Source organism: Prionailurus bengalensis, chromosome E3 (genome assembly GCF_016509475.1).
Source record: "Prionailurus bengalensis isolate Pbe53 chromosome E3, Fcat_Pben_1.1_paternal_pri, whole genome shotgun sequence".
NCBI lineage: Eukaryota > Metazoa > Chordata > Mammalia > Carnivora > Felidae > Prionailurus > Prionailurus bengalensis.
The window spans coordinates 9811039-10092624 of record NC_057357.1 but is presented as its reverse complement, the minus strand read 5'-3'; the positions used below and the strand labels follow the sequence as shown (position 1 = coordinate 10092624).

The window sequence follows — 281586 nt, the reverse complement described above, 5'->3', positions numbered from 1 at the left end:
TGGGGTTCAGAGTTCGAAATGGACTTTACAGGACTAAAAGCAGGGTGTGGGCGGACCTGTGTTCCTTCTGGAGACTCTTGGGGAGAATCAGTTTCCTTGCTTTTTCCAGCTTCTAGAGATTGACCCATTCCTTGGCCGGCAGCCCCTGCCTCAACCTTCAAAGCCCATAGCTTTGACCCCTGCTTCTGTCTCCTTACCCTCTCTTCCTCTTGCCCTCCTGCCTCCTGAAAAGGACCCTCCCAATTCCATGGGCTCAGGATAACCTCGACTCCTAACTTCATCACATCTGCAAACTAGCTTTTGCTGCATGAGATAGCGTATCGATAGGATATGGATATCCGGAGGTTAGGACACAGACACCCTTGGGAGCCATTATTCTGGCTCCCCCAGGGTATATAAACTGGCAGAAAGATAAGCTGAGAAAGATTCGCAGGGAACAGGACACAGATGCACCTAGGCTCTTATGAGTTGTAGCATAGCAGCCACACCTTCTTTTTTTTTCTTTTTTTTCAACGCTTATTTATTTTTGGGACAGAGAGAGACAGAGCATGAACAGGGGAGGGGCAGAGAGAGAGGGAGACACAGAATCGGAAACAGGCTCCAGGCTCTGAGCCATCAGCCCAGAGCCCGACGCGGGGCTGGAACTCACGGACTGCGAGATCGTGACCTGGCTGAAGTCGGACGCTTAACCGACTGCGCCACCCAGGCGCCCCAGCAGCAACACCTTCTGATTTACTTTTGTAAAAAACCACCCAATCGCACTTGCTCATGGATTTGATCTAGAAACTCCGTGTGTGTGTGTGTGTGTGTGTGTGTGTGTGTGTGTGTTTTCTGTCTCTCAGCCTCAAAGTCTGGCACCTGGAGAACCAGACACTCTCCAAGCAGGAAGAGAATGCCTGGTAGGACCGCAAACAGAGGCGTCCCTGGGGAGCACACTTGAGGCCCGGAAGTCTCTCTGTAGACCAAGGGCAAAGGGGGTAGAACAAAAATGATTCATAGTCCCTCGGGGCCCCATCCTCAAGGCTGACGAAAGCCCTTCTTGGCTCATGCCAGTTCTCTACCCCCTGAGCTTAAGAGAAGGTCTTGGGGTCTTCTGGAGGCATAATTGGGAGAAAATGAGAAGGAGGCAGAGTCAGAGAGACAGGAGACTGTTGGAGGCTCCCTTGACCGTAAGATATGTGACATCACTACAGCTCTCGTTCTGCCAGGAGACCAAATGCACTTATCGTGGACCCGCCGCTAAGTGGTAAATGCATCAACCCTCCATATGTGTTTGTGGTTGTGGAGACTCAGAACCGGAGTATCCAAAGGGATTTTAAAAGCCATCGACTTCTACTTCCAAGTGGATGCTTGAATATCTTCAATATTCTCATCAAGTCACCACATGGCCTCTGCTTGCGCACTACCAGCGACGGGGAGCTCACTACTGATCAAGGCAGTTCATTTCATGGGTGGACAACCCAAACCGTCAGAAAGGGCTTCCTTGTGTCCCGTGGGCTCGCTGCCATTTCCACCTTTCTCTCTCGATCCTTCCCTCTGGAGTGACACAGGATAAACCTACTCCCTCACCTTCAGGAAAAGCCTCCAGATAGTTAAGCCAGTGGTCAGGACCCCTGACGCTTTTCCAGAGAAATCTCTCTGGTTCCTTTCATTGTTCCTTGTCAGATATGATTTGAAGTCCGCCCGCCCCTCCTGCTTCCTTCCTAATCCTGGTCCCTTTGGTTAGACAAGCTCTCATTTCCTACATTCTCTTTCAGGGTGGGCGTCTAGAAGTAAACTCAGAACTCCTAGGGCTGCCTGACTGGCACAGAGGAGCTGGGACCACCACCCCCTTCCTCTTCTCAGGGCCTGGACCTGGTTCTAGCAACCCAAGTTCCCACACTCCTGATTCATATTTCGCTTCCTGTTGAGTAAACCTTAATTAATTTTTATGCCCACTGCTGCACCATGAGAAGCATGAGTTAAATATACCCGCTGTTCACTTAAATGTGTCCCATTGATGGGGTGCCTGGGTGAGTCGGTCAGTTAAGCGTCTGACTTCGGCTCAGGTCATGATCTCATGGCTTGTGAGTTCGAGCCCCGCGTCGGGCTCTGTACTAACAGCTCAGAGTCTGGAGCCTGCTTCGGATTCTGTGTCTCCCTCTCTCTCTCCGCCTCTCCCCCGCTCATGCTTTATCTCACTCTCTCTCTCAAAAATAAACATTTAAAAAAATTGAAATGTGCCCCATTGCTATATGTGTGTATGTGTATATATATATATATATATATATATATATATATACACACACACACACACACACACACACACAAACGCACGTATATACATATATATATGTATATATAGAAAATCTCTGGAAAATTATACGGTTATATTTTAGTACTGAACACAAAGGACAAAAACAATCTCAGGTTCTCTTCCTGAGGCCCATGGGAACACAGACAGGGCCAGAACTACAGAGAGGGCAGAGTAGGGCCAGAGAATGGACATGAATGTTCAGCACAAAGAGCGAAGCATTGTTTCTTTTTCAGTAGCCCGGGTGACTTTGAGTCAAATTTACATACAGGTAGCAGTAGGCGGGATAGGAGGGGGTAATAATGAAAAGGGCAGAAGATTGGAGCTTGGTAAACCAGAGTCAAATCCCAATCCTACCACTTCCTGCTTGTGACCTCGGGCAGGTTGCCTCACCTTCTTGGGCATCTGGAATCAGGGAAACACATTCTAGTTGTTTACCTAAAATAGCTGTACTCTGGAGAAGCCGCTTGTCAGATTTGAAGAGTTGAAATAGACCTGAAGGTTAAGGTGTTTACATTACATTCTAACGCTTCCAACGTCATCTCCTGCCCCTTCCTCTCCAATCCAGCCACTGAAAGCCGCCCCGGCTGTACTCCCAGCCAATTATGGGCCTAGTAGTGGGAGGATCTGAGTTCGAATTCTATCGGCTACTCAACTGAATTGCTCAGGGCCCTCCTTAGACCTCAGTTTCCTCATCGGTATAATGAGGATAAGCACAGATAAGGCAGGTGCATGTGTGTACGTGTGTGCGTGTGAGCGAAAGAGCTCTGTAAACCGCAAGACACTGTAATCATTAAGTCTCGAGGCGATGGAATTCAAACCCGCGTCCCCCAATTGGTCCCGGCAGTGCACCTGCGCGGGGCCCCAGGGTTGCACGCCAGAGGGCGCTGCTCCGACTCTCGGCGGCCAGCGCGCGCCGGAGGCTGGCGGCGCGAGCGGATTGGACAGCTCGACGCGGGGCGGGGCCGTGAGGAGGCGGGGCTTCCGGCCACCGCCGCCGCTGTTGCCAGGGGAGACAGCCGCAGGGAGGCGGAAGGAGCCCAGGACCAGCCGGCGCCGAGGCGTGGCGCAGGCACGATGGCGGCCATGGTGGTCTCGGAGCCCGGGTCTCGGAGCTGGTCCTTGTGTCCCGAGGTGCCATCCGCCACCTTCTTCACCGCGCTGCTCTCGCTGCTGGTGTCCGGGCCCCGCCTGTTCCTGCTGCAGCCGCCCCTGGCGCCCTCGGGCCTCTCGCTGCGGTCCGAGGCCCTGCGCAACTGGCAAGGTGAGCAAGCAGGGGCGGGGCCGGGCCGCGGGGCCAGCCCTCTTCCTCCCACCGCTCCCGGCGCTCCCAGTGCCCGAGCCGCGGGCTACACCTCCGGCCACTCCATCCGCAGCGTCATTCTCCCCATCCTGAGAACCAGTCCCGTATCCCGCGTCGTTGTCCCTCCAGAGTCCCATCTTCCCATTACTCCATCTGTAGTCCTAACCGACCCGAATTTGTTCCCTACCCTGGCGCCACCGGCCTGGTTAAGGCCCCACACCCATTCGCTAACAAACCGACTTCGTTCACCCATTGCTCGCTCTCCGAGGAGAAGGATTGTTTCCTCTCCCTGTCCCGTCGCATACACACCTCCTAACCTCCCCACTGGCAAAAAATGTCTCTCTCGCCTTCCTCAGGACACTTAAGCATCCTCTGTGGCCACCCTCTATAAGCGTCCTGGCCTCTTTGGGGTTTAGAATGTCTTCTACTTACTTGCGTGTATCTTAATCCTGACTCCCTACTCCCAGCTCATGGGAGGGGGGAGGCATCTTGTGCCTTGGGAAAGGTGTTTGTTTTCTCTAGGTGATTGAATATAAACATCCGCTCATGAGAGACATTCTTTGTCTCTCCCCGTTGTAGTCTTTGTCTCTTCCCCGTTCTTTTCTGGGGAGGAAAATGGGAAATTTGTATAGCTTTTGTTGTTTTGCAAAGCACACACTCATGAGCTTTAATCTCCATCCTGTGACGTAGGCTTTATTATTCCCCATTATTTAGGTGAAACAGGCGTCAGTAGGGAACCGCAGAGCTATTAAGTCTTGCAATGGAGACAGGAACACGGGTTTTTTATTGTATGATGTTTGGGAACTGGAGCCTTGGGGGTGTATTATGATACCCAAATCATATAGAGTAACTTCTAGAATCTTCACATTTATACTTGGAATTTCAGTTCATACTTGGAATGGTTTCAACAAATCATAAAGTACTCATCAGATCATGAAATTTTACAGAGATGGCCTGAGGTATATGGTTGCCTCCCTGTCCAAATCAAAAACTGTTCCCCACCACCACCCTGGATACACAGAGCGCATCCTCAGAGATATTTAAGATGTCAGTGTAAGCCGAGCTCCCCCTTTTTCCCTTTAGCTCACAGCTTCTCTGAGTGTGGGGTTCATGGGCATGTGAGTATCTGACAGATAAGAGACCTTGGAAGTCCTCAGAGGTAATGCTATCATTTTAAATGAAGAAACCGAAGCTCGCAGGGCCCATGACTTGACTGAGCTTCCGCCAGCCTGGACATGACCGAGCCAAGATTCCACTTCAAGCCTTTAGGCCTCCAAGGCTCAGTATTACTACTACCTCACCAGTCCCCTCCTTCACTTTAGTGTGGGGGGACTGGGGGGACATAAAAGTACATAAGAAGTGACTGCTTTTAGAAAAATAGGAGTAATATTCTCTGCTGTCTTACTGCCATAAAGCATTGCTCTACCTGTAAGGTTGGGTACGCACTTTGAAGAAAGATGTCTGAGTTCTATATTTTATTAGTGATAGTTTTATAATCGTTGCAGGTGCAAAATAATTCATGGTCCCTTTTTTCTTCTCTGAACAGCCACTATGGAAGGAGAGGTCAGGATTACAGCCGAGGAGACTGGCACACAGAGTGTTAAGTGATACCCACTCAATCCGCCCTGAAGCTGTTACAATTAATTAACCCTCAAACTGCCCGGTGAGATAGGTCAGTATTAAAACCTGAAATAAAAAATTAAAAAGGATTATGAAGCACGTTAACAAATTCCAAGACCATCCCATGCTAAAAAGTGTCATTTTTTTTCCCCCCACGTGGAAGCCAGTCACAGACTTGCTCCAGGTCTGGGGAAGAGCAAGGGCTGGATGTCACACTTCTGCTTTGAGCCTTGGGTCCTCCAGTGCTGTCTCCCACTGCCTTTCATGGCTCCTGGCTGATTTGCTCTGGTGCTGACAGCCTGCCACTCCCCCTTCCCGAGGTGGGTTGTAGCCTGGCTTTCCCTCCGGTAGAGCCCCTCGCGGTCAAGCCTCTAACCCTGCCTGTCCCCTCTGCAGTTTACAGGCTGGTGACGTACATCTTTGTCTACGAGAATCCAATCTCCCTGCTCTGCGGTGCCATCATCATCTGGCGCTTTGCTGGCAATTTCGAGAGAACCGTGGGCACCGTCCGCCATTGCTTCTTCACCGTGATCTTCGCCATCTTCTCTGCTATCATCTTCCTGTCGTTTGAAGCCGTGTCATCGCTTTCGAAGCTGGGGGAGGTGGAGGATGCCAGAGGCTTCACCCCCGTGGCTTTTGCCATGCTGGGCGTCAACTCTGTCCGCTCTCGGATGAGAAGGGCCCTGGTCTTCGGCATGGTTGTGCCCTCGATGCTGGTGCCGTGGCTCCTGCTCTGTGCCTCCTGGCTCATTCCCCAGACCTCCTTCCTCAGTAATGTCTGCGGACTTGGGATTGGGCTGACATGTATCCTTCGTGGAAGGGAACTGTAGGGTGGTGACATGGCAAGCGGTGAACCACGGTGGAGGGTCCGGGCGGAGGGCGGAGGTAGAGCCGTGGGCTCAGGTGTAGGTGATCCAGGTTTGAACTTCAGCTTTGAAACCCATGTGGTCTTGGGCCGGTCACTTCCCTTCTCTGGGCCAGAATTTTGCCGCCTGGAAAGTGTCAACATAGCTAGCTTTCTTTTCATGCCAGCGTAGCATTACCAGTTAGTGAAATATTCTAACTTGAGGTTTTTTTCTTCCTTGTAAATGGAGGCATAAACCCTACGTTTGGCTAGTTATGACGTGAGTTTTCATGGGAAGAATCTGAGATACCCATGAGCTGGAGATGTTCCATGAAAGGAATAGGAAATAGGTTTGTTTGGGTTGGGTTGGGTTGGGTTTAGTCTTTTTGTCAGAAGAAACAATGTTTAAAATTTATTTTTAATGTTCATTTTTGAGAGGGAGAGAGCTCTTTCTCTCTGCATGCATGTCAGGGAGGGGCAGAGAGAAAGACACACACACACACACACACACACACACACACACACACACACACACAGAATCCAAAGCAGGCTCCAGGCTCCAAGCTGTCAGCGCAGAGTTTGACACGGGGCTCGAACTCGTGAATCATGAGATCATGACCTGAGCCGAAGTCGGACGCTTAACTGACTGAGCCATCCAGGCACCCCCAGTAGAAAATTTTTTAAAGACAGGCAGGGTCCTATGGGTGGTTAAAAACTTAGGATAAGCCTTACAACCCTTGTATAAATATTCTGGCCGTTGGGGGGGGGGGGGGGGGAGGGGCATTCTAAAATACAATGTGGGTTACCTTTCTTTATTGCTTAAAAAAACATTTTTTGGGGTGCCTGGGTGGCTCAGTCGGTTAAGCGGCCGACTTCGGCTCAGGTCATGATCTCACGGTCTATGAGTTCGAGCCCCGCGTCGGGCTCTGGGCTGACAGCTCAGAGCCTGGAGCCTGTATCAGATTCTGTGTCTCCCTCTCTCTGACCCTCCCCTGTTCATGCTCTGTCTCTCTCTGTCTCAAAAATAAACGTTAAAAAAAAAAATTAAAAAAAAACAAAACGAAACATTTTTTTAAGTGATCTCTATGCCCAACCTGAGGCTTGAACTCACAGTCCCAAGATCAAGAGTCTCATGCTCTACCAGCTGAGGCGCCAGGTGCCTCCAGGGGGTTACTTTCTTCAACATTAGAAATGGTTAGTGTTAGAGGTTGAATAAGGTACATTCTTAAAATATTTTTCTTTTCTTTCAGTTTATTTTAAGAGCAAGAGAGTGCTTGAGCAGGGGAGGGACAGAGAGAGAGGGAGAGAGAATCCCAAGCAGCACAGAGCCTGACACGGGGCTCGAACTCATGAACCGTGAGATCATGACCTGAGCCAAAATCAAGGGTGGTTTGCTTAACCCCGTAAGCCACCCAGGCACCCTCTAAAATCTCTTTCAATGCGTGATTCTATAAGCTATTAGGGTAGGTAAATATACATTGATCACATAGTTCTTATTTATCTTATTTTTAAAATTTAATTCATTTATTTTGAACCTTTTTTAAATTAAAAAAATGTTTTTAATGTTTATTTATTTTTGAGAGAGAGAGAGAACGCAAGCAGGGGAGGGGCAGAGAGAGAGGGAGACACAGGATCCAAAGCAGGCTCCAGGCTCTAAGCTGTCAGCACAGAGCCTGACATAGGGCTCGAACCCATGAACCATGAGATATGACCCGAGCTGAAGTCAGAGGTTTAACCAACTGAGCTACCAGGCGCCCCAAACCTTTTTTTCTAATATGAAAATTTAAAGCTATAAACTCTTCTGTAAGCACTACTTTAGCTGCATCCCACGAATTTTGATGTTGTCTTTTCATTTTTAATGGGTTAAAAGTATTTTCTAATTTTCCTTGGGATTTTTTCGTAGACCCAAGGGTTATTTACAAGTGAGTTGCTTAATTTCTACATTTTTGGTGCTTTTCCACATTTCTTTTTGTTGATGATTTCTAATTTCCTTTCAAAAGGTCAGAGCGCATTCTTGTGCAGATTGTAGTTCTTTTAAATTATCTTCTGGCTCAGCATTTGATATATCTTGGTGAACGTTCTGTGTGTAAGAAGAATGTGCATTCTGCGGTTGGTGTAGTGTTCCATTTATGTCCATTAGGTCAAGGTGTTGATCTTATTCTAGCCTTCTATACACTTGCACTTGTTCTGTCAGTTACTGAAAGGGGACTGTTGAAATCTCCAACTAAAGTTGTGGATTTATCTATGTTTTCCTTGCAGTTCTTGTCAGTTTTTGCTTCAAGTGTATCGAAGGTCTTATTGGATGCATACATATCTAGGATTGTTATGTCATCTTGATGAATTCACCCTTTATCATTGTGAAATGGACGATTTTAGTCTCTGGTAATATTCTTTGTTCCAGAGTCTTTGTTAGCTGATATTACTATGTAATTCTACCTTTCTTTCTTAAAATTAGGATTTATAGGGTATATATATTTCCATCTTTACAGATCTTTTTTAATGTTTATGTATTTTCAAGAAAGAGTGAGAGCACGAGTGGGGGAGGGGCAAAGAGCGAGGGAGACAGGATCTGAAGTGAGCTCCACACTGTCAGTGCAGAGCCAATGTGGGACTCGAACTCACGACCTGAACCAAAACCAAAAGTTGGACATTTCACTGACTGAGCCACCCAGGCACCCCTCCATCTTTATAGTTTTAATATGTTTGTGTCTTTAATTTTTTTTTAATGTTTATCTACCTATTTTAGGAAATAGAGATAATGAGCGGGAGGGGGGAGTAGAGAGGGAGGGAGGAGAGAGAGGGAGACAGAGAATCTCAAGCAGGCTCCACGCTGTCAGCACAGAGCCCAACGCAGGGCTCAAACCCACACACCGTGAGATCATGACCTGAGCCAAAACCAAGAGTTGGGCGCTTAACCAACTGAGCCACCCAGGTGCCCCTGTGTCTTTAAATTTAACACATATTTCTTGGGGTGCCTGGGTGGCTCAGTTGGTTAAGCACCCAACTGTTTAAAACAAACTCTTTTTTTTAAGTTTATTTATTTTGAGAGAGACAGTGCAAACAGGAGAGGAGCAAAGAAAGAGGAAGACAGAATCCCAAGCAGGCTCTGTATTGTCAGCACAGAGCCCATGCAGTGCTCAAACTCAGCCAACTGTGAGATCATGACCTGAGCTGAAATCAAGAGTTGGACGCTTGACTGACTGAGCCATCCAGGTGCCCCATATACCCAACTCTTTGATTTTGATTCAGGTTATAATCTCATGTTGCTCATGGTTCATGGGATCCAGCCCCATGTTGGGCTCTGTGCTGATAGCACAGAGACTGCTTGGGATTCTCTCTCTCTCTCTCTCTCTCTCTCTCTCCCTCCCTCCCTCCCCCCCACCATGCTCTCTTTCAAAATAAATAAACATTAAAAAAAATAAAAATAAAACATGTTTCTTGTAGATAGCATATAGTTGGTTCTCCAGTCTATCTCTGCCTTTTAAATGGTACATTTAGCTCATGTGCATTTAGTATAATTATTGATATGGTTGGGGTTAAGTCTGCCTGCTTGCTTTTTGTTTTTTTTTTGTCCCAAATGTTCTTCGTGCCTTTTTTTCCCTCTTTTCCTAACTTCAACAGAATATTTTTTTTGGTATCTCATATTTAAAGATTGACTCTTATGGGTTTGCTGTGTTTGCTCTTTGTCTTATTTTTTAGTGGTTGCTGTAGAGTTTACAATATACATTTTTAATTTATCACAGACTACTTACAGATTATATACCACGTTGTAACTGAAGAATCTCACGGAATTGTGTTTCTGTTTTCCTTCTTTTCATTCTTTGTGTTATTGTCCTGCATTTTATTTCTACTGTTGTCATATGTGTTATAAACTTCACAATACATTGCTATTACTTTAAAAAAATTTTTTTAAGATGTGCATTTTTTAATGTTTGTTTATTTTTGAGAGGGATAGAGTGCAAACGGGAGGGGCAGAGAGAGAGGGAGACACAAAATCTGAAGCAGCCTCCAGCTCTGAGCTGTCAACACAGAGCCCAACGCAGGTCTTGAACTCATGAACCATGAGATCATGACCTGAGCTAAAGTTGGACGCTTAACCAACTGAGCCACCCAGCTACCCCTACATTGCTATTACTTTTGTTTCCAACAGTCAGTTATATATTTTTTAATTTAAAAAAGCAGCGTTTACCCACATACTTGCCATTTCTAATTCTCTTCATTCTTTTGTGTGGATCCAAGTTTCCATCTGGTATCATTTTTCTTTTGCCTGAAGAACCTCCCTTCATACCCGTACCCCCAGTAGGTACACTGGTGACAAATTCTCTCCGCTTTCAGTGCTCTGAAAATGCCTTTATTTCACCACATACAGAATTCTGGCCTTCTCTGATCTTCTTTCACTTTTAAAGATGTCATTGCATTACTCCTGGCTTACATTCTTTTATCATGAGGAGGCAGTAATCATTTGTATTGTTTTCCCTATATAATTCGTTGTTTTCCTCGGGCTTCTTTCACAATTTTTTATCATTGGTTTTCAGCTGTTTAATTGTCATGTACCTTTGGAGTGATTTTCTTTGTTTTCCTCGCTTGTAGTTGGCCATTGGATCTTGGATCTGTGAGTTTACAGTTTTCATACAAGTCTAAAAAAATTATCCTCATTATGTCTCCAAGTATTTTTTTCTCTTCTACTTTCCCCACTTCTTCCAGGGTGCCAATTAAACATATGTTAGACTACTTAGTATTGTTCAGTGGGTCCCTGAGGCTCTGTTTATTTTGTATTTTTTTTTAGCTTTCTTCCCCCTCTCCCTTTCAGTTTGGATAATTTCTATTCCATTGCCTTCCAGCTGGGTGATCTCTTTTTCTTCAGTGTGTGCCCAGCTGTTAAACCCATCTGCTTGGGTTTTTTTCCCCCTCATGTTGTATATTTCAGCTCAGGAGGTTCTTTTTTTTATATATATATAGTTTTCATTTCCATATTGGGATTCTTCATCTGTTCCTTCATTGTGTTTTCCTTTAAACCCTTCATATACTTCCATATAGTAGCTGTTTATAAAATAGCTATTTATAGTAGCTATTTTAAAACATTTTGTCTGTTAACACCATCATGTCTGTCATTTCTGGATCTGTTTTTGACAGATTTTCCTGCTGATAATGGACCCGCTTTCTTGCTTCTTCACGCGTCTCGTAATCTTTGAGTTTACACTAGACACTGCGAATGCTGTGGTATCCGGGGCTGAGTTGTGGTTTCTTTTCTTTTTTTTAACAAGTGTTGATTTTTTTCCTGATAGGCAGTTCATTTGTTTGGCAAGGCATTACCTTTTTGGAAGTCTCGTCTGAATGCCCTGGTGTCAGCGAGGTCTCTTTCCCCTGTGTGGTTAGAACTCGAGCGTGTCCCTGCCCCCTGTGAGCTCCCCGTTGTTAAGCGAACAGCTCCCGGGTAGTTGTTCCCTCAGTAGCTCAGTAGCTGTTCTTTGCCTGGCTTGAGGCGTCTTGGCCTGTGGGTGTGCACATGGGCATTCAGCTAAAGACTCGGGGAACCCCATGCATGTTTCTGGAGCTCCTTCCCAGAGCACCTCCCTTCTCTCCATTACTCTGATCTGGAAATCCCAGGCCCTTTTTCCTCTCTGAATTCTTTATCTATCTCTTCAATGCAGGAGAAAAAAAGAAAAAAAAAAAAGCTCTTCTCTGCTTGGATTCCCCTTCGGATGCTGTAGTTTGGAAAGTGCCTCCAGGCTGAAAGCCAGTTCCATCTTGAGGCTCACTTAATTGTTTCCCTTTTCGTAGGTATCACAGTCTGGCAGTGTTTGCCGCTCAAAGTCTGAAGGCAAGTGTGTAAAATGTTGTATCCTGGCTCACAGTTATCTATGGTGGGAGGACCAGTCTGGCATTGGGACTTCAGCAGAGTCAGAGGCAGAACAGACCTTTGAGGTCATTCTGAAGTCATCAGCCGCGACAACTTTGAACTCCTTCACAGCATCGGTTAATGCTGGAACTCAGCATTTGGAGATGTACTCCTCCCTGAAAGAATTTAGTAACACGCAGGGGGCATTTTCGGTTGTCACAAAGACTAAGTGCTACTGCCCCTTAGTCGCCGGTGGCCGGAGCCGCCGAGGGAAACAGTCGAGCCCCACAAAGAACTGTCTTGCTCACATTCCAGCGAGGAGCGCTGGCTTGAGGAACATTCTCGGTGCTTCCTTACAGCCTTCCCTCCATCCCCACCCTCTCCCAGCTACTGCTGCTCCCCACTTAGGGTTCAGCATGCATGTCCCTTCCTAGAGAAAGTCGTCTTGATCTCCCTAGACTAGCTTAGGGTCCCCGGCCTGGTCTTCCAGATAATCCCTTTCTTATCCCTACTGACCCTACCCTAGTGACTTACCCCTTGCCTGGCCCTCCTCATTTCTTAGTTCCTGGAAGTAACAGATGTTCAGTAAACATTTGCCAAAAAGATGGATGGGTGGACAGACGGACAAAAGCTGAATCTTTATGACTGCCTAGGCAGTGGTGGGTTGACACGGGCCAGACGGCCAGAGTGCCGTCACACCACTTGTTTGGGGCGGTGACAGTGTGGGGGAAATTGCTGCCGAAGAGGCCCACGTGAAGCTCACTTGGTCACGTTGAGGCAAGGTGCCTTCTGTCTGGGGACAAAGTACAAGATGTCACTCCTCCCAGAGGGTGCTGGGACAGCCTCCTGCCTCATCCCACTGCAGGCACAGAGGCGTGTGCCAGCTTGACGGGTTGCAGGAATGACAGGGCTCAAGGGATGGGCTGGGTGAGGTGTCGGCACCGATCGGCCCCCCCACCGCCACCCCCTGCCTCCCCCGACGGTTGGTTCATGTTCCCTCTGAGGTGCAGGGAATAGAAACTCAACTCTTGGTTTCCCTGGAGCTCAGGCTGGTGGCAGAATAAACGTGGGAACCTGTACTCTGTGAGGAGTGTCCGGCCCGCCTCCCTCGAGCTGCCTCCAATTTCACTTAATATGTCGACCTCAGATGGCCTCACCTACTGCTACTCCATCGACCTCTCAGAGCGAGTAGCCCTGAAGCTCGACCAGAAGTTCCCCTTCAGCCTGATGAGGAGGATTTCGGTGTTCAAGTACATCTCGGGCTCTTCAGCCGAAAGAAGGGCAGCCCACAGCCGGAAGTAAGTTACAGAATTCTTGGAGCTTATTCTTGAAGCAATTCCAGGGCTTGTAGAGAGAGTGTGGCTGGCTGAGTATCATGGGAGAAAGGACCAGGGTGTGGGCAGGTCCGGGCCCAGGACGCGCATGCACAAATGTCGTCCGAGCACTCGGGACTCTGGCCAGCCGGGATGGGAAAAGCCTTCATACGTCATTCTGACTGACTTGTGACAGACTGTGGGAGGGAGTGGCCCCATCTAGCGTTGTCACCAGCCCTCTGCGCCGACGAGCACCCTGCACAGGTCCAGCCGGGCCCTGGCGGGGAGCCCTGGTAAGAAGCAGACAGTCCACACACAGCTGATGCGGTGGCTTGGACGTGAAACAGCACAGGGCCTGAGAGGCAGAGTTTTCGTGGCCACCCGGCAGGAGGTGAGGTTTCCAGTCTTCTGGTCCAGGCTCACTCCGCGGAAGGTGTCGGGCAAGCCGCCCAGGCCCATGTGGTCTCACTCCTTCCTACCAGAGAAGAGGACCAAGGAGTCCGAGAGTCTTTCTCTAGGTGTCAGGGGGATAGGAGAGCCCAGTCTCGAACTAAGGTCTCTTCTTCCAGGCCCAGCTCCCCCCCTGTCCACTGTTCCCCACTTCTGGTCTGTGGCTGCCTCCATGCTTAGACGTTACCACGTAGGAAGTTTTCTTTCCTTCAGTGGTCTCCCCAAAGGAAGCGACTCACTGTGAAGTTCAGATGCTTTGCCAACGGCCCTTTTCTACCTTCAACCAGCTGTGGAATAGATTCTGCGCTCTGGGCCGACCTAGATGCAGGGTTTCGGTTGACTTGGAAGCTGCTCTTTGTAGCTGATTTCAGGAGGTGGATGCCCCTGGCCTTCACCAGCTCAGGGCCCTTTGACCATTTCCTAAAAAGGGGGACATTGGCAGGGGAGGGCACTGCTGGGGAGTACTGGGAAAACTAGAAATGCGCATGCACCCAGTTTGCTTCAGGCAGGTGATCCCTGGGGTCTAAATGTGGGGGAGAGTTGAAATTTAGATGTATTGTGGCTTGTAGGCTTTTCATTGTTCTCATAAACTCGAGAGGGGACTTAAGGGGCGTTTGGGTGCAGACTTGCACCCTGTGAAGGAACCCTCCTTTCAGACAGCTGAGGGCGGTCACCTGGCATGAACTTACACCCCCCTCCCGGCTGGGAGCTCATCATGAATGAGAAAGTTCTCCCATGCTGAAGCGCAGCTGCCTCTCTGTAACTGGGACACTTGGGTGGTACATCTGATTCTGTTTCATCATGGCAGACAGATCCGGGTCAGGGAGGTGATGATCCCCCAGTTCTTTCCGCGTTCCTCACATGGCATGGCATACGGTTTCTCGTTATCCTGGCCTGGTACAGGCACCCGGGACAGAAAGTGATGTTTCAGATGGCCTGATGGGGACACTGGCATGACAACATGTGTGTTTGTCTGGCAGTTACGCGGTCTGAACAACTTTGCGTCCTTGGAGGCTCTTGCAGAACTTCTGGTGGCCCAAATCCTCTGTTCTTTTTTTTTTTTTTTTTTAACGTTTTATTTATTTTTGAGACAGTGAGAGACAGAGCATGAACAGGGGAGGGTCAGAGAGAGGGAGACACAGAATCTGAAACAGGCTCCAGGCTCTGAGCTGTCAGCGCAGGGCCCGACGCGCGGCTCGAACTCACGGACTGAGAGATCATGACCTGAGCTGAAGTCGGCCGCTTAACCGACTGAGCCACCCAGGCACCCCCCAAATCCTCTGTATTCTTAAGAATCCCAGAAGTGCCATTAAGTGCTTTGTTCCTGTACTTAAATAGCTGATTTGTAAAATCAGGTTCTTTTTTAAAAATTTTTTTGATGTTTATTTTTGAGAGAGAGAGAGTGTGTGCAAGCAGTGTAGGAGCAGAGAGGGAGACAGACAGAATCGGAAGCAGGCTCTAGGCCCCGAGCCGTCAGCACAGAGTCTGATGCAGGGCTCGAACTTACAAACCATGAGATCATGACCTGAGCCAAAGTCACATACTTAACTGACTGAGCCATCCAGGCACCCCATAAAATCTAATTCTAACTGAAATATCTACAGATTCAGTGCACTCATCCACCACAAACATCAGTGGTATTGGCAATCATTGTCCATATTTGGAACTGCGCCGAAGTTCAGGCTGTGTCTCCATTCGTGGTCCCAGCCACATGGTCTGTGGTGGGGTCTTTAATCTCTGCATGGGCAGCTCCAGACATCTGGCTCGATGGTTCCTGCCGGCCGGGACTTTGAGCTCTGAGTCTTCATTCCTGAAGCCACAGGTAGAAAACCTCACAGCAGACAGGGCCTGGGCCCAAGCCCCGTGTTACCCATTAGAGCCTTCCTGCCCTTCCTCCCTTAGAGGTTGGTCTATTCTCTTTGGGTGCAATTGCTGAGCCGGCCACAGGCACACTGACGGCCATGATCCGGTCCCACCTTCATCTCATCTGGGTGGCAAAGTCTGTGAGCGGTTCCACCTCAGGTGGCCTTAGGAGCTCAGCGTCCCTTCATCTTACAGGCTCACTGCAGGCCTGTGAATGGGCGCTTCCCTCTCAGGGCATTTCCTGACCGGCTGAGATTAACCTTCCTCCCCACTTGGTGCTCAGAGCTAGTTATAGAAAATGGCCAAAGCATGTTGTCCTATAAAGCGGTACGGTGATCCCAAGCTTTTCTCATGTACGATGACAGCTGGGGGGCCTTGGCATCACCATGGGAATGACCGTTTTCTCTCTTGTTCCTTTCCAGGCTGAACCCTGTGCCCGGCTCCTACCCCACACAGAGTGGCCACCCTCACCTGTCCCCGAGCCACCCTGTCGCCCAGATGCAGCATGCCAGTGGCCAGAAACTAGCCCCCTGGCCAGCCTGCGCTCCCGGGCACATGCCCAGCCTGCCTCCATACCAGCCGGCCTCCGGCCTGTGTTACGTACAGAACCATTTTGGCACAACCCCTAACTCCTCCGGTGTCTACCCGGCTACCGCGGGTGCCTCCCTGGGGGTCCAGCCTCCCACCCCTCTCAACTGCCCTGGCACTGTGTATTCTGGGGCCCTGGCCGCTCCAGCGGCTGCGGGCTCCAAGGAGTGCTCAAGGGTCCTGATCCCCTGATAGGGAATCTCTAGGGAAGTTCTCTCCCATCTTGGCTTTCTGAAGAAGGTCCTCTCCGAGCTGAGCTAAGATTTTCTTGACAAAAAATTATTTATCAAACACCTCTATGTGCCAGGCTCTGTGTCGAGTATTTTGATATATATCCTATTTCAACCCTGTTCATCCTCACCACAACTTTGTGAAGTGCGATTTAGCGTCACCAGTTTACAGACCTGGAGGGCGAGACGCTCTGCAGTCACAGGAAGTCACGTAGTTTTCGTAGTGGCACATCCGGGCTTCTGGGCTCCGGGGCCCCTCCCACCTGCCGCCCTGCCTCCCAGAGAAGGCCTGGGAGGTGAGGGTCAGCAGCGACTGCCAGCAGCCAATCCTAACTCTGCGTTTCCTCCCCGTGTGTGTGGTGCTCTTGGTTCCAGTGCCCGCTTGTCTGTGTCTACTCTTCGGGAGCTCCCAGCTGCCCTGCCGGGCAGTCCCCGGCCCGTGTAGTATTTCTCCCCTACAGTGGCCCAGCCCCCGCCCCGGCCTTGTGCCCCAGGGGCGGTGAGGTGGGCCGCGTGAGCCACAGCAGCATGCTGATGGATCCATAGTGTTGATTACCTTTGTATAAAGAAACAGCCTCCAACCTGCCCGTGGTGTGTGGTCTCTTCGTGGTCTGGCCGGGGCCGGAGAGAGCAGAGCTGGGCAGCGGAGGAGGGGGGTGTGACGGCGAAGAGGAGAGGTGGATCTGGGTTGAGCGGGGCAGACGACCTACGTGCGGTGGGGACCCGACGTGGCCGGGGTGTGGGGAGCGGCGGAGGGGCAGCAAAGGTGGTGGGGTAGCCGGAGGCAGAATCGGGCAGCTCGGACAACCCCGAGCTTGGCAATGGCAGGAAGCCACCGTGCCCCTAGGGAGCAGCTGCAGGCTGGGACCAACAAGGAGGGCTGCCTGGCAGGACCTCCTCCGAGGGGTGAGGCGGGCACTGGCTGCACTGGCATCCGAAGCCAGAGGCCTGAGAAGAGGCCAGCTCCCCTGCCCATTGTCTCATGTACCGTCAGGGCTTCCCACGGACTAGATTAGCCAGAACCCACCGGCGAGCAAGCCCAGGAAATGGAGTTTGCAGGGGTCAGTCCCTCTCATGGAAGGCAGGACAAGGACAGGGCTGTGCCTGAGCCCGGAGGCGCCTGCCCAACCTGAGGGCCGTGGCTTCTGATCCATCGGCTGGAGCTCCTCCCGGTGGTCAAGAAAGCACGCCAACTGGCAGGTGTGTTCATAGATTTTACAACGCGTGACCTTCATTTATTCCAGGAGCTGAGTGCCCTGCTCTGTGCTGGCTTTTTAAAAGGTCCTGGGTATGAGAAGTGGATAAGGCACACCCACAAGTCCACCCAGCCCTGGGGGCCGGGCAGTGACAGGCACACGCTGGGTGGCCTGCCCTGGGTGAGGGGGTGGGGGACAGACTGTGAAGTAGGCTTCACTGGCTGAGCAGTTGGGTGTCTAGACCACAGCTGAGAGTTGTCTGCAAGCATAGAGCGAGTCTGGCAGGGCCCGGCCTGGGGCCTCTGTTCAAGCACCCGGGGCACCGGTCCCACGGTGTCACTCGGTGAGTGCAGTCTTCTTTGTGTCTCTGCAAACGTTTCCCCGACACTCCAGTTCCAGGCCTGTGTCCAGAAGCAGGTACGAGGACCACGTGTTCCCGGTGTGACAGGGCCACATCCTTTGTGTCCGGCTTACTACGTGGACTGGCTGGTCGTCGCTGTGGGGGCTGTGGGGATGATCAGGCTGACGGGCCCTGTCACAGGTCCCTGAGTAGCACGGCCGGAGGGGACTCAGAGGTCGTTCAGTCCCATCACCTCTTCCACTGCTACTTTTGCCAGGAGGCAGCGTGGGTCCAGCAGAACAGCCAGCAGCAGCCCCCAACCCGGCCCCTGTAACAACCACTGCTCTGGGACGGATTCTGCCAAGTCTGTGTGATCCCTGGGCTTCCGTTGGTCTGGCTGCAGCTCATTTTCTAGGGCCTGGCGGGGATCCCAAGCCCCTCCCCATTTACCCGTTGAATCTGCCACTAGTGTGTCCCCTGTCCATGAACACTGAGTGTGTGCTAAGTCTCTGGCTGGGACGAGAGACTGAGATAAAGGCGAGTCCACAGGACGCATGGGGCTGGCGCTCAATAAATATTTGCTGAATATCTGGATAGATGAGCAGGTGATCCCTACCCTTTGGAAGCTCAGGGGTGGGAGGGATGGCCAAATACGGAATTGAAATTCAGCAATGCTTTTCACGCACTCGTTGGGAGGCCCCCTGACCAGCCTGGAGAGCTGGAAACCGGTTGGATGCCAGGCACACACCCTTCCGTAGAGAGAGAGGGAAGGAGAGAGGCGTTAACCACGGCTGTCGCGTTCAGCTTCAGAGAAAGCCATTATTCCGTGCTCGATAGAGACTGCTCTTGTCTCCCCAGGCAAGGCAGGACTCACTGCTGCCAGAGAAGCTTCTAGATGTTGTCTAGTTGCCCTGCTTTGTCAGCAGGGGGAGGAGGCCTCTACAAACATCCCCTGGGCTGGGCTCCCCAGGCTGGGGGTCCAGGAGGGAAAGACTGGCTCCTATCCTCTGAGGGACTCAGATTCACAGATACGCCCCACCTGGCGAGGCTTCCTTCTGTCACACACCTGTTCTTTCCTTAGTTCTTCCATGTCGTGAACGCTGAGAGCAACCGCTGAGTTCCAGGCCTGTGCTAGGCTGGCTCTGGGGACACGAACATGGAAGAGGACCAGTCCTGCCTTCGATGCACTCACAGTTGGTTAAAGGAGACCTGCCCAAGGGCAGGGGCCAGGTGGATAGAGGGCGGACAGCTGAACAAAGACCGGAAGGGGAGAGTCCGGGAGCCAGGAGAGAGGAGGCATGTGAGTATGGGGGCCGGGAGGGTGCATGGGAAAGAAGATGGTTGCAGCAGCCCAAGCTGGAAGTGGTGAGAGCGGCCCGAGGGAGAAACGCAGCCTAGCACACACAGCGTCTTTCTGGGGTTACACAGCTTTCCCACTTGAAGCCTGGGGCTCCTGCCCTGCCCGAAGGTACCTGTTCACTCCCAGTGAGCAGGGTGGGGAGCGGCCCATAGTGGGGTTGGAAGCAGGACGATCCTAGAGGATGAGGTTCCCCCAAGCATGGAATGTGGGGGGAGAGAGGGGGAGGGAGAGCTGGCCTCAGAGTTGGGTGCTGGACTTCGGACTCTTGAGACCCACAGGGGCACCACCCCAGAAGTCCATCCCAGGATGCTTCCCGAGTCTGACCTGCTGGTCCACGCCTGGACAACTGCCAGCTCTGAGAGCGATACCCCAGCCCCGACCTGAAGCCTAGAACCTCAGGGACGTCCGTGCCATCTCCAGAGCTTGGGCCACCTGAGACCTTGCTCCAGGGTCCTGTTTTGAGCCTAGAGCCCCTCCTCCAAGAAATATCTCCAAAGGCTTGCCTGTGCAACCCTGCCCTTGAACCACGGTCAGGTCACATCCTGAGGCTGCCTCCTTAATGAACCACTTCTCCTGGGGGCCTAGCTACAGCCCCGCCGGGAGCCAATGGCCAGGCGGGCTGCCCACAGAGGTGGCACTGGGACAGTTCAGGCCTCCGTGGTGCACAGGGCAGTTGGCCCATGTGCGTGCGCACACACACACGGCTCCTACACAGGAACACATAAACACAAATGTGACATTTTGAACTCACATATCTGGGCTCTCACCACACATCAAGTTCAAACCGGTAGGTACCCACCTGCAAAAACCCGTATGTGGTTAAGGCACACACCTACATGTATTCATACCTGTCCGTGCACAGATTCATGTACAAGCTGACCTGTGCACGGGTACGTGCCGTATATACACGCACACATACGTGTTCCTTCGCAGGTGGGGGCTGCCTAATCCTCTCCCCCTCTCCCCTGCACCTTGCCCAATCTGACCCCAGCCTACCACTCCAGTCTTCTCTCCCACCACCTCCCTGCCTTTCCCCCACACACCGTGCTGCTGGCACTGTGTGAACTGATCAGACAGCTGACAGGAAGCATCTTAAAATTGAGCAAAATCTTCAGAAACAGGCATGGCCATTTGTGGCTTGTGATGAGCAGGGTAACAGGAAAGCCCTCTGGGCCCAAACCTCCCCTGCCATGTGCCTGTCACACACTGCCTACAATTCTACCATCAGAGGCCCATTCCTGTGAATTAGGGTCATCAAGGTTCGTCACTGAGGGAACACTGGAGAAGACCGTGAGTCCAGCCCTCACGCTGCACGCAGGAATGTGAGGCCCAGAGAGGGGAATTTATCTGGCTAAGGACACACAGGGACTCCGGTGATGGGGCCAGCACAGAACCCGGGGCTTCTGACTCTTGTCTTTGCTCCACTGTTCTGGTCGCTGGGTAGAGTGGGCTAGGGGACAGCCGGGAGAACAAGTGAGGACTCTCATGTGGCCCAGCTGAGCCCCCATGAATGCGCCGACTCCAGGAGCCCAGGCACAGAGTCTGGGGCACTGGTGCTCACAGGGCGCCCCGAGATTCTCTTCCATCAGACTCTCCTGTGGAGGGTGGTGGCATTGGTGTGTGGGAGCACTCCACACCCTTCCAGGATGGCTGGGGGTTCTGGGGAGAGACCCCTTCTTTCATCAGGCAGAGCCAGGCCCTGGAGCCAGGACATGCCTAGATGTACCCATTCCAAAGTGCAGTCGGGGATCTCCCTGGGGAGCAGCGAGCAGAGAAGGGCCCCTCCTGAGACTGGATGGGACTGACCTCCGCCCCACCCGTAATCCCATCGCCCTCCCCTTGCGGGGACCAACCCCACCCCCACTCCTGGAGAGAGATTTCAGCAGAGGCTATAAGGGCACAAGAGAAGTGTTCTCTCCCCCAAACCCTGGCCTTGCCCCTTGCCCTGTGCAAGGCCACACCCCCTGTACCCTTGGCAGAGTCCAGGCGTCACCCAGCAAGAAGCAGACCAGGGTGATGAGAGACACAAGTGGCAGCCGCAGGGTGGCCTCACGCAGCACCTGCACAAGGGCCCTCAGCAGCCCACCCACTGCCAGGGCGACTGTCCCCCTCTCCCCAGGGACCCAAGTTTCAGCCCCCACCCGTCAGCGCAACAGCCTCCGGGCCCAGCTTCAATCATGCCCAATACCCGGCACCCTTTGGTCAGTGCTGTGGGTTGTTGAACTGTGTTCCCCAAAAAGATATGTCAAAATCCTAACCCCAGTCCCTGTGAACGTGACCTTATTTGGAAATAATGTCCTTGCAGATGTCATCCAGTTAAGATGAGGTCCTACTGGAATAAGGTGGGTCCTAAATCCAACACCTGGTGTCCTTTTAAGAGAAGCCCTGTGAATGGGAATGCAAGCTGGTGCAGCCACTCTGGAAAACAGTAGGGATCTTCCTCAGAAAACTAAAAATAGAACTACCCTACGACCCAGCAATTGCACTACTAGGCATTTATCCACGGGATTCAGGTGTGCTGTTTCGAAGAGACACAGGCACCCCCATGTTTATAGCAGCACTATCAACAATAGCCAAAGTATGGAAAGAGCCCAAATGCCCATCGATGGATGAATGGATAAAGAAGATGTGGTCTATATATACAATGGAGTATTACTCGGGGATCAAAAAGAATGAAATCTTGCCATTTGCAACTATGTGGATGGAACTAGAGGGTATTATGCTAAGTGAAATCAGTCAGAGAAAGACAAATATCATATGACTTCACTCATATGAGGACTTTAAGAGACAAAACAGATGAACATAAGGGAAGGGAAACAAAAATAATATAAAAACAGGGAGCGGGACAAAACAGAAGAGACTCAAATATGGAGAACAAACTGAGGGTTACTGGAGGGGTTGTGGGAGGGGGGATGGGCTAAATGGGTAAGGAGCACTAAGGAATCTACTCCTGAAATTATTGTTGCACTATATGCTAACTAATTTGGATGTAAATTTTAAAAAAAATAAAAAATAAAACAAGTTAAAAAAAATTTAAAAAAAGAGAAGCCCCGTGAAAACACAGGGCCAGGGAGAGGGCAGCCGTATGAAGACAAGGCAGACACTGGAGGATGAGTCTATAAGCCAAGGAACACCAACAATCTCTAGAATCTACCAGAAGCTAGGAAGAAGCAAGGGAAAGATTCCTTCGTAGAGCTTTCTGAGGAAGCACGGCCCTGTCGATGCCTCGATTTTGGACTTCTGGACTTCAGGACTGAGAAAAAATGTGTTGTCTGAAGCCACCCAGTTGTGGTGATTTATTCCACCAGCTCCAGGAGGCAGATACAGGCAGGTTCCTCTCCCCAAAAGCCTCCATTTGGCACATCACCGTCCTGCTCGGAGCCCCCAGGGGCCCCCCCACCAGCTGCAGGTAGAGCAGGGCACGCGTCTGCCCAAGCCCCCCCCCCCCCCGCCCCTCGCCAGCTCCCCATTTGCAACCTGTTGACTCCAGAGCATTCTGCTCTCATGCGATGGGAGGGAGAGGAGGGTGGGAAGGGAAAAGGAGTGAAATTTTGAACATGGGTGACTGGTGTCCTGCTGCAAATAGGAGGGCCAGAAGAGGAAAGTGGTCTGCAGGCAGGGGCATGGGGCGGGGCGGGGGGGGGGCGGTTGCTATTTGGGGCAGTTTGACTATGAGGTCACCAGGGTGTGCAGGCAGAGATGGCCAGAGGCACTGGGAAGGAACTGGAGCTAGGACCCAGCCCCAGGTGAATATAAACAAGGACCTTCAGCTCCCTACCCTGCCCCCAGGTCTCTGCGCAGGACTAAGGTTGGGGCGGTGCAGGGGGGGTGTTGCGCAGCACAGAATTGGTTGAGGGCCCAAGGAGGCTCTCTGGTCAGAAGGCAGAGGGGAGCTTCTGAGTCTCCAGCTCCTCTCCCTGGCCATGAGGGCAAGTCACCTGGCTTCCCGGAGCCTCAGGTCCTGGTCTGGAAAGAGAGACAATTGCACCTGCCCCATAGAGGGAGATTATAGACACAACAGAGAGGGAGAGGGTAAAAAATGCTTCTTTCTAGAGTTTGACTTGTGTGCAAGGTGCCGCTCCTTGCAGACCTTCCACCCCTCCCTTGCAGAATACGAAGAGGAACCCTGGCCTTTAGGGAGGCTGCCAGCAAGAGGTGCCTGCACAGAGGGGCCTGAGTGCTGTGCATCCAACAAGTGTGGCTCCCTCGGGGGCTGGAAAGGCTCTATTAGCTTATCAGTGACAAACTGTGCAAGGTGGCCTTCTTCGGCAGGTGTCTGTCCACTGGAGGACAGGAACCACCTGGCAAAGCTTGTGTTCATTCACTGTACATCTATGAAGTACCTACTGTGTGCCAGGCACTTATTCTAGGTTCAGGGGGCACAGCGGTGAGCAAGGTGGCCAATGCCTGCCTTCCAAGAGCTTAGTGATCTGTGCATGCATGTGTGTGTGTGTGTGTGTGTGTGTCTGGGGGGGGGGGGAGGGAGGGAAAGACAATTAGCCAACAGACAAAGCCATGAATTAACGAGAGCACAACGCAGGGCAGGAAAGCCGCTTGATGAGACACAGAGAGCGGCAACTTTAGATCAGGGAAGGCCACCTGGAGGAGGCAACATTGCCACTGAGACCTGAAGGAATCCAAGGAGCAGCCATGAGAGGATCAGGGTGAAGACCTTTCCAGGTAGACAGAGGAACAAGAGCAGAGGGCCAGGCATGTTCTCAGAACAGAACAGAGTGGTTGGGGGGTGACTCACACAGTAAGTGCTTAATAAGTGCTTAATAAGCCCTGGGAATCTGCACATGGCTTGGGAGGCCACACTTGTGCTCTGAGCCCACCTGGTCCAGGATGATGGATCCTGGGAGCCTGAGCCCTGGCAACGGCCACCCTCACCCTTTTGCTCATTCACTCATTCACTCTTCACTCATTCATTCTCTCATCAAATAGTTACTGAGTACCTGCTACCTCCTGGGCCTCATCATGGGCTGGGCACGCAAAGGCTGCAAGGCTTGGTCCCCAGTGTGTTCTAGTGAGGGAGACAGAACCCACACTAGCCCCGGGAGGCTCCAGGAGAGGCATCTGCTCACTTCCTGCAGAGCACAGAGAAGCGATCAGCCAGCACTTTGGGACCCAGGGGAGGCGTCCCAGAGGAGGTGATCCCCGAACCCGGCCCGGAGGGCCGAGCAGGCCTCTCCAGGATGGAATGAGAAGGGTGCTCTGGGGGGAGAGTATGTGCCAAGACGGATGTGTTTAGCCTGCTAGACCAGAAAGTGGGGTGAGGAAGCATCGACGGGGAAACATGGATGTGGAGAGGCCATAGGGGCCAGGTGGGAGGGGCTCTGAGGCTCAGCCTAAGGGGTTTGGACTTAATCCTGCCGGTAGTGGAGACCACTGGGAGCCTTCTCTGCTTATTTGTGCCCAAGTCTGAGGGGAGCCGCACAAATCACCCAACGATGAAGCAGGCTGAAACAGGCCTGCTTCTGGGGCCACGGTGCGCCCAGGGCTCAGGGGGCTTGAGGAGGGAGGGCGTTTAGGGACCGGCAGACCAGATCCTTCTACAGGCCTGATATCTCTGCCAAAGGGCGAGCCAGCTCTCTCTGGATCTCCCGTATGTTGGGCCGCCCAGGGGCGTTCCTGTGGTTGGCAGAGAAGGAATCTAAAACCCTTGAGCCTCATGTTTGTTCTTTGTTGGTCTCCACTCCCAGGTGTGGTCCCTCTTTGACTCTCAGGGCTCCAGGTGTGCAGAAAGATCACCTGGCCTTAGAGGTGAGGTTGGGCATAACCAGATGCCCCGGATGGAAAGGTGGCGTGCTAGTGTCCCACTCCCCAGCTCCCACCTGCCCTGAACTCTTCCCCTCCCTGCCATCCCAGAGAGATCCCCAGGGCCCTGCCATCTGGAGGAAAGCTGTCGCCTTGGCCGTGAATGCTGGAGAGCAGGGAGCCCGAATCCCTCCCTGTCCTGTAAAGGAAGACAGCTGGCCTGAACCACAGGTGTCAAATTCCACTAATCTGGTTTCTCTTCTTCTTACCTGGGATGCAAGGAGGGAGCCTCTCCTGGGGTCTGGGGTGGGTGGTGGCTCCCAATACCAGCATCCCATCAGTCTTTCTTCCCTCGGGGAACCCCATAATGGACTGGGGACGAGTGAGCATGTGAGTGAGGCACCAGGGTGGTTGCATCTGTGTGTGTGTGTGTGTGTGTGTGTGCGTTCAACATGGGAGCTAGTGGAAACGTTTGAAGGTGGAGGGGACACGGTGTAGTGATTCACCCATTCTCCAGTGGGAAATGTCCTTGTGCCGGCTGGTTCGTCTCAGGGACAGTGCTGACTGTGTGGGAAAGGCCCCTTGATCGCCTCTGGCCCTGAGAGGAAAGAATCCTGTCCTGAAGCTGCATGGAGTGTGGAGGCCAATCCCACACACCAGCCTCCCATCGCTTCTAGAGACTGCCTTCTCTGGATGAGGACAGCCCCGTCCCATGCTGGCCCTGTGTCAGCTTCTGCCCAGGCCTCTTGAGCCAGTGTGGCTCAGTACCCCTTAGTGTTAGCAAGCTCTCTGGAGTGTTTGGGGTGGACGTGTCAGCCCCAACCCCTCACGCTGCAATCCCAGTCCTAATGCAAGAAGCCTGGGCCTCCTTGCAGGCCCTGGGCCCCTCCCGCCCCCGAGCTTCTGGTGGTTTCTGCACCTGGGAGAGGTTAAGCTTTCCTGAGAACCAGCTCCGGCTGGGAGTCCTGTTACATTGGGCCACAGGGAGAAGGGAGCTGGAGCTTAGGTTGCTGCTGGCCCTGGGAGGCTCTGGGTGGTGTTAGGTAACAGTTCCAGCCCTCTCCAGCTTTAGGGAGCCTGGCCCCAACCCCCACCACCGGTCCTGAAAGGCAAAATCCTGAGCTAAGTCCTGAGATCTGGCTTCATTCTCTCCAGTGGGCTTTCAGGGGTCCTGAGCCTGTCACCCAACCCTGGGAGGCACGACTCTTACTACCATTTTATGGATGAGCATATTGAGGCTCAGGGAAGGAAGTGACGTGTTCGGTAAAGGCAGAGTCTTGATGGACACTTAGGTCTTCAGCTCGCTGGTCCTGCCCTGCTCTTCCTACTGTTCAGGCTGCCCCGCAACCAGGGAGGGGGGCTTGCCGGGCCGAGAGCCAAAACGTCTCTGCTGAACGTGGCTTAATCAACACGGGTCTTCTCCGAGCTCTGTGCATGTGTGTGTGAATATGTGTGCATGCACGTTTCCTGTGTGCACGCATGTGCACCTATGTGGATACGTGTAATGTGTGTGCACGCACGTGTTTCTATGTGTATGTACGTGCATACCTGTTCACATATCTATGTGCCTGTGTGTGCATGTGTGGGGGCGGGGGGACTGAGTGCCTTCGTCTTTGTCACTCCTTGCCCCCATGGCACCCTGTCTCCCCTCCCTTCAAAGGGAGCTCCCCTTCCTTCTGACCCCTCAGGACCCCCTCCTCTCACCCAGCCCCCTCCCCACCATAAGCAAAGCTGCCATTTAACTTTTTTTTTTTACATTTATTTATTTTTGAGAGACAGAGCACAAGTGGGGTGGGGGGTGCAGAGAGAGAGAGACACAAAGACTCGGAAGCAGGCTCCAGGCTCCAAGCTGTCAGCACAGAGCCCTATGTGGGGCTCAAACTCACAAACCATGAGATCAGGACCTGAGCCGAAGTTGGACGCCCAATCAACTGAGCCACCCAGGCGCCCCTCTGTCATTTAACTCTTGAGGGTCACTTGGAAATCCCTGCCCTTGGCCTTCACTTCTCACTCCTACCCTGGTGGTCCAGGAGGCTGGGAGCAGGATAGGGGGACTAGTGGTTCTGTCTCTAGAGAACAGCTCTTCAGTGCTCTTGGCCTCTGGCCTGGGAGAAAGACACCAAGTAGCTGCCCTGATGGGGTTTGGGGGGCACCCAAATCTTGTAGCTGCTAATGGGACCTAGTCCCTCCCCAGCACCTCTCCGGTTTCTTTGTTTTCCAGCTCGGTCTTCCGAGAAAACTCGGTACTGACTGTCTACTGAGTGCCAGAAGCCAGACATCTGGGGACATCTGGCCAATCTCTACAGTCACTGGGCCCCTGCACCTGACCTAGGGGCGCAGATGGAAGAAGAGCCCTGTCCAAGGTCGTACAGCTGGGACACACGGCCAGGTGAAGTCTGGGTCTTTCCTCTGTGCTTCAGCTGATGCTCCCTCCAGCCCAGGCTCATTGGTTAGGGGAGACAGTGGGCCCCTGGCTTTCAAAGCAGCCCGTTTTGTGCTGAGCACTTGAGTCCAGGGCTGAGTGTGGAGCATGCTCTCCCCGCCTCCCAGGGCCTTTGCACCTGCTGCTCTGGTTGCCTGGAGGCTTCTCCCCCAGATGTATGCATGGCTCACTCCCTGACTTCTTTTAGGTCTCACCCTACTTGTGCACTCATCAGAGATGCCCCATGTCTAAAACAGTACTCCGAGCTTTCTCACCCCCCGTCCCTGCTTTATTCCTTATAGCACCTGCCTACCCTCAGCTGACTTCTTACATAGGAAGCCTTCCCACAGAGCCAGCCCCAGCACCCCCTGTCCTGCTCAGCAGGCTGCCGTCTGCTGGTGTCCAGTTAGCATAGGTTCCTGCCTGTGGCTGTGCTCGCCAGCCTTCGCAACGAGCCCGTCAGGCCCCAGGCTGTGCCAAGGGCCCACCGTGTGCTCATCCTGGTTTTGGACCAGGCCCTGCCACTGACAAGTATGATCTTGAGCAAGTCAAGCCCAGCTCTCTGAGCCTCAGTTTCCCCCTCAGAGACAGGGATTATAATCACCTCCTGCAGCTCGTTGCAACAATGAAAAGTTGGCTTATGTGAAAATGCTCTGCAAGCTGTAAAGGGAGGTGGGTAAAGCCATGGGCCACGTGGCTGGGGGACACCCAGCCCCAACCCCACACAATGGTAAGAATAATCTTCCCTTCCTCTAGGAAGGACGGCAGGAGAGTAAGGTCATGGTGCTCTAGGTCCCTGTATTAGTTGGCTATTGCTGCATGACAAATGATTCCCAGATCCAGCAGCTTGGAATAGCAAACATTTATTATCTCACAGTTGTTGTGGGTCAGAAAATTCGGAGCAGCTTAGCTGGATGGTTTGGCTCAAGGCCTGCCTTGAGGTTACAGGTGGGGCTGCCAGCATCTGAAGCCGACTGGGGCCGGAGGGTCTGTTTCCCGCTCACTCGCACAGCCATTGGTGGGAGAGCCCAGCATCTTGCTGGGTTTTGGCAGAAGGCCCCAGTCCTATGCCGTGAGGGCCTCTTCTTGAGGCTATGTATTCCCACAGTGTAGCAGCTGGCTTTTCCCCAGAGCTGATCAGAGAAAAGGAAGTAAGGCAGAAAAGTTGCAATGTCTTTGATGGCCTAGCTTTGGGTCATATATCATCCTCCTTCCTGTGTGGCTCGTGGTCACATAGGCCAGTCCTGATATAGTGTGGGATATTAGGAGGTGAGATCACTGAGGGCCACTCTGGAGAATGGTGGCCAATGTCCCCTGCTCCAGGACTTACACAGTCACTTCATATGCCAGAACCTTCCCTTCCTCCTTCACCCTCACTCTCTCTTCTGTCACTAAAGGCCCATCGTAGGGCCTCTACAATGCCTCTTTGGCCAGGTCCTCAGTTCCTCCCTACTGGCCCTGCCCAGTGAAGATCCTCGTGGCTTCTCTCCTGAGCACCCAGGCTCTTCTGATCCAAAGTGCACATGCCACATGCAACCTTTGTTGGTTCCCCAGCATATACAGACTCCCAGGTGAGCCCCTCAGCCCCTGTGACTGGCCTCCTCCTCCTCTCCAGCCTGAGCTGGTAGGTAATGGGAGAGGCCTTAGGCATCTGTCCCAGGCAGGGTGACCTATTGAGAAAATAGGGTTGTTAAGATATATTTGGACTCGTTTCCAGATCCCTCACTGTCCTAATCATCTTTCTGGTCATTCATTCATTCATTCATTCATTCATTCAAATAGTGACTGAGTGCCTACCTGCTAGGTCCTGTGTCAATCCTATGAAGTGAGTGTTACAATTATTTCCATCTTAGAGATGAAGAAACTGAGGCTTGGAGGTGGCATAACCTGTTCAAGTTCCCAGAGTAGGTGGGAATAGTCATATCTGGCTCCTGATGCCAGGGTCTGAAGCTTCCAAGCATGGACTATGGGGTGCTAAGGATGTCATATGTCCCAAAAAGGCCTCCCTCCTCTGGGCCCTACTCATAAACGCACAAGAAGCCTGGGCTTGGCTGAATGGGGCATCTTGGCTGTTTTGTGAGGGGTGAAGGCCTTGGCCAGGGAAGAGGCTGTTCTGGAACCAGCTCCAGCCTCACCTCGCTGTTTTCGGTGCCTGGCAGGGCCACTCAGGGTGGAGGCATTTCTCAGATACAGATACCCTAAACTAAGCCATCACACCATGCCCCTCTGCCCCATAAAAGGCCACTATGGGGCTCGAGTCCTGGGAAGGCAGGACGGTGCCCAGCACAGGAACTGCCCCTGCTGATTGGCCCTGCCTAGGGCATCTACACCCCCGGCTGCCCAGGTGGGTGCATCCTCAACATGGGGACAGGGCAGGTGCAGGGGTTAGGAGGCTGGAGACTGAGCACTAGGAGGTGGCAGGACTGCCCCCACCTTGTCCCTCTGAGGGAAGCCTGGTCCAAGGCAAGGAGGGCAGAGAGCAGGCTGTCCGTACCTAGCAGGATGGTGGGATTGAGACCTGAGAGGAGCTGGGGATGGGCAGAACGGCTTGGAGAAGCCTCGGTGAGGAGGCAGGTAGCTGGTGGGGCTCTGGCATGCCCTCTGTCCACCCCAGCCTGCGGGGGGTTGAGGGGAGGAAGGAGCTGGTGTGGTCCTGTTCTGCACCAGGCCTGGTGGTGTCATGGGACAAGTCCTGGATAGGGATGCTGAACCGAGGGCTCTAGTCCCAGTCCTGCCAACCCATTTACTGTGTGACCTTGGGCAGGAGCTTCAGCCTCTCTGGGCTGAGTTTTCACATCTCTAGATGAGGAGGTTGCATGTGATGATCTGGAAGTTTTGTCTGTGCTGACTATTTTTAAGTTTGGAAGGACCAAGTGACATGCTACTCTCTTCCATTCTCTTCCACCTCACCGGCTCCCACCCTGTCCCAATCCTTTGGCCATTTCCAATTTCCGGCCCTGAGCCCCCAAGCCGAAGACCAGTGACTTCGGGGGAATTTTCCAGAGCCTTGCAGTGCACAGATCTTCACGGTCAACGTCTCTCTTTCCTGGAGGCTGGCTGGGCAGGCATTTTTGGCTTAGAGAAGCAGAGCGGAGTGCCCAAGGCCACACGGCCTGGGAGGCCCAGGGCTGGCCTGTCAAGGGCAGTGCTTACTACACGCGTCTAGCGGGCCTGGGTGGGCAGTGGGGGACGCAGGGGAGTGCTGGCCCAGCTGCGGGGTGTCAGGCTGAGTCCCTAGAGAAAGACCCCTTATTTCTCTAGCTCTGCGCTTTCTGGACCATCCACGGGATGAAAATGTATACAGATTCCTGGCCCCTGGCCTCCTGAATGGGGTCCCTGGAATGGTGCATGGGGATTCTTCCGCCTCCTGAGGTTTGCAGCCGCTGGTCTGGATGACCTGGGAAGGGTGGGATGGGGTGAGGCCTCTCTGCAAGCAGGCCTCAGCCCTGCATGGGGGTGCCGCCTGCAGCCTGCCTGGGAGGCTGGACTCGTAGTGGCTGCTGTCTCGAATTGGGCACCCGAAGACACCTGGCTTGGGCCAGGAGCTAGGAGGGAGTTTATAAGGCATTCTTGCAAAACACATTCAGGGCAACAAGGCCATAGCTGTTTTCTCTTTCCTGAACAACAGCGTCATCTTTTCTTCTTGGCCAGCTTCGCAGAGCCAATGTTGCCAAAAGGATTAAACTAATCCTGTTATCGTCCCTGCGGATCTCCGTGAGGGGCCTGATCGGGTTTCCTTCCTTGGGGGGCATGACCCACCCGCCCTCCGCCCCAAAGCCAAAGGGTTTCTCCAAGGCCCTGGGAAGCTGCCTCTGGGGTGAACAGGGTCTCTGAGACCACATGCGTGCAAAGCCGTTCCTCAGAAATGCACTGAGGGCCGCTTGGGAAAGAATTTTGTGAAAAGTAATCCTGAAAACCAAAAGTGATTGGTAATGAGGGGTTGATCAGTGTCTTTTACTAGAGGGCTAGTCCTCTGAGGTCACTGGTTTTCCCAGGGAGATTTCGCCTGGGTTTCCCGCATGCGAAGCACTGAACCCAGGCGCCCTTCTGTCCCTCTCCTTGCCTTAGAAGCCACTTACTGGTTTCCCCAGCCATGCGGGCTCCCAGCAGTCATCTTTAGAAATCGGAGAACATCCCAGCAGATATTTTCCCCTTCATTCAGCTTGTTACTCAAACCAGCTTTGGAAAGTGGGTAGGCTAGGGGTGCCTGGGTGGCTCAGTCGGTTGGGCATCTGACTTCGGCTCAGGTCATGATCTCACAGTTGTGAGTTTGAGCCCCGTGTCAGGCTCTGTGCTGACAGCTCAGAACCTGGAGCCTGCTTCGGATTCTGTGTCTCCCTCTCTCTCTGCCCCTCCCCTGCTCATACTCTCTCTCTCAAAAATAAATAAACATTCAAAAAATTTTTAAAAATTTAAAAAAAGGAAAGTGGGTAGGATCTCCCCTGTTTCGCAGACAAGAAACTGAGGCCAGGAAATGGGGACAACACACCCAGGGTCAGAGGCACATTTCCCTGAAGCTGCAAGACCGCCGTTTTCTGTAAAAAAAAAAAAAAAAAAAAAGAAACCTGAAAATTATGGCTAAAAACACCGTGAGTGAGCTTTAACTTCTCTGTCATTATAAAACATCCATCTGTGACTTTATTTCTCAAAATGGAACAAAATCTGGGTCATGGTATTTGTAATATTCTATCCTTTTTTCTTATTTAAAAAAAATTTTTTTTAATGTTTATTTGTTTTTGAGAGAGAGGGAAAGAGCACGAGCAAAGGAGGCGCAGAGAGAGACTGAGACAGAATCCGAAGCAGGCTCCAGGCTCTGAGCTGTCGGCACAGTGCCCAACGTGGGGCTTGAACGAGCCATGAGATCATGAACCTGAGCCGAAGTCAGATGCCTAATGGACTCAGCCACCCAGGCGCCCCTTACGTCCTTTTTTCTTAAAGGGGGCCCCAGTGTGCATCGGCCCTTGAGAAACCTGCTCCAGTCCTGCCAGGGTCCCTCAGGGCCACGTGGCAGGATGGTGGCTCCGAGGCAGCTTGGAGCTTTCCTTCTACCTCCTCCTGTCCTTCCTCCTGCCCCTCCCTACCCCCACCCTGATCTCGTTCCCTCTGTCCTCAAGATGATGGGTTGGTATGTTTCGCCTGCTCTGTTTCTCTGCAGAGGTGGGTGGTGGGTTCATGAGAACTGATTGGCATAGATATTCTTACTTCATATGGTACTTGGAAAATAAGTCTATAATCTCTGTTAAAAGGGATGGGATTAACTCATATTGTAAAGGTGGAAACGGCACGGGGATGTATGTCAGCTCATTCAAAGGGAACTTGAGCCAGCCAGAGATTTCACAGATGGATGGGTTGCCTGAAAAGGGAGCGAGTGCCTCGTCAGGGGGTGTATGCAAAAAGTGGCTGGAAGCCATGAGTTACTGAAAAAGTAGATTCCAAATTTGGGGAGGGGTGGCGTGTAAGGTTTTCAACACCTCCGGGACCCTGCGAGTCTGTGAGGGCGGGTGCATGGAAAGAGACCAATGCAGGGTAGAGGTGAGTGAGCACACAACAAAAGGTCTCAGGGCTGGGTTTGGGCAGGAAGAGGCTTGGAAGTGAGGGTGGCCTTGGCTGGATGAACACTCTGTCAGCTCAGCGTTGCCACATTTGGGGCAAGCGGTTGTCACCAGGGTGGCTCTCCTGACATTCCTCCCAGCTGTTCTCTGCCCTGTTGTGAGGCTCTTGTTTTTTTAAGTTATTTCTTTAAGTTTATTTATTTATTTTGAGAGAGACACAGAGAGACAGAGAGAAAGAGCGAGGTGGGGAAGGGCAGAGAGAAGGAGAGAGAGAGAATCCCAAACAGGTTCTGCATTGTCGGCACGGAACCCGATGCGGGGCTCGATCTCATGAACCACAAGATCACGCCCTGAGCTGAAAACCAAGAGTCAGACACTTAACCGACTGAGCCACCCAGGCGCCCCGAGGTTCTTGCTTTCTGAGAGCCTGTGTCTGCGCCAGGATGCTCGGGCCAGCTCAGCCCCTGCCCCTGCTGGATGCAGTGTAAGATACCTCCACGGGGGTAGGCTTCTTCAGGTGGGACCCCGGAAGAAGATCTGCTCGTTACCTTCACACAGGTGCTCCAGAGGTAGAGCCTGACAACCCAGAGGGACCCGAGAGCCTTACCTACAGCACGTCACACACCAGACCAGGTCAGAGCCTCAGTGTCCTCATCTGTATTATGGGAACATTAGTACACACCTTTTGAGATCGTGTGAGGTTTTAGTGAGATCTGTGGTTCTCAAACCTCAGCCTCCAACAGCATCCCTTGAGAGGGGGGCTTTCATTGACACACAGATTTGGGGATCCCCTCTCCCCCAGAGTTGCTGATTCAGTGGACTCGGGAAGAGGTCTGAAAGGTGGCATTTCTAGCCAAGTCCCAGGTGTGATGCTGGTTTGGGGACCACACTTCGAGAATCACTGAACTACACCGGTGTCCAGGAGACCACCAGCCCCTCCGGGTCGGGGATCAGCTCTACCCTACTTCTGTTTCTGCGAGGTGGCCGCTCAGGGCGGGCGTACGGCGGGTGCTGTCAGTACCTGTGGGCGAGCCGTTTGAACTGCGCGTGAATGGAAGCCAAGCAGTCTCCTCCTCAGAGGCCCTACGAGATGGTTGTCAGCGGGTTCTGGTCGCCATAGCAACAGCTGGCCGCAGCTCGGCGATTTGGGGAAGTAACCACTTACGGGGCTCTTTGCGATATTGGGGAAAGAGTGCAGAGGTCCTGTCCTAGAGCACGTGGACAAGAACATGGGCAATGTGGCTTTCGAAACCTCCCTTTGCCAGGCCACTGTTTTGCTGTTTGCTGGCAGTGAACCTACGAAGGATTTAAACTTTGGTTGCATAACAGAGAAAGGAACAAAGGGAAGGGTGGGTATGTGGCTGGGTAGGGAGTGGGAAAGAGGAAGGAATCCTTATTCCTGAGAACCACAATGCGCTTGGCCTTGACACACATAGACCTGTGTTATCCTCACCCAGGCCCTAAAGGACCACATCACAAGGGCCCTCCCGGGACCCTTCCAAGGCCACACAGCTCACAGGGCCTTGGCAGTCCAGATTGGAAACCCAACCTGCTGTTGCCAAAGGCCATGTTTGTTCCTTCACTTCAGGGCTGCCTCTTTGAAACTGTTGAACTTTGGACATGGTTTGAGGGACCCGGGGGTGTGGGAGTAGCAGGGAGGCGGTGAGGAAGCCTTGGGGGAAGTGTTTTCAACACCTCCGGGAGCCAGGCCAGTAGGTTGGTCGTATTCTGGACTTCGCCCTTTGTAGCAACCGCCCCCTCCTCTTTATTCGCTTTCGTGTTTGGATCCACCTGAGCCAGACTTCGGATGACGCACCCCCACCCCCAGTTCTGGCCAAGTTAACCCAGTAAGGCAGTGGTTCTTGTATTCCCATGTGCTGATTGATTTAAAGTTTCAATTTCTGTCTTGCCTGCAGAGATCCTGACCCAGTGGCTGGGGGTAGGGGTGCCCTAGGAGTTGGCATTTAACAGGCCCCGTGATGACTCTGTTGGAGGCAGCCCACTACCTGCCCTTTGAGACATCCAGAGCCTCTGCCTTCCCCCGTATGTTCCAGGTGCCTTCTGGAAGCCCCCAGGTTTCAGGGCCTTCTTATTCTAGTGCCCCAGCCGCTTCTGCCCTCTCCTCTCTGCTGTTCACTGGGAACAATTTATCCAGCCCCCGCAGCACTGTGGACACACAGGAGAGCCACAGCTGTCCCCAGCTGGCCAGCACACCCTGCAGCCAGCTCGGCCACATACACCTGGCTCATTAAGCCCAGCAGTCCGCCCCTCTGCTCTGTTTCATAAGGACCTGGCTCACGACCAGAGGCCTGAACTGGGAGGCTCTGCGCAGGCCAAGCCAGCTGTCCCTGACATCAGAAAGGAACTGTGATGTCTTGAGCCCTTTGGAAAAGGCATTTGGGCAGAGAAGCATCCCATCTGTGGAGAAAAAGCTGACTTTGGGGTGCCCCAGCCAGAAGGGGCTGCTGCTCTAGTTCCCTGCCTCAGTTTCCTCCCCTGTTAAGAGTGGGGACAAGACCAAGGGCTCATCGAAGAGCTTCAGGAAGTCCAGGGTCCTAGGCATGAGGTTTGGCCGTGGGCTTAGAGGTCAGGGAGGTGCGTCTTCGGGCTCTACCCTCCTCTCCTCTTTGACAGTGAGGCTCACCTGTGTACTGGCCTTCTACCCCGCTGTCACACATCCATCCTTTTGCTCATGATCACAAGCCTCAGGATGCCTGTGAGAAGTGGCAAAGGCAGGCACAGGATACCTGCCCCCGCCCCCACCCCCCATTTTGCGGATAAGGAAACTGATTTCTTATCCAGGAAGGGAAATAAAGAGACTAACCACGCATCTGGTGAGCAGTCAAAGCAGAATTTGGCCCTTGACCTCCTGATGGAGGTTCTGTGCGTCTGTGCTTGGGTGACCGCCTCATCCCTGGCCCTGCAGGTATCAGGAAATCTGCCTGTGGCATCGGGAAATCTGCAAAATCATTCCCCCTGCATGCTTACGGAAACCTCCCGAGGGAAGAGGGCCAGGGCGATGCTTAATTTGACAGACTTGGAGGGCCCTGGTGGCATTTCAGACACCACGTCAGAGAGCTGGTGTGACACTTAGCATTTTTGAGCAGTGAGGAGGCTGCCTTCAGTTTACCAGCCACACCCCTCTGCATCTGTGGGCGGTGTCAACCCAACTTCTCTGAGCGCCCAGCTGACCTACGACCCACTTTGCTGTCAGCACAGAGCCCGACGGTGGGGGCCCGAACCCATAAACCGTGAGATCATGACCTGAGCTGAAGTTCCACGCTCAACCGACTTAACCACCCAGGCGCCCTGGGCATGAAGACTCTTAAAGAAACTCCAAGGTCATGGGGCACCTGGGTGGCTCAGTGGGTTAAGTTCAAACTTCTGCTCAAGTCATGATCTCACAGCTCGTGCGTTCAAGCCCGGTGTCAGGCTCTGTGCTGACAGCTCAGAGCCTGGAGCCTGCTTCAGATTCTGTGTCTCCCTCTCTCTCTGCCCCTCCCCTGCTCGTGCTCTCTCTGTTTCTCTCTCTCTCAAAAATAAATAAACATTAAAAAAAAAAAAAAAAAAGGATCTGCGTGCCCATGAAAGAGGAAGCCTGAGTCAGAAGGAGTAGAGTCAGGCCCCTGGAACAGGGGCCCCGAGAGGCTAAGGCCAGAGCCCTCAGCAGAGGGGGCTGCCTGGGCACAAGTGTGGGGAGTCCATACCAACCTGGGGAATGGTACCACTCCAAAGTAAGAGCTGAACAGAGACCTCAGGAGCTGAGTGGGTGTCCCAGGGTAGGGGTTGGGGGGAAGGGGGGTTGGGGAAGATCCAGCCTGACACTCCTAGGGATGGGGTGAGGTGGGAAGGGTTTGAACAAACTTGACAAGCTCACATGGGCACCAGGTTTGTCATTGTTCACACTTACTAGTTGTAGGATCTTGGGGAACTTGGGACAAATCCCTTCACTCTCTGAGCCTTTGTTTACTCATCTGTCAAGTGGGGATAAAAGTGTATACTTTTTTTTTTAATGTTTATTTCTTTTTAAGAGAGAGCGAGAGAGAGCACGCAAGCAGGGGAGGGACAGAGAGAGGGGGAGACACAGAATCCGAAGCAGGCTCCAGGCTCTGAGCTGTTAGCACGGAGCCCAATGCAGTGAGATCAGGATCTCCCCTGAAGTCGGACTCCTAACTGCCTGACTGAGCCACCCAGGCGTCCCACGTATACTTCTGAGAGAAGATTTGCAGTAACATGTAGAGAGTGATGAGCCCAGAGCTTGGGATCTATTTGGTACTCAATAAATGGTAGTTAGTCCCCTCTATCCCATAGCAAGTGGGAGCCCATTACAAGTGCTCAATAAGCATTTGGTTCTATAGAACAAGAGAAGGCTCCAAGGGATCATGGTGATCAAAAGGTAGTGATACAAGGTAAGATTAGCTTTGGAGGATGCTACAGTTTAAAGGCTGCTCCCAGGGAAAGACACTTTGTCTGTTGCAGGTGCAATGAGTTTTCACATTGTTCATGTTCTGGAGAACCTTATGGGGGAAATGTGTGGGACTGGACTGCCTGCAGCAGATAATAGCCCTGGTGCCCCCCCCCCCATCACTCCCTTAAAAGATCACACATTCACAATGAACTGTTAATGCGGTCACACCTGCACCTGTTCAGTGGCGATAGCTCCCCCGCTCCAAAACCCAATAAACCAGGGCCCTGGGCAGGCCACCAAGTCCTTGTCCTGCAATGACCACAGTCCAGTCCCTAGCTCCCACCGACCCCAGTCTAGTCTCTGTAACTCCAGCCCACCTTTCCCGAATCCTCTGTGGCTCACCTAACACATGCCTCCTGTTGCCTGTATTTGGCAAGACTTGGGGGCAGAGAGACAGACAGAGGAGACCCCAGACACAGACATGACCTGGACGGACTCCAGATCGAAAGGAGACCAATATTCTGGAGATGTGACTTAAAGTAGGAAATAGTTGGGGCCTTGGAGGGCTGGACAGTAGTAAGAAGCCATCACTCCAGGAGGGCTAAGGGCAGCTTTTCGGAGGTGGGCACATTGGTGGGACACAGACATATAAACATGAAACAAGAATGACATTCCTGATGGCTCAGAGGAGTAAAAATGCACAGCGCATACCAGGATTTGTTCAATTTTGCTGGAGTATAGAGTTTGTGGAGGAAAGTCATAAAGACCAAACTGGAAAGATAAGGCTGGCTTTTGAACACCCTTGCATTCCAGACTAAGGAGATCTATCCTTTCCACACACTTTGATTGTGCACCTGCTATGAGGACTGAAACAGATAGGAACTCACACTCCGTCCTTGACAGTGACTTGTCTGGACGGGGGCAGGGGGTTGTTCAAGAACCCTGGAGGGGGTCTCTGCAAAAAGCTTGATAAACCAGATCCAGGGAGAGACAGAAGACCTGTTTCTTTTACATCATGCCTGGGGGGGGGGGGGGGGGGGCGGGGGAGGGGGTGGAAATGAACCTTTGGAAAGAGGGCAGCTGCACAGGAAGAGCCCTGAAGTCACAGGGCTGATTGGCTCATCTGTGCACACTCTGCCCAATGTTACAGCAGTGTCAATGCCGCTTGTTGCCTGGACTTCCCACGTGAGACAAAACCAAAAACACGTATAGAATGTAAACATTATCAAGCTCATTCGTGAAAATGTCGAGGGGCAGACGGCTGAACGTGGGAAGCAGAGGTGGGGGCACAGCGCAACAAGGACAAGGATACATCATGATAACATCATGGAGTATGAAGAGATATGCCTGCAGTGGATGGACAGAGAAAGGTCCAAGGCTGCTGCTTCAATTATAAAGATGACTAGTAGAGGAAGTAAAGTAAGTTATAAGTAATTATGTTGAAATGCGCGGGCAAGGGAGACAGGTTGTGGTTTTAATGACCATTAGCAGGACTGAAGAGGTAACACCTCAAATGTGGGACAACAGTCAGCCACAAAGACATTTATTTCCCAGCATGGAAATAAGGACCAGAATAAAGTGCTAAACAAGTTAAGAGGTGATTCTTTCTGGGCAGTGAAGACAAAGGGGAAAAGGAGGAGAATTGGCAGGAAACTCTTGTCCGAAACCCACATGTGTCTGATTTTGATTTCAGAAAAATCAAGTGTGTAGTTACTAATCTTTAGGGACTGGGAGCCAGTAAAAGAATTGGTTCTTTGGCCAGAGACAAGGTTGTTTGGGTATTTTTAAAAAGTGTGTATGCATTCAACTTAGGGTAAGTAAATAGTGTTTTCTTTTTCTTCTTTTTTAATTCTTTTTTAAATGTTTATTTTTGAGAGACAGCGAGACACGGAGTAGGAGTGGGGGAGGGGCAGAGAGAGCGGGAGACACAGAATCGGAAGCAGGCTCCTGGCTCTGAGCTGTCAGCACAGACCGGGACAATGTGGGGCTCCAACTCACGAACCCGCGAGATGGTGACCTGAGCTGAAGTCGGACGCTCAACCAACTGAGCCACCCAGGCACCGCAGCAACTTTCTCTAAAAACACAAACAGTAGGTCTCTACAACTGCTATCACTTTCATTTTTTAAAATCAATTTATTCGAGATTGTTCTATGTCAGCAGTGAACTTCCTCATTTGTCCTTTTTATAGCTGGGTGATATTCATGTACTGATGTAGCAACAATAAATGACAGTGTCTATTTCCCCATGGCTCCGCCCACAGTGTCTCAACAAGTTTTTGGGGTTTGTCATCATCATAGATTAAAAAGGTTATCCAGGGGCGCCTGGGTGGCGCAGTCGGTTAGGCGTCCGACTTCAGCCAGGTCACGATCTCGCGGTCCGTGAGTTCGAGCCCCGCATCAGGCTCTGGGCTGATGGCTCGGAGCCTGGAGCCTGTTTCCGATTCTGTGTCTCCCTCTCTCTCTGCCCCTCCCCTGTTCATGCTCTGTCTCTCTCTGTCCCAAAAATAAATAAACGTTGAAAAAAAAATTAAAAAAAAAAAAGGTTATCCCACACTGGGTGTTGTATGGAAACCATTTTGACAATAAATTTCATATATTGAAAAAAAAAAAAACTCCTAAGGAAAAAAAAAAAAAGGTTATCCCAACTGAGTTTTGATTTGCATTTCTTTTACGTGTGGGGTTGAAAAACTCTTCCTATGGTGAAAGGCCATTTGTATTTCTTTTTTTCTGTGAACTGATGATTCATATCTTTTGTCCACTTATGTTAATTTGTATTTCCTCATTAATTAGTGCAGCTCTTTATGAGGGAAACTAGTCCTTTGATTCTTAATAATAGCAAATATTTTCCATTTGTCTTTTGACTTTGCCTGTCTGTCTTTTTCTTTTTATGTTTATTTTTGAGAGACAGAGAGAGAGTACAAAAGCAGGGTGGCAGAGGGAGAGGGGGGTGGGGACAAAGTATCAGGAGCAGAGAGCCCGATAGGGGGCTTGAACTCATGAATTCAGAGATCATAACCTGAACCAAAATTGGATGCCTAACCAACAGAGCCACCCAGGTGCCTCCCGTCTGCAGGTCTTTGGCACACAAGTTTTTATTTTTATGTAGGCAGATTTCCCAACCTTTCATTTATGTCTTTTGGAGTTTGTCATAATTCAGAACTCCCTTTTGGAGATTAACAGGAAATTCTCCAATGTTTCCTTGTAGGACTTTGCCTTTTTCTTCTTTTTTACATCCTTTAAATTTTTTATCCATCAGGAATGTATATTGGTGAGGAGTGTGAAGTGTGTACCCAACCTACTTTTTTTTTCCGGCGGGCCAGCGAGACTGTGTTCTGGGGAGGACGAGACAGGGACAGGAAGGCAGGGCAGTGAGCAGAGAGATACGTGAAGAAGCTTCCCTGGAAGTGGGTGTAGAAGAAACTGGAGTGACACGCACAGTCTTCAGGAACCGCTGACATCATCCAGGTGAGAGTTGAACCCAGGGAAGCCTGAACTAGGGCAGAGGCAGCAGATAAGGTGAGAAGGGGGAGGGAGGGTCCTGGATATAGAATGCATAGGATTCGGTTACTGGTTCAATGGGGAGAAGCACCAAGGTGTCTGTTCCTGCCTCAGTGATCTATGATTAGCGATCAGTGTCGTAATTTGTGGCTTCACAGAAGCAGGGTACAAAGATTCAGAGTCAAAGGCTGAAGCCTCCCAGGGACACCCAGGGAAGATGTTCAACAAGATGTTGGGAAGGTGGGAGGGAGTAGCAGAGATCTGGAAGAGGAATTTCCCCACCCCTCTCTTGAGGGCCAAGTGAAAGAGTTACACCTTTCCTTGCTTGGTTGGACAGGGTGCACCTCACCCTGAGGGCTATTACATTTATCACATCTGTTGGAGGGACTTGTTCAATGGGATGGATCAGACTGGTTCTTGACAGACTGGCTCCAGAAGCCTAGAACTGGGGCCGCAGGAATAATCTCTCTCAAAGTATTGTTGTTGAGAGGCTGGTCCCGTCTTTAAAGATGGAGAATGGGCTCTGAAAGAAGTGAGTTGCCCACCGTTCCAAAAGGAATTTGCAACAGAGCCTCTACTACTACCGCTATGACGACTACCACTACTGGCAACGACTTCCATTTCTAGACCACTTACTACTGCACTGAGTTAAATCTTTTAGAAACACAAGTTATATCGCCTAGTCCTCCAAAATCAGTAACAGGCTCCCAGAGGTCAGCGCACAGAGCCTGATGCGGGGCTCAAACTCACAAAACCGTGAAATTATGACCTGAGCCAAAGTCAGGAGTAGGACGCTTAACCGACAGAGCCACCCAGGCGCCCCCAGAGGTGGGGTTCTTAACCACGACCAAAGCAGCCGGACCTTTCCAGCCAGAAGCTCCCTCTGCCTCCTCTCCGCCTCCGCGGTCCAGTGCTCGCCCCCAGCCTGTTCACTTCCCGTCCCCTACCCCAAGCGGGCCCGCATTCCCGTCCCGGCCCTCCGCGAACTGGGTTAGGGAACTGGGCCGCGGAGGAGAGGAAGCGCGAACACACGCAAGCGGCAGCCGGCAGCAGCAGGCCAGACAATCTCGGCGCACAGCCACGGCCCCGCGGTGACCCACGAAGCGGGGCAGCCCGCCCGGGTACCGGTAGCGTAACGAGCACTGAGACGCCCGCCGCCAGGAGAACCCCGCGCCAGGCTCTCTGGCCCGGCGGCGGGGCGGGACCGCTAAGGGGGCGCGGCCGGGCCGGACCGTACCAACAGGTCGGATTTGCGGGGGGGGGGGAAGCGTGGGCGGAGGAGCCCGGCTCTGACAGCGCGCGCGCGCGGCTCGGTGGGGCGGGGCGGAGTCCCGAAGGCTACGCCTCCACCCCCGCGGCCGGCGCGGGCTGTGGTAGCGCCTCAGTGGTGCGGGCCTGCGTCCTGCTCAGGTGGCCACAGTGTTGCCGGGCCGCCCGCGGTGAGTGCGTGCTTTCGTGGGTGTGGGGTTGAGAGGTCAGGGCGCCGGGGCTCTGGGTGTCGGCGCTCCTGGGCCCGACCGCTTTCGGCCGCTTCAGCTGCCCGAGCCCTCGGCGCTGGGGCGGGCTCTCGGGCCGGGTCGCTGCGTGTCTCAACTGGCGCTCTCACGGAAAGCGCGGCTCCCACCCTGGCTCTTCCAGGGGCGGCCTTTCCCCTCGCGCTGACCTCTCGCGGAGGCTTGAGGGTCGTGGTTTTCACGGCCGAGGGCGCCCGACGGGCCCTTCCGCCGAGGGCCGAGCCTCGGTGTCAGAGGGCTTGAGCTGCAATCTCCGCTCCGCCACCCTCGGCCAAGCCGCTTTTCCCCTCTGAGGCTCAGTTTCCCCATCTGTACAATGGGCCTCAGGAGAAGGCCAAGTTATTGCGGTAACTCACGTAGGAGATGCTCTGTGAATGCGACTGGAACCCGAATCCGACCCTACAGCATCAGGTGGACTCAGTTGAGGGCTCAGGGGAGCCTGCCAGCCCTTCCTTTACTGAGAATCGCACTGGGTGCGGGCAAGGGCATCCCTGGGGGGCAATGCCCCCTCCAGGGCAGGTGCCTTGGCGGCCGCTGCGACACATCGTTGCCAGGGTCTGCTAGTTAGTCGTGACCCCCTTAGCTCGTGGGAGGAATTGGGTAAGAGGTCAAGGTCTCCTGGGAGATGAGGGGGCTGCAGGGAACTTGACCTCGACATTTTGCTTACATTTCTCAAGCCCATTGTGTAAGCTGATGACCAGTACGGAAGAGTTTGGGTCCCTTTCACTGAAGGTGGCCGCCCCTTCTCTCAGACCCACAAAACACAGCCTTTCCTCTGAATTTGGCTGGGCTGGGATTCTAGAGCTCTAGCATCCAGGGAGATGGGGCTGGAGTGGGCAGTTCTGGATTTGAATCTTGGCACCTTGGCAGGACCCTTAACTTCTTGGAGCCTTTGTTGCCTCCTCGGGAGTGCAGCTACTGATACAGCCCCGTCTGCCACCCACACAGGGTTGAGGTTCTGAGCATCAAAAAAGGCTTGGAGGGTGCCACTGAGAACGGTGACCTTCCGTGTGAGCAGATCAGTTAACTAACCCTCTGGGATCCAGTGTCCTGACTGCGCTGTTACTCCTCGGGCCCTCTCGTTTGGGGAGGAGACATTGATTCCAACTCCTCGCAAGTTCTGCCTATGCCGATGGCTCCCCTTTGGGTGGTTGTGAGTCCTAGTTGGTAGAGCAGTGAACCCAGAAGGGAACGCGTTCTTTTCTCGGGGGCCCTCTGCGGAGGTCTTCTTTTCTTTTTTGAGAGAATGGACAGCCCTTGCGTTTCTCCTGGTTTGTGTACCAGCTGAGATGAGAAACTGTTTCATCGGGCAGATAGCTTCATCATTGTCTCGAGTGTCCAAAAAACAGGGCTGCGTTTCAGAGAATGGAATATTAGCCTTCAGTTGTGTTGGGGTGTTGAAAACTGCAGAGGGGTCTTAACTGTCCCAGATTCTTTGTGGCTCGCACTTGGGGGAAAACAGCAAGTAGGTTTGAGACAGAGAGAACCCCAAGGATGTGCCTCAGCACCTGGGAAGAGCATTGACTGAAGCCGACGTGAGTAAGGCAGGTGAATACTTCTGGGTGGTGTGAGTTTGTGAAAGGCCATGGGTTTGGTTGGTTGCCTGACAAACCTAACATTTTGGGACCTGCCAGCGTCTCTGAGTTGGTTCTTCCTTAACCCCTTGAAAGTCAGGATCTGAGTTACAGAAGTCCACCTGTGCTCAGGAGAGTATTTGGAATCGGGACTGCTTGGCAAATCTAGAACATTTATTTGCTAAACCTATGGAGCGTTTCAGGTTAAGAAGAGTTTAGCTTTTAAACAAAAAATTTTCCCCCTGATGGAAGCTTCTGTAGCTGTATGACCTTCCGTGGTTCCAGAGATCCCAGCTGCCCCTGCAACATCTCTGCTTCCTTGTGCCTTAGGAAGGAGCAAAGCACAGGGCTGGGGGTCATGGAACGTGCCTTCCAGCTATGGCACTAGCACCGTGTGCCTTTTGGCAAACCACATCGGGCCTGTGGGCCCTCAATTTAATGCTTTGGGATTTAACTTCTATGTCGGATTCATTTGAAAATTAAAATCAGAGGGGCGCCTGGGTGGCTCAGTTGGTTATGCATCTGACTGGATTTTGGCTCAGGTCATGATCTTGCGGTTTGTGGGTTTGAGCCCAAGCGCAGAGACTGCTTAGGATTCTCTCTCTCCCACCCCCTCCCCCTCTGCCCCTTCCCTGCTCATGCTTGCACTCTCTTTCTCTCAAAATAAATAAATAAACTTAACAAAAAAAATTAAAATCAGAAAAAAATGAGATGGAGAAATGACTGTTTTTATAAAAATGTATTTTTTTCTGTTTACAAAACTATTAAGTGCTCATTATTAAAATTATAGAAATACACAGTGTATCCAGTGAACATCCCTCATAGTCTTACACTGAGACAAAAAAATCACCACTGGTGGTATAATACGTGTTCTCCAGATATTTTCCTTCACATATAAAGACACTTATTATCTAACTTTGTTTTACTTAAAACGACAGAAATCTTTTACTATTTATTTTTACTATTTAATTTTTTTTAAATGATTGTTTATTTTATTTATTTATTTTTTTTAATTTTTTTTTTCAACTTTTTTATTTATTTTTGGGACCGAGAGAGACAGAGCATGAATGGGGGAGGGGCAGAGAGAGAGGGAGACACAGAATCGGAAACAGGCTCCAGGCTCTGAGCCATCAGCCCAGAGCCTGACGCGGGGCTCGAACTCACGGACCGCGAGATCATGACCTGGCTGAAGTCGGACGCTTAACCGACTGCGCCACCCAGGCGCCCCTTATGATTGTTTATTTTTGAGAGAGAGAGAGAAAGAGAGAACACAAGTCGGGGAGGGGCAGAGAGAGGGAGGGACACAGAATCCGAAGCAGGCCCCAGGCTCTGAGCTGTCAGCACAGAGCCTGACACGGGGCTCGAACTCACAAGCTGTGAGATCATGACCTGAGCCCAAGTCACACACTTAACCGACTGAGCCACTCAGGAACCCCTTATTATTTTAAATTTTAAATACAGAGTCATACTGTTAAACAGTCATACTGTTTTGAGGCTTGCTTTTTATTCCTTACCATGACGTCTCTATCACTTTGTAAAGATCTACCTCAGTCTTTTTTAAAATGACAGAATATTCCAGTAACCAGAATTATTGGGAAAAAATGTATTTTTTGCAGCTTTTTGCTATTGTGAATTCTGCGGCAGCCTTTGTTCTTTATCTTTGTGCCATCGGGCAAATATTTTTGTAGTATGAATTCTTAGAAGAGCTGGAACAATGTTTATGAGCTTTTAAATGTATTATTTAACAGATACTGAATACCATATACCAGGCACTACTTAGGTATCGAAGGTTTGGCTATGACAAAACAGACAAACCCCCCATGAGTCTGACCTCTTATGGGGGGCAAACAACATAATGGTTTATCAAATGATACCTAATTTGGGATTTAACTTTTTATTACATAGCAGATTCACTTAAAAATGAAAATCAGAAAAAAGTGAAATGGAGAAATGACTTTTTTATAAAAAATGTATTTTTTCTGCTTACCAAAAAAGGAAGTGCTTTTTTATTTAAAAAAGACTATTACAGAAATATGCAATATAGACTGTGAATGTCCTTCATAGCCTTCCACTGCGACATTTTCTTTATCGAGAAAAATAATACAAAGGAGTGTGTGTGTGTGTGTTTATAGAAATGGTGTGACTTTAAATGTCAATTGGTATTAAACTCCCCTCCAAAAACAGTACCTTATTATGCTCCAGAGACTCAGCATTTTTAAATTCAGAATTCTCAGGTCAGTCATGACAATGCAATGCTAATGGCAAAGAGTGTTTTTATTTCAGGATAATTTGTGCCAGACTCTGTGTTAAGTTTGTATTATGTATGCACACGTGTGTGCATGCACACACCCAATATTGTGTGCGTGTGTGTGTATTTTTAAGTTCTTCCGATGACCCCAAAAGGCTAGTGTGTTCATGACCACCTCACAGCGGGGGAGGCCATCTCAGAGATGCAGTCATTTGCTCAAGGCTGAGGGTGAAGCTGAGGCCTCACCAGGACCCCTCTGCCTCCAGAACCTTCGCTCTCCTTTTGTGCTGTGTTATCTCATTTTCTGACTGTACAGGATTTTTTTTTTTTTTGGGTGGAAGGGAAATCACATAATCCATGTAGTTGTTCAATAATATGATTGTTCCTCCCCACTTCCAATACCAAAACACCAGTAAGTATGTCTGTCTTTTCTTTTTTAATTAAAAAAAAAATATATATACATATATATATATTTTTTTTTAAAGTAAATTCTACCCCTGACATGGCTGAAACTCACACCCGTTGAGATCAAGAGTTACATGTCCTTTCTACTGAGCCAGCCAGGTGCCCCTCAGTATGTTTTAATACGTCTCACTGTATGTTATAGTGTAAGAAACATAAATGAAATTAGTATCTTATATATAGAGAGATAATGCCTGTCCATTATCATCATCATCATCATCATCATCATCATATAGGCTACAGAACAAAGCTTCTTTTTCTGTGTAGTTCTGTTGTCTGGCATTCGATAGAGATTTAGACTCCCCTGGCAGGTGGGAGAAGCTCCTGGGTCAGAGGTAGCATACCAGCTTATACAGGTGTTGGCTTGCTCCAAGCCTTATTTGGTTCAGCCATGAAGTGGGAGAAAGAATCCACACTCCCCCTGCCTCCTGGAACAGTTCAAAAGGTGTTTATTTTCCAGCGGTTAATTCTCCCCATTCTTGGCAGTGTTTCCATCCCTGTGGAATGATGCTTAAAAAACACGTATTTGGCCCTCAGGTTCTAAGAGTCTGTTTAGAGCCTGGTGCAGGCGCTTGAGAATTCTGTCAGGGAGGAGAGCAAACATAAAGCAAGCAATTACGGCAGAATGTGTTGAGTTCGTTCTGGAGATAGAGCGTGTGAGATGCTTATTCTCGGTGCTGAGCCCAGCATGTGCTGGGGAACACTCAGGGTGAGCTGCTTTTATATAGGGGTCATGCAAGGCTCCACAGAAGAGGTGACATTTAATTTGGGTCTTGGAGGGTAGGTGGGATTTCACTGAACCCATGAAGGCACACTTCCCCCAGGGGGTGTAGGGTAGAGGTTGCCTGAGGCTTGAAAGCAATCTGGGGCTTATCTGAAGGGGTCTTGTGGTCCATGCTAAGTGATGGGAAGGCTTTGAACTAGGTGGATGATGTGACTAGGACAGAGCAGCGTATTCTTGTAGTGGGTTTTCAGACCCTCTCACTGCCAATATCCTCCCTTCTGGGTGAATTGCTCATTTGGGAATCTTACTCCGCTTAAATCTGTACCCTACTGTTTTAGTCTTTTACATCCTGAAAGCGTTATTCCTTTCCCAACCCCCTCCCCGGGTGAGGTGTTCACATTAGTCGTGTACCTGTCAGGGTGTGTGTGTGTGTGTGTGTGAAGGTGGTGGAGGAGTCCCATGAGGCAGACTGTGGCTCTTAGAAGGCTGGTGGCTCCTGTGGGTCGGGTCCACTGGCACCAAATTCATCAGCCTGTTATGCCTGATGCTGGTTGGTGTGGCCACTCGGTTGACACTGGAGTATATTGTGAACAAAGCATCTCGGGGACCTGGTCCTTGTGGGTGTCTTGTGGAGAAAACTGCTGATGCGGGGGCTTTCTTTCACTTGTAAAAAGGTGACTGTGGAGGGGGGAAATCTCCTTTGATTGGGGTGCTGGAGGGGGAGGGATTCTGATCTTTGCACAGCACCTGCACATGGCTCAGAGGACTGGACACGCACCTCCCAGAAACTAATCAGTTTCTTTTTTTTTTTTTTTTTTTAATTTTTTTTTTAACGTTTATTTATTTTTGAGACAGAGAGAGACAGAGCATGAACGGGGGAGGGTCAGAGACAGAGGGAGACACAGAATCTGAAACAGGCTCCAGGCTCTGAGCTGTCAGCACAGAGCCCGACGCGGGGCTCGAACTCACGGGCCGCGAGATCATGACCTGGGCCGAAGTCGGCCGCTTAACCGACTGAGCCACCCAGGCACCCTGAAACTAATCCGTTTCAAGGCTAAACTAGAATATAATGATGGGCCAAATGGTGGTATCATCAGCCATGGACTGTTTCTCAGGGAATTGGATTCTTTCATCTTTATGTGTTTTTGAGAGAGAGAGAGAGAGAGAGAGAGAGAGAGAGAGAAAGAGAAAGAATGATCAGGGGAGGGTCAGAGAGAGAGGGAGACACAGAATCCAAAGCAGGCTCCAGGCTCTGAGGTGCCCTCTGATGTGGGATTTACATAATTTGCTTCTAGGTGAAATTTATGAACTATGTTTAGTCATTTTTTTTTTTTATCTCCCCTCATTTAATCTTCAGTGCCTTTTCCGGTGCCCTCCCACCCCCTGCCTCCCTTCTGTATGATCTGTTCCTTTGGTGCTCACGTAACAGCACTGTGACCTTGTGATACTTTGATCCTCGCTGGCATACCACCTCACTGCATTGGGTAGGCTGGGTCTGTACAAAGGTTTGAGGGCGGTGTTGGAACACATGAACTTATGCTCACCTCTGAATCCAGAGGCGTTGACTGTATCTGTAGGTCACTTGGGGTCGGTTTTCAACACTGCAAACAGGGATGGAATGTGTTAGCCAATTGGGCTCAGCTGCTTCTGTGGGTGGGGTTTGGGTTGGGACTCATTCCAAACATCAGCAGGTTTCCTGGCTGGGATTTGTAGTCTTGTGAAGAGCATCGTTGGTTTCAGTTAAGGGTTTAAGAACCTTTGTGATTGTTTAAGAAACCACACAGTGTCATGTGGATAGGTTGAGCGCCGTCCTTTATGTAATGTGATTTGAAAACTCTAAAAGGTCGTGTATGTAGCATGGCAACAGAGATGGAAAAGCTCGCTCCACCTGCCTGAAACCCCACCAGCAAGGTCTCTCTCCCTGTTAGTGACCTCACCCAGTTCCTGGTCCCTGAAGCTCTAAAGGCAAAAGATAGGTTGACCTCTGCCTTCCTCTTCGTTCTCGGTTTCCACCACCATGCAGTCCTGTCTGTTTTTAGTCTTTGACTCTCTCTCCCCTGCTGTGGTCTTATCGCAACTCCTTCATTTCCTGCTGCAGTCGCCCCTAATTGGCCCCCCGAATCCATAATTCCTTCCCACTCCTCCCTACCACTTCTCAAGGTCTATCCATGCTGGTTGATCTCCAAGCCCTGCTTTTTTTTTTTTTTTTTTGAAATTGTTTGTTTGTTTGTTTGTTTATTTGTTTATTTTGAGAGAGAGAAAGTGCATGTGTGCAAGCTGGGCAGAGAGAAAGGGAGAGCCCCCAAGCAGGCTCCGCACTGTCACTACAGAGCCCGACACAGGGCTCGATCTCGAGAACCGTGAGATCACGACGGGAGCCGAAATCAAGAGTCGGATGCTTAACTGACTGAGCCACCCAAGCACTCCCTCCAGGCCCCCCTTTTATCACCCCCCCTTTGCTCAAAAACTCATAGTCGCTCTCACTGATATAATTGTTTGGTGTTTTTTCCTTTTTCCTCTTTTTTTTTCCTTTTACCCCTGGAAAGGATATGGAAGTGGCTTGTAATAAAAGGAGAGCCTACTTCTCTCTCTCTCCCTAATGGCAGTGTGGTTGGACTAGAACGTGAATTCAGTAAGAACAGGGAACCTCCCCATCATTGGCATGAGACTCAGCCAGTGTGTGGTACAGTGCCATGTAAGGCAGGCACTCTTGCTGAATACCAACTGAAGAGGAATGAATGGGTGAATGAATGATTATGGCCCCTTTCTCCCTATTTTCCTGCTAAGCTTCCTCCTACATTTTGATTGAGCCCAGATGCCAATGTTGGGTCTGATCTGTATTTTTTGAGATTATTCTAAGATGCAATATGAACCTTTTGGAGGATTTTAGTTTCCCATCTAGGTATGAAGATTTAAATGTTTCAAGTTCCTCCTGCAATTAGTCGTTCATTCAGTAATTCAATGATTAATCATTTTAGGGGCGCCTGGGTGGCTCAGTCGGTTGAGTGACCGACTTCAGCTCAGGTCGTGATCTTGCGGTTTGGGAGTTCGGGCCCTGCGTTGGGCTTTGTGCTGACAGTTCAGAGCCTGGAGCCTGCTTCGGATTCTGTGTCTCCCTCTCTTCTCTGCCCCTACCTCACTCATGCTCTGTCTCTCTCTGTCTCAGAAATAAACATTAAAAAAAATTTTTTTTTAATAATTAATCATTTTATAATTGAAAAAGAGAAGGAACTTGGGTACCTTCCCTGTAATATTCTAGGTCTTCCTAGATATTTCTGGATTTGGTCTGCATGTCAAAAACATGAATAAATGTGTTTATTTAAAAAATTCTGAAGTGAAAAGAGGGTTCTAGTGTAACCTTTGATTGCTTCTTGGCCTTTTGGCTAAGATCCAGTATGGTGTAACCTTTGAGTGTCTGTTGCATGTCAGGTCCTGTGCTGGGTATTTTATATCTCATGTAATCATCCTAACACCGTGAGGATGGTCAGTGAGGGGACTGAGGCTGAGTGACAAGAGTGCCTAGGGTCCCACCGTGTGTAGGTGGCGTATCTGAACCACGGTCTGTCTGCCTACAAGGCCCATGTTCTTTCATGTCTCAGCTGGGTTTTAAGTTAGTTGAGTTCCAAGGCCAATCCTCTCCTCAGCCAAACCCCAAACCAAGGAGACAACTAAAAGCCGAGAGTCTAGTCATTGAGAGAAGTACACTGGGAGGCAGGTAATTGCACCAGAAGGCGGTCAAGGGAAGCTATTGGGTTAAGCACAAAAACACTCAGCTCAGCACTTCCTAGAAGGCAAGCCAGAGAAGGATGGGAACGAACAGCAAGCATTACTGAAAAAAGGAAGTGGGCCAGTTTAATACAAGAAGCCCTTTCCCTGGGCCTTCATCTGAGGCTCACTGAATAAGGCAGCGGAGCGGGTTCTGTATCCAGCAGGTGTTGGTAGAGCACTTGTGAGTACCAGGCCCCGTTAGAGGTGCTGGGACTGCACCCATGTGTGGACACGACCGACGGGATGAAGGCGGCTCAGGCCTGAGCAGAGGGAGCGTTCCATGGAACAGAGGAGCATGGCCCACAGGGAGCCCTTCCTGGGACCCGCTTGGGTAAAGGCAGAGAACTTCAGTCTCTGTTATACTCCTGCAAGGGCAGATCTTTGGGGGGTGGGAGCAAGAGAAGGCTCGGCGTCATGGGGAAAGCAGTAGAATCCAGGACAGTGAGTGTGGAGAGTCCCTTTGCCAGAAGCAGGAGGCAGGCAGGCCAAAGTGGAGGCCCTGAGGGGCTTCGCACCTCCCACGTGCAGTGTCCTGCCACGCTGCTATGGAAGTTGAAAGGCCTGGCTTGGCTTCGTGCCCCCTGAGTGACCATGGGCAGAGCTGAGATTTGTCAGAAAGCAGTTCTGATTCCGTTCCAGTGCTCCTGGCTGAAGGGCCAGCAGGCTGGGCCATCGGGTGTGGAGTGGCGAGCCTGGCCCAGGAGATTTTGTTGCTTCAGTCGTGTAGCAGCGTATTCTGAGCCTCACGTTATGCCAGGCCTCCTGAGCACTGGGGGCACAGAGATGCGAGGTAGCTCCAGCCAGACACCAGCCTCTGTGTGTCTCCAGGGATGGTTTAGTTTTGAGCAATGCTTTCACCTGTCAGTACAGCCAGGATGGTAACTGCACAATGAACTCTCATTCAGTGAAGCATTGATGGAAGCATCAATAACTCTGCCCTGCTCTGAGAAGGTTTTGAAAGGCAAATAAATGGAGAGGGTGGCTGTGATGCCAGCTGGTCTGGGTTTGAATCCTGGTCCTACCACTTATCCTTTCCCTGCCTTTGGACGAGGTACTTTAGCCTGTGTGGTAACTACTGCTCCTGTGCCTCAGAGGGTTATTGTAAGGATGAAATGAAATAATAGAATGTCATCTTACAGGTGCTTAATACATGTTAATTTTTGCAATCAGTATTTGTTTAGGAAAAAAAATAAATAGATGAGGAAAACAAAATGATGGCAGTGGGGGGACCCAGGATTAAGGATGGTGTGTGTGACTTCTAGAGGCTCTTTAAGTTTGTCCAGAGTTCCCTGATGTCCAGAGAAAGGGGGGGGGTGGGGAAGACAAATCGGGAATGGGGAGTGACTACTGATGGGTAGAAGACTTCTTTTGGGGGTGATGGAAATGCTTGTGAATTAAGCAGCAGTGGTGACCGCACAGTGGGTGAATATTCTGAAAACCACTGAGTTGCATACTTTGAAACGATGCATTTTATGATATGTGAATTAGATCTCCATTTTTTAAAGTATATTTATTTATTTTGAGAGAGAGAGAGAGAGGGAGAGATAGAAGCCCAGGCAGGCTCTGTGATGTAAGTGCAGAGCCCAGCGCAGGGCTCGAACCCACGAACTGCAAGATCATGACCTGAGCTGAAATCAAGAGTCGGATGCTTAACCAGCCGAGCCACCTAGGCGCCCCGAGAGCTCCATTTTAAAATTAAGAGGCCATGAGTCCTTGAGTAGCTGGACTCCCTCTGGTTCTGCCACTGGCAGCCCGTGCCCTCTAGCAGGTTCCATACACCTGCGGCACACACATTCACTGCTCGCTGTGTATTTCTGTGCTTCCCCACGTTTCTTAGCCCCCTTGAGAGCCGGTGATGTGTGTCACTTCCAGCCGGCAGCATTTAAGAGCTGGGGCTGACCCCTCGCACAGTCTTCTCCCCACCATAGCAACATGGAATTTATATGGCGAGGTCGTGGAGTCACAGGGAAAAAGCTGCTTGAACTACTGAGTCCCCTTATGGAGACCAAGAACCTAGTGGTCACCTAGCTTGCTTCCACTAGACATTGCATAACGTTAGGCGTTAAGCCGCCTGGGGGTATGTTGGTGTCAGGGGAGGACACCTTTTCCTCGTAGGGTGGCCTGGAGAAATGTCCTCATTTCCGTCGTCCAGGTGCGCTGTGTGATGTGGTGCACATCTTCTCTAGCAGGAAGCCGCTGCAGATGCAGTGAAGCAGTGGCATTCATAACCCAGGTGTGTCCCCGCAGCTTGCTGTGGCCAAGTACGCGGCAGCTCTCCTGGAAGCATCTGTCAGAGGAGCATGAAACCGTCAGCCTCAGGAGCCTCTCATGCAACCTGGTACCCCAAGTGACAGCACGGCCCCAAAGGACTTTGTTTTCCTAGTCTCTAGGAGAACGTGGTTCTTGTCTGTGGGTAGCATAGCAAGGGTTGTAACAAGCAGTGACAGAGAAGGTCTCAGGCCTTCACTGTCCCTCTGGATTGCTGGCTGTGGGACCGCCAGTAATTTGCTCGGCCCTTGGGTCTTTGAATCTGTGTCTGTAAAATGGGTGAAACAGGTTTATCATAAGAATTTAAAGGAAGAGCTCTTATGAAGTGCCTGACCTTGTGTTTGGCACATAGTAGCTGTTGAGTCAGTGTGAGTTCCCATTGCCTGCCTCCTGCTTAGTGCGCGGGCCCTGCACTTGGCACTCAGTAGGACTCCACGGGCCTTTCTCTCTCCTGCAATTCTGACGATTTGTTTTTTGAGACCCAAGGGTGCCAACCCTTGTCTCTTGGGGTTCATGAGGAATCCAGGTCATCAGACATTGATTCAGCACTTGGCTGGAGGACTACAGAGATGAATAAGCCATAATTCTTGCCCCTAAGTTGTTCATGACCAGGTAGGAGACGTAGATGTGGAAGTAAGGAACTCTCTTACAAGGTGCGGCTTCATGGCGTCACTGAGCATGGGTAGGAAGGAGGGCAGATTTTATGGAGGAAGTGGCTCTTGAGTTCATCCTTGAAGACACAGCTTTGATAGCCGCAGACAGAAAGGGAAGAACATTCTTAGTAGGGAGAACAGTGAAGCAAAAAGAGGCAGCAAACAGTGTGTAAGATGTTGGGAAGCTGATGGGAAGACCTTGGAATAAGGATGCCACTGGATTATTTCTTTTACACTTTTTATTTCCCACCAATTTTGGACTGATCGAAAAGTTACAAAAACAGTACAATACAAGATTCCTTTTATTTCTCACCCACCTTCCCCTGACGCTAACATCTTATGAAATTATAATACAGTTACCGAGAATAAGAAATTAACATTGGTACAATATCATTAACTATTAACGGAAGGCTGGCAAACTTTTCCTGAAAGTTTGGGGCCAGAAAGGAAATACTTTAGGCTTTGTGGGTTGTAAGGTCTCCATCACAACTCCCCGACTCTGGTGTTTTAGCAAGCTGTAGTAGGTCATCTGGGTATGAATGAGCATGACTGTGTTCGAATGACACTTGATTTTCTTTCTTTTTTTTTTTAATTAATTTATTTTTATGTCTTTTATTTTTTTTAATTTACATCCAAATTAGCATACAGTGCAACAGTGATTTCAGGAGTAGATTCCTTAGTGTCCCTTCCCCATTTAGCCCATCCCCCCTCCCACGACCCCTCCAGTAACCCTCAGTTTGTTCTCCATATTTATGAGTCTCTTCTGTTTTGTCCCCCTCCCTGTTTTTATATTATTTTTGTTTCCCTTCCCTTATGTTCATCTGTTTTGCCTCTTAAAGTCCTCATATGAGTGAAGTCATATGATTTTTGTCTTTCTGACTAATTTCACTTAGCATAATACCCTCCAGTTTCATCCACGTAGTTGCAAATGGCAAGATTTCATTCTTTTTGATCCCCGAGTAATACTCCATTGTATATATAGACCACATCTTCTTTATCCATTCATCCATCGATGGGCATTTGGGCTCTTTCCATACTTTGGCTATTGTTGATAGTGCTGCTATAAACATGGGGGTGCCTGTGTCCCGAAACAGCACACCTGTATCCTGTGGATAAATGCCTACTAGTGCAATTGTTAGGTCATAGGGTAGTTCTATTTTTAGTTTTTTGAGGAACCTCCATGCTGTTTTCCAGCGTGGCTGCACCAGCTTGCATTCCCACCAACAATGCAAAAGGGACCCTCTTTCTCCGCAACCTCGCCAACATCTGTTGTTGCCTGAGTTGTTCATGTTGGCCATTCTGACAAGTGTGAGGTGGTATCTCGTTGTGGTTTTGATTTGTTTTCCCTGATGATGAGTGATGTGGAGCATTTTTTCATGTGTCGGTTGGGCATCTGGATGTCTTCTTTGGAGAAGTGTCTACTCATGTCTTTTGCCCATTTCTTCATTGAATTATGTGTTTTTTGGGTGTTGAGTTTGAGAAGTTCTTTATAGATTTTGGATACTAACCCTTTATCTGATATGTTATTTGCAAATATCTTCTCCCATTCTGTCGGTTGCCTTTTAGTTTTGCTGATTGTTTCCTTTGCTGTGCAGAAGCTTTTTATTTTGATAAGGTGTCAGTAGTTCATTTTTGCTTTTGTTTCCCTTGCCTCCAGAGACGTGTTGAGTAAGAAGTTGCTGTGGCCAAGATCAAAGAGGGTTTTGCCTGCTTTCTCCTTAAGGATTTTGATGGCTTCCTGTCTTACATTGAGGTCTTTCATCCATTTTGAGTTTATTTTTGTGTCTGGTGTAAGAAAGTGGTCCATGTACATTCTTCTTCATGCCGCTATCCAGTTTTCCCAGCACCACTTGCTGAAGAGACTGTCTTTCTTCCATTGGATATTCTTTCCTGCTTTGTCAAAGATTAGTTGGCCATATATTTGTGGGTCCATTTCTGGGTTCTCTATTCTGTTCCATTGATCTGAGTGTCTGTTCTTGTGCCATGAAACCTGATTTTCAAAAGGAGTCAGCCAGTGGGGCCAGTGCTTGACCGTGATTTGCCAGCCCCGGACTACACAACATCCCTTATTTGAAATCGATCAGTTTTTCCACCAAAGTCCTCCCTCTGTTCTAGGATCCTGTCTGACATCCTGCCTGGCACTTAGTTGTCATGTCTCCTTCACCCCTTCCCATCTGGGACAGTCCCTTCACCTGTCCTAACCTCACTATTTTGAGAGAGTACCAGTCCATTATCTTCTAGAACACACCCCACTTTAGGTTTGACCAGTGGTTTCTCACGCTTGGAGGGAGGGAGGCAAGAATACCACAAAGGTGGTGTGTGCCCTTCTGAGTACACTGTTGAAAGGGGTTCATTACCAGTGACCTGTGCCTTGATCTCCTGGTTGGGTTCGTGTCTGCAGGGCTTCTCCTCCGTAAAGTTGCTGCTTTACCCTTTGTAGTTAATGAGTATCTGGGGAGTGGTAACTTTGAGACTGTGCAAATCCTGCTTCTCCAGGGACTTTTGCCCACTAATTTTAGCACATCCAGTGGTAGGTCTTATCTGCAGTAGTACTTACTGTGGATCTGATGCTGATTTTCTGTTTCCCTCTTCCCTCCTACATTTATTAGTTGGAATTCTGTGAGGAGGAGCTGTGTCCGTTTATTTATTTGTTTGACTATTCGATTATTTATATCAGGATAGACTCATGGATATTTATTTATTCTACTGTTAAAAACCCAGTACTCCTCTAGCTGTTAACAATCCAAAGAAGAAATTGAGAAAACAACTCCATTTACAACAGCATCAAAAAGAATAAACTACTTAGAGATGAATTTAAACAAGGAGGTGGAAGGGTTTTCCCCTGGAAACTACAGAATGTTGCTGGAAGAAAATGAAGACAGTGGGAAGACATTTTGTGTTTACAGACTGGAAGTCTTCATATTGTTAACGTAGCATCACCCCCAAAACAGCACACGGGTTCAGTGCGGTCCATCAAAATCCCAGTGGCTTTTTACGCAGAAATGGAAAAGCTGATCCTAAAATTCCTGTGGCATTGCAGAGAACTTCAAATAGCCAAACCGTCTTGAAAATGAAGAACAAAGTGGGAGGATTCCTACCTCCTGATTTTAAAACTCCCCACAAAGCTATAGTCATTAAGGCAGTGTGGTGCCATTATAAGGACAGACCTATAGGTCAATGGAATAGAATTGAAATCTAGAACTTAATTCATGTGTATGTGGTCAGTGGATTTTTGACAAGGGTACCAAGGCCATTCCATAGGGGGAAAGTCTTTCCAACAAATGGTGCCAGGACAACTGGATATCCACATGCAGAAGGAATAAAGCTGGACCCCTTACCTTACTTTACACCATATACAAAAACCAACTCATGGTGGATCAAAGACCTACACACATGTCCAAGATAAAACTGTAAAACGCCCAGGAAAAAACATAGAGGTAAATCTTTTTTTTTTTTTTTTAATTTTTAATGTTTGTTTATTTTTGAGAGAGAGAGAGAGAGAGACGGAACATGAGTGGGGGAGGGGCAGAGAGAGAGAGGGAGACACAGAACTCGAAGCAGGCCCCAGGCTCTGAGCTGCCAGCGCAGAGCCTGATATGGGGCTCGAACCCATGAACCGTGAGATCATGACCTGAGCCGAAGTCCGATGCTTAACCGACTGAGCCACCCAGGCACCCCATAGAGGTAAATCTTAACAACCTTGGACTTGGCAGTAGTTTCTTAGGATGTCAGGATCATAAGCAACAAAAGAAAAAGCACATAAATTGGGCTGTTATGAACTGAGTGTTTCTGTGCCCCTAATCGGCATATGTTGAAATCGTCATCCCTAATGTGATGGAATTAGGTGGGGCTTTGGGGAGGGAATGAGTTCATGAGGGTGGAACCGTAGTGAATGGGATTAGTGCCCTTCTAAGAAGTGACAGGAGGGCTTGTTTCCTCTTCGCCTTATGAGGCTGCAAGAAAGCAGCTGTCAACCAACCGGACAGCAGGCTCTCACCAGACACTGGATCTGCTGATGCCTTGATCTGGACTTCCCAGTCTCCAGAACTGTGAAAAATAAAGGTTTCTTGTTTAACTGCCTCCTCTAGGATATTTGTTACAGCGGCTTGAGCTAAGACATGGACTTCATAAAAAGTAAAAACTTTGGCGCGTCAATGCTATCAAGAAAGTGAAAAGACAACTCACATAATGGGGAGAAGTATTTGCAGATTCTGTATCTGATAAAGGTCAAGTATCTAGCATATGTAAAGAACACTCATAACTCAACAACAACGTGAAAACAACCCAATTGAAAAATGAGCAAAGGACCTGAATATTCTTCCCAAGAAGATACACAGATGACCACAAGCACATGAAAAGATTCTCAACATCATTCGTCGTTAGGGAAATGCAGATCTAAAGCGCCAGGAGCTACCACCTCACGCTCCACCAGCATGGCTGTTAACAACGAAAACAGAACCAGCAAATCACTGATGTTGGTGGGAACATAGAGAAATCGGACCCCTCGTATGCTGCTGATGGGAACGTAAAGTGGTGCGTTCGTTGTGGAAAACAGTGTGGCCGTTCCTCAGGGCGTGAAGCATAGCATTACCACATGACCCAGCAATTCCACTTGTACTTATATACCCTGAGAATTGAGAACAGGCACTCAAACAGTACTTGGACATGAATATAGCAGCATTATTTACGATAGCCAAAAAGCGAAAACAGCTCAGATTCTATCACCTAGTGAATGTATAAGTAAAGTGTAGTAGATCCATATGATGGAATATTATGCGGCCATAAACAGGAATGAGTGGCTGACACCTGCTACAACATGAATGAACCTTGAACACATTCAGCCAAGTGAAAGAAGCCAGTCACAAAGGACTGCTGAATGTGTGGTTCCCTTTATGCGAGATGTTCGAGATGTTCATAATAAGCAAATTGACAGAGACGGAATGTAGAGGAGAGGTTGCCAGGGGCTGGGCAATGGGGATTGATTGCTTCCTGGACACAGTGTTTCCTTTGGGGTGATGAAAACCTTCCATAACTAGATTAAGGTGATGGTTGCACAATATTTTGCATGTACTTAATTCCACTGTACTGCAAATTTAAGATGGCAAATTTTACATGTATTTTGCCACAATAAAAAAAAATAACCTTAGAGATGAATTTACACCTCCCTGATCCAATAATATTATTTATTTGGGTGCTTAAATTGTTCTAGCTTTAGCCGTTTGGGACCTCCTTTGGGAGGTCTTCTGGTTCTTTCGATAGCCTCATGTTTTCTTGAGCTTTTCCTTAATTTCTGGCACTATGCTGATGTTCCATGCTTGTTTTTTTTGTTTTCCATGCTCCAGCCCTGGAACCAGCTTTTTCTTTAAAAAAAAAAAAAAAAAAAAATTTTAACATTTATTCATTTTTTTGAGAGGCAGAAAGAGACAGTATGAGTGGGGAAAGGACAGAGAGAGAGGGAGACACAGAATCCGAAGCAGGCTCCAGGCTCTGAGCTGCCAGCACAGAGCCTGACGCGGGGCTCAAACTCATGAACAGTGATATCATGACCTGAGCCGAAGTTGGACGCTTAACTGACTGAGCCACCCAGGCGCCCCAGAACCAGCTCTTTCTTTAAGGAGCCCTGGTTCTTTTTATTGGAGAATGGTCTTTAGAAACCAAGATGTGGGTGCTTGGTGACACTGCTGATTTTCACTCTGTTTTGCCCCAAAGAATAGGAATGGGAGGGCCAGTAACCCAACGTTCTTTGAGTGTCTGCCATGTGCCCTGTGCAGTTTCCCCCCTGTGACTCGCCCATAGCCCTGGTAGAGTTCTCCATGGTGATGACTCTCCATTTTAGAAAAAGTGGCTGAGGGAGTTGAGATTTGTCCAGCGTCCTGGAACTATTTGGTGGCAGAAGCAATTTTGAACTGGCTTTTATTTTTTTCTAAAGCTGCGACACCCCCGCTCCCCCCACTTGCCCTTCAGACCCTTCTGAACACTCTTCCCCCGACCTTTCTCATTTTGTGCCTCCTTCGTCAGGAAGCCCTCCCTAGCCACTTCGGCTCACACCAGCCTCACCCAACTGTGAACTGGCACTGGCCTCCTGTACCATTCATTTTGGCAAGGAAGTCACTGCCACTTGTCTCTTTTCAGCAGAAGGGCAGAGAACATTCCCTGACTTAGTTTGTCTTCCCTTGTCCAGCTGGCATGGTGTTGAGCACTTGACGGATGTGAAAGAGCCACTGTCTAGTATGAGTGTAATGTTTCACCTCAAGGCAGTCTTACCTTTGACCATCGCCCTCAGTGTTTCTGTGACACTTCACAGAATGCTTTCACATGCATCATTTGTACCAAAGCCAGACAAGGATTGATAGTCCATCTCATTGGCTAAACCTCGACGAGGAGAAGTGATTTGCTAAGATTATGGTAAAGCCAATACCCAAATGTGATTTTTTGAACTCGACCCTTTTCACTATGACCCTCTGTCTGCTTTGCTACTAATACTATTTTATAATCCAGTGGACTAGAGAGAAATCAAGGAAAAAAACTGGGGCTGTTTGCCCCAGTCATATTTTAGTTGAAGCTCAAATACTACTTTTGAAAAATATTTTTTAGTGTTTTCATTTATTTTTGAAGGAGAGAGAGACAGAGCATGAGCAGGGGAGGAGCAGAGAGAGGGAGACACAGAACCTGAAGCAGGCTCCAGACTCTAAGCTGTCAGCACAGAGCCGGATGTGGGGCTCAAACTCACGAACTGTGAGATCGTGACCTGAGCCGAAGTCGGACGCTTAACCGACTGAGCCACCCAGGTGCTCCTCAAATACTACTTTTGGAAAGTATTTGATTTCCTTTGCTGTGCCTAAAATCTAGGGAAATTCCAGGGTCAATAGATGACATAGAAGTAAGTAGTTACTCCCTTTCCTTAGGGGCTACTGGAATGGGGGCATTTGAAAATTTAATATAGTACTATCGCTGTGGAGGAATATGTAAAAGGTAGGTAGGTTTTTGTTTTCTTCTGTGTTCCTGCTGAAATGGTCTGAACAAGTAGAGGCTACCTTTCATGCCGGAAAACACGTGAAGTGGGCTAAAGGTGCCATCACTTTTCCATTCTGGCTAGTGGGAATTCACAGAGACTGAGGTTTGCAAAAGACTAGCCTCGTCTACTGGTGGTAGACACAGGCTTGGCAGGATTTCAGAATCCTAACCTATGAGGCCAGAAGGACTGTTACAGTCCCTTTTAGAGGGACTTTAGACCTTCTGGGCTCTCTTCTGTGCCTGCCCTTTGCCAGGCGTTGTCTTCTGTCCCCCTCACAGTAGCCATTGTTCACTCCCTGCCCCCCGCCCCTTTAGCTAGAAGGATTTGTACTGTATCAAGTGACTAGGCTTAGACATATCTAAGGCTTTCCTGTTGGAAGTCAAGGTGAGTTGATCAAGGACTGTTGAAAGACGATGCGTGCGAACTCACCCTGCTCCTGTGGGCTGTGGGGTGGGGGTGGGTGGCAACGGTTGAGGGAAGGGAGCTGGTCCCTCCAGGTCCAATTCAGCTGGAGGCAGATCTCTGGGCAAGTCCTGGTAGATGAAAGCCAGAATTGGACGGATTCTGGGAGTTCTAGACCTCAGAACCCAAACCTTACTTTCCCTTCAGTAAAGAAAGGTTGGCTTTCTCCAGAGCTTTTTGGGTTTCTCCAGATCCTGTTTCTCTAAACTCTTAAGGAAATACAGGAGCTTCTAGAAGTCACCCAGACTGGCTTCCAGGGGGTAGAGCTGACGTATTCCACCATTTATCTGCAAGTATTCTCATAGTTTGAGGCACAGAAGCAAACAGCAGAGGTTCTTTTCTTCACTATTTGCCTTGCACACACCTTGGTCTTGTATGATTCCACCAACAGCCCCTGTGAGGTAGGTAGTAACAGCCCCATTTTATAAAGGAAGAAACTGAGGCTCAGAGAGGTTTTGAGATTCGTGTGTGTGTGATGTTGTCATGACGTAAGGAGTTTAAACATACCTGTTTCCAGGCATAAGTAGTGTAAATGATTATTGAAATGTGCTTCCCCAGGACCCGGCTTCTTCCTTTCCATGTCACCCACTGCCCTGCCTTGACAGTCTCCCACCGGGAAGGGCTCAGGGGACAGAGGAGCAGCAGGTAATGAGTGCCTCACAGCAAGTGGAGGGCTAAGCGGTGGAACTTGTGTGTCCCCAAGCTGTGACCCTTGGGTTGGTGTGTGGTCATGACCCTGGGCCAGCACCTCCCCACACACACCTTTCCCACTTTATACCAGAGGGGTCTTATTTCCTGGGAATGATTTCCATCATTGAGAAGGCCCGTCTGGTCTGCACATCCATGTTCCCGGTCTCCTCTCTCTTTTTGCCCTTCTGGGGCACACGTGTCATGGCCTCCCTGGAGTGCTTACTGATTCTTGGATTTCGGGTTTGGTTTTCACTTGCTTTCCTCCCGGGCTTCTGTGAGCACGGTGCTTTGTAAAGTCGTTCCCTTCGCTCCAGGTCAGCAGGTGTCCTGCAGAGGGAAAGCTGCAGAGAAATGTTGTAAATTACTCTTTGGAAAATAATTTGTCGGTAAGTCTCCTGACTTACCTTAAAAATATTTATTCCTTTTGACTCAGAAATATTTCTAAGACATATTCAGAAATTCCATTCACAGGAAGTAATCAGAGGCACATGCAGATTCATCCTGAAAAGCTATCACTCATCATGATTATCACGGCATTGTTTGTAATAGTGAAAATATCCAGCAAGTGACTCTTACGTTCATAGGCTAGAATAACATTTGAGAATTTATAATGTTCACAATTTAATACATTAAAAAAAAGTGGGACCAAATTATATATGGTATAAAACCAATAATGATAAAAACGAATTTATAATATACACATAAACAAATTGGTGAACCAGGGGCGCCCGGCTGGCTCAGTCAGTGGAGCATGGGACTCTGGATCTCGGGGGTTGAATGTTCGAGCCCTCTGTGGGGTGTAGAGATTACTTAAGAATAAAATCTTAAAAAAAAAAAAAGAATAAAATCTTAAAAAAAAAAAAAGCCTGTTTGAACAAGAACAACTAGTACATGTGTGGGTTGCATTCTTTAACTTCATGTGTTTAAATTTAGCATATTTTTTTCAATGGTCATATATATTAAAAAAATTTTTTAATGTTTATTTTTGAGAGAGAGAGAGAGAGAGAGAGAGAGAGGGCACAAGCGTGGGGGAGGGCCAGACAGAGGGGGAGACACAGAATCCGAAGCAGGCTCCAGGCTCTGAACTGTCCGCACAGAGCCCAAAGCGTGTCTCGAACTCACAAGCTGTGAGATCATGACCTGAGCTGAAGTCAGATGCTTAACCGACTGAGTCACCCAGGCGCCCCAATCATATATACTTTTAACTTGTTTTATTTTGAAATAGTTTTATTTATAGGAAAGTTGCAAAAATAGTGAATTCTTGATTACTTTTTACTCAGTTTCCCCCAAATATTAACCATGTTTGCTTTATCATTCTCTCTTTCTCCCCACATATATATGTATATTTTTTAAACATTTTTTCCCCTGATGTACTTGAGAATAAGTTACAGATAGGGTGCTCATTTATCCATAAGTAATTCAGTGTTTATTTTCTAAAATTCAAGGATTTTTTTTTTTTTTTTACATAACCATAGTTTTTCTGAATGTGGAGTTTATTCATATTTTGCCATTCACCTCTCTTATAGCAAAGGAAACTAGTTTCTTTTTCTTTTCCTGGCCCAAGATTGCATTTGACTGTAACCACTCTTCTATGCCCTAAAGCAGTTCATTATTTCCTTATAATATTTGCCCTTGACATTTTCCAAAAAGGCCATACTTTGTAGTATGTCCCTCAGGGTGGATCTGACAATGATAAGATTCAGATTATATATTTTCGGCAGAGTATCACAGAAATGGCATTGTGTCCTTTAGAGCACCATGAAAGGTGGTGGGCAGTGTCACTTTGTCCCAGTATTGGAGCCATTACTTTTTTTTATTTTTATTTTTTAATGTTTATTTATTTTTGAGAGAGAGACAGATAGTGTGTGAGGGAGGGGCAGAGAGAGAGGGAAACACAGAATCTGAAGCAGGCTCCAGCTCTGAGCTGTCAGCACAGAGCCCAGTGCAGGGCTTGAACTCACAAGCCGTGAGATCATGACCTGAGCCAGAGGCAGACAGTTAACCAACTGAGCCATCCAGGCACCCCCTGGAGCCATTACCTTGGATCACTTGGTTACGGTGGTATCAGCCAGGCTGTCCTCCTTCTCATCAAACTTTGACTTGCAAGTTATTTATATCAGTATTGACTTGTGTCCTGTTCTTTTGTCCAATGGGTTCTAATCTGTCGCTCTGGTATTTATTTAGGTGTTCAAATTGTCCCAGATTTGGCCAGCGGGAACCCTTTCCGGGACCCTATGTCCTTTTGACGCATCCCCCTCATTCTTTAAGCCCTTCGTTACTTTTCTGCACTGCAAGGTGACCCAGTCATTATTTTCCTGTCCCAGTTCTGGAGTCGGCCATTTCTGCAGGGAGCCCTGGTTCCTTCTGATGGGGAACACTGTTTAGAAACCAGGATCTGGGGGGGCTAGATGGGTCCTTGGTCCTGGGGTATCCTCACTCGGCCCTCTCCGCAGACAAAACTAAGAAATACACCCCGCACACACACATTTCCATGCACACACACACCCTCCAATTCCAGTGCAACAATGCAGCTGGCATCCCGTTTCTGTCTGCATTCGTAGCTCCCTTCTACAGAAGTAAGAAACCCAGCTGCCGTGTATTTATTTTTAATTTCCGATGTAACGTGTGAATGTCACGAATGCCAGCCATCTCATTAAAGCGGACAGACAGGGATACCTGGACACCTGTCTTAGTCTCTTGAGCATCCGCCTCTTGGTTTCAGCTCAGGTCGTGATCCCAGGGTCATGGGATCGAGCCCCACATCTGGCTCTATGTGGAGCACAGAGCCTGCTTAGGATTCTCTCTCCTGTCCCTCCCCCACCATTTGCACAGGTGTGCACTCTCTCTCTCTCTCTCTCTCAAAAAAAAAAAAAAAAAAAAAGACAAAGCAAAGAGCTCTTTAGACACTTACCTCTCTGGTCATAGTGTAGACATTCCCTAGAGGAAATCCCTCTGGATCATTTTTCTGGAGAAATACATAATTTTTCTATTTCATTAGTGGTTTCACGAGAGGAATATAACTTCATGTTCAGTAGGTTTTGGCCGTCTTCCAGTGAGAGGCCTATAGCTCTCCCTGCTTAGAGCCCCCGTTGTGTGGCTTGGACACCTGAGCGTCCAGCTTGGGGTTCTTCGAAGCAGTGCTGCAGTGAGCATGCTGTCAGTCCTAGCGAGAGGCGTAGCTCGCGAAAGGGCTCCCTAGACCCAGAAGCCTGGGCGTTTTTGTTTTTTTTTTTTTTCCCATGAGAAAACAGCTTTCAAATATTCTTCTGGCCCAGTAAGTAACGCACACTCATTATTTAAAATGCAAACAAATAATACGTTAAAAAGGAAGTGAGAAAAAAATTAAAACCTCATCCCTGAGGCACTGTTTTTGGGGCGATCCTCTGACGTGTCACTTTATGTGTACATGTACATGCTTTTCCATCACTGAGACCAAGCACACGTGCCTTTGTATTGTGGACATACACTCGCGCTGCGGTGTGACTCACACGCGGTCAAGGGCACAGACCGTGAGTGCGCCACTCGCGGGAGTTTTACACGGACAGACTCCCTGCTGCTGCCACCCCAGAGCAAGGTAGTGCGCATCGCCCAGTGTGCCAGGAGCGTCCCTGGTGTCTCCCGCTCGTGACTCGGGCCCCAGAGGTAACCACGAGTCTGATGCCTGTCCCTGTAGATTACTTCTGTCTATTTCTTGAAGTTCATCCATAAGCGGTTGGTGCTCTTCCATATTTGACTTCTCTTGTTCAGCATCGTGTCTGTGAGATTCAGCCCTGTTCCCGTGGGTGGGGGTAGTGCGCTACTTTTTCATAGCTGCAGGGATCGATACTTTCTGTCGCTCTCTTCTTCAGGACTGCTAACAGTAACATCTTGAGTCTGTGCAGACCGAGGTGGGTGGGTAAAGACGCAGTGTAGACATGAGGATGGCATCCCTGGGAAGGCAGAAGCCCCACAGGGGCTCCTCATTAAAGCTGAAAGCCCCACTCTGTGTGAAGCCCCAGTGTTCTTGGGACTGGTGTCTTAATCCAGAGAGTCAGTACGTCCACCTTCCTTTTTCAGAGCTCTCTTCTCAGCCTCCCTGTTTTTCTTCCTCTTTTCTGAGTCCTTGGGCTGTGCTGTGGGATCTCCCATCACTGTGTCATCATCTGCCTTTGCTCTCCATGGCTCTTGTTGACTATGAACTCGAACTGTGTGTGTCTGTGTGTCTCAAAGGGTTCCGTGAAAGAGATCCAGGAACTCATATTTCAGTATTAACTCAGGTCAGAGACTTGGGCTTTGCCCCTCTGGCCTTAATCACCAACCTCAACCAGTCCAGGTTAATGAGCATACACTTGGCTGGTCTATTCCCAGGCTCCGGGGATGGCAGGCACTCTCTCTGTCATTGAGTTACCCAGCCTTCTGTTGACACATCTCTTATGATGGGGGCCCTGCTTCACAGCTGCTCATTCTCCCTTCAGACTCCTTTATTAGAAAGTTCTCCTTGAACAGCGTGTAAACCTCTGTCCCCCATTACCAGGGCTCACTTCTGCCCTCAGGAGACCTCTCCCTCCTCTGTTCTCTGATTACCCAAAGAGCAGATGGTCCCGCTGCCTCTGAATCCTCTTTACGGTAAACCTTCCTGTACTGTTACTCATGTGGCATGTTTTGAGGACCGCTCCATCCTGGGACTCTTTTTTTTTTCTTTTTTAATTATTTTTAACATTTATTTGTTTTGAGAGAGATAGAGAACAAGCAAGGAAGGGGCAGAGAGAATCCCAAGCAGGCTGTCAGCACAAAGCCTGATGCGGGGCTTGAACTCACAAACACTGAAATCATGACCTGAGCCTAAATCAAGGGTTGGACCCCTACCTGACTGAGCCACCCGGGTGCCCCAGGAGACTTCCCAGCCCAGGGACTCTTTCTGATTGTGTTTCAATTTGTCTTTGATGCTAAATGTGGAGCCCTTCTGTAACTCTCCCTCTCTTTTTTTTTTTTTAAAGAAATTTTTTTTAACGTTTATTCATTTTAGAGAGACAGAGACAGAGCCTGAGCAGAGGAGGGGCAGAGAGCGAGGGAGACACAGAATCTGACGCAGGCTCCAGGCTCTGAGCTGCAAGCACAGAGCCTGACACGGGGCTCAAACCCCCAAACCATGAGATCATGACCTGAGCTGAAACCAAGAGTCAGATGCTTAACCAGCTGAGCCACCCAGGTACCCCTTATTATTTTTTTTATTATAGAGAAAGAGCTCAAAAGCAAGGATGAGCAGTGGAGGGGCAGAGGGAGGGAGGGGAGAGAGAGAGAGAAAATATCTTAAGCAGGCTCCACACTCATTGCAGAGCTGATGCGGGGCTTGATCTCACGACCCTGGGATCATGACCTGAGCAAAAATCAAGAGGCGGACGCTAAACCGACTGAGCCACCCAGGGCCCCCCGGTCCCACTTCCGTCAAGCATAGGAGAGTACCATGGTCCGTGCTGAGGCCTCCTGCGTGGATGTGCCGTGTGAACCATAACCTGCCCTGCAGGGAGGGTTCTGTTGTTGGGGCTTCTCAAAAGCCGGTCGCTCCTATTCCTGCTGATGCTCTAGAGGCAGAGCAGACTTCAGAACTGGTCTGCCCAGTGAGTAAACTAAGGCATGTCCTCCAGCTTCCTGTGTTTCTCGTTTCCTCATTTGTATTAAGAATTAATTGAGGGAGAGGTCTAGGCAGCAGGATGAACTGGTATGACCTTATATGAGAAAAGCCCACACTCACAGCACTTCTGACCCCAGATGTGGGGGTGGGGGTCCCCCACAACAAGCAATTCTGTGACAGGAACTGGGTACCCTTACAGTTGAACTCAACTCGGACTCCATCTACCTGGGGCTGATGTCAGATCCCGCACGTGAAGGGCTCAGTCCCACAGGGCTGCTCCCCCCGACTTCAGATGCCAATTGCAAATCCAGGTTGTCACCTGTGCGTATGACTAATCAGCAGTAAAAGGGGGGGGGGGGTCCTACAACCTCTCCTCAAGTTCAGTTTACTTGCTAGAGCAGTTCACGCCACGCAGGGAAACACTTACATTTATTAAAGGACATGATAAAGGATACCGGTGAACAACAAGGTGAAGAGATACGCAGGGTGGGGTCTGGGAGGGGCCCCAAGTACAGGAGTCGGGGGCATCACCCGTGCTGGTATGTGGACACCCTCTGAACCCTGTACTATTGGGATCTTGGTTGCTCCCGCTTCCTCGGGTGGCATGCTCAGTCATTAACTCCCTCTCTGGAGAAGGGGACAGGCAGGGCTGAAAGTTCCAAGCTGCCAGTTATGCCTTGTCTCTCTGGTGACCATCTCCCCTCCAGGAGCCCACCCAGAGTCTCATTAGAACAAGAGATGCTCTTTGTGCTTTTTATTGCTTAGGAAATTACAAGGGTTTTAGGACCTCTGTCCCAGGAACTGGAGGCAGAGACTGATATATATATTTTCTAGTATCTCACAGAGCTCCTGTGAAGTATGTTGTGCCCATCAGTTGCCCTGTGCTAACTTTTAAAACATTTTCTTTCTTTTTTTTTTAATGTTTATTTTTGAGAGAGCATGAGTGGAGGAGGGGCAGAGAGAGAGGGAAACACAGAATCCGAAGCAGGCTCCAGACTCTGAGCTGTCAGCACAGAGCCCGATGCGGGGCTCGAACTCACAGACCGAGAGATCACAGATCCCTGAGTCAAAGTCGGATGCTCAACGGACTGAGCCACTCAGGCGCCCCACCCTGTGCTAACTTTTAATGGTGTTACTAGGTATCCCCACAAAATGCCCTGGAGTATTTGCCAAGAGTGTAGGAGAGCTGTGGGTTCACCCCACTTGGAGTTCAGGCCAGGTGGCCGTGGCCCCAGAGGGAGTGGTAGGAGCAAGCCCGTGTGGTCCTCTATGGCAGCTGCCGTCCCAGTGGTCTGCTCCTCTGGGCTTTGTCAGCTCAATTTGTGCTGAGTGATGCTGGCTGTCTTGTTTCCTTCTTGCCAAGTCATGCTCTGACACATCCAGTTCTCCTGGCTTCCTTCCTCTTTTACATCATTGCATCAGATACAGGCCCAGTCATGTGTCTCCAGATCACACCCACAAGTCCCATTTTGTGGTGGTGGGGGGGGGGGGTGGGGAAGGTCATCCGCGTGCTGTGGAATGTTGGCCTGAGCACGTTCCAGATCAGGATGCCTTGGTCAAGGCCTCGTGATTGTACTGACATGGTGGGTGGAGGCACCATTGTCCAGGTTCCCACCAATGGCATAGGTGTTAATCATGCCACACCCCTGCCCGGTTGTCCCTGGCTGCCCAGGGCCCAAAGACCCCAGACACATATAGAGGGCTCCTGGCCCCTTTGCACACTGGTCTCGGCCTGTTTCCAAAAGCTTGTCTCTTTCTGACCACCTGTGCACCCACACATACAAACACGTCCCATCGTAGCACACTTGAGTCGCTCCAGATTCTGTAGCTACTGCTCTTCTACGGTTCGAGCCTTGGTATGCACTTCCCTTGTCTAAACCCTCTCATCTTCCTTATCCGGCTGCTGGGCCTGGGTCATTTTTTCATGATGTTAGTCCCTGGGTGTCCCTTCTTTGATTGTCTCAGATGATCTTACCTTCACCTTCCTCAGAGCTCAATTTATTCCCCCATGGCGTTGTACCGGCAGGGACATGCTTATGAATGACAGCAATGAGTTGGCGCCTTCCATCCCCCAACCCTCATGGTGGCAGAGAAGACCCGATGAAAGAGAGCGTATAAATAAGACTCAGAGTGTAACAACGCTATTCCCAGAATGCCCAGGACACAATTACAGATCACTCCCCGTACTGAACACTAGGAAAATTTCAACTTGAATGAGAAAAAAACAGTCAACAGTGATCAAAGTGACATCGATGTTGGAATCCTACAAGATACAAAGAAGAGCCAGACAATCATCTTAGAACTGGAAAATACCATGGCGAAAGCTCCATGGATGGCGCCATAGTAGAATGGTGAAGACAGGGGAACTTGAAGGTAGAGTGCTTGATGGAATTATCTAGTCAGCGGGGAGCAACGGAGAGACATGAGGCGGAAAAAAGTGAACGGAGCCTCAGGGACTTGGAGGACCCGCCACAAAACACGTTTACGTCATCGTCATCTTGGCAGTAGAGAAAGGGGGGTGGGGAGCTGGAAAGATAGTCAAAGAAATAATGGCTGCAAGTCCTCAAACCTACAGATTCAAGAAACCAAGTGAACCCTAAAAACGGTGACTCCAGAGAAATCCACAGCAGCCGTGTCTCGGTTTGCAGGGTCAACTTGGTGGGCAAGTTGCTAGAGAGGAATCTGCTGCTTTCTTGAGCCCTGCTTTTTAGAGGCCGCCTTGGGGAGGGCCCTTCCCCTGAGCACCACCACCCCCCCCCATCTCTGGAGGATAAGCTGTTAGACGGGAGCAGGCTTGGCTCCCTTGAGGGTTTTTCCTCACCTTTTTTTTTTTTAAAGACTTTTTTTTTTTTTAAGTTTATTTATTTGAGAGAGAGAGAGCGCGCAAGTGGAGGAGAGGCAGAGAGAGGAGAGAGAATCCCAAGCAGGCTCCACAGTGTTGGTGCAGAACCCGATACAGGGCTAGAACTCTTGAGATCGTGAGATCATGACCTGAGCCAAAGTCAGACGTGTAACCACCTGAGCCACCCAGGAGCCCCGGTCTCCCCTCATCTTGAAACCACTACTCATTGGCAGAGATTTATGAACTTGAGCAGATGCTATTCCCACCGCAGCTGAGGGTGGACGCCATAAGGTGCTGGTGACTGCCGCTGGGTGATGTGCACGCCTGAGGGACAAGCTAAATCGCTTGCTCAGGCTTCTTCCCTCCTCGTTGCTGCTTTAGGAGACCGGCTCACCCCGGTATCGGTGCTGGGTTGCTCAATCAGTCTTGTTTACTGACCAGAAATTGCATACAGTAAACGCAAAGCCATAAGTACTTCCTTGAGGATGATTTTACACTGCGGTGTTGTGAAGAGTCAGATGGAGAAAGGGCCCTTCTGCCTTGTTTGCCTTTTCAGACGTGCCAGGGCGAGTCACCCTTGGCCTGCGGCATCACCTGTTGAAATTCAGGAGGAATGGTTTCTCTCGTATCTGTCTGCCTACCTACGTGTGTCCTTTTCTGTATGTAATTGTCTTCTTTTTTTTTAATGTTTATTTATTTTTGAGAGAGACAGACAGACAGACAGTGTAACTGGGGTTGAAGCAGAGAGAGAGGGAGACACAGATTCTGTAGCAGGCTCCAGGCTCCGAGCTGCCAGCACAGAGCCTGACGGCGGGCCTCGAACTCCAGAGCCGCAAGACCATGACCTGAGCCGAAGTCGGACACCCAACCGACCGAGCCACCCAGGCGCCCCATGTAATGTTCTTTTCTAATAAAAACAAAAGCTCTATGTACAGACCTAATTTGTAGTAAAAGATCAGATCTGATGTGCCCTTTTTTCCGTGCCTAATTTTCCACAGGAGAACATTCAAGCCGCAGCCCTTTGGCCGAGAGCCTGCTCCGGTTAAGAAGTTGCTCTGTTTTTTCATGTACATTTTCCTTTTTGGTTTTGTTTTTTTTTTGTTTCTGCTGCGGACAAGTGTTGCCTTTGACCCCAAGAGCTCTGCACTTCCCAGCATTCCTCCTCTTCACTAAATGTGGGAAGAAGAAACGGCCTACGGATTAGAGACTGTTCCAGGGCAGAAAGAGTGCACAGGGCTCCCAGAGTCTCCTTGGAGGGTCTCTGACGGACTGTCCTGCAGTCAGTCACCCTGCCATACTTGAAGTGGGGAACATTCTTGTAAAACAGGACATCCAAGATTTTCTCATCACAATCTTTCAGACATCAGAGGAGAGTGGTTTTATACCAGACCGTGCGGAGGTGGCTCAGGGCACACTCCCAGAGGCACCTAATCTACCAGCGCGGTGCAAGTGACATCTGTCAAACTGTGTGAAGTATACCAGCTTGGGTTGCTAGTTTTGAACATTAGCTCACGCTGCCTTTCTTTGGCCGACTTGTGTCTTTGCCAGGCTGGGTTTTCAGGGGCTGTTTGGACCTGACTGCTTCATAAACAGAGTAGCCACGGGCCTGGGGAGACCATGGAAATTTTACTAAGCTACCAGGGGCTCCGTGAGCAGAGAAAGTTTGGGAACCTCTGTCCTAGCAGATCACCACTTGGGCACACCGCCAGCATCAGATGCCTTTTAAATCTGCTTGTTCTGTATTATCGGTTCATGCAAATTTTATATTTCACGTGTCATAATATATTCACTGACACCTTCCATCCATTCCACGGGTAGTTATTCTGCATTAGATTGTGTGCCAGGCACTGTGCCAGGAAAGTATGACCCTGGCACAGTGCTTGGGAGTGACAGTCGAGCTGAGACTGTCAGGAAGCAACTGGAGGAAAAGCGTCTCAGGCACGTGTAAAGGCACTGGGGCAGGGGTGCAGAGACTTAGGCTGGGGATATAGGTGGGTGTCTTGTGTGTGTGCTTCAGTGTGAAAACAGTGACTCGGTGTGAAAATAATGGTTTAGCAGCTGTTCATGGCTTCAGCCCCAGTCACACTGCTGCCGTCCTCGTATGGGAAGCGTAGGGGTAAAGGGCTTTCCTCTCAGCGTGGCTTCCTTCTTGCCAGTCTGCCAGTCCTTCCTTTCCACTCTGTGCCAGATACAGAGGTACTTCCAATACTATTCCTTGTTCGGGAGCTCACAGCAGAGCAGGGGAAAGGCTCGTGTCTCTCAGATCATCCTGCCTACATGGGTCCTGAACACAGCCCTCCCCTGGGAAGCTGGGGCCCCTTTCTTGGTTTCAGCAGTCCTTGGAGCCTTCACTTCCCCAGAGTAGAAGGAGGCCTCGGATAAAATGATCATGATCTCCGGGTCTTTTCTACTGCTCCTCTGCCGCTCTTGTCTGAAGTTTTACACCTTGCAGTCAAAGCTGCTCTCAGTGCTTCTGAGACCCCTGAGTGCTGGCCTTGTCCCCCGTCCCGGTCAGGCCTCAGGGCCTGAGCCCCACCCTGGCTTGCTGCAGGGAGTCAGCATCCCGGTGGGCAGTGCCTGGTCGTCTCCCTGGGGTGCAAGAATGTATGGGGTTCCTCCTCTGAAATGAGGGGAGTGGCCCGGATGCCGAAGGAGGCAGTATGGTCAGGTATCAGAGCCAGAGGGAAGGAAAGTGAACGTAGCCTCACAAACTGCGGTAATGATGTGTTATCTGTGTGATGCTTTGCAGATTATAAAGCCACCCGGTAATCTGTATGTCAGGCTGTGAACAAAATGAAGTCCTGCTCTTGTGGGCTGACGCTGCAGTCAGTGGAAGGAACGTATAATATAATGCCAGGTAGTGATCGGTGCTGAGAGGGAGTATGGGGAGGGAGAACGACCAGAAACTATACTGAGGCAGAGTCTCTCTGAGATGGTGACATCTGAGCAGAGATCTGAACGAAGTGAGGGAGAGAACCCTACAGATAACTAGAGGAATGGAGTCCAGGCAGCAGCATTAATGTGTGCAAAGGCCCTGAGGCAGGAGCAGACCTGGAGGCTTGAGCGGTAGCAGGGAGGCCAGTGTGACTGGTGAGGAGAGGTGAGAGCGGTAAGAAAGGTGGAGGGGGCAGAGCTTTTAGATTTTGTGCTCAGTAGGACATGAAGCCATTTGAGGATTTGGGTTAGGGAGGTGACATGATCTGGCTTACTTTTTAAAAGGCTCTCTCTGGCTTCTGCATGGAGCAGGCCCCTTAGAGGTCTGTGGCAGTGGCCTGGGCAGCTGGAACCAAATGTGGGGCTGTGAATCCACTGCCCTCCGGCACACCATCCCTGCGGGAGCCCCCTGCAGAATGAGCTTTCTAGATGGCGTGGGCAGCTCACATAGGTGTCAGGAAACGATCATTGGTCATTTTCCTTCATGGCCAGGAGTCTCCCCGCAGTAAGGGGGGCTGGGTGACCCGAGTCAGGGGGAGAAAGGGCCATGGGACAAGGAGCTGACGTTTGCTGTTCCGTGAGCCGGTGGGGGACAGAGGGGGGCTTTCCCGTGTCAGCCGGGCTCCGAGGGTCTGCACGGCATGACCCTGTGGGACGGATCCTCTCCCTCCATGGTTCTGTGAGACCTTGGCAGACAGAAGACTTGTAGGTGTGCCAGACCACACTGGCAGTGTTGGCCAGGAGGACGTGCAGAACGAACATTGAATAAATCTTCAACGTGCGTGAGTTCATCCTTGAATATGAAATATATCAAATATGATTATCGCAGGAACTGAGTCATTAGAAAAGCACCTCAGATGAACGAGAAAGCAGACAGCTGAGCCCAAGAGTCTGCTCTGAGTGGCCCGTGCCCGACAGGCCCCAGAAGGGCAGAGCTGGTGCCGGGGCCCTCGGATGCCAGAGCGGCTGCGGGGGGCCAACCCTGGAGTTGTTTCCCAGCGGCCGGGACAGCGAGCGGAAGGCAGATGTGAGGCAATCTCGCGTGCCTGAGCTGCCGAGATGTGACGAAGGCTTTCCCCGCTGAGGCTGGGAAGCCTGGTAGTGGTGAGAGCTGCCCACTTGGTTAACAGCGGCAATTGCAAAATCGAGTGACGAGGTTGCAGAGGTGAGCTCAGCCTCGATAAGTGGCATAAGCGTCCTGCCGGGCTTTCAGGTTCCCCACGTTGCCCTTTGTGGACTCGGACCTGCCTCTCTGCCGGGTTTCAGTGGTGGCAGGACCAGGGGGGCATCTTTCCAGGGAACGAATGAGGTTGGTGTGCTGAGGGTCCCCGGGACCACTGTCAGGCTCCATGATTCGCCAGGACTCGCAGAGCTCAGAAAAGCTCTCTCACCCCCTGTTGCAGTTTATTATGGCAGAAGGATATTATGGCACAGACAGAAACCAGCAAAGGAGAAGGCTCCATAGGCCGAGTCCGGCAGAAACCAGGCACGAGCTTCCAGTTGGCCTTGCCGGCTGGAGTCAGCAGCCAGGGCTTAACACTCCCAGCAACGACGCGTGGCGACACGTATAAAGTGTTACCAACCAGGGGGGCTCACCGGCCGCCTTCATGTGTGGGGTTTGTATGGGAGTCAGCCTAGCAGGCGTGGAGCGCCGCATCGCTAACCTCATCTACCCTGTCTCCCGCATCCCGGACGTCAAACCCAGACAATGCGGTCCAGAACCCCAGCCCTTCATCCTGAATGACATGGTTAACGTGAACCATCTGAGCCTGGCCCAGCGTCTCAGTAAACCATCTGTAAGGTCCACGCTCATCAGGCGGCATCTTCCCAGGGCTCAGAAGTGATTTCCCAGCAGCCGTCCAAGGGCCAGCCCTGGAGGCCTTTGGAATGTGCAGGGTTTAGGGCCACCCACCCAGGCCTGTCACACAGCTGGGGAAAAGATTTGCCTCGAAATGGTCCCCGTTCTCATGTGGAACCAAGCCCATGTGGGGCCGGAGGAGGCTCGGTGTCCCTGGGAGCCTGTGGCTTCTGTTCTCTGTTTGCAGGGACCCCAGTCCCAGCTCCATCTGTAGGACGTCCTTGGGCTCCACAGGGCCATTTAATATTTTAGTTTCCACCCAAAGCTGCAGCTGTGTCTTGGAGGGGCCAGCAGCTCCTGCCCCGGTGCCTTGCCTGCTGCTGTAGCCCTTGGGGCCCTGAGACCCAGGCTGAAGCTTTGAGGGGTGGGGGTGCGCCCCCGTGGGCCTCAGGCAGACCCCACTTCTCCCTGCTCATACGTGTCCCTTTCTCTCCCTGCAGATTCCTCTCGCCATGGGGGATTCCAACGTGGATGCCAGCGCCACAGTGTCTGAGACGGTGGCTGAAGAAGTGTCTCTTTTCAGCATGACGGACATGATTCTGTTTTCACTCATCGTGGGCCTCCTGACCTACTGGTTCCTCTTCAGAAAGAAAAAAGACGAAGTCCCCGAGTTCACCAGAATTCAGCCAGTGTAAGTGACTGTGCTCCAGATCCCTCTCTGCGTTCCAGAGCCCGTCCATCAGTCCCAGCGGTGCCCTGTCCTCAGACCTCGGTCAGGAGAGAGCCAGGCGACAGAGGTGCAGGTGGCCTTGCCGCATTTGGGGCTCAGTCGGGGCCATCGCCTTATCGGTGGCCTGTGCCTCAGAGCTACCTTAGCCTAACCCCTCGTGTTTCCACAGCACATTAGGGTTTACGAGGTTCTTTTACGTCTGTCCGCTTGTTCGAATCTCTCGTTGGCACCTCACAGGGACCAGAGTACAAGGTGCCATTTCACAGGTAGATAAGCTGAGGTTCAGGGGCACTACAAGTACTGCCCGAGGTCCTTAGCACAGGGCAGAGCTGCAGCCGGCACCCGGTTCATGTTTGACCCCAGGCCCGTGATCTTTCTGTCTGTGACAGTTTTGTGAACAGATGGGTCGTAGCGGAGCTATTGGCAAAGGACCACGTCGGGAGGCGCAGCTCTCTGTCTTTCCGTCCAGTTGCATCACTGACACGGACAGGGTTGCAGTTTGGTGCTGATGCATCTTTACCACCTAACGTTTGCCAATTTCCCTTTTCAAATGAAGAGAGCAGCCTCAAGCTTAGAGCTTTGGGGGCGACAGCAGAGGAGGAGAACTGGTTTTCTCTTCTCCTCGAGACCGCACTGAATAGTTCTGTGACCAGATGTATGGGGAGTTCTTGCATACCCTTGGGATGCCTCCAGGTGTGAAACCGTCTGCCTGGAGTTAGCCTCGGGTCCTCCGGGTGGGGGGCCCGGTCCCACAAGACTGCCCCCAGCTTCAGACACGAGTCTCAAGTCCCAGCATCACCTGTACTTATCAGCTAGAAACCAGAGCTAGAAACCAGCCTCCTCAGGTTTGATTCATTGGCTGCTGTGGCTTACAGAGCTCAGGAAAGCAGTTTCCTTATTACAAGGTTACCAGTTTATTTTAAAGGATAGAAGACAGTAATAGCCAGGGGCGCCTAGGTGGCTCAGTTGGTTAAGCGTCCAACTCCGGCTCAGGCCGTGGTCTCACGGTTCATGGGTTCAAGCTGCACGTCGGGCTTTATGGTGACATCTGCCCCTCCTCCAACTCCTCCTCTGTCTCTCTCTCTCAAAAATAAACATTAAAAAAAGAAAGAAAGAAGTCCTTAACAGCCAGATGGAAGAGATGCAGAGGGCAAGGTATGGGGAAAGCTGCGGAGTTTTATACCCTCGGTGGGGGTGCCACCCTCCCAGCACCTCCAAGGAAGTGTTCAGCAGCCTGACACTTGAAGTTCTCCAAACCCTGTGCTCTTGGGTTTTAATGTAGGTGTAGGTGCGACTGATTAAATCATCTGCCGCTGGGGGTTCATTCACCCACCAGTTCCCCCCTCCCCGGAGGTCAGCAGCAGGCCTGGAAATTCACACCCTCTGACCACATGGTTGGTTCCCCCTGGTAACCAGCCCCATCCTTCAGGGCTTTCCAGAAATTGCTTTATTCACATAAACTCCAGAGTGGCTGAAAGGGGCTGGTTATGAGGAAAGGAAGACACCTTTATTGTTTTTATCACTTAGGAAATGCCAAGGGTTTTAGGAGCTTTGCCAGAAACAGTACAAAACCCAAATTCGTATTTATTATAAGTCACGATATCACACACAGTCTCCGGCTTGAGTTTACTAATGGCACTGTTTGTTTTTTAATTTTTTTTTTTCCTAAGTTTATTTTGAGAGAAAGAGTGTAAGCAGGGGAGGGACAGAGAGAAAAGGAGAGAATCCCAAGCAGCCTCCTCACTGTCAGCACAGAGCCTGACATGGGGTTCGATCTCATAAACCTGAGCCAAAACCAAGAGTCGGACCCTTAACCAACTAAGCTGCCCAGGTGCCCCCATATTCTTTTTACTTTACTGATGTTTTTCAACCTTCCAGAAAGCTTCCTTGTAAGAAGTTTAAGTACAAAGGTAAATTAGCTTAATGAAAATATTAAGAGTACAGATGGTTGTTAGCTATAAAAACATGACAGTGAAGGAGTGATATGGTGACGAAACCACTGTCCCCCCCAAGACTGAGTTCCAAATCCTTCCTGCAATCAGGTCACTTCTTCACATTCGCTGTTGGCTGTGTTCTACCCAAACTCCAACCCTGGACACCTGCAGGCAGCTTTGAGTGAGGCCCTGTGCTGAGGGAGCCCTGGGGCCCAGCCCTGCCCTTGGGGGCTCCCTGAGTCCTGCCGGGAGTGGGTCTCAGGTGCAGGCCGTGGTTTCACACACTCGGGGCCAGGATTCCCCAGGCTGGGCAGGCTGGGCAGGCTGGGCACTCAGGGTCACATCCCCTCCTAATTCCCTCTCCCAGTTTTGGTAACCATTGTCTCCCCTGGAAAAGTTACGGTCTTCAAGCATCACAAGAGATATTCAAAGGACTCAGGTCTTGTACCACTGACAGGACATTAGTTTCCTGTTTGCCGAAAGCTCAGCAGATATCCACTGAGGCCCCGCTCTGTCCCAGGTAGCCACAGATAAAATAGAGGAAGTCCCTGTGCTCAAGCTCACATCCTGGGTGAGGTCCTCCCTTCACCTTGCCTCAGTTTTCCCCTCAGGAGGGGAATGACCCCACCTCCTGGGGCTCGTGTGAGCATTAAGTGAGGTGCTGGAGGTGACGGCACCTAGTATGTTCCTGGTGCTGGTGGCTGCTGAGTCTGTCAGAGTGTATTTTGTGTCAAGAAGACAAAGGTCGTGTTTACATTAACAGAACTGAGCCGTCAGGACGTTGAGAGATACTTGTAGAAATGCTTTATGAAATGCTTTTGTGTGCATCGCCTAAGCATGGCCCCTGCGACAGCCCGGCACGCTGGGCAGGGCGTGGCTGGGAAGTCTCAGGGCCAGGCCAGGAGACACAGGCTCCAGGAACTCTGAGAAAGAGGGGGCAGGAGGGTGTGCCGAGGGAGGTGGTGTTGAGCAGGTCCTAGAAGGTGCTGCCACATCCCGAGGCTCAGAGGGCTTTGCCCGCAGAGGGCCAGCGGGAGGGACCGGCAGGCGAGCAGGAATCCGGCCTCTTGCATCCGGGGCTGGTCCAGCCAGGTGCCTTCCTGGGGTGGAAAGTATTTTTGGGGGGGGAATGTGGTACTCAAGATAAGGGATCAGTGTCCGGGTCCCAGTTTCCAGTGGCCCTGAGTTTCCTTGTCTGTAAAGCGGAGATGTCCCACCGCATTCCAAGAGAGGACGTGGGCGTGCCATAGGAGCACATGGAGCCACCGTCCTCCCCGTCACCTCTCCAGCCTCATGAGGTGGACCTGAAATAAAACCAAAAGCCTAAAGTTTGTAGATTCTGTCTCTTTGCAGGGATGCTAAAACTGCCCTTCCCTCTTCGTAATCCTAAAGTTTCAGCCTTCCTGTTTCAGTGTCCGCTTGCTCCACAGGGCCTCTTGTCCCTCGATATACCATGTGGAAGCCTGCTGGGGCCAGGTCATGTGTACCCTCCACAGGGGACCCCTTCACAGTGCAGGGGGTATGTTCTAGGGCCCAGAGTTGGGTGACAAAGGTTCTAGTCCTGCCTCCATCACCTAGAAGGCATGTGAAGACGTTGGCCGTGACTTAATCTTTTTTATGTCTGTGCTCTGGAAATGATAAGCGTCCTTATCTCATGGGGCTGACACTGAAATGACATCATCAGTGAGCGCTTTGCCCAGGTCCTGGTGCTCTTGGTCATGGCCTTGCCCTTGAATGGCACGTATTATTGTTTTTATCCTTACTATTAATATCACATCCTGTCTCACAAGAGCCCTACAAGGAAGGGTTTATTACCCCACTTTGCCGATGAGGAAGCTGAGACGCAAGTAGCCTCAGAGTTTGCCCAAGTCACGTCACTTACAAGTCGCACGGCCAGCTTATCAAGCCACACCTGCAGACTCCACAAGCCACACTTCCCCCTTCGCCACGCTGCCTGATTTCAGCAGGGCCCCTCGTGGACTGCGTGGGGGGCGGATGGAGGGTCGTCGGGAGGCAGGTGGTGGGGGGCGCTACGGGACGTGGGCCCGAGAGAGATGGGGAGGCCAGAAAAGGGAGTCCCGGGCTCGCACAGTGAGGGCACAGTTGATGGGACACGCGGGCCTGGCTGGGCGTGAAGAGTCTGCACCAGGCAGCTGCTCAGAGCAGGTTTGGGAAACGGGGAGACAGGATGCCTCTGGGCGTAGGCGGAGCAAGGGAGCAGAGCAAAACCCAAAGTGTAGAGATTTGGACCCTTTGCAAGCAGCAGGGGATGGGGTGACTAGAGAAGAGAGGCCAGGCTGCTAGAAGGAACACACTGGCTTTTTCTCTTAGGCTTTTGTTTCTCGTGTTAAGGCTGAGCATGAGCTGTGGGTAGCAGGGTGCGGCCACTCGCCACTCCTCTGTCTCTCTGGTCCCCGTGGCCGACGGGGGGAGGCGAGGAGCAAGAGACCAGGGAGGGTCAGAGGGAAGGTCAGTTCTGGAAGGACTGTTTTGTTTTGTTCGTCACCTTTTTGCTGAAGTGTATATAACATGAAACAGAAGGACACGGGTCGTAGTGCACGGTTTGAAGGACGTGTGTTTCACGTCCCGTGTTGTCTGTGTCACGGAGCATGCACTCTGAGGTTTACGTGGAGTTCTTTGGTCGCATTTGGTATTCCATTCTGTGAATAGTCTGTGATTTATTCTTTCTGATGATGACGGACATTTCGACGGTTCCCGATCGGGAGAACAGTTGCAAACAGTGCTACCGTGAACATTCTGGTAGGTGTGTTTTAGTCCCCATAAGGCCGTGTTTCCATTCCATGTGTGCTGTGACGTGGCACTGGCAGGTCATGGGCACGTCCCCTCCTCACGCTTACTTTTATCACCTTTTTTATCGTAACCACTCAAAGGCGTGCAGTAGCATCCTGTCGTGATTTGCGTTTCCCTGAAGACCTACGACCTTGTCTGTCATAATGTTTATTGGCCATTTAGATACCTTTGTGAACGTCTGTTTGCTCAAGACTTTGCCCGTTTCTTCCACTGGGTTGGTGGCCCTGTTCATTTGCCAGGGTTCTTTATAGTCTAGATATGAGGCCTTTGTTAGATAAATGCACTGCAGATACGATCTCGCTTCTGTGACTTGCTCGTTACTCTCTTGCTGGTGCCTTTTGATAAGCGGAAGTGCTTGACTTACACTTAGCCCAATTCCTCAACCTTTTGGTTGACCTTAAACCTTGACGGTTGATGTTTCTGTGTCCAGTTTAAGAAATCGTCACTTGGGGCGCCTGGGTGGCGCAGTCGGTTAAGCGTCCGACTTCAGCCAGGTCACGATCTCACGGTCCGTGAGTTCGAGCCCCGCGTCAGGCTCTGGGCTGATGGCTCAGAGCCTGGAGTCTGGTTCCGATTCTGTGTCTCCCTCTCTCTCTGCCCCTCCCCCGTTCATGCTCTGTCTCTCTCTGTCCCAAAAATAAATAAACGTTGAAAAAAAAAATTAAAAAAAAAAAAGAAATCGTCACTTATCCCATGGTCCTAAAAAACGTTCTCTCTATGTTTCCTTCTGAAAGCTTCCTTGGTGTAGCCTTTAAACTTAGACCTCCATGCAGCTGATGTTGAGTTGGCTTTGACAAGTTGTGTGTGGTGCTTCGAGGTTCATTTTTCCCCCGTCGGATATCCATCCACTGGACACAGCACGAGGTGTTATAAAGACCATTCTCTTCCCACTGCCCTTCAGTGTCACTGGTGATATAAATCAGGTAACTGTCTGTATGCGGGTCAGATTCTAGACTGTTCTGTCCTATGGGTCTGTTTTCTGTTGCTTCAACGGGACCACACTATTCCATTTTCTGTGATCCCATAGTCACTCTGGACTTGATATCTGTAGGCCAAGTCCCCCAGCTTTGTTCTCTTCTAAGATTCTTTTGTCTTCTTCAGGCCCTTGACGTTCCATGTAACTTTTAGACCAGAATGTCAATGTCCACCAAAACCAAAGCGGGGAGAAAACAAACCCTGCTGGGGTTTTAGTTGGGATTGGATCAAATCTATAAATTAATTGGCACTTTACAGTATTGAGCCTTTTATTTTTTTATTTCTTTAATATTTATTATTTTTGAGAGAGAGAGAGAGAGAGAGAGAGCGCGCACGCACGTGTGCAAGTGGGGTAGGGGCAGGGCGAGGGGGACAGAGGATCCGAAGCGGGCTCTGCGCTGACAGCAGCGAACCTGATGTGGGACTCAAACTCACGAACCGTGAGATCATGACCTGAGCCAAAGTCGGACGCTCAAACAACTGAACCACCCAAGTGCCCTTCAGTATTGAGCCTTTTAATCCACAAACATAGTTGTTTACCCCAGGGAGATCTTCTGAGTTATATTAATAGCAATTAAAGGCTCGTTCAGGAGAGCAGCACGTTCTCTTAGTGACGGTGGTAATAATTCCGAAAGTGGCTCCTTGCCATCCACTCACACTTAGTCCTCAGCCTTCACTCAGCTTGTGCCTCTGGACAGAGCATTCCACGCTAGGGCAGCTCTTAGTCGCAGGGCACCCGGGGTGTGATGGTTCCCACGGGAGTCTGAAGCTCCAGGACCCCCCCCCCCCTGGAGCCCCCACTTTGCTCGCACACGTAACACAGCGCTCTGCGTGGAGCACCCCTCTTGTGGCATGGCCATTTGTATTTCTGCCTCCCATGATGCAGAGACAGCGTCCCATTCCTGTCCGGGTCCACTGTTGGACTAGCACTAACATGTACCTGTGGCTGCCTCTTGGGCAGAGTGGCCCACAGGCTGACCTTGGCTTACACGTGAGTTTTACATTTTTAATTTTTTAATTTTTTTATTTATTTTATTTCATTTATTTATTTTTTAATTAAAAAAAATTTTTTTTTTAATGTTTATTTTTGAGAGAGAAAGAGAACTGTGAGCGGGGTAGGGACAGAGAGAGAGGGAGACACAGAATCGGAAGCAGGCTCCAGAGGCCTGAGCCGCCCAGGCGCCCCAAGGGAGTTTTACATTTTTAAATTATGACGTTATTTGAAATTAGAACGTTGAAAAGGGTGGCGCATCAAACCCAGACTTTCAGCTTCTCTTGAAAAAGAATCCGAGGCTCTGGCCCCACGGTGACGCCCGCCAGTGGTGGTAAAGCTGAGCAGGTGGCCAGCCCGGCCCAGCCCGGGCCGCTGGGCTCCTCCTCTGCTCTGCTGGAGGCAAGAAGCGCCCAAGTGGCCTCCACACATACCTCTGGCCTCACGTCTGGCGCCTGAGAGTGCTTTAAAGAAAAACAAAGCTTTTTATTGCGGAACGTTTCAAACAAACGCGGAAGGACAGGGCCCAGAAGATGTGAACACAGCCCCCCCCCCACCGTGGGGGCTCGTTTCCTCCCGTCCCCGCTGCTCCCGGCTTATCTTAAAGCAGTCCGATTTCATAATTAGTCATATGTGGATCTGAATAAAGGAATCAGGATTTCTTAGTAAATTGGAAACACTTCATGTGAAATGTGAAAATAGTTCGGTCTTCTCCTCTCCTTTTTGAACACAACTCTCTGCCATTGTCCTCACACCCCTGAGAGCCAGCGGCAAGCTTCGGGACTCTCGGGCACCCAGGAGCGTTTGTTTGTCGTTCCCTGACTGACCGATACGTATCTGTTTTTTTCACACTTCTTCAAAAATTCAGGATCTAAACAAGATTGTAGTTGCACTGCCGTTGATAAATAAATCTTAAAAGTCTCCCTCCCTCGGAGGGCCAGGTATGTGGAGGTATAATTTATGTGCAGATGAGTCCTAACGGAGGTATGCGGTCGTGCAGCCAGTGTTACGATCAAGATCTAGAACATCGCACGTGTTAGGGTGGCCGGTGATGGTGGGCGGCAAAGAATTGACAAAGAGCGGGTCAACAAGCAGGACAGAGCTTATTCACTCGCCAAGGGAGGAGAGGGGCCAGACATCAAGAGAGGTGTCACCCCCAGGTCGGGCTGGACCTTGTAAGCGTTTTTGTTTTAAGGATGTGATAAGGGTCGCAGCTGTGCCCGGGGGGGGGGGGGGGGGGGGGGGGGGGGGGGGAGGTTATGGGGAGGGGCTTGATTCTTGGCCAGGCAGAACAGAAAGTGGCAGGTTTTTGGGGGGGGGGCGCTCATCTGGGATGCAGATTGTAGTCAGGCTAGAGGAGAATACATTTTGTAGTTGGGGTCTGTTTTCTGAGAATGTAGGGCACCTTGACCTAGAAAAACAAAAGAGTTAGGGCCAAGTGCAGACACCTGTGAGTTTTGTCTTTAAGTGTTGATTGGGGGGGAGGGGGAGGGACTTTGAATAAATTCCTTTTACCCAAAGTCCCCGTGACCCCCTCCCCCACTGTGTCCCTTTGCAGTTAATACCCACCCACCCCCACCTCTAGTGACCATGATCTTATTTGTGTCCCTGTACTTTTGCCTTTTCCCAAATGTCATGTGAATGGAATTATGTGGCTGCGGCCTTCGGGGCCTGGCTTCTCCTCAACATGACAGGAAGTCTCTCACCGAACAGGCTTCCCCTCCATCCCTGGTTTTTCCCTGCAGCGTTTTTGTTCCAGAACCAGATCGCTTGTTTCAGTTTCCCACAGTCTGGATTTTGCCCATTCCATCCCACTGGGGCTTGCTTCTGAAAAGCCACAGAGGAGCTCCTTTTCCTATGTGATCTTTATCTGGGGGCTTGCTCTCGACAGAAGGGCCAGGAAATCCAGGAGCCGAGGCCGCCAACTTCGTTTCCATCCGCCTGCGTCTGGCGGGTGCCGACAGATGGAGAATGAGCCGGACTTCGTCCGCATCCAGTTCAGGGTCACTCTTGCTAGAGAGACGTCCTTGGCTCTGCCGAAGGTGCAAATAGAAACACACAGGAGTTGTGCAAAGAGGAGAGTGTGTAGGATAGGCTTCTGTGGACGCGGAGGGTGGACAGTGCCCGAAGCCTCCCGCTGTCGGGAAGTGGCGAGAAGAGGGGCTCTGGGGTATTCACGCCGCCCCCGCAAGCGCAGACCTGGGTTTTCCACTGCCCCCCCGACCGTGAGCGGCTTCACTGCCTTTCCTTCCTCCCTGTCCCCTGATGAGACCGGCGTGGCTTTGCCATTCTGCCTTGTGCCTACAACTCCAAAGGTGGCCTGTCCGGGAAGGCGTGGACCTCTCGACCTCGCTGAGTAGCACCCGGTGCTCACTGCCCGTGGTTCCCTCTCTGTGCCAGGCACCAGGGCGCAGGGGTGAGCAGTGTCCTTGGGGGCTCCGGTGCATGTGGGAGAGAAGAGTGTTGCTAGAGGCGGTGGGAATGCAGAAGAGGGTCAGCCCTCCATGGGTGGGCACGTCAGGATTGAGGTGCCCCCCAAACTGAGTCTGGGAGGCTAAGTAGAAAGCTGGCGTTGGCATAGACAGGCGGACATCGGCGAGGGTCCGTGGCACAGACAGAGCAGGGCACACAGAGCAGAGACGTGTGCAGAAGCCAGGGCTCCGCTGGCAATGGTGTGTCTGCCAGAGCCCAGGTAGAGGTCCCTGAGGGAGTTAGGTGTCATGAAGGGAGTCGAGGGTCGCTGACGGAATTGGGAATCATGAAGGAGTCGGGGGTCACGGAGGCATTGGGGCTCGTGGAGGGGACTGAGGTTGATGGAGGGGGTCGGGTCATGGAGAGCATCAGGGTTACTAGTGGGTTGGGAGTCACAGTGGGGGTCAGGGGTCACCGAGCTGAGACAGGAGAGAAAAGCCTGGGGGTAAATGTTACAGGGCCTCGGGCCTTCCCCGGGGTGGGTTTCATCTGACACTAAAGGGGACCCAAGGGAAGGACTGAACCGGGGCAGAGTCCTGAGAGCAGCTGGAGTGGCTTGGAGGAAGGTCACCCAGTGGCACTGGCATTGACCGGCGGGCACTGGCAAGGGGCCTGAGGTTGCGAGGAGAACAGCGCACGCAGAGCAGAAGGTGTCAGCACTGCAGAGAAAGGGTTCTGGGCTGGGGCTTTTGTAAAACAGGGCTCTCGTCTCCATTTGCAAATGGCAAAGCCGATGGAGACAAGAGAACAAGGCATCTGAGCAGAGGATGACTTCTCTCTGTCACTGTCACTGGCGAATAACCCCGAGCAGGGCCGTGGACCTCAGTGTCTCTCTCGCTCTCCTGCACAAGAGCACTGACCCTGCCCGCACCCAGTCTTCCAGAGTCACCGCCCGGGGGTCTGTAGGGCTGGAAGGGAGAGGCCAGCGTGCTGCCCCGCGGTGTTGGGAAGGCAGGCCACCTGGGCCACGCACGGCAGGTGTGGAGGCCTGATGTGCGTGTTGGTGGATACGCGTTGAAGGCTGTATGGTACGATGTCCCTGAAGGAAACGGCAGCCCCCTCGAGCCTCCGAACATGCCAAATGACAAAGGCCGAGGATCCCCGGGAGGGGCCGGGAAGTGTGCTCTCTGAGCGTGCCTGGTGACTCCTGTCAGTGGTGGTTGGCCCCATGGGGTGGGATGGGGGCACACAGTCTGCTCTGCTCGTGGGGGCCGCCATGCGCTGCTGTGGCTCTGGGCTTCCACAGGCCCGGAGTTGGCTTCCCACTGTCCCCGGAGCCTCGCTGCCCTTGGCTGTGAAATCCAAGAGCCCATCTGGCAGGGTGAGGAAGATTAAATGAAATACAGTGTAGAGTTCCTTGAATACTAACTGTCATACAGTAGGCACTCAATAAGTTATACTTCCCATTCCCTGCTTTGGCTTTGACTCATGACCTCCCACCTGCCAGAGGGCAGCCACTGCTGGTGGCAGTGTCCTCCCGGGGTGCCCCCTGCTGATCTGCCCTTGTTCACCTGCTGGTTCTTATTTAAGCTCCGGGGAATCACTTTGTATTCACAAAAGGCGGCTCTTGCACACCGTTTGCTTTCAGCCACAGCCCTGGCTGGCCTGCCCCGGCTCACCCCTCTCTGGTGGCAGGCTCCTTGCCCCTGAGGGTGGAGAACCGGCCACCACACCGGCCCCAGAAGGCAGCTGTTCCACAGCAGCTGCCTGGCTGCCTCGTGTGTCGCCAAGGGCAGGGGAGAGTCTCAGGAGAAATCCGTGCTGTAGAAAAGGACACTCGAGTCGGAGTCTTCCAAACTCCTCTGCGTGTTGCCGGGACTGGAAAGGAAATGAATCACCCCGGGGACATCTTGGTTCATCTTCATGCAAGTGACTCAGTGCTTTCATCCGCCCTCCCTTTCGTGCATCCCGCAGTTGACTTCTGAAGCTTGGATGGAGAGACTCCTGCTCCCAATTTGGGAGTAGAAAATTCTAATTGGACCCGCGTGGTCTCTGGGCTCCAAGCCCGACCCAGCTGCCATCTCCTCTGCTGGTTTTTTGTCCTGGGGGGCCTCTGATGGGCTGCCCCCCGCCACCCCCACCCCCCGCCGCCGGGAGGAAATGTCTCCGCAGCGAATGTGGGGTCCACCTTGTGGGGGGCAGGCCTGCCCTCTGCATACATGCTGCTCCCAGGTGACCTGGGCCCCGCATCTTGGGCTCTGCTGCCCATAGTTCTTTTGTGGGGAGGAAGACAGGAACCAGAACTAATTTAATATGATCCTGAGGCGCCCTGGCAGCGGGATCAATGCCGCTTCCTTTGTGGAGAGACAGCCCAGCCATAGCAACCTGCACAGCTGCCTTCTAGTGTCTAGAAGAGCTCTATTCAGCCTCAAGACTTCCCTTTTTTTTTTTTTTTAATTGGGAAAGGGGGAGGAAGTAGGGAGAAAGGACTCCGATATAAACAGTTACCAAGGAGACCCGAGTCGGGGTTGGAAAGGTTTTCTCCTTCCCTCGGTCCATACAGAAGGAGGAGGGGTGTACGCCCAAACGCAGGGGATCACGGGAGGTCTCAGGCTGGAGTCCCAAGTCCTGCCTGCGCCCGTGGGGACAGACGTAAGCAGGGGCTCAGCAGACACTTCGAGAGGGCTGGGGAGAACTTTTAGAGACGCAGGCCAGTCTGCCGGCCCCACCAGCACTGCGGAGAGATGGACAGAGCCCGACTTCCTAGCCGCAGGCTCCCTGCCTGTTTCCCGGAGGACAGCCGGAAGCTGCCTCTTCCCTTAAGTCCCGGGGTCGGGAGAGAAACCATGGGGTGCACGTACTCCTCTCCGCGGGACGAGCCAACCTTGAGGTCAGTTCCAGACGTGTCTCTGCTGCAGACCACGCTGATGCCCCTCGGGAGGGGGGCCCCTTCCTGGACAGGGACGCCCCAGATGCATGAGGAGGGTGCCCTGTGGAGTTGACCAGCAGAGTTGGAGCAGTCCCCTGGGGGGCTCAGCAGGGCATAGGACCATCAGCCCCTTTGGTCCTGGCTTGCAGGCTGCATTTCCCCACTTCCAAAGGAAGGGATTTGGACTGGAAACCAGGAAGGCCCCAGTCACCGAGTCTTCCACCTGGGGAAGATCAGGTTCCAGGGGCACATCCCAGGATGAAGCTGTCAGGTTGGGTTAGACTTTGAGGGCGCTCAGGTGTGGACCTGCACAGGCCAAGCAGGTGAACTCTGCCACCTTGAGCCTGGCATCAGGGCTTTGCCGGGGGGGGGGGGGGGGGGGGGGCGGGGAAGGGTGGATTCTACTGTTCCTCGAGGCCACATGTGACCAGTAGGAAACTGTACCGTGTCATGTCAGGCCAATGACTGGAGGCAAGGGGTCTTCCTTAGGGTCCTCGGCTTTCCCTTCCCCCCATGGGGTGCGATCTGCCCCCGATCTCTGGAAGCCAGCCCTGAAGCCAAGGGGAAAAGATGGGAGCATGCCTCCTTTCCCAGGGGCTGAAGCACAGAGGTGCTCAGGCTTCTTGGGAGAACTTCCTCTAGGGGCAGGAGGGCTAGCCCATCTCTCCCCGCCTCGAACATTCTCAGCCAGACCTGGAGGGCCCCTCGGCTCCCAGAGCCGCCAGCCTGGCATTCCAGCCCCATGCGTCTGGGTCAGAGGCCACGCACCCCTGGGCCGCCAGGGCTGAGCTCCCTGCTGGCTGCACAGGCCTCATCCAAGAGCCTGTCAGTTGCCCGGTTTCCGTGGCTTTCCCTTGGGATCTGTTTTCTGTCTGAGAATAGAGCCCAGCCCTTCTGGGGGGCCTTTCCCGGTTTCTGCAGATGCCCTGTGGGTGGACTGTCTGGTCCCCCCTTTTGGTCTTAGCACTTGCCACTTTGTGCCACTGGGCGTTTTTGAAATTACAGAGTGACCCAGGTGGCTCTCTTCTAGGGAACACCCTCTTTATCCCTGAGAGTTAACCACACTCCCAATGCTGTACGAGGAACAGGGAGGGGACGTTGCAGAAGCCAAGATTCAATGTTTTCAGTAAGAGAAGTCCAAGGCCTGGCGATGCCACCACAGGCCCAGTTGGTGGCGGATCCAGGATTCAAACCGGAGCCTCCTCCCCTTCGGAGGGCTGGGCCCTTCCCTCCTCCATGATGGCCCTCAGAGCCTGTCTCTCCCCTAGCTGGTGGGAGGCCGTCGGAAGGCGGAGGCTGGCGCAGGCACTCAGGGCGGCAGGGCACCCCTCGTGTCTTCAAGCCCCCCTTCTTCAGATGCGGCTTCTATGGAAACCTCAGTCCTTGAGAAGAGACAAGAGTTGGCTTTTCTGCTGATGGCAGACCCTGACCCCTCCAACAGCCTCTCAGGCCTGATGCCCCAGAGGCCGTGCCCAGTGCCAGGCACGGTGCCCAGTGCCGAGGCCCCGACAGCTCCCCCCAGGCCTCAGATGGAGCCATGAGTCGCGAACGTGGAGTCGAGGGCCTGAACCGAGGCCTGTGCCCTATTGAAGGTGGTGACAAACAGGGTGCTCTGAAGAGGAAAGTGTATGTTGTGTCTTCGGAGATGGGGTACATAGGAGCTCGTGGGACAAAGTTAGAGAAAGGGCATTGTGGGCAGAGACGGAGGGCGACCCAGGGCAACGGTGAGCAGGAGGTCGGTGAGGCCCAGGGGATCTGCAGGGTGGAGACGCGCTCTGCATCAGAGGCCTCTGTGGTCCTCAGCCCTGCATCTCTGACGCCATCTCTACTCGGGACTTAGCCATTCCAATTGTCCTTATCGGACGGAACCTCCCAAATCTGTCCATATCCACGCACGTTTCTAAACCTAGAATGTAATTCTTATTTTCTTATTGCAGAAGCATTACGTGTTCACTGTAGGAAGAACAGGGGTGAGGGGGTTAGGAGTAGAAATCAGCCGTAGAAGGAAACAAAAGAGACTCCCAGGCACTCAACACGGGGAGAGAACAATCCTTAACGTGCTCACGCGTGCCCTTTTTTTTTTTATTAAAACTGTTTATGCATTTAATTTCATTTCAGAGACCATGTGAGAGGGGCAGAGGGAGAGAGAAAATCTAAAGCAGACTCCACACTTAGCACGTAGCCTGACCCAGGGCTCGATCCCACCACCCTGGGATCATGACCTGAGCTGAAATCAAGAGTTGGATGCTCAGCTGACTGAGCCACCCAGGCGTCCATCACATGTGCGCTTCTGTACCCTCCCTTCTAAACAAAACGGGATCGTGTCGCCTGCATTATCCTATAACCTGCTTTTTTCCACTTAGTGAATCAAGAACATCCTTCCACGCCCATAGAGGCGATCCACGCTTCCCTGTTCAGTAGTGAACAGTGTCATATTGTGCTGCGTAACCTGTCCAGCCTGTCCCTGATTTTTAGACATTGGAGTTGCCCCCAGTTTTATAACTATAAAATGTATTAAAAAATTTTTTTTAATGTTTATATTTGAGACAGAGAGAGAGAGAGAGAGAGCGAGCGAGCACAGTGGGGGAGGGACAGAGAGGGAGATACAGAATCCGAAGCAGGCTCCAGCCTCTGAGTTGTCAGCAGAGAGCCCGACACGGGGCTTGAACCCACGAACTGTGAGATCGTGACCTGAGCCAAAGTTGGACGTTCAACTGACTGAGTCACCTCGCGCTTTTTAGGTGTCAACTAAATGCATTTAGTTTGTTCCACTTTTCAGTTGGGGAGAAATTCACACCTCTTAAACTTCATCTTTCTGACCATTTTTTAAAACGTACGATCAGTGGGTCTTGAACAGCCACAGCACCGTATAAATGGAAACTGCATGTGCTTCTGTGCCTGCTCTTTTCTTAGAGTATCTAATCAAAAACGCTCACCTAGCTGGCTGATATGTAAGCATCGGTTTGGATTTGAGTTTGATTTATGTTGAAATGCAGGCAGTCTGTTCTCCTAGCTCAGAACTCAGAAGGTGAGCCGCGGTGGGAGTCCCAACCCTGTGCACCTTGCTGTATTCACCTCACAGGGTCCTGGGGGAACATGCGTGTGAGCGCACGGGTGGGCACAGGTGGCAAGCGCTCTGGCTTAGGCGGAGCGTAAACCGGAAGGGCAGGGAAGACGTGGCTGCTCGTGGCAGGGCAGGGACAGAAGTCGGACATGCGATCCGAGATGTCCAGACAGACACCAGATTCTTCTGGAGTATGGGTCGGAGTGGGGGATGGGGGGGCCCCGGCCTGAGGGCCTCCATTCTTGCTCTTGCCCTGGCCCTGCCGCCCTTAGGGGTGGGCCTTCCCCAGGGGGTGCTGGGTGGGGTAACGGGGAGTCAGGGAGGGCCTGCTCGGGGTTCCTGGGCAGCTGGGCCATCTCCGGGTGGGAGGTCTGGGCAGCCGGCCCCCAGCTGCCTGTCGGGGCGCCTCTGGGGTGGAGGGAAGAAGCTGGAGTGGCCAAGACGGGCGCCAGGCCTTGCCGCCCCTGGGGCCCCACAGGTGATGTTATTTCCCTCTGGGGTCCTAAAAGTGGCTCTGGTCCTGGAGCTGCCAATGTAGTGAGAAACCCAGGGGAGCGTAAACAAGTCTGTTATCTTTATGTCTGCAAAATCACGTGTCTAAGCAGCTTTGCAGAGGCGTCCTTAGAAGCAGCCTTCAGGGCGCCTGGGTGGCGCAGTCGGTTAAGCGTCCGACTTCAGCCAGGTCATGATCTCGCGGTCCGTGAGTTCGAGCCCCGCGTCAGGCTCTGGGCTGACGGCTCAGAGCCTGGAGCCTGTTTCCGATTCTGTGTCTCCCTCTCTCTCTGCCCCTCCCCCGTTCATGCTCTGTCTCTCTCTGTCCCAAAAATAAATAAAAACGTTGAAAAAAAAAAATTAAAAAAAAAAAAGAAGCAGCCTTCACCGAGGTCTTTCCACAGACTCCAGGCCTCTGGCCCCAGCAGATACCACGTTTTTGCGGTTGTAGGTTGTGTACACGTGTGTGAGCACGCACGTGCAGGTGCGTGCTGACTCCGCTTTTGCTTTATTGCACTTTCCCGCGCGCAGGAAACTACAGGATGTAGTGGAAAGAGCAAAGACCTTGGAGTCAGACCGCGAGTCAGGCCTCCGGCAGCCTTCCTGTAAAGTGGGCGGCGGGTGCCGCCGAGAGCCTGCGCTTGCCGGACTGCGTGCTGCGTGCCTGTTGTGCTTTTTCTTCATTTGACATTTGGAGAAGCCTCCGAAGCGGTATTTGTTGGTCCCGTGTTCTGGCTGAGGTTCAAGTTCACGCAGCTGCAAAGGGGCAGGCTGGGAATCGCACGGCTCCAGAGCCGCTGCTCGGCCCTCCACCTCGTTGCCACCCCTGCCTCCCGAGGGTCTTGGTTGCCGGAAAAAGTGGATTTGGGGAGCAAATTGTGTAAGCGCGAGTGTGCTTGAGATACAGTATCTGCAGAAAGGTACACACAGGGTGACCTCGCCTCGTGAGCGGGGGTGGGTAACCACCACCTGGATCAAGGCACAGATTGTTCGAGCACCCCGGGCGCCCCTGCCGTCCCTCCCCGGGTCCTGCCTCCTGTTCCTGCGTGGGGACCTTGCATAACAAAGTCGTACGGGTGCCTTCCCTTGCATCCGGCGCCTCGAACTCAGCATTACGCCCTGAGGCTCCCTCCTCCCCGTGTGTGTACCGATCGTTTGTGGGTTTCCACTGCTGCGGTGGAGAATATTCCATCGTGTAAATGTGCCACTGTTTGTTTGTCCTCCTGCGGATGGACATCATTAGGGTTGTTTCCTGTTTGGCACCCGCGTGTCTAACGCTGCTGGAACCTTCTATGCACAGCTTTTGGTGCACAGGCACCAAAGTGCTCTGCCCACTGTCTACCAGGGACTGAATTGCCGGGTTGTAGGTTTAAGGAGATACTGCCAAACGGTGTTCCAGGGCAGCTGGGCCGTGCTGTGCTCCCCACCAGAGCTCTGCCTACGTGTGATGCGTTCCGTCTCTCCCGTGGTAGCCATTCTGGTGCGTGTGCAGATCTCACTGGGGTTTTGTTTTCCGTTTCTCTGGTTACTGCTAACCTCCAGCACCTTCCCATATGTCCTTTGGCCATTTAGAGACTGTCTTTAAGAAAGCGCTTGTTCAAGGGGCGCTTGGCTGGCTCAGTTGGAAGAACACATGACTTTCAATCTCGGGGTTGTGGGTTCGAGCCCCACACTGGGTGTAGAGATTACTTAAAATCTTAAAAAAATAAATAAAAAGGAAAGTGCTTGTTCAAGTCTTTTGACAGTTTTTCTGTTGGATTCTTCATCTTTCCCTAATTGACGTGTAGGGATTCCTGAGATTCTCAGCTCAAGTCCTTTGTCAGATAGACATAAGTTGCAAACATCTTGTCCCATGCTGTGGCTTGCCTTTCATTTCCTTAATCGTGTCGTGGTTTTTTTTTCATTTTTATTTTTTTAGTGTTTGTTCATATTTGAGAGAGAGAGAGTGGAGGAGGGGCAGAGAAAGAGAGGAAGACACAGAATCCAAAGCAGGCTCCGGGCTCTGAGCTGTCAGCACAGAGCCCGACGTGGGGCTCAAACTCACGGATTGTGAGATCATGACCTGAGCCAAAGTCGGACACTTAACTGACTGAGCCACCCAGGTGCCCCATTACTCATTTTGTTTTGAATGGAGACAGCCATATCTTAGACGGGCTGTATTTCACACAATCTAAAGATTTGCCGTTCAGAGAAAGGTATGTTTTTGCACCTTGCTGGCATAGGCCTGAGAGTCCCTGGCGCGGCTCACTGGGCATCTTTTCCTGGCCCTGCAGGCCTGGGACAGGGAGAGAGAGAAGGGAAAGGATAGGAAATGGGAGGGAGTGGGCACGAGGCCAGCAGCAGGGAATGGAGAGTAGACGGGCTCCTCTCTGGAGAGGACGAGGTCTGGGGCTTTAGAAGGTGCCATGGTCACAGAGGAGGGAACAGGTAATGTGGCCCAGTGTGGGGGACGGAAAGGGGGTTCAGGGGTGGAGCAGGGGTCTGTCAGCAGAGGAAGTGGCTGGAGGCCGCGGTGGGACAGAATGCTGAGGCCATCACGAGGGAGCGGCATATAAATCGGTGCATCCGAGTGTGGAGCAGAATGTCAGGCGAGGCTGGGACAGCTTCTGAAGGGACTTGCCTGCCCCGGTCTGTGGCCCTGGGAGCCTGTGGGGATCAGAGGGGTGACCGGGCCATCGGAACTGTTGGCTGGATGGCACGGGATGGGAGTCAAGCCCTCCACCCTCGTTCTCCTCTGTCTGGGGCCGCAGGTCCTGGCTCTGAAGGTGGTGGTGTCTCCAGAGGCTTCGGGCCTGCCGTAGAGGACACGGGGAGGCCCCGCCCAGGGTCCTGTCCCCCAGCCAGAGGCGCGGCTGGCGTGGTCACCGCAGAGCGGCTCGGGCCAGAGCTGGGGCTCCCCTGCATGCTGCCACATGTGCCCCCTGCCCATCAGCTACTTCTGTTTTTCAGGACCTCCTCTGTCAAAGACAGCAGCTTTGTGGAAAAGATGAAGAAGACGGTGAGTTTTCTGTGTGTCTGTGCTCTTTGCGGGGGGTCGCGGCCCTGGCAACCGGGGGAGGGAGGTCCAGCAGAAGGCCAGCTTCACTGGAGCGGAGGGAAGAGCGGGCTAGAACATTCTCATCTAACCAAAGCGTCAAAGGTGCTCTGCTTTCCTGGGACAGTTTACCCTCCGATGTTTACTTGGTGAACAAACCAGACTGTAAGGGTCTCCCCTCGCTCTGACTCTGGGGACCGTCCCTCATCCTCCCTCCCGGTCCAGGCTCTGCCCACGAGCAGACGGAAACCTCACATAGCTGTGGCCGGAGCGCAGCTACAGCCTGATCCGGTTTTGTTTGCTACATGTTACGAGAAAGTACCTCATGCGCATGATCAGAATCCCAAACTATTCAGGGGAAAGCCTCTCTCCTGCCACTCATCATCGTTGTTAGTATTTTATGGATCCTTCTAGAGCTTCTTGATGCACCCGCAGGGGGAAAAAATCCCAGATTCTCATTTTACATCTTTTTAAAACACAAAAGCTGGCCTGTTACGTACTCGGTTATAAACCGTGCTTTTTTTTTTTTTTTTTTTTTTTTGGCTGATCTATGTTGGCGTTTCTTCCCTAGCGATTCAGAGACCCCCCCCTCGTTCCTTACTGTAGCTGCGTAGTGATTTCATCCTGTGACCGTGAATCCTAGAATTTGTTTGGCCACTGCCCTGCCAGTGGGCACTTGGACTGTTCCTAACTTCTACCTCTTACAAACGATGCTGCTCTGACTCTAGGCCAATTTCCACATCTGCTAATACGATAAAATCCCAGAAGTAGAATCATTGGACCCAGAGGTGTGTGCATTTGTAGTGTGATAGAAGCTGCCAGATTGTCCCTCCCCCGACCCTGGCTCACACCAGGGCACTCTCGTTAGCCGTGTGTGAGAAAACCTGTTGCCCCAAAGCCTTGCCAGTAGAGCGTATCGCCCGAGTCGATGAGTCGGGGAGGGGGGCGGGGGGGGGGGGATGTGCCAGTTTTCTAGGTTAAAAGCAGATATCCCTGTGCACTTCTAATTTGCATTTTCCTTATGAATGCATTTCAGCAGATTTTTGTAGCTGATGATGGCATTTCTTTCTTTATGGATTCTCTGTTCAAATCTTTTTTTTTTTTTTAAGTTTATTTATTTTAGAGAGAGAGCAAGAGCAGGGGAGGGGCCGAGAGAATCCCAAGCAGGCTCCACAATGTCAACGCAGAGCCCAACTTGGGGTTTGATCTCACAAACCGTGAGATCATGACCATAACCAAGCGTCAGATGCTTCACTGACTGAGCCACCCAGGCGCCCCCTCTCTGGTCAACTCTTTTGCCCACTTTTCTGTTGGGATTGAGCCTTCTCGAGGAATTCCTTAACATTTTAGGGAGATTAACCCCTTGTTTGTGACACGAGTTAAAGATATTTTCCCCAGTTAGTAGTTTGTGTTTTCACCTGGCGTTGTGTGTGTGTGTGTGTGTGTGTGTGTGTGTGTGTGTGTACAAGTTACACAGTGCACTTTATTGTTCTTCCTGCGACTCCTGGACTTGGAGTCATTGACTCTAAGGAGATGAAAGAATTCTTGCACGTTTTCTTCTGGTCTTCCTAGTACTTTTTCCTTGTTCATAATTAACGTTCAGTCTGCTGGGAGTTTATCCCAGCGCCAGCCGCGCAGCATGGATCCGGCTCCTTTTTGTGCACCGCTCAGTCCCGTGTAGTAGCACCCGCCTTTTCTCCACTGCTTTTATCAAATACATAATTCCCATATGTATTTGGACCTTTTTCTAGATTTTCCTGTCCCAGTGCTTCGATCTGGCTTTCTGTGTTCAGTATCCTACAGTTTCAGTTACTGAGGTTTTGATCATCCTTACTGCTAGGCTCTGCCCCCCCACACACAACTCTTCCCCTTTTCCTGGCCATTATTTCATATGTATGCATTTGGGGTAACAGCTTTAATGAGACAGTGTGCATTCCACACAGGTCACCCTTTTAAAGTAAGTATACACTTCAGGGCGCCTGGGGGCTCAGTCAGTCAAGCGTCTGATTCTTGATTTCGGCTCAGGTCATGGTCTCATGGTTCATGAGATCGAACCCCACGTTGGGCTCTGTGCTGAGCGAGAAGCCTCGTGGGATTCTCTGTCTCCCTCTGCCCCTCTCCACTGCACTCGCTCTCTCAGATAAAAAAAAAAAAAAAAAGCATATCCTTCAGTGTTTTTTAACGTTTTCCCAGATTTATGCAAACCATCACCACTGCTTTAGAACCTCTTCAGCACCCCAAATGGCCACCCCATAGCCATTAGCAGCCACTTCCCACTAATTCCTAACCCCCACCCACAGCCCAAAGCAACCGCTCGTCCACTTTATTAATTGCCTGCATCCCTTACAGAGTTGCCGGTTTGGGACATTTCGTGTAAGTGGAATCATTCACTTAGTATCACGTCTTCAGGGTTTGTCCGGTCTGTGTTGCACATCAGCACTTCGTTCCTTTTCGCTGCTCAATCCTGTTCCAGCGGATGAATTTATATTTATTTTTTGATATCACTTTGAGGAAGTAAAAAGAGCTGTTCAGATTTTTTGCCAGCTCGTGTTGCATTTCTGGATTGGTAACGGAGAACTGGACCTCTTCTGTGTTGAGACTTCCCCTGCAAACCCAGGGCCTTTCCCTGTGGTTGAACCCTTTATCCGTAACTTCTTGCAGGTTCCTCCTAAGGCTTAATTTTTTTTTAAGTTTATGTCGAGAGAGAAAGAGTAGGGGAGGGGCAGAGAGAGGGTGCGAGAGAAAAATCACAAGCAGCGCCCGCATTGCTGGTGTGGAGCCCGCATGGGACTTGAACCCACAAACCTTGAGATCGTGACCGGAGGCAAAACCAAGAGTCAGACGTTTAACCGGCTGAACTATCCGGCGCTCCTTTTAAGGCTTATTTTGAAGTTCTTCATATGTTTTGATGCCGCTGTAAACATTTAGCTGCTATTTTGTATCCCGTTTTGTCCCCTTAGCCTGATATTCTATAAGCCTTTCTTTTTTATAAAGTAGTTTTTGTAAGTGATTATTTTATTTTTTTTTTTAATTTATTTTTTTATTTTTTTTTTCAACGTTTATTTAATTTTTTGGGGGGACAGAGAGAGACAGAGCATGAACGGGGGAGGGGCAGAGAGAGAGGGAGACACAGAATCGGAAACAGGCTCCAGGCTCTGAGCCATCAGCCCAGAGCCTGACGCGGGGCTCGAACTCACGGAGTGCGAGATCGTGACCTGGCTGAAGTCGGACGCTTAACTGACTGCGCCACCCAGGCGCCCCTGTAAGTGATTATTTTAAAATAACTTTTTAGGGGTGCCTGAGTGGCTGACTCCGTTAAGTGTCCGACTTTGGCTCAGGTCATGATCTTGTGGTTCGTGGCATCGGGCTCCGTGCTGACAGCTCAGAGCCTGGAGCCTGCTTTGGATTCTGTGTCTCCCTCTCTCTCTGCCCCTCCCCAGCTCATGCTCTGTCTCAAAAATAAACATTAGAAAAAAATTTTTTTAATAAAGTAAAATACCTTTTTAAATGATTGGTAGAAAATTCAGGAAATGTAAAAGGTATGCAGACATTTTAAAGCAATTATAATCCATACATTTTTTTTTTCCTTTGTACCTATATGTAGGGCTCCATGCAAAAATCAGAGACCCCTCTAGGGGTCAGGGCACTGAAATCCTACTGCTGAGAAACCTCATGGCTACATAAAGGGACCAGAAGGTGGCCTGTACCTCACTTCCACCTTCCAGACCTCGTAAAGCACGTTGATTTGCTGGGCCAAATTTGCTGCCCCACCTTGAGAGTCTGGGGAGTAAAGTTCCAGCTGTAGAGGCCACAGGAGGAGGAGGGTGGAATGAAGAATGTGGGAGCCAGCCCATTGGGCACCTTTCCTTTTGTCTAGATTTTTATAAAGAACAGGTATTCAGAAAAACTTACCCATAATTCTCCATTTGGAGACTCATGGTATACTTCTTGCTAGATTTTTTTTCCCTTGTGCGTGTGTGTGTATAATGTATATATGGACACCATTGTGCGTAGAGAACAAAATTGGATTACGCTAGAATACTGTTTGGTCTTTTTTTTACTGAACATTACATCGTGCTTTTTAACGTGTTCTTTAAAAATCTGTCCAAAGTGTGACCTTGAGCAGCTGCATGTCTGGGTGGCCTTTGTCACTGTCCTCCACAGTAGCCGGGGCAGTGGTACGATAGCCCCGGAGTGACTTAGGAAGACTTGGGGCAGGAAGGAAGAGGATGCCTTGGAAAGACCTCACCTGCCTAGCCCACCCTATGGCCACCTAGAGTCTCTGCAGAAGCCTCTGGGCTCTTGGTCCCTCACTGACCCCACGTGTCTGGCCTTCCCTAGGGCAGGAACATCATCGTGTTCTACGGCTCCCAGACGGGGACGGCGGAAGAGTTTGCCAACCGCTTGTCCAAGGACGCGCACCGCTACGGGATGCGGGGCATGGCTGCAGACCCCGAGGAGTATGACTTGGTGAGTAGTCCCCACTCCCGACCCTTCTCCTGGCTCCCCCAGTAGCACTGGCCAGGGCATCCGGATCGTGGACGTGTGTAAAGGGCGAGTCAGCCACAGGGACGGACGCGGACGGGCCTCTCCTGTCGTTTGTCCAGGCAGCCAGCTGGCCCCAGGCATGCGCATGGGCGCCTGGGCGCCTGGCACCGCCCACGCTCAGCCTTCCCAGCTCGGCTCTGGGCGGGGCAGGGCGGGGCGAGGGGATGCAAGCACGGGAGGGGGGCGTGGCCTGTTAATGAAGGCGTCTCAGCAGTCTGGGGAGGAGGGGTCTCCGCTTCTCCCTCCACCCCCCTGCAGCCATCTCAGGGAGCCCTTCACTGGGCTTTGAAATGAGGCTGCATTAACTGGTGTGTCTGGCCACTTGGGGAGGGGCCCGGGGAGCCTGAGGTTTGGGGTAGAGGCCCCCATTTGCCGTGGACCTGTCGCTCCCTCCAGCTACCACTGGACTCAGTCTGAAGGACTCAGCGTCCCTTCCAGGTGCTCTGCCCCCAGCGTGGCGCCGAGGGACAGGCTCACCTTGCTCACTGTCCTCAAGGGATCGGTTCTCTGTCCTTCCCCTAACATGGAAGCAGCGCTCAAAAGCCCAAGAAACTTCTAGCCGTCTGCTTGCCTCTTTCTGGGTCAGGGAGCTAATGACAGCCAGGCCACCAGCCCCACATACACGTGGTGGACAGTAAGGGAAGAGGCTGACGGGCAGGAGGTCCTAGTTGCCATCTTTCTCCTCCCCTGATGGGGCTGCTGCCAGATGTACTTTCCCCCAAAACCAGTCTCTCCTGAGTTCACCACACGAGCTCTTCTGTCTCCCAAACCCAACCGTCCCCCACCCGCTCCACCCCCACCCTTGGGTCTTGGGGACCGGCACCGCCGCCCGTCTGTCCGCAGACCTGGGTTTTAAGTTAGCCAGCAGCTGGTTAGGAATCTGCGAGAGCTCAGGCCCTGCTGTGGTCCCAGGACGTTGTGGGACCATGAGGTTCTCGCCCAGGGCCCGGTGCACAGAACCACGTTCTGCGCGCTGGCTGGTGGCCCAGAACCCAGCCTGCTTCTGCCTGTCAACACCCAGGCCCTTACACGTGTTCTTTTGTGCCTGCTGTTCCCTTTCCTTTGGAAAGGCACTGGTTCAAATGTCAGCCCCCTCCATGCAGCCTTCTCCGACTGCTCGTGCCCCTTCCCAACGGAATCATTCCCTCCCATCCCACAGCAGCCGCCCTGGGCAGGGCCTGGGCTCTCCTGTCTGCATCCCATCAGGCACACCCCTGACATAGGCTCAGTCACGGTCGCTGGGCCCGGGCCCTGCTCTCATCTCTCCAGGCCGACCTGGGCAGCCTGCCGGAGATCGAGAACTCCCTGGCGGTGTTCTGCATGGCCACCTATGGTGAGGGGGACCCCACGGACAACGCACAGGACTTCTACGACTGGCTCCAGGAGACGGATATGGACCTCTCTGGAGTCAAGTATGCGGTGAGCCTCCCCATCTTCTCTCCCATGGCTTCTGCACCTTACGGTGCCTCTGGACCCTCAGTTCCCACCTCGTCCTGATGAGCCAGGGCAGGCCAAGGTGTCAGAACAGAGGCTTAGAGCGGGGGACCCGGCGGGGAGGGCTGCTCACAGGTCAGGCCTCTCTTCTGCCCTGGGCCCCAGTGCTGACAGTCCCTGCTCCCGGGTCCCCAGCCCCGCTTTGCTCCGGGGGCACTATTTGCGGTAGACCAAAGACAAGAAGGGTGCAGCAGGCTGACCGCTGTAGGCCGGGCCAGGAACACCGGGCAGGGAGGGTGAATTGACCCTGCTGGCCGCCCAGGGTTGAGGCCTAGGGGCCGCATGCCACTGAAACAAAGCCACTTCCAGGGGCCAGAGGTGGCCCGCCTCACAGTGCAAGTTGTCTGGAGGATGTAGAGGCCCAAGGGTGCGGTGTACCCTTGGGGGGCACGGGGGAAACCCACCCCTGACCGCTGACCAGGCCTCAGACCCGTCCCTGGGTCCACACAGGTGTTTGGTCTCGGGAACAAGACCTACGAGCACTTCAACGCCATGGGCAAGTATGTGGACAAGCGGCTGGAGCAGCTCGGCGCCCAGCGGATCTTCGAGCTGGGGATGGGCGATGACGATGGGAAGTGAGTGCCCGGGCCCCCCTCCCCGGAGCCCCGACCCCGGCCGGCATGTCTGGGGAACCCACAGGGTCAGGGCCGACTCTGGCACGTGAGGGGAGTGCAAAGCCACCTGTACAGGCATCACCGAGGGCAAGGGAAGGCCGGCGCCATCCCCCCCTCACTTTTCTACATCCTCTGGGCTCCCGGCGCCCCTGCTTAGCAAATGCCCCTGGTGGCAAAAGCGCCCCAAATGCCACCTGGTGGCTCGGGCCCCATCCCAGGAGGCTCCTCGGGCTGGGCGGGGAGAGGGGCTCCCTGGGGCCGGCCTCATTCCCTCCTCCCACCAGCCTGGAGGAGGACTTCATCACGTGGCGAGAGCAGTTCTGGCCGGCCGTGTGCGAACACTTTGGGGTGGAAGCCACCGGAGAGGAGTCCAGGTGAGTGTGTGTCCGCACACGGGGTGGGAGACCTGGCCCGCTGGGTTCCGGCGGGGACGCCAGGAGAAGCTGGCAGATGCTCAGTCACAGGACCAGGGGGTCCTGGGTCCCGCGTTAAGGCACTTGGGCTTTGCCTGGAAGGGACGGGCACTGGGGGGGCTCTCCTCACCTTCTCCCAGAATCGCCTCGAAGCCTGCAGCACCCAGGCTCCCCAGCCCTCCCACCATCCTCCGGACCCTCCCCACCTCACCCTGTCTCCCCTTGCCAGCATTCGCCAGTACGAGCTCGTGGTCCACACAGACATAGACGTGGCCAAGGTGTACACGGGAGAGATGGGCCGACTGAAGAGCTACGAGAACCAGAAACCGTGAGTAGAGAGCACGGTTGGGGGCCTGTGGCCGTGGGTGCCCCAATGGCTGGCAGTCCTGTGAGTCCCTGCAGGCCCTTGCCCGTGAGTGGGTGTGGGTGGGAGCACCCATGACTTCACCTCCACCACACGGGAGGGCGTAAGGCCCAGAGCAGAGGAACAGAGGCAGGCCCACACCTAGGCCCTGCCCCCTGGCTCTCTCCCAGGGGTCCCTCAGGCCAGGGCGCGGCCAGCAGGAGACACTTGCTCAGTTTGTACTTAATGTGACATTTTGCTCTAAGTATCCGGGGGTGGGGAGGCCCCTACCAGTGCCTGGAGCAGGACATCCGGAGTATGGCTGTGGGTCCAGGTTGAACCCTGGCAGGAAGGACTTGCTTTCTTAAAGCCTGCCTCAGTATTTGGACTTTTTATCCAAAAACAGCATTCCTCTCTTGGGCCCCTGACTTGCCTTACCACGGGGTGGTGCCCAGATTCCTGGAGCTGTCCAGGAAAAAGTCCCCCTAACACCCTGAGGATTTAAGACCAGTGGCCCTGCTTTAACAGGAAACCCAATGTTTCAGTGACTGTGCAGGCAGGACCCAGGCACCTTCTGTCGTAGGGAGCCATCTACAAGGGGCCTGGTCCTCCTGTGCACTCAGCCCACAAACAGGTAGTGGGTGAAGGGTCTCCCCCACATTTAGGAACCGGCTTCAGTTTCCTTATCTGTAAATGGAGACACTGATAACCTAGCTCTGCCCACTTCTGGGGGTCACTGGGGGCACTGCCTTGAATCTGGTTGGGAGAACCTTTTACATAATTGGAGAGGTTTCCTGGGGCCCTGGGAGGCTGGCTCTAAGGTTCCCTGTGTTCTGTGAAACCAGAAGGGTCCCTTGGGGGCAGGGAGATTCAGATTGAGGGCCTGGCCAATCACTGAGCTGCTCTCTTTCCCACCCAGCCCCTTTGATGCCAAGAATCCGTTCTTGGCTGAGGTCACCACCAACCGGAAGCTGAACCAGGGAACTGAGCGACACCTCATGCACCTGGAATTAGACATCTCAGACTCCAAACTCAGGTGCTGGCAGCCACCCCCTCCCCCAACCCACCCCTCTCAGAGCTTCCGGGCCCTGCCTTCCACCCCCTCCTGAGCCTCGAATCCACCCCCCCACCAACCCTAGGTATGAATCTGGGGACCATGTGGCCGTTTACCCAGCCAATGACTCTGCCCTGGTCAGCCAGCTCGGCAAGATCTTGGGTGCTGACCTGGACGTCATCATGTCCCTGAACAATCTGGACGGTGAGTCCTGGAATCGAGGCTGCCTGCCCTCCAGCCCGGGACCCGAGGCAGCCGGCAGGAATGGGCCCCTGGCAAAGCCGTAGATAGGTTGAGCTGCTTAAGCCCAAAGCCCTGGTGCCCTCGTGGCCCTCAGACACAAGACCCCACGATTCCAGGTTCTGGAACAGACTAGCTGGGCAGCGGCCACTAACCCCAAATGCTTTTCCCCTCTCCCTGCAGAGGAGTCCAACAAGAAGCACCCCTTCCCCTGCCCCACCTCGTACCGCACGGCCCTCACCTACTACCTGGACATCACCAACCCGCCACGCACCAATGTGCTCTACGAGCTGGCACAGTACGCCTCGGAGCCCTCTGAGCAGGAGCACTTGCGCAAGATGGCGTCCTCCTCGGGCGAGGGCAAGGTAGGCCTGCTGCCGCCGCACCTGGGGAGCCACCACCTCAGCCCTGTCACCTGGGCCACGGCGCCTCCCCTCACTCCCCCCCAGGTCTCACCCCGCATTTGGCCTTCCCCAGGAGCTGTACCTGAGCTGGGTGGTGGAAGCTCGGCGGCACATCCTGGCCATCCTGCAGGACTACCCGTCCCTGCGGCCCCCCATCGACCACCTGTGTGAGCTGCTGCCTCGTCTCCAGGCCCGCTACTACTCCATCGCCTCATCCTCCAAGGTGCGAGGCCCAGCCCACGTAGGGAGGGCACAGCAGATGGGTGCCCTGAGCTGTGGCCCCAGCTCTGCCCCAAGCGCCTCATGTCCAGCGGGCTGGACCACGAGACTGCAAACGGCTCTCTACTGGTGTTGAGAGCCAGCCAGGACAGCTGCTGGAAAGGGGCTTTCGAGGTTTGGGCACCAGGAAGGGTGAGAAGAGGAGGAGGCTGGGGTGACAGGGCCAGGGGGGGCAGGAGAGAAGGGCCTCAGGTGTGATCACCCCTGCCCCACTCCCACCAGGTCCACCCCAACTCTGTGCACATCTGTGCCGTGGCGGTGGAGTACGAGACCAAGTCTGGCCGCATCAACAAGGGGGTGGCCACCAGCTGGCTACGGGCCAAGGAGCCTGCAGGGGAGAACTGCCGCCGGGCCCTGGTGCCCATGTTTGTGCGCAAGTCCCAGTTCCGCCTGCCCTTCAAGGCCACCACCCCTGTCATCATGGTGGGCCCTGGCACAGGGGTGGCACCCTTCATAGGCTTCATCCAGGAGCGGGCCTGGCTGCGGCAGCAGGGTAAGTGTGTGGGCATGGGGTGGGGTTCCGTGTGCCTGGGTACCTGCTCACCCCTGCTCACCGCCCCAGGCAAGGACGTGGGGGAGACGCTGCTCTACTACGGCTGCCGCCGGTCTGACGAGGACTATCTGTACCGCGAAGAGCTGACTCAGTTCCACAAGGACGGCTCCCTCACCCAGCTCAACGTGGCCTTCTCTCGGGAGCAGCCCCACAAGGTGAGGCCTCGGGCGGCCCCTCTGGGCTGGGCCTCAGGGCCGCGGGACCCGCCTCGTCACCTTGCCACCTCTGCCCACCCCCCCACCCCGACCCCAGGTCTACGTGCAGCACTTACTGAAGAGGGACAAGGAGCACCTGTGGAAGCTGATCCACGAGGGGGGTGCCCACATCTACGTCTGCGGGTGAGTGGGGGCAGAGGAGGGGAGGGGCGGGGTGGGGTTTGCCTGCCCGGGGTTGGGGGGGGCCCTTGCCCAGTGCCACCTCCATCCTGCCCCAGGGATGCTCGAAACATGGCAAGGGATGTGCAGAACACCTTCTACGACATCGTGGCCGAGGTGGGGGCCATGGAGCACGCCCAGGCCGTGGACTACATCAAGAAGCTGATGACCAAGGGCCGCTACTCCCTGGACGTGTGGAGCTAGGGGCAGCCCGGCCCTGCCCCTCAAGCCCCACAGACTTGCTTCTCCCTGTAATCACCTTCCTCGCTCCCTTCTGCCAGTCTCCTGGCTGGTTTCTTGCCGCGGGAGGTGGGCCGAGGGACCGGTCCAGGCCCCAGACGCACCCTCTGGAGCACCCCGGCCCCAGGGCATGTGGTCAGGGGAGACCAGGGCCTGTGTTTTGTGAACATCTCCGGCCCTTGGTGGCTGTACAGAAGGGGCTCTTCTCAGCTGAGCTGGGGCCCAGCCCCTCCGCATTATTTTCAATGACTGTAAATAATTTTAAATAATCTCTGGTCCTTGGAATAAAGTTCTGTTTTCTGTATTTTGACTGGTATTGCTTGAGGAGATCCGGGGCCTCCCCCTGGGTCTACTCAGACCCCCAGAGAGCAGCTCAGGAGCCCCGAGAACCCATGCTGTGGTGGCGCGGAGGCCCTGCCTCACCCTTCGGAGAGCACACGCCTCAAGCCACCTCTGTGCCGCTCTTCCTTTATTGAGGCTGCTGGCCCCCAGCTCCCCACAGGAGCCTGGGGCCACCTATGGCCCAGGCCCCTCCTCTCCAGCACAGCCTTTGGGGCCCACAGAGCCCACAACACCCCAGGGAGAGCAGAAGAGACCCTCCCGGTTGAGGGGAGCCCCCTACCCCCTCAACACAGGGGCCAGAACCCGCCTCCAGGCCAGGGGTGTCGTAGGGAGCCGGGCGGGCGGGGGAAGGCCCAGGCTCATTCTTTCTTGCTCCCACGCCTCTGACTGTGGAATTTCTGGTGCACAACCCGCAGGGTGGTGAAGAAGTTGCCAAGGAAGAGTAGGAGGAAGGGGAAGCCGCACATGAGCACCTGGGGGAGGAAGCGGGGTCAGGACGGCGCCGGCCCTCCCGGCATGCCTCTCGGGCCTCCCCCCCCCGCTCACCTGCCACTCCTTGCACTCAGGATCCCGGGCCAGGTTGAACAACGTCAGCGCGTTAAAAAGCTGCCAGAACTGGGAGGAATGGGAGGTTTCAAGCAGCAGATCCCGGTCCCCACTCGGGCCCAAAGCCAGAACACGGGGATGCCCAGCCAGACGCGCAGGGGCAGGGACGACTTACGTGTCCAAAGAAAAGAAAGGGCAGCAGGAAGGTGAGGCCCCGCCACATCCAGGACTGGAAGCCCTCTGCGGGGAGGAAAGAGGACGGAGATGGGCACGGTCTCTCAGACCCACGTGGACAGGAGAGGACTTCCCTTTCCGGCCCCCCTGTCAGGGCTCCCAAGCAGGGCGGCCACGCCCGACTCACCCACAGTGAGGTCCATAGTGTGCCTCTCGCCCAGGGCCCGCAGGCGGTACAGGCAGCCGCTCTGGTAGTAATACTGCAGGAACTGCACAAAGCCTGGGGCGGGGGCATCAGAACCAGGCTGGGGCCCCAAGTCCTCAGCCCGCCCCTCCCCGTGGGGGATTCCTGAGCCGAGCGGGGCCCTCTGAGATACTCACTCTGGTACATGGAGAAAGACAGGAATTGGTTCCGGAACTTCTGGTACATGAGGCCGTCAGGCCTGAGGTAGAAAGCGGTGGGAAAGGTAAGGAGCTCGGGGGGCACCACCTTTCTGGCCCGCACTCACCCCCTCGACCCCCCAGGGCCTGGGAGCCAAGCCCTGCCACTCACCACGTCAGCATGACTCCCGACAGGAAGGTGGACACGTAATGATGGAAAACCCACCAGCCTTTGATCCTGCATACATAGGGAAGCCAGTGTCACTCCTGTCCCCTCAGCCCCCAGGACTGGTGCTCAGGGACAGGGAGCAAGGCCGAGGCGGGAAGAAAGCAGCACCCCGGTCCAGTGCCTGCTTCTCGGGGGCCCGGGGCATGCACCCCCTCCCCGGGGAGCTCCAGCGCCCGCCTCGCCCCCTCACCCACCGGGAGCCGTTGTTGATGAGGATGCTCTCTCGGATGGTCAGCGTGCAGTAATACCAGACCAGCAGGAAGTTGAAGGCGGCGTCTGTCACCCTGAGGAGGGGACAGAGGGTTGGTGCCAGAGCCTGGAGGGGGGCAGGGGCCTAGTCCTGAGCAGCGCACCCACCTGGAGTTGAGGAGGAAGCGGCAGGTGAAGGAGATGACGATGAGGATGATGGTGAGGTAGAGCTTGAACTTCTCGTACTCGTCCTTGTAGGCAAACCTGGGTGGGCACACACTCGTGGGACAGGCCGGGGTGCCGGCAGGGCCCACCCTCGCCTCCACCCGGAAGGGAGGCTCCTGTTCCAGACACACTTCCGCAGGAGGCACGGGCTGGCCCGGGACAGCGACCCCGGCGCTGACCGCTGCGCCCCGAGGCTTAGCCGGGGCAGCTGGGGCGGGATGGAAAGGACCCGGGAGGGTGGCGAGCAGGGTGGGGACCCAGCCCACGACAACAAATTACTTAGCCTGCTTGCTCAGGAGTGTCACGTTGACATTGCCCAGAACCAGGCTCAGGTACAACCTAGGAGAGGGGACACCAGGTGAGGAGAGGCTCCGACGGGGAGGGCAGCCAAAGACGCAGAGCTGGGGCCACCATCCCTACCCGGACTTCCCGTGGCCTTGGCCTAGGGTTCCGACGTTGGGGGTGCTGCGGACCCACTCAAGGGGAGGGAGACGCCAAGGCCCAGCCTCTCTGCCTGCTCCCCAGTCCCGCTCCAGGGTAAACCAGCAGCGTCCCCTCCCTGGTCTCTCCCCAGGGCCTCCAGGGCGGCCTGGCTCTCCCACCCTCTGGCAGCCCTGCCCACATCTCAGATCGCCCCTGCGAGCCCGGGGCAGGGCTCGGTGCCTGTGAGCGCGCACACCCGCTATCACCTCCTCCATTCCTGCTACCTGACAGCCTTCAGCCCCCAGTCCGCCCCGCCAGGGCCCCCTCCCGGCCCATAAGGGCTCCCTCCGAAATTCAGCCTGTGCTCTGACCCTGAGCCTCCCAGGTGGGTTGCCCCATGTGGACCCTGGCCCTCTCTGAGGCTTCCAGGCCCCCCAACCCCAGGCTCCTTTCCCAAGCCAGCTGAGGTTGCGAGCGCCCCTTGCACGTCAGCCACTTTGTCGACCCCATAACCCCCAGCTCCCTATGCCATCCCTGCAGTGGCTTCGTCAAACCCTCCCTCCAGGCGGCTGACCTCTCCTGGGCCTCCCTCCTCACCCTCTCCGCACGCCCTCCCCTCACAAATGAGAAGGGCCCACGCCCAGCCCTTCCCACCTCCCCAGGGATTTCCCTTTACTGGGTCTCCCACTCCGAGGGTCCCACCTCCCCGAAGGTACATGTGCCCAGGTCTTCCCCAGGTACAAAGTAACACACTCACACACACACACACAAACGAGGGTGCAGCAAAAGCACTCCCCCACCCCCACCCCTAGGCCAAGTTCCAGCTGCTGGTTTCCCCTTCCACTCACAGCCAAGCTTGGGAAGAGCTGCCTAAATGTGCCCGTCCCCCAGCTCTTGGTCACCCGCTTACCAACTTCCACCTCCACCATCCTGTGGAGTGGTTCTCTCCAAGGCCGCCCTGACTTCCAGGAAACATTTCCCTTCCGTATGGCATCTGACCCCCCTGGGCCATCTGGTCTGAGGCTGCTGTCCCCTCCTTCTGGAACATGCTCTTTCTCAGCTGTCTTGCTGCCTGTGGTCTCTTTTACTCGGCCAAGGGTTGTACACCGTCCCCTGCCACTCTCCTCAGTGACGGTGGCTGATCTAAAGGTCCCTCTGCCCGGCCTACTGGGGCCGAAGCAAACTCCAAGGCCTGGTTTCCCCTCTGGTCGCCCACCACCTCCCTGAGCTCTGGCCAGACCTGCGGTTTCCACCCTCCCATGCCTGCCAAGCTCACTCCTTTGTGCTCCATGCTTTCCCTGACCTTCAGGTTGGGTGAGGCACCCCTCACTGTGCTCCTCTAGTTCTTGTCCTTCCTCCCCAAAGCACCCATCTCCGTGAACTGTCACTGTCACTCGTGCCATCTCCCAGACACAGGGCTGGGCCTGACTGCTCGGCCCAGAGTAGGTTGAGGGAACATTTGCCAGCCAAGCAACCAAAGGAAACTGCTCTTCAGGCCGCCGCCCAGGAGCATCTGTGAACGGAGCTTGGGGGAGGGGGTCTCACCCATTCTTCTTGGGCAAATAGGCCTCCATATCGAAGAAGAGGCCTTGGCGCTCCTTGATCTGGTTCTCCAGTTCCCGTGCAGCCTCCTCAGCCTCCGACTGAAGGGAGGGTTTGCATCTGCAGGTAGACAGAAGCCAGAGTCAGGGCAGGGGGCCCCCAGGTATCCCCAGCCGACACCCGTGGGGCAGGAGGGTCAACAGGACCCAGCGAGGGGAGATGCCACGCCCGGGACACTCAGGAGTCAGTGCCAGCTCTCCCCCAACCCAGATCCGACGCCCACTCCCCAGCCCTAGGCCAGGGCGGTACGGGAGGCATGGGGGACTATGGAAGCGGTGGGGGAGGGTCCTAACTTCTTCAGGACAAGAGCCAGCTCCTGGAGCCGCTTCTTCTGCCGAGTGATAGAGCTGGTACAACTGTTCTGCAGCTTGATCAGCTCCTCCAGCTTCAGGCGGTACAGCCGGTGGGTCTCCTGGGGAGCAGGCAGGGGAAGGCTCAAACTGGTTAGAAGGCCCCTGAGCCAGCACCTGCTGGACAGGGCGTGGGGCAGAGACGCCCCAGGGGCTCCTCTGGAGGGTCTGAGAAAGAAAGGAGACAGCCGGCCCAAGGACCTCCCTGAGGTTGCCCTCTCCCCAAGGCAGGCAAGGGGATGGGGCTCCTTCTCAAAGCCCAGAGGCCATCACGACCCCCTTGTCCCAGAAACAGACTAGTTTCTGAAAGTTTCTTGGTCTCAGCCCACCTACTAGTTGTTCCCACCTCGAGTTCAGATTCTAGGCCCAAGGTCTACCTTCTGGACCAATCAGGCTGCCTGAAGCCACTCTGGTCCTCTCGGATCCTCCTGCCTACCCGGCCTGCTAGCACAGGGGAGCTGAGGTTGTCCAAGACGCCTGCTGCTCTGGCACTCCCCGCATCTGCTTCCCAGGTTAAAGGTCATCAGGCTCCAGCCCTTAGACCTCCAGCTGTAAGATCAGTCCTTCTACCCCTCCCCCAGCACCTTTGGCCCAAAGCTTCCCAGAGCACTTTGCCCTGGTGGGTGAGTTTCCAGAGGAGAAGCCTGGAGACAACCATAGGAAGTGTGAGGAAGGTCAGGCAGGGGTGGCCAGGCTGGGAGACTAAGTCTGCTCTGCTCAGGACTCCAGGAGAAACCCCAGTGACAGTAGCCTTGGCCAGGCCCAGGCTGGGCTACAAGGCTTCAGTGCAGACAGGAAGGAGCTGGAACCAGTACAGGAGAGATAAAGCCATGACCAAGTACCCAGCCGGCCTAGGTACTCTACCCTTTCTAGGTCTTTTGTTTCTCATGGCCCAAAGGGGCCACCACACCCCCCTCAGAACCCAACACGTGCTACATCTGCCACCCCTACCAACCAGTTTCTCCTGTCCAGAGGAGACCAGCAGCCTTCACCCCTCCCCTCGGGGCTCCCCACAGAACAGCACAGGGTGCATACAAGTCAGATCCAGACACTTCCTCCCATGGCTCCCTACTGGTATCAGAAAGATTCCGATCTCATCCATGAGGTCCCTGCAGGGTCTGGCCCACCCACTTCTCCCCTCACTCTCTTTACAGTAGCCACATAGTCCTGCCTCCGTGGCTGCTGTCCTTCACCCTGGATGGGCCCCGCCCCCATCCAGGCACCTCACCTACACACCACTACCCTGCCGCCCGGGGGAGCCCAGACCTCCCAGCGCTGTCCTAGGGCGGGGACCGCGCTGCTGGCGCTGCTCTGGCTCCAGCCGTGCCGGCGCCCGAGGCATGTTTGCGAGGTGACCGACCCAAGACTGGGCCTGGCCGGCTTTGACTCAGGAGGCCGCTCTCCTGGGAGAGGACGGGGCAGGGACCTCTTTCCGAGGCCCCCGCACAAGGCCCCAGGTCCGCTAGGTGCAGCGGGTCCCCACCAGGGTCGCAGCGGCAGTGCCGGCGATGGGGGCTGCCGCCGGACACTCATTTGAGGCCGAGAGGAGGGTCCAGCTAGGGCCACCAGCACCCAGGGCCTCCTCGCCCTCGGGTGCCACGCCAGCGTCCTCGACCCTTGGCCCTGAGCCCCCACTGCCTGACCCAGGGCTGCCCGACCCTTGACCTCGAGCCAGAGGGACGTGGCTCTGGGCCAATGGACGCCCGCACTGGCACTCACCTGGAGGCTCTGGAAGTCCTGCTGCAGCTCCTCCCAGTCCCGCAGGCAGTCGCCTAACGGGCCCGGGGCCGGGGGGTGCATGGCTGCCGGGCCACACGCCGGACAAGCCGAGTCTTGGGACCTCGCCGCAACCCCGGCCCGCCCGAGGCGCCTCAGCCGCCTCCGCCGCCGCCCCCGTCCGCTTCCGGGCTCGCGCCGCCAAGACCACCAATGGGAAAAGGCCTGAAGCTACCAGAGCGCTAGCCCCGCCCCCTGCCTGAGCCAATCCGAGCCCTGGGCGGGGCGGGGGCGGGGCCACGTGTGCTGGGGCGCTCTCCCCGCAGCTCGCAGCTCACAGCCCATCCTGGGGCTGGCGCGCGCCGGGGTCGGCGGCTCCGGTTCGGGCTCCACGGGATCATGCCGGCCACGTGTTACGCCCCGCAGAGCTCCGCCCGGTCACGCTGACAGTAAACTGAAGCCCACGGGGGTGACCCCTGCCTCAAACACTTTCGTCCTTGGGAAAGCAGCACCTCTGCAGGAAGAGGATTCCAAGCCTCTTTTCTGGCTTGGATTTTTACAGCGGCAGCCTTACGGTCTCCCAGCCTCCAGACTCACCGCTACTGTCCTTGCAGGAGCCACCAGACTGCCCGTCCTAACACACAAGGCTAATCCCCACCAGGTCCCCAAAGAAAACGTGCCAGCCGCTCTGCCCTTCCTACCAGGAGGTCCCTAACCCACAGAGCCATTGTTTGCAGCCTTCCCAAACTCTGTTCCAGTTCCTAGCCCAACGGATTTCAGGCCTGATTGGCTGGAAAGCCCTTATCCGTCGGGCAAAACCCCACTCCTTGAGGGCTTGGGCTTCCGTTGGGGAGCAGGACAATTTCACCCTTCTGCAAAGAGTCCTGGAAGGTGAGATGGCCTTCACCTCTAGGTCCCTCCCCAGCCGCACATGGGTGGCAGAGAATGTTTGCTGACTGAACAGGGGCAGACGTCCCAAATTCCCTGTCAGTCCCATCGTCTGTGCCATCTACTGACTTGTGCTGTGGGTGCTTCCAGGGCTTGGAAGCACATTCCGAAGAAAATCCCCCTAAGACCTGAGGAATTTCTAGAAGCATGGGTGTGGGAGATAGGAGCGGTGGAAATCTCTTCTTAGGGAAGCCAGCCAGGAGGAAACGAGTGGGGGAGAAGGAAAGGAACTCTGAAGAAGCCATCAGACTGGCTGGGGAGTTCTAGGACCAGGGATGAGGCAACGGTGTGCCCCGTGCCAGAAACCTATCAGAACTGTGGAGACTGACACCTGGGCTAAGGCTGGGCCTGGCATCTCTGGAGCTGGGGGGAGGGGGGGATCTCTGCCCATAGGTGGGCACTGTGACACCCCTGTGGACCAACGTAAGGCAGTTCCCCTGGAACTCCTCCCAGATAGCCTCCAAAGGGTCCAAGTCACCGGGGCGTGTGGGATAGCTGTTCAGACAGCCAAATGCTTTTCCAGAGGCAGCCTCAGGAGTGCAGGAAGGGTGTCCAGGATGACCCAGGGATGGGGGGATTCCTGCTGAGTCTTGCCTGCTCTGTGGCATGAAGGAGGAGCCGGAGAAGAACCACTACAAGAGGCTGCTACGTGACTTCAGGCAGCAAAGGCCTTCTCTTTCCACACCAACCTGGTTACACATCCTGGCCCAGTACCCACAAGAAGCCCCCAAGCGAGGTTCTTCGGGACCCATAGCTGGGCCACAGAGGAGATCAATAGAGTGGATCCAAGATGTCTGTGACACGGTCTCCGAGGACGACCTTCTCCCACTCTGACAGCTGAGCCACCAAGCCCCGGTTTGGACGCATGTTGGTTTTACACTTCTTGACGTAGGCCCAGGACTTCTGTCAATGCAAGGAGAGAAAGCAGACCTCAGGGACTGGACCTGAGCCCTTCCACCTCTATCACAGCCAGCTCAAGAGGGACAGGAGGCACCTGCCCGTGGGCCAGCAACACGGCTTAATGGCTGGACACAGAAGCAGCAGCAGCCTGGAGTTAATACATCAGGGCAAGGAGTCATAGGAGCTGGCTCTGCTTTGAGCAGGCACCTCTGCGCATCTGCTGCTGGATATGGAGGCAGAGATCATTCTTAGTTCAGAAGGCTCCTGTGAAGGCTGAGACAACATGGGTGAAAGCTTCTGTGGGCAGGAGAGTACCATGCCCATGCCCGGCACACAGTGCAGCCCCAACAAAGGTTGGCATTGTGAACGGCTAAATGAATGGAAAGGGGAAGGGAACTGTGGGGAAATTCTCTGAAGAAGGGAACTTGCAACTGCTTTCCTTCAGGTGTCCACCTTAAAATGAAGGAAGGGTCATTACCCGAAGGAAGAGGACAAACTGGTCTCTATCTGGGTTGAGGACAGAGGAAAAAGGAAAAATGGGCCTCAGCAAACTAGGAACCGAAAACATACCTCAACATAATAAAGGCCATACAGGACAAGGCCACGGGTAATATCATACTCAACAGTGAAAGACTGAAAGCTTTTCCTCTAAGATCAGGAACAAGACAAGGATGCCAGCTTGCACCACCTCTATTCCACATTGCGCTAGAGGTCCTAACCAGAGAGAGGAAGGGAGGGAGGGAGGAAAGAAGGAAGGAAGGGACACCCAAATTGGAAAGGAAGAAGTAAAATTACCTCTGTTTGCAGGTGACATGATTTTATGTGTAGAAAACCTTAAAGATTACACCAAAAAATCTGTTAGAATAAATGAATTTAGCAAAGTTGCAAAATTACAAAACCAACACTCAAAATTAGTTGTATATCTATGCACTAACAACAAATGATCTCAAAAGTAAACTAAAAACAAAATTCCATTTACAGTGGCATCAAAAGGAATAAATACTTAGGAATAAACCTAACCAAGGGGGCGAAAGACCTGTAACCTAAAAATAATAAAACATGCTGTAAGGTATTTTAAAAGACACAGATGGGGCACCTGGGTGGCTCAGTTGGTTAGGCGTCAGACTTTGGTTCAGGTCATGATCTCGCAGTTTGTGGGTTCAAGCCCTGCATCGGGCTCTGTGCTGACAGCTCGGAGCCTGGAGCCTGCTTCCGATTCTGTCTCCTCTCTCTCTGCCCCTCCCCCACTCATGCTCGGGGTCAGTCAGTCTCTCTCTCTCTCTCTCTCTCTCTCTCAAAAATAAATAAACATTAAAAAAAATGAAAAGACACAAAATAAATGGAAAGACAGCCCGTTCACATGGACAGGAAGCCTTGATACTGTTAAGATGTCAGTACTACCCAAAGTGATGTATAGATTTAATACAATCTCTACCAAATCCCAACAGCATTTCATGCAGAAATTGAAAAGCCCATCCTATAATTCTTATAGAATCTCAAGGGACCCCCACGTAGCCAAAACAGTCTTGAAAGAAAGAGAACAGCACTGGAATTCTCATATTCCCTGATTTCAAATCTCTGAAGCTATTACAAAACTATAGTAATCAAAAACAGCGTAGTAGTGGGATAAAGATAAACATTTAAGCCAAAGGAATAGGACAGACAGCCCAGAAATAAGCTCTCGTATATGTGGCCAAATGGTTTCAAGGAGGGTGCCAAAACCATTCAATGGAAAAAGCGCAAGTGGTGCTGGGAAAACTGGATACCCACATGCAAAAGAGTCAAGTTGAACACTTAACCTTACATCATATACAAAAATTAACTCAAAAACAATTGAAGACCTAAGTGTGAGAGCTTACACTACAAAAATCTTAGAAGAAAACATAGGAGAAAAATTTCATAACACTGGATTTGGCAATGATTTCTTGGATAGGATACCAAAAGTACAGGGGATTAAAAATGGACAAATTGGACAAATCAAAAACAAACAAACAAACAAACAAAACAAAACTTCCGTGCATCAAAAGACACAATGAGCAGAGTGAAAAGGCAAGCCACAGTTTGGGAGGGAACATTTTCGAGTGATATATCTGATTGATATCCAGGTGCTAATATGAACAATATAGAAAGAACTCCTAAAACTCAACAAAAAACCAAACAGCCCAATTGAAACGTAAGCAAAAAACTTGAATAGACATTTTCCAAAGAAGATACGTGAATGGTCAATTAGCACATGAAAATACTTGCTCGACATCACCAATCATTAGGGAAATGCAAATCAAAACTATAGTAAGATAATGCCTCACTCCTATTAAGATGGTTATAATATTAAAAGAAAAACAACAAAAAACAACAACAAGCATTGGTGAGGATGTGGAGAAAAGGGAATCCTTGTGTACTGTTGGTGGGAATGTAAAATGGTACAGCCATGGTGGAAAAACAGTATGGAGATTCCTCAAAAAAATTAAAAACAGAGATACCATATGATCCAGCTATACACCCCAAAGAATTGAAAACAGGGTCTTGAAAGAGATATTTGTACACCCATATTCGTAGCATCATTATTCACAATACCTCAAACACGGAGGCAACCCAAGTGTCCATCAACGGATGAAGGGGAAAACAAAATGTGGCATATATACACAATGGAATGTTATTCTATCTTTAAAAAGAAGGAAATTCTTGGGGCACCTCGGTGGCTCAGTCGGTTGGGCGTCCGACTTCGGCTCAGGTCATGATCTCGCAGTTTGTAGGTTTGAGCCCTGCGTCAGGCTCTGTGCTGACAGCTCAGAGCCTGGAGCCTGCTTCGGATTCCGTGTCTGTGTCTCCCCTTCTCTCTCTGTCCCTCCCCTGCTCATTCTCTGCCTCTCTCCCTCAAAAACAAATAAACATTAAAAAAAATGTTTTTAAAGAAGGAAATTCTGACACGCTACAACATGGATGAACCTTGAGGACATCGTGAGAAGTAAAATAAGCCAGTCAACAAAAGAAAAAATACTGTGTGATCTACTGATATGAGGTAACTAGCAGAGTTAAAGTCATAGAGACAGGAAATAGAATGATGGTTGCCGGGCTTGAGGGGAGGGGAGAATGGGGAATTACTGTCTAATAGAGCTTAAAAGAGTTTCAGCTTTACAAGATAAAAACAGTTATGGGGATGGATGATGGTAATGGCTGTACAACACTAGAAAGTATTTAAAGATTTAAAAAAATTTTATTTTAGAGAGAGAGAGAGAGAGAGAGAGAGCGAGCCCAGGTGGGGAAGAGGGGCAGAGGGAGAGAGAATCATAAGCAGTCTTCACCCTTAGCACAGAGCCCAACACAGGGCTCAATCCCATGACCTTGGGATCATGACCTGAGCCAAAATCAAGAGTTGGACACTCAACCAACAAAGCCACCCAGATGCCTCTAGAAAGTATTTAATACCACTGGACTGTACACGTTTTCAAAATGGTTAAGATGCACATAAGTAAATAAATGGTTAAGATGATAAGTGTTACATTATGTGTATTTTAACACAATAAAAAGAAAAAAACTGCAACGAGATATCACCTTACACCCATTAGGATGGCTACTATTTAAACAACAACAACAACAACAACAACAGAAAATAAGAAGTGTTAGTGAGGATGTGGAGAATCTGGAAACCTGGCACACCATTGGTGGGAATGTAAAATGGTGCAGCCGCTGTGGAAAACAGTACAGTGATTACTCAAAAAAGTAAAAATAGAATTACCATACGATCCAGCCATTCCACTCTGGGTGTACACCCAAAATAACCAAAAGCAGGTGGCCAGTGGGGCTTGTGTTTATGGGTTCAACAGGACAGTAGCAACCAAAGAGAGAGTTCTTACCTGGCTATCATCCCAGTGGCTCAGCGTAAAAGGAGCAGACAGAAATGCCTACGTTCCCATCTTCCCCTGAAACGGGTATATTTGCATACTGTTTAAGCTGCTGCCTGAAGGTCAGGCTTCCAATCAGCCCGAATCTAGATGCAGACTAAGATCCTCCCCTGGACCCCTGACAGGGGGCACACCCTCAACTATGGGGAGCCACTAAGAACAAAGCAAGCTGCTTTGACAATCAAAAAGGTGTGAGAGACAACCAAGAAATAGGGAAGGGTTGAACAATAAGGTTCATTTCCTACACCAGGCCATTCCTTCAAGACTGGGAGAGGTAGCTGTTTTCCCCACTGCATAGAAATCAACAGAGCCAAGGAAAATGAAAAAAACAAACAGAGGAATACATTCCAAATGATTGATATCCAGGTGCTAATATGAAGAATATAGAAAGAGCTCCTAAAACTGAACAAAAAAAACCACCCCAATTGAAACATAAGCAAAAAACTTGAATAGACATTTTCCCAAAGAAGATACATGAATTGTCAATAAGCACATGAAAATATGTGCTCACAAGACAAATCTCACAAAACAAGATAAAACCTCACAAAAAGATCCTCATGAAATGGGGATAAGTGATTTACCTGATAAAGAGTTGATGTCATAAAGACGCTCACCGAGGTTCTCCTGAACCCCCTTGGTGGGAATTCCAGCTAAGAGACAGAAAACATAAGAAAGTACCAAACAGAAATCACGGAGCTGCGGGATACCGTAACTAAACTGGAAAAGTACAACTAAAGGATTCAACTGCAGACTACATGAAGTGGAAGAAAGGATCTGTGGACTCAAAGACAGTGCAGTGGAGTGCATCCAATCAAAGCAGCAACAGAAGAAGGAGAAGGAGAAGGAGAAAAAGGATGATGAGGAGTAGAAGGACCAGGAGGAGGAAGAAGTGGGGGAGGAGGAGGATGAGTAGGAGGAGGAGGGGGAGAAGGAAAAGAAGGAGGAGGAGGAGGAGGAAGAGGAGAAAGAGAAGGGGGAGGAAGAGGAGGGGAAGGAGAAGAAGGAGGAGACAGAAAAGAAGAAGGCAGAAGAGAAGGAGGAGGAGGAGGGGAAGGAAGAGGAGGAGAAAGAGGAAGAGGAGAAGGAAGGGGAGGAGGAGAAGAAAAGAAAAACAAGAATACCTTAAGGGACTTATGGGCAATATCAAGAAGATCAATGTTCGCAGTACAGGGGTCCCAGAAGGAGAAGAAAGGGAAAGGGACAGAAAACTTATTTGAGGAAATAACACCGAAAACTTCTCTAACCTGGAAAAGGAAACAGATACCCAGAGCCCAGAGAATTCTAAAAAAGAGGAACCCAAAGATCCACACCAAGACATATCACAATTAATTAATCAAAAGTTAAATGGGGCGCCTGGGTGGCGCAGTCGGTTAAGCGTCCGACTTCAGCCAGGTCACGATCTCGCGGTCCGTGGGTTCGAGCCCCGCGTCAGGCTCTGGGCTGATGGCTCAGAGCCTGGAGCCTGTTTCCGATTCTGTGTCTCCCTCTCTTTCTGCCCCTCCCCCGTTCATGCTCTGTCTCTCTGTGTCCCAAAAATAAACGTTGAAAAAAAAAAAAAGTTAAAGACAACGAGGGAATGTTAAAAGCAGCAAAGGAAAAACAACTTGGTACACACAAGGAAGCCCCATTAGACTCTCAGCAGTTTTCCAGCAGAAACGTAGCAAGCCAGAAAGAAGTGACATGATATATTCAAAGCTGAAAGAAAAAACTGCCAACCAAGACTACTCTACACAGCATAGCTGTCCTTTAGAATTGAAGGAGAAATAAAGAGTTTTCCAGGCAATCAAGAGTTGAAGGAGTTCATCACCTCCAGACCAGTTTTTCAAGAAGTGTTACAGGGACTTAAAGCTGAAATGAAATGGCACTAATTAGTAATAGGAAAAAGGCAAGTATAAGAATCACTGGTAGAGTAAAATTCAAAATAATCTAATGTAAAGGTGGTAGGTTCACTTATAAATCTAGTGTGAAGGTTAAAAGACAAAAATACTACAAATAACTAAGACAAAAATATGTAAATTAGGATATCAAAAACATAAAACATTGGGAGGGGTTGTAAAAATGTAGAGTTTTAGACTGCGTTCAAACTTAAGTTGTTATCAACTGAAAACAGGCTGTTATAAGTTGTTTTATGTAAGTCTGATGGTAACCACAAAGCAAAAATCTGTAATAGATACACAAAAGAGAAAGAGAAAGGAATAAGCAAACCACTACAGAAAATCATAAATCCAAAGGAAGAGAGCAAGAAAAGGAAAAAAGGAATTATAAAACAGCCCCCCCCAAAAAACAGTTAAAATGGCAGTAATTCCAAACCTATCAATAATTACCTTAAATGTAAACAGACTAACTTCTCCCATCGAAAGACACAGAGTGGCAAAATGGATTAAAAAAAAAGAAGACTCATCTATATGCTGCCTAAGACACTCACTTCAGATGTTGAGACACACACACACACACACACACACACACACACACACAAAGTGAAGGGAGGCAAGAGATACTCCAGGCAAATGGAAACCAGAAGAAAGCTGAAGCTGCTATATCAGACAAAATAGACCTTAAGACAAAGACTATGATAAGAAACAAAGGTCACTATATAATGATAAAAGGCTCAATCCAACAAGAGGATGTAAAATTTGTACATATTTATGCACCCAACATAGAAGAACCTAAATATATAAAGCAAATATTAACAGACCTAAAGAGAGATATAGACAGCAATATAACAATAGTAGGGGACTTTAATACCCCCACTTGCATTAACAGGTCATCCAGACATAAAACCAATAATAAAACATTGGACTTGAAGTACACATTAAGCCAGATGGACCTAACAGACATTTACAGAACATTCCCTCTCAAAGTAGAATACACATTCTTCTCAAGTGCACATGAAACATCCTCCAGGACAGATCATATGTTATGCCACAAAACAAATAATAAATTTAAGAAGACTGAGATATTATCAAGCATCTTTTATGACCACAATGTTATGAAACTAGAAATCAATTACAAGAAAACTGGAAAGTACACATATACATGGAGATTAAGCAACATGTTACTAAACAAACAATGGATCAATGAAGAAATCAAAAGAAATATCAAAAATATATTGAGGGCACCTGGCTGGCTCAGTCAGTGGAGCATGTGACAATCTCAGGGTTGTGGGTTCAAGCCCCACATTGGGTGTAGAGACTGCTTAAAAATAAAATCTTTAAAAAATGTCTTGAAACAAATGAAAATGAAAATACAACATATCAACATTTATGGGCTGCAGCGAAAGCCGTTCTAAGAAGGACATTCATAGCAATAAATGCCTACATTAAGAAACAAAAACACCTCATGCAACTAGAAGAACAACAAACTAAGCCCAAAATTACTAGGAAGTGGGAAATAACCAAGATCAAACTGGAAATAGAGACTAAAAAGACAACAGAAAAGATCAATGAAAGTAAGAGATGGGTTTTTTTAAAAGATTAACAAAATAGACAAACTTTTAGCTAGACTCACCAAGAAAATAAAGGGCTCAAATAATATCAGAAATGAAAGTGGAAATGTTACAACTGATACCAAAGAAATGCAAAGGATAAGAGATTACTGTGAACAATTATACACCAACGTATTGAACAAAATGGAAAAAATGGATAGATTCCTGGAATTTACAACCTACCAAGACTGAATTATGGAGAAATAGAAAATCTGAACAGACCAATTATTAGTAACGAGATTGAATCCATAATCAAAACCCCCCAAGAAACAAAAGTACAGGATCAGATAACTTCACTGATGAATTGGACCAAACATTATTAAACACTTCCTTATTAAACACTTCCCAAAAACAGAAGAGGAGGAACACTCCCAAATTCATTTTACAAGGCCAGCATTACCCTGATGCCAAACCAGACAAAGACACAACAAGAAAAGAAAATTACAGGCCAATATCCCTGATTAACATAGATGCAAAAATCCTGAACAAGATCTTAGCAAGTCAAATTCAACAATACATTAAAAGAATTATATACCAGGATCAAGCGGGATTGACTTCACGGATGCAAAGATGGTTTAACCTTTGCAAAGCAGTCAATGTAATATACCATCATAACAAAATGAAGGATAAAAATTGTATTATTATCTCAACAGAGGCAGAAAAAGAATTTAACAAAAATCAACATCCAGTTATAAAAATTCTCCAAAACGTGGGTATAGAGGGAATACAATACACTGCAACGTAATGAAAGCAATATATGACAAGCCCATCATCATACTCAATGGTGAAAAGCTGAATAGCTTCTCCTTTAAGATCAGGAACAAGAGAGGGGCGCCTGGGTGGCGCAGTCGGTTAAGCGTCCGACTTCAGCCAGGTCACGATCTCGCGCTCCGTGAGTTCGAGCCCCGCGTCGGGCTCTGGGCTGATGGCTCAGAGTCTGGAGCCTGTTTCCAATTCTGTGTCTCCCTCTCTCTCTGCCCCTCCCCCGTTCATGCTCTGTCTCTCTTTGTCCCCAAAATAAATAAACGTTGGAAAAAAAAAAATTAAAAAAAAAAAAAGATCAGGAACAAGAGAAAGATGCCCACTCTTGCCATATTTATTCAACATAGTATTGCAAGCAGGAGCAATTAGGCAAGAAATAAAATGCATCCAAATTGGAAAGGAAGTAAAACTCTTTACTAATGGTATTATATTTGGAAAGCCCTAAAGTATCCACCAAAAAAACATCAGGAATAATAAATTTGGTAAAGTTGCAGGATACAAAATCAATACACAAAAATCATGTGCACTAATAACGAACTATCAGAAAGAGAAATTAAGAGAACAATCCCATTTATAATTACACCAAAAAGAATAAAATCCCTAGGGATAAATTTAACCAAGGAGCTAAAAATGTATACACTGAAAACTGTAAGACATGAATAAAAGAAATTGAAGAGGATACAAATAAATAGATATTCCAGGCTCATGGATTGGAAGAATTAACATTGTTAAAACATCCCAAGTACCCAAAGCAATCTACAGATTCAACACAATCCCTGACAAAATTCCAATGGAATTTTTCACGGAAATAGAACAACCAATCTTAAAATTTGTATGGAATCATAACAGACCCTCAGATAGCTAAAGCAATCCGAAGAAAGAAGAACAAAGCAGGAGGCATGACATCCTGATTTCAAACTATATTACAAAGCTATCATATTCAAGGCAGTATGGCATGGACATAAAAATACACACATAAGTCAATGGAACAAAATAGTCCAGAAATAAACCAACATGTATAAATCTTCAATTAATTTATGACAAAGGAGACAAGAATATACAATGGGTAAAGGGCAATCTTCAATAAATGGCATTAGAAAGCTAGACAGCCACATGCAAAATAGTGAAACTGGAACATGTCTTCCTCCATACACAAAAATCAACTCAAAAAAAATTAAAGGCTTGAATGTAAGACCCCAAATCATAATGATCCTAGAAGAAGACATATCTGGTAAGCTCCCTGACATCAGTCCTGGGTGATGATATTTTGGATTTGATACCAAAAGCAAAGGCAACAAGAACAAAAACAAACAACTACATCAAACTAAAAAGCTTTTGCACAACAAAGAAAACCATCAACCAAATGAAAAGGCAACCTACTGAATGGGAGAAAAGATCTGTAAATCATATATCTAATAAGAGGTTAATATCCAAAATATATAAATAACTCTTGCAATGTAACAGAAAAAAATCTGATTTTAAAAAGAGCAGAAGATCTGGATGTCTTTTCCCCAAGAAGACATACAGATGGCCAATGGGTACAGGAGAAGATGCTCAACATCACTGATCATCAGGGAAGTGCAAATCAAAATCACAATGAGGTAACAAATCACAGAATGGCTATTACCAAAAAAAATGTAAGAAATAACAAGTGCAAACAAGGATGTGGAGAAAAGGGAACCTCGATGCACTAATAGAACTGTAAATTGGTACAGTCACTATGGAAATAATATGGAGATTCATAAAAATTAGGAATATGGGGCACCTGGGTGGTTCAGTCTATTGAGCATCCAACTCCTGATTTCAGCTCTGGTCACAATCCTAGGCTCCACACTGAGCATGGAATGGAGCCTGCTTGAGATTCTCTCTCTCCCTCTCCCTCTGCCTGTCTCCCCTACTCACATGCACTCTCTCTCTCTAAAATAAAAAAAACAACAATAAAATAAAAAGAAAAGAATTACCATATGATCCAGAAATTCCACTTCTGGGTATTTATAGAAAGGAAACAAAAACACAGGGCGCCTAGGTGGCTCAGTCAGTTAAGCATCTGACTTCAGCTCAGGTCATGATCTCACAGTTTGTGAGTTTGAGCCCCACATAGGGCTCTCTGCTGTCAGCACAAAGCCCGCTTTGAATCCTCTGTCCCCCTCTCTCTCTGCCTCTCCCCTGCTTGCACATGTGCACTCTCTCAAGAATAAAAATAAACATTAAAAAAAAGGAAATACAAACACTAGCCCAAAAAGGTATCTGTACCTCATTTTCACTGCAGCATTATTTACAATAGCCAAGACATGAAACAACCATAGTGGCCACTGATGGCTGAATGGATAAAGACAACATGGAACAGAATGGAACACACAATGGAATATTATTCAACCATTAAAAAGGAAGGAATCCAGCTATCTGCAACAACATGGATGGACCTTGAAGGCATTATGCTAAGTGAAGTCAGACAAAGAAAGACAAATACCATATGATCTCACTTATATGGAACCTAAAAAACAAAACAAAACCACACAAAAGCTGAACTCAGACACAGGGAATAGACTGAGGGTTGCCAGAGGTAGGGGCCAGAGGTGAGCAAAATGGGGAAAGTGGTCAAAAGGTACAAACTTCCAGTTACAAAATAAGTCATAGGGATATACACAGTATGGTAACTGTAGTTAATGCTGTACTGTATAATTTACAGTTACTAAGAGAGTAGATCTTAAAAGTTCTCCTTACAAGAAAAAAATTTGTACCTATATGTGGTGATGGATGTTAACAAGACTTATTGTGATCATTTTGTAGTATGTACATAACACTGAACAATTGTTATATACCTGAAACTGATGTTATATTTAATTATATCTTCACAAAGAATAAAACAGGAAAAAAAAAGAACTGAAAGCAGGATCTCAAAGATATTCACACACCCACAGTCACAGCAGCATTATTCAAAAAGTAAACAAAAGGTAGAAGTAACCCAAAGGTCCATCAACAGATGAAGGGATAAACAAAATACGTATATACATACATACAATGGCATGTACCTAACAACATCAATATATGTGAAGCAAGGAGAAATAGATGAATCCACTGTTCTAGAGACTTCATCACTTTTCTATCAGTAATGGACAGATATGGCAGGCAGAAAATCAATAAGGTCATAGTTGAACTCAACAGCACCATTAATTAACTAGATATAACTGACACCTATAGAATATTCCATCCAACAACAGCATATACATTCTTCTCAAGATCAAATGGAACATTCACAAGATGAATGTTCATCTAAATCAATCCTCTAAGTTTTCCTTCTTAGGAAACTAAGAAGAGTAAATTAAACCCAAAGTAAGTAGAAAAAAATAAAAATTAAAGCCAAAATCAATGAAATTGAAAACAGAAAATCAACAGAAAAAAATCAATGAAATCAAAAGCTGTTTCTTTGGGGGAAAAATCAGCAAAATTGATCAGCTTCTAGCAAGACTAAGAAAAGGAGGGAAGATACAATTCATTAATATCAGAAATGAAAAAGGGACATCACTACAGAGCCCATGGACATTAAAAGGAGACTAAAGGAATACTATGAACAACATCATGTCCACATAGCATCTAGATAAAACAGACCAATTCCTTGAAAGACACAATCTGCCAAGACTCACACAAAATCACACAATCTGAATAGGCCTTTATCTATTAAAGAAATTGGATTAAAAACTTATCTTCCAAAACAGAAAGCACCAGGCCCTGATGGGCTCACTGGTGAATACTACATACAACAGAATATCATTCAGCCTTAAAAAGCAAGGAAATTCTGGCACATGCTGCAACATAGATGAACCTTAAGGATATTATGTGAAGTGAAATAAGCCACTCACAAAAGGACAAATACTGTATGATTCCACTTATATGAGGTACCTGAAGGAGTCAAATTCATAGACACAGAAAGGAGAATGGTGATTGCCAGAGGCTGGGCGGAGAGGAGAATGTGGAATTGCTACTTAACGGGTATAGAGCTTTAGTTTTGCAAGATGAAAAGAGTTCTGGAGATCAGCTGCACAATAATGTGAATGTACTTAACGCTGCTGAACTGCATGCTTACAAATGACAGAATGGTAAATTTCATGTTATCTGTACTTTGCCATTTAAAACAACAATAACAACAACAGTGGTACCTGGGGCAGAGCTATGCAGTTGTAAGGTTTACTAAGTCCTGATCAGGTCAGATGGGGCCCCTGAGGACAAACTATAATCACAGTCCCCCACACTCACTGCTCACAACCCCTTTCAGCCCACAAAGCATCTGCTTGGACTCACAGAAAACACGAGTGAGATCGAAGGATGAAGGTACGTGGCCAGGTCACTCTTGGTAAGAGGCAGCAGCCAGCCCACAGCCCCATTCTTCAGGGTGCAAGGCCAATGCTCTTCCCACCAGCTTGGGCTCTGCGTAAAGCCCAGATTGTCAAACTGTGCCGTGTGGTGGTTTTGGATTCCAGCTTTGCCACTTACAGCTATGGAGCCTTGGGCAAATTACTCAGCCTCTAGAAGCCTCCTGCAAAACAGGGATAATAACAATCTGCGGGGTCCTTGTGGTTTCATTATGCAAGAAGTATTCACAACGACCTGGCACTCTGCCAATAGTAGCCATTATGGTGCCTCAGGAGTTGGGTTTTGTTTTATTTTGTTTTGTTTTTCTCTAAAGATCTTTTAAGAGACAAAGTTACTGTCAGCAGTTTAAAGGAACTGAAATAGATTTCTTAAGGACTTGCTGGCTCTGGGATCCCACACAACCTTGTGCCAAAGCTTTGAAAGCCCAGGACAAGCAGGGTGGCTCAGGGTTCACCCCTTAACTTCCCACTTCTGGTCTTGGTGCCCCAGTGAGCTCAGCTGGGACCATAAGCCCCAGGAAGCAGTATATTGCCCCAGTGTGGCCCACACTTTTTTTTTTTTTTTTTGCCAAGCCCATGGGCTCTGACCATCCCAACTGAGCTGACAACAGCCAGGGACATGGCTTCCCCAGTGCACGGAGGAGGACCCTAGGACCACACAGACAACAGGAGGAGGGAATGTCTTTCTGGACCCCAGGCAGCAGCAGAGCTGAGCCCAGGTCAACCTCTGTCAGTAATGCAGGGCACTTGGTAATGGTTAGGAAAACTTAACCACCACACACAACTAACTCAGTCTGGAAAAGACCCAGCAAGGTCATAGTGGCAGTCCTTGCTGTCCACAGCTCTGGTTGCATAGCATTTTTTGTCAAGAGTTATCTAGATGGCATCTCAGGGCAGAGCCCCCAGCAACAGGACATCCCTGCACACAACACAGATTACTAATCCCAGGTTCCTCCTGAGAGGAGGACTTGGGTCCTTCAGGGACCCAAGCACCTGTCCTCCCACTGAGCAGGACAGCCACACCCAGATGGCCCTCGAATTCACTGCTGGAGTTATGTGGGGATCCGTGGGTGGGTCCATGGGTGCCACCACATCGCCGAGGGGACCTGGCCTTCACTGCTAGAGAACTCAGAGGAGCCAGGTGGGTGAACCCTCCCTCTTACACACTCCCCAGCCAGCTCTGGAAGCCCGGGAGCAGAGAGAAGACTGTGATGTGCTTGTCAGGGCTGGGAAACATCACTAAATATCAGAACTGCAAGATTCTCGCTCAACCTTTTTGTACCCAAACCTCACCGTGAGCCGTAAGGAAATCAGGGACCCCAGCAGGCCAGGGCTCCCATTGGCCCCATTCGAACTCCTGGGGAGCTCCCATCCTGGAACACCCCCTGCAAGCAGTGAGCTCTCCACACCTTCTGCCAGCTCCAGTCTTCTCCACATTCCAGCTCAACAAGGCAGCGGAGAAGGGGCCCCTTGCAGGCCAGTGCCCATTCTTGGGGAGGTGGCTGGAGAGGCATCTCTACAGGAGCAATGGCACAGGCCTCCCTCCCCAGATTTATCAGCAACATCACACCCTTCCCTGCAGCACACACCAAAACACTCAAGCAGGCAATGACCTCCGACAATTCACCTTGCACGGGGTGAGAACAGGGGTCTGGTTCTCTCGCTCCAGGCCTGCGATTCTGCATCCAGATGCTTTTCTTTTTCAGTGGCGTCAATTATAGTAAAATACGCATACAGAAAACTTACCACTGTAACCGGGTTTGGACGTACAGTTCAGTGGCATTAAGTGCATTCCCCGCATCACACAACCAGCACTACCATCCATCTCCAGAACTTTTCCATCTTCCCAAATCAAAGCTTCATGTCCATTAAACAGCTCCCCGTTCCCGCTGCCCCCTGCCCTTGGCACCCACCATTCTACCTCCAAGAACTGTGATTTTGACGACTCCGGGTACCTCATATAAGCGGAATCATATGGTATTTGTCCTTTTGTGACTGGCTTATTCCACTCCACACAATGTCCTCCAGGTTCATGCATGTTGCAGCAGGTGTCAAAATGTCTTCCCTTTTTAAGGCTGAGTAATATTCCATTGTGTGGATAGACTACCCACTTATTTTCCCATCTGTCGATGGACACTTGGGTCACTCCCTCCTCCCGGCTACCGTCAGTGCTGCTGCCAAGAACATGGTTCTACAAACTTCGGAATCTTTGCTTTCACTTCTGCCAGGTATGTACCCACAGGTAGAATTCTTGGCCGTCTAAGACTCCTTCTAGCTTGCAATTTCACCCCCACAGAGCATGTGGGGTCAATATCCAAAACCAACAACAGTAGGCCCTGACCATGGTCATTCTTCGATGCTCCCCTTCCTCCAAGCACAGCCCCGGGCATATATGGGAGCTGTGTGGGTCCTACCCAAGTCCTCAGAAATCACGCACAAGCTGTTCCTCCCCTCAGGGCAGATTTGCCATTTCCCAGCGCACTCAGAACGTACTGCCTTTGGCACCAGGAGCCCTGGTTCCACAGGGTTTGTGGAGATAGATCTCTGCCCCCTTCTCCAATCTGGGTAAAGACTGTCAGAGTAGGTGCCCTTGGAGCCTGGGGGCGCTGCAAGTCTCTGGCTCCCAGCAATAGCGAAAACTTACCTTCCTGGGAGAAGCTTGAACAAATGCCAGTAGTCAGATTGAGGAGGGACATGACGAGGGTGTGGCTGGCCGTGGCCTTGCCCAACCTGAGTCTCTGGGCTTGCCCCACACGCCAAGCCTCAGGTCTCTAATGTCACAGCCTCAGCCTCTGGCCCAGACCTCTGGGACCTTGCCCCTGGGTGTGTATGCTGGATAGAGCCCTAGACTTGGAGCTCCCTTCCCTGACCCCTCTCCCTCCCACCCCCCAGTTAGGGCCCCAAGGTAGTGCCTGGGCCCCCTTCCTCCCAGGTCCAGTTCTGACGCTGCCTGCTGGAGGTAGCTGCAGTCTGATCCTCACCTGGGGAGTGCGTACCTTCAAGGTCTGCTCATTCCAATGCATGAGGAAGGCCAAGATGGCCGCACAGCTGCGACTGATGCCCAGGGTGGAAAAGACCAGGATGACAGAGCCAAGCTGGAGGTGAAGTTCTGCAAGAGCAAGGAAAGGCGGGGGACCTGCATGGCCTCGTTCCCTGTGGACCTTAGTTGCTGTAAGCTGACTGGCTTCAGGGGCCCATGGTCCAAGAGTGAGTTCAGACCCAGCACACCATGGCATAGGCTAGTCACGCAACATCTCTGAGACACTGTTTCATCACCTGGCACAGGGAGGTCCTCAGACCTCACTGGCAGTTCAAGAAAATCACACTGGGTGTTCAGCATTATCATGCAAAGGTCTTTTTTTGCGGGGGGGGGGGGGGGCTCTCCAGGTTTCTAGCCCAAGAAGCTCAGTTACCAGCTGGCCTCCTGAGTGGGATGAGAAGATGGTTCCCCCAGGACATGGGGGTGCTGACAGAGGCAGTACGGCCTGGGTATGAATCCTGGCTCGGCCACTCACTGGCTGTATGACCCGAGCATGTTACTCTAAGGCACAGTTTTATCCTCCAGAAAATGGGGTTACAGTATACCAACTACCTCAAAAGGTTTTGTCCTGTGCTTAGCCCCATGCCTGACACGGAGAGGTCAGCTATGATCACACTTAATAACACCCCTGAGGCTGAGGCTTGCCCAGTGGGGGGTGGGGAGGAAATCTAAGCTGGCATCCTGGCCTAATCGGGTAACCTCTGAGAACTGGAGATAAACATACCACATGCGAAATTGCAGACCGTCAGCACTGGAGGAGATGGTTAAGGCCAAGTGCCTCATCATATAGACAAGGAATCAGAGACACAGAGCAGTTAAGGACTGGCCCAGCAAGTCCCACCCAGCAAGGTAGGGCTGGAGAGGGGGCCTCTATGGCACAGGACTCTGCCATCCCAAGGTGGGACACAGGGCAAGTCATAGCCTAGATACTGGTCAAGTGAATGTTGCAACCTCCCGGGCAAATAAGGATGTTTGGGCCAAAAAGCCATTCTCTGGCCCCTGGTGTGGCCATGTGGGCTGGGGGCTAAAGTGGTACCCAGCAGGCAGCCCTGGGGTAGGGTCCCTGACTGGACTCAACCTCAATCTCTCCAGCCATCTTGCTCTCCTTGGGCAATCGTGAGCCCTAGGGTGACTGAAAACTGCACCCTCAATGAGGTAAGTGATTGGTGGGCACTGCCATGTGTGATGGGAGAACCAAAGGGACACTGGGCACACACACTGGGGATCCTGGAAGTCAGAGCTGGGAGGGTTCTGGAATTTTCCATCCATTCCACCCATTGACAGGACAGGAGGGCAGGGATGGAGTATGATTCACCTCTGGGTTCCCAGAGCCCAGAGCAGGCTGCTCTGACCATATGCACCCACAGCAGGTGGTGGGGGGAGGGAGGCGGGCAACACTCTCATTTCCCAACAGGTGCAGTGAGGCCGGGACCAAGGCTTAAGTGGACCCAAAAGGGCCTACTGGTCCAGCCAGGGTCAGAATGCAGGGCGCTCAATCTGCAATCCGGTGGTCTTATCTGGCCCCACTACCCCCAAGGTAAACATGTGGCTGCCCTCATTGTCAAGGGCTCCTGAGGGACAGCTTGTCCTGGGGCTTGGCCATACCTAGCCCGGCTTGTGCTGGGCCCCACCCTTTCTTTCCTCAGTGCTGACAGTCACAATCAGAAGCAGAAGCATGGACAAGGTACCACAGCCCTTCTGGCCCCTGGGCACAGACCAGTGGCTTCCTGGTTGGAGATTGCCCCTTACCGAGAAAGTGACAGAGGTGCCTTAAAAAGGGGGAAAGGTTGGCTTCCGGGGAATCTTCTATCTTGATGTGCAGGAGGCTGTCAGCGTCATCTACAAAACTAAACAGAAGGAAAGCAGGCAATCGGGCAGCCTCACACACAGGCTCGCTGGAGCGGTCCTCATCCACAGCAGCAGGCAAATAACTGGACCTCTCGCAGAAAAAAAAAAAAAGCCCCTACCCCATAGGTGTGTCATGTGGGTGAAGTCCGTTCATCTATGTAAAGCATCTGGCAGTCTGCTTGGCACACTTTTGAATAAACGCTCAAGAAACAGGACGTCATTATTATTATTAACCAAACGTGGTACTTTCCTAGAATCTGGTGCAGAAAGTGAAATGAGGATGGGAAGGAATAGGTAATGAGCTGGGAGAATGCACCTGTCATGTTAAATGGAGAAAGCCCCAGATAGGAGATGGAGAGTGGTAGGTGGCTGTTTCAGCGGTCAGGGAAAGCTTCACTGAGGAGGTAACATTTGAGCACAGGCTTAACAGAGGTGACGGAACAAGCCAAGCAGTCATCTGAGGAAAGAGGGCCCTGAGCAGAGGAGAACAGGGCAAAGGTGCAGAGATGGAGTATGTTTGATGGATTTGAGAACCAACAGAGAAATCAGAGTGGCTAGAACTTTATGAACACAGGAGAGAGAGGAGGAGAGGAGGTGTGTGACATATTTAATGAGAAGATGCCTGCAGGGAGCTTGCAGAATGTCCAGCATGCCGTAAGTATTTGGTCAATGTTATTTATGAAGACTGCGGTCTACTGGTGACATTCAGCAGTATGCAGACCACTGTGGCACGCAGGAAGTTGCAGCAAATTCAGAAACAAAAATAGCCTGGTTTAGCAAATACAATTCCCATCCATCTGTCCATCCATCCATCCTTTCCTCCTCCATCTATCCCTCCCTCACCCCTCCCTCCTCCATCTATCCATCCACACCCATCTATCTATTCATTCTTTCCTCAGACACTCACTCAATGACTATTTATTGTGTGCCAGACCGTGGGCTGGACCCTAGTGGGCACAAGATGAACCAAATAGGAGCTGGCCTCTCCCAACGTCAAGGAGCTCCCGGTCTGATGGGGGAGGCAGACACAGAAACAAATGGTCCCAATCTAACTGGCTAGGTTTGGGGATAAAGACCTGCATGTGATACTGGAGAAGAAGAGCAGAGAGAAGTTGAGGGAGCTGGGGAAAGCTTCACAGTGTAGGAGGCATCTAGATGGAGAAGGTAGAAGGGTACAAGCTTACTATAAAAATCAACTGCATTTCTATATACTAGCAATGAACAATCAGAAATTGACATTTTAAAAATACCATTTATAACACATCAAAAATATCAAATACTTAGGAAGAAATCTGACACGAAGTGTGTAAAACATGTACACTGGGAAATTATAAAACATTTTTTAGAGAAATGAAAGAGCTAAGTAAATGGAGAGATAGACTATGCTCATGGATCAGGAGACTCAATGTTGGTAAGATTCTCCCCAAACTGACCTATGGATACAATTCAAACCCAATCAAAATTCCAGCAGGCTTTTTGTAGAAACTGGCAAGCTGCTTCTAAAATATATACAGAGGAGCACCTGGGTGGCTCAGTTGGTTGGGCGTCCAACTTGGACTCAGGTCATGATCTTGCAGTTCGTGAGTTCAAGCCCTGCGTCAGGCTCTGTGCTGACAGCTCAGAGCCTGGAGCATGCTTCGGATTCTGTGTATCCCTCTCTCTCTGCCCCTCCCTCGCTCGAGCTCTGTCTCTGTCTATCTGTCTGTCTGTCTCTCAAAAATGAGTGAACATTAAAAAAAAAAATTAAAATGTATGTGGAAATGCAAAGGAGACAACTTTGAAAAAGCTACAATAGTCAAGAGTGCAGAACTGGTATAAAAATACAGGCCAGTGAAAAAGAATAAAGAATCCAGAAAAAAAAAAAAGAATCCAGATATAATCCCACACACACATGGTCAATGGATTTTCAACAAAGGTATCTAATCAGTCCAACAGGAGAAGGATCATTTTTTTTCAACAAATAATGGGGGCCCCTGGCTGGCTCAGTTGGTAGAACATGTGACTCTTGATCTCGGGGTCATGAGTTCAAGCCCCATATTGGGCACAGACCCTACTGAAAAGCAAAACAAAACAAAACAAAAGAACCAAAAACTATGAACTTAGTTCTACATTTGGCACCATATGCAAGAATTATTTCAAAGTGGATCATGGACTTCTGGGTGGTTCAGTTGGTTGAGCATCTGACCCTTGATTTTGGCTCAGGTCATGATCTCAGGGTCATAGGATCAAGCCCCTCACCCGGAAGAGATAAACCATGAGATCAATGACCTCAGCCGAAATGAAGAATCAGATGCTTAACCAACTGAGCCACCCAGGCACCCAGAGATGATCTATTTGTTATTAGGTGATTAGATAGCTTGAGTCTTTCAAGGAACTGGTTCATTTAATTGAAATTTCAAATGTGTTGGCATAAAATTACTCGTAATATTTCCTAATTATTTTTAAAATTTTAATTAAAACTTTTACTGAGGTCACTCTAGATTCACCCACAGTTATAAGAAATAACACAGAGAGATTCACTGTATGCTTTGCCTAGTTTCCCCAATGATAACATTTTGCAAAACTGTATTATAATAGCCCAGGATATTGATGCTGATGCAATCTACCAACTGTATTCAGACTTCCCCAGTTTTGCTTGTATTGTGTGTGTGCGCATGCATGTGCACATGCATGTAATAAGTTCTATACAGATTTATCACCCGTGCGGATTTATGTATCCAGGAGATACTAGCCAAAATACTGAACAGTTCTCGGGCACCTCAGTGGCTCAGTTGGTTAAGCGTCTGACTTGATTTCAGCTCAGGTCATGATCTCACAGGCTTATGGGATTGATCCCTGTGCTATCAGCACGGAGCCTGCTTTGGATTTTCTGTCTCCCTCTCTCTCTGCCCCTCCCCTGCTTGCACATGTACTCTCTCCCTCAAAATAAAGAAACTTAAAAAACAAAAATACTGAACAGCTCTAACACTAAGGATTCCTCACGTGTGCCCTTTTGTAACCATACCTGCCCCACCCCGTGCCCCAAACTCAAACTTCCCTAATTTCTGATAACCACTAATCTGTCCTTTATTTCTAAAATTTTGTGATACCAAAAATGCTATACAAATGGAACAACAGGTAACCTTTTGGGATGGCCTTATTATTATCATTATTATTATCATCATTATCATCATCAGCTTGGTGTTAATTCCCTGGATATTTACCCAAGTTGTTGCACGTATCAGGAGTTCATTCCGTTTATTACTGAGCAGGATTCCATGGTATATGTACACCACAGTCTGTCCAACCATTCATCCGCTAAATAGCCACTGTGGACATTCACACACAAGTTTGTGTAATTATAAGTTTTCACCTCTGTGGGATAAATGCCCACAGAATGCTTTTTAACATTTGTAGCATCTAGAATGAAAATTGTCCTTCCTCTGTACCTAAGATTGATGATTTTTGTCTTCTCTCTCTTCTTTTTTGATCAGTGTGCAATGGGTTTGGCGATATTATCGTTTCAGAGAGCCAGCTTTTGGTTTCATTGAGTTTCTGGAATTGTTTTGTTTTCTATTTCACTTATTTCTGCTCTTAATCATTTCCTTCCTCCTGCTTACTTTTTCTAATTTTTTTTTTAAGTGGAAGTTTAGGTCCTTGATTTGAAACTCTTCAAATATAGGCATTTAGGCTATAAATTTCCCTCTATGCATTGCTGTAGCTGCATCCACAAATTTTGACATGTGGTGTTTTTATTTTCATTCTGTTCAAAATACTTTCTAACTTCCCTTTTGGTTTCTTTTTGACCCATAGGCTACTTAGAAGTGTGTAACTTAGTTTCCAAACATTTGGAATTTTTCCGAGATATCTTGTTATTGGTTTCTGACTTAATTCCACTGTAGTCAGAACATAAAAACATAATTTTTATAACAAATTATTTGTCTTTTGACACTTGTTTTAATGCCCAGAATATTCTATCTTGGCAAAAATGTTCCATGTTCCCTTGAAAAGAATGTGTACTATAGAACACATTCAAAGACCAGAAGAACACTACTTTTATTGGGTAGAGTGCCTTATAATTGTCAACTAGGTAAATGTGGATGGTAGTGCTCTTCTAATCTTTAAAATTATAACTTATTGTCTGTCTGTCAAGAGAGATGTTGAAATCTCTGATAATAATTGTGGATTCTTGGGGCACCTGGGTGACTCAAGTCGGTTGAGCATCCAACTTCATCTCAGGTCATGATCTCGCAGTTTGTGAGTTTGAGCCCCGTGTCAGACTCTGTGCTGACAGCTCAGAGCCTGGAGCCTGCTTCGGATTCTGTGTCTCCCTCTCTCTATCCCTCCCCTGCTCACGCTCTGTCTCTCTCACTCTCTCAAAAATAAATAAACATTAAAAATTAAAAAAAATAATTGTGGATTCTCTAGAATCTAGCACCTAGATTAACTGACCACCTTCCCTTAATGAAATGAGGGGAATTTTTATGTGGTAGTATTCTTTGTTGTGAAGGTCAATTTATCTAATAATGGAGTCGCTCCAAAAGTTGTGTTGTTTTTTTTTTTTAATTAATCTTAGCCTGAAATGTCTTTTCCCATCCTTTTATTTTTAACCTCTCTTTGCTTTGTATTTAAAGTATGTTTCTGGGGCACCTGGCTGGCTCTGTCAGAAGAGCGTGCAACTCTTGATCTTGGGGTCATGGGTTTGAGCCCCGTGTTGGGTGTAGAGGTTACTTAAATAAACTTTACAAAAAGAGTACGTTTCTTATAAGCAGCCTACAACCTCTGCCTTATAATTGGGGTATTTAGACCATTTGCATTTAGTGTCATTATTGATATGATCATCTTGCTATTTGTTTTCTATTGGTCTCATCTCTTCTCTATTCCCCTCATCCTGCCTTCTTTGGATTGATTTTTTTTTAATTTTTTTAAATCTTTATTTCGGGGCGCCTGGGTGGCGCAGTCGGTTAAGCGTCCGACTTCAGCCAGGTCACGATCTCGCAGTCCGTGAGTTCCAGCCCCGCGTCGGGCTCTGGGCTGATGGCTCAGAGCCTGGAGCCTGTTTCCGATTCTGTGTCTCCCTCTCTCTCTGCCCCTCCCCCGTTCATGCTCTCTCTCTGTCCCAAAAATAAATAAACGTTGAAAAAAAAATATTTATTTTTGAGAGAGCGACAGTATGTGAGCAGGGAAGGAGCAGAGAGAGAGGGAGACACAGAATCCAAAGCAGGCTCCAGGCTCCGAGCTGTCAGCACAGAGCCTGACATGGGGCTCGAACTCACAAACTGTAAAATCATGACCTGAGCGGAAGTTGGACGCTTAACCAACTGAGCCACCCAGGTGCCCCTGGATTGATTTTTTTATGATTCCCTTGTATCTTTGTCTTATTCATTATAATTCTTTGTTTTATTTTTTGTTCTATCTTTGGTCACTGCTTTAGAGTTTCTAGAACACATCTTCAACTTTTTATTACATTGTACCACTTCATGTAAATAGGGTAAGAATCTTCCAGGTGTATACTTCTATTTTTCCTCTTCCTGCTTTAGTAAACTGTGGGCCATATTACCTCTACTTATGTTATAATCCCAAAATACATTGTTACTATTTTTTCTGTGGTCAATTATGTTTTGAAGAGATTTAAAAGTGATGGGTAAAGTATTTTATATGTATCCACATAATTATTATTTCTAGTGGTAAATTTTATTTATAGTTTATCAAATTTGAAAAAATTTTGGCCATTATTTCTTTTTTTTTTTTTTTAATTTTTTTTTCAACGTTTATTTATTTTTGGGACAGAGAGAGACAGAGCATGAACAGGCGAGGGGCAGAGAGAGAGGGAGACACAGAATCGGAAACAGACTCCAGGCTCTGAGCCATCAGCCCAGAGCCTGACGCGGGGCTCGAACTCACAGACCGCGAGATGGTGACCTGGCTGAAGTCGGACGCTTAACCAACTGCGCCACCCAGGCGCCCCAGGCCATTATTTCTTTAAATATGTGTTCTGTCTCCTCATTTTCCTCTCCTTTGTAGATTCCAATTTACACATATGTTTGGCCTCTTGAATTTTCTTAATCTCACTGAAGTTCTGTTCTAGTTTTTCTTTTTTTCTTTTTCTTCTCTAGGTTTTATTTTGGACACTTTCTACTAGTATGTCTTCCAATTCACCAACATTTTCTTCTGCAGTGTCTTATCTGCCATTAATTCCAGTCAGTGTATTTTTCATCTCAGACATTTTCTTTTTCATCCCTAATCTAGGCCTCACAACTGAGGCAATACTTTTTTCTTTTTAACAACCATTTATTTTTAAGTAATTTCCACACCCAACGTGGGGCTTGAACTCAGAACCCTGAGATCAAGAGTTGCATGCTCTACCAACTGAGCTAGCCAGGTGCCCCGAGGCAATACTTCTCTGAGTGCTCTATTTGATGCCCAATATATAGTCAGTTTTGTCTCCTCTGATTGGAAACGCATACTACTCTGGCCTGGAGATCAGTACTGGAGATTGTACTGTTAGCTCATTTCTATTGGTTTTTCTCCCAGCCTTGAGTAGTTTTCTCACATTCATGTGTTTAGCAGTATCCAGCTAAAAACTCGGGGCGATTCAAGAGCTTTTTCTTTTCAGTTTATCTTATTTATTTTGAGAGAGATAGGGAGTGCATGCACAGGAGGAGCAGAAAGAGAGAATCCCAAGCAGGCTCCACACTGTCAGCGCAGAGCCCGATGTGGGGCTTGAACTCAGCAACCATGAGATCATGACCTAAGCTGAAATCAAGACTCAGACACTTAACTGAGTGAGCCACCCAACTGCCCCAAGACCTTTTCTTTATATTCAGCTCTCTATTCTCCATGCAGTTCTCTCCCGCAAATTCTAGCCAACTTGACCTCTCTGAATTCTCAACTTCGTACCCTCAACTCAGAAAGAATGACGCAATCTGTCTTGGCCCCCTTACTGTACTGTGACTTGCGAACAGTCTCCTACCAATACACTGGATCAACTGAGGGGCTCATCTGGGTTTGGTTTTTTTTCCCTTGTCTGAGGAATCAATCTCCTGTACTGTCTGCCGGCCATTGTCTGAAAGCCCTTGCTTTCACGTTTTGTCTGGGATTTGGTGGTTGTTAAAGTGAGACTGTAAATGGGAATGCAAACTGGTGTAGCCACTCTGGAAAACAGTATGGAGGTTCCTCAAAAAACTAAAAATAGAACTACCTTACGACCCAACAATTGCACTACTAGGCATTTATCCAAGGGATACATGTGTGCTGTTTCAAAGGGACACATGCACCCCAATGTTTATAGCAGCACTATCAACAATAGCCAAAGTTTGGAAAGAGCCCAAATGCCCATCGATGGATGAATGGATAAAGAAGATGTGGTCTATATATACAATGGAGTATTATTCGGCAATCAAAAAGAATGAAATCTTGCCATTTGCAACTATGTGGATGGGACTAGAAGGTATTAATGCTAAGTGAAATTAGTCAGAGAAAGACAACTATCATATGACTTCACTCCTATGAGGACTTTAAGAGATAAAATAGATGAACATAAGGGAAGGGAAACAAAATAATATAAAAACAGGAAAGGAGACAAAGCATAAGAGACTCATAAATATGGATGACAAACAGAGGCTTACTGGAGGGGGTATGGGAGGGGGCATGAGCTAAATGGGTAAGGGTCATTAAGGAATCTACTCCTGAAATCATTGTTACACTATACGCTAATTTGTATGTTAATTAAAAAAATAAAATTTAAGGGGCGCCTGGGTGGCGCAGTAGGTTAAGCGTCCGACTTCAGCCAGGTCACGATCTCGCGGTCCAGGAGTTCGAGCCCCGCGTCGGGCTCTGCTTCCGATTCTGTGTCTCCCTCTCTCTCTGCCCCTCCCCCGTTCATGCTCTGTCTCTCTCTGTCCCAAAAATAAATAAACGTTGAAAAAAAATTTAATAAAAAAAATAAAATAAAATTTAAAACAAAAGTGAGACTATAAATCAGTCATAAGGGTGGAGCCCTCATGGATGGGATTAACACCCTTGTACAAAAGGCCCCAGATCACCCCCTTGCCCCTTCCACCATGTGAGGACACAGTAAAAATAGGGGTATCTATGAGTCAGGAAGCAGGCTGTCTCCAGGAATGAAATCGACTTGATCTTGAATTTCCCCAGCCTCCACACGGTGAGAAAGTAAATATATTTAATGAATCACCAGAACCATCAGTCTATGGTATTCTGCCATAGCAGTCCCAAAGAACTAAGACGGGGGCATTTCTCAGAGAGCCTGAGATAAGCAAAGCAGGGCAAAACAGGATACTTTGCTCCATAATGCTAAATGCCAGGAAAGCATTAACTGTGGTGAGTTGTTTTTTTTTTTTATGAGTACATTCATTTTAATTTTTTTTTATGGTCTATTTTTGAGAGACAGAGTACATGTGAGGGAGGGGCAGAGAGAGAAGGAGACAGAGTCCAAAGCAGGCTCCAGGCTCTGAGCTGTCAGCACAGAGCCCGATGCAGGGCTTGAACCCATGAACTGTAAGATCACGACCTGAGCCAAAGTCAAACGCTTAACTGACTGAGCCACCCAGGTGCCCCTGACTGTGGTGAGATTTAAAGGGCAAGTACTGAGTCTCAGAGGCAGAGGATGCCATGGACAAGCCAGGAAATAGACTATAAACCAGGAACAGATGATGATAAGTACAGAGCCTTCAGCTCTATAAATGCACAGCACCAGGAATCTTATATACATACTTAATTTTTAAAAATCAATACTATTTCTACTTACAATGGCCCTGCCTCCATGGAGACGTTGACATGTGCTTTGATTTTCAAATCTTTCTGAATTTTCGGGTCGCAGGCTTGCCTGAAATTGCCCAGGTAGATTCTACCTGGAATTATTTCAACAGGGTAGGGCTGAAATGCATCCAGTTCCTGAAAGGAAGGAAAAAGTACTATATAGAATATGTATGGTATATAATAATATAATAGTATTTTCTTTCCCTAGAGAAGAAATTTTTTTTTATTTTGTTTTTTTTTTTGTTTTTTTGTTTTTGTTTTTTTGTCTCTCAAAATGTGGCTTAGCAAACAAACTTAAAAAGATAATCCAGAGGGGCATCTGGGTGGCTCAGACAGTTAGGTGTCCAACTCTAGATTTCAGCTTGGGTCATGATCTCATGGTTTGTGGGTTTGAGCCCCACACTGGGCTCTGTGCTGGCAGCGTGGAGCCTGCTTGGGATTCTCTCTCTCTCTCTCTCTCTCTCTCTCTCTCTCTCTCTCTCCCTCTCTCTCTCTCTGCCCCTCCCCACCTTGCTCACTATCTCTCTCTCTCAAAGTAAATAAACTTAAAAAAGGGGCACCTGGGTGGCTCAGTCGGTTAAGTGGCCGACTTCGGCTCAGGTCACGATCTCGCTGTCCGTGAGTTCGAGCCCCGTGTCGGGCTCTGTGCTGACAGCTCAGAGCCTGGAGCCTGTTTCGGATTCTGTGTCTCCCTCTCTCTGACCCTCCCCCATTCATGCTCTGTCTCTCTCTGTCTCAAAAATAAATAAACGTTAAAAAAAATTAAAAAAAAAAAAACTTAAAAAAAAAAAAGATAATCCAGAACAGTGAATGAGACGGACATGTGGGCATTCAGAGAGACTGATAAGAACTTGAATAAGAAGTTAGAAGGCTGGTAGTAAGAGACGGGCAGATCCACTGAATCATTGTACAGCACACTGCCTCTGAACACCAACATCCCACTTACCCCCACGGCACCTGTGTGCACTTTTCTGGGTGCTCGAAAATTGGTGTCTAATCCCCCTTGACGCAGAACTGTGTAAATCCAGGGTGTGCCCAGTAGGATAGGGAGAGGGGACAGCCTTATATTATGATATACCATAATTATATAATTACTGAAAGGATAGCCTTTTAATTATATAACTGTATATTATAATTATATCCTATTATTTTTGGAGGCCACCAAACTTTTAATACCTTCTTTAAAAAAAGAATGAAACTACCCACATAGAGCCTATTTGTCATCAGGAAATAAATTGTGAGGAGTTCTGATGTAGACAGGTAGGGAGAACAGGACACCACTTAAATGGAGACTCACTGCATTCCAGATCCAAAGTTATGATATGAAAAATTGGGGTTTCTTTGAAAAACAAAGATCCTACATTTCCCAAAGCATGTTCTAGGAAACAGTGGTCCCTTCACAATGCACTATGAAAAAAGCTTCAGAGAATCAAGTACATATGGGAAGCTGTACCTGACATCTCCATCTCAGAAATTGACAATGTACAGGGGTGCCTAGGTGGCTTAGTCGGTTAAGCATCCAACTTTGGCCAGGTCATGATCTCATGGTTTACGAGTTCGAGACTCTTGTCGGGCTCTGTGCTGACAGCTCGAAGCCTGGAGCCTGCTTCAAATTCTGTCTCCCTCTCTCTCTGCCCCTCCCCCTACCTCTCTCTTTCTCTCTCTCTCCCCCTCTCCCTCTCTCTCTCAAAAAATGAATAAATGCTAAAAAAAAAAAAAAAAAGAAAAAGAAAAAAAAGAGAGAGAGGGGTGCCTGGGTGGCTCAGTCGGTTAAGTGTCCGACTTCGACTCAGGTCATGACCTCGCGGTTTGTGAGTGCAAGCCCCGTGTCAGGTCTGTGCTGACAGCTCAGAGCCTGGAGCCTGCTTCATAGTCTGTGTCTCCTCCTCTCTCTGCCCCTCCCATGCTCATGCTCTGTCTCTCAATAATAAATAAATGTTAAAGATAAAAATTTTTAAAAAAGAAATCGACAGTGTACATTACCAAGTAAAGGTTCAAGAAAGTCCTGTGATTAAAAAAAAAAAAAAATCCGCTCATTACAGTCACTATAGAAAACAGTATGGAGTTTTTTTAAAAACTTAAAAATAGAACTACCATATGATCCAGCCATCCCACTTCTTGGTATATACCCAAAAGAAATGAAATCACTATTTTGAGAAAGGAATATCTCCCATGTTCCTTGCAACATTACCCATAGTAGCCAAGACACAGAAACAACCTACGTGTCCATCGACAGATGAATGGGTAAAGAAACGTGGTATGTATACAGAACGGAGTATTACTCAGTTACGAGAAAGAAAGATATCTTGCCATTTGTGACAACATGGGTGGACCCTGAGGAACAGGAATACCTCCTTTTATTATGCTTCACTTTATTTTGCTTCAAAGATACTGCCTTTTTCTTTTTCTTTTTTTTTTTTTTTTTTTTTTTTTTTTTTTTTTTTTACAAACAACATTTGTGGCAACGCTGCATCGGGCAAGTCTATCAGTGGCATTTTTCCAACAGCAGCTGATCACTTCTATCACATTTTGGTAACTCTCACAAAATTTCTAACCTTTTCATTATTATTCTATGAATTATGGTGATCTCTGATCAGTGATTATGACTCACTGAAAGCTCAGATGATGGCTAGCATTGCTAAGTAATAAAGTACTTCAAAAAAATTTTTTTGATGTTTATTTTTGAGAGAAAGAAAGAGCACACAAGTGGGGGAGGGGCAGAGAGCTAGGGGTACAGAGGATCCAAGGTAGGCTCTGTGCTGAGAGCAGACAGCCTGATTCAGGGCTTGAACCCATGAACCATGAATGACCTAAGCCAAAGTCAGATGGTCAACCAACTGAGCCACCCAGGCTCCCCAGTAATAAAGTATTTTTAATTAAGGTACGTTCATTGTTTGTTTTTTTTTTTTTTAGATGTAATGCTATAGTGCACTTAATAGACTACAGTATCGTCTAAACAGAACTTTTATATACACCAAAAAAAAAGTCATCTGATTGGCTTTATTGCACTATTTGCTTTATTGTAGTGGTCTGGAACCAAACCCACAGTATTTCCAAGGTATGCATGTAAGTCAGATAGAGAAAGACCAATACTGCCTGATCTCACTTATACGAGGAATCTAAAATGGCCAAATTCATAGAAACAGAGAGTGGAATGGTGGTTGCAGGGGGCTGGGGGGTAGGGAAATGGGAGATGTTGGTCAAAAGGGTACAAACTTCCAGATATAAGAGGCACAAATTCTGCGGATCTAATGTACAACATGGGAACTTTAGTTAACAATACTGTAATACAGGGGCACCTGGGTGGCTCAGTCGGTTAAGTGTCCCACTTTGGCTCTGGTCATGATCTCATGGTTTGTGGGTTCAAGTCCCGCACCGGGCTCTGTGCTAACTTCTTAGAGCCTGGAGCCTGCTTAGGATTCTGTGTCTCCCTCCCTCTCTCTCTCTCTGTCCCTCCCCTACTTGTGCTCTGTCTCTCAAAAATAAATAAACATTAAAAAATAATTAAAAAAAACAATACTATATCATACTTGGAAGTTGCTGAGAGAGTAGATCTTAAGTGTTCTCACCACCACACCAAAAAATGGTAATTACTTTTGAGGTAATGATTAACCCCACTTGGTGACCACTTCACAATATACACGTGTGTCGAATTAACACCCTGTACCCTTTAAACTTGACACAGGCTCTGTGTCCATTATATCGCAATGAAACTGACTGAAAAAAAATTACAAAATCTGTTTCAAGGAAAGAGGACGAGAGTGTTAGAAAGTGGTTAGAAAAAAAATTGTCATCAAATGCTAATATATAAACTAGTTGGAAAACAGCCAAGAAAGCATGCCAGTCTAAGACTACTCTCAAAATGTGCCTCCAGGGAACTGTTGAAAATCTTCCCAGTGGTTCCCTGGGCTGAGTTTTTGTAGCTCAGATGCTTGTAATAATACAGTAGCTACATATTTATTGTTGGTATGGGTTGAAAATCTACTTGTGATATTTAGTAAAATAAAACCCAGGCATAATGTCAAGAAAAAAAACAAACAAAACCCACTAACATTGTATACACTATTGTTTCCAATATGATCTGTTTAGAGGTCCCTTTTTTCCATGAGTGTTTCACGGGAAATGCTGATCTATGTAATTTCAAAGGTCAAACCTAGCTCTGAAATGCCTCTGGCCCCAAGATGGACTCAGAAATAACATCTGGGGCGCCTGGGTGGCTCAGTCAGTTAAGGGTCTTGATTTCGGCTCAGGTCTTAATCTCATGGTTCATTGAGATAGAGCCCCATGTCAGGCTCTGACCTGATAGCATGGAGCCTGCTTGAGATTCTCTCTCCCTCTCTCTCTGGCCCTCCCCCATTTGCGGGCATGCTCACTCTCTCTCTCAAAATAAATAAACAAACGTTTTTTAAAAAGAGAAAGAAATAACATTAAGTGATGAGGGACCATAAGGCAAGCCACCGATCAAGCACCAAGCAGGAGCTAGCACAACCTCCCCACCCTCCAGGTGGGATATGTGTGACATTCCTGAGGCACCCCGGCTGCCCAAGGACAAAGGAAAGGACAGGAAACAAATGGTTAAACTGATAGCATCTCCATCAGTTTACAAATATCTCATGAATCGCCTAATCTCCAAGAACTCCCTACTATCTTAATGATAATGCTTTCCTAGAGGGAAAAACAACCTTAGCTGGACAATAGCTAGGGCTCCAGTAATCTGTAAATCCTCTTTGGCATATGGAAATCCCTTTAAGAAACTTCCTCTGGACTTCACCTCCCCCACCTCCACAGGATACGGGCAGCCACTCTGCACAGCCCCAGTGCAGCTCTTCCTGCCCACGGGTTCTGTCCCTGTGCTTTCATAAAATCACCTTTTTGCACCAAAGACGCCTTCAAGAATTCTTTCTTGGCCGTCAGCTCCAAACCCCCCCATCACCCAAAAAGTTCATCATTAAGTCCCGCAGGCTACTTGGCTGTTCACTTCAGAGGCTTCAGAGCCTTCTGGCCTCAGCACATGGGCCCTCCCAGTAAGCCCACTGCAAACCCACATTCTTCCCAAGCTGTCAGCCTCAAAAAACCTTTCTCCAAGAGCAGACAGCAAGCCGAGCCAATTCTCAAGCATGTGAAAGGGACGAGTGACCCTTCCACCTGCAGGCAGGCCTGCTACTGACCCAAGGCTTCCCCAGAGCCCAGGCTGACACCACCCAGGATGCTCAGCTTGCTGGAGCCAAAGGAAACCCTCCTAGTTTCATCCGGAAAATCTCACTGAACACCTGACACAGATCTGTCTGCTATTCCCGCTGCTTTCAAACCAGCTTCCTTTCCTGTGGCCGTGTGGCAGGGAGAAAACACGCTGTGCTGTAAAGGGCAAGGGCATGTTAATTCTAGATGACATGGTTTTGATACCTATGTCGACAAGGATGTCCAAATGAAGCCCACTGCCCTTGCCCCACACTGCCGCCTCCTCCCGTGTCCCCCCACCTGTCACCCACACCGGGAACCAGGGCACTATTCCAGGCTCCTCCCTCCCCCACCATGTCCTGCCCCCGCCCCCTCCCTCCCCAAGTCTAATCAGTGCCACTGCCTAAGTGCTTCTTAAAGCTGCCCTCTCCTCGCCATTCCCAGACCCACCTGCCCCCCACGGGTCTGCTTTCTGCACCGCAATCACCATCTTTCTCAAGTGTGATCTGATGGCACCAGCCACCCCGGGCTCACCACCATCTCTCTCTAGTGTGGTCTTCACATTTTAGTCCCAGAAGCTTTTGCTCTGAGCGAAACTTTATTTAAGGGAGGCCACATGTAAAATAGAGGAAGTTGCCAGTGGCTGCGTCTGAAGCAGGGTTCAGTGCCCCCATCACCCCTCCTGGGAGTTCCTTGGGGAGCAGCAGGGACACCCCTGCTTTATAGCACATCAAAGCACATAGCAGGAGGCGAGTGGGGCTTTCATCCTTGCCCAGGAATTACTAATGAAGGTCCCAAACAGAGACAAATACTAGGTGCCTACATTCTATAGAGGGCCACAGATCCCGGGGCAGAACTCACCCCTGCAGGCACTGCTAGCTACCACCACCAGCCACCCCTTTTCCCAATCTATGCTAAGACTGGGGCCAAGGGCAAGTCACAGGTGTATACACATGTCAACGCTGACCCAAATGTACATTTAAATATGTGCAGTTCATCCTATGTCCGTTATACTTTACTAAAGCTTTTTTTTTTTTTTTTAATTTTTTTTTCAACGTTTATTTATTTTTGGGACAGAGAGAGACAGAGCATGAACAGGGGAGGGGCAGAGAGAGAGGGAGACACAGAATCGGAAGCAGGCTCCAGGCTCTGAGCCATCAGCCCAGAGCCTGACGCGGGGCTCAAACTCACGGACCGCGAGATCGTGACCTGGCTGAAGTCGGACGCTTAACCGACTGCGCCACCCAGGCGCCCCTAAAGCTTTTTTTTTAAAAAAAGGGCAGGGGGTGAGTTATCAGCAGTGTGATGTTTGCAGAGAAATGCTTATTTCACACACTAAAAGGCCAATAACGGGGGGCTCCTCTCGGAGCAAGGAGTGTCTGGCAGGATGGGGAGACTGGCTATACACCTGGTGAGCTGGAAATCAAACCATGGTTACGTCAGACGAAGGAGGACAGGTAGACATGAATAGCCTGGATATGGGAACACGTACAACCTCAGACAGGAGTCTCTGCCTTTGTGCCCAGGCTGGCTGGGGCAGCTGAGTCAAGATAAGGAGCAGCTGCAGCAAGGTCGGCCTGGGTCTCTTTCCTTACCATCACTCCCTTGTGGCTCCTTCAGGGATTCAGGTGAAGGAGTGTGGACATGGTCAGGGGTCACGGACTGCCAGAGGAAAACATTAATTGGGGGTGCTTCTGGCAGGAGGTCTCAGCGGGGTTTCTCTGAAAGATCCTTAGTAATAAATGGGCCCCCTGAACCAGGTCCCAGGAAAACCAGCAGCTAAGGCCACCGGCAACAGACAGAACAAGGCTGGGCCAGAGTGAGGAGGCATTTCCCCACCACTGAGGGCAGCCAGTCCGACAAGACGGGTCCCACTCTGGACCCCCAGCACCACAGTCACAGGCCCAGGAGCCGGGAAGAGAACAGAGGTCCCTATAGCTAACTCACCCCCCTTGCGACTCCCACCCCCACAAACCGAAGACTGTCTTCCAGCTCTGTGGGATGGAAGAACTGAGATTTGATCCAGATCTGAGAATGGAATGGTACACGAGCCTAGCTTGCACTGGACTGAATCTTTTTACTCTCCTTCAAAAAAAGTATTTCACAAGCGCCTGGGTGGCTCAGTCAGTTGAGCAGCTGACTTCAGCTCAGGTCATGATCACACAGCTCGAAGGCTTGTGAGTTCGAGACCCACGTCGGCTCTGTGCTGACAGTTCAGAGCCTGGAGCCTGCTTCCGATTCTGTGTGTCCCTCTCTGTCTCTGCCCTCCTCAACGGCTGCTCATGTTCTGTCTTTCTCTGTCTCAAAAAATAAAATAAAACATTAAAAAAAAAATTTTTTTTTTAATTATTTCAGGGGTCCTTAGGTGGCTCAGTCGGTTGAGTGTCCGACTCTTGATTTCGGCTCAAGTCATGATCTCATGGTTCGTGGGTTCCAGCCCTGCGTCAGGCTCTGTGCTAACAGCTCAGAGCCTGGAGCCTGCTTCGGATTCTGTGTCTCCCTGTCTCTCTGCCCCTCCCCCACGGTCTCTCTTTCTCTCAAAAATAAACATTAAACTTTTAAAAATTATTTCAAAAATATACAAGAGCAGAGACGCACATCATAAACCCCTGTGAAGATCACTCATTTGCAAACGTGACCAACTAGGGGCCAATTTTGTTTTCTCTATTCCCTCACCAACTTCCCAACCCACCCTGGATTATTCTGAAGGAAGTTCCAGACGTTATATTGTTTTACCCATAAATATTTCACCATATATCTCTAAAAAAATCCAGTTTATATGCACACTTCCCCAATCATTTTAGGATTAGATTGGAAGTGGCCAGAATTTATGAATCAGCCTAAGACACTAAGGGCAAAAAGCTAAAGGCAATTATCGGAAAGAAGGAAACCCCCCCGGGAATGTTTACATTCCACTGTCTTCAGACCCTCCAATAAGCTTGACACTGCCTTCCAGGGACCAGCCCTCCCCCCCCCCCCCCCCCCCACCCCCCCCCCCCCCCCCCCCCCCCCCCCCCCCCCCCCCCCCCCCCCCCCCCCCCCCCCCCCCCCCCCCCCCCCCCCCCCCCCCCCCCCCCCCCCCCCCCCCCCCCCCCCCCCCCCCCCCCCCCCCCCCCCCCCCCCCCCCCCACCCACCCCCCCCCCCCCCCCCCCCCCCCCCCCGCAGCCGCAGCCTGCAGGTCAAGGCCACCCCTGCATCCACTTCTCCTGCTCACCAGCTCCTCCTCCTTCCGGTTTGGCTCTAGGAGGTGCCTCTGGAGATTCCAGATACCTAGGGTGCCCTTGGTCTCCCCTGCTAGCCAAGAACTCCTCATAGGTAGTGATGCTAGCTCACCCTTTCTTGGGTCCTCTGGACCAGTCAGGGCTTGTGGGTCCAGACAGCTGCCAATGGAGAGGCAGCCTCAAATCATGGTGCCCCTGCTGGTCTTTGGTGATGGCCCACCACCTGGAGCCCCCTCCCCTCAGGGATCCCTCCACTCTGGACGGGCCCCACCTCTTAAACACCACGCTAACTCTGGCTTGAATCTGGCGATGATAAATTCGTCACAGTGGCCTGGACCTCCAGCTGCCCCAAGTTCATTTCCCAAGCACAGGCTCCTACATCCCTTCTACCTTTCCCTGTCACTGGCCTCCTCTTTCCTCTACCCCAGCTCCCTACCCCTCCGTCCCCTGGGAAAACCAGGCTCCCACCTGAGCCTGCCTGTGCTGGATACCCTGCCTTACCTGTGGCATCCAGATGATCTTCTGCGTCCGGAAGAAGTGGTATATGGCCGAGAAGCCCTGATAGCCTCCTCTCAGGATGCAGACAGGGTGGCGGGTGAGGTTGGCCAGGGCTCTGCCACACTCGACGGCAGCTCCAGGCACCAGTCCTAAGAGCGGAGACCAAAGAGGTGAATGTCCCCTGTGTGCTCACCATTCACCCTGAGCTCCAGTAGATGGTCACCTGTTTGGAAAAGCAGCGGTCTAGGAAACTGAGCAAATATAAATGGAGTGGAGTGTTAATAACTAAAATTGAAGGGGCCCGCCTGGGTGGCTCAGTCGGTTGGGTGTCCAACTTCGGCTCAGGTCATGATCTTGTGGTTAGTGCGTTTGAGCCCTGTGTCGGGCTCTGTGCTGACAGCCTGGAGCCTGCTTCGGATTCTGTCTCTCTCTTTCTCTCTGTCCCTGCTCACTCGCTCTCTCACAAAAAAAAACATTAAAAAATAAAATTTAAACAGCCACTTGCTACTACTTAAGCTGATGCTTCTTTTCTGTAAACTCTTAAATTGTATAGATCCCCACGTTATTGCAAGAAAAGATGATTTAACAGAGAAATCTAATATATACACACAACACATATCGTATACCAGACAATCCACCTAGTTAAAGTGTATAAGGTAATGGTTTTTAGGGTATTCACAGAGTTGTGCAACCATCACCCCCCAAAAGGCACTCCTGCACCAGTTAGGTTTCGCTCCTTATTTCCCTTCAAACACCCAGCACGAGGCAACCACTGATCTAATTTCTGTCTACAGATTTGCCCATTCTGGACGTTTTGTGTAAAGGGAATCATGCAAATGGTGCTTTGGGTCTGGCTTCTTTCGCCCAGCATAAGATCTTCAAATTTCATCCATGTTGTAGTGTGGGCCAGTACTCTGTTCTTTTCTAGGGCTGAATACTATTTCATCATGTGACTCTACCGCCTTTTGGTTTATCCATTCATCTGCCAATGCACATAGGGCCATGTCCACATCTTGGCTATTGCAGATGGTGCTGCTGTGAACACTTGCACGCAAGATTCTGTGGGCACGTTTTCACGTACGTACTGAGGAGCAGAACTGAACCATACAGTAACTCTACATTGAACTTTAAAAAAAATTTTTTTAATGTTTATTTTTGAGAGAGAGAGGCAGAGCATAAACTGGAGAGGGCAGAGAGAGAGGGAGACACAGAATCCAAAGCAGGCTCCAGGCTCTGTCTGCACAGAGCCCGATGCGGGGCTCAATGAATCATGAATCATGAATCTCAAGCTCATGAATCATGAGATCATGACCTGAGCCAAAGTCAGACGCTTAACCGACTGAGCCACCCAGACGCCCCTACAATGAACTTTTGGAAGGAAATACCAAACTGTTTCACAGCACCTGCACCACCTTACACTCAGACCAGTGAAGCAGGAGTGCTCCAATTTTTCCACACCCTCACTGATGCTCGTTAGCATCCGTCTTTTGGATCGTGGCCATTCTAGTGGGTGTGAAGTGATAGCTCATTGTGGTTTTGACAATGTGTTATCTTAAATGCCCTCGCTGATCCACAGAATCACCAGGAGACCATATGCATGCATATAGAGATAGAGATAGAGATAGAGATAGAGATAGAGATAGAGATAGAGATAGATAGAGAGAGAGAGAGAGAGAGAGAGATAGGTATGGCAGGAAGTTTACATAATTAAGGCTAAGCCAAGATATCCCAAGGCCAGGATCTGAGCCTTAAAGAGAAATACCATGCAGCAGACTCTGGAGAGCCGGCTAAAGGAGAAAGGGAAGGGCACAGACTCGGGCTTCTATATTGAACCTTTGTCCAAAGAGAGAAAGCCAATTCCAGCAGGGGCTGCTGAGCCCAACAATGGCTTCCAGACCTGTCGGGATGACTGTATCTGGACAAAGAACCTGTAGCTGGCAAGACAGGGGCCAAACCCTATCCTAGAAGGCTGGGCTTGGAAACCAGAATGCTGGGTGTCTCAACACCATCTCCCTCTTGAGCGAGAGGCTGAATAATGGCTAAAGGGTCAGAGGGCCTAGGAGAGGGGAGTCCCCAGACACACTGCTGTTGCCTTTAACCCAGACAGCTGCTCCCCCGCCAATGTCACATGACTGGCTGGAGGCCTATCCATTGGGGTGCCATGGGGTCAATGGAAGAAGGCCAGTTTCCAGGAGAATAATTAGAGATTCCAGGGGAGAGCCATGAGAATAGCCAGGGGCCCAGGCTACCCAGCCATGGATACCATGGGGTTAATATTTTTAAAACCTTAAATTCATTTTTAATCCCATTAACCTTCAGTTCTCCACTGACATGAGGCTTCATACATGTTGAACTGGGCACCCACTGCTTCAAAAGGCCGGGACAACTTCCAGGCCAAGGGGCTTTCCATTCAGCAGGGAGCTTTAAGTTCAATTATTTTTGGTCCTCAGCACGAGGACAATTGGCTTGAAAGTCAGGCTGTGTTGAGAGAGGAAGAAAAAAAAAAAAAAATTCCCTAAGCTTCCCCCCATGGTTGTTGCGAATGCCCCAGCCCAGGGAACTCTACCCACACATATCAAGAGCCCAATTTGGGCAAGGGTGGGGAGTGTCTGTAATCCACATGTTACAAGGAAGGAAGGATGGTTTAACATAAGGGAAATGTCTCTCCTACAAGAAGGGGACTGCCCTTGGCCTTGTAAAAGGAGTTTAGAGAAAGAGCCCCAGGGCAACATGGGTGGCTCCGTCGGTTAAACACCCAACTCTTGATTTCGACTCAGGTCATGATCTCATGGTTCGTGAGATCGAGCTCCATGTAGGGTTTCATGCTGAGTGTGGAGCCTGCTTGGGATTCTTTCTGTCCCTCTCTCTCTCTGCCTCTCTCCCCACTCACTTTCTCTCAAAATAATAAAACAAATATGAAAGGAAGGAAGGAAGGAAGGAAGGAAGGAAGGAAGGACCCACCCACCGTAGAGGCCAAGACAAAGAAAGGTACTCTCCAGGTTACTAAGAAGAGATCCAGCTGAGAAAGTGAAAACACCTCATCTGCAGGAGCTGGGGGGTCCTAAAAACCACCTGTGCCCCATTTCTGCCACAGCAGGACAGGAGGGTGGTTAACCTAACACTGGATAAGAGAAAAGTAGCAACAGCACAGGGACCAGCAGCACCCATGGAAAGCCTGAGAAGGAGGGCACAGAGCTGGGGGTAGGGAACTGCTCATGACTCACACTAGATGGGGACATGTCAGTCACAGACACAGCAAGGACAAAGGCCCGTGGCCACAGGCCACACAGGTGAGCTACACCTCACCAGGAGGGCAGGAGAGATGGACCCCTGCTTCTAGGATGTGTGATGGAGGCTCCACCCACAAACAGATTTCCTTGGAGGGGGTGGGGAGGTGCGTGCTTAACAGTAGGAAGGGGAAAGGGATCGTGAGAGAAACCTTGAAATGGTCTTTTACCCCAAAGACTGCGTTCACCTGAAAGCTGCCATTTTAAAGGAGAAAAGAGCCTTGACTGGGCAAGGTGTAGATATACGTGTGCGTGCAGTTTGAGGTCTTGCTGTGTTGTTTTGTGGTTGTGGTTTCCTAAGGAGTGAGAATGGGGGTCCCGTGGCAAGGTGAGGTCAGCTATAGAACGTAGAGGGGGTTATCTTTATTGACAACCATTTCCTATGGCTTTAGGGTCCAGCCCGCAATCTTAGGATTGCAGACTGGAACCCAACAAGATAAGCTTGGGGGAACAGGGCACAATTTCCTGACTAAGGACCTCCAGGAAGACTGGTTTTATTAAAGGTGGAAGCCTGGCGCCACCTAGTGACCACTGTGGTGTGAATGCCCCGGGGCCATGGAAACACCCACACCTATTCGCAGCTGAGCCAGAAGAAACAGAGCCTCTGTGCCCCTATCCTTCACCCTCTGCCCTTTCCTGCTCACGCGTGCTCGCTCTCTCTCTCTCTCTCTCTCTCTCTCAAAATAAATAAACATTTAAAAAAAATAAAGGTTGAGGGGCGCCTGGGTGGCTCAGTCTGTTGAGCATCTGACTCTTGATTTCGGTCAGGCCATGATCTCACGGTTTGTGAGTTCAAGCCCCGCATAGGGCTCTGCACTGGCAGCACAGAGCCTGCTTGGGATTCTCTCTCCCTCTGCCCCTCCCCTGCTTGCTCTCTATCTCTCTCTCTAAAATAAATAAAAAATGAACTTTAAAATAAATTTTAAAAAAATAAATAAAGGTTGAGTCTGATTCTCCATCCCTTCAGAGTAAGCTGCACTTAGTGACTTCCTTCTAGTGAACAGAACGTGGCAGAAGTGACCTTGGAAGTCTCCGGAGTCAGTCATAAAAGGCATGTGCCTTTCCTTTGCTCTCTCTCCTTCTTGGATGGCCCACTCTGGGGGAAACCAGCTGCCATGTCGCAAGGCCACGCAAGCGGTCCTATGGAGAGGTCTAGGTGGCGCAGAACGAAGGCCTCCTGGCCCTACCTGTGTGAGACACCTCAGATGCACATCGTCCTGGCCCAGCGACACCTTCAGATGACAGCGACCCTGGCCAGCATCTCGACTGCAATCTCGGGAGAGACCCGTGCCGGAACCTGGTACTGGTTAATTAATTAACGTTTGCTGCATTAAGCTACCAAATTGGGGGGTAACTCGTTATGTGGGAATAAATAACTCAACATGTGTGGGACCCTGAGTGAGTTACTGCACGTACCTTTCTGGGCCTCAATTTCCCCTTCTATAAAATGGGGGATGTTACCTATTAGGAGACAATTCTCCGTAGCTTCTCACTTTTGTATGTGTCCTTTGAGCAAAGGTACTGGCTTTTCAAGAACATCTGTATATCAAACGGCTTTGGAAGACAGATGGCTTCTCCCTCCAGAGTCAGGGGCGGGCAGGCTTTCTGCCCATTATCAAAGATTCAGGCCCCTGAGCTCAGAGTTCTGCTGGAACACAAGCCACCGTGTAGGTGGCTATTACCCGGCCCTCCTTCCTGGCACCCTGTGAGAGTCGGGGCTTGGGTACCAGCGTAGAGAATGGGGACATTCTGGTCACTTTCACTGCTCTGAGTCATGAAGTCCGTCGACTCGGACTCAGGAGCCTCAGGTCTTCTGCCAGCACCCGTGACACTGTGGCAGCCTGCCTGTCGTCTTGTGAGGAAGGGAAAACCTGAGCCAGACCCACCCCCCGTTCTTGACGTGCCCATTTCTCACAGGGATGTTCTGCGGACTGCAGGTGTCGACCCGGGGAGAGCCTTTGGTATGGTTCCCAGTACGCAGCAGAAGTTATTCCCTAACTGTCAAGACCTACCCGGCCCGTCGTCACAGTTGTCACCTTCCTCCTCTTTCAAGACGATCTCCAGGGTGCTGGTGTTGTGGTCATACACCACGCAGTACCTCACGCACTCCAGATCCACAGACTCCGGGAGAAGATACTCGCTCGCCTTCTACAGAAACCACAAGACGGGTGTGTGGGCAGGTGGGTTCGGTTGAACAAACGCCTCCTGCACACCAGCACCGGAGGTCAGACCGTGCCCGTTCCCCTGACTATACCCACAGGCATGGAAGCACCGAGAAGGGACTGGAGAATTTGCAGAGCTCCAAGCGCCTCCCACACCCACGTGCCCTGCTGTGAATAGCTGACCACAGCTGAGCGGACCAGAGACAGCGCCCGACCGAAGAAGTGCTGGTCCACTGACCAGCCCGCAGCCCACTAGGCGGCCTGGCACGCTTGCCATCGAAGCGACTCTGGCCAGGCTGATGACACCCTCTCTGGGGGACGGTCATTGGCAGTGGCGGCCAAATCCAAAATCTGCCATAGAAAGGGCAGTAAGCAGAGAGCTTGGATAAGCAGGTCACGAGCAAGTGGCTATAACGGGGCCAACTGTACGCTCGAGTGTAAGCTCTCTGAGAGTGGGAACTTATGCCTTTTTGTGGTTGCAGATGTACCCTGATTCTAGAACAGTGCCCGGCCTGTGGCTATAAACCAGTCAAAGAGAGGAAAGGGCAAACAGGAACCAGGATGTCATGAGTAGTCGGGGCCGCTGAGTCGCCAGGGTGGTGGACAACGGACGCAGGAACAATGCCCAGGATGCCAAAGGGTGTCCCAGAGCTCGAGGAGGCCTGGCTGGGCACGGGCTGAGAAGTTAGTCTTCACTCGTTCGTAGTGCTCCCCCAAGGCCCCCACTGCTTAAGGGATCCCGAGCCTGCCTCTGTCCCTTGGGACCTTGTCTGACTGACAAAGATGGCCAGACAGAGGACCTGCCAGTGGAACAGGGCGAGTGTATGTCGACTCTACCTGAAGGCAGTCAGGCAAGGCCCGTGGAGGGACAGACCAGGAAGTTGTCTGGGACTGAGAGGGGAGGAATCACATTTGTCTGGAGGCACCAGGAGAGCGAGCGAGTGCTCAGGGGACCAGCAGGGTTTGGACAGCTAATGAGGGGAGGGGGTTTCCGGAGATGGAGAAGACACGAGCAAAGGGGAAGGAGAGGAGAGCCCACGGAGGCCGGAGCAGGCGGGAGAGCAGGAGAGATGTGGCTGGACATTCGTGTGCCCTTTCACTTAAGTATTCACTGAGGATGCACTCTGCACGTACCCCGTGTGAGGTTCTGGAATACAGAGGTTCAAAAAGGCAAAGGGAAAGAGCCGTGTCAGCCTGGGAGACTCAGAAAGGCTGTGGAGGGCAGGGAGGTTTGGCGATGGGACCGCAAGGGCGAGGGGAAATTTGCTAGATGGACAAGGGTGGGGGGGATGTTCCAGGCAGAAGGAACAGCTTCCGGGTGTTTCATTTTAGTCAACAAACAAGTGTTGAGTTCATCCCAGATGCCAGGGACCAGACTGAGCACCTGGGACACAGTGATTAGCAAAGCTGACACATACATCCCTGTGCTCCCAGCAAAAGTTCTGGAAGCAGTGTGCTCAGGGGGCCATGAGAACTGGATTTCCTAGATTAAGAGACTGTTGGTTTTGGGCGCCTGGTGGCTCGGTCGGTTAAGCGTCCGACTTCGGCTCAGGTCATGATCTCACGGCTTGTCAGTTCGAAACCCGCGTCAGACTCTGTGGTGACCACTCAGAGCCTGGAGCCTGCTTCAGATTCTGTGTCTCCCTCTCTCTCTGCTCCTCCCTCACTCACACTCTGTCTCTGTCTCTCTCTCAAAAATAAATAAGCATTAAAAAAAAAAAAGTTTCTGGGGTGCCTGGGTGGCTCAGTTGGTTAAGCATCTGACTTCAGCTCAGGTCACAATCTCGCGGTTTGTGAGTTCGAGCCCCACGTCGGACTCTGTGCTGACAGCTCGGAGCCTGGAGCCTGCTTCCAATTCTGTGTGTGTATCTCTCTGCCCCTCCCCAACTCATGCTCTGTCTCTCTCCAGCTCTTAAAAATGAATAAATGTTAAAAATATTTTTTTAATGAAAAAAAACTTTTTAAAAAATTTTTAAATAATAAAAATTTTAAAAAAGACACTGTTGGTTGTCAACACCACTAATTTGATCACCATTGCCATCAGGAGTGAACATCCAAGGAAGGATTTACTGGCATCTAACACATCCGGCAGGGGTGGGGAGCGACTGATCCCCAGGAAAACCTGAACCAGGGCTCTGAAGCCCAGACCTCCCCCTCAGGTGCTCCTCTCCACTCCCCTGCACACAGACCTCACCTTCTCAGACAACGTGCTCCTGAGGCCTGTGACACAGCCACCAGTGATGCCCAGACGCCCACCCCCCAAAACTCAACTGCTCAATAGAGGAGGAGCCTGCTTCTCCGATCACAACTCCGTTTTGCTCTTTTCATCCTAGGCCCATGGCCAATCACTGAGGCCTGGATCTGAATACTAGTTTAGGGCCTATCACCAGACACCCGTGATTTGGGCAGGAAGAGTTCCCCTCAAAAAAGGTGGGGGGTGCTGCAACAGAAAAGGAACAGATATCCACCACATCCACTTTTCGGGGGAAAAGATACTGCCACATTAAAGTGGAAATCCACTGTAGGACACATTCCAATTTCGGCAGTGTTAAAATATGGGGGACTTATGTGCGTCTGAGAACCAAGGAAACGCGGGAGGGCAAGGTCATTGGGGGACCGGGTGAGAGCAGAAGCCTGTGTGCCCAGCGAGGGGGCCGGAGGGGGAGGCCATGAGCACCGAGTTGGGGGCCGTGTGTCCTGCTGGGGCTGCTGGTTAGCAAGTTGGGGAGGGGAGCCGAGAGGCGTCAGCCTGGCTGAGGCCCAGAGGAGGTCTCTTTCAGACCCAGGGAGCTGCCAGAATCAAAAGAATACGCAAATCTGAGAGTGGAGCCATACATCATCCCGAAGGAGCTCTGGACAGGCTGCAGAAGGCAGAGAATATTCTGAAATGGGGACTAAGAGCTAGAGTATGGAGCCAAAGAAGTGACAACCCCAGGAGGAAAAAAAAAAAAAAAGAAGCAGATACTGATGGGTAGGGGTGGGGAGAGGAGGGTGTTAGGTCGCAAGCTTACCCTGCAGTCAAATGCTCTACTGCTGAGCTACACTCCCAAGCAGTGAGCTTAACCCAGAAAAAGGCCCGAGGCAGGGCCCACTCTGGCGAGGTACAGGGCACAGGGCCAAAGACGGAGTATATACACCCGCAGGGCGGCAGTGGGAAGGGGAGGGGATAGTTTCTCCAGACAAAATTTTACAGGTAAAACTGACAGCCCAGGTAATCGCGGATGGGTAGTCGAAACTGGAAGCCTGGGTGAGATCTCTGACCGAGAAGGTACACGGACAGATCTGAGGGAGACCCAGGACAAACCAGTGGTTGTCTTCACACAGCAGCTGGCGAAAATGAAGCTGAAGCAGGCAGACAGAGGAGACACCAGGGAAAGAAGGAACGAACTTGGAAGTCAAGGGTGGAGGATGTGGTCGGGATGACGGAAGACAGAGACGGATCCTGAGTGAAGGCCCGCCCCACATTCTGACTCTGCCGGTATACCTTCTCCACTCGACGGGCTGTAATCACGTGGCTCTCGTCATACTCCCATTTGGAACGCACATCTGGAAAGGAAAAGTATTTTTTTTTTAATGTTTGTTTTTGAGAGAGAGCACACACGTGCAGGGGAAGGAGAGTGGCAGAGGGAGAGGGGGACAGAAGATCTGAAGCAGCCTCTACACTGTCGGCAGGGAGCCCGATGCCGGGCTCACACCCACAGAACGTGAGATCATGACCTGAGCTGAAGTCGGACACTTAACCAACTGAGCCACCCAGGTGCCCGGAAAGGAAAAAGTCTTTGTTTTTTTTTTTTAACATTTATTTATTTTTGAGAGAGACAGTGTGCATGCACAAGCAGGGGAGGAGCAGAGAGAGAGAGAGAGAGAGAGAGAGAGAGAATCTTAAGCAGTCTCTACACTGTCAGTGCACAGCATGATGCCAGACACGAACTCACAAACCATGAGATCAGGACCTGAGCCAAAATCAAGGGTCAGATGTTCAACCGACTAAGCCACCCAGGCACCCCATGAAAAGTATTCTCTTTAAATGAGAGAGACAGACAGACAGAGCTTGAGCCGGGGAGGGGCAGAGAGACAAAGACAGAATCCAAAGCAGGCTCTACTGCTGTGGAGCTGTATGTCCGCACAGAGCCCAACGCGGGGCTCGAACACGAGCAGTGAGATCATGATCTGAGCCGAAGTCGGACGCTTAACCGACCGAGCCACCAAGGGGCCCCAGGAAAAGTGTTTTTTAATAACTGTATTTGCATATGACCAAACTACTTAGAGTACTTGCACCATCTGCAACATGTGTTTGGTTGGACAGTGAGGTGACAGGAATTGTAGTTCCTCTATTCCAGGCTGCCTGCATGCCTCCCCTGCCCCATCAGACTCACACTCACACAGCCCCTTAAGCAAGGAGACTTGGTATCTTTGATTTAGGGGAAGTTTTCTCTGAGGTCCAAAAACGTGGGAAGGGGGAAAATCAAAACCAGAGTGAGCTCATCCCAAATGCTCCATGGAATTTGAGACCCAAATTCAGACTCTAAAACCTACGAACTGAGGTTCTAAATGTCCCTGCAGAAGGTATGACACTGATGCCCTCAAAGTTGGGAGGAATGTGGAACAGGAACGGAGTCTTATGTATAAATTCTAAGAAGGACTGTTATCCAAAACATCATTTTTTAAGATATTATTTTTTTTTAATTTTTTTTTCAACGTTTATTTATTTTTGGGACAGAGAGAGACAGAGCATGAACGGGGGAGGGGCAGAGAGAGAGGGAGACACAGAATCGGAAACAGGCTCCAGGCTCTGAGCCATCAGCCCAGAGCCTGACGCGGGGCTCGAACCCACGGACCGCGAGATCGTGACCTGGCTGAAGTTGGACGCTGAACCGACTGCGCCACCCAGGTGCCCCAAGATATTATTTTTTTAGGGGCGCCTGGGTGGCTCAGTTGGTTAAGGGGCCGACTTCGGCTCAGGTCATGATCTCGTGGTCCGTGAGTTCGAGCCCCGCGTCAGGCTCTGTGCTGACAGCTCAGAGCCTGGAGCCTGTTTCAGATTCTGTGTCTCCCTCTCTCTGACCCTTCCCCGTTCATGCTCTGTCTCTCTCTGTCTCAAAAATAAATAAACATCAAAAAATTTAAAAAAAAAGATATTATTTTTTTAAGTTTATGTATTTTGAGAGAGAGAACACACATGAACAGGAGAGGGGGAGAGAGAGACAGAAAGAGAATCTAAGCAGGCTCCGCACTGTCAGTGTAGAGCCTGACACAGGGCTCAAACTCATGATGTAAGATCGTGACCTGAGCCAAAATCAAGAGTCAGCTGCCTAACAGACTGAGCCACCCAGGTGCCCCTAAAATATCCTTTAAGTAATCTCTACATCCAACGTGGGGCTCAAACTCACAAACCCAAGATCATGAGTCGTTTGCTCTACTGACTGAGACAGCCAGGAACCCCCAAAACATGATTCTTAAATTCAACAACAAACAACCCAATTTAAAAATGGGCAAAAGATATGAACAGACACAGCACACCAAAGAAGATGTGCAGGTGGCAAATAAACATAGAAAAAGATGCTCCACATCATGTCAAAGGAATGCAAATTGAAACAGTGAGATACCCCTACACGCCCATTTGTCTATTTGAGTGTCAAAAACCTGGGGTGCCTGGGTGGTTCAGCCGATTAAGCGTCCGACTTTGGTTCAGGTCATGATCTCACGGCTTGCGAGTTCAAGCCCCGTGTTGGGCTCTGTGCTGCCAACTTGGAGCCTGGAGCCTGCTTCAGATTCTGTGTCTCCCTCTCTCTCTGCCCCTCCCCAACTTGTGCTCTGTTTCTCTCTCTGTCTCTGTCTCTCTGTCTCTGTCTCTCTCTCTGTCTCTCTGTCTCTCTCTCTCTCAAAAATAAACATTAAAAAAAAATCCAAAACACAGACAGCACCAAATGCTGGTGGGAACCAGAACGGTCCTTCACTTTGGAAGACAGTTTGCAGTTTCTAACAAAACTAAACATACTCTCACCAGCTAATGGTGCTCCTTGGTATTTACCCAAATTAGTTAAAAGTTTATAACCACAAATGTTTATAGCAGCTTTTTCATAACTGCCAGAAGTTGAAAGCAAAGATTTCCTTAAATAGGTGAATGGATATAGGGGTATATCCAGACAATGGAACACTATTGGGCATGCATGCCTGCACGTACACACACACACACACACACACACACACACACACAGCTATCAAATCTGGAAGAGACATGGAGGAAAGTTAAATGCATGTAGAGGCGAAAGAAGCCAGTCCAAAAAGGCTATATATCGTATGGTTCCAAGTATAGGACATCCCTGAAAACACACAACTGTGTAGACCATAAAAAGATTAGTGGTTGCTAGGGGTCAGTGGGGAGGGAGGGATGAATACACAGAGCACTCAGGATTTCTAGGGCAGTGAAACGCAGGATCCTGTAATGATGCACATATGTCATACATTTGCCAAAACCCAGAGAATGTACGACACTAAATGTAAACTCTGGGCTTTAGGTGATAACAGAATATCAATGTAGGTTCATCAGTAATAACACACACACCACTCTCAGGGGTGGGGGATGAGGACAGTTGGAGAGGCTGTGTTTAGGTGGGGGATGGGGCATTTAGGAAATCTCTACTTTTTAAAATGTTTACTTGAGGCATGCCTGGGTGGCTCAGTCGATTGGGAGTCTGACTTCGGCTCAGGTCTTGATCTAATGGCTCATGAGTTCAAGCCCCACATTGGGCTCTGTGCTGACAGATCAGAACGTGGAGCCTGCTTCAGATTCTGTGTCTGCCTCTCTCTCTGCCCCTCCCCTGCTCATGCTCTCTCTCTCTCAAAAATAAAGATTATATATATATATATATATATATATATATATATATATATATATTTAAAATATTTAAAAAAATATTTTAAAAAATATTTTAAAAAAGATTTGCAAGACCTTAAAAATAAAATAAAATGTTCGAGAGAGCACATGCACATGAGAGGCAAAGAGAGAGGGAGAGAAAGAATCTGAAGCAGGCTCCGCCCTGCCAGCGCACAGCCCTACTGGGTGCGATCCCACAAACTGTGAGATCAGCACCTGAGTGCGGTCAGGAGTTGGACGCTTAACTGACTGAGCCCCCCAGGCGTCCCAAGAAATCTCTACTTTCTGCCCAATTTTGCTATGAACTTAAAACTACTCTAAAAGTATTTCTTTAAAAAGACATAAGAGGGGGAGGTTTCTGGGTGAGTCAGTCGGTTGAGCGTCTGACTCTTGATTTTGTCTCCAGTCACGATCCCAGGGTTGTGGGTTTGAGCCCCGTGTTGGGCTCCGAGCTGAGCCGAGCCTGGACCTGCTTGGGATTCTCTGGCTCTCCCTCTGCCCCTCTCCCCACCTTGTGTGCGCCCGCTCTAAAATTAAAAAAAAAAAAAAAAAAAAAAAGGACATAAAAAAGCACAAACCAAAAAATACAGGTAAACCTAATTATATTAAAATTAAGAACTTCTATCTTTTTTCATCAAAATACAACATTAAGAAGGTGAAAGGGCAAGCCACAGAGTGAGAAAAAAGATCTGTGATACAAATAACAAAAGACTTGTAGCCAGAGTTTATAAAGAGCTTGTAAGTCCATGAGTGAAGACATAAAACAAAACATCTCAGACATGTGACCATATCTTTATTTTAAATCAAGGCCACATCCCTAGGCTGACCCCAGCCTCCCTTAAAGCACCTTCCTGAGGAAACTCAAAGTTACCAAAAGAACTTTCTGTTTGCCCAGCCAACACCTGAAGGTAGGGTCCCTGTCTCCCAGCCTCTGGGGAAGGGTAGGAATCTAACTTTGATAAGCTCCAGTCAGCAAACCCAGATGGATTTCACAGGGGTCACACCCCCTCCGCTTCTTGTAATTTTTCACTTTCCCCAGTCCCCTGAGCCCCACATTCCCTCTCCCTCTCCACCCGCCTCCCTCACTCCCTTAAATCACCCAGTGACCTCTGTGCAATCCAAAGCAGAGTTCAGTTCACACTGGACTCCTTCCTATTGCAACAGTATATTATTAAAATCTGTCCTTGCCTCTTTAACTAGGGTCTGGCTTTGTTTACGTGTGGTGCTGTGCAAGCAACAAAAATGAATCAAGTACATGTAGCTAATGTAACATTACTAGGGAATTTTGTGTTTTGTTTTTTTTTTTTTAGAGAGAATGCACGGGAGCGGGAAAGAGGAGCAGAGGGAAAGAGAAAATCTTAAGCAGGCTCCTCATCCAGTGCGGAACCCACCGCGGGGCTTGACCCAAGACTGTGAGATCACGACCTGAGCCCAAATCAAGAGTTGGACGCTCAAAAGACTGAGCCACACAGGCGTCCCAGGAGTGAATCTTAACAATATAAACTTGAGCAAAAGAAGTCAGATACACGGTCTGTATGGTTTAAAAACAAGCAAAACTAAGCAGAGTAAACTGTAAGCTCATTTCACTCATTAATATAGATGTGAAAATCAGAAATCACAATAAGCCAAATCTAACAGCGTGCACATGCTATGTGATGATGGAGTAGGAACTATGTAATACTAGAAAATCACATTAAGGTATTAAAGGGGCCCCTGGGTGGTTCAGTCAGTTAAGCATCTGACTTTAGCTCGGGTCATGATCTCGCGGTTCACGGGTCCCAGCCCCGCGTTGGGCTCTGTGCTGACAGCTCAGAGCCTAGAGCCTGCTTCAGATTGTGTGTCTCCCTCTCTCTCTCTGCCCCTTGGCTGCTCACACTCTGTCTCTCTCTCTCAAAAATAAATAAATATTTTTTTAATATTTTAATTGAAAAAATATTGTAATATTGTGACCAATCACTGTGGAAAAATAAATGCTATTTTCCCACTATGCAGCTTTATAACAAACATACCCCTGAGCCTTATCCCACAGTCTGGTTTCAATGTTTCCAGTTTGCAAACTGTCTTTTCTGTGTGTATACAATAAATGTTTACTCATTATTACTTCAGTGATTCACTGGTTTTGCTTTGGCTGTTTGGAACCTTTGGCAACAAAAGTTTCAATTCATGTCATGAAAAAAGTCTGTAGTAAGAACTTCTTTAACCTGTTGGGGAAAATTACTAAATAGCTACAGCAAATATCATAGCAAATTGGTAAAGGCAGAAAAAAGACAAAACTCTCAGTCACGGTCCCTTGTAACACCAAATGTGAGAGCCAAGGGCACAGCAATGCAGTGAGATAAGGGGGGAAAAAAAAGTAAAACGTATAAGAATTTAAAAGGAAGAAATCAAACTGCCATTATACATAGATAAATATGGTGGTCTACATAGAAAATCCAACACAGGGGTGCCTGGGTGGCTCAGTCGGCTAAGCCTCTGACTCTTGGTTTCGGCTCAGGTCACGGTCTTGGGATTTAAGTTCAAGCCCCATGTCAGGCTCTGCACTGACAGCATGGAGCCTGCTTAGGACTCTCTCTCTCTCTCTCTCTCTCTCTCTCTCTCTCTCTCTCTCCTTCTCTCTCTGCCCCTCCTCTTTCTCTCTTTCTCAAAATAAACTTAAAAAGAAAGAAAATCTAACAGAACCGCAAATAATTAGGATTAACAGGATAGCACATCAAGATTGCTAGATACAACATAGATGCACACATGCATATATATAAAACAATGGGCTGTAAAAGCCAGGGTGGGGGGGGCGGTGGATAACATTTCAAAAGAGAAAAGACTTGTGGAAATACCTAATGATCCAAGGGTCTACCAGAACTCACAAATCAGTAACAGAGACTAAAGAAATGGATGTGCAGGGGCGCCTGGGGGGCTCAGTCGGTTAAGCGTCTGCCTTCAGCTCAGGTCATGATCTCCCGCAACGGGCTCTGTGCTGACAGCTCAGAGCCTAGAGCCTGAGCCTTCATATTCTATGTCTCCCTCTCTCTCTGCCCCTCCCCCACTCACACTGTCTGTCTGTCTGTCTGTCTGTCTGTCTCTCTCATAAAACAGCCAATGTAGGAAGTGTGCCCTTGGGAAGAATGCAGCAGTGCACTTGAAGCAAAGCGTCGGTGCCCAGGAGGCAATTAAGATCCCCGCACTTGGAGATCCAAGAGGCTTTCTGCCTGTGTTTGCATCTATAATCGTGGTCACCAGGAGCAGTGAGGAAGGGAGACGGTCTGCTCTCTGCAGAGGCCAAACATCAGGCTCTCATCCTGCAAACCCAAACAACGGATGCGTGTTGGGAACACAAGTGGCTATTGGGAAACAGGTCTCCTCTTCTTTCCAGGTTTTTCTTCCCCTTAAACATATGACATTTCTAGAGGGCATGGAGAAGTCCAAATGCCATCACTGTGAAAAGTTAAATTTTTCTCTACTAGAAACATGATTTGATTATTCCTTTGGAGGGATCTTTTCAGGAAACAAAAAAAATCATGCCCGTGGTTAAAAAAGATCAAAAAGGGCAAAAGGAAGGGCGCCTTGTGGCTCAGAGGGTTAAGTGTCAGACTCTTGATTTTGGCTCAGGTCATGATCTCGGGGTCATGGGATCAAACCCCACGTCAGGCTCCTCACTGAGCGTGGAGCCTGCTTGCGATTCTCTTTCTCTCCCTCTCTCTGCCCTTCCCCCATTCATGCACAGGCACTCACTCTCTCACTCTCAAAAATAAACACTTTTCTAAAAAAGACAAGGGGAGGGGCGCCTGGGTGGCTCAGTCAGTTAAGCATCCGACTTTGGCTCAGATCATGATCTCATGGTTCATGGGTTCGAGCCCCACGTCAGGCTCTGTGCTGATAGCTCGGAGCCTGGAGCCTGCTTCGGATTCTGTGTCTCCCTCTCTCTGTGTTCCTCCCCCACTTGCACTCTGTCTCTGTCTCTCTCTCTCTCTCTCTCTCTCTCTCAAAAATAAAGATTTAAAAAAAAATTTTTTTTTTAAAAGGACAAGGGGCGCCTAGGTGGCTCAGTCGGTTGAGCATCTGACTTCAGCTCAGGTCATGATCTCATGGTGCATGAATTCAAGTCCTATGTTGGGCTCACTGCTGTCAGCACGGAGCCAGAATCGGATCCTCTGTCTCCCTCTCTCTCTGCCCCTCCCCCTCTTGCGCTCGCTCTCAAAAATAAACATTTAAAAAAATTATGTCAATGAAAGTATCTTAATAATATGAACATCTGGTTCAGTTGGGAGTTCTCCCATTTGACAAATGTAATATTTATGTGGAACTGCTGGAATCTTTTATTTTCTCAGTTTTTCCCTGACTGGATAGGACCGAAGCTAGAATTTTCCCTTTCGATAAAAGGAACACAAAAAATGAACATGTTATGATGTACAACATGAGGACTGTAGCTAACACTACTGTAGGATATGTGGGAAACTTTTTTTTTCTTCTAAGAATTTTTTTAAAGTAATCTCTACACCCAACATGGGGCTCAAATTCACAACCCCAAAATCAAGAGTCATGTGATCTCCCATCTGAACTGGCCAGGCACCCCTGTGGGAAAGTTCTTAAGAGTGAATCCTAAGAGTTCCCATCGTAAGGAGAAATGCTCTATTCTTTTTATTGTATTTATAAGAGATGATGGATATTAACTAAACCTATCACGATTTCACAATATATGCAAATCAAACCATCATGCTGTATGCCTTAAACTCCTACAGTGATATATGTTGATTATTTCTCAAGAAAAGTGGGGGAAAAAAGATTTGAAAAACTGAACATGTTATTTGTAAACTGATGTTTAGTAACTAGTCATAAACTTGAAATACTAGAATATATTATAAGCCTAATTCTAGGTAGTCTTATGAATGGATCTCTTTTAACTAATGTAAATACAAATTCAAAAGACAGTTTCAAGATTATTTTTTAGGGGCGCCTGGGTGGCGCAGTCGGTTAGGCCTCCGACTTCAGCCAGGTCACGATCTCGCGGTCCGGGAGTTCGAGCCCCGCGTCAGGCTCTGGGCTGATGGCTCGGAGCCTGGAGCCTGTTTCCGATTCTGTGTCTCCCTCTCTCTCTGCCCCTCCCCCGTTCATGCTCTGTCTCTCTCTGTCCCAAAAATAAATAAAAAACGTTGAAAAAAATTTTTAAAAAAAAAAGATTATTTTTTAATTTTTCAAAATGTTTATTCATTTTTTAGAGAGAGAGACAGAGCACGAGCCGGGGAGAGGCAGAGATAGAGGGAGACACAGAATCTGAAGCAGGCTCCAGGCTCTGAGCTGTCAGCACAGAGCCCGATGCGGGGCTGGAACCCATGAACCATGAGATCATAACCTGAGCCGAAGTTGGAAGCCTAACCGACTGAGCCACCCAAGCACCGCTCAAGATGTTTTAACATGTAATTTTTTTCAATTTTAGAGAGAGAAAGAGAAACAGAGAGCAAGTGCATTAGTGGGGGAGAGGGGCAGAGGAAGAGAGAATGTTAAGCAGGCTCCACACTTAGTGCCATGGGGGCTCAATCCCACGACCCTGGGATCATGACCCAAGCTGAAATCAAGAATCGGATGCTTGACTGAGCCATCCAAGCACCCAAATAAAAAAAACTTAAAAAAAAAAAAAAAGTAGCTTCTTGTGAATCACACCTAAAAAAAAAAAAAAGAAAAGAAAAAAAAAAAAGAGGTGCTCCTGGGTAGCTCAGTCAGTTAGGTGTCCAACTCTTCATTTTGGCTCCGGTCATGATCTCACAGTTCATGGGTTTGAGCCCTGTGTCGGACTCTGCGCTGATAATGCAAAGCCTGCTTGGGTTTCTCTCTCAACCTTGCTCTCTGACCCTCCCCCACTCACATGCTGATTCTCTCAAAAAGTAAATAATCTTGGGGCACCTGGGTGGCTCAGTCAGTTGAGTGTCCAACTTTGGCTCAGGTCATGATCTCTCGGTCCATGAGTTTGAGCCCCGCGTTGGGCTCTGTGCTGACAGCTCAGACCCTGGAGCCTGTTTCGGATTCTGTGTCTCCCTCTCTCTGACCCTCCCCTGTTCATGCTCTGTCTCTCCCTGTCTCAAAAATAAATAAAACATTAAAAAAAACTTAAAATAAAATAAAATAAAATAAAATAAAATAAAATAAAATAAAATAAAAAATAAAGTAAATAAAGTAAATAATCTTAAACAAAGGAAAAAGTAGCTCTGAAAAAAAAAATATTTGTGGGGTACCTGGGTGGCTCAGTCAGTTGAGCATCTGGCTCTTGATATCAACTCAGATTATGATCTCAGGTTCTTGGGATTGAACCCTGCAGTGGGCTCTGCACTGAGCATGGAGCCTGTTTAAGATTCTCTCTCTCCCCCTCTGTCCCTCTCCTCTGCTCACACATTCTCTCGGGGGAAAAAAGAAAGACATTTAAAGTATTTATTCATTTATTCATTTATGTGTTCTCTACACCCTGTGTGGGGCTTGAACTCATGACCCCGAGATCAAGAGTTGCATGCTGTTCCAACTGAACCAGTTAGGCACCCCAAAGCTACCGTTTTTTGATAAGGCTTTGAAACCATGCTCCATAGGGTTAATGAGGTTGAAACTAACAGGAAATTTAAAAAAAAAATTTTTTTTTAATGTTTATCAATTTTTGAGAGAGAGAGGCAGACTGCAAGCAGAGGAAAGGGCAGAGAGAAAGGAAGTAGGCTTCAGGCTCCAAGCTGTCAGTGCAGAGCCCGATGCGGGGCTTGGACCCACAAACTGTGAGATCCTGACCTGAGCCAAAGTTGGTCGCTTGACCAATTGAGCCACCCAGGCACCCCGAAACTAACAGGAAATTTAAAGCTTGTTTTTCAGAGACCTGTTTCTCCCTAATCAGCTATGGCTTTTTTTTCCAGACGTCACTAACAAATCCACTCCTGTCTCTGCAGAAGCCTAGACTCAAGGTCATTGATAGGGTTCCAGCTGATGAACATACAAAGCCCTGCATTCCTGACTGGAAATAAGAGCCCAAAACCCATCCCGCTCTCAGAGCATGCACAGAGCCCCTTCTCTCTGCCCTAAGATGACCTCCTGAATTTTGTCTCATGTTAATGCTGTGTCCACTGTAAAGTGAACATGAGATATATGTTAACATACATTTGTGTGATATGAATGCTCCACCTTTCCTCATAAACAGTCTTAAGTCTCCCCATCCTTTTCATCAATACGTATGAAATCCCAACCCATAGGATTACCAAACACTTGTTCTCTTCCCCTTCAGGAAGGCAGATTTGAGGCTCGCCCTCCTGTCATTTGGCTGTTCTCAAACCCTTCCCTCGCTGTAGGATTGGCTTTGCTGTGCCATGGCGGGCAGACAAACTGGGTTCGGTTATAGCTTCTTAACAAGAGGACTGGGAGACGCCTGGGGGGCTCAGTTGGTTAAGCAGATCTTGATCTCAGCTCAGGTCATGATCTCATGGTTTCGTGAGTTCGAGCCCCACATCGGGCTCTGTGCTGACAGCATGGAACCTGCCTGGGATTCTCTCTCTCCTCTCTCTCTGCCCCTCCCCTACTCGTGCTGTGCACCCCCCCCAAATAAACAAACATTTAAAAAATTAAAAATGAACAAACCAAGAGGATTGGATGTGTTGCTCTAATCTTCCAAGAAGGGCCATTTTATTTTTTTTTAATTTCTACAATCATGTGGTCTTTAGCTTTGGGGACTATTGTGCATATATGTGCAGATACAAATTTAAATCAGCACAGACCTCATCACATGTGTCCCAGATGACATTGACTTAAAAAAAAATAATCCATGAAGCCAAGAGTTGGCTCTTTGAAAAATAAAAATCAACAAACCCTTAGCTAGATGGACTAAGAAGAAGAAAAAGAGAGAGAAGATCTAAATTACTAAAGTCAGAAATCAAGGTAGGGACATTACTACCAAGTCTACAGAAATAAAGAAGACTGTAAAAGAGTACTATCAACAATTATATGCCAAAAAATTAAATAACCTAAATGAAATTGACAGATGCCTAGAAATACAAACCTACCAAGACCAAATCACAAAGAAGGAAAAAATCTGAGTAGACCTATAACCAGTAAGGAGATTGAATCAATGATCAAAAATCTCCTGGGTGGCTCAGTTGGTTGAGCATCTCTCTCTTTTTTTTTTTTTTTAAGTTTATTTATTTTGATGGGGGTAGGGGGGAGGGTCTTTCTGAGAGAGACAAAAAATCAGAGGGGGAGGAATCGGGGGGAGAGAGACAGAAAACCAGAGGGGGAGGGATGGGAGTGGGGGGGGAGACAGAGGATCAAAGCGGTCTCTGTGCTGACAACAGAGAGCCCAATGTGGGGCTCAAACTCACAAACCATGAGATCATGACCTGAGCCAAAGTTGGACGCTTGACCAACCCAGGAACTCAAGTATCTGACTCTTGATTTCCGCTCAGGTCATGATGCCAGGGTCATGGGATCAAGTCTGGCATCAGGTTCCATGCTCAGTTTAGGTTCCATTTCCCCCTCTCCTTATTCCCTGCTTGTGCTCTCTAAAAAAATTTAAAACTCTCCTGACAAAAAAAAAAAAAAAGAAGAAGAAGAAGAAGAAGAAGAAGAAGAAGCAGCAGCATTGCATAGACCACTCAACCACTCTAATCATCAGGCTGGATCTATACAGGATATATATTCATAGAAAAGAGTTTAAACTACATTCAATATTATTATAATTCACATGTATATTCTTGTACTGGTAGAGTTGACCCAAAGCAGAATTATAAACCAGGTATAGTGCATGCACTGAGGTTTTTCCCTGGTCTGTACTCCCCCCAAGTCCACTACTCTGAAGGGTCTTTCCCATATCTGACCAAAAGCAGATCCCAGAAGAGATCTCATCCATTGCTTCTTACCAATCTAACACTTCAGAATTCAGTGTACTGTCTTGAAAGATGATGATAAACCTTTTGAAATCCGTGACCTAGAGATCTATTCATCCCCATAGAGAAGAATTTCATGTGTTTATTAAAATATTGATTTAGAGTTCCTGGGTGGTGTAGACAGGTGAGCATCCAACTCTTGGTTTCAGCTCAGGTCATAGTCTCATGGTTTGTGAGTTCGAGCCTCACATTGGGCTCTGTGCTGATGGCATGGAGCCTGCTTGAGATTCTGTCTCTCCTTCTCTCTGTCTCTCTTCCACTTGTGCTTGCATGCTCTCTCTCTCTCAAAAATAAATAAACTAAAAAAAAAAGATTTAAAATATAATTTATTTAATAAAGAAAAATCAGCCCTGGACCTGATGCATTCACTGGTGAATATGTAAAGAAGAACTAATCCCAATACTTCTCACTTTTCAAAAAAAATTGAAGAGGAAAGAACACTTCCTAAATCATTCTATGAAGCCAACGTTACCCTGATACCAAAGCAAAAGAAACTACAAGAAAAACAGAGAAACAAAAAACCTACGGGCCAGTATGAACACTGATGCAAAAATTCTCCAAAAAAATATTAGCCGCATATTAAAAGGATTACATACCATAAACAAGTGGGATTTATTTGTGAAATGTAAGGACAGTTCAACACACCAAAATGTCAATGTAATATACCACATCAACAGAATGAAAGAAAGAAACCACATGATCATTCCAACTGATGAGAAAAAGCATTTGACAAAATGTGGTACACTCTCATAAGAAAGACGTGCAACAAACCAGGAATAAAAAGAAACTACCTCAACATACTAAAACCACATGTTAAAAAAAAAAATGGAGCAAATGTCATATTCAATGGTGAAAGACTAAAGACATTTCTTCTAGGTCAGGAAAAACACAAGGATGTGGACTTTCACCACTTTTATTCAACAAAGTACTAGAAGCCCTAGCCAGAGCAATTAGGCAAGAAAAGGAAATAGAGGGCATCTAAATTGTAAAGGAAGAAGCAAAATCAGCTCAGTTTGCAGATGATATCATCTCATATGTGTAAAAACAAAACAAAACAAAAAAAAAGCAAAACAAAACAAAAAAACCCTAAAGGGCACCTGGCTGGCTCAGTTGGAAGAGCAAGTGACTCTTGATCTGGGGTTCATCAATTTGAGACCCATGGTGACTGCAGAAATTACTAAAAAAAAATAAACTTCTAAAAACTCCATACATTAAAATATATTCTTTGTACTGTAAAGTTCAATGAGATTTGAAAAACCCTGAAGATCTGACCAAAAAAACCAAAACAAACAAAAAAAACCTGTTAGAACTAACAAATGAATTCATCACAGCTATAGGATATAAAGTTAACACACAAAAATCAGTTGTGTTTCTATACATTCACAATAAACGACCTGACAAAGAAATTAATAATTCCATTTTCAATTATGTCAAAAGGAATAAAATACTTAAGAATTAATTTAACCAAAGAAGCAAAAGACTTGTACATGGAAAACTACAAAATGTTGCTGAAAGAAATTAAAGGACAAATTAGTGGAAAAACACTCCATGTTCATGAACTGGGAAACAATGTTGTTAAGATGTCAGTACTATACAAAACAAAATTTCAAAACAATCTATAGATTCAATGCACTATCTATCTAACTCCCAATGATTTTTTTTATAGAAAGAGAAAAACCCAGGGTGCCTGGGTGGCTCAGTTAGTTAAGTGGCCGACTGATTTTGGCTCAGGTCATGGTCTCAGGATTCATGAGATCAAGCCCCATATCGGGCTCTGCACTATATCTTCCTCATCCCCTCCCACCCCCCCAAAATAAATAAACATGGATGGATGGATGGATGGATGGATGGATGGATGGATGGAAGGAAGGAAGGAAGGAAGACACATCCTAAAATTCGTACAGAATCTCAAGAGACTAAGAATGGGACAGTCTTTTCAAACAATGGTGCTGGGAAAATTGGATATCCTCATGCAAAAGAATGAAGTTGGACCTTTATCTAACACCACATACACAAATTAACTCAAAATGGATCAAAGACCTAAATGTAAGACCAGAAGTATAAACTTGAAGAAGAAAACATAGGGCAAACCTTCATGACATTGGATTCGGCAATAATTTCCTGGATAGGACACCAAAGGCATGGGCAACAAATGAAAAAGAATTAGGCAAACTGAACTTCATGACCATTAAATTTGACAAGGTATTAATATCCAGAATATGTAGATAACTGATAAAACTCAAAGGTAAAAAAAAAAAACTGATTCAAAAATGGGCAAAGGACTCGATCCCATATTTCTCCAAAGAAGATATACAAATGGCCAATAAGTACATGGAAAAGATGCTCAACATCACTAATCATTAGGGAAATGCAAATCAGAATTATATGGAGATTCTATCTCCCTCCTCTTAGAATGATTACTAACCCCCCAAAAAAACCAGAAAATAACAAGTGTTGACAATGACATGGAAGAATTAGAAATTTGTGAACCCTTGTGTTCGTGTAAAATGACGCAGCTGCTGTGGAAAACAATGGGGCAATTTCTCAAAAAATTAAAAATAGAATCACCACATGATGCAACAATTCCATTTCTGGTTTATATACCCAAAATAAATAAAAGCAGGGGCTCGGAAATATTTGTACACCCATGATCATCATCATTCACGATAGCTAAAACATGCAGGCAACCCAAATGTCTGTTGACAAATAAATGGATAAGCAAAATGTGGTATATACATACAACGGAATGTTATTCAGCCTTAGGAAAATTCTGCAATATGCTACAACATGAAGAACCCAGATGATGTGATGATGCTCAGTGAAATAAGCCGGTTGCAAAACACAAATACTGTATGGCTCCACTTACATGACCTGCAATGGTCAAAAATCATAGAGGCAGATGGGGCGCCTGGGTGGCTCAGTCGGTTAAGCATCCGACTTCGGCTCAGGTCATGATCTCACAGTTTGTGGGTTCAAGCCCCGCATGGGGCTCTGTGCTGACAGCTCAGAGCCTGGAGCCTGGCTTCGGACTCTGTGTCTCCCTCTCTCTCTGTTCTTCCCCTACTCATGCTCCGTCTCTCTCTCTCCTTCAAAAATAAATTTTAAAAAACATTCAAAAATTTTTTTAAAAATCACAGAGGCAGAAAGGAGAATGGGGATTTCCAGGGGATTAGGGATGGGAGGGATGGGGAGTTAGTGTTCAATGGGTGTAAGTTTTAGAGTTTACAGGATGAGGAGTTATGGAGATGGATGGTGGTGTGCATAATACCGTGCAACATTATGAACGTATTTGATACACTGAACTGTACAATTTAAAGTGGCCAAAACAGCACATTTTATGTTATGTGTATTTTATTGTGATTTTTTTAATTGGGGGAGGAAAAAAAAATCACAAGTTCACACCAATCAGAATGCAAAAATTTTCCAGGCTGACAAAACCAGGTGTCGGTAGGTATGGGTCTTACACTGATGATGGGAATGCAAAATGATCATCTTTTTGGAGGCAATTTGACAATAATGTAGTGAAAGCAGAATCTGCAACTTGTCAATTCCATTTCTACTTAGATACCCTGAAGAAATTCTTGCCCGTGAATAAGAGTCGCACAAGGCACTGTTCATCAATAGAAACACAACGCAAGCAACACATCACGACTGATTAGCAATGGGCGCTACCCTGACAGTTAAAACAGATCTTCACATTTAGACATGGGGCAGGGGTGGGGGGGGGGAGATCTCAAAAATTCTAAGAAAAAGCAAGCTGCAGAATGATTGTACATTATGGTACAATTTGTATAAATGACCAAGCCACACGTTATTTCAGGATGCCTGCATATATAGTAAAAATGTAAAAATACAGAACCGATCATCTTTGGGGAGGAGAAGCGATGGGATCAGGATGGGGTACAATAGAGGGGTACATCTATGTGTAACGTTATGTATGCTGAATCTGAGTGGTGGGTACATGGGCATTTATTAGCATCACTATGTATTTGCTGGGTGTTTGAAATGTTTCACTTGACAAGAACACAGGTCTTCCAAGAACTTCTAGACCTAACCTGGAATGATTTCCAAGTCATGTGACAATTAGTAGCATCATTGTAAGCTATGTCGAAGGAATCTAAAGGTTTTCTAAAGTCATTTGTTCCCTCATCTCCATAGATTTGTTGATTCACCAAAAATCGTATTTTTAAAGCACTTACCCAATAGGCAGAGATAGTTGGGTTCAGTCAGTCGCGACAGTTTTGTGACCTGATTCAAGATGTTGTAAAGCTCTGTTGGTTCACACAAAACCAAACCAGCCATCCTACTGGGAAGAATCAACAATGTATAAGCTTAGTACCTCTTTATTTTATTTATTTACTTTAGAGTGAGAAAAAGTGCAAGAGCGAGCAGGGGAGAGAGGGAGAAAGAGGGGGGGAGGGAGGGGAAGACAGAACCTTAAGCAGGATCAATGCTCGGCATGGAGCCTAGTGGACTAGTCCCTCTTTCCATTTTATTTTTTATATATATATTTTAATTTTTTTTTAACGTTTATTTAGTTTTGAGACAGAGAGAGACAGAGCATGAACGGGGAAGGGTCAGAGAGAGGGAGACACAGAATCCGAAACAGGCTCCAGGCTCTGAGCTGTCAGCACAGAGCCCGACGTGGGATTCGAACTCACGGACCGCGAGATCATGACCTGAGCCGAAGTCGGCCGCCTAACCGACTGAGCCACCCAGGCGCCCCTATATATTTTAATTTTTAATGTTTATTTTTAAGAGAGAGAGTGCAAGCTGGGGAGGGGCAGAGAGAGGGAGACACAGAAACGAAAGCAGGCTCCAGGCTCTGAGCTGTCAGCACAGAGCCCGAGGTGGGGCTCGAACTCACGAACTGCAAGATCATGACCTGAGCCAAAGCCTGACGCTTAACTGACTGCGCCACCCAGGCACCCCCTTCTTTCCATTTTAAATGAATGGCCAAAGATACTGGATTAAACTCTTTAACACACCTTCAAACAAAGATGAAAATAATCATGAAGGTGATCCGGAAAGCTTCAAAAATTTGTAGTAACATGTGCATCACAGAGAATCAAGTATTGTACACAGCATATCTGAGCCAGAGAAATACACCGTAGGCTGTAATACAGTCACCGATTCCTTTCTTCTTTCATTTCATTACTGAGCACCTACTGCATACCAGGCACTGGAAATAACTGGTGAAACAGACTACCCTCATGAAGGTTACAGCCTAGCATGGAATACAGACATTGAGCCAAAAACCACATTATAAACAGGAAAAGCACTACAAGAGTCAGCATCCAGTGTTGGAGGACAAGCTAACAGGAGGGCCTCATCTGGCTGGAGCAGACAGAAAGGGCTGAGATGCGACTGCTAGGCTGAACCAGGTGGCTATGCAAGACTTAGCCAGGCAGAGAAGGGAGAGAGGGTGAGGAAGGGAAGAACATTCAGTACTTGACAGAGTCCAAAGGAGGCTGGTGTGACCGCAGGTAGAGAGTGATAAGCCATGACCCTGCGGAGGGGCCTTGTAGGCTGAGGACAAAGATCACGGACGCCAAAGTTGGGTGGAGAATCGCTGATGTGTACTGACAGAACTGCCCGCCCGGGCTGGGCTGGGCTCTTGTGCCCCAAGAACATGGAGGGGGAAAGGTTGGGCCTGTGCAGCCACTTCTACAGGGAGGCTACCTTTTAGCAGGGGTGGGGGCTACAAAGAGTTAGCCAGCAGGCCTCTGGCGGCCAGCAGGGGGCATGTGGGAGAGAAGTTGAGTCTAGGGATAATCTTGCTCAGGACAGTTAGGACCCACTTCAGAGTAAGCAGTAGAATGCTCTTGGGAAAGGCCACCCCCCTCACCATGGGCCCTGGATCCTTCCCACTAAGTCAGACTTTGGTTCTCAGCCTCCCCTCCAACATCACCAATTTCAGCCTCCACATGGATCATTCCTATCAGCAGGCAAACATCCTCGGTACCCATCTCTGTTCTCTGCAGAGAGACGTCTCACTCCCTCCACTTCCTCGCTTCCAGACTCTCTAGGTCCAAATCCTGGCTGTGCCGCTTACTGTCGGCTGCCTGATCAGGGGGGAGTAATTAGTCTCTCTGCGCCTCAGTTTCTACCTCTAGAAAACGGGGCTATTAGTAATATTGCCACTTCTGTAAAAACCAAGATAATAGCACCTCCCTATTGTGTGTGGATTAATGAAATTACACATGTGAGACATTCTGAACAGGGAAGAAATACAATCTTTGCCCCTGGAGCCCATCGAACTGTAGGAATTGTTCTTATCCAGGTCATCAGCAATGTCCACCTCCCCTCAGCCATTAATCACTTCTCCCTGGGCTCAAAGGATGGAGCCTCTTAGCACTTAACCCAGTTCAGCACCCCTCCCTCCCAATACTCTCTACTCTCAGAACACTCCACTCCCCAGGCTTCTCTTCTCCCACTGTTTGTTGCTACTTGGTCTTCTGGGTGGGAGGCTCTACCTCCTCATGTTAAGAAAGTCCATGGGGCTCCTGGGTGGCTCAGTCAGTTAAGTATTCAACTCCTGGTTTCTGCTCAGGTCACCATGATCTCACAGTTCAGGAGCTGGAACCCCTCATTGGGCTCTGCACTTGACACTGAGGAGCCTGCTTGGGATTCTCTCTCTCTCTCCCTCTCTGTTTAAGAGAGAGAGCACAAGTAGGGGAGAAACAAAATGAAAATAAAAAGATATTTAGATACATCCGGTCATGATCTCACAGTTCACAAGTTGGAGCCCCGCGTCAGGCTCTGTGCTGACAGCTTATATCCTGGAGCCTGCTTTGGATTCTGTGTCTCCCTCCTTCTCTGACCTCCCTGGCTCACGCTCTGTCTCTCTTTCTCAAAACATTAAAAAAAAATTTTTTTTAAGATATATTTAAAAAAAAAAAAAGTCCTTAGGCAGTCATCTCTTTCCTTCTCTGTCTACACTCTCTCTGTAGGACAGGGCTCTCAACCTCAGCACCATTGACATTGACATTCGAGGCCAGATAAATCTGTGCTGTGGGGGGCTGACCTGTGCATTGCAGGATGTTTAGCAGCATCCCTGGCCTCCACCCCGTAGATGCCAGTAGCAAAGCCCTCCCCACCCAGTTGTAAACAACCCAAACTGTTTCTGGATGTTGCCAAATGTCCCCTGAAAGAAGAGGGCAAGTCACTGCTACTTGAGAACCACTACTAGAAGATCTAGAGCCTAGGGGCACCTGGGGGTTCAGGCAGTTAAGTGTCTGACTTTGGCTCAGGTCATGATCTCACGGTCCATGGGTTTGAGTCCCATGTCGGGCTCTGTGTTGACAGCTCAGAGACTGGAGCCCGCTTTGGATTATGTGTCTCCCTCTCTCTGCCCCTCCCCCACTCATGCTGTCTCTGTCTCTTTAAAATAAATGTTAAAAAAGCAACTAAAGAAAAAAAAAAAAAAGATCTAGAGTCTAAGTGATTTGAATACCATTTATAAACCAATGAGTCCCAAATCGTAGTCCTGCTTGACCTCTCCATTGAGCTCGACCCACCTGGATGCCTCATTGGGCCTCTCAAACATAACATGGCCAAAACAACTTTTAATTCACACGTGCCCATACCTCCAATGCCTCTCTTTTAGTTTCCTCAGCCTCAAAAGACAGCACCATTATCCACCTAGCTATTCAAGTCCATACCCCGAATCCCTCTTTCCCCCGGCCCCTCACATCCAATCCATCAGCTCTAGTACTTAAACATATTTCAAACCCATCCACTTTGCTCCAGCTCCAGAGCTAACCTTCTACACCAGGGTACTATCATCTCTCTCCTGGTGATGCCATACTTCCCAACTGAGCTTCTGGCTTCTTGCCTTCTCCCTATGATCTCATCTTTACATGGCACGCAGGGCGATCTTTTCAAACTATGGGTGTCTTCGTCTTCACCTCACTGCCATCATTCGACACAATGCACTCATCGGTTTGCTTGCTTTACCACCAATCTTATCCTCTGGGAATGTGCGGGGCATACATACAACAAAGGGCAGGGACCTTGCCCTTTTGTTCACTGTATCCTCACCCAGTGCCCACGATTTTTGGTGAAGGGTGCTCAATAAGCACACGTTGGATGAATAGTCACCATTCCTGCCTTCGTCAATGGGGCCATCTTGACTTGAGGCCACACAGACGCGCCTAAGGACCTCCCCACTCCCACCCCCAGTCACATCCCAGATCCTCTGCCTCTGAAAGTCCGGGTTCACTAGTGGCTTCCAGGTGAAAACCCAGCCCCAGGGATCAACTCCTCCAGAGTTCTCTGCTTCCCCAAGGGAGAACTCTCCCTGGTCAAGCAAGAACTGCCCTCATCCGCTGATAAAGTATGAGAGGGATAAGAACAGCTCCTGAACTTAACAGCACAGTTTTGTGGGGTTTTTTAATGTTTATTTTTGAGAGAGGAGAGCATGAGCAGGGGAGGGGCAGAGAGAGACAGGGGAACAGAGGGTCCAAAGCGGGCTCTGTGCTGACAGCAGAGAGCCAGATGTAGAACTCAAACTCACGAACCAGGAGATTGTGACCTGAGCTGAAGTCGAACGCTTAACCAACTGGCACTATCACCCCTGCCCCTAAACGGCACAGTTCTGAAAGAGGATGCAGCCCTGTGAGCTAAGATCACGGGCACTGCTAGCCCGGGCAGGTGGAAGGCTTTCCACTTCTTTTAGTGCTGCTCCCACCTCTACAAGGTTGACAATGCTCTTGGCTCGGCTGTTGGGCCCTGAGAATATTTTGACATTTTGAGCTTTTACACAGACCATTAAACTAATATTGGCAAGTTTTCGCCAAAAGTATTTTCCTTTGTGAGTTCCACTAAAGCAGACTGAATTCCCTGATTTCATTTCATAGTTAACTAATTCTGATTTTTTTCAATTTTGTTTAGCCAAAATTAGTTTCCCCAAGATCAAGCTTTTCCTGTGTGATTTTTACAATAAAGGTTTGATCCCTCAGTCAGATGTTTATCCTAGCAGCATTGACTATGATTATTTCTATCAAGCATCCTTTTCCTAATGGCCTGTTCAAAACACTAGTGCCAAAATGGCAAGTTTAGGACATCCCCCTGTGGACTCTTTCAGCAGAGATAGACTCTTTTTGAGACTTTGGGGGTGAGGGTCAGTGTGATGGGTTTTGCAGGGGAACGGGGCAGGCAGATGGGAAGAGTGGCCAGAGGAAGCTGGCTTCAGGGGATCAGAGAGACCAATCTTCCTGTGAATTGACCAGTTTGGGAAACCCACATGGCTTTGTGGGTGGCAAGCAGAGCCACCCCAAAACACTTGCACATTACACACCCACCAGTAGGGAAGTTCTTCACCCTTCACTGTAAAGGCCTGGCCTCTCTCCGAACCAGATGTGTGTGCAGCTCTGTCGGCCCAGAGCTGTCTGGACGCAATTGGGCTGGTAAACTCCACTCCAGTGAGGACACAAGGTCTATATTCGGGGAAAACTGCCAGTTAGGAAGGGATGTTTCATTAGGGGTTGACACAGCCTGAGATGAAGCTGGAAACTAGCCAGACCCAGCCCTTCTTGCCTCCCTGTGCTTGAGGAAAGCCTATACCAGATCCTTTGGGTACACAAGGACTTCCATTCTGGCTGATGGCATCGCCGACAGAGGCTGGGCCTCACGTCAGGCTTCTCAAAGGACCTTCAGGACAGAGTTTGGTAGACTCTTGGCCTCACACAGTCTGGGTGGACACAACTGATGGGCTTCCAGTGGAGAAGAGGCAATGCTCCATGCTCCTGGAGAAGCCAGCCCATAAGCTTTACTGTGGGTTCCTGGCTCGGGCTAAGCAGGAACCAGAGGACTGCACAGATAGGACTCAGGGTCCACAGCTAACCCCACTGTGCCCTGGTTCTCTGTGTGAAGCAGAGGCTGTGCCAGGATGACCAAGGCTTAAATACAGGAACAGGCTTTAACACTATAACTATCACCTATAAACTGAAGCAGTTTACACAGGATTACACTGGAAAGGCTATAGGAATGTGACGTTGAAACGACAGACATAAATTGCCCAGCACTGGCCCTGGTGTGGAGCAGGAGCTTAGGAAACAGAAGCTCCTTCACTCCTACCCTCTCTCTCCTTTCAATTTCACCTAGGAGCCTCTGACAGCTCCAAATCCAGTAGACACAGAGCACCATTCAGAGAATCTCAGGCCAAGGAGCAAAGCAGGAGCTAGCCAAGTTTGTAAGTAGAGGGAGCCTTTGGTGTTGCTGTAGAGTCAAGATCCCCAAGGATCTGGTATAGCCTTTCCTCAATCACAGCCTGCCCCTTGACAAAACTAGAGCACATAGAGCCAGGCTATAGCGCCACGGGGTTGTGGAGGCTACCCGAGTGGTCTCGAAATCAGAGGCGCACCAGGTCCTACTGTTAGCGATGGCCAGAATCTCTGGATTTTGGAAGCAACAGGTATGGGCCAGGGGCCCAGACCCAGCCGCACACATCCCCATCCCTTCCCTTCACTCCCATGTCCCCACACCTGGGTACACTACACACCTGAGAGGTACCCTAGTAGTCCTGAGAGTGACAGGTCTTGCAGGCAATTCACCCGTCAGAGGTAGGGGCTGGTGAACTGCAACATAGTCTCCCAAAGGCCGTGACCATGACATCTGGTCTCTTCTCCCACTCAGCCACCAGCATTTGCCTTTCCTCTGCTCCTTGATCAGGCTTAGGCCTCCCTTTCTGCTCCTCTGCACGGGTCCTCGGCCCTGACCAGGCTCTGGACTGGGCACTGCTCCTACTTCCCTGACCTCTGGCTGACCTGGGAGACGGAAGGCTCTGCTCCTGACTCAGATCGGCCACCGTTGGCGACTCTCAGCTCTTGGGAGCTCTTGGGAACTCCTTGCCGGTGCTTCTTGCTGCCGTGCTGCTGCTGGCCCACCACCTCCTACGTGTTCGGCCAGAACGGGTCTTGGAAGCCAAGTCCTTTGACTTCTGGCAGACACGAGCCACAGCTAAGTTAAAGCTATTTATCCCGATACAGTTCTGTTTTAAAACATCCAAGAGCACCTAGAGAAAAATAAACTCCCATGCAAGGTGGAATGATTACCACCTTTCTAACTTTTTCTTTTAGCTCCAAGGATCTGAAAGGAGAGATTGAAAATACTTCACTTGAGGGGAGCCTGGGTGGCTCAGTGGGTTAAATGTCCGACTCTTGGTTTCTGCTCAGGTCATGATCTCATGGTTCAGGAGTTCTAGCCCTGCATCTGGCTCTGTGCTGGTGGTGCAGAGTCTGCTTGAGATTCTCTCTCTCCCTCTCTCTCTGCCCCTCCCCTGCTCACACTCTCTCTCAAAATAAATAAATGAACTTAAAATTTTTTGAAAAAAAAAAAAGACTTCACTTGAGGTATGATTTTAGTGTTGAAGAGAAGATAGGTTAGCACATATACTGCACATATATATATTCATATGGGACATGTATCCAACATATATATAGGTTAGCATATATAGCAGCTAATAGCAGAGACAGGATAGCCCATGACCATGGTCTAAGCCTATTGTAAGGCACAAAACGGTCAGTATATGTGGATGTGGATGACTTGTGTACGTGAGGGGTAGGGCAAGGGGGGGGGGTCAATATATTCACATATCATATATAAAAATATACAATGAAGAACAAACAAAATGAAACTATGGTGACAGAAGCAACAGTCTTGGGGGGACTGATGTAAAGGAGCATGAAGGAACTTTCTGGAATAGTGAAAATGTTTTATAGATTGTGTTGGGGGGTGGCGATTAAGAGTGTAAATAGTAAAAAACAGTCAACTGAACACTTAAGATCTGTATCATATACAAACCATACAACAATAAAAATAAATCCCCCTTGTAGATACACGTTTGTGTGTTCAAAGATATGAATACGCAGGTGTGTATGTGTGGATAGGAGTGTATGCAGCCCCACTTGTACATTGGTGACCTTGGTCTAGGGTCTGGGCTATGGAAACCATGTGGACTTGGACACACAGAAGTACACACTGCAGAATTCAGCTTGGCCTCCACAGCTGTCAACTAATCCCTTTCTCACTATTCATTTGCCCAGAATTTTCCCAGTTGCTATAACTGTTATCCAAACCTCCTCAACCCTCCTGGGGTCCCCATGGAGCATATTCTCTCATTTCCTATTTCTTGCCTGGGAAAGTTAAGGCCACTAGGTGTGAACAGCCCTTCTCAGCCAGCTGCACCCCCCCCCCCCCCCGCCAATCTCCGTTGGGGGCGGGGGGGGGGAGGCTACATGCTTTCTCCTGGAATCCTCTGACTTTATCCTCTCCCACTTAATCTTTCTCTCCTTTCAGGATCTCAGAGTTCTCCCCCCTCCTCCATTAGCATCTTTCTGAATTCCAGAATTCACAAGCCTGAGCTTTCTTGAAACAATTCATAAAGCCAGAAAGAAAATCCCTAGAATAGCTTGGCCTATGCCCTTTGAAGCTAGTGCAGGCAGAGAGGCAGGTGCCGGGCCCCAGCCCGGAAAAGTCTGAGGTTGGCTAGCTGTTAGCAAAGCAAGGAGAGTCAGATGCATTTGAAATGCCTTGCACTCACCCAACTTCCACCCCAGGATTTTTTGGGGCAAAGGATGTGTGTTTCCTATAGATAAAATGTGGGCAAGAGAGAAGGCCAGCTAGAAGCCATCATAAAGGGACTTTGCCCAAGATGACCACTTGGAGGCACAATGGGCCAACTGCAGGTAGTAGGGAATTCCAGAAACCAGGGGCTGAAGAACAACTGAAAGCAAGACTGAGGCATAACCACTTAGGTCAAAGGAACTGCAGCTAGAGACCCACAGAAGCACCACATGGAAGATAATCAGCTACAAACTCCTGTCAAGCTCAGAGAATACTAATACCAGATGACACAGGGACCTTTCCTGCCCCTACCTCTACTCCTACAACTGCAGTCTGAAGCCACAGTCTTTCAGGGGAGGTGGGGGTGTGAGGAAGCAAGATGGGAGAAATGGAGAAGTCAAGCACTCTCCCCTCCAAGGGTGGGAGCCTAAAGCAAGCTTAAGAGAGGAAGAGGAGAGGCTTGGACACTGAATTCGCTTGATTTGACTACTAATGTAAATGGGACATTACGGCTATTGCACAAAGTCTGTTTCGATGACTGGGGTGATCCGAGAGCAAGCAAAGAAATAAAGCAAGCATGGGGACGACAACAAAGCTGTTTCAGGACTGCAGTAGGCTTTCTGGACGAGGCCCTGCATGTTCAGTGTAACAGTCACACATGCAAAGGACAGCAGAGACATGCCGTTTAATACAGCAGCTGTTAATGCTGTTATGAGCAATCTTGGGATTTGAAGGGAAGCAGCTATGAACTAAATGCGAGGCTGGCTTTTCTAACAGTCAAGTTGCTTGGGATGGCCCAAGTAGACAACTTGGCAAGGAGAGGGAGGGTGTAGCCCAGTTGTAGGAGTGTGAGACTCCATGATTCACATTTTTCTCAGGGCCTCACCTCTCTCCCCCCTCTACAGGGATGCCTTTGGCCCTGGCCTCTCTCATGGGTTTCAATCCCACATTTCATGTTGGAGTAACTCCCAACCTGTCCACCGATATTTCCATGTGGACAAATCACCATCACTTCTAATTCAACCCAACTAAAATGGAGCTATTTTTTGCCTCTCTAGCCAGCTCTCCTTCCACATAACCCCCAAATCCCATTTCTGTACTTATATACTTCTCAGTCTGATCATCATTTCTTTCATTCTTTTTTTAAAAAATTATATATATATATATATTATGTATATATAATGCATATGTATATATAATATATATGTGTGTGTATATATATGTGTGTATATATATATGTGTATATCTATCTATCAATCTATCTATCTATATATATATATAGAAAGGGAGAGAGGGAGAGAGAAGGTCGCACTGGGAGGGGCAGAGAGAATCCCAAGGGGGCTCCATGCTATCAGTGCAGAGCCCCATGTGGGGCTCGATCCCACAAACCATGAGATCATGGCCTGAGCCAAAATCAAGAGTTGGATGCTTAACTGACTGAACCACCCAGGCGCCCCCATCTTTCATTTCTTAAACCTGCAAACTAATCAATTTTTCCCTGGAGACTTCTCCCTCATTGGCCCCACTCCCTCCATGTCTATGGCCACCGTAACTCAGATCTTTAACATCTCCTAGGATAGCCTCCCAAACAATTTCCCTGCCCTCCAGATCTTGCCATCCGAATCCTTGGCAGGTTAAGGTCAGTCCAATCTTCCCCCATAGTGCCAGCGGCAGCATCGTAAACACTTGCTGCCTAAGGAATAAAATATAAACTTCTCAGCTAACATTCGTTGCTCCTGCACAATGTTTGTTCATTCGTTTTGCAACCTGCTTTTCTCAGCCTTATCTAAAGCTATTCAACTCTTCCAAAATTCAGAGATCTATGCTCAGTCTGCTGGACAGTAAAGGCTCAGGGATGAGAGATGTACCTGACCACAAGGTAGTCTCGGTTCTAGTGGTAAAATAGAGGGGTAAATAATTAACCAGAGAACAGTTGGTGGTTAAGATACACTGCTCGTCTGCAGGTCCCCACTCCAACAGAGAGGATCTATTCACCATCTGTAGACTTGGGCTTTCCTAGCCCCAGGTTTTACTTTGGACTCTTCTTCCTCAACTCAAATACTTGCACCCCCACAGCCAGGCAAGGCTCTCTCTCTTCTCTGGAGTCGAATGGTCCCACTGAGTAACTCCCTCCTGAATGTCTCAGCTTGTTGCTGGGTTGGATGCACCTCCTGCTCTCATCACACCTGGTAACTCTCCTAGTGTTGCCCATATCATGCTGCCTGCAATTTGCCCCCTCTCTCCCACTAGACTCAGCTCCCTAAACGCAAGAAAATGGGCGGATCTTGTTAAACCAACAACCTGCTGCACCTCTATCTGCCCCCCACCCCCACCCCTTGACTGAGGGCAAGGAACTCTCTGTGTACCCAGGAAACAGTTGGGGGGACATGAAGCTTCTATAATTCAGCTTATAAACGTAAGTGATAAGTTCCTTGTGAGCAAGAACCACAGCTTTACTTCCTGTCTGGATAAACTCCAAACAAATCCCCTTATAACTGGGTGTCAAGCGAGTTTCTCCGTACCTAAAGCAGAAACAATGTGGCCGTGTTCACAGCATGGCCGGGTAGACCTGAGGAGTAGGGATCGGGTGACCATGCAAGTTACCACCTAGATACCAGTTTCCTCCTCTGCAACACGGGGCTGCTTTCCTGAAACCATAACGGTGCCTCGCCCAGCAGTGCTGTGTCCGCCATTCTCAGTGGTGGTGTTTGTAAAGCTCTCTGAACCCTAACAGAGGGTCCTGTGCACCTCCAAGGACTAGGGTACTGGTGGGTGGGCGGTACGTGTACGTGACCCGGGGGAAGGAGGGGTGCGTCGAAGAGACTGATGAGAGGGGACCCCATTCTCCCACCCCACCCCCAGGGCTCAACCTCCTCTCCTCTTTTCTTTTCCAGAGCTCGGAGGCCCTGCGGCCTCCCGGAGCAGACTGGGTGGTTTGGGCTGAGGTCTAGGGCCCGCACCGCACCCCCTCCGCCGGGCCTGCAGCGCGACCTCGACCTGTCTCCCTGTCAGGGCCTTTGTCTGGAGCCCCACCTGTAAAATGGCTCCTCTAAGGCTCTTCCAGTCTAAATCTCGACCTCTTCCACCGCTCTGGTGAGAACTCTCCCTCCCACTCGCGACCGCGGCTCCACCACCGGCCGCACGCAACGCTTCGCGCGCTACGACCCTGCCCTGACGGCGCTTCCTGCGCGCAGAAATAGATCCCCCGCAGTCCTCCTCCACCACAACCCAGAGATGGACGTGATACCGCGAGACTTGGGGGGAGGGCGGGGCCGGAAGCCGGGCCATTCTCGCGAGGCCGAGCGGAGCGGAGCCGGCAGGGCCTGTACACCGTGGAGGTCGTTGGTGTCACTTGCCTCCGCCAGCTCCTTTGCCTGCCGGTCCGCGCCCCTCCCGCTACAGCCATGCTGTCCGCCCTCGCCCGCCCTGCCGGCGCCGCTCTCCGCCGCAGCTTCAGCACCTCAGCCCAGGTAGGCCCGATGAGGGGCTGCCTGCAGGCGGGGGTCCCCTGCCTGGGCCACGTGGGTTCTGGGCTCGCGAGCAGCCCTGATCCCCGGGGCCGCCCTAGATCGCAGGGCGGCCCGGTACCGACCCGCGGCTGTGGCGCCCTGGGCCGGCCCGGTTTCTGTGCGGGAAGTGCCAAAAGAAAGCCCGGGAGAAAGTGGTGGGGGGAGTCCCCCAGCTCGTCCTCCGGACCCCAAGAGGACCTGTTCTTGCCCTGCATTCCTTCAGGGTTGAGAAGCCCGGGCTGCAGGGCCGAAAGTAATTTATGCTTGTATGCAACTTTCTATAGTACTAACCTTGTTCTTTCTGTAGCATCCGTACAAATAACGTGTAATTATTAACTCCATAGTGCAGAATGAGATACCGAGGGTAGGGAACTGGTCCAAGGTTGTTACACAGTCATTTAGCCAGAGGATTAAAAGCCAGCTCTTCCGCTCACCGTCAGTGGCTTTTGAATTACCAAGCTTCCTTTTAAGAACCTAAAGACGCTGTTTCCTCTTAAGGACTCTTTTGAAGGATCCTTCCTGCTGTGGGCGGACTGGGCCTGACCCCAGGTGTGGTGACTGTGCAACACTTGGCCTGGGAGTACTTAACCTAAGCTATTTTTAGGCATCTTCTAGGATGGTGGTTCTCAAACTGGTGTGTGTCAGAATCACCTGAAAGCTAATGCAGACCAGACCCAGGTTCATTGAAGGGAGGGTAGTACCTGCACCTTTGTATGTTTATCAGGTGTCCCAGGTGATTCCAATATAACCAAAGTTTGAGAACCCAGGAGATGCCCACGTTGCCTCTTAAGCACTGCATCCAAAAGGGAGGTGATTAGTAAAGAAGATTCCAAATTTCTGCTTTAGCTTGTGTCCTTCAGGTCAGTTTCTTGTGTATTCAGTTCATTTGAAAAATAAGTACACAATAATAGCATTGAGTATCCATGCTTGCCAAGATCTGTGCTGGGTGCTGCAGGAGATAAGATGTCTAAGAAGTGGCACTTGAGATAGGCTCAAAAGGAGTAAACTTAGGACAGATGCTGAAGATTGATGCTGAGGAGTGGGGGGAAGGGAACTGATCACAGGTAACACCGTAGGATTTGCTGACAGATGGTCTGATAAAGGGTTCCAGACGGAGGACACCAAGACTTCAGGCTTTGACATTGCTGATTGCTGAGATGGGAAAGACTGCTGGCAGAGAGTGGATTTGGACAGGGGGAGGCTATCAGGAGCTCAGTTTGAAATGCTGAGTTTAAAATGCATATTGGAGGGGCACCTGGGTAGCTCAGCTGGTTGAGCATCGACTCTTGATTTTGGCCCAGGTCATGGTCCCAGAGTCATGGGATTGAGCCCCGCATCAGGCCTTGTGCTGAACATGGAGCCTGCTTAAGACTGTCTCTCCCTCTGCCTCCTCCCCCACTTGCACTCTTTCTCTCTAAAAAATTAAAATAAAATGCACATGGACATAGAAGTGGCAATATTGATGAAGGCATTAGAGTAAGTCAGAAAGATGAGCTTGAGCAAAGTAGATAACATTGGTCTAGAGACTTTGGATCCTCTATTCTTAACAGTAAAAGTGAATCAAGTGCACAGCCTCAATATATTTATTTCTCCCTGTGTGTACTAATATATGTGTTACAACACAAGAAAATAGAACTTTAAAAAGAAACTATAGTAAACTTACATCATAAAGCACACTGAGTAGTGTGCTGTTGACCACCACTCCTCGGCACAGAAAAGGTCAGCAAGTTTGGAGACTGGTCTTTTAGGAAGAGATCACCAGTTAATCTCTGCAGTACCACAGATTCTCATCACATTGTAAAGATTCCGCCACTGAAGGACTGTGTTTTTATACATGTTAACTAAATTAACGAAACCTTGTAATAGACAAACAATGACATCACCTCAACATTGAAAGTAAGAGCGAGGAGGTCATCATAAGGGAGGAGATTATCTTATGTATCATAAGGGACCGATTCACTTAAGGACCCTGGTGAGGGCATCAGGTCAGTCTGTTTCTTTTTTATTTTATTTTTGAGTAATCTCCATGGGGCTCCATGGTGGATCCACTGCCCTGGTCAGCCTTGGAAGCCGGGCTGAGCAATCTGGGCATGAGGAACTTCAAGGAGATTTTTGAGCAAGGAAGTGAAATGCCCAAAAGTTTAATTTTCTTTTTTTTAATAAAAGTTTTTATTATGTTTATTTTGAGAGAGAGACAGAGACAGAGTGTGAGCGGGGGAGGGGCAGAGAGAGAGAAGGAGACAATCCGAAGCAGGCTCCAGGCTCCCAGCTGTCAGCACAGAGCCCCATGCAGGGCTTGAACCCACAAGCCATGAGATCATGACCGGAGCCGAAGTCGGATGCTTTACGGACTAAGCCACCCAGGCGCCCCTCAAAAGTTTAATTTTCTGAAGAATGGTTGAAGGTGGTGGTGAGGGGCCTAAGATAGACAATGGAACAGGAACAGAAGTCAGGGACAGGTTGGGAAGATGTTTGAGATGCCAAGTCCTTCCTGTCTTTACTGGGGGAAGGGAAGGCAGGATAAGGGAAGAGGCAGGAAATGCTTCTAAGGGTTTGGATTTGGGAGAACACAGGTACTATTTGGGAACAGGGTAGGAGAGATAGCATAAACTTACTTAGACAGTTGGAATGTCTAACAGAGCTGGGAATGTGGGAGTTGGAATTTGAGAGTTCCAAGGATTAGAGACAAGACATGAGAGTGATAACTGAAGGTCTGGAAGTGGATGACATTGCCAGGCCTTGGGTTCTGGTTGATGTGGCTAGTGAAGTCTTCTGGGAAGTCAGGGGTCCCCCTTTACAGTACCAATTTAAAAAACAAAACAAAACTGAGTTTGAATTTTAGTTGTGTATGCTTTTAGGGTTTACCTTTCTTAAGCAGATGGCACATGATGGGCGGTTGGTTGGGCTTGGTTTGGGGTTTCGTTTCAGGTTTTGATAACCAAAGTCCATAATTACCAGCATCCGTTGCCGTAGAGATCTATGTCGATAGTGTAAGGACCCTAGATGGCCACATGCAGTGCTTTGGATTTTTGTCTCTGTTTTCTCAGTTTGTCTCCTTCCCTGGCAGCTGCCTGCCTGCCTGCCTGCCAGGAATAATCCCCCTTCTCATTTGTTGGGTTACAGCAGAAACCAGCTCACCGAGGAATTTTGGTTAGGCCTTGAGTGAGCCTTATGGGGAAGGGTGCCTTGTGTATAATAAGAGTGAGCTTCAGAGCACTGCTTAGAATAGATCTGTTCTTCTAAGACTTAGTTTTTCTTCTATTCTTTTCTTTTTCTTTCTTTCTTTCCATCCTTTCTTTCCTTCCTTCCTTCCTTCCCAAAGTGAAGAATCAAATTGCCTGTGTTTGGCTTGTATCCCACTTCATCAATTCCTTTCATAGGAAAGGTTACCAGGAGGCAGTCATTCAGTTAGTCATTCAGGATGGCTGGGGTGAGGGTGGCCTTAATTTAAGTCTCACCTGGTCATCATCCTTCACAGACTCCTCTTCCTCCTTTATGCTGGTATTCATAGGGCTCTGTCTCTAGTGCCCCTGTCACTCTGTGTTCTCTTTTGTGCCTTGTCCGTGGCTACCATTAATCCCAGTGCAGATGGATAGGACCTCCAGACCAAGCTTAAAGGCAACGTGGTCTACTTAAGCCAGGAAGCTGTCATCCCAGATTTGTCCCTCTGCTCACCATCTGGATAGAGGGAGAGGGGAGGGAGTAACTGAATCACTTGTAGCTCACCCATCCTTCATGCTTGCCTTTATCCCACCCTTGAATCACGCTTGGACTATTGCAGTAGTCTCCCTGCCTCCATTCTTGAAGATCTACAGTCTGTCTTCCATCCTGCCTCATAACTTTGTAAAACACAGTTCTGGACATGCTTTTCCCAGCTTTTAAGGCCTTTCAGTGGTCCTCCTTTGCCCAAAAGAACTAGATGCACTCTGCTAGGCCCTTAGCTTTGGCCCTACCTTCTTCCTTCCTCCACGTGTGTCCAGCAATGCTTGAGCCATAGAGGACTGTTTCCCTTCAGTAGGCCATATTCCATACTCCTCCCCCTGACATCCATCTGGTAAACTCCTACTCATCCTTCAAAATCCCCCCCAAACAGCTCGTTCTCTTTGTACCGCTGCCTTTCCCGGCATCTACCTGTGTGGTGCTTGTCACACTAGATGCCCCTTACCCCGTTTGCACGTCTTTGAGCTCGCAGGCCTTGTTGTAGGTTGCAAGTCATTCTAGCGTGTGGCAGGTAGGAAGTCCGCATCCCCAAGTACTGTGACAGCCTGCTGGTAGGTGCTTGCATGCGTGTGTGTATAGTTTTTAAAACTACAGGCTGCAGGGAAGGCAGCCTGAGTGAGGCTTGTTCCCCTTGCGGAGGGTGTGTGCAGTACGACCCAGACCGTGACAACATCTGTAGACCTAAGTTCCTCATTTTCCTGAGATAAGCTTCTGTGTTTCAAAAGAAAACTGGACCTTTGGACTGGTCGAAATACAATTGCGTCTTCTTTGGCACCATGGCCATAAAGGAGGCCCAGTGTGGTATTTTACAGGCTGTCACGTGAATACTTTTAATGCCGATTCTATATTAAGAGTCCTTTCTCTGTGCCCCTTTACAGAACAATGCTAAAGTAGCCGTGTTAGGGGCTTCTGGAGGAATTGGACAGCCGCTTTCGCTTCTCCTCAAGAACAGCCCCTTGGTGAGCCGCCTGACCCTCTACGACATTGCTCACACACCCGGAGTGGCTGCAGATCTGAGCCACATCGAGACCAGAGCAGCTGTGAAAGGTACTGGGCACGCTGACCCTGGACTCTGCTTCTCTTCTCCCCGGTAGACCGGGATCCAAGCCGTAGAATAGAATTCTTCGACGAAACTACATCAGAGCCAGGGTTTCCAAGTTCACTGTAAAACTGAATTTCACAAGTAATTAATGTCTTTCTGGACTTGAGCCTGTAAAAATTATATAGCAGTATCTTTCAGAAGAAAACAAAGGTGGTCTAATCTTCCCATTTTTAATTTTTTCTAATTTGAAAAGACAATAGGATCAGGAAGGGGAATTTGGGGGGACTTATATATCCTGGTTATTTTAACTTGTTTGTTTGTTTGTTTGTTTGTTTACTTTTGAGAGAGAGAGAGCATGCGAGCGGGGCAGGGGCAGAGAGAGTGGGACAGAGGATCTAAAGCAGGCTTTGTGCTGACAGCAGAGAGCCCGATATGGGGCTTGAACTCAGAAAACCATGAGATCATGGCCTGAGCCGAAGTCAGAAGTTCAACTGACTGAGCCACCCAGGCGCCCCTTACTTTTACTTTGTAGCAGTATTTATCCGTGTTACCAAATTGGTTAAACCATTTTTTTTTTTTTAAGTTTATTCTTGAGAGAGAGAGAGCGCGAATATGTACACACACACACACACACACACTCATACACATGCACGAGTGGGGGACGGGCAGAGAGGGACTCCCAAGCAGCCTCCACACTCAGCCCAGAACCCAACATGGGGCTCAATCCCACAACCCTGAGGTCATGACCTGAGCCGAAATCAAGAGTCAGATCCTCAATCGACTGAGCCACCCAGGCGCCCCTTGGTTAAATCGTTTTTAAGGCAATTCTATAGTTGGTCACTGATTTATTATGGCCGTCCTGTTGGCCTTTGGGCTATTTCCTGTGTTTCTCCACTGGAGACACAAACACAAGCTGTGACGAACATCTTCATCTTCACATCTTGTTTCTTAGGATTAAAAGTCAATCAGGAGGTATGACTATGTCAAAGATTATACCGTATTATACACCAAATGGCGGTGCATCGCGGTGGCAGTGATCCGTCTCTGCTGACGGTGTATGGAAGTGCCCTGTGTGGTGGTGTTTACACGCATCCTCCGCTGGTGCAAACAGCTCAGGAGGTCAACTGTCAGAACTTAACGTTTTTGTGCCTTCCATAGCCTCAGTTGGTTTGCTCGTCCTCTTTCAGGTCTTCTGGAAGGTCCTGCAATAAGGAAAAAGTTCAAATCAAAGCAGATATTGGTCATTGGAGCAAATTTCCCTTGAAATCTTTGAAAATGGACCTTTTCCCCTAAGAGCAAGCAAACTGGATCCAAATGCTTAGAGGTCCTGCGTTGTCAGCTCTGTGACTTTCTTTCATGGCGCTCAGTGTGCCTTCTGATCTGACCCCGAGATGGAGCTTTCGTCAGGATGATTGGGGAGGGAGATGAGCAGCTCTTTGACCTGGGGGCTGAGAAGGCCTTTCAGGAGCTAGCGGGTCAGGTGAAGGCAAACAGCGGACTTGGTTTGGTTTGGGTAAAACCTCTAGGGTTGGTCCATTCTGAATGGGTCGGGGGCTGGGCAGTTGGCAGCTGGAGGAAAGTAGCGTGAAAGAGTGCCGGGATTGTCAAACTCATGGGCATTAGTGGCCAGGAAGCACTTCACAGGTGGGCCTTACACCTGAGGCCTTCAGTCGGCGTCGGACCCGGGTGGGGCTGGCCATCTTCCCCAGCTCTGTCCCCAAAGATGTGCTCGCCTGCCCAGGTCAGAAACGGTGAACTTGCTCTTTCCTGGGGGGTGGTATTTTCTAGGCTACCTCGGACCTGAGCAGCTGCCAGACTGCCTGAAAGGTTGTGATGTGGTGGTTATTCCCGCAGGAGTCCCGAGAAAACCAGGTGTGTGTTTGAAAGCCCTGCCTAGTGTCTCCCTGCGGGTCAGGTGAGGAAGTGGTTTTCCTTTAAACTGGATCAAGTCATTGTTTCCATGGCAGAGAAAAATTCCAAAGGCTCCCCAGTACCTGCGGGATAGAGGGAAATCTCCTCCTTGGCCTGGCTAAAGCCTTACACGCGTCTGCTGTGTCTGTCCCCTGCTCAGTCTGGTGCTTCTGTGCCCGCTGTCCGCGTGGAGTGCCCTTTCCTTCACCTGCCCCTTGGGAATTCTCACTGATCCTGGATGATCCTCCTCAGATCCCTCCCTCTCTGGCTCCTCCCCACACTCCACCCCCTCCACCAGCCTCTGTTTGGACACGCGTCACACTGGGTTGTTTCTCCTACAAGATAGATTTCCTTGGAAGGGGGACCCTGTCTCACCCAGGGTATCTAACAACCGTAACAGAGCACTTGCTACACCTTTGGCAATTCCTTCCGTGCTCTGTGAGCATGTTGAATTGGATCGTTCTCAGGCATGACACGGGATGATCTGTTCAACACCAATGCCTCCATCGTGGCCACCCTGACCGCTGCCTGCGCCCAGCATTGCCCCGAGGCCATGATCTGCATCATTTCAAACCCGGTAAGTGCCTGTGGCAGGTAGGCCGTGAATACTGTGCCGAAAGCTCGTAATTAGCAAAAGTGTGCAGATATGCTTACAGGGACAAATATCCGGTTAAGGTGCTGCAGGGGACAGATTGGATGAAGTAACTGGGAATTTCAGCCTGGGTTTTCCACCATTTGTGTGCCTTTGGGCAAATCACTTCCCCTCTCTGTGTCTTAGTTTCTCCACCTGAAAAGTCTGTCATTGTTGTTTTAATGTTTATTTATTTATTTTGAGAGAGCACGTGCACGTGTGCAAGAGGGAGAGGGACAGAGAGAAAGAATCCCAGACAGGCTCCGCTGTCCACACAGACGCGGGGCTCGATCCCACGACCCTGAGATCATGACCTGAGCTGAAATCAAGAGTTGGATGCTCAACCGACCGAGCCACCCAGGCGCCCTGGAAAAGTCCATTCATTAGGCTCCATTCAACCCTGATGGTTGTGGCCTGTTGACTTCTTTTACTTTATTCTGCTCGGGGTTTGCCCTTCCTGGTTCCCTGTCACGCTTGCACAGCCACCCCAGGCCCTGCTCGCGGGTTTTTGTAGGGAGCTTATCCTCCAAACCTGAAAGCACGTGTGCTGTCTCCTCCCTGAGAAGACGGCGTGGCCCCCAAGCCTCCCCAGCAGCCCGGGTTGCATTTAACCACAGCCCTCTCCGTGCCTCCCTCCTGGGCGAATCTGGTCTCTGAGGATCGGGTTCTGGGTAGAAGTGCAGCCACAGTGGTGTTGACTGGGGATGTGCCTGCCAATCCACGAGATTGTGCCCCACGAGAGGCTGTGCCCGGTGCCTCTGAGAAGCGGATCTCCACCTGGCTCGCCCTCCTCGGGGCATCCAGTCAGCCATGGAAAGCAGCTGCTGCCGGGAAGCTAACCTGGTGCCTGATAGAAGTCCTGCCGTTTTCTTTCGTTTTTATTACATTTTTTCTATGCACCCGGCAACGTGTCCGCACTTGCTATATATTAAGTCCTATAATCCTCACAGCCTCGTGGGGTAGTTGTCTCCTCTGTGTTACGGTGAGGAACCAAGTCCTAGGAGTTGAGGAAGCTTGCCCAGGGTCGCCTCGCAGAGCAGCAGAGCTGGGACTTGACCCCGAGCCCTCGGTCTCTGGCCGTGTGCGATGCCGTCCTGTTTTAGCAATGGCCGTTCAGGTGTCAGCCCAAGCTGGGGAGGACAGTGTCCGGTGGAGCCGTCCTCACGATTTAGGTCGATAGCTGGCAAGGCACGTGCCCATTGGAGCTGTGGGCCCAGAAGCCACTAGGGGTAAACAGCACCTGCCAGGACGAAGGGCTCTTTGTTCACGTCAGGGGGAAAAGAGGAAGTTGGCCCACGGTGACCTGTTCTGTCTTGAGGGTGGCTTGCCTGTAAACAGCGGAGCGGTTTGGCACCTTAGGACTTATTAATGGTCTGGGGAAGAGACTTGTCCTTCGGTCACATGCCTCTTCTCTCAGAATGCAGAGCAAGTTATGCCACTCTCTCGATCTACTAGGTTAACTCCACCATCCCGATTACGGCGGAAGTTTTCAAGAAGCATGGAGTATACAACCCCAATAAAATCTTCGGGGTGACAACCCTGGACATTGTCAGAGCCAACACTTTTATTGCAGAACTGAAGGTAAGAGCTGCACCGGATATTTTTCAAGTTATGTTCCTGGCTGTCCTTGGCTGACCTATGGGCATAGGAGACCAGGCACTTACACGTCACTTGTGACTCCAGAATCATCAGTGTTTTTGGGGCTTGCCCCTGTTGGGGAGAGTTGCCCTCACGCTTTCTTGGGCAATCCACACAGGCCCATGCAGGTTTGAACCGTGGTCAGACTCAGTCTTGACTCGACTCTGTCTGTCCTCCCTGGTGCCTTATGGGTCCAGGCTTTTCCTGGGTTTCTCGCTGGCTCAGCTGGGTTGTATTCTCCAAGTTCATTGCCTCTGAAAATTAGAACTAACAGGATTTACCTGCTGATTGTTAGACAAATGGTAAAGTTGGCAAACACGAAGAACTAAGGAAGGTTCCGGAAGGCCTGAGGTGTCAGGACTTTCATTCCTGATCGATAGTTCTGGCTCCCGTCTTGGGTTGCCTCAGCGAGTTCGCATCTGGCCAGTTGCCTGCGGCTCCTTGGGCTGCCGACTGAGCTGCCAGGCCCGTCCTGGGGTGGGTTCGACATGGGCGCCAGCTCTGGCGTCCTCGGTGCCTCTCGTTGCTCGCTTCCGAGTCTTGGGGTGTGGATCCAGCAGAACCACTTCCTCTGACCTAAAGAAGTGCCCCTCCTGAGCTTCAGGCCGTTTTTTTCTGACTTTGCAGATGAGGGGCACTCTAAAGTAGGAACAGGGGTCATGCGCACGGCCAAGCAAGGAGGGCACACACGACACCGTTGACCTTCGTTGTACCCCCTGCTCCCTGTGCGCCTGGCAGGTTCGCCTCTGAGGAGTGACACCCTGCTTTAGCTCGTGCTGCGGCGTGTCCCCAGCTTCTGTGCTAGGCGCGGGTGTCCCAGAGATCCAGAAGATAGGGGAGCCCTTGGGATTCAAGAGACAATATTATCGAGTAACCGGTTCGGCGTGGGCATGTAGGGCGGTTGTCTGAGTCAGGACCAGCTTTCTGGGCGAGCTTGTGCTCGGCTGAGTCTGACCGAGAACGGGCCGAGAGGGTGGGGTTCGGGCTTCCTGAGGCTCCCAGCCCGGTTTCACGGAAGCCACAGTGCTCGTTCCCTTTGGGCACTCGTGGTGCTACCAGCTCTTGGCCGAAGCACACCATCTCCCCCAGGCCCCAGTCCTGCGGCAACACACCAGCTACATGGGGCTGGTTTGGTTACTTAGAATCACATAAAACTAGAAATCCGTGTCCTCGTTGCACTGGCCACATTTCAGATGTGGCTTCTGTGTTCTCGCAGAAAGTTCTGGACGGTGCTATCGTAGCCAGAGAAGTTCTGTTTGAGGTGAAGGAAGGGGGGGGGTCTTGGCCCCTGGCAGAGACTCTAATGCTTGTCAGGCTTCAGTTCAGTGAATTGCCCTTTACCTCAGGTCTCTGGCGTTCTGAGAAAATCCTGAATTGTATCAGGAATGAAAGTTGGCCCTTAAACCTCCAGCGTCTGGACCCTCCTCAGTCCCTCGGCCATCTCTTGCCCCCTTTGCCACCTTCTCTTTGCATTTCTGCTGATGTTGTAGGTATTTCTTGTACCCTAGGCCTCTGCTCATTTAGCCTAGAAAACGCTTCCTTTGGCAAAGTCCTGCTGCTGCTTCCCAGATGAAGTTAAGTCTCTCCCAAGAAGGCTCTCCCAGGCTAAGGAAGTGCTACCCTTCCGAGGCCGCCCCATGCGGCTGTCTTAGCACATGACAGTGGGACGTCATTTGTGTCTGTCTTGTAATCGACAGTGAGTGTCTCAAAAACGGGGGCTCTGTCTGTCCACGCCTGTGTCCCTGGTGACCGGCACACTGCCTTGGCACAGAGGGACTTCCACGTGAGCCCCCTGCTCCGTGAACTTGATCCGGCTGTGTCCCCCTTCCCGGGCAAGGCTGGTTCCTAACTGAGGGCTGCTCTCTTTAGCAGCCACGGCATTTGAGAAAAGTGGCATCATTTGGGGACTGCTCACTTCCCTCCCATAACTCCCACCAGATTCCTTTTTTTGACCATCTTAAGAAATACCTGGTCCACAGATTTGTGGGGGCGTCATGCCTCCGGTTTAACAAACGAATCGGCCTCTTCTGGCAGGCCCCCACAAAGAACCATGGGGTTTTGACCCCTTACAACTCAGTTTTATTCTGTCCTGATCACAGATTGAGCTGACAGAGTTCTCACCCCCGGGTTTCCTAGAATTGTTTTTGAATTTTGCTCTAGAATGAAGGCAAGGGAATTTGACTTGTTGTCTCTGACACAGTGTAGGGACATGAGTCTGGGCTTGTGCTAGGAGAATGACATTAGCTCTGGGGAAGACGACGGTCATCCTCAGGTTCTGAGAAGATACCAGACTGACGGGGACCACCGAGGGGGACCCTACATGGAGGCCATTTTCTGCTCACTGTCAAGGAAGACCCTCGTAGTAACCTCCCTAGATGACGCGTCATTCCACGCTGCCCCGTTCACACTGCTGCTCCACCATGTGGTGGGACCGGGGGAGGGACTCTAAATACAGCTGGACTCAGTCTTTTGTAGTTTCTTTGTTCTGAGTTCTGTGGGATTTTCCAGGATCGATGCTTTAGGTGGATATGACATTTTATACTCAAAGAGCTTTAAAAATTAACAAAGCTTCATACTCTGGTGGCCAGGGTTTGGATCCAGCTCGAGTCAATGTTCCTGTCATTGGCGGCCATGCTGGGAAGACCATCATCCCCCTGATCTCGCAGGTAAGTGCGTCACCTTTGCCAGGAAGCCTTAGGATCACGAATGCCTTTCAGAGGTTCCGCTTTGAGGCACTAAAGACAGACTGACAAAGAACTCAGCATCTTTGTATTTCGAGAGGATTCCTGCTGTGTTTACGGCCCGCCCATTGTCTGGGGGGCTCTCGAGTGGCCTGTGGGGCTGCGGTTGGGCTCCGGCAACTCGGGGTCCACACCTGCGGGAGCGAGCGCGGTCAGAAGGTGCTCGCGGCGGCCTGCTCCCAACACGGCGAGACTGCCGCGGGGACCGCTGAATTCCCGGGTAGGTCAGAGCAGGCAAAGCTGTTGTGTTTAAAAATGAGTAGAGACCAGGTGAACGCCACCGCAGATGAGGAAAACGAAACCAGTGTCCTGATCCCCGAGTTTAACGCACACGGAAGGAGTCAAAATATTTGTGGTGTCCTCACCAAAAGCGCATAACGTTGTAAGAAAAGCATGAGGGAAACCTCCCGTAAATCTAAATTGAGAGACATTCTACAAAACGAGCAGTCGGTACTCTTGACAAGTATCCCGGAAGACGGGACCACTAAGGAGTAGACTGAGCTGGGATAACCGTCCGCTGGGGTCCTGGATCAGAAAAGGGACAGGAAAGGGACAGCAGTGGGGAAGTGGGTGACCTCTGGGTGGGGCCCGTAGTCAACATATCGATGATGATTTTCTGTTCCTTAGAATTGCCCTGTGGTTACGTGGGATGCTAACGTTAGGGTAGGCTGGGTGAGGGAAATCTTTGTGCTGTCTTTACGACTCTTCGCTAAATCTAAAATTAGTCCAAAATACTAAAAGTTGTTTAAAAATGAGTAGGAACCGGGAGCGCCTGGCTGGCTCAGTCGCTGGAGCCTATGACTCTTAATCTCGGGGTCGTGAGTTCAAGCCCCAGGTTGGGTGTGGAACCCACTTAAAAAAAAAAAAATGAGTAGGGACCGCACTACACCTCCCAAAAAGGTGACGTACTTTAAAGCAAAGGTGGTCTTGGTATCCCGTGCAGTGGCGGCGGGGGGGTCCTGCCATGACGGGGAGGGGACGTGGGGTCTGGGAGTGGCAGCAGCCCCTGCTCACGTGCTCCCTGTGACTTTGGCCTGCAGTGTACTCCCAAGGTGGACCTACCCCAGGACCAGCTGACAGCCGTCACTGGGCGGATCCAGGAGGCCGGCACGGAGGTGGTGAAGGCCAAAGCTGGAGCAGGTAGATTCTTGGGGGGCGACCCCCGTGTGGGGTGCTGATGCCAGAGGCCCTCCAGCTCACCGCTGAAGACCGGAAGGGCCCGGGCAGGCAGCGAACCCTTCTCTTAGCTTCAGGTGTGTTCACTGGGTGAGCCCGTCCCGCAGCAGAGGGCAGCTCGGCTGTGTGGCATGGAAGGGCGTCTGAGCTTGGCCAAGCCAGTTGTGTGCCATTCACGAGTTTGTAAAGTGAAGAGACGCTGACTGAATTCTTCACCGCTAAAGGGGAAGATGTGGAAGATGTTACTTAGCTGACAGGGCGGCCTCTCCTGGGCTTTACGGTCCCGGTGCTGGCTTGGCTAACCTGCCCGTGCCCTCCTAGGCTCTGCCACCCTGTCCATGGCATACGCCGGAGCCCGGTTTGTCTTCTCCCTCGTGGATGCCATCAACGGAAAGGAAGGAGTTGTCGAATGTTCCTTCGTTAAATCCCAAGAAACAGACTGTCCCTATTTCTCCACACCTTTACTGCTGGGGGTACGTATCCTGGAGGCTGTGTCTTGGGCTCGTGGAAGGAGGCTCATTGTCTATGCTTAATTAAGGTCGGGAGCCCTGGCTGTTTGCTCCGTAATTCGGTTTCCCGTTGTGCGGTAACTGCATCCCGGTGCCTGGCCTGTGCTGGGGTTTGGAGGGTGGACGCACATCATAGAATTAAGAGCAGGGAGAAACCTCAGGCTGAGGGGGGCTGGGTAGGAACCCGCTGGCATGTGAATCCCTTCCCTGTGGCTCTGCCGCTGGTCAGCGCAGCTGTCTCACTATGTCTCTTTCTTTTTTGTTTTAATTTGTTTTTTTTAATGTTTCTTTTTGAGAAGGAGAGAGACAGAGCACGAGCTGGGGAGGGGCAGGGCGAGAATGAGACACAGAATCCGAAGCAGGCTCCAGACTCGGAGCTGTCAGCACAAAGCCCAATGCGGGGCTCGAACCCGCAAGCTGTGAGATCATGACCTGAGCTGAAGTCGGACGCTCAACCGACTGAGCCACCCAGGCACCCCTCGCTGTGTTTCTCGATGAGACACGTGTTCTGTCTCCAGGCGGCCGTGGGCACTTCTGGAGGAAAAGGCTTCCCTTCCCCATCCTGTGTGACGTCGCCCCGTGGTTCATGCTTGTTCGTTCTTGCTCTGACCTCGGGGCGCGCCGAGCCCCGTCCCTCTTCCGGGGAGGCCTGAAGAGCTGGCAGAGCTGTGATATTTTCCAGCTCAGGTGTCCCTGCTCCCTTGCTCTCGCCCCTACCGGTTTTCTTCCTGGAATGTGTTGCAGACCCCCTTGGAACCGTGGTGTCTGGGATAGAGCCCCTCTGGCCCCAGTGCTTGGCTTCAGTCAGGCTGTTTTGGAGGCAGCTGTCCGGTCTGATGACCCTCCCCAAGTCTTCAGGGAGCAGAAACCCCTAAGTCTCACTCTGTTTCTGATGTGCGGGTGGCTGCTGACGTCAGGCAGATGTGTGGTTGCCTTCATCTTCTCCCCAGAAAGGAACTGTATGGTGACATGCCAAGCCACCCAGGGGCCCTTCCCACAGATGCCCTGGTGTCCAAAGATCCCGGAGACATTGGCCCCGGGCCCTCCGTGTGGTGGAGAGACCCACTAAACAGACTAATGCCGTGACCAGTGTGGTGGGGCAGGCCCTGCAGGCCCTGGAGTCAGGGAGGGCTCTCCAGGGAGATGGCCTGGAAGCCTCCCCTGCTCACACAGACACCAGCTCAACCGTGGAGGTGACACGGTGACAGACACCTGTTGTTTTCCTGATGTTACATGTGTGCCTACTTGATTACATCGGACCCGGGTGGCTATTACCAACTCGGGGAAAAGACTAGAACCCAAAAGTATGCTGTGTGTTGGGAAGAAGAACATGCGGCGCTGCTAACGACCGAGCACCCTGGGTGCCAGGTCGCCCGCGTGTGTTCTCACCGCCTCCTTTGAGGTGGAAAGTATGCCCGTTTTCTAGATGAGGAAACCGCCTTGGCCAAAGTGCACATGGTGTGAGTGACCGAGTCCAGATCCTAGCCGAGGATCGTCTGCCTGAAGCCCGGGCTCAGGGCAGAGCCGTGAAGTTACATGGCGGGTTTTGTTCAACAGCCTCGTCCATAGAAACCGGCTGTAAAATTTACAGTATTTTTAGCGGTTGTTGTTAATTTCAGAATTGTCCATTTTTACCACCTCCTCTCTCCTCCAGAAAAAGGGCATCGAGAAGAACCTAGGCATTGGCAAGATCTCTCCTTTCGAAGAGAAGATGATCGCCGAAGCCCTCCCTGAGCTGAAGGCCTCCATCAAGAAAGGAGAAGAGTTCGTGAAGAACATGAAATGAGAGGGCAGCTGGTGAGCGGTCCGCGTCCCTAACTTATGAAGGCATCATGTCCCTGTAAAGCCGTCTCACACCCCTTCGTGTTTCAGTCGCGTTACCCACGAGTGTTGTGTTAACGTTGCTGCCCCTTCCAAATCGTGGGTCCGTCTGTGGGTGCCTCAATAAAAGCAGGCTCTGAATTTCTTTATCAAGGTCTCCGTAAATGTGCTTTCTTCCCCCTGCTTCAGAGGGTCTGGCATCACGAATCGGAAGATGTTATTTACATATTAGACTGACGCATGATGGTCTCATCAGTAGCTTCGAGAACATCTAGAATCTTTATCAGTGGCTGTTCTTCCCCCAAACCTGCCCTGCAACAATGTGTCCCTCAGCTGTGCAAACTGAGGAGGGCTCGGCTCCGGCCCGATTCCTCAGAGTCCTTGGAACGCAGCTGTGGCGGGGTGACAGCTGGTGGCACTTGCCCAGCTGCCCTTTTCCATCCCCAGTTCTTCCCACGTGGTGGTTTCTGCCTAAGCAGACCGCTCCATCGTTTACGCTGGAGCTGCCTTGGCTGACTTCCGTCTCGCTCTGAACCCCATCCTCCCTTCACCAGGCCCGGGTGTTCAGACACGGGGACTGCCCCAGGCAGAGTTGTGAGGAAAGCCGGGGCAGGAGCAGAAGAAACCAAAACGCCAGCTGCCGTGGCTGCGCTGGGGACACAGGAAGGCTGGCTCCGTGTCTTCATCAGAGGCCTAAAAAGGAACTTGGTTGTATTCTCTGGCCTTAGCGTACATGGGGGGGACCTGTTCCCATTGTCCGTGCCTGAGAAGGAATGTGGCGGCGGCAACTGGATGAACTTAAGTGAAGGGCAAAAGGGCAGGTGGGGGCGGAGCTGAGCCCAGCGCCCAACACCCACGTGTCTACAGCAGCTTCTCTTTAATGACGGACGTTATCGTTAACATCGTTGTTTTGTTACGAGTCCTCAATATGTGCTGCTTAAAACCTAAAACAGCAGCCAAAAAATAAAGCAGGAAAATAATCAGTAATGGAATCTGTCCTCTTACTTTTGCTTATTTTGTAAGTTAACACTTCGTGTGCCCGTTTGCATGCAGCCCATGCTTCCGGTTCTGTTACTGTAAAACAGCCCCCCCCCCCCAAGTCTAGTTGCTCAAGAGCCACTTTATGTACCTCCCCCCCTTTCTGCATGTGGACATGGTTCCGCTGGGTGGTCCCCACCCCACCAGGTGCAGGAACTGGCCAGTCTGCCCCACCGGAGACTGTAGCTCGCCACGGCTGGTGTTGGGGGGACCCTGGGGCAGCCAGGCTTGTCACTCTCCATGGGGCCTCTGTGCAGAGTGGGCAGACTTCTTCCTTGACAGCTCAGGGTTCCCAAAAGTGCAAAAGCAGAAACTGCCAGGCATTAGGACAGGCTCAGAACCGGCCCGGCATCACTTCTGCCACATCCTCGTGCTTAAAGCAGGTCCCCCGGCAGGCCCCGGCGTGTGGTGGGAGCGGACTGGGCAGGGCAGGCAGGCCTGGCTCTTCAGGGGCCCACTTAGATGAGCAACCACACCTGACTCCTGTAAGCACAGATACATCTTCCCTTCCCACTTGTAATAACGGAGTAACCCTTAAGGTGAGCCCACAGTAATCTATTCCACTGCCATTAGATAATTCAGTTGCTGAGTTTCACTACTGTAGTTTATAGTTTCACTACTATAAAGGGCACGGCTCCGGACACCACCTTTGGAGTAAATCCACATGTGCAGCACCACGCTAGCTCTCTGGGGTCATTTGCTATGTCATGGGATCCTTGGGACAACCCTGGCAGGCAGGACCTAGTGCTGGTGACTCAAAGCAGGTTGTCTTGTTTAGGATGGTCGGAGCCCTTCTCCACGTACCAGCGGTCACCACACAAAGGCCTCCCAAGCCCGTTTGCCAAAGATGCAGCTTCCTGGGGCGCCTGGGTGGCTCAGTCAATTGCGCCTCCGACTCTTGGTTTCTGCTCAGGTCATGATCTCAGTTCATGGGTTTGAGCCCCAAGTCGGGCTCTGCACTGACAGGGTGGATCCTGCTTGGGATTTTCTCCCTCTCTCTCTCTGCCCCTCCCCTGCTCACACACGCTCTCTCAAAATAAATAAATAAACTTAAAAAAAAAAAAAAAGATGCAGCTTCCTGACTCCCACCTCTCAAAAGTTCTGATCTAGCAGTCTGAGAAGGGGGAGTGGGGGACAAGAATGGAGAATGCTCCAGATTCTTCCAGACTGTGCTGGGGAAGCGGCGTTGGCCCACCCATCCCTTTGGACACTGGCTACCTCAGAGCTCTTTCTACATAGGTAGGCCTCCTGCCCTTTGGGGCTCAAGTCAGGTACGTTGAGAACCAGAGAGAAAAGTACAGATAAAGTAGGGCAGGACTCAGGACAAGGTTATTTCTGGATATTTTGGCAGAGGCAAGGATCCAGGGAGAGGCCCCACCGAGGTATTCGGGAGGGGGAGGAGGCTGTGAGCTGGGTAGGATTCCCACGGTCAGGGGAGAAGGACGGGCTTGTCTGGCAACAGCAGGGGTGGCTGGACTTGAGAGAATGGGCTCAAGATGTGCTTGAGGAAGGGCCAGTGTATGGCTGGCAGCCTAGGGCACAGGCGGAGGGAGCTGGCACTATTCTGGGGATGGTCTTAAATGCCAGGTTGAAGAGCCTGGGCTCCACTCTGTGGAAATGGGGACCGGGAGGAGGATGCCAGAGGCGCCCACTCGATCCTAGGATGGGGCTTTTAACACCCCACTGGGGGGGGGGGGGCCGGTGACAGCCTTGCTACAGGCCTGGAGGCTGCCCTTTAAGTAGGGAAGATGCAGCAGCAGAAAGGCTGAAGGCCCAAAATAGGGTGGCAGTGAGTGGGAGGGAAGGGATGACAGGGACATGGAGACGCACCAGCATCTCCCAGCCCTGTCCCCACCACGCAGAAGTCCATCAGCCAGTTATCGGCGAGGGTGAGGCGAGCCGCACCCCCACTTTCAAGCTCCAATTATGTGCCTCCGGGTCCACACAGACCCGCTGCCTCCTGACACACGATTCCGGTCCCCCTCGGCGAGGAACAAAAACCCAGGGATTGAGGGTTTGAGGGTTTGGTGTTAATGACCATAATGAGCTGGCTGAGCCCTTTGCAGGAGGAAGCCAAGAAGCAGCCTTTAGAAAGCAGAGGGGAGCCTGGCGTGGAAGCCGCAGGGCATCCGCGCCGAGGGTAATTGCATGGCCCAAGAGCTGGTCCCGCGGAGGAGCTGCGTGGATGCGTGGAAGTCCCGGGTACACACGGCCAAGTTGGCTAATGATAAGGAGAGCAGAGGGGTTCGTCCGCGCCGCTAGGGCATGGGGCGGGGGGGGGGGGGGGCGAACATCTTAACCCCCGCAAGGACCCTGACCTCGCTTGGGAGGGACCTGGCGCGCAGCCAAACCTCCCCTGCAGTTCTCCCCGGTTACCTGGAGAGGGCGCCGGAGGCTGGTGCTGCAAAGCGGCTCCCGGGGACCAGCAGGTCAGGTGGTGGAGCGAGGATTAGCATTCCAGAGCCAAATCCGGCTCTCTGCCCTGTCTGGTCTCTGCTCACCCAGACCGGGAGGGGCAGCCACCTCTTCCAGGGTGGAGGAGTTGGGAGCCAGCCCAGAGAAGTCGGTGGAAACCGGCCTGGAGACACAATATGCAGGTGGCCGGAGGGGAGGGGTCTGGGAAGAAACACCCCTTCCCCGAGAGCCTCCCTGGAGACTCAAGGCCTTGCCCCCTGAACTGGTGGAGGGGAGGGAGGGTAACTTCCCACTTCAGTTAACCGGGTGACCTTGGGCTCCTCCTGTCTGCAAGGGCCCCGTGTGGACGGCAAGGGCAGACCACTGCTTCTGGCACCCCGAGGAAGTGGGGATTAGTTAACCCAGACCCAGGGTGGACAGAAGCTGCTGGATGGCCAGGAGAGAAAGCCCCGGGGCCTGAGGCCTGCAGCCCCTACAGGTACTCCGGGGCCACTTCCCCAGTTTCTAATCCCGCAGGGCCTCAGAGGGGGCTCCCCAGTTAACCCACTTTCAGAGGCCAGCCACACCCTCCCCCAACCTGCCTTCCTGGCCTGTGCGCTCACTGCGTGGGGGGAGGGGGGAGGGGGGAGGGGGGAGGGGGAGGCACGCAAACTCCTAAAAGCAGCTGGAGCTAGCCAACTAGAAATGTTCTTGCATCCCCTTCCTTTTCTTCTGGATGCTTAACGAAAGTCCTTCATAAGGGTGCCTGGGTGCCTCCATCAGCTGATTTTGGCTGAGGTCATGATCTCACAGTTCGTGAGTTTGAGCCCCCGCATCATCAGGGCTGGCTATTGTCAGTGCAGAGCCTGCTTCAGACCCTCTGTCCCCGCCCCCCATCCCTCCTGCACTGTGCTTTCTCTCTCAAAAATAAATAAAAATAAAACACATTATTTAAGGTCCCTCATAAAATCCAACAGGGTCACCCAGAACCGGATGCCCCAAGCAGGGCCAGGTGGGTTGATGATCTTTGGTTGGTTTGCACCAGTACAGCTACTCTGGCTGTGAAACAGATCCTGGAACCCACTGATGAGCAGCTCCTGCCCCAGTCTGCTAGCCCCTCCCCCTGGGACCCCCTGGACCTCCCCACAGTGAAGGGGTAACTTCTGGTGGCATGGCATCATCCAATGGATTAGCCATTGCCAAAGTGCTTTTGGTCATTAAATTTTTTTTTTAATGTTTATTTCTTTTGAGGTGGGGGAAGGGGCAGAGAGAGAGAGAGAGAGAGAGAGAGAGAGAGGGAGATTCCCAAGCAGGCTCTGAGCTGCCAGCACAGATCCCAGTTAGGGCCTCAATCCCACAAACTGTGAGATCATAACCTGAGATGAAATCAAGAGTTGGAGGCTCAGCCCAATGAGGCACCCAGGTGCCCCGCCCCGGTGGTTAAATATTTTAATACTACCCTGGAGGGGGTCCCTTCTGAAGAGGAACCAGAGAATAAGGCTGGAGAGTAAGCTCCCCACCCCAGCACAGGGCACCCCCCACCACCACCACCCCAGGCCTTGCTTCAGCTGGGGGTGGGGTGGGTGTGGGCGTCCAGGCACTGGGCTTTCCAGCAGTTCACCTCCCCGACCGCCCTCCCTGGGCCCAAAGCTAGTAAATGAAGCACTGATCTAACACAAAAGCCTCCCTACAACCTATTAAATGGAAACAAAAGTGCATTACATGATTCCATGTAAAGTAGAAAAACCACGAAAAGTCTTAAAGCCTTGCAAACCCCCCCCCCCAAAACCCATTTGTGTTTGAATATTAAGTGCATAGAAAAAGGTCTTGAAGTCTTGAGGAATGAGGAAGTTGCTTCTGGAGTGCATGCTGTACATAGCATGCCCTCAGTTTTTCCTTCTATATACTTTGTCTTATATAAGGGTTGAATTGTGTCCCTAAAAATTTAGATGTTGAAGTCTTAACCCCTGGTACCTCAGAATGTGACCTCTGGAAATAGGATGGTTGCAGATGTAATTAGTTAAGATCGCACAGGAGTAGGGTGGGTCTCTAATCCAAAAACGGCTGGTGTCCTTATAAAAAGGGGAAATTGGGGCCACGTGGGGTGGCTCAGTTGGTTAAGTGTCCAACTCTTGATTTCGGCTCAGGTCATGAGTTTGAGCCCCGAGTCAGGTGCATGGAGCCTGCCTGAGGTTCTCTCCCTCCTCTGCCCCTCCCCTGCTCATTCTCCTATCTCTCTCTCTCTCTCTCTCTCTCTCTCTCTCTCTCTCTCTCTGAAAATAAATAAACTTTAATAAAAGGGTAAATTTCACACAGACATGCGCACAGGGAGAACGTGTGAACACAAAGGCAGAGATGGGCGATGTGTCTGTCTGCAAGGCAAGAAATGCCAAATATTGCCTCAAAAACATCCGAAGCCAGGGGAGAGACATGGGACAGAGCCACCCTCATGGCCCCAGAACAAATCAATACCACAGACGCCTTGATCTGGCCTCCAGGACTGTGAGACCATAAATTTCTGTTGTGGAAGCCACTCCTGTGCAGTAGTTTGTTATAGCGGACCCAGCACAACCAACATACTTTGGTATAGTTAAATATTGCACAGTGAGAACGAAATCCTTCCCAACAGAGGTCAAAATGCACAATGAGTATCACTTATGAAATTAAAAATCAAACCAAACTGAGCCTGGGTGGCCACGTCGGTTACGCATCTGACTCTTGGTTTCAGCTCAGGTCATGATCTCACGGTTTGTGGGATCGAGCCCCGCAACAGGCTCTGTGCTGACAGCGTGGAGCCTGCTTGGGATTCTCTCTCTCCCTCTCTCTCTCTCTCTCTCTCTCTGTGCCTACCTTGCTCACTCTCTACCCCTCTGTCTCTCTCAAAATGAATACACATTTAAAAAAAAAAAATCAAATCTGTCTTTCCAGAGAACATTACTGAGCTAACCCCAGACTCTAGCACCACATGGGTCTTGTCATGTAATGCGGCAGCCACCCAGTGCTGCCCCTTTCAGGGACAAGGGTGACCTGCCCAAGCTCACACAGCTTAAGTGACAGTGCAGGATGGGGGCCCAGGCTGCTCCCCAAACCCAGTGGCCTTTGCTCTTCTCGGGGCACCGTGCCCACTCCCGGCGTCCTGACCACACTTCTCAGCTGTGGGGGGCACGGAGGCACCTGGTGTGCGGTGGGAAGATCCCCCAGACTTCGAGTCCAACAGCCCTGGATGCAGCCCTGGTTCTGCCATTTATACCCGAGTGACCTTGGGGGAAGGTCATGCTGAGCCTCAGCAAGCATGATCTCTTCTCTTCTATGAGATCGTGAAAAGCCCTTTACAAACTGTAAAGGGCTGTGAACCAGGGAGTTGTAATGTCCCTGGTACCTGATTCTGATGTCACGTTCTGCCTAAAACAGGGACGACTTTTCCTGGCAGCCTCTGGAAACCCCTATTGACGCAACCATCTCCCACCGCTGTCCAGGCCGTGAGCACGTTTTGCCCTCTCTCACATCTGCTAAGCCCTCCCGACTCCCCAAGATGCTGCTCTGAGCCTCTACAAAGGAGGAGGAGGGGTCCCCAGCTGAGGAATTCGGGCAGCCTTGAGGAAGGCAGGCCAGGGAGACAGACACTCCCCTAAAGCCTCCAGAAGAACAGCAGCCCCGCTGACCCTGGTTCTAGAACGTCTGACCTCCAGAATTGTTAGATAATTGGCAGATAACAAGCCACTGAGTTTGTAGTAGTTGCTGCAGCAGCCACAGGAAGCTGGTGCGCCTCCTAGGGGTTTGCAGGCATATTCCTCTTAACCCTCACCACAACCCTCTCAAGTGGGTACAGTTTGCATCTCCATTCCACAGCCAAGAGAACTGGTGCTCAGAGAGGTTGAGTACCTTGTCCAAGGTCACACAGCAGGCAAAAGGAGCTGGGATTTGAACCTCTTCAGCGAGGAGCCTGCAGCTTGTACAGGGCCGTGCCTCAGACATTTTGGAGCTGGGCAGACCCTCCGTGCACATGGGTTGGTTGACCCTTGGATTTCTTGGGTTCCTGGCTCACCAGTGCTCTGATGTCTTACATGCTTGTTGGGGGTGGGGTTCCACTGTGACCCCCCCAGGAGGCAGAATCTTGGGGGCACTCCACAGGGGACAGATCCCTGCTCAGGGCAAGAAGTCACATCACAGCCCCTGCCTGCCACTGCCCAGCTACTCTCAAAGGCCTGACAGAGAGGCCCCGCCCTGCTCCCACCCTGTCTCTCTGTGGGTGTGGGGGAGGGGCTGTCAGATCACACAGAGCCTTCTCCCCAGCCCCTCCCCCACCCAGGGGACCGCTCTGCTAGCTAGTGTTGGCATGTTCCTCTTGCCTTCACTCTGCCCCTCCCACGTCCCTGGGAGCCCCAGGTTGGCCTGGTCCCTCCTCCTCCTGACCTGAGCCCTCCCTCCCTCTGAGACCCCTCCTCCCTAGGCCAGGGCCCCCCTCCACTGCAAACCCCACCTCTTGCCTAAAATAACTCTCTCCGCCCTGCTCTCCCTCCCAGGCTCCTGCTGGTGTTAATATTCTCCCAGCCAGGCTACAGGCAGACCAGGCCAGTAATTAGGTTAGCCTCCTGCCAGGGAGGTCTGCTGGTTGGGTTCCTGGGGTGGGGGTGATTGGAAATGCTCCTTTTGTGGGCTGGAGTGATTGTGTGTGTGTGTGTGTGTGTGTGTGTGTGTGTGTGTGGTGTATGGTATGCATGTGTGTAGTGTGTGGATGTGGTGTGTGTGTGCACGTGTGTGGTGTGCATGTGTGTGTGCGTGTGCGTGTGTGTATGCAAGAACCGCTCCCTCCTTTGTCCCTTTCTGCCTGCCAATTGCCCGGTGCGAGATGGCGGTGGCAGGGGCGTGGTGTGTGTGTGTGTGTGTGTGTGGTGTGGTACGTATGCATATGTGTATGTAGTGTGCATGTGCATGGTGTGTGTGGTACATTAGTGTACTGTGTGTGTGTATATGTGTGGTGTGCACATGTGGTGAGTGCATGTGTATGTGTGGAGGGGGGTGCGTGTCTGTGTTGGGGAGCCGACACTGTAAGCTTCAAAGGCAAGTGCGAGATGCACCTGCGCTGGGCTGGGCTCGACGGTGCACTGGGACCTTGAGCCGCCGCTGCTGCCCGTTTGGAGCAAACCAGGAAGTGCCTGTTTGCATCACAGAGCATCTTATTCTCCGGAACTTTCCACATCTGCCATCTCACAGTGTGCCTGAGCGGAGGCCTCTGTTAACAAACAGGGAAGCACAGAGGGCCTGCCCAGCCGCCCCCTTCCCCGTGCGAGCCTGGAGCAACTTTAGCGCCTTTATAGGACAGCTCCTCTGTGCCACGCTCCCACTAGATGTGGGTATGGTGTGAGGACAGTTAGCAAACTGAGGCTCAAGTCAAGTGACCTTGCCGGTGGTGATTCGTGGCCGGGACCTGAGACTCCATCCCAGGGAGCTTTCTATGGGGAGAAGCAGGGTCATAGTCTGGCTGTCGGAGAGGAGGGACTGTCTCAGCAGCTATGGGAGGGGCCGCAGGACAGAATGCACTGACCACACGCCGTGGAGTCCCGGCCAGTGCTGGGCACCCGGCCAGGCCTCTCCACGGGGCCCTGCCGTGGTTTAGGCACATCTACTGTGATGTGTGTCTAAATGTTGGGAACCAGCACGTCAAACCTGCCATGTCCGGGCAGCATTGCTCAAACACGGCTGAGGATGGACAGCAGCCAGTTTAAAGAAAGCGCTCAACAGCGGCCCAGAAGGTGCTTGGAGGAACAAGAGTGTGGAGACAGAACTCCAATTGCCTAAGTTCCACTGGCAACATGCTACATTATAAATGACTCTATACTTCCCAGTGCCACAGAACCTTCCAGAAGGGAGAGTCCAGCAGGGCGGGAGTCCTCCGGAAGGACAGCCTGGAAGATGAGGTTGCTGAGGGTCAAGAGATCACTTCACTCCAGACCCCAGACCTCTTCCCCAACCTCAACCCCCCAAGGCTGTGGAGCCTTGAGCAAATGACTTAATTTCCCGGGGCCCCAGCTTCCTCACTAGTATCGCTGAGAGGACTAAGTATACTAAGTCCACAACATACTGTAGGCACTCAAGAAATGGTGGCCGTCCTTATGATTTTCCTCACTTGGAGGCCGGGGCACTCTTGGGGCTCACATGGAGGCTCCTGGCCTGAGAATGGGGGCTGCTGGGAGGAGGGCTCTGGCTGGACCCAGTGGGAGCCAGAGATAAAGAACCAGGGGTCCACAGGGCAGCCACAGGCAGAGCAAATGTGCAGGGCTTACCTGCCCCCCCCACCCCGGTCCCCCCACAGGGCTGGGCTAGAGCAACCTTTGTCTGAGCTGGCCTCTGGCTGCGGAGGCAAATGCAGCCTGCTAGGGTCCCTGGAGGAGTAATTAAAGCAGGGCCGGGGGGAGAAGGAGGGCCTGCTGCCGTCAGGGCATCAGGAGACTTCTGGGTAGCGTGAGATTAAATGCACCATATTTATACCAACTGTTGTGTCTGTGCGCACATACACACACGTGCGGCTCTTTTCTGGGTAGCCGGGCTCCCTCCCTGTCCGTACCAACAGCCTGCCCCAAGCCACCGGCCGCCCTAGTGGGCATGCTGAGGTTGTCCCAGTCCAAGGACCCTGAAGCTCCCCAGGGGCTCCCACCTGGCCCTGCCCCCAGCTCACTCTGACTGCTGCCCAGGCCGCGGTAAGGGTGGGGGGAGGGGGGCTCTGGCAGATCCCAACAAGGACGTGAGCCATCTGTCCTTTCCCGTAAGGCAGGATTTCTGCAGCTGGACAGTCAGCAAAGGCCTCGTGGAAGAGGTGGCGCCTGGCTTAAGACCCCACGAGAGGACCCTCAGTCGATCCGCTGCTGCCTCTGGGTTCCTGGGAGTCCGTGTCACTGTGGGTGTGCTCCTCCCCAGTCAGGCCATCTCTAGCCATCTCTGTCCCAGGGACACTTCGTGTCACCTGACGTGCTGGTGTGTTTCCGCACACATGTACCCGCGTGGGCCCCGTGTTGAGGCCACAGCGCGTATGTGTGCGCTGTGTATCCGGGTTGTACCGGCGTAGAGGAGGAGCTGGTATTTCACCAGTGTGGCGTGCTGGCTGAGCGGATATGGCATGGGAGGGCGTTTGTATGAGGCACCTATGTGATATGTGTGTGGGCATACGTGTAAGGTGTGTACCTGAGACATGGGTATGGGACCTGCGGGGGGGCGTGTCTCTGGGGCATGGGTATAGGTATGAAGGAGTGTGGGGGCACATATGTGGCACACGTATGGGACGGGGCGTGTGGCATGTATCGAGATACATGGGAGTTGTGTACGAGTCTGGCGTGTGGGTGCCATGTAGACGTGTACAGGGTATTCAGGTGACCGGGCTCTTTTCTGCTAGTGGACGGACGCTGGACGTGAAACTGGGTCACCTCCTCCAAGACAGCCTCAGCCACCTCTGCAGCCACCCTGCCCCCTGGCCTCCCCCGGACCCTAAACTCACCCCATGTGCCCTGTCCTAATCAGAACACGTGGTGTTCAGGCCTCCAAGGAACCCTGCTGCACACTCCTTGGGGGTGGGGGTTCCCAGGCCATAGCACCTGCCCAGGGGGGCGGCCTGGATGCTTTCTAGACCTGGCCATAGGTGCCTGTGTGGGATGGACGGACAGTGGGTGGTGTGTGATGGCCTATGGTGGCCTGCCAAGGAGAGAGAGGAGGTATCCACCCCAGGTCACAGTGACGGGTGCACCCCTCCCTCATCCCTCTGCCAACACCCTCCCCTCGTTTCCACCCCATCTTCTTCCCCCTCTTTCTCTCCACACCCTACCTTCCCTCTGCTGGGCACTTAAAATGTTTTTTTTTTTCTTTTTCTTGAAATACAACACATACGGAGACAGTGTGGAAATTGTACACATACAGCTCACTGAATTTTCACAAACTGAACACACCCAAGTACCCGGCATCTAGATCAAGGAACAGAACATTCCCAGCCTTCCTTGCCCCCCTTCTAGCCCCACCCCCACCCCCCACTCTTGGAAGAATAGTATCCTGACTTCTGACACTGTAGATTAGTTTGGGCTAATTCGACATTTTTAACCCCAACATCTGAGTCCTTCATCCAACCCAGAAGCAACGTTAACTCTTCCCCGAATGTGGGAGGTGAGGAGAAAGCTGCGAGGCCATGCCATGCTCAGGCAAAAGGGGGGAGGGCCTCACTGGCCCTCCTCACAGGCGCCTGTCATCTTAGCCCCTACTAAGTTCCATAGTTTGACCTTGAGTAATTAGCTTCTATTGAGTGTGTCAGATAAGGCAATGCTAGCTGCTGTGACAATAAACTCTGAAGTGTCAGTAGCTTATCACTACTTATTATTTCTCATTCTCTAATGGTCCTAGGCTGATATTCCTTGTAGACAGGTAAGCTTTCTTCCATGTGATAGCACAGGGACCCAGGCTCCTTCCATCCTGTGGCTCCCTCTCCCCTCTCCAGGGCCTTGGAGTCTTGTATGGTCTTCCAGCGGGGGCGGGGCAGGAGAGGGGGTAGGAAGGGAGGGGAGAGAGGGCACACCCACTTCTTAGGCTCCTCTTCCAGGAAAATGTCACTTCTGCCCACATCCCATTGGTGAGCATTAGTCACATGGTCTATCTACATGCAAAGTATGCTGGGAGATGTAGTCCCTGGATGGGCATTCACATCCCATTGACAACTATAGAGTCTGGAAGGGGAGCATGAACATGTGGCGGGCGTCTCTGTCACAGCAGGCCTCACGGGAAGGGAGAGCCCCAAGAGGGCACAGTCTCTGCTCCTGGTTCTACCTTGCCTGGCACACAACACCTCATTCGCTTGTCCATTTGAGTGACTTATTCATTCATTCATTTGCAAATTCACACTCATTTTTCACCCCCATGCTTTAAACATGCTATATGCACTCATCTGTGCACACACATCCATACACATGTCTAGACCTCCCACACACCTGTAAGATCTATTCGAGCCCTAAGGGCACAGCGGCTGAGCCAGCCAGACTCACATACCCACCATGTGCACAGCTCAGGGGGATTCCCAAAAGGCCCAGGGGGAAAGAGGGACATACTGAGGAACCAGGGAATTGGTACCCTGGTTCTGGGAGGTCTATCCCTCCCACAAGGACTATGTTCAAGGGCCTAAGCCAGTTCCAGCCTTGGTACAGAAGAGAAGCTGGCTGCCCCGGTCAGGGCAGTGGTAAGACTGTGCACAGCTCTGAGGCCAGTGGTCCCAGGAGAGAGCTGGGTTTTGGATTCAAGGCATTGCCCTAGCCACCTACCGACTGGGTGGCCGCAGGCAGCTCTGAAACCCTCTGGTCCTTGGTGTCCTCACCTGTGAGTTGGGACAATGATCTCCAGCTCACAGGCTCAACATGAGGATTCGAGGTCATGAGGATGAACACAATGCTGGGATCAGGCCAAGTTGAGAGTGTGAGCCACTCTCCCTCCTGAGCCCACTTGCTGCTGCTGTTGCTGCTGGCCCCCCAACTCCAGTCCATGAGAGCCTCGCACCAGGGTAGGGGCTGGACCACTGGGACAGTTGTGAAGCCTTGGTGGAGTTGATTCCAATGGAAAGCTATAAGGCAGAAGCAGGCAGGGCCCACGGCCTCAGAGTATAACCCACTCTCCCCATACCCTTCCCCAATGCAACCAAAAGCTTCCTCCCTTCATGCTCCCGCATCTCAGGGATCTGTGCCCTCCAAAGTTTCCTAATGAAGGCACTGCTTAACCCAGAGAAAGGGCTCCTTATGGGGGATTCACAGGCAAAGAGAAGAGAGCAGGAGGTGGGAGGGAGGAGGGGAGTGCAGGGGAGGCGAGCGAGGGAGGCTGCCGCCTCTGCTCATTTTTTATTAAAGATCCACTTCAAGGTCAGCCCAGCCTGTCTGCCACAAGGGACTCTTCAATTTCCCAGGCTCTGCAGAGAGAGAGAGACAGAGACAGAGACAGACACAGAGATGTGCCAGTGGAGGGGAAGGAAATGGAGAGGAAGAGGCCTGGGGTGGGCTGGGCAGAGGCACAGTGAGAGAGAGGCAGTGGTCCCTGAATGAAGTGTGGAACCAGCATACTGCTGGCCAAGGAGGGGGCACCAGGGCGGCAGGGATGGGACCCAGGAGAAAGGGTTGGGCCAGGGGCAAAAAGTGAACAGTTAAGGTACCAGGACAAGGGGAGTGAGCTGGATGCCCAGGTCTTGTCATTTGCCAGAACATCATTGGCCCTTCACCCACTTTGCTGCAACTATGACCCTGAGAAGATCTATAATAATTCAAAACGGAGCACAACATTCGGACGGGTATTATCAGCCCCGTTTTGCAGATGAGGAAACAGGCCCAACGAGGCTTACATCACTTCTCCAAATCTACCGCTAGTCAGCAGCAAATCTGGCTCCAGACCCCACTCTTCCCACTGAGTCTGTCACACCCTCCCCACACTTTGGGCCCAGCTCAAGACTCTCCTCCAAAAATACCTCCCAGATTGCTTCAGGAGCCTCCTGAGGGCCCAAGTCCAGCCAGTATCAGAAGAAGTTTTAGGCCCCTTGACCCCTCCCCACACCTGCCTGCATGGGAGGACAGTGGCAATGCCTTCAGAGTCCCTAGGCCCACGGCCAGCCAGGAGCACCCCAGGCACATGCTCATCGCTCACTGGAGGACCGACAATTCCAGGTGGCCTCAGACCATCACCTCTGGTCTTATGTGCCCTGGGTGGCTTTGCACAAATCCCCTGGAGTTGAGGTTCAAGGGACTATTTTTATCTTCCAGTTCCAGGCCTTTCTCTCCAGTGAGAACAGGATTATGCAATCACTCAGCTTCCACCGCATGTCTGGTGCAGTCTCTTGCAAATGCCTGCTGGCCGCTCATGCTTGAATCCTGCCATCCTTCTGGGGCCTACCCACATGTCTCACACAAGTGTCACTGTGGGCTCTGGGAGGTAGGCCAAGGAAGGAGACTGTTGAATGACAGGGTAAGCCCAGGGTGACGGGGCTGTGAGGCATGCCAGGCAAAGGAACAGCCTAGGGGTTGAGGGGCATGAGCTCTTGGACAGATGAGGGCCATTGCACTGGGTCTTCAAGTTCAGGCGCACGATCATGGGTCTACCAAGGTGTGTGACTCAGTAGATATGGTGGTTTAAAGATGGCCACCAAGGGGCGCCTGGGTGGCTCAGTCGGTGGAGCATGCAACCCTTGATCTCAGGGTACTGAGTTCAAGCCCCACGCTGGGTGTAGAGATTACATAAATCTTACAAAAAAAAAAAAAAAAAAAGATGGCCACCAACTCCTTGCCCCTCCTCCCATCTAGAGGTGTCCCACCTTTGAATATGAATGATGAAGCAATTCTCTAAATGGAGTGGGGTGGGGGGTGGGGGAGGGTGCCTGGGTGGCTCAGTCAGTTAAGCGTCCATCAGCTTAGATCATGATCTCCCGGCTTCATGGGCTTGAGCCCTGCATCGGGCTCTATGCTGGCAGCACGGAACCTGCTTGCGATTCTCTCTCTCCCTCTCCCTCCCTTTGCCCCTCCCTCACTCATCCTCTCTCTCTCTCTCTCTCAAAATAAACTTAAATGAATGAATGAATGAATGAATGAATAAGTGGAGTGGGGTAACTGCTTTGGCCAATAGAAAATGGGGACGGTTATGTCGTGCCTTCTGAGGGAGGGCCTTAAGAAATTGGCAGCTTCTATATCCCCTTCTTTGAAGCTGGTGTTTTCAGAGCCCTGAGCTGCCATGTGAGAAGTCTGATGACCCTGCTTGGAGATACCACATGGAGAGACCAGAGATTATTTGCAGAAGGAGAGAAAGCAAGCTGAGCCTAACCCCCCAGCCATCCCCACCGAGGGCCCCAGACATGTGAATGAAGGTATCCCTGACCTTCTGGTCCACAACCCATCCCTCAGCTGAAAGCCACCTCATGAGGGGCGCCAGGGGGGCTCAGTCGGTTAAGTGTCAGGCTATTGATTTCGGCTCAGGTCAAGATCTCGTGGTCCGTGAGTTCAAGCTCCAAAACGGGGCTCCTCGATGACAGGGCAGAGCTTGCTTGGGATCCTCTGTCTCCCACTGTCTCTGCTCCTCCCATGTGCGTTCTCGCTCAAAATAAATAAACTTAAAAAAAACCCCACCCTATGAAAAGTGGGACCCCATTCAAAGCCTTGTGGTGCAAAAGAATCACCTACCCAAGCCCTGCCCAAATTTCCAACCCCCAAACTTGTGACATGTAATAAAATCGTCATTATTTTGAGTCATTACGTTTTGGAGTATTTGTTACCCTTGTAGGGTAAGTCTGGAGAGAGGCTCAGACACGGAAACATTTAATAAGCATTTAAGGTGGTTCTGATGCAGAGGGTTGAGGGGACACTTGAAGAAGCACCAGAAGAGGGGAGCCTGGGTAGCTCAGTCGGTGTCCGACTCTTGATTTTGGCTCAGGTCATGGTCTCAAGGTTCATGGGTTTGAGGCCTCTGTGCTGACATTGTGGAACCTACTTGGGATTCTACCCCTCCCTCCCTCACTTGCACACGCACTCTCTTTCTCTCTCTTAAAAATAAGTAAATAAACAAACAAATAAATAAACTTTAAAAATTAAAAAAAAAAAAAAGAAAAAAGAGGAAGAGGCACCAGAAGAGAGGGACTAACTCTAAGGTCAAGTGCCCCAAGGTACAAGTCTACATCATATCATACAGAAAGATAAATGGACAAGGCAGAGCCAGAGAAAAGAGGAGCAGAGTAGACTGAGGGGCAGAGAGGCAAAAAATTAAAATTAAAATTAAAAAAAAGAGGGGGGGGGAGACAGAGAGCAGCTTGAAGGCAGACAGAAAACTAAACAACTCGATTCAACAAGCAATGACTCTCGCCTTCCGTGGCTGGTGTGGGAGATGCAGAGACAGGCATGACCGAGTCCTGCCTTCACGGAGTTCGTGCTCTAGACACAAGATGGCACAGAAAGAGGGTGGCAGAGGCACAGCAGAGTAAGAGAGAAAGGGCAGCTGTGCTGACAGCTCAGAGCCCGGAGCCTGCTTTAGATTCTGGGTCTCCCTCCCTCTCTGCCCTTCCCCTGCTCGCTCTCTCTCTCTCTCTCTCTCTCAAAAATGAATGAACATTAAAAAAAAATCAAACATGGAATTACCATGTAATCCAGTCATTCCACTTCTGGCGATGTGCCCAAAAGAACTGAAAGCAGGGACTCAACCAGATATTTATACACTGATGTTCACAGCAGCATCACTCACAATAGCCAAAAAGTGGAAACAACCCAAATGTCCATTGATGGATGGATGGAGAAACAAAATACACTCTATCTACCATAAAATAGTATTCAGCCTTAAAAAGGAAGGACATCCTGGGGCGCCTGGATGGCTCAGTTGATTAAGCGTCCGATTTCAGCTCAGGTCATGATCTCACGGTTCGTGAGTTTGAGCCCCACATTGGGCTCTCTGCTCTCAGCACAGATCTGTTTCGGATCCTCTGCCTGCCTCTCTCTCTGCCCCTCCCCTCCTCTCTCGGAAAAATAAATGAGCATTTTAAAAAGTATTTAGGGGCGCCTGGGTGGCGCAGTCGGTTAAGCGGCCGACTTCAGCCAGGTCACGATCTCGCGGTCCGTGAGTTCGAGCCCCGCGTCGGGCTCTGGGCTGATGGCTCGGAGCCTGGAGCCTGTTTCCGATTCTGTGTCTCCCTCTCTCTCTGCCCCTCCCCTGTTCATGCTCTGTCTCTCTCTGTCCCAAAAATAAATAAACGTTGAAAAAAAAATTTTTTTTAAGTATTTAAAAAAAAATAAAAGGAAGGACATTCCTACACCTGCTACAACATGGATGAAACTTGATGACATGATGTTAAGTGAAATAAGCCAGACACAAAAGAGCACACGCTATATGATTCCTCTTATATGAGGTTCCCAAAGGAGACACATTCACAGAGAACAACAGTAGAGTGGCAGGTGCCAGGGCACTGAGGGGAGAGGAGACGGGGAGTTAATGTTTCTTGTGTACAGGGTCCCAGTTTGGATTTGGGTGATGCCTGTACAGCATGTGGACGTACCTGATGCCACTGAACCGTGCCCTTGAAATGGTTAAATGGTAAATTTTGTGTCATATATTTTACCACAACATTTTTTTTTTTAAGTTTCTTTATTTTGAGAGAGAGAGGGAGCATGCAGGCTAGCAGGAGAGGGGCAGAGAAAGAGGGAGACAGAGAATCGCAGGCAGGCTCCATGCTGTCAGCGCGGAGCTCAATGTAGGGCTCGATCTCCCGAACCGGAGATCATGACCTGAGCCAAAATCAAGAGTCAGACACAACCGACTGAGCCACCCAGGCGCCCAATAATTTTTTTTAAAGGAGGGTCAGAGGGGAAAAGGGTGCTGGGCAGGGAGATGCTATTCTATACGGGGAGGTCTTTGAAGGGTTCATTGGTCAAGTGCGATTCAAGTAGAGATGTATGTTCCAGGGGAGAGAGAATGGGGAAGGGTGGGCACGAGACGGGGGTCCGGGACCTGGGCCAGGCAGACACCATGGAGGTGAAGAAGGCAGTTCCAGGAGGTGGAAGGTCTGCAGGGAGAAGGGGAACCAGAGGGAGGGCTGGAGGCCTCACAGGGCTCTGACTCGGAGGCTGGGCTTGGGGGTGGGGGTGTAGAAGTGAGTGGAGCAGGGACCCAGAATGGAGTAGGCAGCACCTCCAAAGTCTTAACTGAAGAGAGTGTAATAAAGGGACAGTGCACAGAGCTGCAGGTGGGGATATCAGAACAAGCCAACAAGGACAGAAGAGCACCCAGATTCACAGCGGTAGGAGCCACCCCCAGTAGGCCTGATGTGCCACAGGGAGGTAACAATGCCAGAGCCTGGCCAGGAGCCCTGGAGCTGTGGACAAAGAACCACTGGACCAGAGCTAGAGAAGAACTCAGTAGGGGAATAAATACCTAGCTTCTCCCTCCTCCTGTTCTTCATTCTCCTGGTGACACTTCCCCTTGAATGAACCCAATCAGTAGTCAAGGGCAAGGGAACCTGGGTAATCGGTCTGCAGAGATCAACCTCCCAAGGCCTGGAGGAGGGCAGAGAAGGGAGCAAAATGGACCCAGAGGGGCAAATGGAGAAAAACCAGCACAGATGGTGATGCCGTTTGTTGAAATGAATACAAGGGAAGGAGCCCTTTTTGGAAAATTAGCTGGCTGGTAGAGAGCCCAAGGTAAAGGTTTAGTCCTCGGAGGCAGGGCAAAGGAGTACAAGGCATGAGGGGGCTCCTGGGACTGAGGGGCTACCCAGGTGTCCAGGGTTTGCGAATCCCAGGTCTGGTAGAATAGAGGGCCTAAGGGAGCTGGGGAGGCTAACTTGAGCCAGCTGCAGGCCCCCCTCCTCTTTTGTCCTGAAGTACCTCCCACTGTAAAGCCAGGGGGGCAGCGTCTGCAGAGGCAGCTGAGGGGAGGGCAGGAGGAAGGGTGCCCAGCTAGGGCAAGGTGTTCCCAGACACTAGTCCCAAACAGTTGAGGTTTAGGCCAGGGCTGGTCAGGAACCAAATCAGTGTGGTGAGGTTTCATAAAGCCAACTTGATTTCATCAAAGGAACAACCTTCCTCTGAGGATGCCCCAGCCCTGCACCGCCTCTGGCCTCACCTACTCCCTCTCTGTACACTCAGCCATGGCTCCCCAGGCGAGGCCAGGCCTGTGGGCCCTTCAGGGGCCCTCTCCCAGCCCTTGATCTGTCTACTGCCTACTCTGCTTTGGGAGGCCCAGCCAGGCAAAGGGGGCAAGAAGAGGGAGCACACTGGTGCTAGGCCAGCCCAAGGCCCCAGCAGATGAAATATTCATGCAGCCAGAAGGCAGGAGACCAGCAGAGGACTTGCCCCTGGGGCCATGGGTCTGTGGTAATGACAAAAGCAGCTGTAGCTTCTCTCCCCGACCCCAAGCTTTGTACTGCAGACTGGAATGGGCCTGCAGTGCCAGGATGCCAATCATTCAAACACACTCCAAAGACGCATGTGGATGAAGAAACTTGGGAGAGTGGGGAAGGGAGGAGGGCACACACAGACACACACATAGACAGATTGGGCACACATGCACATAGACCTGCACAGACTTACAACAAACATACACTCCATCCAGGGATGATTCTCAGGGTCGTATATATATGCCTTCTTAAAACCTACACCCCAAGAGCCTCACCTGCCTCACCCTAGTCTGGGTGCCGCTCAAGTCTGCGCTGGCACTTCCAGCCCTGTTGCCTGGGACAGGAAGCTTCCACCAGGACACCACTAGTGGGTTCCAAGCAAAGGCCTCCTCCACTTCCTGGCTTCCATTAAAGAAAGGTCTCCGGGATTCCAAAGCCTCTTCAGGAGCCTGCCCTACCCCTGAATTTCCTGCACTCAGCTAGCTCACTGTTGAGTCAAAGAAAGAAAGGTGGAAGCTGCAGGACGGACAAACCACCCCAAGGTCTTGAAGAGAGTAACCAAAGGGTGACTTTGACTCACAACTCCAGACGCCCAACCAAGCACCACCAAAGGTCCAGCAATTCCATTCCCAAATTCCTCTACCAGTTACGATGGCCCTCCCCCTCTACCCTTCCCAGCCTCTGTCCAGCTACCAGGATGCGCGATAAAAGGGGCCTCCTGGGACATCTCCCGGCCGGATCCCAGGGCCCTCTTAGACACCAGCTGCTCAGTCAGTGTCCTGGCGAGAATTCAGGATGCCGAGTTCTTTTTCCAGTTCCAAATTAATAACCTCCCTGGCCCCGGGCGACTCTGGGGACTGGAGTGCTCCCACCCGCAAGGACTGGACCTGATGTAACTACAGTGAAGGAGAATCCAAGCCGGACGCCCCGTCCCTGGCCTCCGCTGTGGGGGGCCCTCCGGGCCTGCGGAGGGCGCTGTGGAGGCCGGACCGCTCTGGCCGGCAGGCGGGCAGGGAGACCGCCTCCATGGTGGTGCGCTGTCCAGCATTTCAGCAATCGGCGGCGGCGGCGCCCGCGGGGAGACGGAGGGCGCGGGGCCGTGGGGGCCGCGGAGCTGCCCTGTCGAGTCGAGCGGAGGAGGAAGCTGGGACTAGCGGGGCCGGAGGGCCTGGCTTCAGCACCCGGCGGAGCGCGGCGACCAGCGGGGAGGTGAGAGCCCCTAGTGGGGCGGGGGCATTTCCCAGAGGGGCTGGGGCTGGGTTGAACCTCGGGCCTCCACAGTCGGACAGGGGCTCGAGGTCCGCAGGCCCGCGAGCAGATGGTAGATTGGGGGACTGCAAGAGTGTTTGATCGAGGGTGCCAGGCACCTGGGAAACAGAGATGAGGAACATTGTTCATTTCACTGAGAGGAACGGAGAAAGTGGGAACCCTGTGGGGTCATGGGCAGGACTCCCCTGGGCATAAATGGCCATGGCCTGGCCCATGAGGATGTTAGGGAGACGCTCAGCTGCAGCCCAGTTGCCCTCCCCCAGCTGAGGAGAAGGACCCGCTCCCTAGGGAAGGGAGAGATTAACGCAGGGACCCTGTGGAGAGGCTGGTCACTGGGAGGGGTGGAAGGCGCAAGCCCCCACCTGAATGCTGGGCTTCTGTCCAGAAGGGGGTGGCAGCATAGGGGACAGCCTGGCCCCTTTCCCAGCTGCCCAAATGCCCCTAGGGAGGCAGGATCTGGCAACGAGAACTGGGTCTCACACAGGATGGCATTTACTCTCACACTGGGAAGAGGATGGAGGGCACAGAAGAGAAAATAGCCACCAGGAGTTTAGGGGGGGTTCTCTGTGGCCTCTCTGAATGCCCAGGGAGAGTTTCTGAAGCTCCGAGTGGGCCCAAGCTCAGAGCAAATTCCTGGTAAAAAGGAGAGATAAGAGAAGAGACGCAGCCTCTGCCTTGCATCCTCCCCCCCACCCCCCCTCCCAGGGCTCCTGCCTGGGCAGTGTTGAAGCTTCCTGCAGTTCCTGCTCCTGGCAGCAGGTCCATTGTGGGGATGGGTTTGGCGGGTAGAGAAAGAAGGGCACCCAGGTCTGGCCTGGTACTCCAATGCTTATGCTCTGTCCCAGCCATGACTTCTCACTCCCCTAAGACCACACTCACTTGCCCACTTCTGGCATCAGAGGGCCTGGGCTGGCCTTTTGTCCTGTGTCAAGGGAAAAGGCAGGAACTTAGGCGGAGAGCAGGGCAGGAGCTGGAGAGTTTCTCTGTGCATCTTAAGGTCATGGCCCCGGCATGTACCAAATTCTCCCCCAGCCAGAAATAGGACCAAGCTGGCTAGGAAATCGCTCCCACACATTACCAGCTTTTTGGTTCCTTAACTTTATGCCCCATCCCACTCTCCTGTGAGGGGTGGAGGAGGAATTCTTGAAGGGTGAATAAAGACTTGATTGGATTTTAAGAGGTGGGGGTAGGTGGGTAGGGTGTCATGGACTCTGAAGTCTGAGAGACATGGGTTCAAATCTAAGCTACATGACTTCAGGTAAGCCACTTAACCTTTCGGAGCCCGTTTCCTAATCTGTAAAACAGGTGTCATGTTAACAGTGTCTACTTGGCTATTCCAAGAAATAATCCAGATAAGGACTGAGAAACTACTTTGGGGCTGTAAAATTCTGGGGGAGTGTTTGTCAGTTGAATGCAAGTAAGAATTTCTTAAGGAGGAGCTGGATAAAGGTGGGAAAGTTCTTAGCATTGTTTGAAGCACATCTTTCTCTTCCCAGAGGAGGGGGACACTGGCTGAGGGCCTTGGAGCAGGCTCCATGCTTGGCACAGTGCTACTGTTGATTCAGTCAATCCTCACAAAAACTTCCCAGGGAAGCCATCGCTGTCCCTATTTCACAGCTGAGAAATGAGACTCGAGTAGCTTTCCCAAGGTCATGAAGCACCCAAGCTGTCTTCCCTGGGTGCAGCTGATGACCTGTCCCAGCCCCTTGATATCAAGGCCCACTTAAATGCCAGTTTCTTGATTCATGATGCCCGCTTTCCAGGTGGGGAGCCTGAGGCATATGAGTGAGGGTGTGCAGTGCAGTGAGGAGCTGACTCCCCCAAGGTCACTGGGATATTTGGAGGTAGAATGTGCTTTGAACTGGCCAGCTGCGTGCCCCCACCACAACCCACCCCTGCCACTGTCACGCCTGCCAGAGGGGGAGTCTGGGTCTGGCAGACCCAACTGCTCACTGCCGTATCCACTTCTCACCTCCTCTGCCTGCCAGCCTCTTGCTGACCTCAGCAAGCCAGTGACTGCCTGTTCCTTTCTGAGCGGTTAGCGCCCCCCCGCCCCCCCCCCCCCCCGAGATGGGGCCATGGTCACAAGCCACTGCTAGTACTGCTGGGGTCAGCCTCCCCTACTGACTTTTCTCTTCCTCCGCCCACTGCTTGCTGCCCCAGGGGCAGAATCAAGGCTCCTCCTGTCCCAGCAGCCATCAGGGGTTCTGCTAAAGAGATGAGGGGAACTCACCCTCTCCCTTGACTCCTTCCCATATTCTGAGCCCCTGCCATGGACCTGTCACTTCATGTACGTTGCTTCACTTCATCCTCACGTAACCTGGTATCAAAGGTGGCCTTGATCCCTTTCACAGAGGAGCAAAACCGGGCCTGGAAGTGATGTGACTTTCCCAAGGTCACAGAGCAAGGTCTTGGTGCAGCCCACACCCACTGCCGCAGGGGCCCAGCGAGGCTTCCACAACATCACTCTGTCCTCAATTCCCCAGGCTCTCCTGAGTGAGGGTCAACCAGGGCACTGTGGGCCGGCGGGAGGTGGGAGGAGGTGTGTGGCACAGGCATCTGAAGGGCTCTGGGACAGGATCCCAAGGACCTTCCTTCTGGGCCCATCTCTGACCCTGGCTGCTTGTGTGACCTTGAGCAGGTCCCTTCCTGTCTCTGGGCCTTGGTGTCCTCAGCCATAAAATGATGGGGTTTGACCGAATGACCCCCCGAAAGCCCTGCCATCATGACGATTTGAAGATCTCTCTGCCCTATAAATCTGTGTGTTGGGAAGCCCGTGGTTCTATTGGCAGAGATAGAAGTCACCGCCAAGTGTTTCAAGGTTTGAGTTATTAGTTGGAGCTGAGATTTAAAATTCACCTGTCCCTCCCAGCTACGAACTTGGGGTCTTAACTAAAGGGGGGGAACAAAGCTTGGAGAGGCCCACTGGCTTACCTGGAGACCCCAGATTCTTTGGCTGAGCCAGGATTTAGCCTTCCTGGCCCAGGACTTGAGGTGACCTGCAGGGACACTGAAGGTGCCCTCCACACGTCCCCCAGAGTTGTTCGCCAGACTCTAGGAGGCTCCCAGGACACACATACACAGGCCCCAAATCCACGGAAGCAGCAGGAGTGCAGTGCTTGAGGCTTATTCATGGTGTCGTGGGGAGAGGGAGGGATTTTGCAGCTGATGCTCTAAAGAGAGGATGCAGGGCCCTGTAGAGGGAGTGAGTCTGCCTGGTGACTAGTCCAGTCCGAGTGGGGAGGGAAAGCCAGGCAAGAAAGGGAAAAGTTCCTTCTCAATTCTAACACCCACCTGGGCCCAGCAGAAAGGTCAGGGGCTCAGAGAGGTGGGAGGATCAGAGAGGGCACTCAGAGTGGGTACAGAGAGGAAGGGGGGTGGGCTGCTCTATGGTGGGGGTGGGGGGGAAGAGGTCAGTGAGAAGGTAGGAGGCCCAAAGGAGCTGAGGGGGCTTATGACAGGCTCATCACCAACAGTTATAGACCCCAGCCTGGCCCAGGCTAGGTTTTTCACTGTGGCTTTGGTGCCTGCTGACACCTCTGGGTTCTGCCCCTTCTCCTTCTTCTGGGTCACGAGCACAGGAGGGTGACAGCTCCACCCCTAGAGGCCAAGCCCTGTTGACTCCATGTCATCCAGAATGGGGGGCTCAGGGGGCCTGGGCAAGTGACCAGGTCCAGGCTACCCAAGCTGGCCCTTGGCCTGGGAGAAAGGCCACAGTGGCCATGTGTGCTTTGGCTCCAGAGCAGCCCCCGACCCCCAGGGACACCCCTGTCCCCAGGCAAAAGCCGCCAGCCCATCCACCTGCGGCACTGCTTCCTGGGCACTCAGCCTGGCCTCAGCCTCCTGCCGCCCCCAGCCTGGCCTCTTGCCCACCGCAGAGGCTTCTGTGCCAGCTGGAGCTGGCAGGCAGAGCATACTTCCCTTAGCATCTTCCCGGGGTCTTTGAGGCCTATGAGGCGGTCTGGGCCCAGTGAATCGAACCCCGGGGTGCAGGCAGCTCACTGAGCTGGGGAGCTCTTGGCCTATCTATTTTATTCCTAGCTTTGAGTATGGCCTGTGGCTCCGAGACCCCTCCCATACTGAGCTCCATCCCCACCACCATCCCCCCAAACTCCCCGGGATGGAGACAGGTAGATAAAAGCAAGTTTCATTGGATTCTTGTGATTCTAAACATAGTACACCTTCCTTGTGCGAGACCTGAGAAGTAGAGAAGCCAAGGAGAAAATGGAAATCATCTGTAGTCCCACCACCCAGAGATAGCCACTGTGAACATCAGAAGGTGGGGGGCGGGGGGAGGGTATTTTTTCCAGGATTTTGTCCATGTGTTCATAGATACATAGAGTTTAAAAACCGGGAGCACACTGCTGAGGGAAGCCAGCATCCTATTTTTCACTCTATCATGAGAATTCTCTGATGTCTTTAAAGATTCTTTAAAAAGCTGGCTTTTAGTGGCCATTTGAAGGCTGGACATGGGAAGAGCCACTTCCCAAGGGAGCCCGGGAGACCTGTGGGGAGAACCTTCCACCACCACCCCCCCTTCCCTCTTAGGCGGAGCACACCTTTGGAGTCTGCTGGCTGTGGGTTTCCCTTGGTGAGGATGGCTTTGGGCCCTGTGACAGTCAGCCCGGGACCAAGGTGGGGAAGGCCAGAGCTGCTAAGGGAGCATGTGAGGGTCATACATCCCCCAGGAAAGGTGAGAACCTGAATCCAACAAGACCTAAGAAGAAAGCTTAGGCGATTGCCAGTCTTCTGGACTCTGATCTCATTTGGGCCCCAACCTCCACGACCACATCTGTTTCCTCCCTTGTAAAATGGACGTAATGCTACCTGCCCCCAAGTGTGCTATAAGAAGTGACTCAGGAAAGGATTAAACCCAGTGCGCTCAGTGGCCATCATCTGAGTGTGAGACCACACGGTCAAGATCTACTGAGTGCCTCCTATTTTCTGGGTCCGGTCTGAGCACTGAGGACACAGGTGAACCAGACACCAACCCTGAACTTGAGGAACTCCCTGACTAGTGGGAAAGGCAGGCATGAGGGAACTGACATTGACGACCTGTTGAGGTTCTGCCAAGGCTAAGATGACCACGGTGATGTGGGCAGCCAGAGGAGGCTTCTGGGAGGGGGGCATTTACGTTGGGCTTTCAAGAATGACAGGGAAGGTGCCAGACAGAGAAGGCTGGGGCATGACACCCAGAGAACAGCATAGGCACAAAGGTATGAAAAGTCCTGGTGAATAATCTAATGCAGCCGTAGCACACAGGGAATGCCTGAGAATAAACGGCGGAGGGCAGCCCAGCGGGGAGTGAAGAAGTCCCAGCCAGGTGGAGAAATACCTTAGGAACCACTGTAAGAGCAGAGGATTTATTTGGAAAGCAACAGAAGTCATGGGAGGCTTTGCAGCATTGTCATGAACTGGTCAGATCTGCCCTTTAGGAAGCCCACTCTGGCTGCACTGGGGTGGAGGGAAGGATGGAAAGAGGACAAAGAGGCTGGGCGTTGGGGGGAGGTGACTGCAAAGCGGACAGGTACCGGAGACACGCCTCTGGGAGATTTGACATGTATGTGTACATGCACGTGCACCAGGCTAGACTCATTCAGGGAGGAAGAAAGACCCATGGGCCAGGGGCAGGGCTAGAATGGGGTGGGCAGCCTGTCCCCGCACCCAGCCCCAGCTGCTGGCACAGCCCTCGGGATCAAACAGAGAACCCCAGGCTGGGGGAGCGGGCTTCAGGGCTGGGAGAGGAGCTGAGCCACCCCTTCTCCCAACAGGGTGCCACTTCTGGGGACTTCTGGGACGGGAAGGAAGCTAGGACACCCAGCAGGTCCTGCCTCCAGGCAGCCCTGTCCCCCCTCCCTGTCTGGGCCTGACACATGCTTATTGGTCTTTGTGAGCCATCCTTTAGTGTCCCCAGAACATCTCTCTTCTCTGCCTCCAAATTCTCTCTCCCTCTGTCCCCCTGCTCTTCATGTATCAGAAAGCAGAGAGGATCATTCGCTCATTCATTCAATCACTCATTCGTTCATCAAACTTTTGCCCAGCAGCTCCTCTCACCTTAAAAGCTCAATTGTCATTGTCATCCCCAAATTCTGTGCTAGGCACTGGAGAAAGGGAGGAGCATTCCCCAGCCTGGTGGGGAACAAGGCCCATAAACTGGTGAATGTTTTGAGACAGAATATGGGTTAAGGGGGAGCATTCCAAGGACAGCTAGGGCCCTGGCGGTGGGGGAGGTTGCCTGCCCAGTGGACTTTGGGGCCAGCTTCACAGATGGACTTGCTAAGAGGAGTCCAGGTTTGCCAGGGAGAGGGGGAGAGGGGAAGGCATTTTTGGCAGAGGGAACAGCATGTGCAGAGATATGGAGGGAACACCAGGCACTTGGGGAACGGCATGGCTGGAGAGCCGGGGTCTGGACCCAGGCTGGGGAGGGAGGCCTCACGAAGGGCCACAGTGCCGGTCCGGGGAGCCTAGCCTTTCTCCTGTGGGCAGCAGAGAAACCATGGGATGTTTCCAGCAGGTAAGCGAAAGGCCAGAGCTGTTTCGGGAAGGTCACCACTGAAGGGCAAGCATGATTTGAACAGATGGAGAGAACTGGGGGCCTGCGGTGTGTTTTCAGGACACGGGTCACATGGCCAGGGGCCTCTCCTACTGTAGCTCAGCTCCTCCCAACCTGGGACACTCAGAACCACTGCAGCCATGGTCTCTAGACGTAGAGTACCCGCCTCCGGATTTCTAGAACAGTCCGTGAAAAGCAGATTCCTGGGACCCACCCAAAATGATGGATTCAGAATCTGTGTGTGGGGCCTGGGGGTCTGCAGTTTTTTAAAGCTCCCAGGTGACTGTCCATGCTCGAGTTGAAAACCGGCGCCTTATCACTTCGCATATGCTGTTGCCTTTGCCTGGATGCCCTTCCTCCCTCTTCTTCTACCTCTTCGAATTTCAGCCTCTGCTCACAAGTCTTCCGGACAATACCTTGTTCCAAACTCTCCTCCCTCCATGTGCTCCCGAGTGTCCCATGCTACTTCCTTCTCGGCCCCTTTTACATTCTGTCCTGGCGGGTCATTTAGTCACCGTGAACACTCATTTGGCATTTCCCGCTCAGTCCTCAAAATATCCTATGAGGTAGCCAGGTCACAGCAGGGGATACTGAGGCACAGAGAGGCTAACAAGGTCACCAACATCACCCAGCTAAGACATGGCAGGAACAAAGAGGCTGCACCATTTGATGGTACCCCAGGAGCTCTCTGAGGGCTCTCTGCATTACTCACCGTTGTAGGTCCCGGGTGCGAACACGGGGTCGGGCATATGGGAGGTGTTCGGTTTCCACGTCTGAAGGATGGGCTTAAGGATGACGATTCCCTTCCAGGGCTACTCTGCAGCTCGGGGAAGTCCATGGCCCCGACAGGGGTCGAAGCAGCGAGGTGCCCGGTCTGGAGCGGGTGTGGTGGCAGCAGAGGCAAGGACTCCTCTCTGCGATTTTAGAGTGGAACAGTCTTCCAGACAATAGGCCTCTCTCCCTCCTCTGCTGTGCTGAGGTGTGGCCTCTCCCACATAAGTCAATCCTGGCCAGGGAGCAGGGGAGGGCATGTTACTGGGGTGGGATCAGACGAGGCCCTGATGAACATTCTGGGGCTGATGGCAGAGCAAGGTGAGACTTGGAGAGGCTACAGCTGCACGAGCCGCCCCCGCCCAACCTGACCTTAAGGGACTCACCCCTTCCTGGAGCAAGGAGAGCCCCCCACCATTCCTGCCTCCCACCCACAATCCCTCAGGAGCCGTAGGTTATTGTCAATGATGTTGTTAATTAACTGCTTAATTAACTATTTAGGCTAATCAGATTAATTGACATTAATTGGCTACCATTTGTCAAGGACCCTGGAAAGCTGTGCCTCTCAGAGTTGACGTGTGTGACTGGGCCTGAGCAGGGGAGGCAGCAAGGAGCTGTCACAGTGCCGCAGAGCTGGGGGAGCAGGTGGCAGGCCGTGGCAGGACCAATGGCACCAGGACTGTGGCTCTCAGGGCTGAGCCCGTGAACTCCTAAGTCTGGCTCTTTATACTTCAGGAAGTGCATCCCTCTTCCTGCCCCTCAGTTGCTTGAAAAAAAAAAGGTCTGATGAGGGACCAGAGGGAAAAGGGAGATGCTTTCCATCCCTAAGGGCTCTAAAGACCTCGGAAGGGGGAGAGACCTTAAAATCCTAAATAAGCCATGATATAAGTAGGTCACCACAGAACAACTGCGGGATGGCATGCATGTATTCAGTTAAAGGAAAAAAAGGACAGATGAGCAGGATAGGGTAGATGAAATGTGCACAATATTAAATGTGATAAAATGATCAGATTTGTATTATTTAGTCAATTACAGCCCCCAAAACCCACAGTACATTTTTGTGCCTGTTTTAAAACACAACTTACAGTTTTAAATTATAGCACTTGAAACAAAAAAGAAAAAACTACTATGAAATGCATCCTACGTTTTGGAAAAAGAAAAAAAATGCCAACCCACTCAAAACTGGGAGTGTGAATTTGTCTTCAGAGTCGTTCTCTTAAGATTAAATGGCTCCCACATCTAGTGCGGCGCTGGGCTGGAAGTTGGTAGCCTTGACTTTTTCGCTGACCCCTTGAGTGTCCCTTCTCCTCTCGAGGATCCCTGGCCTGTCTTCCTGAGAGAGTGTGTATGTGGAGCACAGGAGGTGTGAATTTCGAGTATTCTGGAGATGAATACAAATGTGGGGGGAGAAAGGGGTCCATTTTTGCAGGAGGGTCAACCTGCCAGGATGAGGGAGGTGGCTTCCTGGGTAAGAGAAGGGCTTTTTGACAGAGATCTCTAGCTTGGTAAGGGAAGACCTGGAGAACAAATGTGGGGTCTCTCTTCTCCCCTTACTGCCCGATCCTGCAGCCCCTGGGGGAGGAAGGACCAGGAGAGACTGGAGGCTGTTGCCTAGCAACGGGAGGCGCATCTGGATCGATGGGAATGGCAGGCGAGGCTCCAGCCCCCAGCCCGGCTCTCTCTTTGATCTCACCCGGCCCAGCAGAAACCTGGGGGGGATGCCCAGGGCAGCCTGCTTGATTAGAGCTGAGTCAATAGAGGGAATTTTCCATAATGAGATTGTGTGGGCAATGGAGGCAGCTGCCCTGACTTCTCCTGTCACCCTCCCCAGTGGGTGGAAGGGGCTTGTCTGTCTGTCCTGCACACACCCCTCCGGCTGATTACTCCTGGAGCTGCACATCACCAGCAACTTTGATTCTTCTAAGTCTTGCACTGCCAGAGACTCAGAGCCCAGCCCTTCCCTGGCCCCAGTAGTATCCAGGCTCCTGACACTTCGTCCAGATGGGGAAACTGAGGCTCAAAAAGGAAAAGAGATCTGGTCACACAGCTTCTAGCTCATCTTGCCCTTCCTCGGCCCAGCTCCTGGGTGTGAGCCTGAAGGATCGGGTCCTTGAGGGGAGAAGGGGGCAAAGGGGATAATGGAAGCTGATGTCAGCCCATGGGCTCCTCTGACTTCACTCCACGTTCAGCCCCAGAGGCCAACTAGGAAGAGTCCTCAGAGAGCAGGGAGTCCTGGCACACAGATGCCTCTCCCTAGGATGCCTCACCAAGGCCACCTGGCTTGGACCCTCCCCAGGACACAGAGATCACCTCTCTGGCAGCCCATGTCACCAGTGACAGGTCAGCCATACAAAGCTTCTTTCTCAGGCTCCCTATGCCCGAACCTCAGATACCCATTCTAGCTCAGGCAGCCACAGGGACACTGCTCCCTGGCTGAAGACTGCAGCTCCCGAAGGCTAGCGAGGGCCCGGAAGAGAAGTAGAGTGGGCTGAGTGGGATGCGTTCCTTTGTTCTACTAGGGTGAGGGGAAGGGAGACTAATGAACTCCTTGTTTGTGTGGTCTCAGCACTGGTCTACACACGCCTGCCTTCCGGGTTGAACTGGTCGGCGTTATTGTCAATGACCAGTATTACACGTCCTGCTCTGGTCCACTGGTCTATAATACTGATCTGCGTGGGTCTGTGGGTTCCCACACTGTCCACTGTTGATGTACCCAGTCTGAACTCCAGCTTCAGGCTCTCCCTGGCCTGTCCTGGGCTACACTGGTCTGTACCGGATCTCACCTGGGCTGAATTGCCTATACTGTGTGCTCCTCTGTAGGGAGCAGAAGGCCGAGGCCTCCTTGTCTCTAGGGACCGGTCACCGAAATCCTCTGCCCTGGGAACCCAAACCAGAGCCAACAGGAGCAAGGACAGAGGTTCTGGGCTGATAGGCAGGGGCCTGGGTCCCAGGGCAAGTCCTTTGTATCCATTCAAGACAAGCTAAACTCCAAGGTTTACAAAGTATATGACAATGTGACCTGTGTGAAAACGTGAGCACACGCAAAGTCTGGACACACTAAGAGCAGTAACCAGGGACCTTTCCTGCTGAGGTCTCTGGCAGTGGTAAAAACAAAAAAAAACCCAAAAAACAAAAGGAGTGAGCTCCCCCATCAGTGCAAACACAGGCTGACTTTCAGCGAAGTGTCACAGATGGTTTAATAAAGGTTCACAGCTCGGTTGCTTTGGGCCAAGCCCTGTGCTGGGCACAAGGGACACAAAGATGGATGTTACCCTTGGAGAGCCCTTGGAGTCACTGCCCTCACTAGCCCAGGGAGCAAACAGTCACAGCAGGACGAAGAGAACTGGAGAGTAGTAGCCAGTGGGTAAGGCTCTGAGGGCACAGCAGAGGAGCGTCCCCCAGTGGAGGTTGCAGAAGGCTTCCTAGAGGAGGTGATGCTTGCGCAGAGTCTTACAGGAAAAAAAACGGAAAGGGAAGGGCATTCGGGGCAGAGGGAGCAGCGTGGGCCAGGGTGTTCTTAGGTGGACCAGAGTGTCGTGCGTCTGAGACACAGGGTACCTGGACAGATTGTTCAGGACCCAAGGGCCAGCTAAGCTGCCTGGGCTTTGTCCTGTGGACAGTAGGCTTGCCCGCCCTCCCTTGCCTGCCCTGGACAACCCATCCTGGCTCTTAGGGACTCAGATAGCCCGGCCGCATCCATTGCATGGCAGACCCAGACTGCAGGGAGGGGACAGCTCAGAGCCCTGCCCGGGGCCCAGTGCAGGGCTTGGATGGGGGGGACCGGAGTGGGACCACGAGTGAGCGCTGCAGCCCAGACTGTGGTGCCAGCACCCCTACGGGCCAGGCTGCCGGCCCCTCCTAGAACCAGCCGTCCAGGCCCAACCCAGACAGACCCAGCCCAGGGGCTCCGGCCAGAGCCTGCCTCTGGCTCCAACAGGGGCAGCAGGAAGCTCTGACTGCTGAATAATTGAAAGGAAGGCTTTCAGCGATTCTCCCTCCCCCCTGCCGCGTCTTCTCGAGGGTTGGGTAACAAATAGCAGTGCCAGCACCTCCCAAGAGAGGCTCCAAGGCAGGGAGGAAGCTCACGCTGCTAACCCTCTCGTTGCCAGGCTGGCTGAGTACTTCCTCCCAGGCCTCCTGCTGCAGCAGGTACTGGTCTCAGTGGGTGGCTGGCTGTGAAAAGCCGCCTTGTTGGCCCGTCTTTACAAGTTGGTGCTGATTTGGAGAGGTACTCATCTACCTGGTCCCGTTCTGATTTAGACTGATCTATATGCCTTACTGGTTAACTCACGCCTGTCGTGGTTTAGACCGGTTGGCATCATTTATGGGGAAAACTAGCGGTTAACACTTACTCATAGAACTTACTGTGTACCCTTAATTTAAAGGTGAATTACGTCACCCCTAAGCAGGGGAGGGGTGTAGGTATTTATATGAATCCCATTTTACGAATGAGGAAACTGAGCACAGAGGTTAAGTCGTTTTAAGGCACACAGTAGGTGACTTGAACACGGGCTGGCTCTTCGGCCACGTGCTGGTCTGCGCCTGGCTAATGTGCATCAGGCTGTCCCTTAGGGCCAGACCGCTCCATCCAAAGGGCAGGGATCACCAAGAGTGAGGGCACTGGGCTGCGAAAGAGCTTTCCAAAATGCAAATCTGACCATGACCTCCGCAGCTCAACAGCCTTCATGGACTTCCTATTGCCTGCAGGGTATGATCCTAGCTCCTTGGTTCCCACCCCCCAGCCCCCTGGCCCACTGTGCTCAGCCCTGCACAGGCCTAGGCTCTTCCCTCTTTCCTCTCCAAGCCTTCTTCCCACACACCCCCACACTGTGCCCACAACTTCCTTCCTTCCCTTCTTTGTCCCACCAGCTCCTACTTCCACTTCAAGATCTCGCCTCCAGGAAGACCTCCCAGCTATGCCCCTCCCCACACACCTCAGCTCAATTGATGTCTCTGCCACATCTCCCATCTCAGTACTTATCTTGCTATATTATAGGCATCGGTACATTTTCACCTGCATCTCTTATCCTCTGAGGGGCCCTGGAGAGGCCACTTGCTGAATAGCTATGACACGAATGAGTGACCCGAACCTAGAGCTGAGGGTGCTGTTACCTGGCCCCGTGGCCCGTGGCCCCCAGCCCCACCCTCTTGCCTGGGCAGCATAGGTCTTCCAGTTTGTTGCACCCACTACTTGATTATCTTTACCCCCCTCCCCATGCTCATGCTTGCGGGCTGGAGGTTTGGAGAAGGGTCCCCACAGGGAAGGGAGGGGTTAATAGCGTCAGTGCCAAGGGTGGGAGGAGGCTAGAGGCACACCTGGATTCCTCTGCACAGTGGAGATGGTCTTTCTTTTCCAGCTTCATAAAATATCTTGACACACAATTATTGTTGCACACTTCCTTCTACAAAGACCTGGACCCAGTTTCACAACCTAAGTACCTGGGTTTCCTATGGGTAAGGTCCGTCACATTTCTGATAGCCACCAAGAAATTTTTTTCCTCCAGGAAACTCAGGAGGCGTGTCCCTCCCCACCGCCCTCTCCACACACCGGGCTCACCCTGTGTTCACAGACCCCGCCTGCACCCCATCATGCAGGCCATGCCATCCTGCCCCTCCTAGTCCCAGGTCCCTGGACCCTGCCATGTCTCTGCCCTCAGCCCGTGCTTTGCCCTGCCTGTGCTTCCCCTTCCTTACATGGACAAGACTCACCCTTCAAAGGGCCAGTTCAAACATCCTTGCCTTTGTGAAGCCTTCTCTGAGCATCACCAGCAAAGACAGGCCCTCTCTGGTCTCTCTTTTTGCTCCCCCAGCATGGAAATCAGGATCTGTCTTCATAACAAGCATGTCACTGAAAGAATGAATGATCCTACCATGTCATCAAGTAGGGAGTATTGTCTTCAGTTTGCAGATGAGAAAACTTGAGGCTTGGGGAGGTTTAATGACTTCCCTTGGTCACCCAGACAGAAGCGATAGAACTGGAATTCAGGCTCAAGTCTTCTGACTCTGAATTCAGAGTCTTCTTGTCTACCCCCCATCCCTGTCCTGGGCCAACAGGAGACAGCGGAAGGACCTTACTGGCAAGATGGCGGTAAAATTGTGCGTGGCCATGGATCTAGAGCTTGCTTGAAGCTGTGGCCTGTACCTTGAGGGGGTGGTGGCCCTGAGTCCTGGCACTATCGCTGGGAAGGTGGGTCTCTGGCGGGCAGGGGCAGGGAAACGACCCCCAGGAGAAGGGTGCTATGCTCTGGGCCAGATAGGTTTCTGAACCCCAGGAGCAAAGGCAGACCCTGGGGGCCTGCCTTGGGGTGCCCCGGTGCTGGGGGCTGAGAAGATGGGGAGGGGGGAAAGTGGCCTGTAGGGAGGGAAGGGAAAGCGGCCGGGGTCAGTCCGGCAAGCCCCCTGGAATGGTGCCCGTCCCCTGCCCTGGCCGGCCTCTGCCCTCTCCGCCCTCTACAATTAACTCCCTGGTTCACTCTGGGGTTTCAGTCTTCCCGATGTAATGACAACCCCCAAATCAGGCCCAGGTTATGGGCTCCCAAGTGCCAGACCCCCTGACCTGAGGCTTCCTAGACATCTTCACCCAGATTTCCGGGGATTCCTCACACCCACCATGTCCAAAAAGAGGACAGTCAACAACCACGAGTATTCACTGCACGCTAGGCACCCACTGTGATAGCATTTCCCAGGGGTTAGTCCTTTACAGCAAATCTCTGGGGAGGATGCTATCATTAGTTCCATCTTACAGGCAAGGAAACTGAGGCACAGAGTTTCAGTCACATGACACTCAGCTCATGAGTTCCCAAAGAGCCACCCTGTCTCCCCATCAAACCAGAGTTCCCCAGGACACGGCCCACGCTCCCCCTCAGACGCATATGTGTCCTGCGGCCGCCTCTCCCAGGCCTGGCCAGGTCGCTACGGACCTGAGCGTCCTACCCCTCTGAGCCCCGGGGTGAGTGATGATCTCATTAGCTGAGAGGCCTCCGGCCCTGTCAGCAGACTGGACCCCACAGCACAGAAGGGCTGCTTCACTTTCACTTAATCTCTACCAGCAGCCAGAAAGTGTTCCATCCTGTTCTCGGCCAGGCCTCAGCAGAGCCCGGCTTGGGTTGAGGAAAGGAGGCAAGCCCAGGGACTCAGTCAGGGCTCTGGCCCTGGAGTCACTTCCTGGCCAGCAAGAGAGGAGATGCTCCCCTGCCCGCCGGCATTAAATTAGAGTTCCATGACTTCATGTGCACATGGGTGTGGCTGGCCCGTGGGACCTGACCCAGTGCTGAGGACAGCCTCGGGGCTGAGCTCTCGAGGTGGCTGGTGTGGCTCTGACCACTGACTACATCAGCAGGAAGAGGATGGGCTGAAGGCTTGGCAGTATATATACGAGTTAGCATTACCTAGATTTCTAGAGTAAGAAAGGACCCACGGGACCTTTGAGTCCAGTGTCCTCATCGTCCAGAGAGGGAGAGTGACTTCCTCGGGGTCTCACAGCCAATCAGCAGCAGAGAAAACATTTCCCATTTGCTGCTCCACCTCTAAAGGACTCAGTGTGAACGTCCCCAAGGACCTCAACATGTTATGGCTCAGGCCCCACATCTGCCTGCTTGACCCCCACAAGCTCCTCACTCCCGACGCACCCCTCATTTGCCCTCCACGCTCCCCATCACAGTAAATGGCCTGCACCATCCATCCGGTCTCCCAAGCTAGAGACCCACTGTCATTCAAGACACCTCCCCCTGTCCTACACCCAGCCAGTCATGGTCCCGCCAAATCTACCCATTTCTTTCTTCTTTCCTTCCTTCCTTCTTTCTTTTCTTTTTTCTTTTCTTCCTTTCATTTCTTCCTTCCTTTCCTTCCTTTTCTTTCTTTCTTTCTTGCCTTTCTTTTTCAGTTTATTTATTTATTTTCAGGAGGGGTACAGAGAGAGAGGGAGAAAGAATCCCAAGCAGGCACTGCATTCTCAGTGCAGAGTCCTACATGGGGCTTGAACTCACGAACCATAAGATCATGACCTGAGCCTAAATCAAGAGTCAGACACACTTAACTGACTGAGCCACCCAGTCGCCCGCATCCATTTATTTCTTGAATTGAGGTCCAGGCCTCGTGTGCTTTAGTGTCCCTGTCTCCAGCCCTGCCTCACCCCTTCTGGGAAGCCATCCCTGACCAACCAGGTTGAGCTGCAGAAACTCTTCGAATCCTTTGATCACACTACACCACTGGTCTCCCCACCCAGCCCATGAGCTCCCAGACGTTCATAGGGTAAGGCCCAGAGTAGATGCTGGGTGGGTATTTGCTGAGCGAGTATAATGTCTATCTCGTGTTGGAACATTCCTGTGATGGGGAATTCACTTATCCTGGGACGAAATGAACTGCTTAGTTGTTGTTTTTTTTTTCAAGGTTTGATTGCTAGGAAAAAAAAACAAAAAAATCCTGTCTCGGACTTAGCTGAAGTCTGCTCTAGACGACTTCCCTGCAGGAGTCCTGGCTTTCTTCTGGAGCAGCCCAGATTGTCTAGGTCTTTCCTCTTCTCAGTGTGATCGAGGACTCACTCACAGCATCAAGGGCACTCGAGAACTTGTTAGAAATGCAAATTCTCAGACACCACCCCAGACCTACTGAATCAGAAACTCTGAAGCTGTGTTTTAACAAACCCTCTGGGTGACTTTGACGCCTAATAAAATTTAGCACTGCTGTTCTAGACGCCAGCCCCCAACTGCCGGTCCAGAGATAGTCTGTTGTCAGAATCACTGGGCAAACATTAACAATGCCCCAGAGACTTGGATTCAGTAGGTCTGGGGTGGGTCCCAGGTAGGATAGACATATAAGATACAAGACACCCAGTTAAATTTGAATTTCAGGGGTGCTGGGACGTTTAAGCGTCTGACTCTTGACTTCAGCTCAGGTCATGATGTCATGGTTTGTGAGTTCCAGCCCCACATCGGGCTCTCTGCTATCAGCACGGAGCCTGCCTCAGATCCCCTCTCCCTCTCTCCCTCCCTCTCTCTCTCTCTCTCTCTCTCTCTCTCTCTCTGCCCCACCCTCGCTCTCCCTCTCTCAAAAATAAATAAGCATTAAAAAAAAGATTCCCTCTTGGGGCGCCTGGGTGGCTCAGTCGGTTGAGCGTCCGACTTTGGCTCGGGTCATGATCTCACGGCTCGTGAGTTCGAGCCCCGCATCGGGCTCTGTGCTGACAACTCAGAGCCTGGAGCCTGCTTCTGCTTCTGTGTCTCCCTCTCTCTCTGCCCCGAACCCACTCGCCTTCTGTCTCTGTCTCTCTCGTAAATAAGTAAACATTTTTTAAAAATTAAAAAAAAAAAAAAAAGATTCCCTCTTAAAAAATTTCTGAATTTCAGATAAACAAGGAATTTTTTTGGTAGAAGTGTGCCCCAAATGTGAAATTCATGAATTTCTAGTTTAATTTTACTGGGCATCCTGTATTTTCATTTGCCAAATCTGGAAGCCCTACCTCATTTTAACAAGCTTCCCCACAGATTCAGCCAGGTTTGGCCTGAATCCTCCACCATCCTTCAAGTATTTCGAGATGGGGATTCTGACCACCTGTATATTCTTATCACCTCCCCCTTCTAGACACTGTGTCTTTGTTGATGTAGCCTAAGAGAACACGCACTTCTGGCACCACGCTATGATACTGACTCACATTGGGTCCGTGACCATTGAAAAACCCCTAAATCCTTTCTAAATACGCTGCTTTAAATTATGTCTATCCCATTTTTAGAAAGTGAATTCGGGATCCAGTTTCCAAGTGAGGGATTTCTCACTGTCCTGCTCAACCTTCTTCAATTCCTCCCATCTTTCCAGCCTGTTGAGTCCTTCTAGAAACTGACTGTATTTAGAAGCTTTCCCACATGCTGTGGTCTATCAATCTGATCATCAGATTATCAATGTTCCATCCAGTCAGTGGTGAACATACGGGATCAGACATGGGTGAGGACAGAGCCCTGTCCTGTGGTCCTTCACTAAATACCTCCATCTAATGTGACATCAACCCATTAATCAGCTCCCTTTGAGCACAGGTCAATCTATCCGCCAATTACAACGGTGCAGAACAGGATATTAGTTCCAATAAATCACAATCTTTCCCTCTCTTTATGCAATTTCACAGGGATTCCATAAAAAATAATGTCAAATGCCTCTCAGAGAGACCGAGTGTCTGCAGTAACTCCCTGGTCCGCAGGCCCAGCAACTGCAACTTGGAAAGAAGCGGGTTTCACGTGCAATGACTCTTAGGGGCCTGCCCCCTCGTCTTGGGGTTCAGGGGCCGTCCTCCAATCACCTGCCTCTGATTCCTGTCTAGTGGCCTCCAACTCACCAGGTGAAGCTGGGAGAAGCCACCGTCTGTCCTAGTGAAAATCCAGACTGTCCCTGCCCCCATGCCTATGCACCTCTCTCTTTTACTTCTTAGAGACACGTCTGAAAGATTACCTGGACAGTCCAGCAATCTTACTTAGCCGGGCGTTCTCCTGACTCTAGGGATAGAACAGCTCGGGGTCTGGAGATGTGTGCTCAGCACTGCTCCCACCAGCTTCCCCTCCCCTCCCTTCAAGGAGCTCAAACAAACTTCTAGGCAAGGGCACCACGCCCATGTCAGAAGGAAAGAGTGCAAAGCAGCATCGCTCACAACCTGGCTCCCCCGAGGCCTAAGCACTTTATCCCTATACCCTCAGCACGCCTCTTCCATTGCCAGTGCTGGGTAGGCTCTGAGGAACCAGAAAGAAGGGATCCATCCCCCCAAAGCGCTCACAGTTCAGAAGGGGGGTCAGATGCAAAGAACAAGTCGAACTTCCGTTATCTATAGAGGTGAGGACAGAGCTAGAGCACAAGGAGATAATGACTCACCCTTCCTCAGAAGCAGGGACAGCTTCCCGGAGGCGGTGACATCTGGGCTGGGCCCTGAAGGATGAACACAAGTCCCCCAGGTGGAAAAGTGAGGAAATGGAATCCCAGCATAGGGGAACCATAGGACACAAAGGAGTGAGCACATGCCTTGGGACAGATGACCAAGGCCGAAGGACTGGATGTTGTTTGCAGGAGGAGGTGTAGCAAGGGATAAAGTTGCAGGACAGCGTAAGGCAAAATGCGAAGGGATCTTGCAACCCATATTAAGGACCATACCAGGTAGTCCTCTGTCCCGCCTCGTGTTGTGATATCTTCTGTTTGTTCCATCCACGTGCACTGGGCGCCGCCCGCTCGCTCAGGCACTTTGCTGGCACTAGGAGTTGAAAGCCAAACTGTCCCCAGCACAGAGGGAGCCAGACCCGTGAGTCCACAGTGACAACAGTGAGCGGCAAGGGCTCTGGCAGGACGGCACCAGCCACGGGGTTTAAGGGAAGCCTTCGAGAAGGTGGTGATGCCTATGGGCGGTGACTCTGGGGACACAAAGGAGTCAGGAGAAGAGTGTCCCAGGGAAAGGGAGCACTGAATGGAAGCCTGGACACAAGAGAGATGTGGAATCTGTGTGGCAGGGTGTCCGTGGGGTGGTTACAGCTAGACCAGAAGGCAGGCCGTGGCACGACTTTAAGCGACCGGAAGCCACCAGAAGCTGTTACTCAGGGCATGACACAGTCTGATTTGCTCCTGTACTGATCTCTCAGGTTGCTGATGAGGGGGCGGGGGGGCGGGCAGGATGCCGGAGCAGCAGATCAGAGTGAGGGGCTTGGATTTTGGTGGCAACAGGAGGGGAGCAAGTGGATAAATGGAAGTGATACCAAGAAGGGATGGGGGACCAAACTTGCTGACAGGTGAGCTGTGATGGGCCGGGGCAGCAGGGGTCTCCAAGCTCCACATGTGTTCCTGGCACAGGTGACCAACAGCCAGAAGGGTCACCCATGGGCCAAGCACTATGGCCAAGGCAGGTGGAGAACAGGGCTCCCAGAGCTCTGTGTGGGGCTTGATGAGTGTGGGATGCTTGTGGGTGACCCCAGGAGAGGCCCTGGTGGAGCTGGGGTGCAGGGCTGGGCTAGGACAGAGGCAGGAAGCTGGCAGGGCTTAGGGACGGAGAGAGAAGTTAGAAGAACAGGTTTGGTCTGTAAAGTCCCAAAAGCCTTCCTCTCCTGAAAAATCTGGATGATGCTCCCAGGCACAGGTAGGGACCAGAGGCTCAGAAAGGGTCAGCGACATCCTCAGGGTCACACAGCAAGGAGTGAGGAGCCTGGCCTAGAACCCAGGGACTTGGGATTTAGGGGGATGGACACATGAGCTTATGTTCTCATCGCCACCTCATCATCCCTGTCTGTCACTCTGTCCCCTTCTCTACCTTCCAGGTTTTGTGGCTCTGAACACCTCCCACCCCATCACTCTGAGGCCCATGAGGGGAATGTGTGTTGGGAGGTTGTGTTGCAAGAAAGGCCCCGTCCAGGATGTCCAGACATGCCCAATCCCTTCTTCCCACCTCCCTCCACCCCTTCCCTCTCTCCCATCCCACTCGCTGGGAAGAAGGCCTCCCTGTTGCTTAGCAACTAGCTGGAGCCTAGGAGAAAGGAAATGGAAATAGCTCAGGAGGTGCCTCCCCTCTGTCAAGATAGGTCCTTGGTGTGTGTGTGCGTGCGTGTGCTTGCACGTGTGTGTATGCCTACTCTACTTTGAGCCTAGTGTGGAGTCTTACCTTTCAAGACATGCTGACGCCCACCTCGCCCTGAGCCTGCAGGAGGATGTGGCTGTCTGGAAAGCTAATGTCAGTGCCAATTTGGTTGTATCTTCAGAAGCAGTGTTTCCAGAACAAAGGAGGGGACAGACCTGTGGGGCTTCAGTCTGGATCTGGCCCACCGCTGGAAGGCTGGCTTTGGAAAAGTTGGCCAGATCAACTGCAACCTGCGTCTGTGGTGGGAATGCAGTTGACTTCATCTTCCTATCTCCGCAGGGCTGCCCCGGGGAGCTGGGGACACACGTGACCGCATGGGCCAGCAGGACAATGGGTGTTTGGGGGGAGGAGGTGGGGGGTTCAACTGAGGCTGAAGGGAAAAACAAAAATAAAACAAACAAATTTTACCTGGGGCACCTGGCTGGCTCTGTGTGAAGAGCATGTGAGTCTTGATCTCAGGGCTGTGAGTTCGAGCCCCACGATGGGTGTAGAGATTACTTAAATAAATAAATAAACAAATAAATAAGCAAGCAAGCAAGTAACCAAACTTAAAAAACAACAACAACCTAACACGTTTTCCCAGAGACCAATGTGGTTGCCTACAACCACAAGGGAGTTGCAAGCAGAGGCTAGAATTCAGGCCCAGGAACTGGTACAGGGGAGAGAGGGTTGCCCTAAGCGGTTGCTAGGTCCCTCCCTGGAGAGGACTATTCCAAGCACAGGGCCCTTAGAGGCCATCTAGTCCAACCTGCATGAACCCACTTTACAGATGGGAAAGCCTGGGGTCCAATCTCCCCTCATGCCCTGAGGCGTGACCCAAAGGTGCTAACCTGACGTCCGCCCCCCTCTGCAGCTTGAGGGGGAGCGGATTAGAGCCATGAGTGGGCCTTTAAATCTCCAGGATTAACCCGCGCGGAGAGGAGCTTAGCAGGTGGCCGAGAAGTGACCATCCCGCCTGGTGTCTGTGTCTGTCTCGCAGGGCCGAGGCCAGCGGCTCCGGGGCCAGCCGCCATGTCCTCCACAGTGAACAACGGGGCGGCCGGCATGCCGTCCCCACCGGACGCGGCGAACGGCTTCCCTCAGCCGGGGGCCTCCTCGGGGACCTGGCCGCGGGCCGAGGAGGAGCTGCGCGCCGCGGAGCCGGGCCTGGTAAAGCGCGCGCATCGCGAGATCCTGGACCACGAGCGCAAGCGGCGCGTGGAGCTCAAGTGCATGGAGCTGCAGGAGATGATGGAGGAGCAAGGGTGAGCGGGCCAAGGGGCGGGGCGGGTCACGGGGCGGGGCGGGGCGGGGCCGGGCGAGGCTCGGACTGCAGTCAGGCTGGGAGGGGCCGCACTCGGAGCCAGTCCAGGTGGAGCCACTGCAAGGCCAGAACTTGCCTTCTTGTATTCATTTATCAACCGTCTTGGCCGCCTGCTCTACGTCAAGCTCTGAACTAGGCTCAGATTCACAGAAGCCAAGGAGACACACAGTCCATGTCTTCCAGAAACATCCAGTCCGGGGGGGGGGGGGGGGGTGGGGAGAAGCATGCAAACACCTATGCCAACCAACTCAAGGTCTCAGTTTCCCCTTCTCTAAAACAACTCTATTGAGCTTCCTGGACTGTGCCAAGGTGGGTGCTGCAGCCAGGCAAGAGGGGACGATGGGCTTTTTTTAGTACAAGGCTACCTGTGGTTTCAGCAGAGGAACCCCAGCCAGCAGCCACACCCAGAAGCTTCAGTGTTACCTGTCCCGTTCAGACCCAGTCACAGGGACACACAAGTGCGCCAGCCACCGTGCTGCACAATGTTGGAGCTGGATCAGGGCCACTTCCTCAAAGACTGCCCCTCACTCCCTCCCCGACTGAGAAGAGAGACAACCATGTTCAGAGCCAACTCCAGCATACAACGGATTGGAATCGTGGTTAAAGGACAGGACAGGAGAGGACCAAGCACTTCAGGAGCTCAGAGGAGAGATTCTGAGAGGAGACATTCGAATGGGCCTTGAAGGATGAGTAGGAGTTCGCCAGGGCTTGTGCATCGATCAGTCAGTAAGGCTCTTTTTAGGGACTTTCCTCAAAAGTCCAGTGGAGACAGGACAGGCCTGACACATGGGGCTGGAGGCACAGAAACAGAACAAAGCCATTCCCACTTGTGCAGCTCTAAGGAAAGCTGGTGGTCTTGAGTTTCCATTTTGTATCTACCCTGAGGATTTTGAAACTATTGGGCTGGCTGTTGAGGGAGTCAAAGTGAGGAGCAGGGCCCGCCCATCAGACTGGCACTGTTGGGGAGCTGACAAGTTGGAAATGCCCAGTGCACTGGGGCCCGGAGCCACCCTGGGACAGACAGCCTGTGTACAGAAGTGCTCCTAAGCCTCGCCTTTGTCCGTCCAGGCCTCTGGGCTCCCCAAGAGGCAGCCAAGACATGGTTCACCATCACTATAGAGCCCAGGAAGACACTGAGGCTCAGACAGAGACAGTCCCTGACTGCAGGCAGAGCCAAGGCTGGGCCCAGATCCAGGGTCCTCAGGGAGGCTGCCAGGCAGGGCCCCTGAGACACAGAGACTCGGTGTTCATCTCCAGCTGGGGACCAGGTGGGGGTGGGGGGGTCCCTGCCGAGAGGGATAAATGGATGGAAAGCAGCTGAAGGCAGACGGAAAGGAGGCTTCCAGCTGGCAATGAAACCAGGTTTGATGAGCCGTGGATGTGGACAGAGGAAATGAGATCCCCAGGGGCAGGGTCAAGTAGGGGTGGGAAGAGGAGAGCCCACGGACCTCATTTCAACCTGCAAATCCCAATAAGTTGGGGCGACTTGGGCAGTGAAGGGTTGACAGGCAGGTGGGCGAGTTGAGGGAACAGGAGGGGCGCCTGGGCCAGAAGAGGGCCAGCCTTCTGCACTGCATTCTTGGAAACTGTCCCCTCCCCCTCCCACAGCCCCACCTCCTTCCTGAGCCCCCTCTCTCCCCCTTGAAGAGCCCCATCCTCCCAGGGAATCCCTAAGGCACCCCTCTCATGGTGCTCCTCCCCTCCCCAAGCCTCCTCCCCTGGCTGAATCTCCCTCTCCTCCAGGAGCCCCCAGACCCTCACGGCACACAAGAAGGTCATCGCAGGATGAGGGCAGCCTCACACAGAGGGGATGGTCAGGCAGAGGTCATTTGACCATGACCTCAGTGTTGGTCCCCTGGCATCAAGGACCGTGACTCTCCGGGACGCACCCACTAGGTCTCCAGTCAGGACCCCTTACCCTACCCAAGCCCTCACTCCAGATGGTCCTTAGCCTGGAGTCTCCTGTAAAGCTAGCTCTCAAGTCACCAGTGCCCCCCCGCCCCCAAACCCCTAGCGGCAGCCTGGTCAGTGGGGGGCACAGCCACTCCGGAACCCAACAATCCAGAACTGAGCAAGCTATGGCTACTGGGAGTTGTTCCACGTCCTGTGGGCTAAAGATGTACAGGGCTCTCCCACCTCCAGCCAGTCCCCAGAAGGTGCTCCACAAACACTGGGGACCCTTGCTCTGTTACAAAATCCGGTCATTAATATCCATTTCTACAAACACTGGTTCATTCGAGTCTATTTACCAGGTTCTCAGGCATTTGACAGATATTCCCACTAGTCACAGGAACACACATTCTTTGGCCCCATTAAAAAGCAATCCCTTCCTTAATATTGATGGATGGATGGCTAATTCACTGGTGATTGATGCTGCATTGGAATCACCTTCACGCAGCCTGCAATCACCATGGGGCCAGGGACAGAGTCCCTCGCCTGTGTGATGTGCTGTTCCCACCCCAGCCCCAACCTGTGCCCCTTCCTCTGCCCCGGAGGCGGGCAGAGCCATGCTCTGGGGCTTGGAGCTTGGAAGCCTCCCTTCTCCCTGTTCTGTTTCCATCAAATGGGAAGAGGAAGACCGCCCACCCTCTCCGAGCTGGAGTCAAGAACAAATTAGTGACCCAGGGACCCAGGAAGTGATTACGTAGGAGCATCCCAGTCTGGGTGGAGACAGGCAGAATGAAACATTGTCAACTCTGAGGACCTCTTTTAGAATGCAGTATTCTGGGACACCTGCGTGACACAGTCAGTTGGTTAAGCGTCTAGCTCTTGATTTCACCTCAGGTCAGGATCTCACAGTTTGGGAGTTCAGGCCCCGCATCGGGCTTTACGCTGATGGTGCAGAGCCTGCTTGGGATTTTGTCTCTTTCTCTCTGGCCCTCCGTCGCTTGTGTGCTCTCTCTCTCTCAAAATAAATACATTAAAAAAAATTTAATGCAGTGTCCCCTCACCCTGCCCCAGCCTCAGAGGGCGGTCCAGGAAGCAACGACGAATTTGGCACATCGTTCCCTCATGGCCCATAGAGTGGAGGCGAGACAAGGGAGCCAGATTGCCTGAGCCAGGCGGCTGGGGCACTGAGACAGGTGTCATTGCTGTCCCTGTCCCCAGTCCCCTGGCCAAGCCTTCGACTTCCAGTCTGGCTTTGGCACGGCCGCCAGGCCTCTGCATGGCAGGCACTGCCACCTTCACAAGGACGGGGTAGCAGCCTCCCTACCTCGGCCTTTGCTTCTGGGAGAACAGGGAGATGGACCGGAGGTGATTCCCGACCTGGGACACTGCTGACCTGGCAGGGGCGTGGGGTGGGAAAAGGCAGGGAGCCTGGGAAAGCTAGACCCTCGGTCCCTCCTGCTCTGGGACAAAGGGTCCTTGGTCACTACTATTTATTGGGCAGCTATTATGTGCCACGCACTGCGCAGAGTGCTTTGTAAGCATCATTTCCCTTAATCCTTGTGACAGCCTTAAAAGACAAGTCACTGTCCCTTTTCACAGATGTAGAGGTCAAGGTCACAGAGCTAGAAAATGGGGGGTGCCAGGACTCAAACGCAGGACCGCCTGGTTCTCGGACCTCTTCCCTTAATCACTGTCCAACGTGGCCTCAGCTGAGGGCTGACCTCAAGAGATACGAGGGAACAGGAGACTTGAAGGCAGAGGTTGTACCTGACACCTCTTTGCCCAGTAACCAGACGGTCATCCCTGGGTCCCCACCTTCTCCTAGCAAGATGCTCTGGGGCATAGAGGGGTCCTCCCTAAGCCTCCAAGTCGATTCAATCCAGCACTCCCGGCTTCCCAATGGCCTGCGCTGAAGTTCGTCAACTTGCCTCAGACCTGCCTGCTCTGGGATGGGCCCTAAATTCCTGCACGTGTCCTGCTCCAGGTCTTAGCGAACCCTGAGTCCTGCTCCTACCTCCCAGCCCCCTATGCTCCATAGACTCCAGGAGTCTGGGGAACTTGGGCCCTGGCCTGAAGCCCATCCCACTCAACTGGGGATGTGGCCCAGCCTCGCTCTTGGACCACCTCCCCAGCCCCACCAGGTCCAGGGCCCCATGGCCTGAGACAGCCGGCCTGTCTCTCCCACCCAGAGATCCACGAGTCAGGGTCTGGGCAGCGTGGAAGGGCCTCTGCTGTCTGTCTCAATGTTGGTGCCAATGACAAGCTGGTCCCCTGAGGAGAAGGCGAGAAGGGAGCAGTTCCCATGTACCTGCACTGCTCAGAAAAGGGGCCACCACCCCTTCTTCCCGGGCACCAGGACAGCCCAGCCGACCAAGGGCTCTGCACTGCCCAGCAAACAAGGCCAAGGCACCTGCAGCCAAATGCCCGAGTCTGAGCCTAACAGGGACTGAGGTGGACATTGATGAGCATGAGCCAGTCGGCAGGCGGTCCCCAGGTCCCAGCCACCCTGCATCCTGGATGCCTTGCTGTCCACTTCTTCCCCTGGGTCCTCCCGCCCACTCCCCACGCCCACTGCCCAGCTCTGACTTCACGGTCTCCCACACAAAGCCCTGCAGTAGCCAGTGCCGGCCTCCCTGCCTCCAGATCCCCCGCCTCTAGCCACGCAGCCACCAGAGTCAGGTGTCCAAAACGAACATCCAACCTTCAAACTGTTCGATGCCTCTCCGTCACCAGTCACTCATTTGTCAAAGCAATTTGGAGGCCACATGTGGCAGGCAAGGTGCCAGATGCTGGGACACAATGGCAATCCAGACAGACAAGGTCTCTGCCCTCAGGAACCCCCAAGCCAGTGCAGGATACAGAGGAGTCGGTCAACAGGTAACAACACGGGAGCTACCTGCTGGGACCTGGAGGCACAGGTTGCTATGGAAACACAACCTAACCTGGTCGGGGGTATCTGTCCTGCAGTAAACAGCCCATGAGTCACGTCTTTGTGCTTAGCCATGATTATTTCCACTGGCTAAACCAGGAAGTTAATTTTGTGAGGCAAAAGATGTGCTCATTTCTTCCGGCTTTTGAAAGGAATTGCCAGATTGCTCTCCAGAAAGGCTGGGCCAATCCCAAATGCTTGTTGGAGAAGGGGAGGGAAGGAGGGTAGGAGAAGAGAGGGGAGGACAGAGATGGGGTCCCTGAGAGGCAACAACGTGCCATTTTCATGGACAAACTGAGTGCGGAGGCCTGGGTCTGCTGTGAGGACAGAGTGGATGGTGAGTGAAGGACAGAGACAAGACGGGACCCCGGTCCTGTTTTGCCACCATGTTTTCCATCCAGGACAATGACCTGCAGCCCAGAGATGGGAGGGTGAGGGGATTAGGAGGCCAAGATTCATCCGGCAACAGACGCGATATCTGCTGTGCGCCAGGCACAGGGCACGGGGCTGAGCGCTGAGTGAGCGAAGGCCCCCACACCCTGCCCCGGGGCAGCGTGGACACAGGCTGGAGGGGGAAATGCCAGAGGAGCCAAGAGGCTGTCACAGGGATGCAGTGACAGGGGATGATGACTGACCCCAGGGTGGGAGCAAGGGTGATAATTCTGGACTTTGGTCCTTAGCCTGAACCCAGGCTTAGGGAGGGAGGGGGAAGAGAATAGAGAAGTTGGGGGACTCCATTCAAGACCAGACTTGGGGCTCGCAGGTGGTTCAGTCGGTTAAGTGTCCGACTTCGACTCAGGTCATGATCTCATAGTTTGTGGGTTCAAGCCCGGCATCGGACTCTGTGCTGACCGCTCAGAGCCTGGAGCCTGCGTCAGATTCTGTGTCTTCCCTTCTCTCTGCCCCTCCCCTGCTCTCTCTTTCTCTCTCTCCCTCTGCAAAAATAAATAAACATTAAAAAAAAAAAAGACCAGACTTCACCCACCTCCCCCCCCAAACAGGGAAGCAATGGATCTGGTACTGGGATCTGGGACAAGCCGCTTGCAGCCTCACTCTTGCAGAGGTTGGGATGAGTTGAGGACTTCCCAAGGCTATTGTAAGGATCAGGAAAGCGGAAAAGTCCTGGACCTTCACTTCTCCCTTAAAACGTCTCCAGAGAGTGACTGCGGCCTGGACGTGGGAGGGTGACCTGCCCTGGGAGTGGGGGGGACCAGGAGGAAGGGCACAGCTTCCTCCCCACAGTCTCCCCCCCCTTCCCCCACCTCCAGGGACAACTCTTCCCTTTTTTTGGTCCATTTGTTTGGCTGGTCGTTGCTTGTTTGTTTAGTTGGTTGATTGTCTGGTTGGGCGCAAAAAGCCTTGAGCTTCCCCAGGGCTGAGAGCCTTGCTTGGTCGTGTGACCTCAGACAGGTCTTTGCAAGCTGGAAGGTGCACTTGTGATGGGGGGGGGTGGGGGTGGGGAGGGAAAGAAAGCCAAGAGGGCAGCTCTCACCCTCCCTGTGCCCCTGCAGGTACTCGGAGGAGGAGACCCGACAGAAGGTCAGGACTTTCCGGCAGATGCTGATGGAGAAGGAGGGAATGCTGACCAGGGAGGACCGGCCTGGAGGCCACGTGTGAGTGCTCACTGCTTGGGGGTAGGGGTGGGAGAGGGAGGGTGATCTGGAAACTTCAAAAACGTTCTGGCCCCAGCGTGGCCGCTGGCTGACAGTGTGGCCCCAGGCTAGCCCCACTTCCCCAGTTATTACCACCTGTAAAATGGGCCCCGGAGTAAGCACGTGTTCCGGAAGGTGGGAACCGACACACCGAATGCCATTGCTAGCGTGGCCAAAGAACCATCAGGTAAAGAGACCAAGGGCTCCGCAGGGGTCACATCTTGCGCCCGTCACAGGACAGGAGGAACACCAGTGTGCCATGGGCCGTGGGCTTGGCATCCAACAGGGGAGCTATGGGGAGGCAGATTTATCTGGGGTTAGAGAAACTGGGGACAAGAATGCCACACAAGAGTGCGGCAGGCTGCTGTAGGAGTGTGAGGGCAGCCCGTCCCTGCGCCAGTCCCGGCCCCACTGCACGGCTGACCGCGCCCCATGCCTAGCAGGCAGCGCGCACTGAGGGGGCTTCATGGAATCCACTCAATTGGCCTTCCCCTCCCCTCACTGAGCCTCAGAGCCCCACCCGGTTCTGGCTCTGGGCGGGACAGAGGCTTCTAGAGCAGCCAAGATAAATACTCCTGGCATTTCTTCTGGGGGGGGGGGGTACTAATTTGAGGAGCAGGCATTTTGCCAAGGCCCCTAAACCCCTGTCACTTTTGCTTACACCCCAAACAAGAAGAGAGCAGCATGTTCTGAGAGATTCTCCTGTTGAGGACAGAGAGAGAGAGACAGAGCACAAGTGGGGGAGGGGCAGAGAGAGCGGGAGACACAGAATCCGAAGCAGCCTCCAGGCTCCCAGCGGGTCAGCACAGAGCCCAAGGCGGGGCTTGAACTCACAAGCCTTGAGATCATGACCTGAGCCAAAGTCGGAAGCTTAACCGACTGAACCACTCAGGCGCCCCTCCTGTCGCCATTGTCTTAAAGACAAACAGCATCGCAGGAGTAGCCAACCTGGGTGGGCAGCGGGGAAGCCCTTTCTTTGTCCTTCTGGATGGCTGGGGGCTCCGGGGGTGGGGGAGTCCCGCCGTACCCCACCTAAACCTCACCTCTCTGGTTCAGGTATGGAGAGGAGCAAACACAGGGCAGTGGAGGCTTGCGAGGGGCTCACGGGTGATCTGGGGGAGCCAGGAGATAAGGTGGCGCTAATCACCACCTCCCTCTCTGCAGCCGCCCTCAACTCACAGCACCCTCAGCCACTCCCGTGCCCTCCCTTCAGTGATGCCCATCCAGCCCCCTGCCCCCCACCCCCACCAAGAGCAGGACAGCACCTCTCTTCCCTTCCTAAAGCTCCTGAGAGCCGGATCCTCCTGCTGCTGCCCGCACCACCTCCAGACTCGGAGGTCCTGGCTTTCCCACTTGTGCCCCCCTCAGATCACCCCAGCGCTTTTCTGGAAAATCACCCTCCTCTACACAGTGCAAGGGACAGAGGCCTGTGTGGACTCTCCTGCCACTTTCCCTGGCCCTTCCAGCAAGAAGCGTGCCCTTCTCCCCTCTCCCAGGCTCCTTCCTTCCTTCCTTTCTTTTTTATTTTAATGTTTATTTATTTTTGAGAGAGAGAGAGAGAGAGAGAGCGTGCACACGCACCCGCCCGCTCGTGAGCAGGGGAGGGGCAGAGAGAAGGGGAGAGAGGATCTGAAGCGGGCTCCATACTGATAGCAGAGAGCCTGATGTGGGCCTCGAACGCACAAACCACGAGATCATGACCTGAGCCAAACAAAGTTGGACACTTAACTGACTGAGCCACCCAGGTGCCTCCCAGGCTCCTTCCTTTTAATTGAATTCCCCGTCCTTCCTCAGCTCTGCTTCCTCCTCTGGCCACTGTCCCACGTTTTTCTCTCCTTTTTCAATTGAATTTCTGTAGACCATGAGGCACGTGTTGCCCCTACTTCCTTAGGCCACGCAGCCGCAGCCGTGGTCGGCTTCCGCCCCAATCCCTGGGACCTGCTGACACCAAGGCCTCCAGAGTCCTACTTCCGGTGGCCCGTGCTTCTCGGCAGGCCTGGCCTCTCTCTAGTCGGGGCTACCACTGTGCTTCCCCTTCTGGAAGCCTACTTTTCCCCTGGCTTCTGTGTTTCCTCCTGCCTCCCCTGGTGGCTCTCTCTGTCTCCCTTTGCCCCTGCCCTCCTCCCGGATGTTGGGCCCTTCCCTCTGCCTTCCCTCTTCTCCCCAGGAGGGGGGGATCTCACCTGTTCCCCTGCTGAGATGCCTCCAGTCAGGGGGTGCTCTCAAGTCTTTGCCAGGGGTCTTGATCATATCTTCCCCTGTAAGAACCAGGATGCACTGGGAAATTCACCAGCGTGTCCATCATCAGAAGAAATGTCCTTGAGGGTCTGTGCTGGGTGTCCCCCCCCACCCTTCCCCGTGCTAGGAGCAGGGAGGAGAGGAGGGGAAGGGGGGCCCCCTGGGGCCCCCCTGCCCACCCCCCCCCCCCCCGTGGCAACACAAACCTGAAACCTGAAACCAGGAATCACCAGCAACCCCTGACAAGAAACACCAGGGCCGCTTGAACCACGAAGCCCTTGTGTGTGCTCAGTAGAGGAAGAGAGAGCGACAGGCTGGGGTAGTCAGTCAGGAAGGGTCCCTTGGAAGAGGCAGTGTCTGGAAGACTCGATGATCAGGGAGCACTCCTGCTTTGGAGGCAGAGAAGAGTGTAGACTAGGCTGGGTCCTGGGATTCCGCTAGCTAGCGTGTTAGAAGATGCTATCAGAAGACTGATCTTTATCGGTTTTGTTTACTGCTCTATCTCTGGTACCTAGAGCACTGCAGCTCGCCCCGATTTTCCCCAAAGCCTGGGTTTCCTCCTCTACGTGGGAAAAGGGGTGGGGCTGGAAGGTTTCTTCTAGCTCAGGGAGCCCAAACGATGTGAAAATAGCACTCCAAACGGTGACGGAGGCAAGCTAAGGAGGCTGACGGTGGCCTGGATAATAACTCGCAGGCTGGGAGGAGCCCGAGGCCCAAGGCAGAGAGGTGACAGGGAGCTGGTGACCGATGGGTCGTGTGCCTTCCTGTGGACCTGGCATCAGACTGTGGATCTTCGCTTCCTAGCTCGGAGTCTGGGGTAGTGGAGGGAGAGTGTGGGCTCTGGTGTCAGACACGTCACCTGTCCCAACCTCCAAGCTCCATGTTAACCCCCCGGGCCCTGGATCCCAGCTCGACTGCACCCCGGCTGTGTGACTTGGGCACGTCCTTGACTTCTCTGGGCCTTTACTTCTTTACTTATAAAAGGGACCACTCGGCAATCTCTGTGCTCATGCCTCTGGCTTCCTGACCCCGATACCCCAACCCCCTCATGGACTGGATTTTGAGACATGGAGAAATCCAGTGCCCTCTTAGAGGGAGGTGACAATGCCAGAGCCAGTAGAATGTCACCTCTCAGGAGGAAGAGAGGAGGGATATCTGATTTTAACCCTCCATGGACTGTAAGAGCCTATGGTACCTCCCCTTCAGGAAAAGGGTCTTAAAGGGGCAGGATCACTCCCAGTGATCTTAAGTTAATCTACCAGTTTGAGTGACCGTCTCTTGAGACAGACCGCCAGGACACCATATTGCTGCAGTACTTGGACTGGATTCCATAGACGGTGGCAGCCGGTGGCAGGTTTGGGGGAGGTGTGATGTGGTCAGACAGTTGTTTGGGGACTTTCTTCTTGGAAAGAGGAATCAGAAGGGTGACAGGCGGGGAGAACCGTGGGGCAGCTGGCATGGTAATCTGGAAGCCAGATGACAGACAGGAGTCAGGTCCCAGAGACATTGAGAGAGGACACGCCTTTGTCCTTGCAAACCGATTGATGTTGGGAGCCTGTCTTACCCCCGAAACCCTCTGTGGTTCCCCACCATCCACGCAGCCCTGGACGCCCTGGCCTCCTACTGAAGGCTCTGCACACTCTCAACGCAGCCCGGTTCCCCGCTCCCAGCCTCAGGCAGCAGCCAGCCCGACCTGCAGTTCCCAGCTCCCTCCTGCTGTTCCCAGGTCCATGCCTTTGCTCACCCTGGGCCCTCGGTCTGGAACACCCTGGGCCCCTCTGCACTGGCTCTAATTCACCCCATCATTCAGGGCTGCCTCTAAAAACCACTCCACCAACATTCCCGGGATAAAAGTAAACCGTTTTCCTCTTTGGAATCCACACAACGCTTTCTTACTTCTCGTGGTTGCTCTCAGTTCTATTTTGTTTTTTCCCTCGCTCTAATAGACAAGCTTTAAGAATAATTGTTTTCCTAGTTATGTAACATGGAAAAAAAATGCTCGGGAGAGAGGGTTTCTGGAAAACAATATTCATAAGCTACTCCCTAACACAGTGAGCAAATTCCAGTCTTTTGTTTTTTCCTGTGCATCCGGTTTGCCGCATAGTGCGACATCTCTGTGCCTCATGGTTTTATCTATAAGATGGGAATTTTCATGATGGTACCTATGTCACAGAGCGGTTTGAGCATTAAATGATTAAATGAGATAAATACAGACACAGTGCTTAGAATCGTGCCTGACAATACGCCCCCATGCACTGTGTGGAGCAAGGGGAGGGGCCTCAGGCCTGACTCATCCCTGTTCCCACCACCTGTCCTGCCATCCTGTCCATCCCTGTTCCTGCCACCGCTGTCCCTGTCCCAGGCCCCAGGCAGACCTGGCATGCCGGCTGAGTGAATGAGCTGGGAAAGCAGACCCTTTGCCTGGAATCCTCCCCTCCTCTGTCTGGATTCATTCATCTGTTGATTGGCCATTATGCTCTTGGCTAATGGGAAACAGAACCAGTTAATGAGAGAAGCTGCTGGCATGAGGAAGAGCGTGTGACAGGCAGTCTTTACTCAGGTCAGAGCCTTGGCCGTGGTAGCCAGTCCAACACATGTCCTGTGCAGTGAGGACCCTTGGTCCGTTCGTTCTTGGTCTCTCGTCACCAAATCCAGACTGTTTGGCTGCCTTTGCTCAGCTCTGTGGGGGCTGGGTTCATTGTATCACAGGGGAGTAACGCCTCCCGCACCTATTCCACAGATGTGGTGAGGAGTCAACTAGATGACAAACTCGAATTTAAAGGCAGGAAGTACTAGGGGCACCTGGGTGGCTCAGCTGATTAAGCATCAGACTCTTGATTTCGGCTCAGGTCATGATCTCACATTTCGTGAGTTCGAGCCCCACATGGGGCTCTGTGTTGACAGTGCAGAGCCTGCTTGGGATTCTCTCTCCCTCTCTCTGTCCCTCTCCTGCTCATGTACAGGTGCGTGCATGCTCTCTCTCTCTCTCAAAATAAATAAATAAACCTAAAAAAAAAAAAAAAAAGAGCAAGGGGGTACCTGGGTGGCTCAGTTGGTTCAGCGTCTGACTTCAGCTCAGGTCATGATCTCGAGGTTTGTGAGTTTGAGCCCCACGTCAGGCTCTGTGCTGACAGCTCAGAGCCTGGAGCCTGCTTCAGATTCTGTGTCTCCCTCTCTCTCTGCCCCTCCCCTGCTCACGCTCTGTCTCTCTCTCTCAAAAATGAATAAACTTTTAAAAAAATGTTTTAAAAAGAGGAGGAAGTGCTACACAAATCTAGAACTCCCTGCATATCCAGAACTCCGTGCATACACCCACAACTGTGTCTATAAAGTAGAGGCCAGGGCTGAGCTAACATCGGCAGCAGGGGCTGGCCAGTGAAGTCAAGGCCTGTCCTGTTTGCACATGAATTCTCAAAGCCAATTGCATAAGTGAACTTGTATCCTTTAGTCAAAAGTTCCAAAACCAAAGGGGATGTTCCTTTCCTTCTCTGGGCCTCAGTTTTCTCCTCTGTAAAATGGGGAGGTACAGATTCTCTAAATCAGGTAGTGACTCTGGGATTTGTGGACGTTCGAGGGCAATTGAAACATTAGAGAACATTACTGCTGGTGATATTATCATCCAGGAAAGGCAGGCTAGGAGAACACAGGGTTCTAGCCTTGGGAGATCCTGAAAAACAGATGTGCTGATATCAGCTGCACAAAGTCAGCAAGAGAAGCGTCAGCCTAGGCCCTTTTATACCCCTGGAACCTGCAGGACACAGAGGTTCTGGAACCAGAAGGTTCTGAGACCTGTGCCCCGCCCTGAGCCCACTACTCAATGCCCTGTGCTTGTACCTTCAATGCTCCCAGCAGCCGAGAGCCCAGGTAAATCTCTCGGAAGGGACCACAGAGTGAGAAAGGCCAGCTGAAAAGTCCCCAGGGAGGGAGAATACAGAAGCTCTGTCCCCAGGACAGAGGAAGAAAGATGTCTATGGGGGTGCAGCCGGCAGAGCAGGAGGGCACAGTGTGGGGAAGGAGGAGTTAGGATGTTACAGGCAAAAAAGGATCCCTGCCCAGGGCAGTGCCCAGACGGAGCTGTTTTGTTTTGTAAATAACCTTTATCACATTTTCGTCAGGATAGACTCCAGAGCTCCCTCCTGCCATCGGCTCACCCACAGTGTTTGAGGTGCCCTTAAGTTTTGCCAAAGACCGTGTTTATGTGTCAGGCATTTGTGCGGCTGAGGGCTGTGTGGGGGTGACACCGTCAGGGTAGGGGACAGTTTGGGGGGGGTGGCGCACGGGACAGGCCGAAGAGCTGGAGATTTCAGGAACAGGAAGGAGGCCACTGGCTTCAGGAAGAGGAATGTGGGGAAGAGCAGAGAGGTTTGAATGGAGGGGCATGGGGATGTTTGGCTCTGTGGGGTGCAGGGGGAATGACGTGAAGCCCCCCCCCCTCCGTCGCCCCAGAGAAACCTCCCACACTACCCATGTGACTTCAGGGTTGCCCCGGGCCAGGTCGGGGTTTAGGAACCAAACAGCATTCTTAATACTGGCCTCCAGGCTAGCTCACACTGTCAGATTTGGGGTACATTCTTTTTTTGGTTTTGTTTTTTTAAGTTTATTTTAAGATAGGGAGAGAGAGAATGAGCAGAGGAGGGGCAGAGAGAGAGAGAGAGAGAGAGAGAGAGAGAGAGAATCCCAAGCAGGCCCCTCGCTGTCAGTGCAAAGCCCAATGCAGGGCTCAAACTCACAAACTGTGAGATCATGACCTGAGCCAAAACTAAGTCAAAACACTTAACCTACTGAACCACCCAGGCTCCCCAATTCTTTTTTTTTTTTTTATACAAGATCAGTTCTTTATTATTTATTTATTTATTTTTTTTAGTTTTTTGTTTTATTTTTGAGAGAGAGAGAAACAGAGTGTGAGCAGGGGAGGGGCAGAGAGAGAGGAAGACACAGGATCCTAAGCAGGCTCCAGGCTCTGAGCTGTCAGCACAGAGCCTGACGTGGGGCTCGAACTCACGAGCTGCGGATCATGACCTGAGCTGAGGTCAGACGCTTAACCAACTGAGCCACCCAGGTGCCCTACAAAATCAGTTCTTCAAAGAACAGATTAGTGGGTGCTCTACTAGAGATTTGCTCCTGGAAATTCTTTCACCTTGTAGCTGTGGGGAGGTGAGGGTGCGTTAGTGTCTGACAGGGGTCCCTCTGTCTAACAGTGGCAACCATGTGTGGGACGACCGTCTGGGGCCAGGCCTGTCGCTCATGTCAGGAGCTTCATAGAGCGCATCTCACTTAATCCTCTCCTCAGCTGGGATATTCTTTTTGGGCTTGTGGAGATAAAGGCCTGGGGACTCAGTGAGCATGGTCATGCCTGGATTGAGTCCTATCTGTGTGAATCCAAAGCTCGTGTCATGTCCTTAATGCTCTGCCACCCCCAGTGCTGGCCTGCCTTGCTCCGGGCAGGGAAAGAGTGAGCCTGGCGAACAGCACCCAGGAGTGAGGGTAGTGGTACCCGAAGCAGGGCTGAGCCTCCATCTGGGAAGGGCACTGTCTGAGCCAGAAACAAAGAATGGAAAGTGGGGAAGCCACCACCTTGAAGCTATTACCCTGGAGCTGGGCTTTGGAGGGTTGCTTCTGGGCTTGAAAAAGAAGTTGCACAGTACTGTTTCCCCGCAGAGAATCCCCCAGCGGCCCTGTGACAGTTATCACGCTCCTCTCGGAGAAGGGGCTCAGAGAGGGGGGATGACAGGTACAAGTCACGCAGGGACTCAGGGCCAGTGCACGATGAGGCCACGCCTGCGGCTCCAAAGCTCATGCTATAGCCGCAAGCCCTGCTGCCTTTAGGAAGAGAGCATCCCTCGGCGAAGCGCCCGCAGGGAGCGAACATCTGTGGCGGAAGACGGCTGTGAGCTCCGGAGCCGGGAGCAGGGACGGGACGCTGCGGTCCCTGCTGAGCGCAGGGGAGGGCTCTGCAAGATAGATGGGGAGCCGCGGAGGCGGCGGAGTGGCGGGGCCCGCGCCGCTGCCACCGGGCGGTGATTGATGACAGCCCGGCAGCGGCAGCGGGAGAAGAGCAGCCGGGCCTCGGGAGGCTGCGGAGAGGAGGGCGAGGAGAGGCCATGAATATTTCAGAACCGCGGCCGGGGCGGGGGGACCGGATGGGGGCGGGGAGGGAGGCGCTCGGCGGGGAGGGGGGTGGGGACCAGGCCGGCGAGCGGGGTTAGGGCGCTAGGAGGGTGGGGAGAGCGGGGCTCACGAGAGGAAGGGGGGCTGCGGACGGGGAGTGGGCTGAGCGAGGGGCAGGGGGGTAGGGGTAGGACAGTGGGGCTCAGGGGCACAGGGATCGGTGAAAGGGGCTCTGTGCGGGAAAGGGGGGCTGGGGAGGGCAGAGGAGCACTATGAATGGGAGTGAGGGGCTCGGCGAGGGGAGGGGGCTCACTGAGAGGTGAGACCAAAGAAGGGGCCGAAGGGGCGGGAGGGCCCGGCTGAGGCCGGGTGTCTGCAAGGAAGGCGGCTCTTTGGGTCGCCCAGATCCCCGACTGACCTTCTAGAGGTCGGGGCCGCATCCCGCAGACCTTGCGGGAGGACCAGGCCTCGGGGCGCCGCGCTGAGAAAGGGGCAGGCGGAAGGCCCGGCCCTGGGGCGCGGGTGGTGAGCGTCCCTGTCGCCGGCAGCGTGGCGGAGACCCCGCGGCTGCTCGAGGGCGCGGAGCCGGGCCTGGAGTACGCGCCCTTGGACGAGGACGACGGCCCGGTGGACTGCGACTGCCCGGCCGCCTGCTACCGCGGGCACCGGGGGTACAGGTCAGCGCCCGCCGCGGCGGGGAGGGGCGGGGGGAAGGGGGCCGGAGCCTCCCCTCCTCCCTCACCGCCCACCCCCAACCCCCACCCCCTCTCACCCAGGACCAAGCACTGGTCCAGCAGCTCGGCGTCGCCCCCTCCCAAGAAGAAGAAGAAAAAGAAAGGCGGCCACCGGAGAAGCCGGTGAGAGCGCCGCCCGGCCGGAGGGGACGGGAGGGGCACGGTGGGGTCCCCCAGGTGCGCACCCTTCTGCGGGCAGGAGACCCAAAGTTGCATTTGTGAGCCCCGCGCCTCGCCGCGACCCTTTGCCCTTACAGAATCCCGCCCCCTCACTGTGCGGGCCCCCAACGAAGGGCCCGCCCCCTCACCAGGCTCCTCCCCCTCGCGGAGCCCCTCCCTTTCGCCCAGCCCCCTCCCCTTATTGGCACTCACCTGCCCCAGAACTAGACACACTGATCCGGCTCCTGGGTCGACCCGCTACACCCGCTCGCTCGCAGTCCCCCTTCTCGATCCCCCGGCGGTCCTGCACTCACCACCACAAGTGTGAGTGGCCTGGGGAGGAGGGGTTTCGCTGGGTCACATCTGTGGCTCCCCATCTGTGTGTCCCCCTCTCCTATCCCTTGCAGACTTCTGGAGCCCCAACTAACTCTGTCCAACTGTCTGTCCTTTTCTCTCCCTGGCCCTCAGCAAAAAGAGGAGACTGGACTCTGAGTGCAGGTCAGTATCACTGGTTACCAGGGGCGGAGGGGGGGGGGGGACAGGAGTGGGGATGTCTGTGGGTGGGCAAGACTCCAAGACCATCCCCCAGAGGCAGGAGGCCTGCCACATCAGGCCCTGGACACTGCCAATGTGCCAGCTGTGCCCACGGAGGCCAGAAATCCCACCATTGGAGCCTCTAACATTTGGGTTTGAAACAGCCCTCACTCAAAATGCCAAGGAGGCTGAAGGGTGGCTAGGGGACAACACAGGCAGCTCCATCACCTACCTTAGGGACCTTGCTGGCCCTCAGGGCCTCGGTTCGCTTTGTACAATGGGCAGCCAGCTTCAGCTAGATGCCCGAGACACCCAGGTTTCCCCAGCATTTCCAGCTGCCCCTCCCCGTCCCGGGCACCAGTTCACTAGAACCTACCCCACCCTGTGTCCGCAGCTGTGGGAGCTCCTCACCCCTGCGCAAGAAGAAGAAGAGTGTGAAGAAGCACCGAAGAGACAGGTACCTTCCCTCCCCTGGGGCCTCCTCTCACTCCTGTTGGCCCAGGACCATGGCTGTGCAGATCTGTGTCCCCAGGCCACCCCAGACAAGCTCAAGAGAACCCTTTTGTGGCCCTACAGGTCTGATTCTGGGTCCCGGAAGAAGAGACGACACAGGTGAGTGATGCCCTGCTAAGGATGTGGACAGAGGCTAGTGCCACCCAGCGGGGACCAAGGCCCAAGGGAAGCAGTGATGGGAGGGGATTGGTGAGGGTCTTCCCTTGCTCCATCCTCCCTCCGGGAAGGGACTCCTTCTGGGAGGCAGGCAGGGAAAGTTGGGGGTGGGGGGGCGAGAAGGAAGGCCAATTGTTTGCAAAGCTTTCTGGTCCCATGAGTCAGCCTTGATGTCAGGAAGGGAGAAGCTCAAGACCCCACATTTGCAGGGAAAGGGCATCCATACAGAAGGAAAGCTCAGTGGGTGGGAGACAGGTGGGGGAGCTGTGGCTGTGGCTGGCAGTTGTGTCTGGAGGACAGGTGCCAGCCCCCGAAAAGACCTGACTGACAGGCCAAGGAGCTGGCCTCCAACCAGGCGGGGCTGGAAGCCAGCATGGGGCTCTGAGCAGGACAGAGATTGTTCAGGATGGATTAGGGGAGGGGAGGGAGGAGGTGAAAGTCAAGAGCCCTGGCAGAGGCTGGAGTGGGGAAAGTAGAGAACTCAGCATGGAGGGAAGGAAGATGTAAGGTCGTCCCAGCCCCAGGGTGGGCATGAGGGCCAGAGGACCTCCCAGCAGCCCTGAAGAGGGACAGAATCCCCAGTCTCATTCCTGCAGTGGGAATTCGCCGAGGGTCATTTGCCAGGTGGGGTAGGAGCCTAAATAAATAATCCTGAATCTCTAATTTCCCCAATTTCCCATCTTCCCTTCCTCTCTTCCCCACTTCTCAGGGGCCAGTATGGGCCCCTACTGCCCCCTAGTGGTCACCATCCATCTGCACAGATCCTCTGGCCAGCTCCCAGGAGTCCTGGGAAGGACCTAGAGACGACCTAGGGCTAGAGCAGCTCCAGGTGGGGAGACTGAAGCCCAAAGCAAGCAACATGGATTCTAGAACTAAAATCTTTGGCCTCCTGGGCCTGCCCCCACCCACTCTGCTCCTGTGAGAAACACATCCCAGTTTTTTCTTAGCATCACTTCATATTTGGTCAGAAAGAGGCATCTGTTCAGGAGTAGAAGCATCCAGCTGGAAATCTGGTGGCATCAGGGAGGGTGGGGCTAAGAGATCTACAGGGACCAGGGGTGCAGTGAGACCTTAGACACCTACTAGGAAACTTTTCAATCCTTTTGTCAAAGGTAGAAGGAGAACACTGTGGGGCCTGGCCCAAGGAGCTGGATGGGATGGGACTGTAGGGGGCAGGACTGGGTGGGATGGAAAGCTTTGGGAACAGCCCTTGATGAGAATCCAGAGGACTCAAATGCAGGGAGATCATGCCCAAGGGAAAGCATTTCTTTCCTAACCCCCTGGGGAGCTGGCCCAGAGTTGGGCCACTCTCTGAGGGGGCAGAGAGGCAGGAAGCCTGGGCTCTGCCCTAGAGAGCCCCATCTGAGGGGACCTGGGAACAGGGGACACAAATTAGGTGTGGAAGGGCCACCCCCACCACCATGACTCATAGAGGGGCCTGTCCTGAGACCGATTCCAGAAGGAAAGGACACGTCAGCCTTCTGGGGTGGTGGACACATCGCTTATGGCACCCCCAGGAGGAGCAGGACTCCGGCCCAGATAGGCAGTGATCCTGGGAGAAGGAAGGAAGGAGGCTTGGCTGTGTGAAAAGGAACCAAAGCAGTGAGGTGGGATGAGCGAGTCCACACCAGCTGGGGTAGGGGGGGGGTGGGGGGGCTCAGATCCCAGACAGGAACAAATCTCAGCTCCCTCAGCGCCCTACCTAGGCACACCCCCTGCTGGGCTCAGGCCGAGCTGTCCCCTCAGCCTCTGCTTTCTGCAGATCTCGAAGCCCCAAGAGCAAAAGGAAAGAGAAGAACAAAGAGAGGAAGAGGTGAGAACCTGTCACCATTCTCTAGCTCCTCCGCCTCCCTCCACTCTTCCCCCACTCCGGCAAACCTGGCCTTCTAGAAGCATGGAATTGGGCCCTTGGAGATAGTTCGTTTGGTCCCCATTGCCCAGATGGAAAAATTCCGACCCAGAGAGGAAGCCAAGAGGCCCTGTGTGTCAGTGGCAGAGCCAGAACTGGAACGGGGGCCTCTTGCCTCCCAGTCCTGGGTTCTTTCCAACTCTGTCTTTGTTACTCCCCGCGTCCCTCACCCCCTAGTCACAAGAGCACCAGCTGAGGAGCCAGTGAGGTCTTGGGGGTCCGGGCTGTCTAGAGAAGAGGGTGCTTTCTCCTAATTCCCACAAATGACCCACATGGACTAGAGAGGCTATTTCTGTAGGGTACTATAGGGGGCGGGGTCCCCCGTGGGGCAGTCAGGCGGAACTTAGGTACTGGCTGGTTTCTCTCCCAGGCCACACGCGGAGTCCCCAGGTCGGAGGCCCCGTCGCCACAGCAGCGGCAGCTCCCAGAGCCCCTCCCTCTCCTCCCACTACAGCGATTCCAGATCACCCAGCAGGTAGGTCCTGGGCCCCTTCGAAACGCTCCAGAGGACGTTCAGCTCGGTTCAGCTCTGCTGGGGGGGTGGGGAGTTGCAGATCGAACCCTCCCAAGGGCTGGGGAAGAGGCTGGTGGGCAGAAGAGCAGTTGGTGGGTGGAAGTCTACCAGGAGGGTGCAGGTGCCCACCCCCCTGCAAATGGGCGAGGAAGAGCTTCCGGCCGCGGCTCTTGGAAGTCGAGGCAATAGGTGGGCCAGGGCCTTGCTCTCTAAATGCAAGTGAGAGGCAGGGGAAGGGGCAGCGGTTCCGCTCGCAGAGGGGGCGGTCCCACGCCGGCTGCCCGCCACGTCCCCTCCCCACGCCCCACCCCCCAGGCTGAGCCCCAAGCACCGAGATGACGGGCGGAAGACGGGCAGCCAGCGGTCCAGCGGGAGCCGGTCGCCTTCCCCGTCCGGCGGCAGCGGGTGGGGGTCGCCCCAGCAGAACGGCGGCAACAGACAGCGGAGCGGAGCGCACGGGGGCCGCCCCGGCTCGGCGCACAGCCCGCCAGATGTACGTACGCTTCGCTTTGCGGAGGGTTCCCGCGCCGTGCGGGCTGCGCCGCGCTGGGTGGGGGGTCACCGCCGGGCGGGGCGCAGTGAGTGTGTAAATGGGGGAGGGAGGCGCCGCTTCCCCCTCCCGGCTCGGGAGCGGCCTGGAATGCTTGGTTGTTGCGCCCACCTGGCCCTAGTGTCGGGGCGAGGGGGGCCTGCAGGCTTGGGCCACCCTTGAGCTTGGCAAACTGATGGCCAGAGGGGGGTGACCACTGGGACTCCCAGCCAGTTGGGTAGAGAGCTGAGGAGAATCCGGGGTCTCCTGCCTCCCTCTCTCCAGGCATATTGGGGTGGGAGGGGCATGGACAATGCTAGGGGTCGCAGTCAGGAACCGGATTCAGAGACGGGGTCTCCCCTGGGCACCACTTAGGCCCTGAGCCTCCCTCTCCCTCTCCAAGCGCCCTCCCTCCCTCAACCCTCTCACTGGCCCCTCCCTCTCCCTCGAAGCCCTCCCCTTTCTCTGTCCCCAAGCGGCCACCGAGCTGCATTTCTAAAGTCCCTTTTCCAAGGAGAGTGTGTCCTTTCCCCCAGGGACTGGCTGCCCACGTGTGGACAGATGTCTCAAACCTGCAGGCGCCCTTGTTCCCCGTGTCCCAACCTTCCTAAAGCACCTGCCAGTGTCCCCATTGCTCCCTCAGGGAGTCCACACCAACACCTCCCAAAAACTGTTCCCACCCATCCTCCAAGAGGGGCCAGGACTCCTTGAGACCCACAAGCAGCTGTGGCGATGGCAGGGGCTGGCAGAACAGACAGGCTTCTCGGCCTTTCCCAGGTGGAGGGGCTAGGCTGGGCTGGGAAGGGGGCGTTCTCCCAAGCCCCAGGGGAGCCCCACATCCCCTTGTATCCGTTGATCTCAGGGAGACGGGGCTGCAGTACTGGCAGGGGCACTGGGTGGGCAGGGGGACTTGGGGTGGACAGGCCTGCAGGTGCCCCCACCCCAGACCCTAAGGCTGCCTCCCAGCAGGGAGGGTGGGGGCTGCCCCTCCCCAGACCTCCGGTCTCAGCAGCAAATATGTCCGTGTTGGTCAGTTTCATTTTGATTTTTGGCTGTTTCCTTCACTCCCTTTATTTTCTCAAACACCCTTACCGCCAAGGCCTTAGTGAGGAAAGCCAAAGGCAGCAGACAAAAGGCTCTTGGCATCAAGGTTAATTTTTGTTTAAGGACGTTACCTGTTTCGGGACTGCCCCACTTGGACAGGGTGCCAGGCTCCTGAGCTCCCAAGGGCCTGGCTGGGCCACGTAGGGAGGATCACACCAGTGTCCCTGGATCTGTCCTGGGGGTGGAAGAGGACACACAAAGGTAGCTGAAGGCAGCCAGGACAGAGACGGTGGACAAACTCAGAAGACAGTGTGCCCATCCCCCCACCACCATGGGCACAGAGCCCCCAAACACCTTCTCAGGGGAGCTTCTCATCCTCCTGGAAAGGCACAGAATGAAGCCAGGGCCAAAAGGAAGCTCCATCCCACTTCTGGTCCCCTCCCCTCCCTGAGCAGTAGGCCACCAAGAGCCCTGGACACGTACAGACAAAATAGCCACAGCAACGAAGTAGACCCCAGGACAGAGCAACCAGGGAAGAGGGTGTAGCCTCCAGCCTTGGGGAGGGTGCCCTGTCGGCCGCACCCAAATCTTGACTGCCTCCCAGAATGGGATTCCATTTTGACATTGCTCCAGGAGCCTCCTGGGAGACGGCACTCTGTTACCCCTTTCACAAAGCATGTTCCCCAGATCCTCTCCCTTCCCTCGGGCCCTGCGAGATCTGGGACCTCAGGACATCCAGGCCTCTCACCTGCACCCTTCCAGGGAGGTGAGATGGGGGCGGGTGTGTGTGTGTGTGTGTGGAGACTTTGCCAGTCACCAAAAATGTCTTTGGGGACAAGTACTGGGGGGGCGGGGGTATTCTCGGACGCTACCTTAAAAAAAAAAAAAAAAAGAGAGAGAACAAACGGAAAAAAAGAAAAGCTCACCATTTTTAACCCCGTCTATGTTTTTGCTTGTTTTTTTAGCCTCCCATTTGAACCGTGGTAATATTGTGATTCCATTTTCCTGTTCAGTTGGCAAGGGAAGAGGGTGGGGAAGTTTATGTAACTTTTTCCTGTTTTGTTTTTGTTTGTATTTTCTTTCTTTTTTTTTTCTTTTTTTTTTTTTTCCTTTGGTAATGTACAGAAATGCAAACTATCTCTCTGGTTGTTTTTTTCTTTTTTTCTATCTTCTATGTTGCTCTAGAATTTTGCTTTTGTGCGTGTTACTGTGGGAGCCTCTCCTCCTAATGCAGAGATGGGTCCTGAATCTCAAGTGAACATTGACCATATACATATGTCTTTATACTTATTCTTTTTCCCTTTGTAACCAGAATTTAAAAGGGAAGATAACTCTTAAAAAATGACTCCCACGCCAGCAGCCCCTGCGAAATCTGCAGCGGCAGCCAATCAACTCCTCAACCCCAGGGCATGTGCTGGAAATGCCTCAGCTTTTAAATGAACAGAAGTGGCCCCCGGGCAGGCCATTCTTCCGTGTCCCTGTCTCTAAGGAACGTTGGAGGGAAGCTGGGAGACGGGAGGAAGAGAGATATTTCCCAGGTCACCGGAGGAACATCCAGGGACAGTGAGCACCCTATGGCTCCCCAGTTCCTTCTAGTATAAGATGGCTGGGGGAGACAGGGACAGGCTGCACAAGGCCTTCAGTGCCAGGCCCCAGATCCTAGAGGAGGGAGCTGTCCACACCTGTAGCCCAGGTGAGGGCTTCAGAGCCAGACATTCCCAGGCAAGACAAAAATCTTCATCTTGAGACAAAGGCCAGCTGGGTGCTGGCTCCCGCCACGGCTCTCTTGTTGTCCCGTCCCAGGTCAGGATTAAACCCCCAAAGGGATTTCTGGGTTCACCTATTTACTGCCAGGAGCTCAGAGAGGTCAAGTGACCGGCTCAAGGTCACACAGCTTTTTAGAGGTAGATCCAAAAGGAGACTCCAGCCCCCTCACCTCGAGACCACCAGCCAGTGGAGAGAGTGGCCAGTGGAAAAGCACACTCTGGGAGCCCTGAGTAAGGGGAGGAGGGCTTGGAGGTGGGTGCTGGTTGTCTCAGCTCCTGCCTTCCCCCTGGGGACCCCTTCAGATGTCCACGGCACACTCCCAGCTCTCAATTCCCTGGCACTGGGGCCCACCCACACAGAGACCAGGGAATAGGTGGGCCCAGCATTAAGCAAACCCAACTCTATAAAACTGTCACCTCAGTGACTCAGAAACCCTAAGCCCTCACAGTTCACACACGTATGGGGACAGAAATAGTGAGGCAGAGAGGGAAGGGGGCTGCTCATGGTCACGTGATTTGGCGATGGCGAAGTAAGATGCTGAGCCCAAGTGCCAGAAAAGGTGTGAGGTGTTTAAGGACTTAGAAGGAGGGCCCCCTGCCTTGGCTCCACCTGTCCCTGGCATTGGAAGTGTCAAGGGAAGCCTCTCCATTTGGTGAGGGTGACAGAGAAGGTTACTGAGCCAGGCCCCCAGGCTCTCTCTGGCCTCCGCCTCTGGCTCAAATTTCATCACGAAATGGGCAGCCTAGGGTGACCCAAGAAGAGGTGTCCGTGGGACCGCCTCACCTGCTCCACCCCGCCCCCTCCCCCTCCTGCCCCCAGGAAAGAGCAGTAACCACAGCTGGGGGGGGGGGGGGGCAGTCAGAATAGGAAGCGGCATCTTGGCATTTCTCCCAGGCCGAAGCCAGAAGGCAGGAGGGATGGGTTTTGCTAAAATGACGCCTAAGCAGAGGGGGAAAGCAGTTGACCTGAGGCAGGATCAGGCCTCCAAACTGAATCTGTGGTTGCCTTCCCTTTTAAATGCACTGATCCCTTCACCCCATCTGTCCACTCTGCCTCATTGTAATAGCTTCTCTCTCTTTGTTCTGTCTGGACCCGCCTGTCTCTATTTCCCTGCCTGTCTGTTTCCTTCTGCCTTTGTTTCTCTCTCTCTCTGCATCTCTCTGTCTCTGTCTCTCTCTCCATCTCTCCCCCCACATGGGCCTCTCTTCCCCCTGCTGCCAGCCCCTCCTGAGCCCACCCTCTGGTTCTGCTTCCATCCGCTGCCGCTTCCTGCATGCCCTCTGGAGGTTTTCTGTTGTTTAAAGAGTTAAGGAAAGCTCGGCTATTGGAGCCTGCGGGTTTAAACACAAAAAGAAAAAAACAAACAAAAAAAGCAGACCAAAATGGCTGGGCAGGAGCCCCCTCCCACCCCTGGGACTAGACCGAAAGCCACCCTGGCTGCACATGCAGGTGCCAGTTCCCAAGGGGGAGCACAGCTTAGAGTCACCGTCTTCCCCCCCACCTTCTGCATTCCCAATGCGGAGATCTTCTTTTCTTTTTTATTATTGCATTCCTGTCCCTGACCACTGAGAAGGTAGGTATCCTGGCCCCGCTGTGCGCCCCGCTCGCTCCCATCTCCAGATAAGCCCCCTGCCACTCTGCTTGGTTTGAATGTGGTTTTCTTTCTCTCTCTTTCTCTGGATCTCGCTCTGGTTGGTTTTCTCTCCTTCCCTTTTCTTTCTTTATTTTAGTGACTCCTCATTTGTAACTTGCATTTTTTCTCCAAATGAGCTACGTACGAAAGCTGTGTTTCCTGGTTTGTCGTTTGGTTTTCTTGACTTTCCCCGACAGCTTTTCTGGTTCGTTTCCCCCCTCCTTTCCACCTTCCCTGCTCCTTCTTCTTCCTCTCCGACCCCACCTCCACCCCCACCCCTCCAAGCCCCGTCCCCCCACTCCCTCTCTTTCTCATTTTGTTGTCCGAATGCATTTCTGTGTGGTTAGCATTTCCAAGTTTGTGTTCTCCTCCTGAACTGTATGCTGCGGTTGAGCCAATTTGATTTCTGTTGTCTGGAGTAGCTGCTAAGCCCCCCACCCCTCACCCCTGCCAGCCCCCGGGGCCCGTTTTGGCACTAAGCAGTGGTGGAGGAGCGTGTGCTGGCCTCTTGGCCTCCAGATCCTGGAAGAAGTTCTGGCTGAGGCCAAACCTGAGGAAAGAGCCCTGCCCCACCCTCCAGGGCCTGCTGGGCTCCCAAGGGTCCTGCCCTGGTGGCAGCTGGAGCTTTCAGGCAGGACCTACAGACTCTGGGGCAGCAGCTGGCACCAGGGCTGAACCTCACAGCTCCACCTTTTGGGTGTAATGGTCGTTGAACTTCAGGGGCCCAGTGAGCTGGCACTGGACTCAGAGGGCCTACTTAGTAAAGTTTCAGTGGGGCAATTTGGGGGACGAAGGGGACTCTCAGCTCACCCTCCCCCCTGCCTGGACCACTACTCAGCTCAGACAGGGTCTCCCTCTGCCCCCAGCATCGTTCCATCTTCTGAATTTGAGTTTAATGTGCAGAATGATTCGGAAAGGACAGTCAGTGAGAGCCGGGGTTCCCCGAGGTGTTGGAGCGGAACCGAGCTTAGGTTCCGAGACTTGCGACTCCCAGGCCAGTGCCCAATCCAGCCACGTTGGGGGTAGGTCCTCGGACCCCACCGCCCACCCCAGCTCTTTAAACTGTTTCCTGTCCCACCTGGGAGTAGCTGCAGAAGTTTGACATCCCAGCCCTTGTGAGGCATCAGTGGACCTCCGTCCTCAGCTCTGGAAAGAGAAAGTCCGGCTCTTCACCCTCCTTGCCCGCCCCCCCCCCCCCCGCTCCCCTATGTTGACCCCAGGGGCAGGTTGTGAGGAGCTCACCCACTCAGAATATTGCTCGGCTGTCAGTGGTGTTGGGAGGGCAGACAGGAAGTTGTTCAGGGAGAGAGAAATCACTCTGGGTCCCACGGGGAGACTGTCCCAGCCCGATGGGAGGAGTAGAGGACCTGATGTGACCAGGGACCCAGAAACGGATCGCCAAATGCTGAGCTAGAGGGGGTAGTTAGCTGAGCCCTGGGGGAGAGGGGGTGGAGCATCTCAGATGCTCACTGTTCTCGTCCTTAAGAATCCCGGGATGGGGCTGGCACATCATCTTTTGCCTTACTCTTTTGCATTGCCTTTTCCCTCCAAACATTTCTTATGTAAGCTAAAGAGAAGGTATCAGAGAGCAGGTGGTACGAAGGAGCAGAGGGGCTCCTGGAAGCCTGGAAGCCGGGCTCAGAGACAGGCGAGGCCCTCTGTGTTCACTGACTCATTCACTCACACACACACTCAGCCAGCATCCGCTGGGCCCTCCTCGGTGCCAGGTCCCGTGCTAGGTGTCCGTGCCTGGGTTTGAGGGAACTGGTTTGCGGCCCCCACCTATCAGGCTGAGGCACTGACAAAGGTCACTCAGAACAATTAGAGGGGAAAAGCCGAGCCAACAGGTGGGGAACTCTGCTCACCACAGTAGGCCTCACAGCCCTGCACGGTCCATACTGAGAGAAGGCCCAAGGGTCTGTGGGATCACAGAGGAATGCACCTGTTTCAGGGTGAGGGTCAGGGGAGGCTTCCTGGAGGAGGTGGTCTTGATTGAGCACAGGGTCCATAGGCATTAGCCAGGCTGTGAGGGGGTGGTGAGGCCAGGGAAGGGGAAGAGGGAACAGGAGTCACAAAGAGCAGGCTTCTGGAGGAGATGTTTGGAGGTCCCTGGCCACAACAGTCCCGTCTAGCTATGAAATCCCATGGTGTCTGGACTGATTTCTCCCTCAGTTCCTGGGAAAAATGAGACCCGGCCAAGCTGAGGAGGGGGCTCTCACTCTGGCGGGACCATGGCGACCCTTTCTCCAGGGAGGTATGGGTGGATAAGAATGTGAGATTGGCCCAAGGAGTCTTCCCCCAGGGAAGGTGCTGTCTGCCACCGTGCCCAGCAGCGCCTTCGTCCCGTCCTCTGCCATCCTGGGACGTGGCCATGCCCAGACCTTCCTGCACTGCTCTGACCCCGTTCATCCGTGAGGGGACTGTGAGTCACTTGTGCTCTGAAAAGAACCTTTCGACTCCTATACAGGCGCCTCCCCCAGCAAAGACCCCAGTTATCCCCACTTTATCGATGGGGAAACTGAGGCCCCCAGAGTTCGATCACAGCAAACTCCTATCAGGGCTGATTCCAGGTGTGCCACTTTCCCACTTACCATCATCTTAAGCTATGGCATTTGGCTTGGAGGAGGGGAGAGGGAGGAGGACTTGACTTCAAGGCACGCCAGGCAGGAAGCTTCCAGATAAGCACAGAGGTTTGGGCCTCAGTGGTTGCGGGCAGCAATGTGATGCAGGTGGGCGTCCACCCAACCCAGACCCTTTTTGCTCCTAACAGTCCCACCACACGCCCAGCCCAACAGTGGGAAGTAGAGAGGATCCCCCACCCCCCCAGTTTCTGTGGGAAGGAACATTGGGGCCTTCAGTCTCCTTCCCCCACTGCTGGCCTGTCTCCTGGAGTCAGAGAAGCTGGCTCAGATCCAGAGTCTAAGCTGGAGCCAGGGTTCACAGCCAGGTCTTGACCCCCATGTTTACTATTCTGCCTGCTTGCCTGGCTGCACGCCCCCCCCCCATCAGAATAGCAAGCAAAGGCTTCTTTAGGGTGGGGTCCAGCGTTTCCTGGGTTTGGGTACTATGCCTTGGCCACCAGGGCCCCCACTCCCCTGCCTGGGATCTGTTCACTTTCCACTCTCAGACAACCCAGGAGATAGGAAAGAACTTGGAAATGTGAAGATTCTGGAGATTTTTCTCATTTGCCTCCTCTGGGGGCTTGGGAGCTATAGGCACTGGCCACCCGCTGGGGTGCAGGGGATATGTGTTAGGAGAGCCAAGTGTCTCCTGGTAATGTCTCTTGACTTTGGAGCTGCCATCTCAGAGGGGCCATGGCTCCTAGCCCAGGATGAGAGGTGAGCTGGTCATCAGGAGAGCTGGGGTGCTCAGATATCCACCCTGCCCACCTATGCCTGCCTGAGCCCCAAAGGGAGACACCAGGCTCTCCCAGGAGGCCTTTACGGCCCATTTGACTCTGGACAGCTGCTCTCACCTGCTATGGCTAGTGTTCATTGGCTGCTTCAGCCACCAATCAGAGCTGGCTGTGCCTTTCCTCCCATGGGACCGACTTCTTGGCTCTGCCTCCAAGCCCTGGCTGGATCCAGGCTTGCACGGAAGGGTCTGGGCACCACCCCGCCTCCTGCAGGAAGCATAGGCCATGCCAAGGAAACCACGCTCCTTTCCGTCTCTGGCAGCAAGGTGCCCTGAGGGGTGGTAGGTAGCTGGTTTTGTTCTCCCATCCCAGGAGCCTGCCAAAAAAGCTTGGCCCAGACCCTGACCCTCTTTTAGTACTACCTGGTTTGGCCCCGGCCCTTGTAATGATTCCTTCTTCAGCAACGGCATTGAAGCCCTACTACATGCCAAGTTCTGCGATAAAAACTGAGGTTACGGAGCTGAATCCAACCAAAAATTTCTGCCCTGGAGGTGCTTCGAAGTCAAGTTGGTGCTGGTGGTTGGGGGTGGGGTAGACAGGTGGAACCAACTGTTACCAGATAGAAAGCTGGAAACCCGAGGACAAGAGGAGGGGTCTGTTCTGTGAGGGGAGGAGGATGGAGAGGGTGGTCAGGGGGACACAGAATCCTGGAGTATTTGCTCTGGTAGGGACATCAGGAAGCAGAGCCCAACCCTCTCGTTTTGGGGATGGGGAAACTGAGGCCCAGAGTGGGGAAGTGACTTAGCCAGGGTCACTCAGTGAGGCTGAGGCAGGCTCTCAGACCCCTGGTTGCCAGCTAGGGCCCTTTTGATGGTACCAGGCTCCCTTTCTGGTTTTCTGTACCCCAACCCTTGTGTCCTAACTGCACTTTTGGAAGAACATTGGACATCTCTATCCAGCAGTCACCCAAGAGGTGCCTGCTCAGGCCCGAGGAGCCGGGCGCGGCCAGTCCTTCCTCCAGAGGCGGTGTGGCCTCCTCTCGGCCTAGAATGGGGTGGTTGCGTTTTTTTTTTCTCTCTCTCTCTATCTCTCTTGCATTTTTGTGAATCTAATGATGAACTTACGCTACCACACTTTTCCCTTCTCTTACACACCTTACCTACTAAAGGAGGAAGTGCCACTTTATTGGTAAGTGGACGTTAACCAAGAGGGACTTAAAAAAAAAAATCAGAACTTAAAAAAAAAAAAAAAGGAAAGGAAAAGAAAAGAGAGAAACAGAAAGACAGTCGGGTGTTACTGACAGTTCCACAGGTCTCTGCAGGGCCGGAAAACAAAGAAAGAAAAATGTTAACAGAAAAAATGTCAGTTCCCCAGGAGTTCAGACATTGTTTTTGATTTTGGTATCTAATGACATTTGTGGATTTTGTTTTTTATTTCTGTTTTTCCTCCCTTTCTTCGGTTCAGTTTTGAGTTCAGTTGTCCCGCCCCGCCCCCACCCCCATCTGTGTGCCGTGTGCCCCTCCATCCCCTCACCCACCCCCCACGCGCTGGGGGGGCCTGGCCTGGGGGGCTGGCCCCGGCCCGGCCTCCCGGTGCCCGCCCTCTCTCTACTCTCTGCCGGGATCGTCCGTCCCATCGGGGGGCAATGCCAGCCCCCGTGCCCGTCCTGGAGCCCCCTCCGTTTCAGCCCCCCTCCCCCCACCGCTCCGTCCCTCTTGTGTTTTGCATGCCGAGAACCTTGCATGAGCTGCACTGTTGAGGCCAGAAGGTGGACACTCAGGAGAGGCAGAGGCAGGGCAGGCGCGGGGAACCGTGTGTGCGATGCTCCGGGACTGGCAGCCCCCGGCCTGGGCCCGGTGAAAGCCCCCTCTCCTTCTCTCCCCCCCCACCCCACCCGCCCGCTCTCTCACCCTCGACCCCGCTCCTTCTCTTGGCCTGTCCTCTCTCTGTCTCTCCTCTGCTCTCTCTCCCCCCCGTCTCCGCCTTTTCTCTCTGCTTCTCTAACTTCCCCTGCTCCTTCGCCTCCTTCTCCTCCGCCTCCGCCTCTCTCTCTGCTCTGGACTCTCTCGACCTCCTCGGTTTCCTCTGTCTCTGCGGGCATCTCTTCCGCCCCGTCTCTGTCTGCGCCCCCGTCCCCTCCACCCCCCTCCGTGCCCTCTCTGCCTCTCTCCCCGTCAGAAGCCCAGCTCGCCCTCGCCCAGGGCCCGCGACCAGGCGGAGGCCGGCACAGCCACGCCGCCCGCGCGGGGCAAGGAGAGCCCGAGCCCGCGCTCGGCTCCGTCGTCGCAGGGCAGAGGAGGCCGCGCGGCGGGCGGGACGGCCAGGCGGCGGCGGCGGCGACGGCGGCGGCGGCGCTCCCGGTCCTCGGCGTCCGCGCCCCGCCGCAGGGGTCGCCGGCGCGCCCGGCCCGCGCCGCCCCGGGGTTCGTCGCGCTCGCTCAGCAGGGCCCGCTCCAGCAGCGACTCCGGCGGCGGCGGCGGCGGCGCCCCCGGCCCCGGGCCCGAGCCCGGCTCCGAGCGAGGCCACGGCGCGCACGGGAAACGGTGAGCGGTTCCCCTCCCCGCCCCGAGCGCTGCCCCGCCCCCGCGGAACACCTGCCCCCACCGGTCCCGTCCATCCCCGCGGAGCACCCTTCCCCGCGCTCTCGCCCCTCCCTCCCCACAGAACAGCTTCCCCTCTCCACCGACCCCTCTCCCCCACCCCTCGGAACCGCCCCCCCCACCCCCACCGGCCCCTCTGACCACTCTCCCTGCTCCCAAAGACCCCTTACCCCCCACCCACCAACTGTTCTCCCCACACTGACCGCTGTCCCTCCTTCTCATTAAGCTCCCCCTTCTGTGATCACTCCCCCCACCCACGGTGCAAACTCCCTTCCACTCTGCAATTCTCCTTCTCTGCAAACTGCCTCCCATTCTCCTTCCCCACTCACTGAGGTCCCCCCTCACTGATCACTCTCTCCTCACACACGGAGCCCTCCCTTCCCCACACTGATCACTCTCCTACCCAACAGAGTCCCCCACCCCCACCCCCGCCCCGCCCCACACCCAGGATTCTCCTCCCATCAGGGAGCTCTCTCTCCTCCCTCACTTGCCCGCCCCCACCGATCACTCTCCCTCCACACCAGGGAACACACTCTTCCACACTGATTTCACTCCCCACGCCCCTATCCCAGCCCTTTCCCAGCTCAGGCAACCTTCCCCCGCGCCACCAACTCACGCATCACCTCTTCCCGCTCACTAACCCTTCTCTCCTGCATAGAACTCCTCCCCCTACTGAATCCCTTTCCCTCCCCTGAGCCCACTTTGTCCCTAGCTGAGCCCCCTCCCTGTCACCCGCACCCTCTTCAACCCCCACCCCACCCCCCACCCCCACCCCCCGCCCCCAGCCCACTTTCTCCCTAGCTAAGCCCCTGTCGCCATGCCTCTCCTCCAGGACCAAGGAGCGGCCCCCGCGCGCTCGGCCGGCCAGCACCTCCCCGTCCCCGGGCGCGCACGGCAGGCACGGCGGCCCGGAGGGGAAGAGCTCGTCGCGCAGCCCGGACCCCCACCCGCGCTCGTGGAGCTCCAGCCGCTCGCCCTCCAAGTCCCGCTCGCGCTCCGCGGAGAAGAGGACCCGCAGCCCCAGCCGCTCGCCGTCGCCCAAGAAAACCCTGGGCCGGTAAGTGCGGGCCCGGGGGTCCCCGCCGGGCGCTGGGGTGGCGGCGGGGCCGGGCCTGGGCGGGCTGGCCGGGCCGCGTCGCTCACCTCGGCCGGGCCCGCAGGGACAAGGACGGCGAAGGCCGCGCGAGGCACGCCGAGGCCGAGGCCGCCCGCGCCCGGCGCCGCTCCCGCAGCTACTCGCCCATCCGCAAGCGGCGCCGGGACTCTCCCAGCTTCATGGAGCCGCGGCGCATCACCAGGTACGGAGGGGCCCCGGCCGGCCCGCTGGGGACCTCCAGGGGAACGGACTGAACCCGGTGCGGGAGGAGATGTGTTGTTCTGGTGGGGGCGGGGGGGGGGGGTAGGGAGAGGCCCCTGGAGGAGGAGAGGGGCCAGAACTGGAGGTGCTGGGGAGGTGGGACTCAGAGGCAGGGGTCTGAAGGCCCACGGAGGGGAGGGGGCTGTGCGCTCGGGTCTGGGTAGGCAGCAGCAGGCATGGAGTTCAGCTCCGGAAGATTCCAGCCATCCCTCCTGGAGCCCCTCCCTCTCTCCTTCCTCCCCACATCCATCTCCTGGCAATGATGTCTCCTTTTCTCCTTCATCTCAAGGTCCAGCCTGCCGAGTGGCCTGTGGCCGGCCTGGGGGCCGAGGGGACCCCCTCCCCACAGGCTGCAGGGGAGATGCCCATGTGAGCTGATCTGGCTCTGTTCAGCTGTCATCTGTCTGCCTCTCCTTTTCTCACTAACCTCACTGCTCACCTCCCAGCCCCCTGGGGAATTTGGAGGAGGGGGCACCAGCGGCCTACCCTCTGGGGCAGCTGTGGGAGGTCCCATCCCTTCCACTGCCCCTCTCAGTCCTATGGGGCTGTACAGAGGTGTGGCTGATGTGACAGAAGCCCCATCAGAAAGCTTCTTTGGCCCAGACCGGTGGGCGTGGGCCTGGGCCTCCGGGTGAGATTATGGTCTGTGTTCGTGGAAATCACTCTGCTAGCCCTAGACCCCTGACATGGGGTAGAGGGCTACAGGCAAAATTCTGAACCCAGCTCTGAGACTTTGCTGGGCAGCCTTGGGAGATCAGTGTGCCTCTCTGGGGCTCGGTTCTCATGTCTGAACAATAAGCAGGGCTCCCTGAGCATCTTTTCAGCTCTAACATGGACTGATTCTCTAACCAGCCCTTCCAAGTCCTTGGTGATCCAGATCGCCATACGCAGAGGGTCCTAAGACAGCTGGAGCCCTGCACCTTCCACCTGGCACCCACCTCGGCCCCTCTCCCGGGCTGCCTCCTCCTCCATCCACTAACGTACACCTGTTTTCTTCCTCAGAATTAACCCCACGCCATGGGGCGCTGTTGCCCCCTTAACCACTCTCCTTTCTTTTCTCTGGGTCACAGCTTCCTGGCTTCAAACTAACTCCGGGCCGGCGGGAGGTAGCTGAGTGAGGAGAAGGGGCCGGCGGGACTGGGCTGGGCCATGGGCATGGGCAGCGATGGCCGGGGGGGTTTCCTCCTTGTTCCCTTGAAGTGACCTGAAAAACCAAATCCTTCGATTCTGTGAGGAAGAGAGAAGCAGGGCTGGGCTATATCCACAACCGTTCCCATGCACAGAAACCACTACTTAGCTTGGTTGACGCGAGTTGTCTATATTTAAAAGTTTCATTTATTCAACAAATTGTTGAGCGCCTACTCGGGTCAAGCAGAGACTGGGTCCCCTTTCCCTAAAGACAAGTGAGCAAAAAACAAAAGGTCCAACATGAAATTGGCAAGTGACCACTGACTGCCTGATCCTTTTGGGGTAGAGGGCACTCCAAGGCCAGAGCTCAGGGGAAACTGAGGCAGGAAAGCCCTGGCCACTGCTGGGGAAGCCCTGGCCTGAGTGAGGGGCCAAGCTAGAGCCTGGGGCAGAGCTCAGGGACCCGAATGGCCTGTAATCAGCTTTTCCCTCCTGGCAGTGCCCGAAAGCGTCCCATCCCCTACTACCGGCCCAGCCCCTCGTCCTCCTCCAGCTGCCTGAGCAGCGACTACTCAAGCCGGAGCCCCAGCCGCAGCCCCAGTCCCGGTCACAGCCACGGAAGCTACAGCAGCCGCAGCCGCGGGACCCGCAGCCGCACGCGCAGCCCCTCCCGGACCCCCAGTCCCAGCTACCACAGCCGGAGCAGCTCAGAGAGTGGGGGCTTCTGAGCCCGGACAGACCCAGCTTGGTGCCCCCTGGCATAGGGAGAGGCGAGGGGTCAGGCCCCAGGACCCATGAGGGGGCCTGCACCCCACTGCGACAAGGGGGTCCCCGGGCCAGGGAAGACCTTGAGTGTGGGTGCCCTGCAGACAAGGAGGAGCTGGGTTCTGCTGCTTCTAGAGGGTCCCCACCCCCACCTCCTGCCTGCCCACCGTGTCCAGGGAACAAAGAGCCGTTGCGAACACAGGGATCGCCCTGTCCCCCTTCCTGCTTGATGCCAGCTCACCAGGCTGGGGACAGCTCGGTGGACCCAGGGACACCTCGGAAGGTGCCAGACCTGGAAGCCTCCCGCACCCACTCCACAGGGCCCTTGGCTCCTTTCTATCAACGCGCAGACGAGGAGGTGGGATGGCAGGCAGGATCTAAGTTAGACAGAAGGAAGAACCACCTAACCCTTGGTGCATCACCATCCAAGCTGGGGAGCGGCTTCCTTCTGAGCTGGCTGCAGGATCCTGGCTGATGGCTGGAGGCTGGCCCCACAGCTTCCCCCGACCCCTCCCCTGGCCCGGGAGGACCCAGACTAGGTGGGCCCCTAAGCCCCAGCCTGAGGAGCCGGGGAGCTTACTCTTGGTCCCACCTCTCCCTTCCAGGCCAGGCTCTCCCCTTCGGCCCTCACCCCATGCCCGGGGCCAAGGCTGCAGCAGCAGCCAGGCCTTCTGCATGACAAGAGATGGGAAGTATAGACTATGCTGCATCGGAGCCTGACATCAAAAGGGGTTCAGGTCAGAAGGTGAAGAGAGAAGAGGTAGATGGAAGAGAGCCTGTGAGGAGTGGGAGAAGGCAACGCAGTCCGATGACCGAGCAAGCCCTGGTGTCCCAGTGTGCCCTGTGTCTGGGACATGGGCCAGATGGCAGCACAGGGTCGCAGGTATAGGATAACAGGCACTTCGGGGCCTGCCCGAGGGAGCGCTTCCTTCTCGGGATTTGGTGGGGAGGTAGTCAGTGGAGGCTACCCAGAGAGGGGTGCTACAGCAAAGGGTAAGATCTAGATGCAGGGCCTCGGCCTGGGACCTCGAGTGGCACCCCCCCACCCCCAGCCCTCTTCTGCTGCTCCCAGCCCACTCCTCCTGGGGCCCTCAGGGATCTCACACAGTCTTCCTTGGCCCAACAGGGCATCTGCCCTGGGCTCCCACAGGGGGGAGGGGTCTGGGGTCTGGTCCGGGTTCCCCCTCTCTCTATTTTCCCCTCCCTCTTTCTCCGCGGTGCGGATAAAAATTGGACTCTAATAAACACTCGGTGCCCGGATGGCAGGTGGTGAGACTAGGTCTCTGTGGATTTGGGCACCTGGGGAGTGTGGGGAGGGCATAAGGTCCTGGGGTCCTTCCCTCCAAGAAAGGAGAGGGTCGCGGACTCCACCCCAGAGAGGAGATCTGGCGGGAAGGAACCAGAACCCAGGGTGTCCATCTCCCTGCCTGAGTGCTGGAGCGGAGCGTGCAGCTCAGTGGGGAGGAAAACGGGGGGACCCAAGAAGACTTTCCTTTCAGCCTGGAGACCCCGTGGGCTTTGAACACCCCCACCTCCCTCAAGCCCCACACCCCACCTAGCTTCCCCTCCCATCATTGTCCTTGACTCCAATACACCCCATCCAGCTGACCCACCTCCTCGGGCCCTCCATGCATGCCCTCTCCACCTCCAAACGTTCAGGTGAGCTCCTGGTTCAGGACCTAGCTCAGCTGCCTCCTACTCCGAGGAGCCTTCCCGATCTCCAGCTGCAATGCCCACTCTCACCTCTGGGTCCCTCCAGCTCTTTGGGGTCTGTACCTGCCTTTAGGTCCCTAAGCTCTTGTTCAGCTTATCTGTTGGCATGCCTATCTTTCCCTAAATCTATGAGTTTCTGGAGCCAGGCCATGCCTTCTTGGCCTCTGCATCTCCCAAATAAGCACCTTTGAGATGTCTGTCAACTGAGTAAACAAGTGAATCAGGGAGCCAGGGAGCGAGCGTTTCCAGAAACCTTGGGGGAGGGCATGAACCAAAGGCAAGGTGCGGTGGTGGCAGATAGACACTAGAGGGCGACAGAGAGAAAAGGAAAATTGCCTGTTGGTGGCTGGCCAGTAGTGACACAAAACTGGCCTGAATGGAGAGGGAGCCCTGGGGGATGGTCTAGGTCAGCCTGGAAACCCCAAGCTTCTGTCCTCAGCACCCACCCCGGCTCCTTGGGGAAACAGCGTCCAAGCCCCGGGGAAGGAGAGGGAAAGGACAAAGCCCCTGCCCACCCACAGACTGAGGGTTCAGCCTAAACTCTGCTCTACAGCTTGGGAAAAGAGAAAAAAAATACCTCCAGGAAGGCAAGCAGGAAAATAGAAAACTCCAATTCTGCACCTGGTAGCAAGGGGTGGAGGGGATGGGGCGGGGGGAACCTCCCCAGGACGTGGGCCTTTGGGGTGTCGTAGGTCCTCTCCTGGTCTCTCTGCAGATGGGGGCCTCGGGGACCCCTCTAACCTTGTGCTCCCAATACGGTAGCTGGGAGTCAGGCTGGGCAGGGCTTCCTGTGTTGCGTTCTGGTGGTGTTTTCTCTTCTTAATTGGTTTCCCGCAGTCCCAGACCCAGGGTAGCAAGTCACAAGAGTACACGCCCAGTTTGGGTGTCCCAGATAGTGTCTCCCATCCCCTGCCTCTCTGAGATGCTCTTGAAAGCCCCTTGGACTGGCACCGGCCTCTCGGCTGAGGGCGTGTCCAGCAAACAGGCCCGATCACAAGACACCTGCCCTTCCTTCACCAGGCCCCTCTCCTCCACTCAAGGACACCCAAGACATGAAGGCGCTCCGGCTGTAGGGCCTCCCACCTCCACAGACACCACAGGGGATGCCAGGTCCTCCCTCTCTGCCTCCCTCCACTCACCACACACACACCCCTTTCAACAGTATTAGATGGCACAGCGGGCAGTGCGGAGGGGCTGGGGGAGTGAGGGCGAGTGGAGGAGAAACTGTTGATTCACCAAGCTGGAAGGAGCCTTCGAGAACATCCAGTCCAATGGTCTCATTGTACAGATGAAGAAAATGAGTCACGGGAGCCGGCTGCTGGCCAAGGTCACAGAGCCAGAGACACTGCAGGTCCCCAGACTCCCAGACTAGACAGATTCCTTCTGCTAGACAGCAGGGCGGGAGGGGCCAGGGGATGGATCCCCAGCCCTCCCCACATGGCTCCTCCTTGGCCCCCTTTCAGTGGTGGTGGGGTGAGGTGACACCCAAGGTTAGCCAGAAGCCTAGGGGGTGGGCAGGTTGGAGAGATACTCCCAGAGGGGCAGTATCTAGATGCTTCCAGAAAGATCCAGTGCCCCCCACCCCCATGTGCTCTAATTACTGTTGCCCATATTTTTAATTCCCAGTAAGCCCAGCGACTGGTACAACCCATCAGCTGTCAGGCCTCTCCAGGGAGCTCGGGCAGCTGCCTGAAGACTCTCGAGCTTTCTCTAAGGCTGAGCCAGGGAGGGAGGGGCTGGCTCAGCCACAGTTGGCAAAGGCCTGTCAAGGGTGTGGCTAGTGTGGCCAAGGCCTTGGGCTCAGTGCCAGGCAAGGAGGCTCCGAGGCTGGCCTTGGGTTGCTGCAGAGTACCGCAGACCTCGGGGCTAAGGATGAGGGGAGGGGCCCCTCTGATCAAGGAATCCCAGACCCTGCAGAGCCAACCTCCCCCCGACTCCCCTTGTGGCTACTGGGAAATCTCTGGGGGTGGAGTTGTCCTCTTAATCCCAGAAAGCCTAGCCCTGGCAGCTCAGTGCCCAGAATGATACAGTAGAAGATTGTCAAAGAATATTTGGGCAGGTAGACAAGTAGGGGCTGACATTCAGCCTTTGCTTCCCTTGCCCTGTGCCCAGGGAATAACGGTGTGACCTCCTGAAAGGGGGCCTGGTCAGGGCGGCAAGGGACTCCAGAGAGGCTGGCCCGACCTTCCCTCCCCCTTGGCTGCACACCTCCCCCTGCACCCACAAGCTCACAGACCACAGCCCTCCCTGGACAGCTCAGAAAGTCTCTCCCCTCAGTCAGGCCTCCTGGCTTGAGTTCCAATCCACTCCCCCACCACCCCCTCCCGCCCCCTTACCAGCTTTGTGACCTTGGGGCAATTCTAACTCCGTGTTCTCATCTCAGAAATGAGACTTTGATAAGATACTTGGACCTGCTCTAGAATGCATACAACTGGGTAATTCACATTAGCCTAAATCTCAGTATCCAAAATGAAAGGACCTCTTTCCTTAATAACAATGAGCACTTACTGAGCGCCAGGCACTTCCCATACATTACTACATTTGAGATTCACCACCGCCCAGCAACACGGGTGCCTTATTATTGCCGACGTTTTGCAGATGGGGTCAGCGGGCTCAGAGAGGTCACCAGGCCAGTGAACAGCAGCACCCAGATTCAAGCCCAGCCTTGTCTGACCCCAAAACCCAGTTTGTCCCCTACCCCACCCCCTTACCACCACCCAGAGCCACCCACGTCCCTTCCCTTGTGATTGGCAGGGTCCCTCAAGAACTGACCCGCTGAAGATTGATATGAACTCTCAGTCCTGCCCCCCCACCCACCCACCATGGACAGGGTGCTAGGAACTGTTGGGCCCTGGCTTACACAACTTCCCTGGCTGGGGCAACAGGAATGGACCCTCCCCACCCTGGCTTCGGGCAAGATGCAGGGAGCTACGAAGGGAGCTTTTGTCTACAAAGTGTTGGCAGGGAGGCAGCCCAGCAGCCCCCACCCAGAACGTGGCTGGGCCGGGCAGGACCACACTTGAAAGCATCCATGACCACATCTGACAGCTCCCTGTAGGGTGGGGCTCCTGGGCTCCAGTCTGGGCCAAGGTGGGCAAGCAGGGGCGGACAAGGGCCCTCCCTGGCTCCTGACCTCACCTCCACTTTACAGAGCTGGGGATGGGTGGGCCTGGGAGTGCCAGGGAGTGAAGGCCTGGGGCTCGCTAAAGCTGAAACCCTTGTGGGCCCGGGGCGGGGGTGGGGGGGTGGGCAGCCAGTAGCTCCCAAAGGAGACCCACTGGGCCCATGACACGACCCAGCAAGGGAGGTGGAACAGAAACAGGGGTTCCATCTGCTTTGCACCCTTGGCCCACAAAAGTCCCAGGAGCTCAGAGGTGACCAGAACAACCTCAGACTCATGCCCTGGCCCCTGCTCTTCCTAGATGGGGAGGAGATGGATGAGAGAAAGAAAGAAAGAAAGAAAGAAAGAAAGAAAGAAAGAAAGAAAGAAAGAAAGAGGAAGGAAGGAAGGAAGGAAGGAAGGAAGGAAGGAAGGAAAAAAGAAAGAAAGAAAGAGGGAAAGGAAGAAAGAAAGAAAAGAAAGAAGGAAAGGAAGGAAGGAAGGAAGGAAGGAAGGAAGGAAGGAAGGAAGAAAGAAAG

General features: G+C 51.8%; 6 protein-coding genes and 1 long non-coding RNA gene across 10 annotated transcripts; 4 read left to right on the top strand and 3 right to left on the bottom strand.

Annotated features, from left to right (window-relative positions):
* Positions 1-3255: 3255 nt before the first annotated feature.
* Positions 3256-16928, top strand: RHBDD2 (rhomboid domain containing 2). Its single transcript, XM_043559832.1, has 4 exons — positions 3256-3557; positions 5613-6020; positions 13047-13197; positions 15948-16928. The coding sequence occupies exons 1-4, from the start codon at positions 3371-3373 to the stop codon at positions 16303-16305; spliced, it is 1104 nt and encodes a 367-aa protein (XP_043415767.1). The 5' UTR covers positions 3256-3370; the 3' UTR covers positions 16306-16928.
* Positions 16929-42195: 25267 nt separating this feature from the next.
* Positions 42196-105671, top strand: LOC122471347 (NADPH--cytochrome P450 reductase). Of its 3 annotated transcripts, XM_043559826.1 has the most exons (17): positions 67663-67666; positions 73772-73773; positions 75940-76130; positions 94727-94775; positions 99153-99281; positions 100629-100778; positions 101304-101428; positions 101752-101841; positions 102110-102208; positions 103143-103259; positions 103363-103481; positions 103701-103882; positions 103995-104144; positions 104423-104693; positions 104763-104908; positions 105006-105091; positions 105187-105671. In XM_043559826.1, exons 3-17 carry the CDS (start codon positions 75952-75954, stop codon positions 105329-105331), a joined length of 2037 nt encoding a protein of 678 aa, XP_043415761.1. In that variant the 5' UTR covers positions 67663-67666; positions 73772-73773; positions 75940-75951; the 3' UTR covers positions 105332-105671. The 3 variants fall into 3 exon arrangements, with proteins under 3 accessions (XP_043415759.1, XP_043415761.1, XP_043415762.1); XM_043559824.1 differs by lacking the exons at positions 67663-67666; positions 73772-73773 and adding an exon at positions 42196-42315; XM_043559827.1 differs by lacking the exons at positions 67663-67666; positions 73772-73773; positions 75940-76130 and adding an exon at positions 87434-88182.
* Positions 105653-111754, bottom strand: TMEM120A (transmembrane protein 120A). Its single transcript, XM_043559828.1, has 12 exons — positions 111548-111754; positions 109772-109890; positions 109422-109538; positions 107733-107792; positions 107397-107492; positions 107234-107323; positions 106983-107048; positions 106811-106872; positions 106617-106709; positions 106431-106495; positions 106256-106324; positions 105653-106182 (listed from the first exon to the last, which is right to left on the bottom strand). Exons 1-12 carry the CDS (start codon positions 111626-111628, stop codon positions 106069-106071), a joined length of 1032 nt encoding a protein of 343 aa, XP_043415763.1. The 5' UTR covers positions 111629-111754; the 3' UTR covers positions 105653-106068.
* A 1388-nt stretch (positions 111755-113142) lies between these two features.
* STYXL1 (serine/threonine/tyrosine interacting like 1) lies at positions 113143-185465 on the bottom strand. 2 transcript variants are annotated; one of them, XM_043559830.1, is made up of 9 exons: positions 185274-185465; positions 173873-173976; positions 157387-157448; positions 153753-153888; positions 148457-148602; positions 139545-139690; positions 130700-130797; positions 128907-129019; positions 113143-113395 (listed from the first exon to the last, which is right to left on the bottom strand). In XM_043559830.1, exons 2-9 carry the CDS (start codon positions 173973-173975, stop codon positions 113264-113266), a joined length of 936 nt encoding a protein of 311 aa, XP_043415765.1. In that variant the 5' UTR covers position 173976; positions 185274-185465; the 3' UTR covers positions 113143-113263. The 2 variants fall into 2 exon arrangements, with proteins under 2 accessions (XP_043415765.1, XP_043415766.1); XM_043559831.1 differs by having other exon boundaries at positions 173873-173979; positions 185274-185440.
* A 48-nt stretch (positions 185466-185513) lies between these two features.
* MDH2 (malate dehydrogenase 2) lies at positions 185514-201087 on the top strand. Its single transcript, XM_043559829.1, has 9 exons — positions 185514-185710; positions 190348-190516; positions 192300-192383; positions 192890-192999; positions 194509-194634; positions 197280-197357; positions 198473-198572; positions 198930-199081; positions 200772-201087. Exons 1-9 carry the CDS (start codon positions 185645-185647, stop codon positions 200901-200903), a joined length of 1017 nt encoding a protein of 338 aa, XP_043415764.1. The 5' UTR covers positions 185514-185644; the 3' UTR covers positions 200904-201087.
* A 20249-nt stretch (positions 201088-221336) lies between these two features.
* Positions 221337-276362, top strand: SRRM3 (serine/arginine repetitive matrix 3). Its single transcript, XM_043559823.1, has 15 exons — positions 221337-221444; positions 242397-242661; positions 249051-249152; positions 258086-258214; positions 258314-258394; positions 258899-258928; positions 259359-259421; positions 259541-259576; positions 261396-261446; positions 261913-262017; positions 262372-262549; positions 272563-272927; positions 273817-274041; positions 274145-274282; positions 275969-276362. The coding sequence occupies exons 2-15, from the start codon at positions 242429-242431 to the stop codon at positions 276195-276197; spliced, it is 1965 nt and encodes a 654-aa protein (XP_043415758.1). The 5' UTR covers positions 221337-221444; positions 242397-242428; the 3' UTR covers positions 276198-276362.
* Positions 256456-273591, bottom strand: LOC122471346. The gene is made up of 3 exons (XR_006294176.1): positions 273486-273591; positions 268500-268509; positions 256456-256466 (listed from the first exon to the last, which is right to left on the bottom strand). It is a non-coding gene; the product is annotated as an uncharacterized LOC122471346 (long non-coding RNA).
* Positions 276363-281586: the final 5224 nt, after the last annotated feature.

Excerpts from the sequence above, each read along its gene's own strand:
- RHBDD2 (XM_043559832.1), top strand. The coding sequence starts at position 3,371 with ATGGCGGCCATGGTGGTCTCGGAGCCCGGGTCTCGGAGCTGGTCCTTG. Across the intron at positions 3,558-5,612 it reads GGCCCTGCGCAACTGGCAAG|TTTACAGGCTGGTGACGTAC; the intron begins GTGAGCAAGCAG and ends TCCCCTCTGCAG. Across the intron at positions 6,021-13,046 it reads ACTTGGGATTGGGCTGACAT|ATGGCCTCACCTACTGCTAC; the intron begins GTATCCTTCGTG and ends TGTCGACCTCAG.
- LOC122471347 (XM_043559824.1), top strand. The coding sequence starts at position 75,952 with ATGGGGGATTCCAACGTGGATGCCAGCGCCACAGTGTCTGAGACGGTG. Across the intron at positions 99,282-100,628 it reads ACCCCGAGGAGTATGACTTG|GCCGACCTGGGCAGCCTGCC; the intron begins GTGAGTAGTCCC and ends TCATCTCTCCAG. Across the intron at positions 104,909-105,005 it reads CTCGGGAGCAGCCCCACAAG|GTCTACGTGCAGCACTTACT; the intron begins GTGAGGCCTCGG and ends CCCCGACCCCAG.
- TMEM120A (XM_043559828.1), bottom strand. The coding sequence starts at position 111,628 with ATGCACCCCCCGGCCCCGGGCCCGTTAGGCGACTGCCTGCGGGACTGG. Across the intron at positions 109,891-111,547 it reads AGGACTTCCAGAGCCTCCAG|GAGACCCACCGGCTGTACCG; the intron begins GTGAGTGCCAGT and ends CCTGCTCCCCAG. Across the intron at positions 107,049-107,233 it reads CTCATCAACAACGGCTCCCG|GATCAAAGGCTGGTGGGTTT; the intron begins GTGGGTGAGGGG and ends CTATGTATGCAG.
- STYXL1 (XM_043559830.1), bottom strand. The coding sequence starts at position 173,975 with ATGGCTGGTTTGGTTTTGTGTGAACCAACAGAGCTTTACAACATCTTG. Across the intron at positions 153,889-157,386 it reads CAGCCCGTCGAGTGGAGAAG|AAGGCGAGCGAGTATCTTCT; the intron begins GTATACCGGCAG and ends TGGTTTCTGTAG. Across the intron at positions 148,603-153,752 it reads CAACTGTGACGACGGGCCGG|GACTGGTGCCTGGAGCTGCC; the intron begins GTAGGTCTTGAC and ends CTCCGCTCTTAG.
- MDH2 (XM_043559829.1), top strand. The coding sequence starts at position 185,645 with ATGCTGTCCGCCCTCGCCCGCCCTGCCGGCGCCGCTCTCCGCCGCAGC. Across the intron at positions 190,517-192,299 it reads GACCAGAGCAGCTGTGAAAG|GCTACCTCGGACCTGAGCAG; the intron begins GTACTGGGCACG and ends GGTATTTTCTAG. Across the intron at positions 197,358-198,472 it reads TCATCCCCCTGATCTCGCAG|TGTACTCCCAAGGTGGACCT; the intron begins GTAAGTGCGTCA and ends TTTGGCCTGCAG.
- SRRM3 (XM_043559823.1), top strand. The coding sequence starts at position 242,429 with ATGTCCTCCACAGTGAACAACGGGGCGGCCGGCATGCCGTCCCCACCG. Across the intron at positions 262,018-262,371 it reads GATTCCAGATCACCCAGCAG|GCTGAGCCCCAAGCACCGAG; the intron begins GTAGGTCCTGGG and ends CCCACCCCCCAG. Across the intron at positions 274,042-274,144 it reads CCCAAGAAAACCCTGGGCCG|GGACAAGGACGGCGAAGGCC; the intron begins GTAAGTGCGGGC and ends CCGGGCCCGCAG.